The sequence below is a fragment of the Equus przewalskii genome, chromosome 9 (assembly GCF_037783145.1).
Source record: "Equus przewalskii isolate Varuska chromosome 9, EquPr2, whole genome shotgun sequence".
In the NCBI taxonomy this organism is placed as follows: Eukaryota; Metazoa; Chordata; class Mammalia; order Perissodactyla; family Equidae; genus Equus; species Equus przewalskii.
Window position 1 is genome coordinate 31644048 of NC_091839.1, and position 288358 is coordinate 31932405.

Genomic DNA, 288358 nt, shown 5'->3' on the forward strand with positions numbered 1-288358 from the left:
ATAGGCTTTTAAAAAATAGTTACATACTTATTTGACATTTTATGAGATATTCTGCTCTTTATGGTGAAAGTACCCAGTTTACAATTAATATTGTTCCTTGATTGCATTTTTGGCACTCATTTTATCCACTTTACTTATTTTAGGTTTATATTAAACTGGCTAATATTAACTTAGTATTCTCCATCTAAGGTTTTATATTTTGCACAGAGGTAAACTAGTTTTCTTTGTGTTTTATTTGGACCCTGAAAATTTGTACATAGTTACCATCAATAATTTCCTATGTGATATACAGATTGGGATTCAATGAATTTGCTCTCTTGAAACTGTTACATGAGAGACGTATGACTTTCTAAGATGTTCTGTTCTGTTTATCTACTCAAGCCCCCTTCAAATATTCTGTATTTGAATACAGTGAACAACAGGAATTGCTAAAAGGCCCTAGGTGCATCCTTGCACATTTTCACCTTCCTCTTCTCTTTATAAACTCCTTTAGAAAAGCTGTTTGAGGGGCTGGCCCGGTGGCTCAGTGGTTAAGTGTGCACGTTCCACTTCGCGGCTGGGGGTGTGCTGGTCCGGATCCCGGGTGCGGACATGGCACCACTTGGCAAGTCACGCTGTGGCAGGCGTCCCACATATAAAGTGGAGGAAGATGGGCATGGATTTTAGCTCAAGGCCAGTCTTCCTCAGAAAAAAGAGGAGGATTGGCAGTGGTTAGCTCAGGGCTAATCTTCCTCAAAAAAAAAAAAAGAAAAGAAAAGCTGTTTGAGCCATGGCCCACACAGCTGGATCATGACATTTTTAGAAAAGTAGTTTCTAAAAGGCACAAATTAAATGTTTCAAGATACTGAGAATCTGTTCATTTCTTTTTTCAGTATATATGTACTGATTACTTATTATGCATGCGTACTAGAGATGAGTAAGACAAAAACTAGCATGAAAATCTGTACAATTTTCATGACAGTTATTTTCCATTATACTCTTTTGTAAAATCCATAACCACTCCATCTTCAGAAGCTCAAAGAAAATTGTAAATGTTACTTAGGTTAATAGTTATCTACCTAAGTCTTGATGAGAAAGGATAAGATTTTGTTAAAACTGACTGTAGTTTTGCCGTAGGATTTCAGTGATTGTGCTGTATTTTGATAGTTTGTTAACCCATTTGTTTTAATTACCAGACTGTGCACTTGTATAGGGCAATAAAATCATGCCTCAGTGCCTGGCACATAACAGGAATTCAATTCAATTTGCAAAAAGAATGAATGAGTGGAACTGAAATGGATTTCACATGCGCAGCAACACAAGGCAACTTCACAACTTTTCCCCGATTTGGCTCTTGATTATCTATGATTGGATTTTACATTTCTCAAATGAGAACAGCAAATCCAGATCTTCCTGGACTTACCATGGGGTTATATCCTGATAAACCCATCATAAGTTGAAAATATAAGTCGAAAATGTGTTTAATACACCTAACCTACTGAACGTCCTAGCTTAGCATAGCCTACCTTAAACGTGCTTAGAACATTTACATTAACCTACAGTTGGGCAAAATCATCTAACACTAAGCCTGTGTTATAATAAAGTGTCGAATATTTCATGTAATTTATTGAATACTATACTGAAAGTGAAAAACAGAATGGTTATTTGGGTACAGAATGGGTGTTAAGCATTTCAGTTGTTTACCCTCGTGACCGCGTGGCTGACTCACTGCCACTGCCCAGCATCCCGGACAGAGGATCATCGTGCTGCATATCACTAACCCAGGCAAAGATCAGAATTCAAAGTATGGTTTTTACTGACTGCATATCGCTTTCTCACCATCATAAAGTTGAAAAATCGTAAATTGAACCACTGGAAGTCGGAGACTGCACAGGGAACAATTTAGTGTTCATTAATTTGAAGTTCAAGATAATTGTCTTTGTTTGCCTGAAATTTACCGCTGCCGGATTAGTGAAAAGTGATATGTTAAACAAATTACAATAGACAAAATCAGTGACTCTCTTTAATGGTCTGGTGGTTAGACCAATGCTGCTTAACATTTTAAAGAAATTTACAATAACTGATTACATGCAAAAGGATGTCTTAATAAAGAAGTGTAAATTTAGAAAAAAGAGTCATTTGCAAAACAAGAGGACAGTATTTATTTGGGGTCTTAGAATTGCAACTGGGGGAACACAGATTCCCACAGCAGCCAGAAAAGTGTCCGCCTGAGGAGTAAAAGTCAGGAGTTTTTATTAGCAAAAAGGAGAGCCCAGAACAATCACCTCAGTTGTTTGTTAGGGAGGGTAAACTTAGGTTATAGTTCAATGGCTTACTCAAGGACATCTTGTTGCTACCAGAAAAAGTATATTTTTGCATAGTACTTCAGAAAGTCCTTTCTCAGCAAAAAACGCCCTTCGGGTAAGTGAGCAAGGTCAGTACAGTTTCACATTGTTAACAAGATGGAGTCCAGGGTACAGAACGGAGTCATGCTGACAACTCTTCAACAGAAAGTTCATCCATTTACTAAGATAAGCCACACAGACCTGCATGTAGAAATGCTTGATATTTTATTCCACCGCTGTGTGCTGAGACTTCTCAACAGCAGCCAAGCACTGTGTGTAATAAAAAGAAGACTACAGAGCATCTGTCCTCAGGGTGCTTGGAATCGAGCTGGGATTCTGATACATGAAAGAATTGTAGAAGGATGTAAGGCAAAACATGATTAAGAATATAGATTAACAATACAAGTGAAACGTAAAAAGTGCGCAAAATCTCTCTACAATAATCACAATTTCTTGCAAGAAATAAAAATTCACCTTCACGTTTGGAAAAAGAAAACTTGTTTTAGAACTCATCTTTCCCTCAGTTCTTGAAGTTCCCCTCCCCGTGAGAATCAACGCATCTCTTTCCACAAGGACTCAATGTCCAGGACTCTTTTTCCTTCAGGGCCTCGATGGCACGTTCCAGCCAGCAACCGAGGGGGCGCCCTCCTCCCTCCGCGGGGCCCCGAGCCGGGCGCCCTCTCCCCGCCGCGGCCGGCTCCTCCCAAGGCGCCGCGGGGCCTTCTGGGGCTTGTGGTCCCGGCCCCGCTCGCGGGGAAGGCCGGGGCTGGCGGCGTGTCCCCCGCGGCGCGGAGCTCGCGGCCCGCCTGCGCCGCCTCCCGGGGGAGGGCGCCCGCGCTCCTCCACAGCAGCCCTGACGGCAGGGGGAGCGCCTCGCGGCCGCGCGGCCTGGGCCCGCCGGGAGCAACGCGTCGCCTCGTGCGCTCCTGGGCTCGCGCCACCCTTCGCGCCATTCCCGGCGCCGCGTGGAGCTCCGCACAGGGCGGCGCTTCTCCTTAGCTGCTTAAGTCGATCGCATCTGCACTCGAGCTTCTGCAGTGTCTGAAGCGTCAGCCCACAAGTTTGTGGGTTTCTCTGGTATGTTCCATGGCTCTGAGCATGTTCAAACCTGGCTTGACCACCAGAGTGGTCCCCGAGGCTTCCCGGAGAAGGGGAGGCCTGTGTTTTGAGGGCATGGGTGAGCTTGGCGGATCCGTTCCCCGAGCACCCCCGGTACTGGAGGAAGTGTGTACAGTGTCGTAGGCGTTAAGGAAGGGACACACTTGGTCTCCTCCCTCAAGGACCTCACAGGCTTGTGCTGCAGATGGATAGATTGATACGTAGGAAGCATTGAGGGGAAAGGGTGAAATTGCATTAGAAAGATTAGATCAAGTGCTGTGGGACAGAGAAGCTTCCTGGAGAAGGTGGCACTTTGAGGAGGGACAAGCAGCAGATGTTTGTGAATGGGGCCATAAGTGGGGAATACATTACAGATGAAGGGGTTAGTGTGAGTCAAGGCAGGAGGCTAGCCATGCAAGGAGTAAACAATATTTGAGTATGTCCACAGTGTCTAAAGTGGCAAGAAGTAAGACTGGAGAAGTAGCTTGGACTGAATTATGAAAGGCTTCCGGTAGCTTCCTAGTCTGGAATTGTAGAAGGACTTTTTGGCCCTGAATTCCATCAGGATCCATAGATTATAAGCAAGTTACTGTTTAATATTCATAAAATGCTCATAATGAAGAAAAAGCATAATAACATGGACTTTTCTTGAGCAGGGTATATTTTTCAGTAGCAAAATTTATGTTAAATTAATTACACATGGATCACTTTCTTGGGCTTGTTTGTGTTGCCTTTTTTCTATTTAAAATCGAGAGATTTACAGTGTATTAGGTGGTTGCAGTGAGACTCAGTTGCTTGGCAGAGATTTGTGTGTTGCTGTCCACTACTCCACTTGTTTTTATTTGGGAAGACTTACTGCTTTGGAAGGGTTTTAGATCAAGTGCGGTAAAAAGGATGTATAATTTGGAACATGGATAATCTGGATGACTTTCAGAGCAGGGAAATAGAGTACAGATGACAAAATTCAGAGGCGAAATTTGGAAATGCAAGTCAGGAGGACAAATTCATGACTCTGAGTACAAGTTCCATTCGTTTTTCACGAATGTCGGTGGGAATACCAGTATTTGGAACCAGCTTTCCAAAGCCAGTATTTTGGGGGCCTTGTTAAAGCTTAGAAAATGTTACCTTAATTATGTTTTAGCATATATAAAGATGTTAGGAATCCAGTGGATATTGTGATGAAGATCAGAGAGAATCTTTTAGCTCTTCTGTGGGGCGTGTGTATGTCAAATGTACGTAAAACTCTGCTGTACAAAGACACTTGAAGCTGAAGGCCAGAGTCACAATTTAATTGAGCCAGCTAAATTACTCTGGTCACTTTGGAGCATTGTTGAGGTAAACATACGGCTGCAGTGGGAAGAATGGATTGGAGACAGCTGAGAGATCAGTCAGAAGGCTGATGCAATCATAAAAGCAAGAGGTATTAATGGTTTGAGGAAAAAATAGACACATTTTGAGATATATCAGGTTATGGAATTGACAGGGCATGGTATAGAAAGATCATCCGGGGTCGAGCAGTGCCACCAAAGTCAGAGAGGAAAGAGTTTTCAGAGTAGAGGAGTGGTTATTAGCGTCAGATGCTGCAGAGAAGCAGAATGGGAATTTGCAAGCAGCCGTAAGTTTTGGCAATTATGATGTTATTTCAAACTTGGTAAGAACAGCTAGGTCGGGTGGGGGTGATTGGAGAGGTTTGTTTTTTTTCCCTTTCTTTTCTTTTTTATACCTGGGAGCAACCTGAGCATGAATATATATTGAGAGACAGAAGTCAGTACAGAAGGAGACGTTGAAAGAGTGGAGGGGAGATGGTTGGTGGAGAAGATACAAGGGGTTGGTAGGAATTAGTGCATATTCTTGAACATTGCTCATGGTGTATAAGGACAGGAAGATGTCGGTCAGCCCTTCGTTTTGAGGAGCATATCACAGAATAACCAGAGCTTTCTTATTTGCTAGCAGAGTGCCTAGGATCCGACTTGCTTGTCTATCCATTCGTTCACTAAGTCAGTTAGTTAACATTTTTTCAGTGCTCCTCTTGTGTGAGCCGTGGGGATTTCTGCTCTCAACAGACAGGTAGTGAGCTCAGTGGAGCTCACTTGCCACTGAGGGACGTAGACATAAAACAACTAATTAAATAAGGAATTATCCAGTTGCAATTGTGATAACTGATGGGAAACGAGTATGGAATGTCAAGAGCACATGTATTAGGGGAACTAACATGGTCAAATGGTTTCAAGGAAGGCATTTTCAAGGATAGAATGTTTAAACTGGTACCTAAAAGATGTCTCCCTTGTCACCAAGTTAGCCATCCCTTTCCCTTGCTGCCGCTCTGTTATCATCTTACTTCTGGTTGTCTTTCACTTTTGGGCTCAGTCTCCCCTCTCTTCCGTGCTTTATATGTATTTTATCAGTGGGTTAGTGGGGTGGGAAAACTTTCAAGAACCAAGGCTTTGCGAGGATCTTTCTCAAGCTAGTTATTGCTGCATTATAATGACTAAAGATGAGCTAAGTGGCCATTTAATTTTATTCATGCTAGATTGATTCTCACTAGGGAAGGAAAAGAGATTTGGGAATGGCAAATCGATGGTCAGCCGCAGCCACCACTCAGCCTCTTAACATCCTTTGGAGGAACTACAGCCACCTCAGATCCTGTCATTTCTTATTAGGAATTTTTAATAACAGCTAATGAAAGCTAGTTTTTTTCTTTCATTTTAAATTTTAATGCTGTCCACTCAAGTGATGGGGAATAAGCATCCACTCATGTTTCTGTGTGCAGAGAGGCAAAGGTACTATTCTTGCTGTGATTTTGCATTTATATATTGCCTGAGCGTTGGCTAAGTGCTTTTACATTCAATTTAAAAGATAATCTAAAGTCACCCTTGTCAAAATTTGTTTGATGTGATTCATAGAGAAGGATCTTTTGTAAAAATGGGCCTTCAATGATGTGGAAGAACTCTGATCAATCAAAAGACTAGATATGAGCGCAGGCCCGGTGGCTCAGTGGTTAAGTGTGCACATTCTGCTTCGGCAGCCCGGGGTTCACCAGTTCAGATCCCGGGTGCGGACATGGCACCCCTTGGCACGCCATGCTGTGGTGGGCGTCCCGCATGTAACGTAGAGGAAGATGGGCATGGATGTTAGCTCAGGGCCAGTCTTCCTCAGCAAAAAGAGGAAGATTGGCAGCAGTTAGCTCAGGGCTAATCTTCCTCAAAAAAAAAAAAAAAAAGACTAGGTATGATATGAGACAATGTGAAGGTCATCTGAAGAAAGTTAGCTGTTAATAGACATTAGCCACATGATACCTGCTTGTTATCTGCCTTTGCAATGAAAGAATTAAAAAACAAAAACAAAACTTTTAACAGTAGAAATACAATGCTGCAGGAAGCCAACCCCTCCTGTGACCTGGTTTGTAACTAGGGCGCCCAGGGATGTTTTATGAGTGACAGTAATGTCTTTCGATATATGTCCTTAAAGCATTAGGTTTTATTTAGAGCAAGTATTGGCAAACTTTTTCTCTACAGGGCCAGAGAGTAACTATTTCAGGCTTTGAAAACCATATTTTTTCTGTTGCAACTACTCAGCTCTGAAGTTGCGACACAAAAGCAGTGATCGACGATACAGAAGCAAATGGGCATGGCTCTTTCCATAAACCATGTTTTATAGAAGCAGGCCCTGGAGATTCGGCCTGTGGGCCATAGTTTGCCCACCTCTGATCTACAGCACGCCTGAGAGTCCTTTACGGAATGTGGGCTGTACGATGGGAACGACTGATAGTCAGCTGAAGGCTCCATGCAGGCAGAGGTGCACTTACCTTGTTGACTGATGTATCCCCGTGTCTGGCCTTGTGCCCGGCAGGTAGAAGGTAATTAAGTACATCTGTTGAATAAAGGCATGAGTAGCAAGGATATCCAATGGAAAATTCCCTCAGGTAGGCTGGTTGCTTCTATATTCAGATTTTCAGGTCCTATCATGTGTATTCTATGGTACTACTGTTTTGGGTAGAGCAAAGAGTGCAGCTGAGTACTTAGTTCCGAGAGCAAATCCAGGGGATGGCTGAAGAATGAAAAAGAGCCAGTGTGATAGAATGATAGAAACAATAGGCCTGTGAATCTCCACCTAGAAGAATGCATATCGCATCCTTTGGAAGGGACCTGAGAGAGAATATATTCCGACCTCTCTCCCAGACTAGGCCCTTCCTTGTTTGCCCTCTGTTTCATGTGGCTTTGCTAGCATTTGTGCTGGATATCGTCCATGTGGCTCTCTGGGTCATCTCCCCACCCCTCCGTCCTGCAGGTTCGCCCAGGCCCTGCTCCCTCCACAGTCCTGAGGATGATCCTGTAGGACTCAAAGTCGTCTCTCCTGTCAGGTGGTGTGCTCCCTACTGTGCTCTCTCTCCTATCTCTGGTGACTTCTCCCTCCTCTCATCCCTTTAGGCCTTGGGGACGTGAAGTGTGCCTCTGGGACATTGTGTCACCCCCTTAGGTTGCCCACACTTGTGGAAACGGTCTCTTTAAACTCGCCTCACGTTACCTAACTTGAGGTGTCATTTACTTTCTGCCTGGACCCTGGTGGATCTAGTATTCTTACCACTTTTTCGAATACATCTTTTATTTGTCACTGAATGTCCCCCAAAGTCAGTGACTATGGCTTCCACTTCTTATAATCATAGGCTCTCAGGGTGAAAATGGTCCTGGAATGTGATCTATTTAACCTTTCTGCTCAGACTTTGGGTACCTTCTGCCCCATCCCTATATTGTCTCTCTGTACTCGAACGCCTTCCACGATGGGAAACTCATCACTCCTAAAGCTCTCTCACATGTCTTTAGACACATCTGACTGACAGAATATGTATACACAACTCCATCCACTGTCCTTGTCCTGTTCCTTGGGCTTTCATGGAACAAGTCCCATTTACATTTCATTCCTCTGTTCTTCAGACAGCAGGTTTTGAGTTCCTTTACCATCTCTATCTGTTTAAAATGGGGTGCCTGGAACAGAATCTCTGTTTCCATGTGTGGTCTGATCATGCTGCGTTGAGCTGAGCCTGGTAACTTTACCTGGAAGGCTTACTGCCTCCCATGAGTGTGAGCAGGGTCAACACCTCCTCCTTCCTTGCTTTGCAAATGTAAGGGAGGACAGGATCCCACCCCACTCCACTCTCCCCACCTCTGCTGATTTAAGCGTCACATGTCATATGAACAGTTGTCTTTCATGATGATTTTTTTCCCTGTTATTGGATTTATCTCTGTTTAAAGGCTGTTTATCAAGGGAGTAAAGTAGTTGACAAATTGCAGATCTTTAGAGGGCTATGTCTGCTACCCAGTTTTCTTTTGCTTTTTCTCAAAATATCAAAAGTACCCTAACCATCTTTTGATTATTTTAAGGGGCACTATTTAAAGTATTTCGCTGAAGTTTTTGTTTAGGTTTCAAATCTGAACAGCAGATATTAGCAGACTCATAGATTTTTTAGTATTTTGTTCCCTTTTTCTAGACATTTTATCTGTGCTTATGCTCATCACTATACCTCTTGCATTTTGGAAATATAACAAAATATATTGAAATGCACTATTTTTGATTGATATTCAAATTGACTTTAAGGAAATGTTCTGAAGTAGGTTCTTAAGTATACCATTTATTTAAGTCAAGTTTTATATTGAAAGTCTAATTTATTTTTTAACAGGCCTCCAAAATATCTGCCAGCTTCTTTCATTCTTCCTTCTGATTTATTCCAGGAGCTCAGTCCCCGTTTCATTTTTGATTAGGTTGCTTTCACCATGGCAGAACTCTGGGAAATAAATCCTCTTGTATTTAATGTGTGCTTTGGTTTCATCAGGATGAATAGAAGAATGAAAACAACCCATTAGAAAGTAATTTTGATTGTCGGAGAGAGATATGACTTTCTTAATCTTTAATGTAATTATTAGGAAATATATTTCAGAGGCTGCTTGCTGGTTGCTCCTTTTCCCATGCCTTCCTTCTATTTTCATGAATATCTGTCTCTTGCAAGATTAGAAAACAAAACAAAACATACTTGTGATTCTTTTCAAATTCCCCAAAATGGATTTTGCAGTAGCTGATTGTTTATGATCCATTCCTTTTTATCTCTTAGAACAATAGTAGGAGAAAGCTACTTTCTTTCTCTTCTGAACTGTTTGTATACTTTATCTAATGTTGTATTATTCATGCATTAGTTTGTATTTTATTTATTTTCTTATTTGTCTGCCTCCCCCAGTGGAGGAAAAGCCCTGAAGGAAGGGGCATTCCTTATCTCTAATGCCTGGCAAAACCAATAAATGCTGTCAAATGTTTGTTGACCGAATATAAACTTCTCATGACAATCTGACTTTTTATAACAGTGCAAAAAACACTTAGGTAGTTCTTAAGAAGTTACTGCTTTCTAAAAAGTTATTTCTCTTATAGATATTGCTCCTAAATAATCCATTCTTATGAAGATTGTTTTGTCTTCAATTAAAAAAATTCGTCTACCATCCATCATTCATCTATTGATTTGATAATTACTCAGCACTATTTCGTCTATATGATGAATAAGTTTAAAAATTGCGTATATTTCTGATACACTCTGTTCATCAAAATCAGATTCCCAAAACCGAAATCGTGATACTGTAGAAGCTGCGTGCATTCTGGTAACCAACTCTGGCATAACAGCAGACAGCAAATGAAGCAAGCATTTCAGCTTGAAGACCCCACAGTCCATTTCATACTAGATTGCTGCTGTGAAACCCTTTAGTGATAAATAATAGACAAATTCCCAGTATGTTCCAAAAATGTGACTACTGCGTGAGATCACTGAGAAGGCACTGATTCAAACTGCATGGCAGGAAGCTGGCCTCTTCAATTATTAATGTGCCTCCCTCGTTTTCATCACTCATTGATAAAAAGCTAAGGTTCAGTAAAGAATTAAGGAAACAACTTCAGAGAATAGTTCAAACGGTTGGAGTAAATATTTTATCAGCATCCTTTTGTACATTTTATACTTTCCTGTAATTTTAGTGTGTGTTTCTGACTGGGCCCCGTCACTTCACCAACCTAATATTGGCATCATATTTGAGTCTTCCCTCACTTTCTCTCCTTCTTTCCGCCTGGGCAGCAAGCCCTGCCGTTTCAGAAGCATCTTTCAGAGCTCCCCGTATTCTTTGTGCACACTGCAAGTCTGGCGGTGTTCTCCTTCCAGCCCTTCCTTACTGCCTGGGGTCAGTAGTCCCTGTTTCCTTTCCACACAGCCGAATCCTCTTCCTAACACCCCAGGATCCCTTCCCGCATCCACCCAGAAGACTCTGCCTGTTTCCTGCCTCCACTGCAGGAAGTTCAGACTCCTCCGCCTGACTGTCAAGATCTCAACTTCCCTATCTTCTGTTATTTCCCTTTATTCCCTGAAGTGCCTTATTCTTTAGCCCAGGAGATCCTGCGCTCTTCCACAGGTATCTGTGTGCCGTCTGCTGTGTGCTCTTCTGGCCCCGCATCTGAAGCGCTCCTTTGCCCTCTGTCTGCCTGTCTCGGTTCTCCTCATCCCTCAGAGCTTCTGGCCCGCTCCGAAGCCATCTTCCTCCTCTTCACGTCAGCCACACGTGTCTTCCCTGAGTTCTCAATAGACTTATCATCAGGCCCACGCGGAGGCACAGGCTTCGGAGACAGTGGGCCTAGGATTGCATCATGGCCACCTGCTAGTCTCAAGTGGACCAGGCATTGCCTTGAGTGTTTACTGTGTGCCAGATAAAGTTCACAGGGGTCACGTGCCTTAAATAATTGAATCTCCTCAGCAACTTTATAAGTTAAGTACTGTTTTGATTCCCATTTTATAGATGAGCAAACTGAGACACAGAGAGGTTGAGGAACCTGTCTAAGGTCACACAGCTAGTAAGGGGTAGAGCTAGGAAGCCTGGCTCCTTAACCTGCTCTCCTAGACCCTTTGCTGTTCTTGCCCCTGCGAGACATATTTGAATGATTTTTCATGGGGATTTTTAGGGTTGCTTGATGTGCAGCATTTTTGGACAGTGCTTTTGGAGTTAGCGTGCCTGCGTGTGTGTGTGTGTGTGTGTGTCACAGGTTGCTGTGGTGATAAGCTGAGGTGGGTGTCAGGCTGGGCATAAGATGACCACGGGGCAGTTCAGGGAGGCCCACTTCTACCCAGGGTACACTTAATTCCTACTCCCAAGCCCCGGAACTGTATTGTAGAAAGAACGTGTGTAGAAAGATGAATGTTAAAAATACAGTTCCAGGGACCGGCCCGGTGGCGCAGCAGTTAAGTGCACATGCTTCACTTAGGCGGCCCGGGGTTCGCTGGTTCGGATCCCGGGTGCGGACATGGCACGGCTTGGCATGCCATGCTGTGGTAGGCGTCCCACTTATAAAGTAGAGGAAGATGGGCACGGATGTTAGCTCAGGGCCTGTCTTCTTCAGTGAAAAGAGGAGGATTGGCAGCAGTTAGCTCAGGGCTAATCTTCCTTGAAAAAAAAAAAATACATTTCCATCAGTTGTTAACTGGATAGACTTGAGAAAGCTACTGTCTCTGAACTTCAATTTCCTTAGCTCGAAACAGTGCTCCTACGTTCCATACCACAGCATCCTTAAACGAGGTAATAAAGTGAGGCCCTGAATGTGAAGTGAATGCACAGTGTCCAGTATGCAGAGGTGTCCAGGAGATGTTTCTGGTTCCCTTTGCAGCTCCATCCTCCAGCCAGGCTCTTGGCTTCTCGTGCTGGCTGATGCCTTTCCCTTTGTCCAGGTAACCAAGCAGGTCCTCATTTCCATATCATGCAGTCTCCCTAACTTCTCCTGTCTTCCCTTAAGTACTGTCTTCTTCATGAAGCGTTCTGTGATCCCTTAGCTGGAATTAGTCTCTCCTTTCTGTGAACAGTGTCACTCCCCGCCCTTTGTCATAGTCATTCATGCACAGTATCGCTTAATCTTCCCACTGAGCCCCGTGCTAGAAATAATTCAAGATGAAAGCATAGTCCAAGCCCCTGATGAGCTCACTCACTGTCTAGTAGGGGAGAGAGCCCCGTGAATGGCTGTTGATACTGCCTTGTGTTAAGAGCATTTCCAGAGTACTGTGGAAGTGCAGATCAGGGAGCTGTTAACAGAACCAGGGCAAGGATGGAGGAGGATGGATCTCCAGGACTTCAGACAGGGGCAGTTGAACTTGGCCTTGAGGTGAGCAGAGAGTCTGCAGGATGGGGTTGGGGGAGGGTCTTTTTGTCAGAGAAGGAGCCTCCTGGACAAAGGCTCCCAATCAGGAGAGTGTGCCATGGTTTGGGAGCAGCATGAGTCCTTGGTGGCTAGGCTGTCCATGGGCCGCGAAGGCCGGTGGAGCTAGAGAGGCCCCAGTGTTTCTGGTTCTTAACAGAATTAGTTGTGTGACTACAGATCTAGCTGAAAAGCAGTTTTGAAAAAAAAAAGATTTTTATTTGTTTCCCCATGGTGTCTATCTGATCATCACTGAGACCTGACCATTCAACTACTTAATACCATCTCAGGTGGTGTTAAGACAAAGGGTCAATGGTTGTAACTGATTGTCTTCATTGCAAAACTGGAGGTTTAATACCAGGTGTCCAAAGAGGGATTTGGACAAATCAGAGAACAATCAGAGGAGGCTGCCAGAATGGAAAGAGGCTCAATATTATGATGTTCTGAGAAATGGGTATGGGGGATTTGCAGGGAAAGAGTGTCATCGCTCACTTCACATCTTTGCAGGGTGACTCGGAAAAGTGAGCTTTATACTGTTTTGCTTTGAAAGATTGTCCTAGGATTCGTAAGCAGAGGTTATAGAGTGTCTGGAAGGAATTTCTAAGGACTGATCATTAGTTAATCAAATTTTCAGTACTGTAATGTCCATGGAGACTGGGTTGGACTCCTGATTCTGTCATTGGGTAACAGACTCGATCATTCCTACTGACACGAAGCTCTTAAGAGTCCATAACTTATATTCAATATAGTTTTAGTGTTAAATAGATTGTGTTATACTTTAAATCTGTTAAAATAGATTATCTGTGCCAAGCTATGCTAATTTAGTGTGCCCATATGGTAGACCGTACAGAAAGATGGTAAGTTTTAGAGTCAAGTTGTATCTTCATTTCTTACTATGTGAATGAGCAAGTTGTTCCCTGAGCCCCTGTTTGCATATTGATAAAGCAGGGATAATAGCAGATATGTCACAGGGTTATTGGGAGGGTTGCACATGATGCTGGCTATAAATCCATACATATGCTGTTGTAACATACCAATACTGTTATTGAGAGTATTTTTTCTTTTTCTGTAGTGTATCATACTATGACTTTCTAAAAGCACTGAGCATCCTACTGCAGAAATAAAATAGAGTGACATTGTCTGAAAGTGGAGGCTTCCTTTTATCATTCAGGTCCATTCTTGAATGTTTTCTCGATGAATAATAAACGTCAGTTTATCCAGAGTGACAAAAGAGTGATGGCAAATTAATCTAAAATTGTAACCCACTCTCCACCATCTAGAAGCATCTCCAGATTCCAGCATACAGATGCAACTTTTTATGGTTATTTCTCCTTCATTTTCTATTAATATAGACACATATGCATAAAATACTTGACCCTGATAAGAAATATCTGTAATTTAGGGGCCAGCCCTGTGGCCAAGTGGTTAAGTTCGTGTGCTCTGCTTTGGCAGTCCAGGGTTTCATTGGTTTGGATCCTGGGCGCAGACATGGCACCGCTCATCAGGCCATGCTGAGGCTGTGTCCCACATAGCACAACCAGAGGCACTCACAACTAGAATATACAACTATGTACTGAAGGGCTTTGGGGAGAAGAAGAAGGAAAAAAAAGAAAAAGATAAAAGAGAAGATTGGCAATAGTTGTTAGCTCAGGTGCCAATCTTAAAAAAAAAGTAATTTAAAAGTAACCATAGGCTTTCTAGTTTAGCTCCCTAATTTTGAAATAGAAAGCGTGTCTGTGTGTATACATACACATGTACACCTGAGTACATATGCACACAATAAATACAGGTGCAGATTGTTAATTATTCTTTCTCATGCTGAAAGATTCTGAATTTTTAATAGTTGTTTCAATTAAGAAAATGTTTTTTCTTTCACAAGTTTTAAATTGGTGCCTCAAATGTTTAAAAGATGAACTTGTGTGCATGTTTCCTGGTAAAGAGAGACAATCTGACCTCATTAGGCTAAGAGGCTAAGTGTTTATTATTGCCATAATTGTTAGTATCATCATGTTGTAATTTACTATGCTGTAACAATTCAGCTTTGGACATTAAACTCTTCTTGCCACTGAATAAAGGAGTAAAGACAGAGATAGAGAAACAAATCTGCACACATTTTATATATGTGCATTTTGTCCACATGCTCCCAAACGCACATATCTGTGTGAATTAAGCTTTACGAGCTTTCGCTGTGTGCCAGGCACCGTGTTAAGTACTGTACGTGGGTTATCTTGTTTAATTCTCTCAAAAACCCCCATGAGGTAGCTTCTGTTATTTGCTTCCTTTTTCAGATAAGCAAACTGAGGCTTATAGAGGTTAATTGTACAAAGCTTGTAAGTGGTGGAGACGATTTTAACTAAGCTGTCTGACTTCACAGCTGGGACTTTTAACTGCCACAGTGCACTGCCTGGGTGCTTGTGTAATTGTAGACTCAGAATTGGAAAGACATCCGTCAATCCACGTAGCCTTCACATCCGTGCTGAAATCTATCTTCATCTCAGACAGATGGCCATTCGGCCTCTGCTTGAGTAGCGCCAGTAACTGGAGTCTCAGAGCTTCACAAGACAGCCCATTCCATTCACTGTTGGACAGCTCCTACGCCTAGATGTCTTATTCATCCGTTTATTGGAAACTTGTCTCTGTAATTTCTATGTACTGGTACTAGTTCTGCCTTCTGGAGAAATATTGAACACCTCTCTTCCCCCTTCTTTGTGGGAGCCTTTCAAATGCTGTGCTCCTCTGGGTCTTCTTTTCAGCAGTTCCACGTGCAGTCTCCAGACGCCTGACCATTGCAGTCAGCCTTGTTGATGGTCTAGCTTGATCAGTCAAGTTGCAGTACAGAGTTGGACGCTGCGCTATGGCAGTTGTGCTATGGAAAAACTGGACTGAGCCATTAACACCTAGGTTGAAGTGTCAGCACTAGTGCTTACCGTGTGATCTTGGGCATGTGGTACACAGCTGAGCCTCAGACCCTTATCTGTAGCATAGGCATAATGCTACCCTAATATATAGCATTATTGCGGAAGTCAGATAAGGTGGTGCTGGGGAAAGTGCTCTACGCATCACAGCCCCTACCTCAGGCCTGTCAGCTTCCCTCTCCTGGGCCTGCTCTTTCATGCTCTTCCACATCAGCATAACTTGCTCCCCCACCTCCCTTTGTATCTTTCCTCAAGTCATTTGCTAATTGAGGCCTTTCTTGACCCCACTTTATTTAAAATTGCAACAATCCTTTACCTTATCTCTCAGTCCTACATGAGTTAATTTTCTCAGCTGTGTTTATCACACTTTCACATACGTATGTTTTATTTATTGATTTTATGGCTCCCCCCACTAGAATATAAGCAACGTGAGCTCAAGAATTCATCTATTTTCATTACTGCTGTATTTTCTGGACGTAGCTGGTGACCAAAAAATACTTGTTGAATAAATGCATGAATTACCATCGTATTTATGTTTCTGATGTGATCTGACCATCCAAAAGCAAAAGATGCTTCCCAGTTTTTTTCACAGAAGTACAGCTGGTAAATTTATGAATTGTTCTTTTGGTATTTCAATTTCATAAATTAATGGTCACTTAATTTCCTTGTGCTGCAAGGGTGTTTTCTGACAGAACTATTATCTGAGCTGGATTCCGGGAGTGAAATACTACAATTCTCAAATTACAAATGTTGCTTAAAATGGAAAAATGTAGTTTATCACTGGCTTCAATTTCTAATGACTCAAGGTCACAGTTTGCTGGGTAATTGCATACAAATGTTTATTTTAAAGTAACAAAAAATCATTGAATTTCCTGTTTATACGCTCACCGTAGCTATTCATCATCTTGGTTTGATTGACAGTGTATGTTACAGCTGCAAGACCTTTCTCTCAAATTGATCACAGCCTCAGCTAGTGGACTGACTCTGTATTAACACGTGTTTGGAGTTAGTGAATGAAGGGGTGTTAGCAGGGCAAGGGAGGCAGAAATGCAGGTGTATGTAGGCCCTGCAAATAGGAGATTAAGTAGGGCCAAGGTGGGCTGGGATCTCAGCTGGCCTTCCAAGCATGAGCAGATCTAGAAAACGTGTTGCCTGCCTGGACAGAGTTATCAGCGTTGGATTAGGAAAGCTCATCCATCTACTCTAAGGAGATGGTCGGGTTAAGATTACTGGGAATGCAAGGATTTTCCAGACTGATTGCTGTCTTTTGTGGTTTAATGACTTGCATATTGAGTCCTTAATGGACTAAAACAACTGAAGTCAGCAGAACGTCTCATTGTAACAGGTGATCTATCTACTGGCGGGCTGAGAGGGAGGAATCTCCTCACGGCAAAGAAAGGTCATGGGATGTAAGAAAAAAATAAAGAGACACACTCTCCTTACTCAGGAGAGCTGACTCCTGACCTGTGAATTACTGACACATGCTTTTCCTTGTTCAGTGTTTGCACCTCTCTCCAGACCCAATGATGCTGTCAGCACTTAGTGCTGTGCCAAACTATTCTGAATTTAAATCTGCAGAATCATATTTGGCCAGAGTACCTGAAAAATCCCACAGCTGCTTATTTAAACTTATTTTTAATTTGCTGTAAAATGTATTTTAATCACAAAGGAGCTTTCAGCAGAATGCTATAAATCTATCATTGCTAAATACCAAAGCATTGCAAATGTCCTTGGCATGGGAGAATAATGACTGAACAAATGAATTGCTTATTTACATTCTGTTTTAAATGGGAAGAGGCGGCGTGTTTTAAAAGAACCTGTATTTGTAGTAGATGTATGAAAATGTCTTTATTTATAAGATATATTGGAATGATACAGAATAATTTCACTAGGGACATCACGGAAAAAGGTCAGTGTAAACTTTAGTTAATAACAGCCATCATGATAGGAGCTTTTGTTAAGTAAACAAATGCCCTTGTCTAGGGAAGTGAACATTTGGGTACAGAATTAACTAATTTTTTTTCTAGTTACACCAGAACTGCATTTGGATTCAGGCTTCCTAATTGGGTGTCAGGGAAGACATTGGTCAATATAATGGTTAAACTAATAAAATTGGGCAGGAGAGCACAAAATTAGGAATTATGTGGTTCCAAGACTCATTTCTCCCCTTCAAATAAATAGTAGTGTAATAGCCTAGCTGTAATGGTGGTACCAGTCAGTACTAGTAGTAATGAAAATAACTAACAATTCTCGATTGCTTACCACGTGCCAAGTACTGTCATATGTGCTTTTCAACCATGATTTATCGTAGTCTTTAAAACAATCTTATGAGAATGTTACTAATATATTTTTCGTTTTATGGATGAAACGAGATGCAGAAATTACTCTCATTCAGCTGGCAAAGGGCAGCGCTGGGTTCAGCCTGCAGGCCCTCTGTTCTAAAGTCTGGGCCTTAGTCCTTCTGCTATCCAATTCAATGAGAATATATCTACTTACTCAGACGCTCTTGGCTCTTGGAGGTGTTGGTGGAGGAGTGAAAAAGGGGAACACGACGTAGCCCCTGACCCCCCAGGAACTTAATCCTACCAGAGAGAAAAGACAAGAGCGCATCGTTGTTAAGAGCCAGAATCAGTGGTTCAGGTGATGAGTACTCCCCTAATTGTTGAGAAAAGGGGAAATCACTGTGGGCTGAAATGGTTAGGGAAGGCTTCCTGGAAGAGGTGGACTTCAGCTTTTGCCTTAAGAGCTCAGTAAGTTTTTGCCATGACCTCCTTTAGTGTGCAGGTTCTTATAAGAATTTTATGAATGGCACCCTAATAAAATTCTAGCCTTGTTTATCTGTAAGAGTTTTTTGGCACTTTAAAAAATAGTTCAAATATGCGTGTGTACTTTGATGTTGCAAGTCATTTCTGACAACGGATATAATTTATTGCTCATCCCTTCTAAAATGTGGAAGCAGGTGATACTAGCTTATTAATGGTGTTTTCTGTGTAGATGTGGAGGAAAGAGTTCAGGGAGGTATTTAGGAAGAACTGAAAGGTGGCGTTCTGCTGCGAGAGAGCAGAGCTCTGAAAAGACAGCTTTTCTCCCTTCCTGGTCACATCCACAGTAAATGCTTCCTTCCTTTAGCAGTGGCTTGGGCTTGGCTATATTAACTATGTGAATTCTTTATTCAAATCTCATCTTTAGGCCCTTGTTTTTAAATCACTTATAAGAGCATTCAATCATTCCAATAGAAAATAAAACCTTTAAAATACATATATGTTATTGCATTTTAAGACATACAAAAATGCATAAAGAATATTGCAGCAAATACCGGATCTTTGCAAGCCAGAAGAAACCCTTCCGCTTTCTGATTTCACACCCCCCTTCCCCACAGAAGGAATTATCACATTTGGATACATTTGGAATGTATCACCTCATGCATTTCTTTGTAGTTTTGCTACAAGTGGTTATATTGCTAAGCAATATATAGTACTTTTTATATTAATGATATAAAATCATATGCATTTTTAATTCTTGCTTTTTTCTTTTAACTATGAAATTCATTCATTTTGATGTGTATGGCTTTAGTTCGTTCATTTTTTATTGCTTAATAGTATTTGATTGCGTAAATATACCACAATTTATTTAGCTTTCTTCTTTTAACAGGTATTTAGATTATTTGTAATTTTTATTACAATGAAGGTGTGAACAGTTTTGAACATGCCTCTTTGCATATATATGTGACAGCCTTTCAAATATTGGCATACTATTTTCGTACTTTTTCTGACTTGCTTGTTCATCTCTTTTGCCCATTTTTTCTAATGGATCATCTTTATTGATTTATAGACATTCTTAGATGCTATAAATATTCATCCTTTATTGTCTGTGTGTGTTGAAAATACCTTTGCCTAGGCTCTGGCTTACGTTTTTACTTTTCTGTGGTATCTTTTGATGAACAGACTTTTGAAATTTTAATGTGGTAAAATTTGTCATTTTCCCCTCTTTATCGTTTATATCATATGTGTAGTTTAAGAAGTCTTCCATGTTGAGGGAATAAAATTTAATTTAAAAGTGCTTCTTAAAGCTAAACATGAAAATATCAAGCAAGGCCATTTTTTAAAAAGTTGAGAGTCAAAATTAGCTCACATGCAGTTAATGTATCTTTTGCCTAGTTTACTCAAAACAGAGCCCACTATTGTAACATAAGTACTGAATGTATAAATCTTCTCTTCAAACTCAATACCTTGATTTATAAAATGAAAATTTAGGGAGGGGAAACCATGGATAAAAACACCAGTATTCACAGAATTCTGGTTATCCGTGTATTTACTAATAAAAAATTTTCCTTTACAATAAAGTGTTCATTCACACACGTGCACATTCATTGCTGTACAGAAGCTCATGGTACCTGTGAGTGGTTCTGAGGGGCTCTTGTGAACTGTAATGAGGGTAGAAGCAGAGGCTTTGGGTACAGTTTCAGTGGAAGGACCCTGAGGTGTTTCATTCTTATGACTGTGCAGGGGGCCTTTTCAAGCTTCTCTTCTTGTCTTTTTTGATGTTTGATCTAGGTTGAGCAGTGATTTAATGGCCTGAGTTAGACAGTCATGGTTGAGCCAGGCCAGATAGAGCTTATCAGCCATCCAGCTTAGTGGCTGAACTGCCTTTGACAGCTTGGGTTGTCAGTGTCCAGAATTCCTGAAATCTTCTTATCTTTCCTGAAACCACTCACAAGTACAAGGACTTATATGGAGAGATCCCTTAAAAACATTGGTCTATCTCTTGATGGCTCTTTATCTATCATCATGGTATCAATTATTTGTTTTATCTTCATTTTATCATCACAGTCATAAATTGCAGCTATGCTTTACTATGAAATGGTTCTAGTTGTTGTAATGATTTACCATTAATAATAAAAGTTAAACTACCACTGGATTTCAGAAGAGGATGAAAAACCCCAATGAAGCCCTGAATAAGATTCTCAAGTGATATTTGGGTGCTTTGTAGTAAAGCGGTGATGTAGTTGGATGTCGGCTTTACACATTCCAGGCATTCACTTTCTTAGAGACCCATTGAATATGAGTTTAAGAGCTTTTGGGTAGGGAGCCGAGAGGTTAGGGTGACCCCAGGGTGTCATCCTTTGTACTCTGACTTTAATTAAATCTCTCATCAGATTTAATTATGCCAGGATTACCAGGGAACACATAAGGAATGCAAATTAGCGGGCCAGTTCCAGACCTACTAAGTCAGAAACTCTGCTGGTGGAGCCTGGGAGTCCGCGTTCAACGAGCCCTCCAGGTGGTCCCAAGGCAGGTGCAAGTGTGAGAGCCACTGAAGTGGGATAAAGGAGGAGGAAGCAGTAAGACTGTTGCCTTTTGGACTACCTTGTGTTCTCTGCATTCGTGAAGAGTCACATTTCCAGGGATTGCCCTTTCTTGGCCTTCCTTTCTCATGTTTTTCTCACAGCAACAGCCGTGTGTAGTCAAAGTGGGATGCAAGTGGATATTTTCTTTCGTTTAACCTTCCCTCATGTTCCTCCTTTAAGGGATTTGCCCTTGTTACTTACTATCAGAAGGAAAAGCATTGGATCTGCTGGACTTCTGATAGTTTGTTTTCACGCATGCACAAGTTTTGAGGGAAACCATAAAAATTTTGAGGGAGCCCCTCTGCAGATGTCTTGCTCTGTACAGTGCTCTCCTCTCTGGTACCCTGTCTGGACCCATTCTTGTATCTCTGGCCTCTGAATTCCCATCTCAGTTCCCTGAGACCTTCAGGCTCTGTTGGATTCCCCCTCCTGTTGTGGCCTGAACTGCCTTCAGACACTGAGCTGGCGCAGTGTGGGGCTCACCTTGTTTCCCTTCTCTAGGAATGATAGTCCTGCACTGCTTTCTGCCCAATGTTTGAAAACTGTTGTTTTATATTTTTTGTTTTGCTTTCTAGTTGTTTATGGTGAAGTGTAAATCTGGTACTTTTAAACTCCATCTTTGCTAGGAACTTATTTTATTGAGGTAAAATTTACGTATAACGAAATGGAAAATATTAGGTGTACTATTGGCGGCTCTGACAAATTAACACACCTGTGTATCCCAGCCTCGTATCAAGATATAGAACATTACCATCACCCTAGAAATCCCTTTATTTTTCTTTCCTGTTAATCTCCTTCCCCATCTCCTAGACAAAACATTATTTTTTCTACCATTTATTAGTTTGTTCTAGAACTTTATTTAAATGGACACTTGAGTATGTACCCTTTTGTGTAAGTCTTTATTATTCACTCAGTGTAGTGTTGAGATTCATCCCTGGTGTTGAGTAGGGCCGTAGTTCATTCCTTTTTATTGCTGGGTGGTATTTCATTGTCTGGATATACCAAAATTTGTTAGTGTTTCATTGTATGGATATACCAGAATTTGTTTATTCATCCTGTTATTGATGCATACATGGGCTATATCCAGTTTTGGGCTATTATGAATAAAGTTGCTATGGACATTCTTGTACAAGTGTTTTTGTGACATATATTTTTCTATCTCTTGGGTAAATAAGTAAGAGTGGATATCCCGGGCTATAGGGAGATGTGTGTTCAACTTTCTAAGAAACTGTGAAACCTTTTGCAAAAATGATTATGTCATTTTACATTCCTACTAGCTGTGTATGAGAGTCCCAGTTGCTTCACACACTTCTTAATTTTAGCTCTTTTTGTGGGTGTAAAGTGGTGTCACACTGTGATTTTAATTTGTATTTCTCTAATAAGTAATAATGTTGAATACTGTTTCATGTGGTTACTATTTTTGTAGCTTCTTTTATGACATATGTCTTTTGACCACTTTTTAGTTGGATTGTTAGTCTTTTTTCTAAATGATTTATAGAAATTCTTCATAGAATTGTATCCAAGTCCTTTGTCAGATATATGTATTGAATATTTCCTCCCAGTTTGTCATTTTGCTTTTCGTTTTCTTAGTGATGTCTTTTGATGAGTAGCAGACTTAATCTTGATGAAGTTTAATTTATCAGTGTTTCTCTAATGATTAGTGCTTTTTATGACTTCTCTAAATAATCTTTCCCATCTCCTAATTCATTCTGTTTTCTTCTAATTTCAGTTTTTACACTTAGGTCTATGATTCGACTAAATTTAATTTAATTTTTATATAAGATCTAAATAGATGACATTGTTCATTTTTTCCATACATTTAACTAATTGCTCTAGCACTATCTGTTGAAAAGACTTTACTTTTCCAGTTACCATGGTGCCTTTGTTGAAATGAATTGACTGTAAAAGTGTGGATCTAGTTCTGAACTCTATTTTATTCCATTTATCTGTGTATCTGTTTTTATTCTCATACCACTTTTTCTTGATTGCTTTGTCTGTATATTAGCAGTTTGATTTTTCCAGGTTTGTTCTTTTTCAAGATTATTTTGGCTATTTTATTTCAGTGTAAAATTCAGAATTAATTTATCAAGTTCTACAATGAAGTTTATTGGAATTTTCATTGGGATTGTGTATATAGGTCAATATGAGGAGAATTAAGATCTTAATAATATTAGGTCTTCCATTCCATGAACACAGTATGTCTCTTAATTTATTTAGGTCTCTAATTTTATTGGACAATGCTTTATAGTTTTCGAACTAAGAAGTCTTTCACAACTACTGTTAAATTTGTAATTAGTTTTTTAAAAATCTAAGTTAAATTGATTTTGTATAGATATAGATTTTTGCATATTGACCTTATGTCCTGAGACCTAGCTAAATTCACTCATAAATTCTAGTAATTGTTTATTTGTTATAAGATTCCTTAAGGTTTTCTATAGACATTCATGCTGTATATTAAGAAGGAGAATTTTACTTCTTTCTTTTCAATCTATGTATCTTTTTATTTCTTTCTGTATTCCACTGTCTGTTATCTCCAGTAAAGTATTTAATAGGAATGCAAAGAGTGGATATCCTTGTCCTGTTTCCAGTCTTAGGGGTTAAGCATTCAGTGTTTCATTATTAAGTATAATGTTTTCTGTGGATTTTTATAGATCTTTATCACAGTGAGTACTATGTTCCCTTATATTCTCTTTTTGTTTTTGTTGGTATACGAAGGGTTTTTTTTTAAATCATGAATCAGTTTGAATTTTTCAGATGTTTCTCATGAAACTATTAAGACGATCATATGTTGCTGTTTAAATAGTTTATTCTGTTAATATGTTGAATTACAGCAATTGATTTTTGAGTGGTAAACCAATCTTGCATTCTTGGAAAAACTCTCCTGGGTGATTTTGATTATTGTTTTTATATATTGCTGGGTTTGCTTTGCTGGTATTGTGTAAAGGATTTTTGAATTTGCGTTTATTATATATTTTGGTTTGTATTTTTTTCCCTTGCAATATTTTTATAAATTTTGGTATCAGAGTTATCCCAATATACATATCAAATTGTAAAACTAGTTGTGATGTTCCTTCTTTCTCTGTTTTTCACAAAAAGTTTGTGAGGTTTGTTCTGTCCTCCCTCCTTTATTTTTGGAAAGATTTTGTATAAACTTGGTAAAATGTCTTCTTTCATCGTTTGCTAGCATCCAGTAGTGAACCCGTATGGGAGTGGGATCTTTGAATGAGTGTGGTGAGGTTTGTAATAGACATTCAATTTCTTTTATAGGTATAGGGCTACTCAGAATTGTTCGTCTTCTTTTGTTAGTGTTGGTCGGTATATTGTTTTAAGAAATACATTCCTTTCATCATAAGTTCACAGATTTATTAGCATAGATTGTTCGTAATTTTGTCTTATTACTGATTTAATTGCTAGAGGATATATAGTGAAATCCCTTCTGTTATTCCTGATCTTGGTATGATTCATGTTAATTTCTCTTTTTTCCTGATAAGTCCTTCTAGACATTTATCAATTTTATTAATCTTTCTTTAAAAGTAACTTTTGCCTTTTTAATTTTCTTTGTTTCGTATTTAGTTGTATTCTGATTATATCTTTAAAATATCCTTCCTTCTACTTCCTTTGGCTTTAATTTGCTTCTTTGTTTAATTTTCTAAGGTGGAAATATATGTCATTGAATTTAAACCTGTCTTCTTTTATAAAATAAGTATTTGAAGCTGCAAATTTTTATTTATAAGCTGTTTTGGCTTCCTCCTTCAAATTTTGATATGTTGTGTTTTCATTATCATTCAGCTTGAAATATACTGGATGTTACATTTATAAGTTTTTGTCCCTTATTTTATTTAAAAATGTGTTATTTATTTTCCAAATATTTGAGGCATTTCTTAGACATTTCTAATTGTTTTTCTTGTGGTTAAGAGAACATGTTGTGTAAGATTTCAGTCTTGGAATTGAATGAGAATTGTTTTATGCCAGCACATGAGCTGCCTTGTTAAATGTCCTGTTTGAACCTGGAAAGAGTATGTATACACCTGCATTTACAAGGTGTAATGGGCACAGATGCTGATCAGTTCGAGATGCTTGGTGGTATTTTTCAAATCTTTTATATCATCAGTATTATTATTCAAAGTCTAGTTATTCTATCAGTTACTGAAAGAAGTGTGGTTAAAATCTTCACACGTAACTGTGGATTTCTCTCTCTCTCCCTTCAGTTCTTTCAATATTTGCATCATGTATTTGGAAGCTCTGTTATTGCTGTTGTGTGCATATGCATTTAGGACTGTTAATCCGCATGATGAGCTGACCTTTTCTTATGATTATGAAATGTTCCTCTGCATCTCTGGTAATATTTTCTTCTCAGGAAGTTTCTTTTGTCTGCTATTGATATAGCCATTCCAGATTTCTTATGTTTGTTGTTTGCATTTTCAATTACTTTTAACCCATCTTTGTCTGAAAATAATTACCTCAGTCTACATGTTTGCAATTTAGGCTTTCATACACAAATCAAATAACTTAGGTAGAGCATTTAGATAAAAGTTTTCTTTTGAGATAAATTACCCAATGTATGTGTAAATTAATAATTTTCTTTGTTTTCTTTATTTCAGTAAAATTTGTATGGAGGTAAAACCCAATTCTTACAATTTTCTTATAGTAATTGAAAGGATAGATTTAGGCATAGAAACTATGATGAATTAACAATCTGCATTTCTTTTATAGCATGAGCTATTTTGGGAAATTCCTGTGGTTTTAAACCAATGACTTTAATTGATTACCCTGGAGTAAAACTGGACCAGTGATGCAGCCTAAGGCTAGTTACTGTTGTTTGAGTGTTCCATTTATAAGATGAAATAGATTGATATTATTGTCAATAAAAGCCCTCTTTCATGGTCACAAGATAGCATTAAAAAAGGTTCTAGAAATTATTAATGCAAATGACATTACTGAAGAAAAAAGACTCCTGTGCAGCTGCTGTGTTCTGCCTATGCTTTCCAGGGGCACCAAGGTTTAGGCCTGGCCATGATGTCATCATAAGGCCAGTTCTTGGCTATCGGGAGTTCGTTTGGGTTGGTAATCTCAGGTTGGTCAGATCTAAGTTTTCAGCAGGAAGGCAAGTTCTGATGGGTAGGAGTAATGGGGAGTTTGGAAGTTTGGTGTAGTTGCCTGGGGCAAGTAGATGACAGGTGTTAGGCCACAGGATTGCTGATGCTTTTGACCTGGAATGGTTCCTGTTACATGGATGGAGGTAGGTACTGGTTACAGTGTTGGGAGGAAAGCTACGGACCAATTCCTCCCTGAATGCCCTCATCTGGTGCCAAGGGACCTGTGCATTATGCTGTTTTTTGTTGCCCTAGAAGATATGGTGCTGATCTTTTGGAATGGTCTGCAGCTTCTTCTGATATTCCTTAGTTGGTTAGGGGTTGTGGTGGCACTCCGTGGGGCAGAGGGCAGGTAGCATGGATCCTGTGAATTGACAGGTTCTTGGTGGAGAAGAGCACTGTGTGGATACAGGCTGCAACTTCTGTGATGTGAAAGTTGGTGAGTCTGTCACTGTTGGATTTCAGAGGATACACAGCCTAGACCTAGGCTGAGAGTCTGGGCAGGAGCAGACAGGAACAGACAATTGTAGAGGAAAGCATGAGGACCAGGCCTGAGTGATGGCTTTCCTGCAATGAGGGCTATATTGCCTCTGTGTGTTTGTTGTCTGCAGCAAGTTGAGAGGCTGAGTTTAAAGGGACAAAAAGGTGAAGGGCATCATGTGCTAGAGGATGTCTAGAATCAAAGTGCTTAAGTGTTTGTGAAACAATCCCTCTCTTTTAGTAGACTGTTTTAGGCTGGTAAAAGTAGAACTCTAATCTATTTTTTTTTTTTTTTCAAAGATCCTATTTTTTCCTTTTTCTCCCCAAAGCCCCCCGGTACATAGTTGTGTATTCTTCGCTGTGGCTTCTTCTAGTTGTGGCATGTGGGACGCTGCCTCAGCGTGGTCTGACGAGCAGTGCCATGTCCGCGCCCAGGATTCGAACTAACGAAACACTGGGCCGCCTGCAGCGGAGCACGCGAACCTAACCACTCGGCCACGGGGCCAGCCCCTCTAATCTATTTTTTTAAGTGCAAATCTAAGTAGAAAGTAAAAGAAGTATTAGATATACTTGTAAAATGAAGCCATGTGAGAAGTTGTGAAGCATTGTCAGTTGCTCTCTGAAATTTGTGGTGGTCTCCTTGGTGAGATTTAAGTGAGGGAGACAGACAAGAATTAGGGCACTTTTTCAGAATTAAAAATGAGCCTTAATTAAAGAAAAAGTTTCTATGGGGCTACTTGTGCTTCTTTGAGTTCATATCTTAAGTGTACACAGAAGTGAAGTCTAAGAACGTGTTAGGTAATATTAGTTAGAAGACAAATCTCGTTTCCTAATGTGTCATTTACAAAATGGGACTTCTTTGGATAGGGCCACTTACCTTTTCCAGGGGCCTCTGTGCCTCGCCATCTTCCTTCTTGAGCCTTCTATTTTCCTTGAAGCTCAGGCCCTGGCTCAGCTGGTCCCCAGAACCCAGCTGTTCCCCTCTCTCCTAGGCTTGGCTGAACCCTTCTCAGTTGCCTCATCTGGTTGTTTCTTTGCTTTCTGGCTTCATCCTATAGTCTTCCTCATTTTATGACATGTAACTTTTCCCCTTTCCAGGGTGTAGCCTCATAAAGATTCCAAATTTGTGGAGTTTATGGATTTGAATTATGTAGGTTATTAGGCTTTTTTATATACCCTGTGAGAACAATATGTTTGTTTTCGTGATAAGGATTATGTGCACATCAGTGTGTGAGTTACTGGTGTAACAAGGAAACACCTATAATTCTTCCAAATTATTTTTTAAAATGTGTGTCAATAGTAGATATCAGGGCCTCTTTCCTTCTATAGGTTTACATAGTGGAAGATGATTGCTGATTGTACCATATATATGACTCTGCATTTCTGAATCAGCATACTTTTTTGCTGACTTATAAAATATGTGTGGTGCATTTTTCCCATGTGAAATTCTGCATTATTCCTTGCCAGAATCCAGAGAAAATCTTTCCTATGACAGAAAATAAGCATCAAGGAATAAAAACGCCTGGGGTGGGTGTTTGCATAAAAAGAAAACAGTGTTAAGATTCTGTAGACAATTAAAATCTATGATTAGTTAACTCTTTCAACACGGGGAAAATCGTAGATAGTTGGCCTTTTTTTTTTCTTCCAATGGTGAGGAAGATTGTCCCTGAGCTAACATCTGTCCCAATTTTCCTCTACTTTGTATGTGGGACTTTGGCACAGCATGGCTTGATGAGCCGTGTGTAGGTCTGTGCCTGGGACCTGAACCTGTGAACCCCGCCTGCTGAAGTGAAACCTGCAAACTCAACTGCTATGCCACCAGGCTTCCAGCCACCTCATAGTTGGCCTGTTTTGATGGAAATGAAACAGAAAGAAAAAAAAGGCAAGCATCCTTTTATCTTTACTAGCCTCTTGTCATGCACAGGCTCTTTGCTGGGAAGGCTTTTAAAGGCCCCCTTAATAATTCAAGTGGAGGGATTTGAAACCTTGAGTAGCTCCTGATTCTTTTATGTAGAATTTCATATGCTGTTAGTCTGCTGAGCACTTCACAGTACAGTATATGATGAAAATATAACAATAATTAGGGAATTTGTCAGCTGGAGCTAATCCAAAAATTGCATGTTAGACCTTGTCCAAACTTTAGTGAAACTAATTATCTGAAAAGTCTTGTAACGTTTCACTGGTCTGGCATTGCCAGGACTCTACTGTGCTCCAGTCCGATATTTGATAAATGCACATTCCACCATCATGGTACATGGGGACTTCCTCTTGTACTCAGAAGGAATATGTCTTAATGTATTCATCTCAGTGACTTAGAGAATGTTCAGCCACTCTTGTTTAGTTTCTTGCTTTCCTGGGAAGACAAGTATTTAGTATTGTAGGGTTCACATGATGTAAAATCTGGCTTTCTCCCTTATAGTTTATCTGACTTAAACCTGTGTGTGAACTAGATGCTATCTTTCTTGTATTTTTTTTGCTCAAGAATTATTTTGATGAAAATGTAAGGGTATACTGTAGAAAGGCATGAGTTTAGAGTTCCTTGGAGGTAGTCAAGAAAGGATGCTTCACAGAATGAAGAGAAAGAGGTGTGACCTTCAGGTTAACTAATTCAGTTCCCCTCCTAGTCCATTCTGTCTTCAGTGCCATTCTCCTGAGCATGTAATTGACAAAGACTTACTGATGAGGGCCAGGGTTAAGAGCTGGTCATGTAGCCATCATTGCCTACATGGATGTGTTCATTCATTCGCTCACTCATTCGCTCACTCATTCTATTTAGTAGAGTGCTTACTATGAGCCGGTTAGCCCTCGTGACCCTGGGGATACAGTTGCTGGTAGCTTGCTGCTTGGCTGTGTTGGAAAGTTTTTCTGTCCCATCTCCGAAATCCACTGTGTCCTTTGAATTAGTAGGAGGAACACCAAACACATCTGAATGAAGGGGCATGCATCTACTTGTGGACATGGAATGGTCAGAAGTCCACAGGCGTTTAGTGGATTTGGGAAGGCTGATCAGGAAGGGAGATTAGAGAACCTGGGAGACAGAACTCTCATTCCGTTGACTGTGCTTTCCTCAATTCTGAAAACACGTTGGTAGTTTAAAATTTCTGACTATGTTTAATGTGCTATTATTTCGTTCTTATCCTCTTCTCCTTCCCAAGCTGTGGTTGAACTGATGGTGTTTTTACAGTTGAAGATGTCTCAGATGAGGTGCTGAGCTCTCCGGGCTGAAGCTGCTCATCGCAACCACAGAATGACTGGCATAGAGCTCTGAGGCTGCATTCACACCTGTCTTCATTTTTCCTATAATTTCTACTTTGAAAAATATAGAATATGGAATATTTATGTAGGATTAGTATTAAGACATTTTCTATCTTATATAATATGTTTTATAATGTTTATTGTGGAAAACGGAAACTATAGAAAAGTATAAACAAAATGAAATCTGACTTAACTCATGGTCAGTGTATTGTTTGTAGTTGGTGAATAACTCTCGTCTGTCTTCCTCCTCCTTCCCTCTTTCCCTGTCTCTCTTCTTTCTCTCCTTCATTCCCTCCCTCTTTGTATCTCTAAATCTATCAATATATCAATCTGTATATATGGACTTTTTTTTCAAATTTCCAATTTTACTACATTTAAATACTGTTTTATGTTTTATTTGCAGTTAACATCATACGAAAATATTTTCCCATACTTTTAAATATTTTCAAACACATTTTCAGTTCACTTGTATAATATGTCACAATTTATCTCTCTCTATTGTTAGATGTTCAAGCTAGTGAAAGATTTTGTTTTGGGTTTTTTATTTTTTTGGTAATTATAAATAGTTCTATAAGATCGTTTGTTGTTGTTAGTGCCATGGAGTCGATTCCGACTCCAGCGCCCCTGTGTACAGCAGAGCGGAACCCTGCCCGGTCTTTTTGCACCATCCTCTCCCCTCTGGCGCTCTATCAGACAGTGTTCCGCTGCTCTTCAGAGGGTTTTCATGGCCATTGTTTTTGGGAGTGGGTGTCCAGGTCCTTCTTCCTAGTCTTTCTAGTTTGGAAGCTCCACTGAAACCTGTCTGCTATGGGTGAGCCTGCTGACCCATACTGGTGAGTATTTTGAAATACTGGTGGCATAGCTTTCAGCATCACAGCAACACGCAGCTGCCAATCTGACAGCCGACAGATGGATGGTGTGGTTCCCTGACCAGAAAGGAACAAGGGCCCTGGTGGTGAAAGCCCTGAATCTTAACCACTAGACCACCAGTATAATATCATCTAGGGGCATGAAGTTTTATATGTATCTCTGGTCATTTCTTTGAGATAAAAATCTTAGAACTTGTATTTTAGGGCCAAAAGGGGATAAATATTTTGAAGGTCTTTGATACATATTAGGAAAATATTCTCCTGAATGGTTATCAAATTCAAACTTCTGTCAGTCTTATATAGGAGGGGTCCCGGACTCTACTTCAGAGAATTTTCATCAGTGATCTTGGAGATGAACTAACTTTAGAATTCGTGATTATAATTCAAGACAGTTTTGACAGTCCAGAGAATTGACTAGTTGCTGGCAAATTAAAGTTCCGTAAGGGAAAATGAGGGTAGGAGAAATAGGGCAGATAAAAATTGCCAAAATTCTCTTTGCAGAGTAATTGTTTCTGCTCGCATTGCCTGAAGGAGAATCCAGGGGTCATAGAGAATGTGACTGGATTTTTCTGTAGCTCTGTGGGGGACTTTGCTATGGTAAGGTCTATTCCCAAATGGGAAGAAAAGGAAAGCCCATTTGAACTAATGCTCTATTCTAAAAGGAAAGTTCAACTTTTATATTTTCTGCTATTAAGGATTCAGACACTAAATACCTTCTTGGGGAACATTAAATGTTTGCTTTAATTATTTACTATAATTATTTGAGCATGAATTGAATTTAAATAGTGCTTTCAGAAAGTTACTACTGATCTTTCCTCAATTACACAGAGAGAATGTTTAGGCAGCTCATCTTTTTTCCTATGAAATTTTAGGGGGAATAGAATTATCTTTACCTTGCAAATGGCACTTTGAGGATAGGAAAGCTATCCTAAAACAAAAAATGCTTATAAACACACACGCTCACTCCAAAACTCGAGGAAGCAGTTTGAAAAGCCTGCTTCTGTTGGGTTGTAGGTTGTAGTTCTGTGTGCGTTTTGAGTGTAATTTATACGGTAGAAGCCTGTACCAGCATCTTTATTAGCAATCGTTTCTGTTCACTTGTGGTACAATTCTGGTTAATGTTCAGACAGGTGACCCTGGGATAGTTATGATCCAGCAGGACTTTATAATTCGATCTTTTTTCCTACTGACTGATATTCAGCATGGTTTTAAGACTATTAACAAATCACATATGATGAGTTAAAAATCAGAACATTTAATTAATCAGCTCAATTAATTAATTAAAAGATGACAGGGAGTTTGCTGTGTTTATTATCCAGAAGACTTGGTCCTCTTGTGCTAATAAAGTGCTTTTCTTTTTTTTTTAACCTGGATTCCCACCATTCACAATTGCATGTCAGATCCTTTTCTAACCAAATCACTGTCAGTAGGTTACTTGTTATTTTTATTGTTATTTTATTGTTATTTTATTTTATTGTTATTGGTACTATTAGATGTAATGGTAGGCTTACTTCTTTAGCAGAGCCGTGCATGTCTCTCTGCCCTCTGCACACAGGGAGCTTTCCTGAAGCCCTGAGAGGCAGAATTGGCTGCTCCCGGCACTGACATGATGGACTGAGGGTGAACCAGCCAGGTGACATGGTTGCTGCGAAAGGTAAAATACGTGCAGCTGTAATTCTAACTAGTTTGAATGGTAGTTGTACTTTGCTTTTGGAAGTCTATTCTTTATAAAGTTTTTCTGATTATAATTTGATATATGTTTATTACAGAAAATTAGGAAAATTTAGAGTATAAATAACAAAATAAAAATCACCAGTAATTCTACAGTAGTTAGAAATCCTATTTATATTTATTGTATTTCCTTTTTTTACATAATTGGGTTCCTACTGTACATATAACTTCATGTCCTCACTTTTTTCCACTCAGCGTATCAGTAACACTTCCCATGCTAATAAAAACATCTCTGAAAATCGAACTTTTAATGGATAAGTAATATTCATTTGTATAGTCGTACCATCATTTACTAGCTATTTGATTGTTGGTCCCAGTTTTCAATTATAAAAAAATCCTGTGATGAACATATGTACACACATTTTTGTGTTTATCTCTCATTATAATAAAACAGCATTATGCTACCTGTTAGAGTGTATATTTTCAGTGTTAGAGACTATCAGATAGGTGCACATTGTTGTGGGTGGGAATACATCTGAAAAGATTTTATATGGTGGTCTGTGAGCTGTTCTTTGAAGGGTACACAGCCAGGGCCGTGGCAGCTGTGAGAGTCAGGGTCTCACAATTGGGGAAAGTTCATGAGCAGAGTTGTGAATGGGAATGAGCTTGGGCTGTATGCATCTGTTTGTGTGAGTGTGAGTCAACAGTGGTGGAAGGACAGGCTTGGGAAATTGAAGGAAATAAAGTGTGAAATGTAGGGTGCAGAATTTGAAATTCTTAGTAGGATAAGTGTGGCCACCAAAGGTCCTGAGTTTTCTGCACCATTGTACTTTTAACTATTCATTACAAACTTTTATGTAATACATTTTATGTGCAAAGCTCCCCCTTGTGAAGGCCCACAAGGGGCTTATACTTCAGTAGGGGTGGTGATACTCAGCCAGTGAATGCAATGGTCTGTCATGTTGTCCTCCTAAATGCAGTCATACTGTCAGACTGTCATGTGGTGTTGGTTTGGAAAAGTATGCTCGTGGTCGCGGTTGGAATCTTTGGAGGTGCAGAATCAGAGCAGAGTCGCAATTTAAATGATCCAGATATTTTCAAGATGGTTCTCAATATAGATTGGAGGGGTCTGGTTCAAGACAGGCATGGTGGGTGAAGGTCCATTAAGGACCACAGGGTTGTGAAGCAGTGACTGTAAGACTTCGTAGAATGGGTTGGAGGAGAAGGGCTTAGATTTTTATAATCAGAGCAGCGGTTCTGCTTATAGAGTAGACTCTTTTCAAAATAGGAAAGGCTCAATCCTATCCCCGATTTGCTGAATCAGAATTTTAGGGGGATGGGATTAGATATATGTATAAATATATGTGTGGACAGTTCCCAATTTTCGGTGGTTCAACTTATGAATTTTCGACTTTATGATGATGTGAAAGTGATATATATGCATTCAGTAGAAACAGTACTTTGAATTTTGAATTTTGCTCTTTTCCCAGGTTAGGGATATGCATATGATATTCTCTTGTGATGCTGGGCAGTGGCAGTGAGCCAGAGCTCCCAGTCAGCCCGGCAATCAAGAGGGTAAACAACAGACACACTTATAACCATGCTGGACCCAGACAACCATTGTTTTTTCCACTTTCAGTACAGTATTCAAGAAATTACACTTGATTATAAAATAGGCTTTGTTTTAGGTGATTTTGCCCAGCTGTGGGCTAATGTCAGTGTTCTGAGCACATTTAAGGTAGGCTAAGTGTATTAAATGCATTTTCGACTTATGATATTTTCAACTTATGATGGATTTATCTGGATGTAATGCCATCATAAGTTGCAGAAGATCTGTGTGTGTGTGCGTGTGTGTGTGTATAAATATATTTATTTATTTATTTAAAAAGCTCCCCTGGAGATTCTGATGTGTGCCTCTGGTTAGAAACCACTAAATGAATTATGTATTTTTTTCACTTCAAGAATTTGTCAAATTGTCTGAACCTACTGTTTTGAATCTTAATATTCTTAATATGCATGGGTATGCATTTTTCTGCTGCATATTTTTTCATACTGTTTTCAATTCCTGAAAACATTTTTCCTGTTGCTTGGTGTCACCTTGTATTATAAACTTACTAATTAGTGTTACTCTGCAAAATCAATTTTGAGCAAACGAAATGCACTGCAAAAGTTAAAAGGAGTTTCTATAACTTTTTTTCTTACTAAATAATAGAGACAAAAGCCAAGATGGATGATCAAGCATCGTATTTGAGGACTTCAAAGCTGGCCCTGGCCTTGGCAATTATTCACTCAAAGCCAGCAGACAAAAGCGGCAGAGAGCACGCGGAGCACCTGGCGAGGGTGGTGTCTGGGCAGGAGTCGAAGTGGAGGTTGAAAGTCGAAGCCTTGGAAGCTGAGGTTCTGCAATTACGTCAAAAACTTCTTCTGAGCAAGATTCATTCAGGACTGTTTGACAGTGGTGAGTCTGTGAAACTGCCTTTTGGTAATTATATCACTCTCTTTTATTTTGGCTTCACAGTTATTTAGAAATTGTTTCCTAAACTAGACTTCTTCTTCTGGCAAGATAAAGATTTTTTACTTCTAGTCATTCACTAAAAGTTTATTGTCACTTTCTAATGAATGGGACTACCTTAGATATTGAGATGAAGTTGGAGAATGAAAATAATCTAGATATGAAGGCAATAATGTTTTAAGCTTAGTGGATAACTTAATTTTAAAATCTTGTTGTTCAGCCTTATTATTTTACTATGTATTTTATGTTGCTATTATATTAAATAATTCCTCTGGCAATCAGATATCAAGTACCAGCTATGGACCAGGCATGTGGTGGGTGGCGAGGACCCCAAAACACATGAGAAGAGGAGCTGTCCTTGCCATTAAGTACCTACCATTCTATCAGGGAAAAGAGACCCATAAATAATTACCCAGTTGTGATAAATGCTATAATGGAGATATGAACAAAGTGCAGAGGAGGAAGTCGTTCCTTCTGCCTGGGTTCTGGAAAGGCTTCTTAGGTTGGCCCTCAGGGATCTGTGCTGTAGTAGTGAGATGTCACAGAGCATGCAGCAAGAGACGGGAGTGTAAGCAGAGAATACCTGTCCATTCAGGACACTGCCAGCATTCCTTTTCAGAGTGACCAGAACACCATGAGGTAGAGGTGTGATGGGTGAGAAAACAAGAGAGATGAGTTGGGACCAGGTTCAGCAGGGCCTAGAATGTCAGCCTAAGGACTGTTTTGCTGTATCCCCTTATCATTCATTTGACCATACAATTTATAGTCTGTAGGACTCTTATGAGATTGAAAGGAGGGGACTGTTAATAACTATCTGAGGACAACAGGCAAAAACCAGTGCTCACTTGAGCAGACAGGAACATGTGGTCTCTCTGTTCATCAGGAGTCGTACAAGTTTTTTACACAGAGGATTGACCCTCATATTGGGATTGGGAAATGTAATTCTGGTGATTTTTTTAAAAATGTAAATCAGCTCATGTTGCTCCTTTGCCAAAAATCTTTCCCTGGCTTCCACTTATGCTTCACGTTAGACTCAGACCTGTGATCATGGCCTATCATGCGGTGGGGGATTTCTTCTCCATTCACCTCTCCCACCTGGTCTGACTCAGCTTCCCCATTGATAACGCGGCTCTGGCCACCTGGGGCTTCCTTCCAGCCCTTTAAGGCTCTTCTTGCTTCAGACCTTTGTATGTTCTTGCCTTCACTCTCTTTGTGTCTGGCCTCTTCGGTTACTAGAGGGAATTCTAAATGATACCTCCTTGTTGACCACTCTATGTACAGAGCACTCCCCCACCAGTTATTCTTTACCCAAACACTCCCTATGGATTATTTCTTTGTTAGGTTACTTGGTTGCTGCTTTATCTCCTGTACCAGTCTGAGCTCACTGAGGAGTGGGTCTTTGATTTGCTCAGCACTCTCCACTCAATGCCCACCCCAAAGCCTGACACACAGAACGTGCTCAATAAATATCTGTCAAATGGAAGTGTAGCATAGAAGATATTTTGGCAATAACAGTGATTGGAGGCAAGGAGACAAGCTTTAAAAGCATTTACCAAAGCCCATATGAAAAATGATGAGTTGAGCTAGATCCGGGCTAGTGAGACCTATAAGGAATTCAACATAAATGAATGGTTTCAGAGTAGATACTTCACAGATTTGTGAATGATTAAGGGAGATGGAGGCATTTATGATACTTGAGGTTTCTAATCCTAGTTTATTGCATTGATTGTGATGCTTCGAATCCAGATAGTGAACACAGAAATAAGTTTCTAGGATAAAAGGTCGAGTCCAGGTTTGTCTGAGGGTAGGTTAATCCCTGAATATACGGGGATTACCTAGAAGGAAGGTGGAGGTATGGTCCTAAAACTCAAAGGGAATGAGCAGGCTCGAAATATAGATGCAGACTTAGGATTTAATGGCATTTGAGATGTAGTTGAAGTTATAGCTGTAGATGAGACTCACAGGGAGAATGGAGATGGGGGGTGGGGCACTGTGATCCCTGCATCCCAGGGACAGGCAGAGGGAAAGGAGCCATTGAAAAGAATGTGGCTGTCACATGAGGAGTGTGCAGGGGTAGCACACACACAACTGTTGTGGGTGATGGGGTGCTCACTAACTTTAGCTGTGGGGATTATCAGGAAATCTCGTTAACCTAATACCCAGATGTTAACTAAAATTTTCTTATTGTCTGAGCGAAAATAGTGTTAGACAATTTATAGGCACATTTAGTCTCGAGTTTTTCTAGGTAATGTTATCTTCGAGTGTACCAATGAATGACAACGTAATCAACTTTCTTAATTTTTTTCTGTGCAGTTATGTGATTGATACAATGGCACATGTAAAAATTTGCAGTGATCTTAAACGGTGACTATCACAAACATCCATGACAGACATCAAACTGTTGTTCACCCTCCAGGGTCTGTTTACGGCACTGACTCAGTGGTGTTTGGAACAGGTGCATGCCTGACAGTGAGAGCCTAGATGAGAGCTTGTTCTTAAGCTGAAAACTTTCACTTACAGCACCTCTGAGAGAAATGTTCAAATATCACATAGTTAGAATCAGTTTTACTTGCAGCAGGAATTGCAGGTTTTGGCAAAAAGCGTTTTGGCACAGATGTTGGAAGTAATCTCTCTCTCTGTCTCTTAGCTTAAACTTGAAAATGAGGAAGCAGTGACTAGTAAACAGAGTCACTATTAAAGGAGAAAGAAAAAAAAACCTCAGAAAAGGGGTTATTAAGTTGATAGGAAAATAAAGGAGGAACACAGTCGTTATTTAACGATGTACTATTTGAAAGACTAGCATGGCTTGCTCTAAGAAAACTCCATACCCAAAAAATCAAAACTGTGTTACGTATGTATTTATATTATTAAATATTTATTTCTGGAATTTTCAGAGTTGCTTTACATATGCAGCTGTTCTTGAGTGTTTAGAGACAGCAGACGCTCAATAAATGTTGAATGGAACGCTTCGTGACAGATTGAGAGGCTGGGGAACTTAATTTACAGCATCAGCTATCCATTGCAACAATTGATCAACCCGGAATTGAATAAAGCGGAGCTGAAATGGCAAAGAAATCAAATAAGGAAGCATAGTACAGTTTATACAGCATTTTGGGAACTCAGCTATTTATTTGACTTATTTTTCTACAGCTAATTCTTAAAGAGAAAAATACTTCTTTATTGTATTTTTTAAGGGATTAGACTATACAAGAAGGGATAAATACTCATTAGTAGTGGAAGGAAGGAAGGAAGGAAAGAAGGAAGGGAGACAGAGAGGACCAAAGGAGCCCACATACTCAGTGACACATTTCTCAAAACCCTTTTGGTGATGTGTGGCAGACATGGTTATTTGCTCAGTATCCAGCTTCCTTCTTCCTTACTAAAGCACTCTGATTTTGTTTTGGCAGAGATGTGCTCATGCCCAGTGGGTTAATTCATGACAGGCTTAGAATTGTTCTAATGTTGGGCAGGGGCCAAGGTAAAGTAAAAAGCAATGTTCAGTGCTTTGTGTAAAGATTTTCCTCTTTGTATCAAGGGATTGAGGCTCATGAAAGAGAATAATTAAAAAAATTTTTACCTTAACCACTAGTTTCTTGTATGAGGCCCTGCCGTATGAGGATATCACGCCTGGAACTGTGGTAGCCATTTTGCAACTGTGAGGCAATTTTGAAAAATTAATGCCAGAATGCTAAGGATGGTGAAGTAGTAGGATGAGGAGAACCTGGGGCCTTCTTGAAATTGCTGAGCAGTTAAAGCAACTCTAGGATTACTTTATTAGGTATTTTTAAAAAGGTAAACAATGATTTAAGCCATTGTTATTCATGTACTCTCTTCCTTCTATCTGAGTACATCCTAACTTATAGAGTGGGGAAGAGGCGGGGGGTCATGAATAAATTAGAGTGGAGCTCTTTCTCCTAAGAATCTTCTTGATCTGTAGGAGAGAAAAACTATGTTCTTTAGTGTAGAACACCTTCCTGTTACAGATGGCCTTGTAATGTTGGCGAGGATTTTATCTAGGTCTGAGTAGGTGGGTGAGGGGGGCCCAGAGCATAGAGACTGGCCAGGAAGGTGGTAGTGGCTGTTCTGAAATGTTGACTAGATATTGAAGGGGACGTCGTGACAGAAGCAGGGCCTCGTTAGTGGAAAAAATGGTGTAGAACTTCACTGAGTAGATTTAGGATTAAAATCTGAGTGTGTGTGTGGGGGTGGGGCAGGCAAGGAGACTCTGGGCAGTGCTATGATGCTTGTACAGTAATTGGGCATTCACAGGAGGGAAGCAGATGGATGAAGTGTCAGGTATATACTTTTCTCCCTGCAATTTTATGTACTCAGGGTCTTCATAAGCGATAGATAGGCTACTGGATGAACAATTGGCTAGAGTGAAAAGGAAGTAAGAGAAAATCAAACCATGTTAATTCGTCGATTCACATGTTTATTTAGTAAATGTTCATTGAATACCGGGCTCATGGGTAGAGGGCTTGGGGGTGGGTGATGGCAGTGGCAGAGCAGCACAAGTAGTTGAGGCTGAACTTAGCTCTTGTACCTTTTGGGTCCCAGGAAGCACCTGTCCCACTCACATGGCTTCAGGAGCTTCCCTGCCCTTCTAGCCAACAGTGCCTAGGTTGGTCCATCCTTTCCTGTTGGCTGCCTTTACTGCTTTCTACCCTGAGGATCAAATCCTCCGTGCTCGATTGCCTGCCCCAGACCCTACTTCTCATCTTGTGTAAGTCTGGATTTAGGAGAAGGTTTTTATCTAGACTGGTGTTGATGGGGCCAGAAGGGGCAGGATAGCCTAGCTGCGCGTGTGCACCTCGCCAGACCCAGCGTGGACCTTACCTTTCTCTCCTGACTGCTGCGTTTCTGCTCCGGGCCTCCTCAGCCTCTGTCCCATCTCTTGCTCTTCTCATCCCATCCCAAACCACGTACCAAGAAGACATCACACATAACTGACCTACAGTCGTGTTCATGGAGCTCAGCATTTATGTGTTGGGATTCACTGTTTCACAGATGCTGAAAGAGCATGGAAAATGAGTGCATAAGCATTTCCTCCTTAGTTTTCACATAAGTTCCTATAATATAAATTGTCAAATATAATACTGATGGAAGTTTCCTTAAAATTGCAGTTGATTTAAAACATACATGCATAATGTACATAAACATCAGAGAATATGCCCTTAATTTAATATGGATTCTAGTGAAAGGCTCTAAAATAACTTAAAGTAAATTTATAATTATACATTAGGCATGTTTTACTCATTATATAAAAATTGAATTAATCTTTTGATATTAGCTACCATCAACATATAAAGACATTAAAGTTAAGGTTTAAATTAAAGCCCAGAATATTAAATGGCTTTAATAGTGACAAGGCAATAATTTAGAAATGTAAACATCTTAATTATCATAGTAGGAGCTGGCTCTGGGAGGAGTAGTGTGTGGAGATAGGGCATAAGAAGGACAAAACAAGTCCTGGCATAGGTCTGGGCCTGAAAGCAGCAGGGGCTTCAGAGGCCGGCGGTAGATATGGGCGGCTGAGCATTCTCCAGCTGCAGTGTTTCGGATGGAAGGCATGAGTCTTCCCAAATCGCTTCCAGGCTTGACTGTCATTGCATGATACAGACATCTTTGCCTAGCTGGGTTCCAGGAAGCATCTTGGGTGTCCAGGTAACCCCCTGGTTAGGTTGACACTGCTGTCTGTGTGTGTGTAGGTTCTCTCCACTCCTCTCCTTTCCCAGTGCCGCTTCCTTGAACTTGCCTGATTTATCCTAATTACACTCTGTGTTTATAGTTGTAGCCTCGTAACTTTCAAATCTAGATCGTAGCCATCTCAAGTCTTCTCATTTACTTTAGGATAAATCCACAATCTTCAACGTGGGCTACAAGCTTCTCCATGATGTGCTACTTGCTTAGCTCTCCAGCCCAGCCTTTCACCACTTTGTCCTTCACGCTCTGCTTTGCGACACATGAAATTTCTTTCACTTACTTGAATCCACCTTGAAAAAGCTCCAGGCTTCTACATGTATTGTTTCTCTCTGTAGGATATGGTCTCCCTCTTCTTTTTGTCTGGCTGTGCACTACTTTTTTTTTCTTTTAATTTTTTTTTTTTTTGAGGAAGATTAGCCCTGAGCTAACTACTGCCAATCCTCCTCTTTTTGCTGGGGAAGACTGGCCCTGAGCTAATGTCCCTGCCCATCTTCCTCTACTTTATACGTGGGACGCCTACCACAGTATGGCTTTTTGCCAAGCAGCGCCATGCCCGCACATGGGATCCGAACCGGCAAACCCCAGGCCACTGAGAAGCAGAACATTCGAACTTAACTGCTGCGCCACCGGGCCAGCCCCTATTCTTTTTTTCTGATGTAGTTTTAATATCCCTTCTGCCTTTGTTGACTGCCTCCCTAAACTAGATTAGATTCTCCCACTGGGATCCCCATACTATTCTAGACTATTCACAGCATCTGTGAGATAAATTATAGTAGTTTAAGCAGCCCGTCTTCCCCACAGGCCCTAAACTCCTTGCTTGCAGGCGTGTGTCTTTTCTCATCACTTCTGTATTCCAAGGGTTAGCACAGTGCCTCGTATTGGGGTGGGGTAGGGGGCTTGGAGATGTTTGTTGAACCAGTAAGATTAGACGTGGTTTATGTGAGTGTTAATACCAGGAACAAAATGGCCTTGCTGATCCATTGTTTCTGGAGATCTACCAAAGCCCTGCAGTCATGGAAGGGGGATCTGAGGAGCAAGATGCAGCATCCTAGGGAGGGGCGCTCACTAAGGTAGGATGAGTATCAGGGCTCCTACCTTTGAGGGAGCCATGCATGCATACAGTGGTTTAATCAGAACAGAGTAAATGAATAGTGACTATGTTGGCTTCCCATCTGGGGAACAAAAGCTAAAAATATTTAAAGCACTTTTGCATCCCTAGGTCTTTGCTCAATGTGATTTTTTTTTTTGAATAGTTTAACCTGTAGCAAATTTTAATCTAGTTCTTATACTTAGGATTGATTATGTTTGTTTTTTGCAGGTTTTGTGTGTCTTTTTTATATGCCCTGCTATTTATCTATTTTTGAATTTTAAGATTCTGTTAGAAATCTAAAGGTATCGTGGGGATTCTAGATTTAATATTTGGGCCCTAGACATCCTGAAATTTATTCTTTAGAATAAGTTCAGTGTACAGTGAATAGAATTGAGGAGATAGCTCTAGACTATAGTGTAGACTTGGAAAATTAATGGAATAATGTCAATTCCATTATCAGAGCAAGAAGGAATTCAGATAAATAAGGTAAATGGGAGTAAGCTTGAGATGCTCCAGTTCTGCTAAGCTCCCAGGTGATGTTAATGCTGTTGATCTTGAAGACCACTGTTTGAATAGCAGGAGACTGTGGACTATTTTTGCGGGGAGTTTGTGAAGGGAAGGAGAAAAAAGATAGGTTGGTAGTTGGAGAGGGTGCAAGGTGAAGGGAAGTATTTTTCTTGTGAAGATGGAAGAGAGACGTCAACACCCTGGCACTTTGGTGGGAAGGAATTAGCAGAGAGAAAAGTGGAAGATATGAAAAGAAGAGGATAAGAAAGGAATCACAGGTGGCTCGGGGCCTCAAACCTGAAGAAATATCGAGCACAGTGGAGAGACTGGCCTGGGACCTCAAGAAGGGACCTTGTCTCCTCTCTGAGACTCTTCTGCAGGTGGGCGTGGGTGCCCCTTCATTCGTGTTTTTGCTGAGTTCATTCCTGGCGGCTCTTCAAGGAGCTATCCTGTAAAATTCGTTGTTTTAGCCTACTCCTTCTCCAGTGCCCCATTATCCCAAATCTGTCTCTTGGTCCTGTGGTTTCTTTTTTCAAACTGCCTTTGGATTTTCACTCTTGCATTTCTTTCTTTGCTGCTTCAGCTCTCGTCTAAGAAGTCATCTCCACCTCTTTCCTTGGTGGAAGATGGAGAAATGAGGAAGCCAAGTTAAGTAACTTGCCTGAGGTTAAATAGAGTGGCATTCCTGTAGAATCCCAGAATGATGCCTTTCTAGTACTTTAAGGTGTTTTCTTAAACCAGTGGTTCTCAAAGTGTGGTCCCCAGACCAGCTGCATCAGCATCAGGTGGGAAGTTAACCCTCTCTTAACTGAAGGAGAAACTCTGCTGGTGGGCCCAGCAAACTTTGGCTAACAAGCTCTCCAGGTGATGATGATGAAAAATGAAGTTTGAGAACCACTGGTTTTAAATAAATAAAAGTGAAATATGTGTTCAGGGAGCATAATAAGACCTCTCCAGAAAAGCGTCACTGGAAACCTATTCATCCCCTCTCCAAGGCATCTGAGTGTGATAACTCAGGAGAGATTTGTAGGCCAACCTCTCAAAGATTTTTCAATACCAGCTGATAACATTTGGCTCCAGTCACCAAAGAATTGAGAAAGTGTTCATTTAGAGCCTGATTGAGCTGATGCTGGTAGTAGAAATTAGAGAAAATGGACAAACAAAAAATAGTAACATTAAAATGACCCTAACAGCCATGTTTGAAACTGTTCCATACGTTTCCATGAAACATGTACATAAAGCTAACAGGAATCCAAGGACTGTGTAGTGTAGGTTCTTGTTCTAGGAGAGCTGCTCTCTTCCCTCTTCATCTGTCTTCTCCTCTCTCCCTCCCTCTGTCCTTACTTCCCTTGTCCCTTCCTAATAAGCACCCATATGTGCTGTCATATAGGATTCTGAATATATGCCATATTTTCTGGTATGTAAGATGTGCAGTTGTATAAGACAGCCCCTCCATTTTTTTTTTTTGCAGGGGAAGATATCCTTTTTCTTATATTTTCTCAAGTAATTTTAAAGACATCTTGTAGGAGAAAAATTTTGAGTAGGAAATGCAGTATATTGTATACTAGAAATCAGTAGAAAACCTTAAATTTAAATTAAACTATACTATTATACCAGTTCTTAATGAGTATACAAAGTGACATAGCTAAAAAGAAATATACTGCTATAAATGAATGCCAGCATGTTGTAGGCAATAAGACAAAACACATTTACTCATAAATAAAGTTTCATGTCATGCACGTGGAACTACGAACACACGTACTTGCGTTATATTCTGGGTCATGCCGAGAGCTAACCTAGCTCAGCTTGATAGAAGATTAATTTGAATGAATTCCTAAATGGAATATGGAGAGCAAGCACATGTATCACTGAAAGTGGTACAAAACCAGCAGCAGAGTGCGGTGCTTGGAGTGAATCCCCGTGGAGGGAGGTCCGGTGTGGGAGCCACCTGCCTTCTCTGGGTTTGTGTGGTTGCTGTCATTACAAGGGGGGGCATTACACTTTGCTCAGACTGAAAGTATAGGGTGGTCTTTTCAGTTGAATCTCCTGCTGTGTAAACATCATTTATGTGAAATTTTAAAGTTAAATTGCTTGTACACATTTCTTAGAGTTAGTGTGACAATTAAATGCCTTGGAGAGTGCCTCTGCTGTGGCATACGTGTGCTGTGAAGGAGACACCGAGGTTGTGAGCTGCTCTCAGCCATTGAGCGAATCCATTGTTTCATGTCATCAATTATTTTATGGTAAGCGTGCCATAATTTTTCTTGTTTTTGGTCTCTCCCATTTCTCTCAGAGTCAGAGAGAAATATTGCTGATGTGTCTTTAATACATTCAGATGCCTGCCAAGTCTGTGCTTAGAAATAATCAAGAAAAAGATTACTTCCAGAGAGTGCTGGTTCTGATGCTTTCAACGCCTGCCTCTGAGTTCCTTGTTCCTCGTAATTAATAAGGCATGTGGAGAACAAAGACCAGGTTGCTTTTGTGTTCTTCCTTGTTGCTGGATTCAGTGAATCTTACACACAGTACGTTTTCAAAGATGTTTTTGGGCTTGATATTTAAATTATTGTCTCTGGTTAGGCTTGTAAATATTTATAGTTATTTTCATGAAGTAAGGCAGAATTTTCTATGTAAAATGAAATGTAGTATGTATAAAATGTTAACATTTTACATCAGTTTGACAAATAACCAGTTGGTGAAAAAGTAATTGGTAAAAATTTAAATAAAGCTTCTGATCCTTCTACATACGTTTTCTTGTATTTGGAATTTTTCTAATTTATCAATAAAGCAAAATGTGCAGAATTTAGGCATCATTCCTCTCTTTTGTTATTATTCTAATAACAGATACTTTTCCCCCTGGAATTAGGATAATTTATCCATTCTTTCTGTAAAATAATATTTTTGACAGAATGACCTTATGCTTTGATCTAATCGATATGAAATAGATGGCGTTCTGCATATTTTAATACCTAATTTTGCTAATAATTGTGCCCTTAATGACTCCAAAGTGATTTCTACCTGTGTATTTTATGAAGTGTATATCCTCATCTGATTATGTTTTATCCTGTGATCCACAAGGCGTCTTGTCCTATCTGTAGTCTCCGAGCAGGAGTCAGTCCAAAGTGGGCCAAGTCCACGCCAGTGGCTGCTTTGTGTGGCCATGTGGCTCTGATGTCGGACAGGGCAAGCAAGACGGCAGGAGCTGGACCCGGAGAACTGTGTGCCTCAGTGATGTCTTCTCCCAGTCTCTCTGAAACTTCTCTTTAAAGAAGTGCCATGTCTGTGCCCAGCACCTGTGATGGTGAGCACGGTGATGACAAACTTAGCTGCTTATTTAACTTTTTGACAGCAAACTAGGCCTTTGTACCCACAGGTCTGTGTGAAAGAGAAAAGTGCCATTAATCAGATTTGCAACTTAAATTTTTAAATTTATTTTTATTTTTTAAATTACTTTTCGAAAGGCTTTGCCTCTTTAGTGTTGGTAGACATAAGGCTAGAGTTCCAGGCAGTGGCTTTCAGCATGGCCCGTGCATTAGAATCACCTGGGAGCTATTAAAAGTCCTGATGCCTGGGTTGCAAACCAGACCAATTACATCAATTACAGCATCTCTGGGGCTTGGGCCAAGACATCAATATTCTTTCACAGTCTCTAGGTTATTCCAAAGTAAAGCCAAGATTGGGAAATACTGGTTAAAGCAAACTTTTATTTTCTATGTTCAACCCAAATCACCAGTGCTCATTATTAATCCCACCAACTTTAATCCCCTCATTTTATTGGCGTATTCTCTGTAGTACCTGCAGTTGTTTATCAAATAGAGTAGAACACGCTGATACTGGCCCTGCTGGGAGGATTCATCTGACTGTAGATTAGTCTACACTGATTTACTTTAATTGTGAGGTTTGGGAGCATGGGTGACACCGGTGAGAGGGGAGAGTGGTCTGTGGGCAGCTGAGGGAGGGCCATTCCGTTGTCTCTGTGCACATTTGGATGTGCTGGTAGCGAGGCTGGGCTAGAGTTGGGCTCTTTGTGGGGATCTCAGGCTTTCTCATGTGAATAGCGAGCAGCTATAGAATGAAAACTGGCATTTTTTCCAACCTCCTTTTTATGTTCTGTAAGGATAAATAGTTAAATAGTAGTAGTAGACAGCTTCTTCCAGCCTCCAAAAGCAGTATCATAAGGCATATCATTTTTGAAATTAGGGAATACTTGTATTTCTGCTCTTTCTTCAGTATTATTTGTTTACTATAGTATACAGCTTATTGAACAGTTGTTGGTATGCTTTTAAAATGCATCTTCTTATGTTATTGCTAACGTTGCTACCCTGTTCAGGGCCCTTCAGTTAGTAGTAATACTCAGCAGCCCATGATGAGTTAAAATGCCTCTGTAAAAAGAAGCAAGTATCATTCATTACTTCGACTTACATGTCACAGTTGACTTCCCATATCAGCTGGCTATGAAATCGTACCAGCAGTACTTTGGGATACTTCTGAGAAACCCTGTATCAGTTGATGCAGAAACATTCTCTATTGCATGATTTATAAGTAAATATTTATTGAGGGTACTTAATATATATATACACACAACTACACAGTGCTTTGGTTAAAATTGCACTAAAAACGTGGCAACATGTACTTAATTCATGGATTGTGATTTTAATACTGTCAACAACTTTACCAAGAATTCTCAGCTATTGAAATTACTTAAATTATTAGGATATTATCTTTTAGATGGTCCTGTAGTAAACGCTTTTTCAACCCCAACTAACTAAAATTTTCTGTTTATTGGAAATTAGTAGACACTCAGATTTTATGGCATGAATGTCATGGCTTTATGTTTACCAGAAGGCATCTTTGAAGTGAGTGAAAGTGATGTGGCCATCTGACAAATGTCTGAATAAGGAAAAGGGCAGTGCCTAGTGCACCATGCCTCATATAAAACACAGTGAACGTCAAGGTCTAGCACCCAGTAGGTGCTCAGTGATTAATTTAAGAATGAATTTGCAAAAGTGAATGGAGAAAGAACCTGCACAGGAGGAGGAGGTATTACTGATGGAGGGAAGCATTGGCTGAGGACAAATCCTGGAGGTACAGTGCTTATTGGGAAGAGCAGGGAATTTGAAGTTAGGTGAATCTTGGTTGAATCTCAGTTCTACGTAAGTTCTTTTAGGCAAGTCACTTACCTCCCTTGAGACCACCTTCCTCTTCTGTAAATTGAGGATGATGAAGAGGAGGATAATGATGGGCAGTGTGAGGTTTAATGCTTGGCATCAAGCTTCCTGACACATGGACAAAAAGTAAATACTGGTTTCCTTCTTTCTTGGCCTTGATAGTCTGATGGGAATTGTCGTTGATTCCTTAGCAGCAGAATTTGTTTTTTTTTTTTTTCTTTTTGACTTGAGAATTTTGTTGTTTAAGTGCATCTTGTAAAGACCTGGATCTAGCTGTTTTAGCAGATTATACCAATGGGAAAGAAAAAAAACAAAGGTTGAAGAGTGTGTGTGAGTTTTTTCTTTCCAGTAGTAAAATTGAATGATTGGCACCATTGTGGCTTCCTTGGTTCCAGTCCAGAAGCAAACATAGAAGATGCTCAGTGTGTTTCAGGCCTAGTGGTCTGATTCTCCTGGGAGTAAACTGCTTAGAAATTTTGTGAGAATTCAGCTGTTATTCTGTTTAGTTATTTTTGAAGTTACATTATTGGAACTTGATTTTCATTCTCTACCCTGTCTCTATATTGTTATAAAAAGTTCTAATTTGATTTCTATTCTCTGGTTCTGATGTCTCAATCATATTCTTTTCAATGTTCTTATCCTTCCACAATGAGCCCTGTGATTTCTCTCTCATCTGTAAAATACCATTTCTCCTTGACTGTTTCAGGAGCCCCCTATCGGTCATGTGACACCCTTTTTGGCCTCTGCAATTTTTCCTAAGACACATTTAAGATTATGTTTTAAACAGTGGATAGTTTTCCATTGTCTAGGAACAGATTACATTCAAGTCCCTTCCCATCGTGAACTCAGAATCTTTTCCCAGCCCCGCATCCTACTTTCTACCTGTCTCTGTGTTCCCTCCGCTCCAGCTACATCTCCTACAAGCCATTGCCTGTGCCCTTGCCTCTGTGCCTTTGTTCATGCTCCTCCCTGATATGAAAGACCTCCCTCATGAAAGCTCTGTGATCCTTGATACTCGTACTACATGAAATCTTTCTGGCTTTTCCCCAGTTTGAACTAATTCCTTTGTGTTCTAAAGTGTTTCACCTGCACCTCTGCATGATGCAGGTGCCTTTTTGCCTTATAGTAGAGTTCATTGTTGGCCTGCCTTTTCCTTAGTTGTTTGATGATCAGAGGCCATGCCTCATCTACCATTTGAGACCTCTCAGCCCTTATTCCAGTGCCTTTACATTGTAGCACCCAACATACAGTTGAGGAATTAAATTGATTACAATGTAAGCTCTGTGAAATCATCTATTTTGGCAAGGCAGAATATCCTTAGTTTTGGTTTATTTTCTCCCTGAAAAATTTGTGTTAATTTTATTTTTTAATGGTAAGAGATTATGCTGCTCTTTTGGTCAAGTTTATTTAATTTCCTAGACAACCAATTTTTACATTGAGTTATGGATGAGTGAACTGTAATACGAAAGCTATGCTGTGGTGCTGTATAACTTGGCCTTGCAAGCTATGAAGACCAGAATTCTTGAGGCTGGACTTTATTTTCAGGAATATCGCAATAGTAAAATTCAGTGGAAATGAGTTCTGTTTGGTTAACAATAAGGTGTCTGTAGAGAATTGACTTTGAGCTCTTCATTTTACCACTCACAAGAGTATATTTTAATCACTATTGACAGCATAATAACTGACTACTGAACTATCTCTGGCTATGCCTCTTTTTTCAGAATTAAGAATGTTTTTACTTTGTTTCCTTATACTAGAGAATAGACTCTACGGAATTAAGTATATGACTTTTGGCCATAGCCATATGTTCTTACAGAGTTGTCATTTGGGGCTTTACTGGCAGATAGACCGTACTTAAAAAAATAAATGTTAGCTGTGGAAATGCGTATGTCTCCATTCTGTAGCATGTGAATGAGTCTTTTCTTCATAATAAGCCTATAATTAGTTCATATACTTAAGGCGTATGATGAGCTGTTATGTCATCCTTCAAATACTTTATTTCATGGTCAAATGAAAGGTGTCTAATTCCTAGATTCAAAATTGGCCAATTACAGTATTTTCCTATTTTGGGATTGTTTGTCCATCTAAGGGTATTGCCAGTATTTTCACATAGTCTTGTGAGTTTTTAAAGAAAAGAGTAATTTATTTGATTCCACAATGGAATAATCTTTTCACCTCTGAGCTTTCATAACACTTTTTTTTGCAGTGCTTTTATAGCATTCATTTAGCCAAAATTGCTGAGCACCCTCCTTGTGCCTGGCACCATGCTACGTACTTGGGATACAGTGCTGAGACTGGTGTAGTGCCATCTCGCTGGAGCTTACAGTCAATGGCAGAAGTAGTTAACGTATGGGAGCCCATTTCAGAGCAGTCTGATCTGATCTAGAAAATCAGAGAAAGCCTTCCTGAGGAGGAATATTTAAATTAAAATCTGAAAATTGAATAGTAGTTAGTCAGGGTAGATGGGTTTGGAAGGGGTAGGAGAATGTTCTAGATAAAAAAAAAATAACAGAGATGTGGAGGTGAATATGGCTAGAGGAGTGGTTTCTAACCTTGGTTACGCACTAGAATCACCTGAAGAGTTTGGAAAAATTCAGTACTTAGACCCCCACCCTGAGAGAGACTGTTGGATATTTGGAAGACCCTTGTTGAGGTAATTTTAGCAGGTGAGTGACACAATACGATTTGGGATTGAGAAGATTCTTGGGCTTCAGCGTAAGAAAGGTTGGATAGGGATGAGGCTGGATGTGAAGAGACCACTTAAGGGGTGTTGCAGCCACCTGGGTAAGAGAGGGGAGCAGCTCGGACAAGGCTGGTGTCAGTCAGGATGAAGAACAATGGTGAGAGTAACAGTTGGTGTCTTAGTCTGTTTAGGCTGCTATAACAAAAATGCTGTAGACTGAGTTGCTTATAAACAACAGAAATTTATTTCTCACAGTTTTGGAGGCTGGGAAGTCTCAGATCAAGGCACTGACAGATTTCTTGTTTGGTGTGGGCTTGCTCCTGGTTCATAGGCGGCTCTTTCTCCCTGGGTCCTCACATGTGAAATAGGCGAGGGATCTCTCTGGGGCCTCTTTGTAAGGGCATTGATCCTATTCATGAGGGCTTCACCCTCATGACCTAATCACCTCCCAAAGGTCCTACCAACATATGAATATTGGGGCGATGCAAACATTCAAACCATGGCAGTTGGCAAAAGGAAAAGAGAAAAAAGGCTAATTAGTTAAAAGAAAATCCTAAGTTAATATCATATAAACCAAGTGAAAAGCATATTTTGAGAATGAGGAATTGCATGAGATGAGAGGTCAAACAAGGTAGAAACTGTTGATGTCTGTTTGTTCAACTGACCAGGGGTCATTTGTTCTTTAGCAACTTTACTGAGAGAAGTAGAATACATCTGAAAGACCCATACACCTACCACAGGCAATGAGTTTCATTACTATCAGTGGAAGGATAACTGTGGGCATGTGGTTAGGGAATGTTTAAGGGAAGAGACCGCATGTGGGTGCGCCTTGAAGGACACACAGAACTTCAGTATCAGGGGAGTACACAGCCAGGAAGGGAGGAGCATCTTGAAGTTCGGGTGTACCCATGTTCACGGCCAGAAGGTACGATTGTCCTTATGAAGTATAGGGTTTATTTTTCAATAATGAGGAGACATCAAATGGTCATGGACTAGGACTGGTGTTAACCCAGCATCAGGGTGTTGCACGTAGGGGAGGGGAAGAAACTGAAGGCAGGAAAGCCTGGTAGGAGAATAGGGTGGTGTTCTAAGCTTGAAATGAGAAGAGCGTGGACTAACATGGTGGCAGGAGGCGTGAAAAGGTTCCAAAGTGGTGTGTTTTGAAACAAACAAGAATAATGCTGTTCATCGAATAACTGACTAGCTGCAAGGAGAGAAGAAAAAGAGAGTGCTCATGGGGATTCGAGATTTTGAAAATTGGTGAAGAAAGAACTTTTTATTTAAGAGTAATAACAGTGATGATGTATATTCTACTTACTGATTTAGTTGGCGATGATGTCAAAGAATATTTCTCATTTTGGGCAGGAAAAGGAACATGTATTTAATGAACCAAGATTTAAAGTTTCTTTTTGGTACCTGCAAGATCCATTGTCAGACTCCTCTTGGAGTGACATCTCCATATGAAAGGGAGAGAGGGGATCTCCAGGATGAGAGCCCTGCAGGGCCAGTGAGGGTCCTGGAGCAGAGTCCCCCACTTGGGTCAACAGAATTTATGGGGACTCCTAGCACCTGGGGGGGCAATGGTAAATGCACTGAGGCTCTGGAAGGCACTGGTGGGATGACTGGTGCATCTTACGGCCTGTAGTGTACTTTTCTGCACTTGGGACAAACTTTATCTTTAGTCACCAGAACTGAAGATTAAAGGGGATTTTATGAATGTTTTGTGTATTTTAGGATTATGACATTATTTCCTTGGAGAAGCTTGAGTTGTTTGAAGATATATGTTAGCAGTTACCTGGGGACAGACTGATCTCTTATTTATTCTGAAATAAGTAAGAAGGGGGCATTGGAAGATAGTATTGCCTTCTATGGCATAAATAAAATTATATTTTAAATAATACTAGCAAAATAACTGTGATTACCTGAATTTCGTGTTTTCTTTTTCTCTGTTTCATAGAAGGCAATTTCTTTAGTATCTGTGATTGTCAGTAAGGTTTTAGGAAAAAAATTGATTCTAGTCTTGCACAGTAATTTTTTGATGGCTTTTTAACAAAACCTAGATTTCACAGACTGGTTTTGATATGTCAGATGTAAAAAAGTAAAATAAAATCTTGAAACCAGAACCGATAGCCACAGCCTGTATAAGCTTTGAGAAATGTTCTAGTCAGAGGAAGGCCTTGTCCCTAATGATGCAGCTCCAATGTGGGTCATCCTGTAGCAGTTTCCTGATGGAGATCTCTGTCTGTTTTATCTGAGCAGATGTACATCAGTTAGACAAAAATGTGCTTGGCTCCATATCAGGCAATTCAATGGCCTCATGGAGGCAAAGCCTGCAATTGTAGATTTACAAGTTGCAAGGTTCCTAATAAGATGGATGTAATTCAGAGAGTGGAACTGAAAGGTGAAACAATTGGAAGGTGAATTAAAATTAGAGACTTCTTGTTGTTCTTGTTCAGGTGTGGTGTAGTAAACAGACAATTTAGGTGAACGTTTATGGGTTAGAGGGTTATGGGAAACTGAAGGTTAGGTAAAAAACCCACATATCTGTCTCAGTACAATGCTGAGGATTTTCTAAAATTGCCCAAATAATAAAAAATTACTTAAATGTATGATACTTTCTTAGTATTGTTCTTGACTTTCAAGGTTGGAAAAGAAGAAAAAGTGTACTTGCTGCCCATGATGAGTTTTTGGTCTGGTTAGAAAGCCAAGTTCTCCTGAAATAGACACATGTAAAGAGAAAACATATGATATATATAGTTTTGTTTTGGGTTATATTTATTCATGGTCATTCATTCATTGATTAGTTGATTCATTTATTCAATAAAAACTGTGATTTCTGGAGGTTCAGTGGTGAAAAGACAGAAGTATAATCTATATTCTCATGGAGGAGACAGATAATAACAAGTAAATGGATAAGCAAGAACAAATCTGAGTGTTAAAAGCTGTGAAGAAAATAAACCAGGTTGAAGTGGTGGAGTGCCTTGGGTGGGGGATGGGGTGGTGCAGGGCTGCCAGCTTAGATTGGAGGGTCAGTGAGACCTCATTGAGAAGGAAGTGTTTGAGCTGACTCCTGAAGGAGCAAGCAGGGTCATCCAAGTGTCCCTGAGGCAGGAACTAGCTTGTGTGTTCAGTGAACAGAAACAGACCAGTGGCTGCAGAGCAGAGTGAGTGAGGAATAGAGGGCAGGAGGTGAGGATGGAGAGATGACAGGTTCAGATTACGCAGGGCTTGTTCCAGTGGGTCGGACTATAAGTACAATGGGAATCTGTTGGTGAGCAGTAGGCAGGAGTTTTTAACTTCTTGCTCTGGCTGCGATGTGCACAATGTAAGAGGGAGTAGAAGCCAGAGTGCTGGGTAGGAATCCAAGGCAGTGGTGCACAAGGAACATGATGTTGGTTTAGATAGGGTGGGAAAGAGAGAGCTGGAATATATAAGGCTCTACTTTTGCAAAATAGAAAATAAAGTGGCAAAGGTGAACCCTTGAAAAGAGAATGGAGTTCCAGCTGAATTTTCAAAGATTAAACAGGAATTAAACATGAACATGTGGAGAGGGAATAGACATTTCTGGGAGGTTTGAAGGTGGGAGTAGAAACAGCATGAATGGGGCACAGCACTTCTCTGCTATCCAAAGAAAGAAGAACAAACATAAATGTCTAAGGTAGTGGTTCTCACACTGGAATCACCTGGGGAGCCTTGAAAAATATTGATACCTGGATTCCACCCCCGAGATTCTGATATACTTAGCATGAGGTGTGGTCTGGTGTTGGAGTTTTAAAAAGTTCCCAGAGTCACTCTCGTGTAGGGATGAGGTTGCAAACCACCAGTGCATGATCTTTCAGTGTAAGTTCCTATAACTGGGAGACCTCAGCCCAGCAAGAAACAAGTGAAGCAGGCTGAGAGTGTGAGTGTGGGGGTAGAGCAAAGCAGTGCTCCATTATGAGACCTCCTCAGATATTTATTTAAAATACAAGTTCCTGGATCCCCCTGGAAACACTGATTCCCTGTGCCCAGGAGTATGTAATTTTAGTGTGTTCCCTGTGGTGATGCAGTTGGGCAAACACTGCTCTGGGTAGAAGATCTCAGTTCTTCTGACTTTTGATAAAGGGAATGAAGTGGACACATCGGTGAAAGTGAATGTCAGCCTCAGTTGTCTGGCAGGGGAGGCTTGGGGACCAGTTTAATGCTAACATCTCAGCATATAGATGTGATCAGTTGGAACCCTGTGGTCAAGAGCTGAAGTCAAAGCAGTGGCTTCAGTGGCTTAGTGGAAAACAGATTCAGACAGATTCTTTTGGAAGGAGGCTTGGTCAAGGAGAGACCAGAGATCTGTGGGATCTCAGCAAGAAAGGTGGTCTGAGCTGGATTGTAGAGAGCTGTGTGGTTTGGCATTCACAGTATCAGGAGGCCAAGAAATGTGGTGTATGCTGACTTCAGTAATTTTATTGTTTTTACCACTTCCACATGGTGTTCACCACATCCACACACTGATGAGTGGAAGGTACGTAGGTGAGGTCACTCGTTCACCTGGTGGAGGGGAATGTTTTCATAGGTTTGATGTCATTCTGTAGGCTGTGATGTTGGCGCCAGAGTGTGTGTCCACCTTTTCTCAACCTGATACTTCCTTTGGTTAGGATATGAAATTATGAATTTAGGTAGATTCTTTTACTCATTTATTCAGCCCGTTTCTACTCAGTAGCTATCGAGTACAAACAATATGGAGGCTACAAAGAGAGGTAAGATCTAAGCCCTGCCCACAGGATCATACACTCTTTTGGGAGCAAGATCACACCCCTGATTATGCCCAATGAGACTCTGTGGTCCAGAGAAAGATACTGATGTTCTGAAGAGTGATTATTTTGCCCTAGAGAACAGAACTTTTAAAAGTCTGTGGGGAGGAAGTTGCTCACCTTGAAGGATGGTAGGATTTAGAAAGCTTTGGTTAGCAGGGTATTGCAGGCATGAGAGAACGGTGTAAAGTACAGACTAGGAATCTACTGGCAAATGGTTTAATTTGACTGTGGCATACAGAGCTGAAGGGGTGTTGTGGAAAATAAGATGAACAACTCGGTTGGAGCCTATTAAGAAGGACTGTGACAGCCAGTGGAAAACATGGTTTATTCTGGAGGCAGCAAGGAGCCTTTGGAGATTTTCCAGCAGGAAAATAGAAGGGAAACTAACATTGATTGAGTGTGTGCTATGCATTTGCCAAGCGTTATGCTTTCTGAAAGTGATTCCTGTGGGTGATCTGGGGAGTGAGGTTATTTAGTCAGAGTGCATGGGCAGCCATGCCTGCGGTTGTTTGGAAGAGGACGAGATTGGAGAGAGGAACATCAGTGTCATAGTTCAGGTCTTACATGCAGTTATTTAGGCATGGAAAAAAAGAGGCAATATAAAAAAGTTTCTTATTTATTGAGTAAATGTTATTGAGCTCTTATCCAATGTTCCAGGCTCTGGGATATGGCGGTAAACCAGGTGGTTCCCGACCGTCATCAACTGCACGTTCTTGTGGGTGAGACAGATGACACCAGCAGGAAATGACCTGGTGGTGACAAGTGAGATTCAGAGAACTAAAACAGGAAGGTGCGACAGAGACTGATCTGGTGGCTTCTTTAGGTGGGGTGGCCAGGGAAGGCCTCTCTGAAGAAGTGACATTTAAACAGACACTTGAATGATAGTTAGGAACCAGCCTTGAGAAAACTGGAGTTGGTGGGGAGAGCATCCCAGGCAGCGGGAACGTTTAATACAAAGGTCCTAAAACGGGAGCAAACTTAGTGAATCTGGGGAACAGAAGAATGAGACAGGACCAATGTTATTTGTCAGTGGAATGCATGTGGGGGTCAAAGAAGAATTCAGTGTTGACTTTCGGGTTTCAAATGTTGGAGACAGAGGGTGGTAGCACCGTTGTCAGGAAGTTGGACCAAGTGTAAGTGAAGGATGTGATTTCTTTTGGACATATGAGGTTTAAAGTGCTCAGATCAAGTCCTGTTCGGACACCTAAGACGTGAGCTTGGGAGAGGAGGTGGGATGGATATAGCAATTTGAGAATCATCTGCCTAAGGAATTCTTTGAGGCTGTAGGAAAGGTGGGCACATCCAGGAGTTTCCAACAGGAGGAGAGAGCCAAAGGCACAATGATGAGGAAGGTTTAAATTGGCAACTGGAGGATGGCTTGGGAGAGAGAGATGGGGAAAACCAGGAAAGTGCAGAGTTTTATCGCCTCTCAAGGGAGGAACTGCACTGTCAAATAGTCCTGAACCAGGCTGGCACACAGAGACGCACAGATACGCTGTCAGATGGTCCTGAACCAGGCTGGCACACAGAGACGCACAGATACGCTGTCAGATGGTCCTGAACCAGGCTGGCACACAAAGACACACAAATACGATGTCAGATAGTCCTGAACCAGGCTGGCACACAAAGACACACAAATACGATGTCAGATAGTCCTGAACCAGGCTGGCACACAAAGACACTGTCAGATAGTCCTGAACTGAGCTGACACACAAAGACACACAAATACGACGTCAGATGGTCCTGAACCAAGCTGGCACACAAGACACTGTCAGATAGTCCTGAACCACGCTAGCACACAAAGATACACAAATATGCTGTCAGATAGTCCTGAACCATGCTGGCCCACAAAGATACACAAATACACTGTCAGATAGTCCTGGACCAAGCTGACACACAAATACACTGTTTTGTTATGTAAACTTCATGCAGTGAAGACGATTCAGCTAAGACAAATCCTTCCATTTACTTATAATTTGATGGCATTTGACGTTGTCTCTTTTGGTATATTGAAAGAATTGTGCTGCAGGCTGCTAGAGTGGGATTGAACAAAACTGCAACCTTTAATTTGTCAACATTTCTCAAATAAGCTCTGCAATTGCTGAAATACATCCTTCCTGAGACAGAAGACTATTGCTTTACAGTGAGACACTCATTTCAGATAAATTGTGAAGTACTTTAAAATAGCATTTCCTGTTTGACCACCAGGTGGCGGAAACATTACTTTTAGATTGTTCAGTGCATTGGTACATGTGAGTGATTATTATTAATGCTAAGAAATCGTAGTTGTCATAATAAATTATATATGCCTGTGATGACATTTCAGTGCATTTGAAGAAATGCTATTTGATTTCACTTTTTGTGTATATAAATATTCAACAAGTATTCAAACCGCCAACTTTGTAGGATAGGCATCAGGGAACAGAAATACTCAAAAACTCTGTGTTTGCCCTCAAAATCTCTGCCTTCCAATAGGGAGTCACCCATGCATTCAAAACAGGTTGATGAGTTGAGTAATAGAAGTGTGTGCAAGGTACAAGATAGCCCAGACAGGGAGTGATTTCTTCTGCTCTGAGCAGAGCAGGGAAGGTTTCACAAAGGATTTGAAGCAGGATTTGAAGAATTCGTCCATCTCTGGGTATTAGTATAGGAACACACCAGACAGTGGGAGCAACTTGTGCAGATGCCTAATTGTGTGAATTAGCATAGAATGTTTTGGTAAACTGTAAGAGTTTACTATTGCTTGTATGTAAGTAAGAGTGAGGATGGAGGTAAGTCTGGGACAGTAGGCAGGGGCTACACAGCGAGAGGCTTTGTGTGCCAAGCTGAGGATCTCGGAGGACTCCATCTTGTAAGGTAAGAGAACCCTTTGGAAGGTTATAAGGACAGTAATCCTGTGATCAAACTAGTACAGGCATACCTCAGTAACATTGCCAGTTCTGTTCCAGACCATGCAAAAAAGTGAATATTGCAATAAAGCAAGTCAAACGAATTTTTTGGTTTTCCAGGGCATATAAAAGTTATGTTTACACTATACTGTAGTCTATTAAGTATACAATTATTTCTAAAATACAATGTACATACCTTAGTTAAAAAATGCTTCATTGCTAAAAAATGCTAACCATCATCTGAGTCTTCAGCAAGTCATCATCTTTTTGCCAGTGGAGGGTCTTGTAAAAAAATGGAATATTGGCAAAGCACAATAAAGCAAAACACAATAAAACGAGGTGTGGCTGTATTTTAGCAGAATGTGGCCTAGAAGAGGACAGAACTAGAGGCAGGGACATCGGTTGGGTGAGGGTATGGCAGAAATCATTGCAAGTGATGGTGATGCTATGAACTAAAGTGGCGGAAGGGACTGGGGAAGAACAGGTTCAAACATGTGTTGTGATGGTTAATTTTGTGTGTCAACTGGGCCACCTGGTGCCCAGATATTTAGTCAAATATTATTCTGGATGTGTCTGTAAGGGTGTTTTTGGATGAGATTAACATTTGAATAGACTGAGTAAGCAGATTGCCCTTCCTAATGTGGGTGGGCCTCATCCAATCAGTTGAACTCCCAGATAAAACAGAAAGGCCAAGTTAGAGTGAATTCCTTCTGCCTGACTGCTTTTGATCTGGGACATTGGTGTTTTCCTGCCTTTGGACTGAAACGGAGACATTGGCCGTTCTTGGAGCTTGAGCCTGTGGGCCTTCAGACTGGAACTTACACTGTCTGCTCTCCCGGTTCTCAGGCCTTTGTAGTTCGACTAGAACTATACCATTGGTTCTCCTAGGTCCCCAGCCTGCTGACTCCAACTCTTGGGACTTCTCAGCCTCCGTAATTGCATGAGCCAATTCCTTATACAATCATGTGTCACTTAATGAAGGGGACGTGTTCTGAAAAATATGTCCTTAGGTGATTTCGTCATTGTGCAAACATCACAGAGTGTACTCACACAAACCCAGATGTCATAGCCTACCATGCATCTAGGCTATATGATACTAATTGTATGGGGCCACCATTGTATATGTGGTTCATTGTTGACTGAAATATCATTATGTGGCACATGACTGTAATAAATCACTTTCTTTCTCTCTCTATATATATGTCCTATTGGTTCTGTTTCTCTGGAGAGTCCTAACTAAACAGGTGCAGAAGGTAGAATGAGCATAACATGGCACTTCACTTTATGTGGCAGATAGAAGAGACAAAGGAGCCAAGAATGGTCCCTCACCCTGGGCCGGGTGACTGGAGGAATAGTCCTGCTATCAGCCGAGATGGTAATATGCAGGCCAAACGTGAATTGTATGTTTATGTGTGCAGTGCATGAAGATGATTTGATCAGTTTTATAAACATAAGGTTCATGGGACTTTCAGGGTGTACAGAGAAAGATGCCTTTTAGACAGTTGGTTCTATAGGTCTAATTTTGTACATAAGGTAGGGACTGGCAAAATGGATGACAAAAGGCACTAAGAATTGATGTGGATGCGAATATTTTGGGGGGCAGTGGAAAATATGTTCACTGTTGATTCGAGGGTGGGCATTTCTAGGGCAGAATGTGTGGCAGGAGGGCACCGGGTCTGTTTTGTTGAGTATGTTTGAGATCATCTCTAAAATGGTAAGAGGGGTTAAGTTGGGACTTAACATCTGAAAGAAAATGGAAGAGTTGAGGGCTCAGTAAAGTGGAATTCAAAGTCTGTGGGATCCAATGTATGAGAGGGACTATAGGATATTTTAGAGAGAATCTGTAGTTTTAGTTGATGTCTTATTTCATGTACTTTTTTATGTGATTTCATACTTTAGTATAATTTAGATTCTTGGTATCTATAATCATTTAATAACAATAGATAATATTTACTGAGAATTTAATATGTGCTAGACTGTGCTTGATCAGGGGGTGTGTGTGTAGTTTATTATGTCTTTTAAATCTAACAACAAACATGTTAGTTAGATCATATTTGGTGACGTGGAGAGAAATTACAGTCCTCAATTTCTTTAGCCTAGTGAGAAATTGAGAGAGAAGCATCATTTGACTTGTGTTTGATTTTAGTCCCTCCTGGAAAAACAGGAATTCAGAAAGTTGCAACAGCATGGCTTCATTTTCTCTTGTCTCCTTTGGGCATGATGCTTTGTTAGACTGATGTTGAGAAAAGTCATCCAAGCAAATGAGTAGAATCTGACTGTAGTTATGTGAGACTCATTTAAAGTGACAGGGGTATGTTACTGTCTCTTTCCAGGCTATGTAATATTACTCAAATAAGGATGGATATTTAAAAAGCTTATTTTTGTGAATAAATATCTTATTTATGACTGTCAGAGATTGTAATTGTTAATATTCATTATCACTGAAAATGTTTACTCCTCTCTAGAAGTAAACATCTCCCTATTTCTCTTTTCCATCTTCTAAGGAAATACACAATATTGACACTTGCCCACTATTAATTACTTTATTAGGCAGTAAGTGGTTTCCTGTATGAAAGTGTTGGTTTCCAATGAAAATGCTGTTTGTAATCTTCAAAGTTTTCATCATTGAGGATAAATAGGAGAGGAAATGAATTGGTTATTTTTTAAAGAGGTAGTAGATGCTATAAAAAGCATATTATTGGCTTTTTATTGGCAAATATTCTGAGGCATTTTAAGTGATTATTGCAATAACTGTGTTCTTTCTTTGTGTCTGTCGATCTATCTGTTCTATCCATCTGATCTCTCTTATATCTATATAATTGTTGTGGTTTGGTGTAAGCTGCCAAGGAGTTGATCCTGGCTCATTATGAATATTAAAGGATGAGAGAAGACCTGCCTCAGCCAGCAGCAAGTTTTAGCACTAAGCATTTCTCTTGATAAGGAGTCTTCTATAGATGCTATTATTCAGTGAGACAACCACAAAGATGACAAGAGACAGGACTTCTGCCATTCAGGAGCTCATGAACAAGTGGATGGCGTAGTGAATAAACACTATTGCGGAAATGTGCAGAAGCTGGTATGGAAGCACACAGGCCTCCGTGCTGTGGTCGGATGCTGACTGGACATAGACCTGAAGAACTGGTCTCACTTGCTCACTATGTGACTTTTCCTGGGCCTCTTAATCAAGTTGAGCCTACATTTCCTGAATGGGAAATTAGGGATCATAACGTATCTTCCAGAGTTCTGGGGAACAACACTTGCATTATTTGATGAAGCTATTTTGTAAAGTGAAATACGACTGTAAGACTCTTCTATTCAGTCTGATAGAGTGACTTTAACACTGTAAGTCATGCTGTGTAAAGTGTCAGGGTGGTCCTCTGCTGTGGGGTTTATGCATTCTTTTAGGGCACAGAGGAGTTTCCTCTCTGTGTGGTTTTCCACATGGGCATCTCCAACATATGCCCTCATCACTCTCTTCCAAGGGTACATAAACAAAGCAGCCAGAAAGAATGCTGGTCGGTTTTATGTCTTCCTATACTGGAGCACGTGCATGGGTAGAACGCCTCCCTTCAAATTTGTGCCTGTCAGCACATGAAGGAGGTGATCTGGAGTGGTTGTGACTTCCCAAAAGGCACACCAGTGAGGAGTGAAAAGCTGAAATCAGAAAGCAGCGTTTTGGTTCCCAATTTGGTTGTTGGTAGAATTTGTTTTATGAGTCTTCCCTGAAGACTCATAAGAAAAGCTGAACACCCATGAAGTTCAGCTTTCTTTGATGGCAAATTGAGCAGGTTACTGAGATATTTAAACTTGTGTTCACTTTCTTAGTGGAGAACCATTTTGAATTGCATGAAAGAAAAATATAATCTATCTGAATAATTACCGTAGTCCCCCCCTTTACTTTTGTGAATGGTGAGACGGATGTCTTGAGAATAAGTCATTTTGGATATTTATCCTTGCTCATAAGAAAAAGAAACTGTTGGCTTAAAACTAGCAGGCTGTCTGCCTGTTTTAGTATAGAAATAGCCACGTGCAGTTAAACACTCTGCTGGTAGTTCACTGTTCTGGCTACCACCACGTTTTCCACCTTACTGCGTTATCTCCCTAACGTGGAGGGCAGATATTGCAGTGATAATGAGCAAGCACAAATTTGCCCACTTGTAGTGGTTTTAGTAGGCACTTGTTAAGTGAATGAACTATAAGTTAAAGCTCCATCCACTGATTTCGCCTTACCAGCTTCTAATTTTACTGAAGGACAAAAGAGCAACAAATTAGATTTCCAAATGTATGGCGGGGAGGGTAGAAGATGTCCCTTTTGTCCTTCTTCCTGTGCCCTGTTCAACTAGTGTGCCCCTGTCTCCAACTCTGAAAAAACGTGAGTGTTAGGTGAGCTCTCCTTTAACTTCACATGCACAGGGGTATTTTTTCCCATCCTTTGCATTCTCATTCTGTTTCCTTCAGCCTCAGAGAAGAAAAAAATTGCTTCCATATCACTAAGCACAACCTATCACTGGGGTCCTTGGCTCCATCTCCTCCTACCTTCTCTAGGACCATGCCCCACCAGGCATTTTTATTTTTTCTCATATCTCCAATTTTTGCTTTTCTATTGCTTTTTTCTTCTTACTCTGTAATTGGTCAAGTTTCTCCCAATTTGTCATGCCAGTTTTTTTTTTTTTTAAAGATTGGCACCTGGGCTAACAACTGTTGTCAATCTTTTTTTTTTTTTTTTTTCCTGCTGTATCTCCCCAAAGCCCCCCCGTACACAGTTGTATATCTTAGTTGCAGGTCCTTCTGGTTGTGGGATGTGGGTCGCCGCCTCAACGTGGCCTGACGAGCGGTGCCATGTCCGCGCCCAGGATCCGAACCCTGGGTCGCCGCAGCTGAGCCCACAAACTTAACCACTTGGCCACCGAGCCGGCCCAGTCATGCCACTTTTGCCTGCAGTAACTCTCCACTTTATATTCTCCTGATCAAGACCTCAGAAGCATTGGCCGTTCTTCACTAACTTTGTGCCAATTTGCTCTTCAGTCCATTCACTCTGGCCTCTGTCCACTGCCCTGAATGACTACAGCTGCTATGTGTACGATCACTAGTGATTTTCTAACTGGTAATTCGAACATATTTTTTTCAGCTTTTTATCTTATTGGACTACTGCATGTAATTCTCCTTGGAACTGTTTCCTTGACTTTTCATGACACGATCATTTTTATTCTTCTTGTTCCTGTTTAATTATTCCTTCTCTGTCTCCTCAGTGATTTTTTTTTTCTCTACTCAGCCCTCAAATATTGATACTCCTCAGGGTCCCTCTCTGACTGTCTGGTCTAGGCACTGTTCATACTATCCCCAGTGACTATAACCATTCCTTTATTTCAGATACCACCTACACATTGATGACTCCTAAATGTATTTTCACTTGAGACCTTTCCCTCCAACTTAGGCTCTGGTGGCCAATTTCCAGGAGAATATCTTTGCCTGGATTTCCTTCAGTTGCTTCATGGTTTACATGACCAAAACTGAACTTGTCATCGTTTCTCCTAAGCCAGTTCTTCTGTCCGTATTGTTACCATTTCAGTTGGTAGCACCATCATCTTCCCACTCACCTAAGTCAGAACGATGGGGTGCATTTTTTCCTACTTCTACTTCATTGCCCACATCTAGTCAGTCACCTGGCCTCTAGATTATATTTGGATGTTTTGTATTTATTTCCCTGGTCAGTCCTTTCCTTTCCCTTCCACTGCAACTGCTTGGCTCATTTCTCTTATCACCTGATATTAGGACTAATAAAGGTGCGTTTTAACTGATCTTTTCATATCTCCCTGTGTCCTCTTCAACTTGCCCTTCATATAGCCAAAGAGTGATCTGTGAATGAATATAAGACATTTCACTTTCCTGCATCACACCGTTTAGTGCCTCATTCCTGCTCCCATTGCTGACAGAGGTATTTCTCAACCTTGGGTTCACAGATATATGCATGTGCTTAGAATGTTCAATGAGACTTTTTCAATTTTGTTTGTACTTTTTACTGATCATCATTTTACAAACCACCACCACCTTATCTGCGTTTATGATGGCATCTCTCTCAGAGAATGACCTAAAGTTAGGTTAAACCTAAGGTTAAGCCTTAACTGCAAGTATTTCTAAGGCAATATCAGAAGATTCTAGTGGTTATAGATATAGTTTCAAGGATCTATGAGATATATATACAGATAGATATACTTGAATAATTATAAATAAGTCCACATACATATATATATTGTTTGTTTATTTTTGTATATCAGGTATATGTGTGGGTGTGCATATAATTTTTCCAAAGGAGTTTTACATTATTCAAGCTTGAATTATAGTCACTCTACACTCAACCTATAAGTTCTAAGGTCCTTAATATGTCTCTTAAGATCTTTTATGACCTGGCTTCTACATATTTCTCCATCTTAATGTCTTGACTTATATTTTCTGTAAAAGGAATTTCAAACTACTTGTGGGTCCTTACATGCACACTGCTTTTCTCTTCCTTCGTAGGTATGTGCTTTTGCAATTACCCCTCTGGTATATGGGATTCTCTCTTACTCCATTCCCCTGACTTTTAACTGTGAACTCCCTCTTACGCTCTATACATTAGTTCCACCATCACCTCTTCCAGGAGGCACTGATCTAACCAGGCAGGCTGTTCAGTGGTCCTCCTATTTTCATAGTGCCCTGAGCAAATCTCTGTCTCTAGATGCACCTTATTGCTTTGTAGTTACCTGCTGGAGTCTGTAGCAGATCCTGACCTCCTTCAGGTCTTGTGGTTTCTCCTCTGTGTCTTTCAAGCATGGCGTCTAGTGGAACGAGAGATAGTGACTGACAGTGCATGGATGAGTCACTCTTGCTTTCTCCCAGTGAAGATAAAGAGCATTTCTACAGTCAGCCTAAGCAATTTCTTTCACAGTTTTCCCTCTATTCAGTTTTTACACCACTGTTTTTTAAATGTTTAATACATATTTGCATGCTTCATTTAGCATTTTAAGTTAGAAAAATCAAAGACTAGTTTTTATATGAAAAAATTTTAGCCACAGAAAGATAACACACTTCTATTCCTTTCTATTTTAGGAGACCCATCCACCCAGTTGCAGGCTCAGGAACCTAGATGTTCTGAAAATACGTTAAGTCTGCTGGAAGATTCTGGGTGTGGTTTATCAAATGAGCAGAGAACTGAACCTTCGGAGATGTCCCAGCATTTTGGGGAGAGCTGCACCCCTACGCCCTTCCCACCACTGCCCATTGTGAAAAGACACGGTGCTACTCCGGAAAATCCTCTGTCTTCTCACATGCAGTTCTTGCAGCATTTGCTTGAACTGAAGAACTTGACAGAATCAGGGAGTCTGAAAACAGACTTGAGCCTCTTTGAAAACGACTATTCTGCGGTATCGGATTCTGTTTTCCAGTTGCTGGATGGCCTGATCGCTTTTTACCGTAAACCCAAATTTCCTTTTTCAAGCTTTTGGACAGAAGCTGTTGACACTTTAGCTAGACTGATCAGTGATTGTAACTTATCTATTCGTATTCTGAAAAAGTGTTCCAAGAAGTTGGAAGAATTTGAGAAAACCCTACTACAGATTATTTTAAGGAACAACCATATAAATCGGGTAAGTAATAAATCTCTTCTATTCATGAAATAGTATGTCAGTAATTTTGGTGAACATTCCCATTGAATAGTGCCTGTTGCTGTCCCTTAGCCTTGTGGCTCAGAGTCTCTAGTCGGGCCTTCTTTTGCAGTCGTCTGCAGCTCTCCCCTGTGTTCGTGTCCCCCACTCCGGCCTCTGATTGCTACAGCATCCATCTCTCCGTAGACACCTCTGCTTCAGGCTTGTGCTTCTCTCCTTTGAGGTACCTTCCCTGTTCTTAATCAGTAGCCTTGGACTCTATCATCTTTTGTTTTCCTTGCCTACATTTACTTCTTACTGCTCAAAGTCTCAATATTTTTCAGAAAAACACTAACATTTATGGTTTTCCAATCTATAACTTTCTCTGAGTGTTAAATTCCTCATGATGGGTTAACTGTATTGTATTGAATTTGTTCTTTTTCTGACATTGACTAGCAAATGCCTGGAAATCAAAGACTATGTTTTTCTTCTTTTAGAATTTCTCTTGTAAGTGGCATAATACCCGATGGACCCTCTGCATGAGGGTTAATTGAGTAAGTTGGCTGGGGAACACACAGTATAGGGCTTTATTATGTTTTTTTTTTTCTTATGTATGTAACATGGCTTAGAAAGGTTGACTCAGGGTTTCTTTTTACAAGTGACATTGAGGTAACCTGAAATTGTTTTGTTGTTTGGCTCTTGGGACATAATGGAGTTTCTTTTTTGTGTTACTTTCTATCTTCCTCACTATCTGATCCTTTGTTTGGGAAACTCCAAATGCCTTCACATTTTAATCCTTTTTAATTGACTACTAAAAATATCACAGAGGCGACTAAAGGTCTAGCTAACTCATTAACTGTATTTCATTGTAGGAAAAAGGTTGTTGGCCTTGTTTCTTTTGATCCATCACTGTTGAGTGTTTGTGCCCCGCGCCATTATCTAAGGTCAAAGTTTTTGTACAGTATAGGCCTTACCTGAATTTTCAAAACCCTGGCAAAACTGAATTAATAATTTATTGCACGTACATCTGTTCTTTCCTTCTCTATCAGGTATGATTTGATCAATATTATAGAAAACCTTATGATTAAGCTTTTGGCATTTATGAGAAGATACTGAATTTTTTATCTGAGAAACCAAAATTTTTCTCTACTGGACATGGTCAATCAAATTAAATATCACATTTTCTATAGTAGTATCTGATATATATAATCTATTTCTTAATCATCAATAAATATCTCAAATACTTAATATTCTTTAATCTTTTTTGTGTATTTTTTTGCTTTCTTCAGCAGTGGAAGATTGAGTGATTGACTTTGGTCTTTTCTAGGAGAGGTAATTGTTGCATTTAGAGAAAGTAGAGTCATAAAGTTGTTCACTGCATTTACAATTAGGATGATGATTCATAAATAAGTTTTAATGACATTCTCTCTGGGGACTTTTTTCTTCCCAGCAAAAGCATCTTAGACTAAATCATTCAAAATCTTTTCATTGTTGTCACCATCATCATCAGTATTACTACCATCATCATCTTCCAGATATGTTAATAAAGCTTCTGTATTAGAAAAAATTTACTGAAGATTGTTCTTTATAAATGCTTTTCTGTCTTTTTATAAAAGCTTTCTTGGATTATAAAGTGTCAAGAAAGAATCTATTCTGGCATGAAATATAGGATAGCTCCTATTAGTGCATTTTTTATTGATACTATTGACTGATTTAAACAAAACATCGTAGTTTAGAAAAAAATTTGCTTTTTTTGAAAAACCTTGTTTCCATAGATTGGAAGTGTTTAAACTGTATTGCTTAAAAACTTAAGCCCTGCTGTTGACTTCATTAAAATGAACTTATGTTTATGCAGTGTGATAGGAAAAGGTGTGGTGTGCGTATTTAAAATTCTGACAAAGGGATTTCACGTATTTATAGTTCACATATAGCTAGGTTTTAAATAAAACAGAAATCTTCAAAAACACGTCCTCAATACATTTAGTAGTAAAATTATTCTGACCATAACTTAGTTTTCCTTTAATGATCAATAAGAACTTGATATCTATCAAAATCTTGAGGTCATGATTGTGAATATCAGTTATGTCAGGGCTGTATGTATTCAAGACATAGGGGGTTGAAATGAGATACCCTGGTGAAAGATTTGACAGATACAGAAGGTACGTGTCTTGAAGCCAGACGGCTTATAGGGGTCTGCACTAGGCCTGCCCCCGGGGTCCTGTGGAACAGTCTGGACAGAACCTGGGTTGAGCCGTCCTCCACTTGCAGGCCCCATATGGCACCTTTCTTACTCAGCTGTGTACTTGCTTGGGGTCAGGAGTGTTTACCTTTGAGGTACTGAATGCCCTTTGTTTGACTGACAGCCTGACCTTTCCTATGTTTTCAGACCTGAAAATGTGTTTGTTTCTATGATTAGAAACATCACGAGCTAATCGTAGCATTGTGCTTTTCTTTACAGGCCAGGATACTATCATAGAAGTTTAACACCAGAATGCTTATGATTCTATTTAGATTTTGTAACCATATCTTTGTCTTAAATTCTCATTGTTTTGAAGAGATCATAATAATTATATTAACTTAAATATCAAAATCTATAGTTGTCATTGAGCCTTTAGGTAGTTAGCATATATTGCTAAATCTTAGAGACATAATAGTGAGTTACGTAGAAAACTTTCTCTTCAGATTTCTTAGTTTTTTAAACTATAAAACAACTCTTGGACATATTAGTTGTGAAATTGAAAAAAACAATGACTGCCAAGCAGACATTCAATTAGAATCTTTTGTATATATGGTCAGCAGAATAACGGCCCCGAAAGATGCCCGCATCCTAGTCACTGGAACTTGTGAGTAAGTTACGTTAGGTGATGGGGTGAGGTGGGAATCAAGGTTACTCATTAGCGGACTTTGAGAGGAGGAGACTATCCTGGATCACGCACGTAGGCCCAGTACTCACAAGGGTCCTTATAAGGGAAAAAGAGAGGCAGGAGAGTCAGTGCCCAAATCAGAGAGAAATGGAGGATGCTCTGCTGCTGGCATTGAAGACGGAGGAAGGCGCCATGAGCCAAGAAATGCACGTTGGAAAAGGCAAGGAAATGGAGTCTTCTCGAAAGTCTCCGCAGGAAACACAGGCCTGCCAGCACCTTCATTTTGGCCCGGTGAGACCCACCCCAGACATCTGGGCTCCAGAACTGTAACTGAGTAAATTTATGTTGTTTTAAGCCACTAAGTGTGTGTTAGTTTGATATAGCAGCAACAGGAAATAATACACTATGTTTACCATTTTTATAGTATTTTCACATCATCTCATTTTTATACAATATTTATACAAAGATACATATTTATACAATAACTCTGAGAGACAGACATGGTTGCCATTCTTATCTCCACTTGATAGTTGAGAAAAATGAGGCCCAGAGAGATGTGCCCAAGGGCCCAAAGCTAGTTAGTAGCCCGTGAACACTAGCACCCGGTATTAGAGTTACTGTGGCTCTGCTTTCTCTCTCCATTCTCTCTTCACGATCCTCAAATTTGGTAAAACTGACCCAGATTATGGAATGTATCAGATATGGCTTATATACTCCCCGCACCCCCTCCTGCTGTGGTCTCCGTGCTCATCCCTTCCTGTGTGGATTCTGGCGGTAGCCTCCTGTGCGATTCCTGACGCACCTGATCCTCCTTTGATCCATACACCCCGCCGTTGTCAGAGTGATCTTTAAAATCTGCGGAAAACCCTTCAGTGGCTCCTCACAGATGCACACGCAGTGCGCGCTCTTCCCCGGAGCCCGGAGGCTCTTCTCCACCCAGCCCCCCTCTAGCCTCTCTAGCGTCTTTTCTCGTTCCATCCTAAGCACTTTTCACTCCAGTCAGAATTGTTTGTAGTTTTTCAAGCACTTTCTGTTCCTGCCCTCTGTGCCTTAGTACCAGGCGGTTCTCGGCCTAGAATGCCCTTCTTCGGTCTGGCTAGTTCTACTCATGCTTACCAGTGGAGCTGCAGGTGAGCCCCTCAAAGAAGCGCGCCCTCCGACCGGGCTTCCGTCCTCCTTTCCTTTTCTGATTAGCTATTCCTCAGGTCGATGCACCACAGCACCCACGCACCGGGCAGTGGCTCCCGACACCGATCCTCGCCCGGACTGAGAATGTCTGTGTCGCTGCCCCGGTGGCTGTGGGGCGTCTCCCTGCAGCCCGGTGCGCTGGCCGTCCCGGCCCCCCAGGCCCCCGTGCCTTTGCTCGTGGTGGGGGCGGGCCGCAGTTGTTTCTGTGGTGTTTGCTTCTGGGAGGTTATGTTTTAAGAACTTCCCGTCTTGCTAGGCAGTCTCCTTGCTTTGCTTTGGCTAGAGAAAGCAGGCTCGTGTTGCTGTTGTGTATTTTTGTTTTTGTATGTGCCCATTGGCATTTCTGGGTTGTTGGCTGTTTTAGCTCAAAATCTAGGATATCTGAGGCAAGAAGAAAACCAGGGAACTCACCACGTTCTCCTTCCTTTGGTCTTTAGTTCCATAGCTAGTCCACCTTCAGTCTTCCTGGGTTGTTTATATGCGAGGCCCAGGGTTTTTTGTTGTGCTTAGTGAGAGGAATAGAGATAACATTAAGTCCGCTTCCTGGAAGTGGAAACCTGTGACGCCGTTTTTAAAAGTCAGATGATGTTCCATATTTACACTGACAAACAGCTAGCCCTGCCGACACCTCAGGACCACCCCTTAGAGACCACCACTGCCAGACCTTTACTCCTGTTCTGCCAACATTTACGTCTGTTTTAAATAAAAGGCTTACACTGCTATTTCTCAGGTTATTTTCTTTTTTGTCTCTTCACTTAGTATAATGGAAGGTAAAAGTTTGTCTTACATAGCTTGTTCTCCTCTACCTACTCTCCAAACATAGTTTTTATCAAAACTTTTGGTAAAATCGGTATTATGTATTTATATTATTATGAGTCTATAATTTTTTTTAGCACCGAGACATCTAATATACATTCCATTTCCTTTTTGAGCAACTTTTAATTTTTTTCTAAAGATAATTGCTTAGAGTTATTTTTTTCCGTTTGTTTAGTTTTCTACATACCTATTATTGATTCTACTTTCAGACGCTTTGATAGGGCAATGAACAGCCACCTCTCAGCATGGCCAAACAAGTGAAGTCACTCACCAGTTCCATCTTTGTTTGAGACACAGCTTCTGGAGCCTTCCGTCTTCCTGTCTTCATCTGCACTGATGCTTCCTGTGTCTGCTGCTCGGCTTTACTCCAGGGATGACTTTTCATCACAACCTGGAGAATTCCCTTTCCTGCTTTCTTATGCTGGATCTCATCATCCCTGGATCTCATATATTCCTTTTCTTGGTTTATAACTTCCTTTAGTTGATGCATATTCTTTATGAGCTCACTTAGAAAGGGTACATGGGCTGTAAACTTTTAAAATATTTGTTGGCTTAACGTATTTTATTACAGCTTTAAAATTTATTGATGAATTAGGATAATTTCCAAGTTGGAAATAATTTTTCCATGGAATTTAAGACATTTTTCTACTAACTTCTAGATTCTAGTGTTGCTAGTGAGAATTCCATTGTAATTCTCGTTTTAATTCCTTGAATGTGATCTATTCCCCATCCTCGCATACCCCCCAGAAGCATTTGGGATCTCTCTTGTTCCCACTATTTTGCAACTACAGGATAGTGCACCTCAATATGGGTCTTTTAAAGTTCTTTTTCTTGAGTCTTTGAATCTGAGATTTCATCCTTCAGTTCTGAAAATTGTTTTGAACAGTTTTTCTCCTGTATTTCTGCCTTCTATATTCTCTGTTCCTTTTTTCTACAACACTTCTTGGTCTGATCCTCCGAATTTCTTATCTTTTTTCTTATACCTTTTCTTTTTTTTATTTTTGGATTTCCTGGGAGATTTCCTCAACTTTTTCTTCTAGCCATTCTATGAGATATTTTTATTCTTGCTGAAATATTTTTAATTTCTATGAGTTCTTATTCTCTTGATTGTTCCTTTTTATAGCTGCCAGTTCTTGTTCTATTTACAATAAGATATAAAATGTTTATGTTTTCTTTGTTCCCTGCTTTGCCTCTGTTTTCTTCTGGTCTTATTTCCCCATCTCAGTTGATCGCTGTTTTTTGTTCTTGAGGCTTTGCGGTGCCTGGAACTAACCTGGGAAGATGGGTAAGATTTAAGATGGCCACCTGACAGATAACTTGTGGGAGGGTGCTGATGGTATGCAAGCTGCTGAGCAGAGGCAGAGACAGGAGGATGCCTGGAGATCCTGGAACTTCTACAAGTTTGGGGATTTGGCTGAGAAGGAGTGGAGCTTAGCAGGGAATGAGCCTACTGTGATGGAGAAGGGCAGGTAATGAAGATTCTTGTATGGTTTGTTAAATACTTGAGTTTCTTCTGCAAGTCAAAGGTCATAAGGTATACAATTTAACTTGCATGCACAATTTTGATGTATTAGAGCATGTGCTTTTTTTCCTGGGTACAGTGATCCGCCAAAGTAAATAACATCTAGGAGAGCATTGAGACTGACTGGCATACCCTATCCACATAAATACTGTCTTCTCATTCAAATTCTACTGACTTTTCAAAAGATGGCTGAAACCTCACTTCATTCATAAATTCTTTCTTATCAATTTGATCCTGAAATGGGCACCTCTTCTGAATTTCTCTAGCGATTATTGTCTACATAATTCACTTTTCAATTTGCCATATGCTGTCTTATTTCAGCTTATCTGATATGGCTCAGATTTAAAAAATATTTTATTTAACTTTTCAATGTTTTTATCACAGAGATTAATAGCATAAGTTAGAGTCATAAAACTTTTATTTACTAGTAGTGACCTTAGACAAGTTAACTAACTTCAAGTTCCACATCTATAAAATGGAGATAATAAATATGACTCCGTCATGGAGCTGTTGGGAATTTGCAATGAGTAAATGCAAATGAAGTGCTTGGCATAATATTTAGAGTCATATAAGTGCTTAATAAATATTTCTTGTTGCTCTTCTCCTTGAGGAAGGGGCCGTATCCCAGTTTTTCCACTCTTCTGATATAATGCAAGCTTATATTCAGAGAAAAATGAGGCAGTTTTTCAATTGAAAATAAGACAATGAAAACAAGTTGTGTTCATATGCCCCCGTACACCTAACTACCACCTTCTGACTTTTGATCACATTTTTCTGTACAGAACCTTCATTAGCAGGAGTGCTGTCATATTGACATTTTATTGACATTCTTTGAGTGCCTCCATGTATCTTGCAGCTGGGTATCATCTCATGGTGTCACTGCTTATCCTTCCACAGCCACAGCTTCCCCTGACCGATGAGCTTAGTAGGCACCATGGATTTTTTTCTTTCTATTTTAATTGTAGAAAATCCATTGTAAATTAACTATTTGACTGCCATAGTTTCTCTTACTCTTTGCATTGATCCCTTCTTCTAGGGCTCTGTTATGTTGCATCTCTGATCTAGGATTTGTAGTTGGTGATTCCCTCCTAGGCTGTCTTGTTTGCTTACATCACCAATGAGGTGGCCCTTAGGCAGTGTCTGAAGATGTGGTTCATAAGTCAGATGTCTTTTCCACCAATGTGGACTTCTTAGTTGTATCTTAAAGCTTATTCATGCTGTAATCATATCAACCAGTAAAACGTGTTAACTTTTAATTTAATTCTGTCCAATTAGCAGCATTTCTTATACATTTCTCTGCTGTGACTTGGGACATCATTTTAGTAATGATAGGCTTTTGTACCTTTGGTGACTTTCCAAAAAGCTTTATCCTCTGTGTTTTTTGTTTTTGTCATAGATGTTCATTCATTTCTTAAAGTTTGCCTCAAGGATTTTTTAAGGCTACTTACAGTCTGCTTTGCTTTAGATAGAAGTGGAATCTAAGGTTAGGGCTCCATGTGCATTTCATCCTCGTGCAGAACTGTATTTAAAATTAAAAAAAAGAAAAACATCTGGGCTAATGTTCCTGCAGTTGTATTTAATTTAATAAGCATTTACTGAAACAAGTTGTATCATAAATTGAAATCTTAATACTCATTTTGAATGCTATATCAGTGTATAATTTAAACCTCCCTTGGATTTTCAAAGTGATGTTTCACTTTCAGTGCTCAGGCAGTGGAAAGAGGAATAGACAGAATAGAACTTGGTTCAGTTTACTCTCAAGGTATACTTTACATTCCAATATCTGTTCTCAAGATAATTAACAGCAGTCTACCTTTATATTATACTTTATAGTTTGTAAAATGCTTTCACCTGGAGTTTATTATCTGTTCTGGCAGTAACTGTGTCATGGTTGTTATTACTTTCTTTGGTTTATAGATTAAAAGATTGAGGACAGGCAGATTGAAGGACTCACGGAGCGTACTTAATTAGCCAGTTCTGGAAGACCTGGGTCTCAAACCTATGTATATGACCACAGATTCTTTCCTCTTTCCACTGTATCTTATTTCCATCATTAACTTTTAAAATTATCCATACAATTTTGTTCTAAATGCAAAAGAAATAAACTAACTCCAGTATGTGGGTTAAAAAAATATTCATTGGAAATCAAAGACCCTAACAATATTTCTGTCAGCTTAAGAAGGAGAATATTTGTATTCTCCTTCTAAATGTAAGTTGCTGAATTTCATTTTGTTTAAAGATTTATGTGTATAGCAAACAAAAAAGGAAAAAAAGTACTACTTTATGTTAGAACATAGGGTCTCTTGTTCCTTGTTTACTTTATTGGCTATAAATTACGTGCTATTGGAAACTTTATAATTGCATATAGAGTCTTGTAACCCTAGTTTCATTTGAATATACACTATGTGGTTTTGTTTGTGTCTACATAAAAATTAAAATGTCTTCCTCCCAGTTTCAACAAGTTTTGTGAAATATATTTTAGATTTTCTAGAAGCTTTATAAATAGTATTTTGAAGCTATCTTTTTTAGTTTATTTTTTTTCCATTGAGTTCAGAATCTGCTTAAAGTAACCACTCCTCATAGTTATCAATACTTATAAGGGTTGGGAAAACTTAAATCATAGCTATCAAATGTGAGACCTGGACAAATTAAACATTTCTGAGAACATGAAATTGCTTCTCATTTATTTATAGGCAATAATGGTTTTAAAGGAGAGCATTTTACTCTGAGCATATAGAGATTAACCATTAACCTATTTTCTTGTTTTTCCCATAGCATTTTTCCAGTGCTGGGGCTCTAACATGAAACATGGGCCTCCTGTCATGTGCTGGGGACTGTCTTAGATGCTGGATATACTGTGGTAGACTAATGAGACAGAGTCCCTGCCAAAGGGAACTGATAATCTAGATAGCCAATGAATAAATGAACAAATACACATAAAATAACAGATAAGAAAAAGAAATGAGCAGGGGGCAATGGAAGAGAATAAAAGAGAAGACCTAATTTAGGTTGGTAGGACATGGAAGGCCTCATGGAGGAAGTAGTTTTTAAATAGAATGAGAGGTAGTTTGGAGTAAGGACTTTCGAGGCAGTGGTCATAGCGTGTGTCCCTGAGACAGGATGCATTTGAGGAATTGGAAGGAGGGAGTGTGCTCAGGTTGAGAGAGTGAAGGTTGGAGAGCTGCATAATGAGTTTGGAAAAATATGGACTGTAATGTATCGATGGGTTGCCTACCATTTTAGTTTCCTGAGACTGCTGAAACAAGTTACCACAAACTTGATGACTTAAAACAGAAAATTCTGCTTTCACAGTTCCAGAGGCCAGGTCTGATATAAAGGTGTTGACAGGAGATGCTGTCTCCAGAGTCTGCTAGTGAAGAATCTGTTTCTTGCTTCTTACAGAAAAAAGAAAATGCTGCCTTAAAATAAAATTTAGGGGAATAAAAGACTTTTTTAAAAAATTAAAAATATTGTAATGAATTAAATGAATTTTTGGAAATTTAGAGAGGAAAATCTGCCAGAAATTAGAGGAAAAAGAAAATAGATAATATGGGAGCAAATGAAGGAAAATTAGAGAGCCAATTTGTGGGTCCAACATTTGAATAATAGGAGTTCCAGAAAGAGAAAGGAAGAGGAAATTATTGAAGATACAATTTAAGAAATTTAATAAACATGAAAAACCTGGTTTCTAGATTGAAAGCCTGCCAAGAGCCCAGTACTTGGAATGAAAATGGACATATACGAAGGCCATGAAGGTGAAATTTCAGAATGCTGGGATAAAGAAAAGCTCCTATATGCTTCAAAAGAAGAGGGAAAAAACATTACAGTTTATAAGGAAAATATCAGAAATACAAGTATTTCCCATTTTTCAAAAGCAAAACAGTGGAAGAATTGGAGAAAATGGAACCCTCTCAAATATTTATCAGGAAATTTATTAACTCAGAATTTGGTACCTGATCAAACTGTCAGTCAAGTGTAAGGTTAAATGAAGGTATTTTCAGGCATATTAGGTCTTGAAATATACCTTCCATGTACCCTTTCTCAGGACACTACTGGATAATATTTTCCAACAAAATGACCTAGCAAACCAAGAAAAAGGACATGATATATGGGAAACTGAAGAACAATGCATGAAAGAAGATGATGCTGAAAGGAAATTTCAGGATGACAGCTGTAACTAGGCCTTGAGAATAACTGTTCTCGATTGTAGTAACTCAGAAGATTCCAGGAGAGAGCGTTTAAGAAAATGAAACTGATAGAATAGAGTATGTATAAATATCTTTAGAGCAGGTTAAGAGAATTGATGAAGAGTTTGGAGGTGAGATGTTATTAAGTGCATAACAAAAGCGAATGAATAAAACAATACAATGATTAATTACAGGAAAAATGTGCAGAAAAGGAAAAGATATATAGTATTCTACATGGCTTGGTTGTACGTAGTATTTATGTAGTTACAATAACATAAACATTAAGTAATGATATATCCAGAATTATATGTAAAAAGTGTGTTTGTATAAGAGAGAGAGAAAGGTGATGAGTGCATGGCAAAGAAGGATAGTCAAATCCTAAGCTTTCATAGTGGAAATTCAACATTTTTTTAAAAGTAAGGTATGCAGGAGTGATGTCAGCATCATGGTGGAGTGAACTTGCCCGAGACTCTTTCCCCTCCAACATACAACAAAAAATGGCATCCATACTCCAACAGAGGACATCCTAACACAACACAAAAATGTTGGAGAGACATGCAGCCATACAGTGGTGGGCAGAGAGGCTGGAGGCCCCCTCAGAGGAGGTGGAAATGGGTAAGAGAGAACTTCCCTCCCTTCCCTAAAGACTGTGATTGCAACTGCAGGAGGCTCTGTTAGGAAAGTAGTAGGGGAGGGGACGCTCATTTGTGGGAACATCAAGGACTCCCTAGGGCTCTTGCAGCCTAGAGGGAAGCCCTCTAATGGGGTGAACGCTTTCAAGGAGGGAGACCTCATCAAGCCAAGTCCCCAGGAGACCAGATAGTGAGAGAAGACTGAGAAAATCTGGAGAGTATGGAGGAGGAAGCGCCCTTCCCCCGACACACCCTGTTCCCACTCTACTGCCTGACATCTCAGCTGAAGGTGGAGGTCTCAGAATATGTGGATCTTGAACCCCTCTGAGTGGCAATAGGCAGTAACTGTAACCAAATAATATCAGAATGCATGAGACCTGACCCACCTTTAGCAATATCAGAAGCTACATCAAATCTCCGGACCAGAGAGAAAACAGCAAGCACCTAGAATTCAGTCCTGAGGACACAGAAATATGTATTCTAAATGAAAGACAATTCAAAATAGCTATCATCAGAAAACTTGACGAGGTAAAAGAGGATGTAGAGAAACAATGAGTTCAGGAGCTACTTCACAAAAGAGGTTGAAACTATAAAGAAGAATCAATCAGAAATATTAGAGATGAAAGACACAATGGAAGAGATAAGATATGTAGTCTCTGAGCACCCGAGTAGACAACATAGAGGAGTGTATCAGCATAATCGAAGATAGACAAGTTGAAATGCTCCAGACAGAGGAGGAGAGAGAACTAAGACTAAAAAGAAATGAAGAAAGTCTCCGAGAAATATCTGACTCAATTAAGAAATGCAACATATGAATTATAGGTATTCAAGAAGGAGAAGAAAAGGAGAATGGAGCAGAAACCATGTTCAAAGAAATAATAGCAAAGAACTTCTCAAACCAATGGAAAGAGAGGGAAATCTGTGTGGAAGAGGCTTCCATATCTTCTAGATTTGTCTGTGCAAAAATACCTACTGCAAGGCATATAGTAGTAAAACTGGCAAAAATGAATGACAAAGAAGGAATACTAAGGACCACAAGGCAGAAGAAAATAACCTACAAAGGAATCGCTAGTAGGCTTTCGGTGGATTTCTCTGCAGAAACTTTACGAGCTAGGAGAGGATGGAACAACATATTCAAATCTTTAAAAGACAGAAATCTTCAGTCAAGCATACCGTATCTAGCAAAAATATCCTTCAGATATGAGGGAGAAATAAAACTTTTCCCAGAGAAACAAAAGCTAAAGGACTTCCTAGCCATGATCCATGCCCCTATAAGAAATCCTGAAGAAGGCCCTCATAACTGAAAAAAAAAAAAAATGGAGAAAAGGGTCACAAAACACAGAGTAAGGAAATAAATAGGTAGACAGAATCAGAATAGTACTCAAAATATAGCATTAAATACTCAAGTATAGCATTAAGCTAAAAAGATGGAAAACACCAAAAACAAAGATAATCCTGTCAGTTTAACCACAAACTCACAACACAAAATGGAATAAGGGATGAGAAAAACAGTTTCGAAGGTAAGGAGGAAAGGAACTGAATCGGTTTAGACTAAGGAAAAAGGAGGCAATCAGAAAATGGACTATCTTCTACATGAGATTCTGAATACAAACCTCAGGGTAACCACTAAACAAAAAAGGAGAACAGAGACACAAATAATTAATAAGGAGAAAACAAAGAAACACATCATAGAAAACAACATAATTCAATGGGTAGACCAAAACACACAGACCAGAAACAAAGGAAATGCAGGAAAACCGGAAAACGAGTGATACCATGAGAGCATTAAGCCCTCGTACATCAATAATCATCGTAAATGTAAATGGATTGAATTCTCCAATCAGAAGACACAGACTGGCAAGATGGATTAAAGAACAAGACCCAAAACTATGCTGCCTCCAGGAAACACACCTCAGATCCAATGACATGTACAGGTGCAGAGTGAAGGGATGGGAGATGATACTCCAGGCTAATGGCAAACAGAACAAAGCAGGTGTTGCAATACTTATATCAGGCAAAGTAGACTTCAAGATAAGACAGGCAAAGAGAGACAGAGGGGCAGTATATCATGATAAAGGGACATTCCACCAAGAAGATATAACACTTATAAATATCTATGCACCCAACACAGGAGCACCAAAGTTCATAAAGCAAGTATTAACGAACCTAAAAGAAGATATTAATAATAACACAATAATCGTAGGAGAGCTCAACACTCCACTCCCATCAATGGATAGATCGTCCAGGCAGAAAATCAACAAGGAAATGGAATTAAATGAAAAGCTAAACCAGTTGGACTTAATAGACATATATAGAACACTGCATCTGAAAACAGCAGAATACACATTCTTCTCAATGCTCATGGAACATTCTCAAGGATAGGCCATATGTTGGGAAACAGGGCAAGCCTCAATAAATTTAAGAAAATTGAAATCATAGCAAGTACCTTTTCTGATCATAATGGTATAAAGCTAGAAATTAATTACAAGAAGAAAGCGGAGAAACAGACAAAGATGTTGAGACTAAACACCATGCTATTGAACACAAAATGGATCATTGAAAAACTTAATGGATAAATCAAAAAATATCTGGAGACACATGAAATTGCAACATAACATACCAACTCATATGGGATGCAGCAAAAGCCATATTAAAGGGAAATTTCATTGCAATGCAGGCACACCTTAACAAACAAGAAAAATACCAAATAAGCAATCTCAAATTACATCTAACTGTGTTAGAAAAATAAGAACAAGCAAAACCCAAAGACAGCAGAAGGAGAGAAATAATAAAAATCAGAGCATAAATAAATACTATTGAAACAAAAAAGGCAATAGAAAGGATCAATGAAACAAAGACCTGGATGTTTGAGAAGATAAATAAAGTTGACAAACCCCTAGACAGACTTACAGAGAAAAAAAAGAAAGCTCAGATAAACAAAATCAGAAATGAAAGAGGAGAAATAACAATAGACACCACAGAAATACAATGGATTATAAGAGAATACTATGAAAAACTGTATGCCAACAAAACGGATAATCTAGAGGAAATGTATAAATTCTTAGACTCTTACCACCTCCCAAAGCTGAATCAAGAAGAAACAGATAAACTAAATAGACCAATCAAAAGGAAGGGGATTGAAACAATAATCAAAAGCATCCCAAAGAATAAAACCCCAAGACCAGATGACTTCCCTGGGGACTTCTACCAAAGTTTCAGAGAGGATTTAATACCTATCCTTCTCAAGCTATTCCAAATAGTATGGGAAGATGGAATGCTTCCTAATACATTCTACAAGGCCAAAGTTACTCTGATAGCAAAGCCTGGAAAAGACAACACAAAAAAAGAAAACTACAGGCCAATATCGCTGATGAACATAGACTCAAAAATCCTCAACAAAATATTGGCAAACCGAATACAGAAATACATCATAAGGATCATATATCATTATCAAGTGGGATTTATACCAGGGACATAGGAATGGTTCAACATCTACAAATCAATCAATGTGATACACCACTTCACCAAATTGAGGAATAAAAACCACATGATCATCTCAATAGATGCAGAGAAAGCATTTGACAAGATCCAACAGCCATTTATGATAAACTCTTAACAAAATGGGGAGAGAAGGAAATTACCTGAACATATTAAAGGCCATATATGACAGACTCACAACTAACATCATATTCAATGGGGAAAAACTGAATGCCACCCCTCTGAGAACAGGAACAGACAAGGATACCCACTATCACCACTGTTATTCAACATAGTACTGGAGATTTTGGCCAGAGCAATTAGGCAAGAGAAAGAAATAAAAGGAATCCAAATAGGGAGTGAAGAAGTGAAACTCGTGCTGTTTGCAACAACATGATCTTATATATAGGAAACCCCAAAGAATCCTTTGGAAAACTAATAGAAATAATTACCAACTACAGCAAAGTTGCAGGGTACAAAATCAGCTTACAAAAATCAGTTGCTTTTCTATACTCCAATAATGAACTTACAGAAAGAGAACTCAAGAATACAGTTCCATTTATAACCACAATTAAAAGAATAAAACAACTAGGAATAAATTTAACCACGATGTGAAAGACTTATACAATGAAAACATTACTGAAAGAAATTGATAATGACATAAAGAGATGGAAAGAGATTCCAAGCACATGGATTGGAAAAATAAACATAGTTAAAATGTCCATACAACCCAAAGCAATCTACAGATTCAACTCAATCCCAATCAGAATCCCAATGACATTCTTTGTGGAAATAGAACAAAGAATCCTAAAATTCATATGGGGCAACCAAAGATCCCAAATTGCTAAAGCAATCCTGAGAAAAGAAAACAAAGGTGGAGGCATCACAATCCCTGACTTCAAAATGTACTACAAAGCCATAGTGATCAAAACAGCATTGTACTGGTACAAAACAGACACTCAGATCAATGGAACAGAACTGAAAGCCCAGAAATACAACCACTCATCTATTGACAGCTAATCTTCAACAAAGGTACCAAGAACATACAATGGGGAAAAGATAGTCTCTTCAATAAATGCTGTTGAGAAAACTGGACAGCCATATGCAAAATAATGAAGGTAGACCATTATCTCACACCATACAACAAAAATAAACTCAAAATGGATCAAAGACTTGCAGTTAATCCTGAAACCATAAAACTCCTGGAACATAATATAGGTTAGTACACTCTTTGTCATCAAACTAAAAAGGAACTTTTTGAATACCATGACTTCTCACACAGGGGAAACAAAAGAAAAAATAAAGAAGTACGAGCTCAGCAGACTAAAGAGCTTCTACAAGGCAAAAGAATCTAGGATCTAAACAAAGAGACAACCCATCAATTGGGAGAAAATGTTTCCAAATTCATCTATCTGACAAGAGGTAATCTCCGTAATATATAAGGAACTCACCCAACTGAACAATAAAAAAACAAGCAACCCGACCAAAAAATGGGCAGAGGATATGAACAGACATTTTTCCAAAGAAGATGTACAGATGGCCAATGAACACATGAAAAGCTGTTCAATATCACTAATGAACAGGGAAATTCAAATCAAAACTACACTAAGATACCACCTTAGGCCTGTTAAAAGGCTATAATCACTAAGACTGAAAATGACAAATATTGGAGAGGGTGTGGAGTAAAGGGAACCCTGGTACACTGCTAGTGGGAATGCAAAACTGGTGCAGCCAATATGGAAAACCGTATGGAGATTCCTCAAAAAACTAAAAATAGAACTACCATACCACCCAGCTATCCCACTACTGGGTATCTACAACGTGAAATCAACAATCCAAAGTAACATATGCACCCCTATTTTCATTGCAGCACTATTCACAATAGCCAAGACACGGAAACAATCCAAGTGCCCATCAACTGATGATTGGATAAAGAAGATGTGGTATGTGTATACAATGGAATACTACTCAGCCATAAAATAAGACAAATTCATCCCATTTGCAACAACATGGAAGGACCTGGAGGGAATTATGCTAAGTGAAATAAGCCAGACTGAGAAAGACAAACACCAGGTGATTTCACTCATATGTGGAATATGAACAAAGCCACTGACAAAGATAACGGGTCAGTGGTTACCAGGAGAAGGGGCGTCTGGGGTGGCCTCGGGGGGTGAAGGGGAGTACTTTTGAGGCGATAGTCAAGAAATAATGTACAACTGAAATCTCACATTGATGTAAACTATTATGAACTCAATAAAAAAAGTGTCAGTTATTCACAAGAATGCAGGTAAATACCCAAAGAATCAACTAGAAGAGTTTCAAATAGGAATGATGGTGGAAGGGGGTCGGGTACCACCATCTTTAGGAAAAATGCTGTAAAACTATCTCACAGTATATACCTGAAAAACTTTAATAAAAATAAACACTGGAAAAACATGTGTGTTAGAGGGAGAATCCACAAGATTTGGCCATGGACTCAGTGTGGGGCGTGAGGGAGAAGGTGGTATCCAACAGATATTCCAATGTTTCTAGTCATTAACTGCCAGGTGAGTAGACGTGCCAGTTACAGATTCAAGGAGAACTGAAGGAGGGACATGCTGGGGGAGTGGAGGGGAGACTAAGTGCCCTTTCAGACAGACTGAGTTTTATGATGACTGCAAGATGACTGGAGATGGATATGCAAACCAAGGAAGTTGGCTGTATCGATCTGCATTGCAAAGAGAACTGGCCTTGTCAGCATATAGAGGCCATTTAAACCTATAGGAAAACAAGTCACAGGCAGAAGGAGAGGAGAGACTAGGACTGAGTCCTGCACTGACATCCAGTCGTCTGGTGGAGATGAGGGAGCCAGCAAGGGAGATAAAGAATTCGAGGACTGAGAGGAAGCAGAAAAATTAGAAGGCATTATCATGGAAGTGAAGAGGAGAGGGTATTTCAAAAAGAAGAGAATGGTCAGTCTTGCTGCATGTTACTCAGAGGTCTAATATGGTGAAAACTAAAAGGTGTTCTATGTTATGAACCTTCCCTATCCTTAGTATGTAACTGTGGTACTGGGTGATTTAGTACTGTGTCATAATTTTGCTGAAGATATTCTCAAATATTAATATGCTGGTGGTCATATTATTACTTGCACATAAACAGCTTAACTTTTTTGAGTTAATTCTGGATAAACATGTTATAGATAGTCCAAAATAATTTAAAATGATGTATTCTTTTAAAATATTTTCTCATCATATTTGGGTTTAAGTGTTGGTGCGCGTACTTAAGACATACAAACCTTTTGATGGCTCTTTCTGTGACTCGTAAGTATGGAAAGATAGTATGATGTTTTTACCACAACTGTCTCTTTGTTGGTGTTAATAATTTGCCCCTTTCCTGGGTTTCCATCTCTCAGTTCTCTCTGTCAGAATGCTATTTTCATTCCCTCTTAGTTCTACACTTTAATTCCTTAGTTCTACACTTTAGTTCAGAAACTCTTGGAAACAGACAACAGAAGAATATGGCATTGAGATGGCTATAGTTGTTCATGTTCATACCGGGAGTTCTTAACACTGAAACAAGCACATTAAGATAGACTAATATCCCCATAAAGAAACACCTCTGTCTGTTCTGAGACAACGTGATAGCTATGGGAAATTCTTTGGGAATGTCTGGGAGTCAGAATCTGGTGCAGCAGTCACCTGACAGGGGTGTGTCCTGGAAAAGAAAAGGTGTTCTTGGGAGGCGACAAGCAATGGAGACTCCTTCGGGTCAACTTAGGAAAAAGCAGGTAATTGTGAGGATGCATGCAGCCTTGCTTGGCAGGCTGGCCCCGGGCAGCTGTGGGGACGAGGCACTTGCCTTGACCCTCTTGTGGTTTCTCTTTTCAAATTATACTACTGACTCGCTTCTCTAGCCTACTTGACATTTTAGCTTACTGTTTATCTCTTCTCTGTCTCAGGACCTTTCAGTTCCCCTGTGCTTGAAACTCAGTTCAGGCTGAGCACAGGCCCCAGCATATTACCGTCTAACTGAATTACATAATTCTGAGAGTACAGTCTTACTGAATTGAATAATTGAATTAATGAGTGGGTAGCTAATGTTCCTTCTGTTAAAAGTGTATGTCAGGATTATTATACCAGAATCCCAAACACACTCAAATAAACCTCACATATCAAGATTAATATTTACATATAGAATTTACTCTTAAAATAAGGTAAATCCTGGTAAAATTAATTTGGCACTATCAATAATTCAAGATTGCTTTTATAGAGCTAAGCAGACATATCTTTCCCTTTTCTTTGTTGTTTTTCTAATGCCTATGGTCTGTCCACTTCAGTGCAATTAGATTTCCCAAACATTGTGTGCTGTTTTCCCCCCACAGCCTATGAATGCTTGTTCCTGTGTACATTAAAACCTTACAACTCAAAATGGGGTGCAGGGACGAGCCATGTTGACGTTATCTGGGAGCTTGTTAGAAATGCACAATCTCAAAGCCCAGCCCAGATCTACAGACTCTGATTCTGCATTTTGGCAAGATCCCTAGGTAAGTCATATACATGTTCAAGTTTGAGAAGCACTGCAGTAAAAGACAAATTTAGATTCTAACTTCCCACTAATTAAGGCCTATATTCATTGAATTCTTGCTAAGTGCTTTGCACAGATCATTTCACTTAACCCTTATAGCAACCCAGGAAAGGTATTTTCATTATCCTTATTTTACAGATGGAGATATTGAAGCATAAAGAGGTGAAATAACTTTCTCATGAGCACAGCTAGGCAGACCCTGGCTCTCCCCTAGGCAGCCCTACTCAAGATGGTTTGTTCTTAAAGAACAGAGTCGCTGCCTTCCCAAAGCTATTGTGTCCTTACCCCCAGCTCCTACTGGCCCATGCCCTGTGCTCCACAGGTGTGAGTCTGTCATCTAGGCTCAGAGAATCTCTATCTTCCCACACCCTAACTGGGGAATTGTTTGATCAGAATATTCAACTTCTCTCTGCCCTGGTTACCCAAGGCTTCTAGAGCCACATGCATGGATTGTGTGCCTACTGTGTGTCAGCTCTGAGGAGACCCAGGCCATTGGGGAAGACTCAGAATGGAGAGGGAGGAATGTTGTCAACGTGGTTTGGATTCTGGCAGTTGGAATTCCTTTAGGAAATAAAAGTCAGACTGTTTATTAGAGTTAAAGAAAGATGAGAAAAGAGGAGAGAGCCTGGTCCCTTTGGGCATAGGCATCTTAATAGGAATCTTTAGTATTAGCCCAAGGCATCATGTGATTGTCCTTAATCAACAGAAATGGCCTCTCTCACAGTTTTTGAGGTTAGCAGTCTAAAACCAGTGTCACTGGCTGAAATCCAGGTGTCTGCAGGACCACACTGCCTCTGGAGGCTCAGGGGAGACTCTTCCTTGCTCCTCTAGCTCCTGGGGCCTTCTGGCATTGCTGGGCTTGTGGCCTCATCACTCCCATTTCTGCCATGGGGGTCACCTTGTCTTCCTTTCTGTGTCACATCTTCTGGAAGCTTCTTGTAAGCATATGTAGGATTGCATTTAGGGCCCACCTGGGTAATCGCCCAGCTCAAGATCCTTAACTTAATCACATCTGCAGAGTCCTCTTTTTTGTACAAGTATAATTGACATACAATATCCTATTAGTTTCAGATGTACATCATAGTGATTTGATATTTATATACATACAAAATGATCACCATGATATGTCTAGTTATCATCTGTCACCATACAAAGTTATTAAAATATAATCCTATGCTGTGTATTACATCCCCTTAACTTATTTATTTTATAACTGGAAGTTTGAACTTCTTAATCCCCTTCACCTATTTCCCCCACCCATCAACTTCTCCCCGCTCTGGTAACCACCAGTTTGTTCTCCATGAGTCTGTTTCTGTTTTGTTTTGTTTGTTTGTTTTAAGATTCCTTATATTAGTGAAATCACAGTATTTGTCTTTCTCTGTCTGACTTCTTTCACTTAGTGTAATACCCTCGAGGTCCATCCATGTTGTCACAAATGGCGAAATTTCATTCTTTTTTATGGCCGAGTAGTATTCCATTGTGTATATATACTACATCGTCTTTATCCATTTGTCTTTTGGTCTTTCGATGGACACTTAGGTTGCTTCAATATCTTGGTATTGTAAATAATGTGGCAGTGAACATGGAGGTGCATATATCTCTTTGACCTTAGAGCTTTTGTTTTCTTTGGATAAATACCCAGAAGTGGAATTACTTAATTGTATGATAGTTCTATTTTTAATTTTTTGAGGAACTTCCATACTGTTTTTTATAGTGGCTGCACCAATTTGCATTCCCACCAACAGTGTAAGAGGGTTTCCTTTCCTCCACATCCTTGCCAGCACTTGTTATTTTTTATGTTTTTGATAATATCCATTCTGACAGATGTGAATTAGTATCTCATTATCATTTTGATTTGCATTTCTCTGATGATTAGTGATATCGAGCATCTTTTCATGTGCTTGTTGGCCATCTGTATGTCTTCTTTGGAAAAATGTCTATTGAAGTCCTCTGCCCATTTTTTAATCAGATTGTTTTGTTTTTTTGATATTAAGTTGTGTAAGTTCTTTAGATATATTGGATATTAACCCCTTATCAGATAGATGATTTGGAAATATCTTCTCACATTCAGTATGTTGTCTTTTTGTTTTGTTGATGGTTTTCCTTCATTGTGAAAAAGCTTTTTAGTTTGATGTAATCCATTTGTTTATTTTTGCTTTTGTTGCTCTTGCCTGAGGAGACTGGTCCAAAAAATATTGCCAAGACCAATGTCAAAGAGCTGACTTCATTTTTTTTTCTAGGAGTTTGTCTGTGTTTTCTTTTTTTGCTGAGGAAGACTCACCCTGGGCTAACATCTGTTGCCTGTCTTCCTTTTGTTTTGCTTAAGGAAGATTATCCCTGAACTAACATCTGTGCCAGACTTCCTCTATTTTGTATGTGGGTCACTGCCATAGCATGGCTGATGAGTGATGTAGGTCCATGCCTGGGATGCAAACCCACGAACTGGGCCACTGAAGTGGAGCACACCAAGCTTAACCACTACACCTTGGGGCTGACCCCCTTCTAGGAGTTTTATGGTTTTGGGTCTTACATTTCAAGTCTTTAATTAATTTTTTTTTTTATTAATGTTATGATAGATTATAACCTTGTGAGATTTCAGTTGTACATTTTTGTTAGTCATGTTGTGGGTACACCACTTCCCCCTCTGTGCCCTCCCCCCACCCCCCCTTTTCCCTGGTAACCACCGATCAGATCTCCTTATCAATATACTAACTTCCACCTATGAGTGGAGTCATATAGAGTTCGTCTTTCTCTGACTGGCTTATTTCGCTTAACATAATACCCTCGAGGTCCATCCACGTTGTTGTGAATGGGCCAATTTTGTCTTTTTTTATGGCAGCCATCCCATTACTGGGTATCTATCCTAAGAACCTGATATCAGAAATCTCAAGAGTCCGTTGCACCCCTATGTTCATCGCAGCATTATTTACAATAGCCAAGACGTGGAACCAGCCTACATGCCCAGAAACTGATGATTGGATAAAGAATATGTGGTATATATACACAATGGAATACTACTCAGCCATAAAAAAAGTCTTTAATTAATTTTGAATTTATTTTTGTATATGGTGTAAGATAGTGATCCAGTTTCGTTCTTTTACATCCAGCTGTCCCGTTTTCCAAGCACCATTTTTTGAAGAGACTGTCTTTTCCCCATTGTGTATTCTTGCCTACTTTGTCATAGATTAATTGGTGATACATGCATGGGTTTATTTATGGGCTCTCTGTTCTAATCCAGCTTTTTTGTTCTTTCTCAAGATTTCTTTGGCTATTTGGGGTCTTTTGTGGTTCCATGAAAATTTTAGCATTCTTTTTTCTAGTTCTGTAAAAAAAAAGCCATTTGGTGTTTTGGTGGGGATTGCATTGAATCTAGATTGCTTTGGGTAGCGTGGCTATTTTAACAATATTAATTCTTCCAATCCATGAGCATGGTATATCTTTACATTTATTTGTGTCATCTTCAGTTTCTTTCATCAATATCTTATAGTTTTCATGGTACATGTCTTTCACTTCCTTAGTTAAATTTATTCCTGGGTATTTTATTCTTTTTATGCAATTCTAAAGGGGATTGTTTTCTTAATTTCTCTTTCTGATTACTTGTTATTAGCATATAGAAATGTAACCAATTTCTGTATGTTAATTTTGTATCTTGCACCTTGACTGAGTTCATTTATTAGTTCTAAAAGTTTTTTTGATGAAGTCTTTAAGGATTTCTATAGATAGTACAGTCATGTGTCACTTAACAATGAGAAAATATACTGAGAATTGTATTGTTAGATGATTTTGTTGTTGTGTGAACATCATAGAGTATACTTACACAAACCTAGATGGTATAGCATACTACACACCTAGGCTATATAGAACTAATCTTACGGGACCACTGTCATATATGTGGTCTGCTGTTGACTGAAATGTCATTATGTAGCACATGACTGTATCATGTCATCTGTAAATAGTGACAGATTTACTTCTTCCTTTCCTTTTATTTCTTTTTCTTGCCTAACTGTTCTGGCTAGGACTTCCAATACTACGTTGAATAAAAGTGGCAAGATTGGGCATCCCTCTGTTGCTCCTAATCTTAGAAGAAAAGCTTTCAGCTTTTCATTGAGTATGATGTTAGCTGTCGCTTTTTCATATACGGCTTTTATTATGTTGAGGTACATTCCTTCTATACCCACTTTGTTGAGAGTTTTTGTCATAAATGGATGTTGAATTTTGTCAGATGATTTTATGCATCTATTGAGATGATCATATGATGTTTATCTTTCATTTTGTTAATGTGGTGTATCATGTTGATTGATTTGCAGATGTTGGGAACCATCCTTGGCACCCCTGGGATAAATCCAACTTGATTGTAGTGTATGATCCTTTTAGTGTGTTATTGAGTTTGGTTTGCTCCTGTTTCATTGAGGATTTTTTACCTGTGTTCACCAGCAATGTTGGTCTGTAATTTTCCTTTTTTGTGGTGTCTTTGTCTGATTTTGGTATCAGGGTAATACTGGCCTTTTAAAATGAGTTTGGAAGTGTTCCTTCCTCTTCAGTTTTTTGGAATAAATTGAGAATAATAGGTTACTCTTTTTTAAATGTTTGGCAGAATTCACCTGTCTGGTCCTGGACTTTGGTTTTTTGAGAGTTTTAAAATTATTGATTTAATTTCACTACTTGTAATCTGTCTATTCAGATTTTCTGTTGAGGATTGAGTCTTAGAAGGTTGTGTGTTTCTAGGAATTTATCTATTTCTTCTAGGTTTTCCAATTTCTTGATATATAATTGTTCATAGGAGTGTCTTATGCTTCTTTGTATTTCTGTGGTGTCAGTTGTAACTTCTCCTCTTTCATTTCTGATTTTATTCATTTGAGCCCTCTCTCTTTTTTCTTTATGAGACTGGCTAAAGGTTTATTGATTTTGTTTCCTTTCAGAGAACCAGCTTTTAGTTTCATTGATCTTTTCTCTCGTTTTTTAGCCTCTATTTTATTTATTTCCACTCTGATCTTTATTATTTCCTTCCTTCTACTAACTTTGGTTTTGTTTTTTCTTCTTTTTCTACTTCCTTTAGATTCAAAGTTAGAGTGTTTATTTAAGATTTTTCTTGTTTCTTTAGATAGGCCCGTATTGCTATAAACTTCCCTCTTAGAACTGCTTTTTCTGTGTCCTATAGATTTTTGGAAAGTTGTGTTTCCATTTTCATTTGTCTCAAGGTATTTTTCAGTTTCCTCTTTGATTTCTTGATTGACCCATTGGTTGCTTATTAGTGTGTTCTTTAGTCTCCACGTGTTTGTGTTGTATCCAGTTTTCTTCTTGTAATTGGTTTCTAGTTTCATACTGTTGTTGTTGGAAGAGATGCTTGATGCAATTTCAATCTTCTTAAATTTATCGAGACTTTTTTTGTGGCCTAACATGTGATCTATCCTGGAGAATGTTCTATGTGCACTTGAAAAGAATGTGTATTCTGCAATTTTTGGATGGAATGTTCGCTATATAGCTATTAAGTCCATCTGGTCTATTGTGTTGTTTAAGGCCGTTGTTTCCTTTTGATTTTCTCTCTGGATGATCTAAACATTGATGTAAGTGGGATATTAAAGTCCCTTAGTATTATTGTATTACTCTCAATTTCTCCCTTCATGTCTGTTATTAGTATTTGCTTTATATATTTAGGTGCTTCTATGTTGGGTGCATAACTATTTATGAATGTTATATCCTCTTCTTGGATTGGCTCCTTTATCATCATGTAATGCTTCTTTGTTTTTTGTTACAGTCTTTGTTTCATTTTATTCATTTATTTTTTTAAAGTATACTTTTGGTGAGGAAGATTGGCCCTGAGCTAATCTCTGTTGCCAATCTTCCTCTTTTTCATTTTTTATCTTTTTCTCCCCAAAGCCCCAGTACAAAGTTGTAAATACTAGTTTAGGTCATTCTAGTTCTCCTGTGTGGGGTGCCGCCACAGCATGGCTTGATGAGGGAGGTGTAGGTCCATGCCCAGGATCCAAACTGGCAACCCCGGGCCACCAAAGCAAAGTGCATGAACCTAACCACTTGGCCACAGGCTGGCCCCACAGTCTTTGTTTTAAAGTTTCTTTTGTCTGATATGCGTTTCTTTTCATTTTTGTCTGCAAGGAATGTATTTTTCCAATCCTTCACTTTCAGTCTGTGTGTGTCTTTAGGTCGGAAGTGAGTCTTTTATAGGCAGCAGATGGATGGGTCTTGCATTCTTATCCATTCAGCCACCCGTTCTTCTTCTCCTGGTATCTTGCTTTGTGGTTTGATGGTTTTCTTTAGTGTTATGTCTGAGTTCTCTTTCTCTGTATTTTTTGTGTATCAATTGTAGGTTTTGTTCTGTGGTTATCGTGACATTCACATATATCAACCTATATATGTAGTGGTCTGTTTTAAGGTAATAGTCGCTTAAGTTCAAATGCATTTTAAAAGTGCTACTTTTTTTCTCTGCCCCCACATTTTTTGTTTCTGATGTCGTATTTTACATCTTTTTATTCTGTGTATCCCTTAACTACTTGATTTAGTTATAGTTCATTTTACAACTTTTGTCTTTTAACCTTCATGATAGCTTTTTAAGTGGCTAATCCATTGCCTTCACTAAATATTTGCCTTTACCAGTGAGATTTTTTTCTTTCATATATGTTCTTATTTCTAGTTATAGGCTTTTTCTTTTCTTAAAGAAGACCTTTTAACATTTGCTGTAAGGCCTAGCAATCTCAAATTTATAGCAGTCTATGGCTGAGTAAATATAGCACATGTAATAGTGAGCCTCCATTTTAATTGACTTTATTTCTCCTTAGGACATTTACCTGAAATTCAGAAGGGCTCGTTATATTTCTTTGCAAATCTGTTGTTTTTCTTTCCTACTTTTGTTGTAGTCAATTGCAGCTTGTTTAGCCATTTGCACTTTCAGGAGAAGCCATGCTATGCATTTGTCTGGGGAACAGAAAAATTGAGCTTTCCTTCACATTCCAGTGATACCTGAGATGGGGGCCTTTCCTCCTCCCTATTTCCTAGCAATCACAAAGTACAATGAATTCAGGCTCATGCAAGAGAGGGAATTCTGTTGGATGAATGGGAGTGCAGATGAGTGTGAATATATATGTATATGTATGTATATACCTGTGTGCTTAGTGTTTGATAGGTACTTACCTAAGGCTATTAAAGGGGCAAATGGCACAATAATTCAAAGAATACACCTTCCTTCTTGATAAATAGCTTGTTTTACTCTTCAGATGTGTTGAATTTTTTTTCCATGAGTTAAAAACCATGAAAAGTATGATGAAACTAATCTTTCTACATGACTATTATAATTTCTGATGCTAAAGAATATAGAAAATAGAACAATAATGTCTATTTTGTTCTTGACTTTGTAAATAATTGAAACTGGAATAGACTTAGAAAGGTCTTTTAATTTCCTTCACTGGGAGTTTTATCCTATATTGTGGAAGCATGTTATTCTGAAATATGAGATCAATTTTTGTCCAAAGTAATAGGTTTCTTTCTTTTATTTTAGCAATTTTCATGAATATTCCTATTGTTTTATGATAAGCAGTTTTTCTTGAGAAAGAACATCAGATTGAACAAAATGCTAGGAAGTAAATGTTGCCAGTCTGATCTTCTTTTCCTTGCTTCAGAGTAAAATCAAATAATAAAATAAAATAAAAATCAGAACACCTAAACACTAATACATGCTACATTTAAAACAAGAATTTATATGCAGTTACCTGTAAGTATATGTTTTCTAATGCTTAGTTAGTCTTAGTCTTTTGCCAGGAGGTGAGTTTCCTAGAAAATAGTATTGAAACTTCCTTTTTATAGCAAACTAATCTTAAATAATTGAATTAAGAGAAATCAAGTTGGGCAGAATTATAGAGAACTTCAGTGTAGAATTTGACTTCAGATAATATCTACTAACTGACGTGGAATTAACAATGGTCCTTGACCTGTTTTTTAAAAAAATACTGGTGCCTGAATCCCATGCCAGACCCACTTAAATGTATTATTTTGGCATATGATCTTTTTAAAAGTTTCACTGGCAATTCTAATGCTCACTATAACTGAGAACCACTGAACTAGGGGGTCACTATATTTAAAAAACAAAATGCACACACACACACACACACACACACACACACGTCAATTAGTACCTGAAAGGGCAAGAATGATGACTGGATGATTTAGTGTGAATCCTGAAATTTTTCGGTGCTAAAGTGAGCACTAATTTCCCGTTGTTGTGTTTGTGTGTTTTCTAATTTAAGCTGGTACTGAGGAGATGCTGTGAACTGAGTACCTGTCCCATGCTGGCTATTTTGGCATCTACTGGGTTGACATAACCTGACTCAGTAACAGGAAGAGATTTTCTGTTCATGGTCAAATGCTATTTAAAAATAGATTAATGTATCTCCTTGATGCATTTAAAGTCTATGAACATGAGCTTCATTCTCTATGAATTAATTAAATATCAAGGGAATTAATACAGAAGAAATACTGTACATTCTCAGGTGCAAAAGTGTCAATTAAGGCTGGCAGAACAGCAGTTCAATCACAAGGGTTATTAAGAAGCTCTTTTAAAATTTGCAGTCCAGTAAGTAACAGCAAATCACTGGATGCTGAGCAATGTTAAATATAAATGTCAACTTAAATTGAGTAGCCCTAGGTTGGTTTTTCAGAGTGTACCATATTTCTTGCATAATTTCTCCTTTTATACCCCATGATAAATAGAGGAGAAAATATAATCAACCATCTGGGTTCTCTTCAGTTGCTATCCTAGGCAACCCTTATTAATCCTATTTCTCCCCTATTTTCTAATGAGCTACTAGTCCAAAGTCTGCAAGAAATCAGTGGCAAAGCACATTGCTTACTCAAAGATTGAGGCTTATTAGAAGTTGTCCATACTTCTTCCTTCCATCCTTGTTACCTTTATGAACAGCACTCTGGCACTAAAATTCCTCTGTCAGATACACATTTGGGTTAAGATATAGAATACAGGAAATCACTAGGGATTTTGAGTAGGAAGTGAGAAAGTTTTTTACCTACTCGCAAGTCACATAACCTCTGTATGATTGCATTTTATCATTTGAAAATGGATTAGGGGAGGATGAAACGATGTTTGTGGAGGCACTTTGTAAATTTTTGAAGCTTTATGCAAATGCTGTTATTTTATTAAACACAGATCTCTCTGAAGTGAGAGATGATACATAAAGGGCACATTCATCATTAAAATCCTTGTGAGGATTTGTTTGAAAGCAATTCCCAACTACAGATCATAGCTTGGGGATAATAGGCCTAAGGTGGTATCCAGAGGTATCATATTTTACATATTTGCAATAAACTCTTGGGCATGAGGGAAGGCCTAACAATTAGAGTAAGAAAGAGGCCATTGAGAAAAAATGGTAGGACACGGACCAGAAATTTCTCACGTTTTACTGTTCCTTCATTCATTCTTATTTGACTCTGCTACATGACTCTGTAAAGGAGTTAGCTGGAATGAACAAGTGAAAGCAAGACATTGTGGGGGCTGGCCCCATGGCTGAGTGGTTAAAGTTACAAGCACTCAACTTTGGCGGCCCGGGTTCAGATCTCAAACGTGAACCTACTCCACTCATCAGCCTTGCTGTGGAGGCATCTCACGTACAAAATAGAAGAAGATTGGCACAGATATTAGTTCAGGGATAATCTTTCTCAAGCAAGAAAAGAGGAGGAATGGCAGTGGATGTTAGCTCAGGGTGAATCTTCCTCACCAAAAAAAAAAAAACAAGACATTATGTAGGAGAATGTGTATGCATGTGCCACTGGACATTTGCTAATTTATTTCTGTGAGAATGTGGGAGAAATTACTAGCCTTGTATTTTGGAATGGGAAAGGTGAGTAGAGCTTTCAGTTTACTTTTCTTTATAAGAAAGGCCTTTGGCCCCAGGATAAGAAGAACCTAGCAAATGCTGCTCGGACGAAATGGATTAGTAAAAAGTGGAGAAAGAAGCAGCTAGATAGAAAGCAGGAAATTGAGCAAGAAGCTGTCATTCTTCCCATTGTAGTTGGATGTAAGTTGTGATGAGCTTTGTTGGTTTGCCCAGAGATACCCAATTCTTGCTAGACATCAGAATCACCCATGTAGTTCCCATCAGACTTACAGTGTTAGAATCTTAGATGGTACCTGTGGCATATTTAGTGTTGAATGAGTGGCACTGAAACATCTGAGGCACAACCAGTGTTTAATCTTGTTTTTGCCTTTGACATTTTCTGACTTAACGTATCTAAATGTCTCCTCAACTATCCACTATTTCTGTTTCAAAGTAGAAAGAATTTAAAAAGTATGGAATGGGAATTATTTGGTTAAACTATTCCCTTTTTTTTTTTCCTTTGGAGCTGTGGGGGAAAAATAGTGAAGAAGTTTTTATTAGGAATGTATAAATTAATCAAATTTTGAGTGACTGTCACAGTGACAGCTGACAGTGAGTTCATACATGATTACTTAATTATTAACAAAGTCTCATTAAATCATAATAACCTTGATTGTAAAATATGCAGAAGAATGTGTGTTGAATAAATTAGCAATGTATTTCATTAGAGGAAGCCAAGTGGGGATCAGCTGTGTTAATAAACAGTCTAACATGGTATAAGTAGAGGTATTGGATAATCAGTTTCAAACTTTCCTATTTTAAAGTAAGAAGTAGTATAAGGATGCCAAGTATCACTACTTCTATACAGAATTTTATTGGAGGTGCCAGGTAATGTATTAAAACAAGAAAATGAAATAAGTAATGAGGATTAGAAGGGAAAAGGTAAAACTCTCCATATTTGTAGTTAATATGATTAATCTGTGTAGTAAATCCAAGAAATCTACAAATTATTAGGAATAACAGAATTTAACAAGGTTCTTAGATATAAAGTCAATATTCAAATTCAAAGATGTTTTTAAAAATTTCACTTTATTTTTTATTGAGGTAACATTGGTTTATAACATTATGTAAATTTCAGGTAAACATTACATTTTGACTTTCGTATATGTTACATTGTGTTCAGAACCAAAAGTTACCATCCATCATCCTACAGATGTCCCTTTTTACACTTTTCACCCTCCCACAACCCTTCCCCTCTGGGAAACACCAATCTGTTTTCTGTATCTATTGTCTGTTTGTGTGTTTGTGTAATCTCCCACATGAGTGAAATCATCTGATATTTGTCTTTCTCTGACTTATTTCACTTAGCATAATACCCTCAAGTTCCACCCATGTTATTGCAAGTGGCAAGATTTCATCTTTTTTGTGGCTAGGTAGTAGTCCATTGTGTATATATAAATATCCATATATATACATATATGGATATGTCTGTATACTCCACATCTTCTTTATTCATTTGTCTGTTGATGAGCATTTAGACGGTTTCCAAGTCTTAGCCATTATAAATAATGCTGCAATGAATATAGGGGCGCATATGTCTTTTTGAATTAGGGTTTTCATGTTCTTTGGATAAATACCTAGAAGTGGAATAGCTGGTGGTTCTAGCCTTAATGTTTTTGAGGAGTTTCCATACTATTTTCCATAGTGATGTTGATGTAAAATAATCAATAACCATTCTATAGCTAAGAGAGATAAGTGAGTTTTACTTGAGCCGGGGTGAGGATTTCAATCCAGGAAGGCCTTTTCCAGAAAGGAATAAAGCATTCTAAAGAAAGATGGTTTTAAGTACAGTCTTATACCTTCTTAGAAAAAAGAATATAAATCAAAGACTCCCAGGAAATATATTCATCAAAGTATCAAAGAGGTATTCAGTTGCAAATTAGCAGGTCAACATGACCCTGATATCTGGAAAGGGACTAATAGGGGTGTTACCTATAGGGCGTAGGAGGGGAAATATGCATTCTTATCTTCAGAGAGGGTGTTCTTTACTTTAATGGTTAAAGAAGATGTACCATGTATGTTTGATGGGCCATAAGTCAGGTTTCTTTAGTTCAAGCTGAATCAGTTTTTGAACCCAAATAGTTACCCCATATGCCTCAATATGTGCAAGTCTCTTGTCAGTGGCTGTACCAATTTACATTCCCACCAGCAGTGTATAAGGGTTCCCTTTTCTCCACATCCTCTCTAATATTTATTATGTCTTGTCTTTTTAATACTAGCCGTTCTGTCAGGCATGAGGTGATACTTCATTGTAGTTTTGATTTGCATTTCCCTAATAATTAATGATGTTGAACATCTTTTCATGAGCCTGCTAACCATTTATATATCTTCTTTGGAAAAATGTCTGTTCAGATCCTCTGGCCATTTTTAAGTCAGGTTATTAGTATTTTTGTTGTGGAATTGTATGAGTTCTTTATATATTTTGGATATTAACCCTTTATTGCATATATAATTTGCAAATATCTTCTCCCATTTGGTAAGTTGTCTTTTCATTTTGTTGATAGTTTCCTTTGCCATGGAGAAGCTTTTTAGTTTGATTTAGTCCCATTTGTTAATCTTTTCTTTTTGTTCTTTTGCCTGAGGAGACATTTCCAAAAAGATATTGCTAAGACCAACGTCGAAGAGTGTACTGCCTATGTTTTCTTCTAGGAGTCTTATGGCTTCAGCTCTTACATTCAAGCTTTTAATCCATTTTCAGTTAATTTTTGTGTATGGTGTAAGATAATGACCTACTTTCATTCTTTTGCATGTGGCTGTCCTGTTTTCCCAACACTATTTATTGAAGAGACTTTCTTGTCTCTGTTGTGTGTTCTTGGCTCCTTTGTAGGAAATTTGCCTTCCATAAATGTCTGGGTTTACTTTTGTGTTCTCAGTTCTGTTCCATTGATCTGTGTGTTTATTTTTCTGCCAGCATCATGATGTTTTGATTACTATAGCTCTGTAGTATACTTTTAAATCAGGGAGTGTGATACCTCTAGCTTTGTTCCTTTTCCTTAGAATTGCTTTGGCTAGTCAGGATCTTTTGTTGACCCATATAAATTTTAGGATTCTTTGTTTGGTTTCAATGAAAAATGTCATTGGGGTTCTGATTAGGATTGCATTGAATCTGTAGATTGCTTTAGGTAATATCAACATTTTAACTGTGTTATTTCTTCCAATCCATGAGCATAGAATATCTTTCCATTTCTTTATGTCTTTTTTAATTCAACAATGTCTTATAGTTTTCATTGTACAGGTCTTTCACCTCCTTGATCAAATTTATTCCTAGGTATTTTATTCTTTGGTGTGTGTATGTGTGTGTGAGGAAGATTGTCGGTGAGCTAACATCTGTGCAAATCTTCCTCTGTTTTATGTGAGATGCTGCCACAGCATGGCTTGATGAGTGGTGCTAGGTCTGTGCCTGGATTCCACACCTGTGAACCATGGGCTGCTGAAGCAGAGTGCACGAACTTAACCAGTATGCCACCAGGCTGGTCCCAGTATTTTATTCTTTTTGTTGAGATTGTAAATGGGATTGAATTCTTGATTTATCTTATGGCTAGTTTCTTGTAAGTGTATAGAAACACAACTGATTTTTTTATGTTGATTTCATACCCTGAAACTTTATTTGTTAATTGTTTCTAATAGTTTTTTTATGGATTCTTTAAGGTTTTCTTTATATAAAATTATGTCATCTGGAAATAGTGACAGTTTTACTTCTTCCTTTCCAGTTTGGATCTCTTTATTTCTTTTCTTGCCTAATTGCTTTGGCTAGGACTTGCAATATTATGTTGAAGAAGAGTGATGAGAATGGGCATCCTTGTCTTCTTCCTGTTCTTAGAAGGATAGCTTTCAGTTTTTCAAGATTGAGAATAATGTCACTTGCAGGTTTGTCTATGTGGACTTTATTATGTTGAGGTACTTTCTTTCTGTAGCCATTTACTCAGTTTGTTTTATCATAAATGCATGCTGAAACTTGTCAGATATTTTCTCTAAATCTGTTGAGATGATTATGTGATTTTTATTCATTTCATTAATGTAGTGTATCATGCTGATTGACTTGTGGATGTTAAATCATTGCATCCTGCAATAAATCCTACTTGATCATGGTGTATGATCCTTTTAATGTATTGTTGTATTTAATTTGCTAATATTTTGTTGAGGATTTTTGTATCTATGTTCATCCATGTTACTAACATGTAGTTTTCTTTTCTTGTGTTGTCCTTGTCTGGTTTTATTATCAGGGTAATGTGGGCCTCGTAAAATCAGTCAGCAAGCATCCTCTCCTTTTCATTTTTTGGAAGATTTTTAAGAGGGTAGGTATTAAATCTTCTTTGAATGTTTGATAGAATTCACAGTAGAAGCTGTCTGGTTCTGGACTTTTGTTTTTTGGGTGATTTTTGATTACTGTTTCAATCTCTTTACTTGTGATTGGTCTGTTCATATTCTCCGTTTCTTCTTGATTCAGTTTTGGGAAGTTGGATGATTCTGAGAATTTATCCAGTTCTTCTAGGTTATCCAATTTGTTGTCATATAATTTCATATAGTATTCTTTTATAATGTAAATTATTTCTGTGGTATTCATTGTAATTTCTCCTCTTTCATTTCTGGTTTTATTTATATGTGCCTTCTTTCCTATTCTCTTAGTGAGTCTAGGTAAAGATTTGTCAATTTTGTTTACCTTTTTAGAGAACCAGTTCTTAGTTTCATTGATTGTTTCTATGGTCTTTTTAGTCTCTATTGCATTCATTTCTGTTCTGATTTTTATCATTTCCTTTTTTCTACTGAGTTTGGGTTTCATTTCTTCTTCGTTTTCTAGTTCCTTTAGGTATTATGTTAGATTCTTCATTTGAGATTATTCCTGTTTCTTGAGGTAGGCCTGTATTACTAGAAACTTGCCTCTTATTACCACTTTTGCTGCATCCCATAGATTTTAGTATGTTGTATTTTCATTTTCATTTGTCTCCAGTTATCTTTTTTTATCTCCTTTGATTTCTTCATTGATCCAATGGTTGTTCAGTAGAATATTGTTTAGAATCCACATATTTATGACTTCTCCACCTTTTTGTAGTTGATTTCAAGTCATAGCATTGTGGTCAGCAGTGATGATGATGTGATTTCAGTGTTCTTAAATTTTTGAGACTTATTTTGTTTCCCAACATGTGGCTTATCTTTGAGAATGTTCCACTTGCACTTGAGAAGAATGTGTATTCTGCTGTTTTTGGATGGCATATATATCTATTAATTGTATTTGGTGTAATGTTTAATTTAAGGCCATATTTCCTTGTTGACTTTCTGTCTGGATGGTCTCTTCATTGATGTAAGCAGGTAAGCTATTATTGTGATGCTTTAAGTTCCTCTTTTTAGGTCTGTTAATAATTGTTTTATATATTTTTGTGCTCCTATTTTAAGTGCATATGTATTAATAAATGTTATGTCTTCTTGATGGATTGTTTTCTTTATCATTATATAATGTCCATATTTTTCTCTTGTTGTCATTTTTTGCCTTGAAGTCTGTTTTATCTGATATAAGTATGGCTACACTCACTTTCTTTTGCTTGCTCTTTGTTTGAAGTATCATCTTCCATTCTTTCACTTTGAGCCTGTGTTTGTCTTTAGAGCTGAGATGGGTTTCCTTGAGGTAGCATATTGTTGAGTCTTGTTTTTTAATCTATCTAGCCAGTCTGTGTCTTTTTAGGTATGCTTTTACTTTTTTTTTCATGATGAGGAATATTGGCCCTCAGCTAACATCTGTTGCCAATCTTCCTTTTTTTTTTCCCTCCCCAAAGTCCCAGTACATAGTTGTATATCTTAGTTGTAAGTCCTTCTAGTTCTTCTATGTGGGGTACTACCACAGCATGGCTTGATGAGCAGTGTATAGGTCTACACCCAGGATCCGAACTGGCAAACCCTGGGCCGCCAACGTGGAGTGCATGAACTTAACCACTACGCCACCACGCTGGGCTGTCATTTCAGTTTGGTGGTTTTCTGTGATATGTTTCTCATTTTCCTACTTTCCTGTTTCTCATCTCTGTTCTCAATTTTTTTTTCTGTGGTTTCCATGTGGTTTGTATAAAAGGGCATAGTCCTTTTTCTACTGATAGTATCTTATCTCCATTTTCCTATGCAGGTTCTGTCCTTTTGCTCTTCCCCTTGTATGTTTTTGATATCATAAATTGTCCCTTTTTGTATTGTGAGTTTGTTGCCAAATTGAAGTGGTTATAGTTAATTTTAATGTTTCCTTTCCCTTTAACCATTGGTACTTACTAACCTGTTCTGATAGAGAGTTGCAGTTCTCTGGTTCTGTGCGTCAGTTTACCACCTTGCTCTAGCTCTGTACATCTTTCCCTTTCTGTTTCCGGTCGGGAACTCCTTTCAGCATTTCTTATGAGGCAGGTCTAGTGGTGGTGAACTCTCTCAGCTTTTGTTTGTCTGGGAAAGCCTTGCCTTCTCCTTCATATCTGATGGATAGCTTTACTGGATAGAGTAGTTTTTGCTGAAAGTTTTTATATATCAATATCTTGAATGTATCATTTCACTGTCTTCTGGCCTGTAATTTCTGCTGAAAAATCTGCTGATACCCTTATGGGGGTTCCCTTATAGGTTGTTGTTTTTTTCTCCTTGCTGCGTTTATTGTTCTTTTTTTGTCATTGATTTTTGACAGTTTTATTGTCATGTGTCTTGGAGAACGTCTTTTTCATTGAGATAATTGATGTTCTGTTAGCTTCATTGATTTGTATATCCATTTCTTTCCCCAGCTTTGGGAAGTTCTCAACTATTATTTCTTTAAATAAGCTCTCTACTCCATTCTTTCTCTTTTCCTTCTGGGATACCATTATCATTATGTTGCCTTTTCTATTAGAGTCAGATAATTCTCATAGAATTCTACATTAAAAAAAAAAAATCTTAGTTCTCTCTTCTCTTTTTCCTGCATCATTTCGAGGTTTGTAACTTTGAGCTCCCTAGATCTCTCTTTCATATGGTCTGCTCTATTTCCAATCGTTTCTTTTGTATTCTTCATCTCATTTATTGAGTTCTTCAGCTCCAGAATTTCTGTTTCGTTCTTTTTGCGAGTTTTAATCTTTTTGGTAAAGTATTTTCCTTTTGTTCATTGATTTTATTCTTGAATTGCCTTTCTCATTTTTCTTGTAGTTTGTTGAGTTTCTTCTTGACAGTTATTTTGAATTCTTTATCAGGTAGAGCACAATCTTTCATGACTTTCTGTTTGTTTTCTGGAAGTTTGTTGTCTTCTGTGGTGCTGTGTTACCATGACTTTTTGTGGTGCTGACTTGTTCCTCTGCAGGTTCATTTGTTGTAGCAGTCGCTTTTCTTGTTTAGGTATAGCTTTTTTTGTTTTTATTCAAACTTGTCCACTAGTTGGAAAATAGTGGCCTTTCTTTTGTTTTTCAGTAGGTGGCATTATAGTACTAAGTTTTGGTTTTTCTTACCTAAGCTGCATATGGCTATATGTGAAGACCTACACATTTCATCCTCTACCACCTCTATTTGGGGTATTGCCAGTACTTTCATTGTTGCTGCCTGTGCCTCTGGGAATCGCAGATGTCTTGCTGTTTCTGATGTTGCTGCAGATAGTCACTTCACTTCCAGGGATACGGGAATGTCTGATGCCTCCACCACATCCAGGATCACCTGTGTCAGAAACTCTGCCAACTTAGCAGGAGAGCATGAGGGTGGGAATGGGGCAGTGCACCACCTCTGCCGTTGTATGTTTCTTATGACTGTGGACACTGCTAAAGTTGGGATGTTGGAGTCCTGTGCACACCTCTGCTTCTTCTACTAGGCTCTGAGTTCCAGCTGGGGGCCCAGGATCACAGGGCTGCTGCTCTGCTCTTTGTGGTCATGGGAGTGTCTGCAGCTTGCTGGGTAGAGTCTCACATGTGCTGCTGCTCCTGCCTGCCAGCCTCTCTGAGGCTCAGTCACTGCAGCTGGGGTCCAGGGTCCTGGGCACCACCTTTGCTCTTGCCCTATTTCACCTTCTATGTGTGTTCTGATCCACTCAACTTTGTGTGTACTGATGTGTGGATCTCTCCAGTGTCCTGGTGTGTTGGGCAATGTAGGCTTGTGGTGTTATGGGTATTTTACCTGCTGCTAATTGAAGTAGAGAGACAAAGGGATCGTCTTACAATGCCATGATGATGACCTCAAAGCTTTTTATACCAGTGATACCCAATTAGAAAATTGGATAGGAAAAAAGTCCACTCGTAATAGCAGCAAAAAACATGCAGGAATAACCCTAGAAGAGATTTGTAAGATTTCTGTGGGAAAAATAATTAAGAACATTAACGAAGGACATAAAATACTTAAATGAACAACTATATCATGTTTATAAGTAGGAAAAGACAATATGGAAAGGATGTCATTTCTCTTCAGATTGATCTGTAAATATGTATATATTTGGTGAAAGTTTATGTTCTATGAGCTGGATTAGTCAATTCATAAATATTCCACCCAAAATATTGGGAGCCACTTCCTGCTTCTGGTAATGGAGGCTTTCTCCTCTCTCCAGAAAGCAAGTCTAAATTTGATGAATAAATACTAACTTGCACATTGAAGAAGGTCAAAGAACCTCAAATAGGATAAATACAAGTGGAAACACACCTAGACACAATGTACTCAAACTACTGAGAACAAAGTTAAGGAAAAAAATATTTAAAACAGCAGGAGAAGAAAAATACCATGATGAGATGAATATCTGGGTTTTCATCAAAATCAGCTGTGGTGAAAGGGCACTGGAGTAAGATAGTCACAGTGTTGAGAGAAAAAAGAAACTGACAAACAAAAATTCTGTTATCTATCTGATTTACCTGTTAAAAATGAGGGTAAAATAAAGACTTTTCCAGATAAAGCAAAATGGTGAAAATTTGTTGTTAGTGGATTTATACTACCATAAATACTAAGGCAAATTCTTTAGGCTGAAAGGAAATGGTCATAGATTGTAACTTGGATCCAGGGAAGAATGAAGAGTACTGGAATTGGAAAATATGGGAGGAAATATATATATTTTTTCTTCTATTAGTTTCTTTAAAAAATTGGTCAGTAAAATAAAAATTATAGACGTGCATTTGCACAAAAGACTATGTTGTGGGCTTACAAATAAATACAATACATATTATAATAATTGTACAAGAAGTGGGAAATGGAGCTAAACTGGAGTGTCCTTACTCTACTAGAAATGTCAGTAATAACTTGAAGGAGATTGTGGTTAGTTGCAGAGACATATTGTAATATACAGTAAAACATGAAAAACTGACTCAAGTAAGTATCACTAAAAAGTCAACAGATAAATTAAAAAGTATATATTTCACACAAAGAAGGCAGGAAAGAAGGAGTAATAGAACAAAAAAGAAATGAGATGAATATAAATTAAAAAGCAAGATGGCAGGCCTAAATGCCTACATATAATTAGCTAATTAATTAATAAACTTTGTACTTTAAATATTGTTTATTTAATAAATACCAATTCTTAAATATTAATAAATAACTTAAAGCACATTAAATGTGAAGGAACACAGATTCTAATTAAAAGACAGATTGTCACACTGGACAAAAATCTAAGATCCAAATATGCACTATCTATATGTGAGGCACTTTAAATTCCAAGACAAGAATAGGTTGAAAGTAAAAAATTAAAAAAAGTTACCCAGTGTTAACAGTAAGCATGAATGACCTGGACTGGCAAATTAATATCAGACAAAATAGACTTTAAGAAAAGAAGAATGCTAGTGAGAAAGAAGGACATTTCATAAGGATAAAAATGTGGATACATCAGGAAAAGAAAACACTTGTGTGTATGTACCTAACAACAAAATTACAAAACTGACAGAATTGAAAGGAGTAATGGACAATTTAATACTCCTCCTGCAATAAATGATAGAATAAATAGGTAGAAAATCAGTAAGCACATCATATACCATCAACTAACTTGATGTATCTGACTTATATAGAAAACTCCAGCCTACAAGAGTGCACATTCCTTTTAAGTACATGTGAAACATTCTTGAACATAGGCTGTATGCTAAATCATGAAAGTACTTGCTTGTGAATTTTTTGTAGCATTATTCATAATAGCTCCAAATTAGAAAGAGTAGGAATGCACATTTGCTTGTTAATGAATAAACAAACTGTAATACATGCATACAATGAAATATTACTAAACAATAAAAGGTACAAACTACTTTTGTGTGTCGCAACATAGATAAATCTTAAAAATATCATGTTAAGTGAAAGATGCCATGGAGAAAAGACTACATATTGTATGATTCTATTCATATGAAATTTCTAGAAAAACACAAAACCACTGTGATAGAAAGCAGACCAGTGGTTACCAGAGCTGGTGGTGGGGGAGTGTGGATTGAATGCTTTATGTCTTTAACAGAATTATTTGGAATAAAATGATCATTTTAATGCTAAAACAGTGATGAATTTTATAAAATAGTCTTTCTTAGTCATTATTTAAATCACATCAGTGGAGACTAGTCTTACTGATTTGCCACAACCCTCTTCCCAACTTTAGATCAGTTTTTAAAAATTTCCTATGATTAGTTTACCATATGCATGCTTTTTAATTTTCATTTTGGATCAGGTTTATATAAATATTTCTTTAACATTTTAATATTATTATTATTATTATTATTAGTTTTGGAGGAAGATTAGCCCTGAGCTAACATCTGCTGCAAATCCTCCTCTTTTTGCTGAGGAAGATGGGCCCTGAGCTAACATCTGTGCCCATCCTCCTCTACTTTATATGTGGGAAGCCTGCCACAGTGTGGCCTGACAAGCAGTGCGTAAGTCCACGCCTGGGATCCAAACTGGCAAACCCTGGGCCACTGAAGCCGAACGTGTGGACCTAAGGGCTCTGCCACTGGCCCAAGAATACTGTTATTATGTTTGTATTTCTATCATAGTTAATGGTATGTTCCAAATTTAAATAAGGAGATATGACTCCCATTGTTAAAAAAAAATTTTAGCTTAAAATATACTTCTTAGATATTGTATAAGAAATTACTTTAACTTCCAGGGAATAGTCAAATTCACTTATTTCCCTACTTTGTTTCTTTTTACTATTCTAAATGTATAGCTTATATGTTATCTTTTTCAAGAATTTAAAATGATTCTCTAGGGATCTGTAGGTTTTTGACACTAACTTTTATTCAGAGTGATCCTATTTATTTATTATTTATGAAATCAAGTTGACATATTAATACTGACATCAAGTTGCTGAATATTATCCAGAATTTACCCCTTACATGGTCTGGATATAAAAAATACAGAGGTGGTAAAAATTTTGTGTCGTATTTCCAAAGAATTGTGGCTGCATGTTTAACTACAAACCAACTTGAGAGTGGGACATTAGCCTCTGTCATATATTACTCATTTGAAAAATGTAAAAAAATTATAATTTTTAGTGCAGACTTGGGAGAACAAATAGGTTCTAGTTGCAGAAATATAGCAGTGGCCTGTGATACTCTGGGAAGAATATGTTGAGTATTGAAAGGGCTGTTAAATATCGTTAACATTATAACTGCTTATTTCCTAGCTATTATTTTAGATGTTTTTACTTAAAGCTTGTTTTTTAAAAATAGTTTTACTTAAAGCTTCCAAACGCTGGGAAACTCCATTAGAGTTTTTCAGGAAAAATTTTAGGGGAAGATAGGAGATGGTTCAAGTTGGTCACATGTTCTGTCAGGAACTTTGCTGATAAACTGGACAATTTTGGGGGCATAGCTCACAGGATATCTACACAAAAAATTAGGATTTGATCATATCTGGAGTAGGCATTTGACACATTTTATATTTGTACTGTGTTCTGGTATGGTAACCAAAACAAAAAATGAAGAAAATAAGTATGGATACGGAGGTATGCTGTGGAAAACCTACAATACAGTAGAATACCACGGTCTGGTTTATAGAACAGGATTCCAGCACAGTTCAATGGAACTTTCTCTGATGATGGACATTTTCTGTGTCCGGGCTGTCAGTATGACTCTTGAGTGTTAGTACAACTAGTGTACCAAACTTACAGCCATTCTGGTTTCATTCCAGCCCTATTGGACTAGATTTTATGCAATTAGTAGTGTGTAATTACTGAGAACATAAGCAGAAGAAGTAAAAGCCAAAGAACTAAGCTAGAGACAGTTGTATCTTGGGAATGCTGACCCATGGATGGACCTTTCTGCATCATTGCATTTTGGTTTTTTTTTAATTGAGTTCATAATAGTTTTACATCAATGTAAGATTTCAGTTGTACATTATTTCTTGACGATCACCACATAAGTGCTCCCCTTCACCCCTTGTGCCCACCCCAGACCCCTCTTCCCCTGGTAACCACTGAACTGTTTTCTTTGTTCCTGTGTTTTTTATATTCTACATATGAGTGTAATCATCTGGTGTTTGTCTTTCTCAGTCTGGCTTATTTCTCTTAGCATAATTCCCTCCAGGTCCTTCCATGTTGTTGTAAATGGGATGGATTTGTCTGTTTTCTGGCTGAATAGTAGTCCATTGTATATATATACCACATCATCTTTGTCCAGTCATCATTCGATAGGGCGCTTGGATTCTTTCCATGTCTTGGCTATTGTGAATAGTGCTGCAATGAACATAGGGGCACATGTGTTACTTTGTATTGTTGATTTCAAGTTGTAGATACCCAGTAGTGGGATAGCTGGGTCGTATGGTAGTTCTATTTTTAGTTTTTTGAGGAATCTCCATATGGTTTTCCATAGTGGCTGCACCAGTTTGCATTCCCACCAGCAGTGTATGAGGGTTCACTTTTCTCCATAACCTCTCCAAGATGTTATTTTTAGTCTTACTGATTATAGCCATTTTAACACACATAAAGTAGTATCTTAGCGTAGTTTTGATTTGCATTTCCCTGATGATTAGTGATGTTGTACATCTTTTCATGTGTTTATTGGCCATCTGTATATCTTCTTTGGAAAAATGTCTGTTCATATCCTCTGCCCATTCTTTGATCAGGCTTTTTTTTTCAGTTGTGTGAGTTCCTTATATATTATGGAGATTACCCCTTGTCAGATATGTGATTTGGAAATATTTTCTCCCAATTGGTGGGTTGTCTGTTTGTTTTTATCCTAGTGCCTTGGAGAAGCTCTTTAGTCGGATGAAGTCCCATTTGTTTATTTTTACTTTTGTTTTCCTTGTCTGAGAAGACTTCTTATTTGAAAAGATCCTTTTAGGTTTGATGACAAAGAGTGTACTACCTATATTATGTTCCAGGAGTTTTATGGTTTCCGGACTTAACTGCAAGTCTTTGATCCATTTTGAGTTTATTTTTGTGTATGGCATGAGATAATGGTCTACTTTCATTTTTTTCCATGTGGCTGTCCAGTTTTCTCAACACCATTTATTGAAGAGACTATCTTTTCTCCATTGTATGTTCTTGGTACCTTTGTTGAAGATTAGCTGTCAATAGATCAGCGATTTCATTTCTGGGCTTTCAGTTCTGTTTCATTGATCTGTGTGCCTGTTTTTGTACCACTACCATGTCGTTTTGATCACTTTGGCTTTGTAGTACATTTTGAAGTCAGGGATTGTAATGCCTCTCTCTTTGTTCTTTTTTCTCAGGATTGCTGTAGCAATTCGGGGTCTTTGATTGCCCCATATGAATGTTAGGATTCTTTGTTCTATTTCCATTAAGAATGTCACTGGGATTCTGATGGGATTGCATTAAACCTGTAGATTGCTTTGGGTCATATGGAATTTTAACTATGTTTATTTTTCCAATCCTTGTGCTTGGAATCTCTTTCCATCTCTTTATGTCATTATCAGTTTCTTTCAGTAATGTTTTCATTGTATAAGTCCTTCACCTCCTTGGTTAAATTTATTCCTAGGTACTTTATTCTTTTAGTTGTGATTGTAAATTGAATTGTGTTCCTAAGTTCTCATTCTGTAAGTTCATTATTAGAGTATATAAAAGCAACTGATTTTTGTAAGTTGATTTCGTACCTTGCAACTTTACCATAGTTGTTATTTTTTTCTCATAGTTTTCCTATCGATTCTTTAGGATTTTCTATATGTAAGATCATGTCATCTGGAAACAGCAAGAGTTTCACTTCTTCATTCTCTATTTGGATTCCTTTTATTCTTTTCTCTTGCCTAATTTCTCTGGCCAAAGTCTACAGTACTCTATGTTGAATAACAGTGGTGATAGTAGGTATTGTTGTCTGTTCCTGTTCTCAGAGGGGTGCTGTTCAGTTTTTCCCCATTGAGTATGATGTTGGCTGTGGATTTGTCATATATGTCCTTTATTATGTTGAGTTAATTTCCTTCTATCCCCATTTTGTTAAGAGTTTTTATCATAAATCTCTGTTGGATCTTGTCAAATGCTTTCTTTGTGTCTACTGAGGTGATCATGTGGTTTTTATTCCTCAATTTGTTGATGTGGTATATCATGTTGATTGATTTGTGGATGTTGCACCATCCCTGTATCCCTGCTATAAATCCCACTTGTTCATGATGTATGATCTTTCTGATGTATTGCTGTATTCAGGTTGCCAATACTTTTTTGAGGTTGTTTGCATCTATCTTCATCAGCGATATTGGCCTGTAGTACTCCTTTCTTGTGTTGTCGTTGTCAGGCTTCGGTATCAGAGTGATGTTGGCCTCATAGAATGTCTCAGGAAGTGTTCCATCTTCTCTAATTTTTTGAAATATCTTGAGAAGTGTAGGTGTTAAATCCCTTCTGAAAGTTTGGTAGAATTCCCCAGGGAAACCATCTGGTCCGAAGTTTTATTCTTTGGGATGCTTTTGATTACTGTCTCAGTCTCTTTTCATGTGATTGGTCTATTGAGATTATCTGTTTATTCTTGATTCAGCTTTGAGAGGTTGTAAGAGTCTAAGAATTTATCCATTTCCTCTAGATTATCTATTTTGTTAACATGTAGTTTTTCGTAGTATTCTGTTAGAATCCGTTGTATTTCTGTGGTACCATTGTTATTCTCCCCTTTGATTTCTAATATTGTTTATCTGAACTTTCTCTCTTTTTTTCTTTGTTAGCCTGTCTAGGGGTTTGTCAGTTTTATTTATCTTCTCAAAGAACCAGCTCTTTGTTTCATTGATCCTGTCTACTGCCTTTTTTTGTTTGAATAGCATTTATTTCTGCTCTGATTTTTGTACTTCTCTCCTTCTGCTGACTTTGGGCTTTGTTCCTCTTTTTCTAATTTAGTTAGGTGTAATTTGAGGTTGCTTATTTGGGATTTTTCTTGTTTGTTAAGGTGTGCCTGTATTGCGATGAATTTCCCTCTTAATGTGGCTTTTGCTGCATCCCATATGAGTTGGTATGTTATGTTATCTTTTCCATGTTTCTCTAGATTTTTTTATCTTTCCATTAAGTTCTTCAATGATCAATTGCTTGTTCAATAGCATGTTGTTTAGTCTCCACATCTTTGTCCCTATGTCAGCTGTTTTCTTATATTTAATTTCTAGTTTTATAGCATTGTCATTGGAATAGATGCTTGTTATTATTTCCATTTTCTTAAATTTAGTGAAGCTTCCCTTGTTTTCCAACATATGGTTTACCCTTGAGAATGTTCCATGCACAGTTGAGAAAAATTTGTATTCCAGTGTTTTTGGATGCAGTGTTCTATATATGTCTATTAAGTACAGCTGATTTAGCTTTTCATGTAATCCCAATGTGTCCTTGTTGATTTTCTGTCTGGGTGATCTATCCATTGATGTGAATGGAGTATTGAGCTCCCCTACTGTTGTTGTGTTATTATTAATGTCTTCTTTAGGTTTGTTAATAGTTACTTTATGAACTTTGGTGCTCCTGTGTTGGGTGTTATTTCTCCTTGATGGAGTTTCCCTTTGATAAATATATACTGCCCCTCTTTGTCTCTTTTTGCCTGTCTTATCTTCAGGTCTACTTTGTCTGATATAAGTATTGTGACACCTGCTTTCTTTTGTTTGCCATTATCTTGGAGTATCATCTTCCATCCCATCACTCTTAGCCTCTGTCTGTCATTGGAGCTGAAATGTGATTCCTGGAGGCAGCATTGTGTTGGGTCTTGTTCTTTAATCCATCTTGCCACTCTATGTCTTTTGATTGGAGAATTCAATCAATTTTCGTTTAGGTTGATTATTGATATAAGAGTGCTTAATGCTGTCATTTTAACACTCGTTTTCCAGTTCTCTTGCATTTCCTTTGTTTCTCTTCCTGTGTGTTTTGGGCTACCGATTGAATTATGTAGTTTTTATGATGTATTTCTTGGGGTTCTCCTTATTTATTATTTGTGCCTCTCTTCTCCTTTTTTGTTTAGTGGTTACTATGAGGTTTTTATTCAGAATCTCATGTATAAAATAATGCATTTTCTGATGGCCTCCTGTTTCCTTCATCTAGACTTATTCAGTCCCTTCCTCCTCCCCTCCTAAGTTGTTTTTCTTACATCTTATTCCATCTTTTGTTGTGAGTTGTGGTTACAACAAGATTATCTTTGTTTTTGGTGTTTTCCTTCTTTGTATCTTTTATGCTATTCTTGAGTGTTTTGTATCTTATTCTGATTCTGTCTACCTATATATCTCCTTACTCCATACTTTGTAACCCCTTTCTCCCTTTTTTTCCTTTTTTTCCCCCGAGATATGAGGTCCTTCTTCAGGATTTCCTCTAGGGGGTTCTTGTGGCTACACACTCCCATGGCTTTTGTTTGTCTGGGAAAGTTTTTATTTCTCCATTATATCTGAAGGATATTTTTGCTGGATAGAGTATTCTTTGCTGAAAATTTTTGTCTTTTGATGATTTGAATATGTCGTTCCATTCTCTCCTAGCTTGTAAGGATGTTGCAGAGAAATTTGCTGAAAGTCTGATATGGGTTCCTTTGTAGGTTATTTTCTTCTGCTTTGGTGCCCTTAGTATTCTTTCTCTGTCATTCAGTTTTGCCAGTTTCACTGCTATATGCTTCACAGTAGGTCTTTTTATATTGACATATTTAGGTGATCTGGAAGCCTCTTCCACACGGATTTCCATCTCTTTCCTTAGGTTTGGGAAGTTCTCTGCTATTATTTCTTTGAACATGCTTTCTGCTCCATTCTCCTTCTCGTCTCCATCTTTAATACCTATAATTTTTAGTTGCATTTCTTAATTGAGTCAGACATTTCTTGGAGACATTCTTCATATCTTCTTAGTCTTAGTTCTCTCTCCTACTCTATCTGGAGCATTCCAACATGTCTATCTTCCATTATGCTGATATGCTCCTCTATGATGTCCACTCAAGTGTTTAGTGAATCTGTATTTTATTTTGTTTCTTCCATTATGTCTTTCATCTCTAATATTTCTGATTTATTCTTCTTTATAATTTCAGTTTCGTTTTTAAAGTAGCTTCTGAACTCTTTGAATTGTTTATCTACATTCTCTTTTACCTCATTGCATTTTTCGATGATAGCTATTTTGAATTCATTGTCATTTAGTGTATATATTTCTCTGTCCTCAGGACTTAATTCTGGGTACTTGTCATTTTCACCTTGTTGTGGAGATTTCATATAATGTTTGATATTGCTAGAGGCGGTGGCTCTAGTCATACTCATCCTGATATTGTTTGGTTTCAGTTACCTCCTATTGCCACTGGGTGGGGGTTGAGATCCATGTATTCTGAGCCCTACTTCTTCGCCAAGATCCCAGGTAGTGGAGCAGCAGGGCGGGTGTGGGGAGGGGCACTTTCTCCTCCATGTTCTTGGGGTTTTCTCGCTCTGTTCTCACTATCTGCTCTCCTGGGATGTTGGCTTGATGAGGTCACCCCCTGAGAAAGCTCTTGCCCCATTAGAGGTCTTCCCTCTAGGCTCCAACAGCCCTAGGGAGTTCTTGATGTTCCTGCAAGTGAATGTCCCCTCTCCCATTCCTTTCCTCTCGTAGGCCTCCCATGTTCTTGGATCACAGTCTATTCAGGGAGGGAGTAAAGTTTTCTCTTACCTCATTACAGCGCTTCTGAGGGGGGCTCCCACCTCTCTGCCCTCCCTTGTATGGTTGTGTGTGTCTCCCTGATGTTTTTGTGTTGTGTTAGGATGTCCTCTGTTGCAGTGTGGATGCCCCCTTTTTTTTTGTATGTTGAGGGGGAGAGAGTTCAATCCGCCATGATGCTGACGTCACTCTGGAGCTCTGCATTTTGAGATTGCAAGACTCAACATAATTATATATAGTGTGCACTCTATGAGTTTTAGATTCATATATAAATACCAAAATTTGGTGAAGTGGGCAAAGCCACTCAGGCTAAACCAGTACATTCAGAATGGGAACCAGTCCTTAGGTTCTAGTTAACCTCTCTAACAGCATTTAAGAAAATCTCCCCTATCCACAGATGATGCTGGAGCATGGTTTAAATGGCCACGTCTGCACCTACTTCCTGCTTGGTTACAACTAATATGTTTACCAGAGGAGGATGCTTAATTCAAGCAAGCACAGGCAGATTTGCTGTCCTAGGAATTTGGAATTGTAACAAGAGCCTGTGTCAGCTGATGATGAACACTAGAACTTTATGGTTGTACAACCCAAGGGTTGAACATAATGTTAAGTTGTGGGAAAATCCATAGACTCCGGATTTTAGAGAGAAGAATTGAGTGAATAGAAAAGCAGAAACAATAAACCATGTTGTTCCCAAGAGAGTCAGAGAAACCACTCATTGATGACTTCACACCTCACGTGTCTATCAGCACATTTATCCCTATCTGCACATTTAATCCTTTCCTGACAATGATCTTCCATGGTGACTTGAGCTGGTTAAGTGTGTTTCTCTTTCTCGAACTTGTACTTACCCTAAGACAGGAGGGACATGCCAGTGTCAGTGCAGGCTGAATAAAAAAACTATTTCTTTCTTTTTGTTTCTTAGTCTCTTTCCTTCCTTTTGTTTTTTTGCATTTTTTATATAATTCTCTCTCTCTTGTCTAGTTCCATCAGTGGTTCATGTACCTTGCTGTGTGTTAGAATTATTTGGCCAACTTTTAAACATGTTGATGTCCAGGACACATCCCAGACAAATCAAAATATCCAGGTGATAGAGTTCAGGTATCAATATAGTTTTAAAAGTTTCCCAGGTGATTCTGTAGTATATCCAGGTTTGAGAGGCACTGATCTGTAGAGGATAGTTTTCTCGTTGGAAGATAAGAATAATCTGTCAATTTTACTTAATAGAGCTTTATTCACATGTTTGCTTATGGATGTCTTAATTTTGGTACAGTATGCTGATCAAGTATATTTTATGGGGCACTGATTTTTGGTCAGCAGATTTTATCTGTACTTTCAGCATCACTATTAGGCATATGACATTTTAACTGTAAAGCACTTTGAAATCGTATTGAGAGGTGTTATTTGTAACTTTTGCGACTATGCAGTAAAGTACAATAAAATAAAACAAGGTATTTTGACCTTAAATGAGCAAGATAAGATTATTCTATTAAAGTGAAAATATCTTTAGGTTGGAAAGTTAAAGAATAAGTGAAGAATGATAAGTCCTAGACACAAATAATAATTCCCTCCCTTCATGTTATCCCTTCAGGCTTCTGATTAAATTGAGCCATTTGTGCTTTGAACAGGAATGAAATAGCATTCTGCAAACTATCACCCTTCCTGCTATATGTTTTTCTTATTTGAGATGAATCATTACAATTTCATGAGCTTTCAAACCTTCCACTTTACATACTGCAATGTTCATGTATTTTCAATTAGATATTATCATGTAAAAAGGGATATTTGAAGAATCTTCTATGTATGATCAGGTTAAAAAAAACTTTGTTGGGGGAACCTTATTGCTCAGGGGCTAAATGAAAGATAGGAGTTGAATTTTAAATTCTAATTTTTAAATTCCATTTAAATAAGAATTAGACCTTTACAATCCGATGAATAATTCTTATTTTTATAACAGGTATGCAAAGGAAGCCAGTAATAAGCAGTTATTTAGTACTACTAGGTGAGACCAGAAAAAATAAATATTTGGAATTAAGTTTCAAACACTTTGCAGTTTCAACCCAGTATTATGCTTCAAGAAATGAAAATTCTAAAAGGATGAGGACAGATAGGTTAGGGATAATTTCATAAAGTTTTTTAACTCATTCAGGTCTCTTACACAGGTAATGTATGCTATTTTCCATCTCCCTCAAGAATAGGACAAGAAAAAAACTATTTTATTCTGTAATATAGGTACTTATGAAGATTGTTTTCTGACAGCAAGATTTGTCAATCGTTAGAACAGATTACCAGAGGAGGTTGTAAAATCACTTTCTCTTGAGGTCCCTAAAAATAGAATCATTTCTCCTTTTCTTGATATGTTAAGAATGCTTCTTCCTGAGAGAAGAGGGTGAATAAACTGACCTGTAACTGTCCCTTTCGTCTGCCCCTGCTAACCTGTAATTAAAGGATCTATGGAGGGCATTTGTGCGTGAGGAGAAAATAGGGCTAGAAACCTCATTAGAGTCTTGGCCAAAAAAAGGAAGACTAAAGGAATAACTTTAAAACAAAGCATATACATCGATTACACATGAATCATGCTGTTAATTTCCATGAACTCTTATTTCCACATTTGGACATTTATTTCTTTGGACTTTAAGAAAAAGAAATAAGGTTCAGTTTTATCAGTACTGTTGTCTTTTCCAAGAAGTACAGTATCAACTCTGAGAGGCTGAAGTGGCAGTGTCTACAATGATATGCTTATTGGTGTTTTGGAGCACCCAGAAATGCCCTCCAAAGGCCCTCCATAGATCCTTTGATTACAGGTTAGCAGGGCCAGTGATGGTGGGGATATAGAACTTAGAGAATTTGTAATGTGATAAGTACCTGCACACCATTTTATACATGTACCTGTGGGGTGGTATTGACTCTGCCAAGGTTCAGGGTAAGTAGAGATATAGAAAAGGCTTCACCTAAAGAGTAATATTTGTCCTGGGTATTGGAATATTAATATGTGCTCAACCAAAGCTTTAGCAAGTCTTTGGCAATGCAAAAAATATAGAGGAGCTTCCAGAGCATGGAGTTGTGGCAGGAAATACAGCTGTAAGAGTCTTCTGTGGTCATATTCATTAAGTACCTTGGATTTTTTTAAAGGAATTTGGTTGTTAAGAGTCTTGGATTACCATTCTAAGGAATTTGGTTGTTAACATACATCAGATTGGCAAACTTTGCTAGTGAATCATATCCAACCTGCCACCTGTTTCTGTAAGTTTGGTTTTATTGGAACACATCCACACACATTTGCTTATGTATTGTCTATGGCTGCTTTTGCATTACGATGGTAGAATTGGGTAGTTGCAACACAGACCTTATGGCCCACAGAACCTAAGAGATTTATTATCTGACCTTTTATGGAGAATTTTCTAATCTCTGTCATAGATGGTAGTTTTGTTTTCCCTGGGGAATGGCCTGAGCAGAGTTATGGCTTAGAAAACTTTGGCAGCACTGAGAGGATACTAGCTTTTTGACATATCTGAGTTCTTTGCAGACAACTGTGCTTCATAAAGATCTTTTGAAGAATGAATGAATATATTCGTTAGAGGATATCAAATTGAGTTAAAAGTGAATTCAAATTTCAAGTGAGAGATAATAAAGGCCTGAAATAAGGATAATGGCAAGAGGGATAGTAAGGAAAGCAACTAAATTAATGTTATTTGAGAAATAGAATTAGCTGGACTTGACTTGATCATTTTAGTCAATCATTTATTTATTTACTTTACCAATGGCTCTTATTTTTAAGCTTTTGGTTATTGAAATTTTTAACATATGCAAAAGTAGAGATGAACAACTGTGTAATGAACCCCTGGTCTCAATAATAGTCAGCATTTGCCAATCATGTTTTATATATCTTGACTCATCAATAAAACACTATTATTGGGCCAACCCAGTGGCCTGGTGGTTAAGTTCGGTTCACTCCTCTTTAGCGGCCTGAGTTCATAGGTTTGGATCCCAGGTGCAGACCTACACCACTCGTCAGCTATGCTGTGGCAGTGACCCAGATACAAAATAGAGGAAGATTGACATGGGTGTTAGCTCAAGGCTAATCTTCCACAGCAAAAAAAAAAAAAAAAAAAAAAAAAACCACACACACACAAAAAAACATCCCCCACTATTATTGCTGGAGTATTCTAAAATAAAACCAGCACTAGTCTAAGGGTAATCAATACTGCTAAGGCTACTAATATTCTCACTGCAAATAAGGGTAAACAATCAATTTTAGTATATTTCCTGTTTATCTTAAAAAGTGGCTGGAACAGTGCTTGTCATGGAGTAGTGCAAGGCTTCTTACCCTGGGAGTGTTTTCCAAGATCCATGTGCCTGGGCCTGTCTCCAGACATTCTGATTTTGTGGTTCTGGAAAGGTCCTCTCGTCACGCATTTTGACCTTGTCCCAAAGGTCATTCAGAAGAGTGTCAAAGGCTGTGAAGCATCAGGTTACTCAAATACCATGGCTACATGAGACATTGTTACAGGTGTTACACTTGCTACATTTTTGACCGTTTCATCATTTGAGGCCTAAATCAATACTAAGGCTGTGAACATTATGGCAGTAAAACTATGTGTAGGCATTCTGTGACTTCAGAAAGTTTGAAAGGAGTGCAGTGTATGTGTTGTACATAGAATGACGTATGTCTCCAGTGGTCTGGACTAGTTCTGGTTATTGTCTGTTGCCCTGGAGTAATTATTAATAGCACTCTGTCACTCTCAAAAGGTTCTCAAGTTGGATAATTATGAATATGATTGAATATGAAGAATGAGTATTCACTAATATGAAAAGCATTCAGCCTACTTTTATTTATTTATTCTTTTGAGGAAGATTAGCCCTGAGGTAACATCTGCCACCAATCCTCCTCTTTTTGCTGAGGAAGACTGGCCCTGAGCTAACATCCGTGCCCGTCTTCCTCTACTTTATATGTGAGACGCCTGCCACAGCATGGCTCGCCAAGCGGTGCCATGTCTGCACCCAGGATCCAAACCTTCGAACCCCGGGCCGCCGAAGTGGAACGTGCGAACTTAACCACTGTGCCACCAGGCCGGCCCCCAGCCTACTTTTAGATCATGGAAAATGATTTGAATTTTTATTCAGAGAAGAATAAAGAGGAAGAAGAATAATGTAGTTCGATTTTTGTTTTTAAAAGATCAGTGGCCAGGAAGGCAGCAAGTATGTCTCTGCTTCCAGGTGGTGGCACCAAGTGGGGATGCCATTCAAGTGGACTGTTGACCATACAAGTGTGAAATTCAGAAGAGCAGTGTGATCAGAGATCAGTGTGGGAACTCTTTTTTTTTTTTAACCTTTTATTGAGATTATGATAGTTTACAACCTTGTGAAATTTCAGCTGTGCATTATTGTTTGTCAGTCATGTTGTAGGTGCACCCCTTCACCCTTTGTGCCCACCCTTCCCTGGGAGCCACTAATCTCTTATCTTTGTCTAAATGTTTAACTTTCACATGTGAATGGAGTCATAGTGTGGGAACTCTTCATAGCAAGAAATACAGAAATGGTTGAGATCAACTAAGAGAGAGTGTGAAGAAAGGAAGAGAACCAGGACTAGCTCTGGGTCAATCTAGTGTCTTAATGTTTAGAAGAGGAAAAAAGAGGCCTGGCAAAGGATGGAAACCTTGAGAGGAGGTTGTTTCAAAGAGGGAGTTTCATCTCTGTTAATTGCAACTGTGAGAACGTCACAGGTTGAATTCCTCGGGAAGCAGATTCTGGGAAGAAGTATAATCTGCAACATGTTTATCCAGGAGGCTTTTGGGATCAACATCTGTGGAACAGAAGGGTCAGAAGGAGGATTAGCAGGAGAAATGGAGCCATGATGTAGTCCCAATGGCAACCTTGGTTGACCATCCAGGAGCTCTGCCGCTAGGATGGTCCTTGCGAGTTGTCCTGAGTTGGGGAAAAGGCTAGGTCATTACACTTCCATTGGAATGTGGGCCACCCTGAGAAGGGAATGACTTTAGAGGAGGTGGCTTCCTGCAACTGAGGCAACGTCTGAAGAAGCTGGCAGTTGAAGGCTATCTGCCGACAGCACTTCTGGCAGCTGGGGCAACAGGTGTTTCATTGCATGGGGATCTGAGTGGCCCAGCATAGTGTCTGCCACAGAGGACAAGCTATAAGAGGACTGATCGGTGACCTTTGTGTATTTACTTACTCGGCATACTTGTTGGACATCTACAGTGTGCTAGCAGTGAGCTAAGTACTGGTGGATAAATATGTAAAACAACTATTATGGGTTGTAATAAGTGTCGTGAACTAAATGAGCAGAGTTAAGTGTTGGAGAGTACAAGGCTAGGACTTACTTAGCTTATGTAAGGAAGCCTTTGCGACCTTTGCAATAGTAGTTTAGTGGTGTGGTTTGGGTAGAAACAGGCTGGATACGTTTGAGCAATGAATGTTTTATTTTCAAACAGATATGTTGTGACTTCTATTTGAAATAGCATGTCAACTTTGTCAAAAATATAGTGTTTAATAATGACCCATAGATAAGGTTGTCTTTTGTTCAGTTTTTAGAATTCTTTCACTTCTGTTTGCTTAGTTGATTCTCAGCTCTGTAAGGCTGACAGGAAAAGTATCATTCTCTCCATTTTATAAGTAAAGATATTGGAGTTCATAGAGGCTAGGGGATGTGCTGAGAGTCAGAGTATGGTAGGAGGTGAAATGAGGCTAAGAAGCCCATATTTTTTACATTTTCTCTGCTAGTCTTTTCATCAAATCAAGCTGACCTACTGACTGGCTGATATTAGGGAGGTCTTAAATATCTTATATCAGATTCAAATAATCATGTTGCATGTAGATTTACCAAATGAAATACGATATTTGGGATATGGTTAGACTAAAAAATTATTCATTGTTTATCCGAAATTCAAATTAACTGGATTTCTGTATTTCAGTTTCTTAAGTCTGGCAGCTCTACTTGTATGACATAATGAGATTTTCAGCTTCCTTTATGGTCTGTGCTACAAAATAAAAAGAATCCCCTGATAGCGTGTGCAATTGGCAACACTAGAAATATAAGCTCTGCCAGTAAGACCTATGTTGATGGGAATGCCTAAATGAATGTAAGTTGAAGTGAGCTAAATCAATGCATGCTGAGCAAGTCTGGCTTGTGTATGTTGCCCACCATCAGACGTGGAATCTCATTAATGGCCACCAAATCTTCCCAGATGAGAAGAGGCGTGACAAGATAGTTTTAATGAGTGAAGAGGTGTACCTGGCAGATGGTCTAGCATTTTCTAGTGCCAAGCAGCAAAAATCTGTAGTTAACACTTGAATGGATCTCCAAATCTTCCTCCAGGCCACCTGCTGGGGACTCTGGTGGCCTTTGCTCTGGCTTCAGAATGGTGAATGTTCTAAAAAAAAACGGTGAATGTTCTCGAGCAGTTTGTCCCAGTTCACCATGCTTAGACACTGCTCTCTAGACCAGCCGCTGTCCGGAGACGGCATCTTGAAGAGTGCGGTCATGGAAGTGACAGACTGTCACAGACTGTGCGCTGACAGGAGGCAACAGTGTGTCTGCCTGTGCTGGAGACTGAGGGGAAGCCAAGCGAGTCAGTGCTTCACAGGCACTGGTGAGTCCAGAGTTGCACTGAGCCCCGGGGCGATTGTTTTTATAATGTAAAAAGTGATTAAAACTCAGACTCTGGGCACCTATTTAGTGTTTGGCCCTATTACTAGAGTCTTACTGCTATTAAAAGGAAAATATGTGTCATAAACACCCTGAATTGTCAAAATCAAAGGGTAATACATAAACAGTCACAAAGTAGAGAAGGAAGTGTCCACAAATGAAATATGTTTTTCTGGTGCACAAGCAGCAGTATCTATCCTTATTTGTATTTTGTATTTTGGATCTTATAAATGGTTTCTTTTTATATTGTACAAATCCGTGATCTGTCTCCAAGTTAATGCATTTGGATATGTCTTCTTGATTAGATCTCTTGCTGTGAGCAGGAAGAGAAGGGAAGAAATCTACTTAAAATGAGAACTGCTTATATTGAAATGGATTGCATGATTGGAATTCAAGAGTATTTAATTAAAGCTCAGTTGTACTCTAATTTTTTTTTAACAGTTGATTAAAGCTGTGTAAATAGATATCAACAACATTGTTTCATTGTTTATAGATGCATGTGCAGTATTGGAAAACAAATTTGTTTAAGCATACAAATATATTTGGTAATTTGGCATGTAATTAAGAAAACAAACTCTTGTATCAGATTGTCAAGTGATCTTGGATTGAGTCCTAGCTTCACCATTTATTTGCTGTGTGACCTTGGGAAAGTCACTTTACCCCTCTGAACTTCACTTCCTTAATCTTATAAAACAGGGTGAATAATTGTACCTGCTTCATAAGGTTGTTGTAAAGATTAAAAGAGTTAATCTAGAGAGAATATTTAGAATCCTGTCTGGCATAATGAACTCTATAAAGTATGTTTTGATGTTATTATTTCTTCATAAAATTCTTTATGATAAGGTTTATAGCTTCTATAGATGATGAGATAATTTCAAAATATACCATGGAAGAACGTTTGAAATGTCACCTTTGAAGTAAATCTTAGTAATATATTTTAACATTTTGATAGGTAATAGGAAGATATATTTAGTAAACATGCCTATATATTATTTTTAAAATAGTGGTTTATATATAAGTAAAGATATGCAACAATTAGCTATTTTTTTTTTGCAAATTTTGGACGTTCAGAATAACTATTTGATGTGTGTACTTGATTTCTAAGATATTTTTGCAGGCAGTTAATAAACAGAGTGTATGGAGTCATGGTATTTCAGGATCCTGAGAGATGTGTGTGGAAATATATCTTATTCTCTTCAAAAGAGGATACTTACATAATGATAACACATAATCTTTTTTTGTGTGAAATTATAAGTAAAACCTATTGCTTATAGCTTTTCTTTTGTTTGATTTATTTTTTCCTTGAGTAGTTGCTTTTCAATTGGGGTTGATATTCAAGAATAATTCTTGAAAAGTTCAACACTGGAATATATATATAACAGCTGTCCTGAAGCCTATCAATAACTATTCTTTGGGGAATCCACAAGGAATCATTTCCTATATTCTGTAATTATCCAAAGTTTAAATATGAACAATGCTAAATATTTATTTTGATTATATAATTCATACTGCTCAGTGATTATTAATATATTAATTTGGGTGAGGAAAAGATGAGGCAGGTAGAACTTCTGAAGGAGGAAATCAAAGGATGTACGAGACCGTGTGCAGAGGTCTTCTGTAGGGAATCGTGTCCTTGATTCCACCTGCGGTCAGGAGAGGAGGGAATGACCTCTTGAAGTAGGTCATCGAGGGGTGATACACAGTTTGCCTCCCTGGAGGTGCAGGGTGCCTTAGGGAGCAACGTAAACATCAGGGTGCTTAGACTGAGCAGATCTCGCGTAATTTCCCTAGGACGCCGCAAAAGCAGGCCTTTGTGTTTCCCAGTCCATGGGCACTTCTCTGCCTGGGTCCTACTCATTAGGAGAGCAGGTGAAGCCACGCGGAATGTTGATTCTCAATGCCCCAAAGGACCACCAGAAAAACTTTTGATAGAGCAAAGCTAAGTTCAGAGAACACCCCCTTGACAGAGTCGTAGTAGTGTTTCCAAATGGGTAACTTAAGGAAGACTATGTACAGAGCCTTGGGCCCTAAGCTCATCTTCAGGTGGGTTTTGCCAGATGGGGAACTGGTAGGGCCTGGGAGGAGTTTGTGATATAATAGCTTTGGAGTGATGGGCCTAGATAGGTGAGAATCCTGAAGCAAGTGTTAACAAGCCAGTTGTTTTGTTGGTCACAATTTTATTTTCCATGAGCAAGTATTTCCTGGAGAAAGCAGCTGAGTTTTAAGTGCCTGGTCCTGGTATTTTTTAGTATAGGGACAGAAAAGAAATCTTTGTACCGGTATCGTTCAACATCATTCAGGTCAGGAGTCTGTGCCTGGTTCCAGTGTTGCTTAACTGTTAGTTTCTGCTTTCGACAGCTGGGGCTGAGTTCCCTCACATCTGCCTGAACAGTGTCAGTGGGAGGGGCAACAGCTCTGCCCCATCCCAGGAGCTCTCCAGTGTGCAAGCTGAGATTCACATGTGGATACAAGCCTACCCCCAAGATTAACAAACGAAAACTATACTGCTTCTCTCCTTCTCTTTTTCTGTCTCTTGGCTCTCCCCAAATGCTGGCCCAATATCTTTCAGGACCTTCCTATGAAGACACCTACTCTGAAACCATGCTGGGCCCTTGAATCCTGACTCTTGCCGCCGTCCTGTCATCAGAATATGCAGGAGCCTTCATGATCAGGGTGAACTTCTTTGTTCCCCGAGTACCCCTGCCTGTGGACTAGACCTAATACTGGTTGATTTGGAGTATTGCAAATCATTTGATCATAGTTCCCTGATCTTTATAAGAATTGATTTTCTATTTTTGCCATCTCTTCCAACCACAGTTGGTATTAGCCTTTTCCACTCATAGTTCTGGTGGAGGCCTGTTTCTCTCTGTTTATTTTTCCTTTTTCTCCCCAAAGCCCCCCAGTATGTAGTTGTGTATTCTTTGTTGTGGGTCCTTCTAGTTGTGGCATGTGGGACGCCGCCTCAGCGTTGTTGTTTCGAACCAACGAAACACTGGGCCGCCTGCAGCGGAGCACGCGAACTCAACCACTTGGCCACGGGGCCAGCCCCCTCTCTGTTTATTTTTAAAACACGAGTGGACCTATTGTATATTTTATTGTAATGTGCCTCAAAGTGATGACTTTTAACAATGACATTTGTTAAGTAGGTTCAAAAGTGAGATTAGAGAATCTCCTTCCTTTGAGATTTTTAAATATGGGCAGCTTTTCCATGAGACTTTCAGTTTAAGTTGTAGAAACCCACTAGCAAGAGCAGCAGAATGCACCTGCAGTCAAGTGAGGTCTGTCAGCTTGCTGCGGCTCACCTGAAAGGACCCTGCGGAGCACTGCAGCAAGGGGGACTCGGGAGGGATTTTTATAGAGTTTGGGCCTGTGCTGCCTGACTGAGGAAAGATTAGGAAGTGGGAACCAGGTGTGAATAGTCAGAAAGCCTGGAGCAGTTCAACAAATGATACCTGAGTGACATTTGTTCAGGAGTCAGAAGGAACAAAGCAGGGCCTGAGATTCATTGGTTAGAAAGCAGCCATTATGCAAAAGAAGGAATTGTTAGTCATTTTGCCACTATGCTATGACGTGGCTACATCCTATTAGAAAATTATTTATGTTCGGTTAGGAACATTGTTATGTCTGATTGGTAGCTGAGGTTATCTTTGCTTTCTCAAAGTGTGAGACCCACCTCAAAACCTGCCTCTGTGTGTGTGTGTGTGTGTGTGTGTATAATATACACTGTATATATTAATATAATAAACTAATATAATAATACTACATATTTCTATAGTAAAGATTCTGTCCTGAACCCGCTATACCAAATAATGGGAGTTCACTTCTTCTTCCTCTTAAGCCCCCGTGACTGCTGCCTAGGCCTGACCTCTGATGGTGTTCCTTTTTTCTCTCTTTAATGAACTTCCATCATCCTTTAACTCCTTTAAGGTTCCACTATCCTTTAACTTCACAGGACAGGCTGCATAGTGGGGTGTATTACCTCCAAAATTGCCCTCTTCACCCCGACCAGGGCAATCACATAGACAGGCCTTCTTCATTCTGAGGCTTGTATTGCTAATCACCATGAGCAGCCAGAAGTTAGCAAGAGGAACAAACTTAGGCCAATTATAGCCAATATTGGAAATCTATCTTTTGCAAAAGAACAGTATCTTCATCTGTGGTTTGTAAACCAGGATGATGTTCTTCATCTATTGATCTGTTCAATCAAGTTAATCATTCTAAATTAGAAAGGAGACTAGGATTTAGTCCTGTTTAAAAACATTTGAAATTTTAGCTTGATTTTTGAAATAAATTTTGAAAACTTATTTTAATATGGTAATCTACTGGAGTAACTGTCGTATATGTATAACATTGTCACCTTGATCCCTATAAAACCCTGCATGTGGAGTCAAGGGGAGATGATAAATCATTGAGCATTTGGAAGATACCTTTTTTAATCAAGGTTTAATTACCAGAAAACATTGTATTAGTTTTAGTTGTACAACATAATGGTTCAAAATTTGTATATATTGTGAAATGATAACCACAGTAAGCCTAGTTAACATCCACCAACATACATAGTTACAAAATTTTTTTTCCTTGTGATGGGAACTTTAAGATCTACTCTCTTAGCAACACAGTATTATTAACTATAGTCACCATGCTGTACATTATATCCCCATGACTTATTTATTTTATAACTGGGAGTTTGTACATTTTGACCCTCTTCACCCATTTCACCCATTCCTCACATAAGTCTGTCTGATTTATTTCACTTAGCCTAATGACTTCAAGGTCCATCCATGTTTATGTTAATGGCAGGATTTCCTTCTTTTTTATGGCTGAATAATATTCCCTTGTGTGTGCACATATTTACATATATATGTGTATATGTTACACATACATACATACATCCCTATGTACATAACACATTTTCTTTATCCATTCATCCTTCAGTGGACTCTTAGGTTGTTTCCATATCTTGACTATTGTAAATACTGCTGCAGTGAACATAGGGGTGCACATATCTTTTCAAGTTAGTGTTTTTGTTTTCTTTGGATAAATACCTGACAGTAGAATTGCTGGTTCATATGGTAGTTCTATTTTTAATTTTTTGAGGAGTCTTCACACTGTTTTCCATAGTGACTACACCAGTTTACATTTCCACCACAGTGCACAAGGGTTCCCTTTTCTCCACCTCTTTTCCAACACTTTTTATTTCTTATCTTTTTGATAATAGCCATTCTAACAGGTGTGAGAGGATATCTCATTGTGGTTTTGATTTGCATTTCCCTGATGATAGTGATGTTGAGCGTCCTTTCACATACCTGTTAGCCTTCTGTAGGTCTTTTTTGGAAAAATGTCTATTCAGATCCTCTGCCCATTTTTTAATCAGATTGTTTGTTTTATTTGCTAATGAGTTGTATGAGTTCTTTATATATTTTGGATATTAACCTCTTATCACATATTTGATTTGAAAATATCTTCTCCCACTCAGTACGTTTCCTTTTCATTTTGTTGATGGTTTCCTTACCTGTACAGAGCCTTTTAGTTTGATATAGTTCAACTTGTTGATTTTTGCTTTTGTTGCCTTTGCTTTTCATGTCAGATCCAAAAAATATCACTAAGAGCGATGTCAAGGAGCTGCTGCTTATGTTTTCTTCCAGGATTTTTATAGTTTCAGGTCTTACATTCAACTCTTTAATCCATTTTGAGTTAATTTTTGTGTATGGTGTAAGATTGTGGTCCAGTTTCATTCCTTTGCATGTGGCTGTCTAGTTTTTCCAACAACATTTATTGAAGAGACCGTCCTTTCTATATTGTATATTCTTGGCTCTTTTGTCATAAATTAATTGACCATATATGCATGGGTTTATTTCTGGGCTCTCTATTCTGTTCCCTTGACCTATGTGTCTGCTTTTATTCCAATACTATACTGTTTGGATTACTGTAGCTTTATAATATAGTTTGAAATCAAGGAGTGTGACGCTACCAGCTTTGTTAGTCTTTCTCAAGATTGCTTTGTCTATTCAGGGTCTTTTGTGGTCCCATACAAATTTTAGGCTTGTTTGTTCTATTTCTGTGAAAAATGCCATTGGAATGTTGTTAGGGATCGCATTGAATTTGTAAATTGCTTTGGGTAGTATGGACATTTACCAATATTAGTTCTTCCAATCCCTGATCATGGAATATCTTTCCATTTGTGTCTTCTTCATTTTTTTTCATCAGTGTCCTATAGTTTTCAATGTCTTTCACTTCCTTAGTTAAATTTATTCCTAGGTATTTTATTCTTTTTGATGCAATTGTAAATGGGATTGTTTTCTTGACTTCTCTTTGTTATTAGTGTATCAAAGTGCAAATGATTTTTGTATATTGATTTTGTATCTTGCAACTTTACTAAATTGATTTATTAGTCCTAACAGTTTTTTTTTTTGTGGAGTCTTTAGGGTTTTCTATATATTAGATCATGTCATCTCCAAGTAGTGACAGTTTTACTTTTTTCTTTCCAATTTAAATTCCTTTTATTTCTTTCTCTTGCCTAATTGCTCTGTCTAGGACTTACAAATCTATGTTGTATAAAAGTGGCAAGAGTGGCATCTTTGTCTTGTTCCTGATCTTAAAGGAAAAAAAATAGTTCTTCACCATTGAGTATAATGTTAGCTGTGAGCTGGTCATCTATGGCCTTGATTATGTTGAGGTATATTCCCTTATACCCAGTTTTTGAGAGTTTTTATCACAGATGGATGTTGAATTTTGTCAAATGCTTTTACTGCATCTATTGAGATGATCATATGAGTTTTATCCTTCATTTTGTTAGTGTGGTGAATCACATTGATTGATTTGCAGATAACGAACCTCCTTTTCATCCCTGGAATAAATCCCACTTGATCATGGTGTATGATTCTTTTAATGTGTTGTTGAATTTGATTTGTTAGTACTTTTTTTGTTGTTCAGAATTTTTGCATCTATTGTCATCAGAGATATTGGCCTATAATTTTCTTTTCTTGTTGCATCCTTGCAAGTTTTTGATATCAAGGTAATGCTAACCTTTTGAAGTGTCCTCTTCTACTTTTTTGGAAAATTTTGAGAAGGATTGGTACTAACTCTTCGTTAAATGTTTGGGAGAATTCAGCAGTGAAACCATCTGGTCATGGACTTTTGTTTCTTGGGAGGTATTTAATTGCTGATTCAGTCTTAGTAGTAATCAGCTATTTAGATTTTCTGTTTCTTCAATTCAGCCTTGGAAGTTTGTAGTTTTCTAGGAATTTTCTGTTTCTTCTAGATTGTTCGGTTTGTTGGCATATAATTGTTTGTAGTAGTCTCTTATGATCCTTTGTATTTCTGTGGTATCAGTTGTAATCTTTCCTCTTTCATTTCTGGTTTAATTTATTTTAGTCCTCTCTCTTTTATTCCTGGTGAATCTAATTAAAAGTTTGTCAATTTTTTAAATGTTTTCCAAGAACCAGTTCTTGGTTTCATTGATCTTTTCTATTGTCTTTTTAGTATCTATTTCATTTATTTTCGCTCTGATCTTTGTTATTTCCTTTCCTCTACTAACTTTGACCTTATTTTTTTCTTCTTTTTCTAGTTCTTTGAGGTGTAACGTTAGGTTGTTTGAGAGTTTTCTTGTTTCTTGAGGGTAGGCATTTATTGCTATGAACTTCCCTCTTAGAACTGTTTTTGCTGCATCCCATAAGTTTTGGTACATTGATTTCCATTTTCATTTGTCTCAAGGTATTTTTTGATTTAGCTTTTGATTTTCATTGACCCATTGGGTGTTCAGTAGCAGGTTTTTTATTCTCCACATATTTGTGATTTTTCAGTTTTCTTCTTGTAATTGATTTCTAATTTCATACCATTGTAGTCTGAAAAGATACTCAATATGATTTCAATCCTCTTAAATTTATTAAGACTTTTTTGTGGCTTAACATATGATCCATCTTAGAAAGTCTTCCATATGCCCTTGAGAAGAATGTGTGTTCTTTTGCCTTGGATGGAATATTCTGTATATATCTGCTAAGTTCATCTGGTCTAATGTGTCATTTAAGGCTGATGTTTCCATATTGATTTTCTGTTGGGATGACCTATCCATCTATCTAAGTGGGTCATTAAAGTTCCCTACTATTATTTCTATTGCTGTTAATTTCTCCCTTTTGGTCTGTCAGTATTTACTGTATATATTTAGGTGCTCCTATGTTGGGTGCAGAAATATTTACAGATGTGTCCTCTGGTTGACTTGACTCCTCCCCTTTATCATTATGTAATGCACTTCTTTGTCTCTTATTACAGTCTTTGTTTTAAGATCTATTTGTCTGATATAAGTATTGCTACCCTAGCTTTCTTTTGGTTTTCATTTGTATGAATTACCTTTTTCCCTCCCTTTACTTTCAGTCTATGTGTGTCCTTAGGGCTGAAGTGAGTCTTTGCAGGCAGCATAGAGATGTGTCTTGTGTTTTATCCATTCAGCCACTTTAGGTCTTTTGACTGGAAAATTTAGTCTTGCTGTCTTCCCTTGTGGTCTGATGACTTTCTTTAGTGTTATACTTAGATTCCTTTCTCATTTTCTTCTATGTATCTAAAATAGGTTTTTGCTTTGAGGTTAACATGAGGCCTATCTAGAACAGTTTATAACAGGTTAAGTTGATAACCACTTAAGTTTGAATGCATCCTAAAGCTCTACATGTTTACCTTTCTACCTCCCATGCTTTATGTTTTTGATGTCACATTTACTCCTTTTTATATTGTTTATCTCTTTATTTATAGTCATGAATCACATAATGATGCATAGTTAGGTGATTTCATCATTATGTGAACATCATAGAGTGTATTCCTACAAACCTAGATGGCATAGCCTACTACACACCTAGGCTCTATGGTACTAATCTTATGGGACCACATTGTATATGCAGTCTGTCATTGACTGAAACGTCATTATGTGGTTCATGACTGTATTTAATTACAGTTATTTTTACTACTTTTGTCTTTTGACTTTCCTAGCTTTATAAGTGATTAATCCACTACCTTTACTATGTATTTGCCTTTACCAGTTAGATTTATACTTTCATATGTTTTCTTGTTACTGTTTAGTGTCCTTTCTTTTCAGATTAAAGAAGTCCCTTTAACATTTCTTTTAAGGCAAATTTAGTGTTGATGAACTCCTTTAGCTTTTGCTTTTCTGGAACACTCTTCATATTCTTCCATTCTGAATGATAACTTTGCCAGGGGTACTCTGGAGCACAGCAGAGAGAGGGGGAAAGTGTGGAGAGAGTGCCTGGCCTCTGAGGTCTCAGGAAAGGTTTCCAGTTGGCCCTTAGATGTGTGTTTAATTAGAAGCCTGCCCCTCGGGCTGCAGCTGTGATGATAAGCTAATAGGCCTCTTTCACAGAAAGATTGAGCCCCTGGGTCTGTTGTCTTGCTGTAACCTGGGGTGGTAGCTGTTTAAGTACTCTTCCTCAGTTGGTTACAGTCCTGTGGGACCCGCGAGTATAAACCCTGCTGGCCACCAGAGCCAGGTGATTTAAAGGTGTCCCCTGGCAGCAACTGCAAAACTCAGGGTTCCAGGGAAGGGTATAAGCTCCTTTCTGGAAGATACCAGTGAACTGGAGCGAGGCAGAGGGAGATAACAAATATTGCATCTACTGGCCTTAATGCCCTGAGAACAGCTCCAGAGGCACCTATAAGTGTGCCAGACTAGAAGCCTGCCCCTCAGGCCAAAGCTCCTAGACAAGCAAATAGGTGTGTTTCTCAGAAGGACTGTCGTGGGGCAGGGGGGGTTTCAGTCTGCTGTCTGTGCATGTCCTGGGGGGTGGTAGTCTGCCAAGAAGTGAATCTCTAATTGTTACAGTCCCATGGGACCCAGGAACACAAGCCCCCCTGGCCTCTAGAGAACACGAAGATGGTACCCACTGGTTGAAGTGAGGCAGAGGGGGAGTCCAAAGGCGGCATCCATCAAAAAAAGAAGAAAAAAACCAGAAAATAATAAAAAGGAAAGAGAAAAAAAACAGATGGCACCTGCTGGCTTTAGCAAGGCAGAGGGAGAGCGGGAAGATGGCAGCCCACCAACTTCCATCCCCAGAGAGTATCCCAGCCCCTGCCCCTCAGATCCACACTTTCAACTTAGGAAATGAATTTCTCTCACATAAAGTCTTGGTGCTTTTCACAGGGCTGCGTCTGCACTGGCCCCGGGGGTGAGTCTGTGCATGAGACCTTTAACAGCCATTCCTCAGTTCGCCACAGGCCCACAGGTCTCGGGGGGCATGAGCACCATTCATCTTGAACACCAGATGTTTTGGAGACAAATTTCTCAGGTGCTGGTCTTAAAAGCTGGGATGCCCAATGTGGGATAGAAACCTTCACTCCTCAGGGAGAAGCTCTGGGTTTTGAGTTCCCTCCTGATTGTGGGTTGGTATGCCGGGGTTTATGGTGAGATTGTGTCTCAGCAGCTCCTACTCACTTTGATGTGGTTTCCCTCTCGTTTGCCCAATGTGAAGGGGTCTCTCTGCCAGTTTTTAGGGTTTTTTCAGAGGAAATTGTTCTCTATGTAGCTGTAGATTTGGTTTGTCTTGTGGAAAGAGGTGAGTTCAAGATCTTCCTATGTTGTCATCTTGAACCAGAACCCCAATACTTTCATTGTTTTTAGCTGTTTTCATGGTGACATGAAACTCTGTTTAGTGATTATTAGTAGTTACGTTACTAAAACTGAAGTGGGATCCCTCCTGGCAAGTTAAATCAGACTCTACACTAGAACTAGTTGTCTCACAAAGTAAAGTGTATTTGCAGCAAATAGGAGACTGTGAGGAGTCATTTCCACATTCATGGCGTCCCCGAACAAAGGGAAGCAGGGACATTGATTTTGGATAGGGGATGAATATTCAAAAGGGAGAGGTAGGCATTCACTTGCGCAGGCTCAGTTGGAAATCATGCTTCTACGCACACTGCAGGTTATGGTCATAAGGCCTCAGCTTCTCCTGGAGAGGACATCTTAGCATTGAACCTGAGGCAAAGGTCATAGGCATAGCTCTTGTGGTGAGGCTTGGTCTGGTTCAGGGAGGTTGGTGATTGCATCTCCTTAACATAACAGAAGGAAAAAGACCAATTTTGAAAAACAGTTAAAATATCCAAACCCACCTTTGAGTGCCTTGGGGTAACTAGTTGGTGACAGTTATGTGTAAAACTACCTGGTTCCTTATAAAATATATTAGATTGAGATACTAAAACTAACTTGTGTTAAAAAGCATAAAATTTAAAGATACATCTTAGTGAACAATGTCTGGCATTCAGTAGAGATATTTTCTTTTCAGTGACTGGGTATTCTTATTTCTGTTATTACTGCTGCTTAACAAATCACCCCAAAACTTTGTGGCTTAAAAGAACGATCATCATTTTATTCTCTCTCACAGATTCTATGGGTAAAAAATTTGGGACTGTCTCAGCTTGGGGTCTTCTATGAGATTGTAATCAGAGGTGATGTGGAGCTGGAACGGTGGGAGCTGGCACGGATGGGTTATGGCTCTTCATGTCATCTTGGGCTCCTCTCTTCATGTAGTCTTGAGTCTTTCTGTATGATTCTACATGTGGCCTGGTTTGGGCTTTGTCACAGCATGGTGGCCTAAGGGCAGGTGGACTGCTTACGTGGTGGCCGAAGATTTCAAGAGTCAGTATTCCAGAGAGCAAGGCAGAAGCTACGTGGCCTTTTATCATCTGTGCTTGGATTTACATAGCATCACTACCTGCGCTGATTGACTAGTCACAGCCTACCCAGTTTCAAGAGGAAGGGACATAGACTCTGCCTCTCAAGGGGAGGAACGTCAGGGAATTTGAGGCCATATTTTTAAACCACCACAGTTCTATGCAGTGGTTGTGAAGGCAAGCTTGTGGAATGGATTATAGTATGATGTTTATCATGGGTTAATTCCTTGCGAGTTGGGAGAGGCTCACACTTAGAATCTTTCCAACTATGGATGCATAGAGAGAAGAAAGGGAATTCAACAGCAGTCACTGGCACAGCCTTTTTTTTTTTCTTTTCTTTTTTTTTCCCTTATCGTCTCACTTACTTTAGTTCTTAACTTATTTAGGATAGTATTGTAGGTTAACATATCCCTTTATGTTCTTTTTAGAAAGTAGAGTTGATACCAAAAACCCTTATATAGTTAGTCTTTGCTGAACATTTAATTTTGAGTAGTAATAGCTGAGTAAAAATCTTGCACATTGTTCTAGCAGATGTATATGAGTCTAAAAGCATTTGGCTGGTTAGTATCTGTTTTGGTTTACCTTTGCTCAGCTACTGGTTTTATGTCAAAAGCTACCATCAGTCAAAACATGATCGGTTTTAAAAGATAAGGTCTTTTAGTGTACTTTCAACCTTCCGATTTGATGCAGACTCTTGTCAGCAATTAGATATGTGAGCATCCCCAGGATTTCCAGTCTTCACTGTGCTATGATCTATATTTCAAATGAAAGGCTGCAAAAAATTAAGAAGCCTGAGTTATTTTAGAAGTTCATCAATTCATAGTTAGGTAATTAAAATTAGAATGCAATCCTTATTAAGTTAAAACAATTAAAAAAACCCATATGAATCTGATTAGAATTCTTCATAACAGAGTAGGTAAATGTGACAGGAGTCATATTAATTAGGATGGATTGACTGCTGTAATAACCCCCAAGTCTCAGTGATTTAGTCACTGCAGGACTTTCCCTTACGTCTACATTCTAGCATTCTAAGCAGGTGTTTTTGAGCAGCTTTACAAGTGGTTCTTCAGGAACCCGGCCTTCTTTGTTTTTGTGTCTTCACAGTCCCCCAGGTTCTTGGAGTCCTCTGCTGGATTCTCTGCATCCACCTGGAAGACAGGTTGGGGGAGGGGGGGTGTGGAGAATCATGCAAGAGTGTTTAATGGGCCAGAACTGGAAGTGGTGTGCATAACCTCATCAACCATTGCCAGAACTCAGTCACAGGGCATCCGCAACTGCAAGGGAAGCTGGCAAATGTGGCCCAACTCTGTGATTGGAGGAAAAGGAAAGGGATCTGGTGAGCAGGCAAGTAGTCCCTGCGACAGAATTCTTTATCTGTGTATTTCAAAGAAGTTTAAGTCCTAATGAACTAAAATATTCCAAAGACATAATTACCATTACATTCGTTTATATTCATCTAATAACGTACAGAAGTATAATAGTGCCTGGGGTTTACATTGGATAACATGTATTTTAATTTTAAGCTCAAACTTGCCAATAATAGTTTAAATGATTACTATTAATAATTTAAAATATCTACTTACAATAGAATGAATAAAAAGCCAAAGTCAGGTTGACAATGTATTAAAACATCTAGGCAAGGTAGTATTTTAGCTTAATTCAGCTACTTCTATTGTTTAGGAAGTTGTATTTTCTTTGCAGTTTTGTGTACTGAAGGGAGAATAATAACGCACTAATGTATAGGGGTGAGGAGGAAAAATAAAACAAGCCACCTAGACGAAGAGAGCAATACTGCTTACAGAACTTTTAAGAATGGAAAGGAATGTCATCAGTCGTTATGCTAGAATAAGTGGAAATCAATAGCAAAACAAAGTAAACTTTTGTAAATAAGAGAGAATTGCTTAGTCTAAAATGTCAATAAGAAAAGAAGCAGTAACCCTGTTTTGTTAATAAAAATGTCTTGGTCATGAAATATTGGCTCCATACTTGAAGTGTTCAACAGACGTGACATAAACGGTGTTCTGGGGGCGCCCTTCAGGGCTCTGAGCGCACCGTGAGGTCAAGTTCGGAAGTTAGTTTTAGCCTCTAATGGACAGTAAATCTGCCTCAGCTCCATAGAAGTCCACCCGCAGACCAAAGCAAAGTGGATACTCAGGCGAGGAGAAACAAAATCAAATCAAGTCGCAGGAGTCGGAGGAAGTCCTCGCTACGCGCGTCCACGTCCTCTGCTGGCGTGCGCAGGCCGCTCTCGGCCCCTCCCTTTGCACAGGCGGAAGCCCCTGACCCCAGACTCTGACTGTGCCGCGTCCTCTGTAAGTGAAAGCAGTTATTGATGCTTCACGGAAGCCGGCGTCACTTCTTTTTCTTACAATCGCTATCGGTTTTTTCTTTTGTTTTCTCATCTGTAGAAAGGCAAGGGACCATTTACAGGGAGTGCTCATTACAAGACAGGGGGACTCTTGAAAATAGCTGGGCTGTGATCCAGCTGGGACCGAATTCCCCTTTGCCCTCTTTCTCCGTGGAGTTGGGAAGGGACAGCAGTGTCTCAGTGAAACAGTGCGAGGCTTGCCAAGATTCTAGATTCAAACCAAGGGCACAGTCTACTGAAGGATCCAAGAGAGTGTGCCCAGAACCTTCAAATCTGTACGTACTTTCTCCTTGTGGTTTCCCACTTGCTTCTGCTCCTAGACAGGATTTCCTATTTTTATTCTGCTCATTAAAACAGCGCTCCCTGTCGCCTCACAAGAAAACCCGCTGTCGAATGTGCTGCAGGCTGATCTTCTACTGAGCTTCTTGCTGGCTTGCCTTCCCTATACTGATCCCCACGTTCCCGGGCTCAGCTGTCACGTCCTCTTGCATTTGTAAGAGTATAGTGACTGCATTATTAATTTTTAGACCTCTTTATTGCAAAATATAACATATTCAGAAAAGTGCTGTGTTACACTCACACACCAGCATTCACATGTTAACAAATCGTTAGAAAATGAACACCCACCTAACCATTCCCCCAGGTCAGGACATAAGACTTGGCCAACACCCCTCTCTCTCTCTCTGGAGACAAACGTTTTTCTGACCTTTATGCTAATAACTTCCTTTTTTTGAAATAATTGTATCACCTATCTATATGTTTCTAAAGAATATAGTTTAGCTTTGTCTGTTTTTGAACTTTTCGTAAGAAGAATACTGGAAATATTCTTTAGTGTCTTCCTTTGCTTTGCTCAGTGTTATATCTGTAAGATCCAGTCATATTACTGAGTGCAGCTCTCATTCATCCTCTACTCATTGCTGGATGACACTGGTGTGTGTGTGTGTGGTTTGCTTCTTTTTACTTTCTTAAGTATTCCTGCCTACCAGCATTTTGTCTGTTGCTCAGTTCTGTTCTTGTTATACATAGATTGTGCTTGGTATACCTGAGGTACTGAACAAAAAGGCAATAAAGGCAACATTTCTCCCACTCCCTGGATTGGGTTCAGAGAAGTCCCTGAAATGCAGAAACTTGACAGAACCTTTCTTGACAGTCCCCTGCATCCTGTTAAAATATGTGGCCCTCCGTGAGGATAGAAATGGTAAAGTTCCAGAGTGGCAGGGAGCATCCTTGAGCTGTGGATCCCAGGATTCTGTCCGTTGCTCCTCTCCTGGTGACCGTAGCTGCCTGACGCTGAGCCCTCCCTGGGGCTGCCTTTCTGTGTACACCTCGCTGACCGAGTTCTGACCGTCCCTGATGGCCAGGCAGCTTGGCTGGACTCTGCCTGTGCTCTCTTCTTTCCCGTGAATCTGTGCCGTCTTGAAGGAAGCTTGCCACGTGCCACAGACAAGGCCGTAGTTAACCTCACCCTTATAGACTCTAAAGCCTGTTATTTCTCTAGTCTTACTCTTATTACTCTCAAAAGTTTTTTGATTCTTCATCAAAACCATTTTCCTTTGTTACTCTTTCTCTTTTTTTCCTCTCTAAAACAGGCCAGAATAATGTAGGCAGACTGGCTTGTAGGGGCCGGGTATCAGGCAGCATGGAGAGAAATCTCCTCTCTCCTGAGGCTCACCATGTGTTTAGGTGCATGCAGCATTCCACAGTGCTTCTTGTCGCTCACTCAGGCGGTGGCGTAGCCCCTTCTGCTCACTGGCTTGTTGCTTTGATATGACTTGGACCGCATTGCTCATGGACTGCAGAGATCTGAGCCTGTGTGAGAACCTGCTCATCAGAGCCTGTACACCAAGTCACTGGTTCTGAAGCCAACAGAACAAGCTTTTTCAAAGTGTTATTAAATCGGAGCTGGTTTTGTTTTTTCTTCTGTAGTCTGGAAAATTTACATTGCGACATGGCCTGTGTTTCAGGATTTTCATTGTTTTGTTGCTTGTATGTTTACTGCCTTAAGTTTCATTTGAAACTAATTTTTAAAATCAGTGTCCCTGGAAAAGTTTATTTTATATGTAATTTCTCTTTAGATCATATCTGGAAAGCATTAGAGGATCTTTCAAAATAGGAGCCTTATTTTCCATATCTTTTCATAAGGTAAAATATCATTTGCCCCTTCAGAAGTATAACAGTATATGAGTTACATTTATATCAATTTGATTGGTTTCTTAAATTCATATTTTCTTGAGCTTTTCAAAGAGAAATATCAACATCGATAAAACTCTAAAATGAAATTAAATTAATTTTCACAATCATTCTTTTCCAGAAAGTTAAAATTTCCTCCCTGGCCTTTGTAAATATACACATATATATTTTTTTACTTATTTTTAAAACCATCACTTGAGTTTTTACACTATTTTTAAATTACTTTTCTACTGTATATTATAATGTAAGTATTTTGTTCTGTGTTATCACGTAATTGTAATGTTTGGGATATTTATTTAGCAGATGCACCCTAATTTTACCTATTCCCACATTGTTGCATATTTAGCTGTTAAAAAAATAATATTTTAATGCAAATATACAGTGTTTTTATTCTTTCACATTATTTAAATAATGAGTATAAGGTGATACGTTGTTTTAATTTAAATTTGGTTATTTTGAGGTAGAACATTATTTCATATATCTATTTACTATTTATTTCTCTGTGAATTACCTAATAATATTTTTTGCTATTAATCTATTGGGTACTCAGTAGTGTTTTAACTGGTTTAAGTATTTTTTGACTAGTGCCATTAACTATTTTTTGTCATATTTAATAGATTTTTCCCACAATGTTTTTCTTTTCCTTTTAATTTACTTAATGTTGTGGTACTATAGTTTAAACTTTTTATGAGGTGATTTTTTGTCTTACTCATTTTACTTCTCAAAACTTAGAAAAATCATTACGTGACCAGGACTCTAATGAATATTAGTATTATTTTCTGGCATTGTTTCTAGGATTAAACAAAAATTAACCATTATTCTACTTTTAATTCAATTTGATGTGGATATTTGATTAACCAGTGATCACCTCAAGTTCTTTCCATCCAAAGTTTTCTTCAGTTTACCCTTTTCTTCCGCCAGTGAGTACATTAACCTATGATGTGGGAAATATCGTTAAGTGATGCTGGTAGCTTTCCTCTGTTAAAGAGACCCCTAGATAATACCTTAGGGAATAATAAGAGCCTTTCTTTCTATTTGGGATTTAATATTTCCTAGATATATCTTGCTGTTGGTTTCAGCATATTGATTTTGTCTGGAACTGGAAGAAGTTCTTCTGTTTCCTATATCTGACCTTTTGTTGGTTCTAGGAAGATTTCTTTACGTTGAGCTCTGGGGATTTATTCTGATTCATCTGTTCTATTTTCTTCAAGAACTTCTGATTTTCACAATGTCAGACTGTTATGTGGACCTGTTTTTCTTATTTTCTTTTTTTCATTTATTTTTTCCATGCACAAAAAAGTTTGAGTTTGCTATTATGAGCTTTCTGAGAGCCTAAACCTTGTTTGGTTTTTTCCCCATGTTTTTCCTTTCCTCAGTACGTACCCTGTAGTTTTACTAACACATCCAACAAATGTCAGTGTCAGGATATGCTTTCTTTTGATGCAGATTAACATGAAATATAAAAGTAAGTCTAAGAAGCTTTGAAATAAATAGACATAAGAAAAGGGGAACAGGCCTCTTCAGAATACCAAATAAAAAGAGACTCCTGGGACCATTTTCCTTTTTCTTTAAGTCCAACCTTTAGAGGTCCCTTCAGTAAAGTTCTTTGTGTGTTGAACTAACTCATGTTTTATTCATTACAAAAAATGTATTATTTTCTCTTTGTTCTTGAAGAATAGTTCTGCTAGGTACACAATTATAGATTAATACATATTATCTCTAAGTATTTTGAAGATAATATGCTAAAGACTCAGGGATTTTATTGTTGCTATTGAGGAATTATGTTGTCAGTCTAATTGTTCTGTTCTGCTGGTATACATTATGGTTCCCTTATCTGTGAATTCTTGTTATTCTTTATTCCTGCAAAGTTTCTTCCTTTATATTTTCTTATATTGTTTCTTCTCCAGATGTCTCTCTTAAAAAAAAAAAGAAGCTCTATATAAACATGTATTATACCTTCTCATTCTATTCTTTGTGTGTGTTAACCTCCATTCATGTATTACACACTCTTTCTCTTTCCTCCATTCTGGATGATGTCTTTATATCCATTTCCGGCTTACTACCTTTCCCTTTACCTATGACTAATCTGCTATTTCTGTCATTCACTGAGTTTTTAATTTTAATCTCATATTTCCCAGTTCTGGTTGCTTTTATTTTTCTTAAATCTCCTTGTCATTTCATTCATAGTTATTTTATGTTCTATTTTTGATGTCTAATTAATGTTTGAAGTCTTTATGTTCTAAATTTATTTGTTATTACTATTTAACAGATGATAGCTTATTTTAAAATCTGTTTGGTCATTTTTTTATTATTAGCTTGTGTTTGTCTGAATTTAATCTGTGGGTATACTGAAGAACTATATTGGAGATGTTTTCCTCAAGAGTGGTTTTGTATGACTTCCTGGTGAATTCTACCAAACATTTAAAGAATTAATTCCAGTCTGTCTCAAAGTCTTCCAAAAAATTGAAGAGGAAGGAACACTCCCAAACTTATCATGTGAAGCCAGCATTACCCTGATACCAAAGCCAGATAAGGACACAACAAGAAAAGAAAACTACAGGCCAATATCCCTGATTATTATATATGCAAAAATTCTCAAGAAAATATTACCAAACCAAATTCAACAACACAGTAAAAGGATAACATACCATGATCAAGTGAGATTTATCCCTGGGACATAAGAATGGTTCAATGTATGAAAATCAATAAATGTGATATACCACATTAATAGAACTAAAGATAAAAATCATGTGATCATCTCAATAGATATAGAAAAAGCATTTGATAAAATACATACTTTCATGATAAAAGCTCTCAACAAATTGGGTATACAAGGAACATACCTCTATATAATAAAGGCCATATATGATGAGTCCAAAGCTAACATCATATTCAACAATGAAAAGTTGAAAGCTTTTCCTCTAAAATCAGGAACAAGACAGGGTGCCAGCTCTCACCACTGCTATTCAACATAGTACTGAAAGTCCTAGCCAGAGCAATTAGGCAAGAAAAGAAATAAAAGTCATCCAAATCACAAAGGAAGAAGTAAATTTTGTCTGTTTGCAGATAACATCATCTTATATATAGAAAATTCTAAAGACTCCACCAAAACACTGTTAGAAATAATCAGCAAATTCAGTAAAGTTACAGGGTACAATATCAACATACAGAAATCAGTTGCATTTCTATCCACTAAGAACAAAATATCTGAAAAGAAAGAAAACTGTTCCATTTATAATAGCATAAAAACCAATAAAATAGTTAGGAATAAATTTAACTGAGGAAGTAAAAGATCTATACACTGAAAACAACCAGACATTGATGAGAGAAATTGAAGATACAAATATGTGGAAAAATATCCCATATTCATGGATCAGAATTAATGATGTTAAAATTTCCATGCTATCCAAAGGCCATTTATAGAGCAATGCAATCCCTATGAAAATTCCAGTGGCATTTTTCACGGAAATAGAAAAAGCAATCCTAAAATTCACATGGAACTACAAAAGACTTCAAATAGCCAAAGCTATCCTGAGAAAGAAGAACAAAACTGGAGGCATCACACTTCCTGATTTCAAACTGTACTGCAAGCTGAAGTAATTAAAACAGTATGGTATGGCATAAAAATAGACATTTAGACCAATGAAACAGAAAGCAGAGCTCAGAAGTAAACCCCTGCGTGTATGGTCAACTCATTTTTGACAAGGGAGCCAAGAAGACGCAATGGGGAAAGGATAATCTCTTCAATAAATGGTGCTGGGAAACGGAATAACCATGCTCAAAAAAGTGAAAGTGCTTTAGCCCTTTGGATTTCATGTAAGGAATCTCAGGCTCTCTCCCAATTTGGAAGAGCCAGATCTTAGTTGAGAGTTCTGTGCCGCTGGTACAGTGTGCCAACAAGGCAATATCAGCTTATTTATTTCTGAAAGTTAATTGTCTGATTTCATCTTATTTCCCTTTATTTCCTCTTTTTCTTTTGGCCTCTGAAGATCTCTGTTCCTTTCTTAAGAATTCAGCAAATCATTAAAGTGTATTACTTTATCTAGTGTTAAGATATATTATCAAGAGCCTAGAAATAAGGCAGAAGGTTGGTTGCTTGTTGTCTCAGAGACATAGTAGGATGTTATCTAACACACTAAGCCAAGGATTGTTTAAATGTTGAGGGGAGTGTACTTTGTCAGAGCGCTGACTCTGAAGTTCCATGTTAAACCAGAGATTCCTATCTGGTATAGACGTAAGTGAGTTCTGCACAGTAGAAAAAATCAGCCCTACTAGGCACAGCCATTTGTGTTAATTATAATCTCTCTAACCTTAAAAAAAAAAAAAAAGATAAACCTGGAGGTTATGGTAGGGGTTTATCCTGTAAGATATTACCCAGTTTTGTGTCTAACCTAGCAGTCTTTTTCCAATATTGTTTCTTTAAAGCCAATTCTCAATTCCTCAAAAATTCTTAGTTATTTATTGCAGTAACATTGTATTATAACATTATATAACTTTCAGATGTATCTCGTGGTATATTTTGAATTCTGCATAGATTACATCATGTTCACCACCTAAAGACGGATTGCAATCCAGCACATTTGTGCCTAATCACCCCTTTAGACCTCCCGCCTCCCCCTTTCCCCTCTGGTAATCACCAGTCCAATCTCTGTTTCTCTGTGTTTGTTTGTCTTTGTTTTTATCTGCTGCTTATGAGTGAGATCATATGGGATTTGACTTTCTCCCTCTGACTTATTTCACTTAGCATAATACCCTCAAGTCCATCATGTTGTCACAAATGGCCAGATTTCATCATTTCTTACGGCTGAATAGTATTCCATTGTGTGTATATACCACATCTTCTTTATCTGTTCATCTGCTGATGGGCACCTAGGTTGCTTCAAAGTCTTGGCTGTTGTGAATAAGGCTGCAGTGAACCTAGGGGTGCATGTATCTTTATGCATTAGTGTTTTCAAGTTCTTTGATAAATACCCAGCAGTGGAATAGCTGGATCATATGGTAGATCTATTCTTAATTTTTTGAGGAAACTCCACACTGTTTTCCATAGTGGCTGTGCCAGTTTGCACTCCCACCAGCAGTGTACGAGGGTTCTCTTCTCTCCACATCCTCTCCAACACTTGTTTCCTGTCTTGTTAATTACAGCCATTCTGACCAGAGAGAGGTGATATCTCATTGTCACTTTGATTTGCATTTCTCTGATAGTTGATGATGTTGAACATGTTTTCATGTGCCCATTGGCCATCTGTATATCCTCTTTGGAGAAATCTCTGTTCAGATCTTTTGCCCATTTTTTAATTGGGTTATTGGTTTTTTTGTTGTTGACATGTATGCCTATGTTTTCTTCTAAAAGTTTCATGGTTTCAAGTCTTACATTCAAGTCTTTAATCTGTTTTGAGTTGATTTTTTTTTACATAGTGTAAGTTATGGTCTACTTTCCTTCTTTTCCATGTGGCTGTCCAGTTTTCCCAACACCATTTATTGAAGAGACTCTCCTTTCTCCATTGTATGCTCTTGGCTCGCTTGTTGAAAATTAACTGTCCAAATATGTGTGGCTTTATTTCTGGGCTCTCGATTCTGTTCTATTGATCTCTGTGTCTGTTTTTGTGCCAGTACCATGCTGGTTTGGTTACTATAGCTTTGTAGTGTATTTTGAAATCAGGGAGTGCGATACCTCCAGCTTTGTTCTTTTTCTCAGGATTCTTTTGACTATTCAGGGTCCTTTGTTGTTCCATATAAATTTTAGTATTCTTTATGCCATTTCTGTGAAAAATGTGTTGGAACTTTGATTGGAATTGCATTGACTCTATAAATTGCTTTAGGAAGTATAGACATTATAACTATGTTAATTCTTTCAGTCCAAGAACACAGAATAACTTTGCATTTCTTTGTGTCGTCTTCAATTTCTTTCAACAATGTTTTATAGTTGTTGGTGTACAGATCTTTCACTTCTTTGGTTAAGGTTATTTGTAGGTATTTTATTCTTTTTGTGGCAATTGTAAATGGGGTTATATTCTTAATTTCTCTTTCTGCTACTTCGTTGTTAGTGTATAGACACACAACTGATTTTTGTATGTTGATTTTTTATCTTGTGACTTGACTGTATTCATTTATTATTTCTATAAGTCTTTTAGTGGGTTCTTTAGGATTTTCTATATATAAAATCATATCATCTGCAAATAGCGACAGTTTCACCACTTCTTTTCCAATGTGGATCCCTTTTATTTCTTTTTCTTGCCTGATTGCTCTGGACTTCCAATACTATGTTAAATAAGAGTGGTGACAGTGGACATCCTTGTCTGTTTCCTGTTCTTAGAGGGATAGCTTTCAGTTTTTCTCTATTGAGAATGATATTAACTGTGTTTGTCATATGTGGTCTTTATTATGTTGAGGTATTTTTCTTCTATATCCATTTTATTTAGACTTTTTATCATAAATCTATGCTGTATCTTGTCAAATGCTTTTTCTGTGTCTACTGAGATGATCATGTGATTTTTTATTCTTCATTTTGTTAATATCCTGTATCACGTTGATTGATTTGTGAATATTGAACCATCTGTGCATCTCTGGAATAAAACACACTCGATCATGATGTATGATCTTTTTAATGTATTTTATTATTTTATTGTATTAGGATTTTGCTAATATTTTATTGAGGATTTTTGCATCGATGTTCATCAGTGTTATTGGCCTGTAATTTTCTTTTTTTGTGTTGTCCTTGTGTAGTTTTGGGATCAGGATAATGTTGCCATCGTCGAATGAGTTAGGAACACTCCCATCCTTTTCAATTTTCAGATGAGTTTGACAAGGATAGGTATTAAATCTTCTTTCACTGAATGGTGGAATTCACCAGGGAAGCCATCCGGTCCTGGACTTTGATTTTTTGGGACGTTTTTGATTGCCGTTTTGATCTCCATACTGGTGACTGGTCTATTCAAATTCTATACCTCTTCTGGTTCCAGTTTTGGAAGGTTATTTCTTCAAGATTATCCAGTTTGTTGGCATATAGCTTTTCTTAGTATTCTCCTATAATCTTTTGTATTTCTGAGATGTCCATTGTAATTTCTCCTCTTTCATTTTTCAGTGCATTTGTTTGAGCTTTCTCTCTTCTTTCTTGGTGAGTCCAGCTAAAGGTTTGTCAATTTTGTTTATCTTTTTCACAGAACCAGGTCTTGTTTTCATTAATTTTTTCTATTTCTTTTAGTCTCTATTTCATTTATTTCTGCTAGGTTTTTTATTATTTTCTTCCTTCTGCTGATTTGTGGCTTTGTTTTTACTTCTTTTTCTAATTCGTTTAGGTGCACTGTTAGATTGTTTATTTGGGATTTTTCTTGTTTGTTGAAGCAGGCCTGAATTGCTATAAACTTCTATCTTAGAACTGTTTTTGCTGTATCCTACAGATTTTGGCATGTCATATTTTCATTTCATTTGTCTGCAGGTAATTTTTTATTTCTCCTTCAATTTCTTCATTGACTCAACTGGTGTTCACTATCATCTTGTTTAATCTCCACATTTTTTTGGCTTTTCTGATTTCTTCCTGTTGTTGATTTCTAGTTTCATAATTTTGTGGTCAGAAAAGAAGTTTGGTATTATTTCGATCTTCTTAAATTTATTGAGACTTGCTTTGTACCCTAATGTATGATCAATCCTGGAGAATGTTCCATGTGCATTTGAAAAGAATATGTATTCCGTGGTTTTTGGATGGAATGTTCTGTAAATGTCTACTAAGTTCATCTGGTCTAATATGGCATTTAAGGCCAGTGTTTCCTTATTGATCTTCTGTTTGGATGATCTATCCATTGGTGTAAGTGGAGTGTGAAAGTGCCCTACTATTATTGTTTTATTCTCTATTTCTTCTTTTATGTCCGTTAATAATTGCTTTATATATTTAGGTGCACCTATGTTGGATGCATAGATATTTACAAGTGTTATATCCTCTTGCTGGATTGTTCTCTTTATAATTACATAGTTCCCTTCTTTGTCTCTTGTTACCATTTTTGTTTTAAAGTCTATTTTGTCTGATATAAGTATTGCTACCCCAGCTTTCTTTTCTTTGCCATTTACATGGAGTTTCTTTTTCCAACCTTTCACTTTCAGGCTGTGAGTGTCTTTAGGTCTGAAGAGTGTCTCTTGTATGCAGCATATATGGGTCTTATTTTTTATCCAATCAGCCACCCTATGCCTTTTGATTGGAGCATTTAGTCCATCGACATTTAAAGAACCTAATGATAAACATGTATTTATTGCCGTTTTGTTACTTTTTTTCTAGGTGCTTTAGTAGTTCTTCTCTGTTCCTTGCTTCTTCTCTTGCTCTCTTCCCCTGTGGTTTGATGGCTTTCTTTAGTAATACGTTTAACTTCATTCCTCTTACTTATTTGTGTATTTATTATAGGTTTCTCGCTTGCGATTACCATGAGGTTTCTGTATAATATTCTATTTGTATAGAAATCTATATTGAGTTGAGAGTCTCTTTAGCTTGACCACCTTCTAAAAGTTCTACTCATTTACTCCCTTACTCCCACATTTTATGTTTTTGAAATCATATCTAATCTCTTATTTTGTGTGTGTCTATCCATTGCCCTCTTATCATTGAAATAGATAATTTTAGTACTTTTGTCTTTTAACCTTCATATTATCCTCATAGGTTCTTGATCTTCTACCTTTAGTTTTTTTTTTCCCTTTACCAATGATTTTATTGCCTGTTTATTTTTTTTTGTATCTAACCTAGCAGTCTTTTTCCAGTATTCTTTCTTTAAAGCCAATTCTCAATTCCTCACGTATTCTTTACCCTCATTAATGATATAAGTACACCATTTACATATGTTCATTCTACATTTGTATGAGTCACGTTTTTAACCTTTTAAAAGTGTCCTTTCTCATCAGGATCAAGCTGGGTTGCATTTTGATCTTTTTAAAGTGTCCCTCCCACCATAAGCAGAAGTAACTACTGAAGCAAAAGTAACCCTACTTTATTCTTCATTGAATTCTAAGTGACAGTGGGGACCTTCTCAGTCACTGGCACATGGACTACACTCAGTTAGTATTTTTATAAAGAATGAATGTATAACCATTGACTGTTGATTACTACAGCTTTGATTTTGTTTTGTCCTATTCTTTAAAATCATGGCGTTTTCATGAATAATCTACATTTCAGAGAATCTTAACACATCTAGTTATTTTAAAACATCATTTTATTAATTAACTGCTGCAGTAACTTTTACTCTGAACTGTGTAACATATTTGCTTTTGTGGTCTGTGTTTTTTCATATGAGTGAGAGCCTTTGAAAATTGTTTCCTGTGATTTACTGTCAATTAGATGTGGATCATTTCCCCTCACTCTTGTTGCACTGAAGTGTTGAGATCTTGGCAAGACATCCTCTGCTCTACAACCCAGAATGGCAGTGCTCCAAGCCTGGTGAGCCAGGTAGTGGCAGACCCCTCACTCATGCTGGTTTCCTTAAGCCCTTGGTTAGTTCCCTAGGTCCATTCTCTGGACATTCCTGCCTGCTAACTGCCTGTCTGCTGTGGTCACTCACCTCCATTCTGATAAGCCAGACTTATGTTAATAGTGTGGTTGATATTACTGAATATTTTGGTTATTTCAAAGTTATAGGCATGCTTGCAGCATTTATGGAAAGAGAGTTTTCACACCTGTTTATTTCCCAAGCTTCCCAGAAGTAACGTGCCCTAAAATATATTTTTCTTGTTCTGAGTAGATTTTGGTTTTCTTGCTTTCCACAGTTAATATATATTAATTATAGAATAATAGGAAAATAAAGGGGATGAAATATAATGTTAGATGCTTTAGAAAGTAAGAAACATTAGTGCATCGTCCACCCAGATTTAGGGCGATACAAGCTGTCCCTGTGTATCTGTCTACTTTCCCCTCCTGTTCAGCTTGCTTCCAGTGCTGGTCTGTGTACAGAAATTGAGGGTGCACAGTCTAGCAATTATATTTACTTAATTTGGTGTGGTAACTAATAAACATTCTTATCAAAATCTGGCAAGTGGTTGGACATTTTCCGTGAATGCTCCTGGGGGCTTTCAGAGATTTTATGCCTTCATGAGAGATTGGGATATGATGGTATTGGGTATGCAATCGTTAACAGCCCAAGAAAATCCTGATTCTTATGTGTATTTCATCTAACTTTGAACAAGTTACTTACTCTCTCTAAAGCTGGGTCCCTGTTATTTAGATTGAGATTATACTTCCTCAAAGGGTTATTTTGAAGATTAAGTGATGTATAAACACTAAGCATTCTACATAATGCAAAGTAAAAGCTTAATAAATTGTAGTGTATTTATATTGATATTGTTTTGTGATACTCTGTTGCCATGCTATCCTGTAAGTTTTACTTTATTGGCAGCAGAGATGATAGTAACTCAAGTAAAAAAAGACCTGCATGTGGCACTAGATTCTGCCACTCGCCATGTTACCTTAACATTTCTGAGTCTCATTTGCTTTTAAAAATGGGAAAGTCATTATCAATATTGTTTGGATACTAGATGGAGTATCCCAACTCCTTTTGCCTAAACTCTTAGGCAGAAGAAACCAGCATAGGTCTTGTTGTTCCAATAGACATTTTTCGTTGCTTTAACTTGGTTTCCTTCACAGTAGTTATATGAATAGATATCGCAGAAATAGAAGGAATGGTTTGACATTCTAACACATATCCACAGGCAGTCCTTCCAATAGCTGAATTATACCACTTGTTTACTTGCTCAGGGATAATGATATGCCTTTGATCTCAAACTGTTTTCTTAAAATTTACTTCACAGTATTCAGTTGTGAACTTGCTATCACTCAACTGTTTTATGTTATTCTTTTATCAAGTGCAATTTGATGTGTCTCATATTAGCAACACGTATACCCTTGAAACCACTGTCACTCATTCAAGAACACAAACCATTTTGATTAAATGAGAAGGCATATGGTTTCTGCAGCACCCCCCCCCCCCACTTCCTTTTAAGGACATAAAATGCTGAGTTTTTATTGTTATTTACTTGTGACTTCCATTTAAATGTTGCGCAGTCCCCAGTGATAAGGAAATGAAATTTTGTTCTGTCAATCTATTGCCTTTGAGAAGGTGGTCATAAATAATCACAATCCAGTCTGCGTATAGGCCGATGGCTGTTTTAAAGCTCGTTGGGTAGGGCCCGGGAGCTTTTCAGGTTCTCAGATAGAGTCACATTGGTTTGAAAAAGTCATTTCTCAGAATGACAAACTGTAGCAGAAATCTCTGCCTGTTCTGTGTCCACATGAGACATTAGGAAATATGAGAACCTTCATGAAGTGCCACTGGTTCCTTTTTGGAGCTTTTGGATTCTTCTGGACATTAATTGTCCTTAGCTCCAATCTGTATAAGTGCCTAGTGATAAAAAATATGATAAATATCTATATTTATAATGCTTGTGTTTAACAGGTTATAGGAATTTTAGTAGGCATAACTTTTCCTATATCTCTCAGATTTCACTTATTTGGAACTAATTATTATTGCCTACAGAGTTCATTTGAATCTTGGTTTTGCTACCGCAGCACTAGCTGTCTCTCTTAAAGTATTACATAGTTTAAATTTTGACTTGCAAGATTTTGTTAAAATTTTTCATTAAAAACCTGACCATGGGGCCAAGTCCTGAGGCATGCTATGAGAGGAGTGCCTGCAGTTGCAATCTGTTATCCTTGGGTGCAGTTTGTTCACCCAGCCTGAAATTCATGTGGCTCCTATTCTATCTAAAAGAAATCCTTAAGGCTTGCTCAGAGGCCTTGTTGAAATCAATACATTCTATGTCTCGGACTTCTTTTGATTGAGTGTAGCAACTCTATGAACATAGGACAGGAATTAAGGTTAGTGTAGCCTGACATTATTTTGTAGTTGATGCACCTCCCTAATGGTCTCTGTGTGCTTTTCACAAATTTTCTGCATAGCAATGTCCTAGAATTCTCCCAATTCACATATGTTATTCCATGGATTGAGACACCTACTTTGATATATTTTGAAGTCCACATATCACTTGCCCATTTCTATTCCTTTAGTGCCTTTTGTATGATTTCTCTGCAATTGTCATGAACGTATTATTGATGACATCTATATGTATCTTGTGTACTTTAGGATAAAAGTCCTTCCAACTTTGAGTTCAGTTCAGGTAGCTAGATTCTCACATACTCCTCATTGAATTTGAACCTCTAATTCTGCTACATATTATATTTGTTTACATTATTTTTTATTATCTCCAAATTGAAGATCATTCTTCTGAATGGGAAAAATGGGAAGAAAATACATTTTTTTTTCCTTTGTCATCTGTTAATTCTATACTATTACTTTTTTTGTAGTGAGACTACCCCTTCTTTCTCCTCATTGCTCTAAACCTAATCAAACATGTTTGTCTTTTGATTTTTTACAAGTCTTGCTTTATTTTGAAGCTCCATGATAGATCCTAATGTATTTTAGTTGTCATCACATAGTTTGGCTTTTCCCCTTGCTTTTCTTCTCCCAGCAATCAGTTGATCCGTACCTGTCCTGTATGCTTATCTCTTCCTCAGGCTCTGGGTTTCCACCTGTTCCATGGAAAGGATTCAAGGAGCCATGTATAATTTCGTTTCAAGTCTGTAGTGCTTCTGGAACTCTCTAGCCCCAGTAAGCATGTTTTGTGCTTTGTTCCCTATCTGACAGGCATGGAAACTCAGTTCCTGTCTTGTTTCCCTCTGCTTGGTTCCCTGCATTGTCACCTTCCCAGTTTCTTATTACCTACTCAAAACTGAGATCCTGCTGTCTCACAGCTAGATCATGGTTCTTCAAACATGATGTCTTCTCAGATCCTCCTTTCTTGTGTTGGACTTTCTTGCCAGGGTGCCTGTTATTTCTTGCTGCTCTTCTGAGAAGAGCTGAACTTTTCTACTATTACTGTTTTTCTAAGCCTACTTTGTTGGAGTTCCCCCAGTGTTTTCAAAACCTACTTCCTCCCTCGGAAAGTTGCGAAGCTCTAGTTTCTAGATTCCACTTAGTGGTGCCTCTGAGGAGATTTCCAGAATCCTGCCCACAGATTTATGCATAGTCCTCAGAGCAAAAGCCCTCCAATAATAAAGGCCTACTCTATAATAAAAGTCTACTTGGAACACTTGCCTGGAAGAACTGGGATGTACCATATGTCAGCAATGTGTACATATTTTTGGCAACACTAGAGCCTAATGTAAGCATTCTTGTCCATGCCTTGTTTTTCCTAATTTTCACTTTTATTTTCTTTTTTAAACTGGGAAGGCCTCTTAGTCAGGAGATAGGCATCCCCTGAGCGTCTCATATCACTGTAGTTACAAAGAGATAAAATTCTCTGAGAGCTAAAGTTCAAGGAGCAGACTCTAGATGTCTTTACCCCTCCTGCTTCTCCTCTGGCACTTTAGTCCAGAGCCCGGTAATACCTGTACTTCTCCTGGAGAGGAGCAATGTGGTGGAGGAGGTGTGAGCTGTCTGTAAAGCTGCAGATGGGATGGAAAAGAAAGAGAGCTTTCTATACTTCCACTTGGTTATCTTCTTTTCTTGGAGTTAAAAACAATTAACATTTATTGGACCTTACTATTTGCCAAACATTGTTATGAGTACTTACATGTAGTAACTCATTACTTTTCAAAACAAGCCTATGAAATAATAGCTATTCTTTCCCCCTTTTACAGATGAGAAAACTGAGGTACAGAGAAGTATGGTAATTTCCCAGTGGTCACATGGGTGGTACATTGCAGAGTCAGGTTTTGAACAGGATTCTGGCTTCAGAGTCTGAGCTCCTAATGACTAGATTGTCTCACTGCTCAGAGATGGTGATGGTAGTAGTAATAGTTCTAAGCATAGTAGCGGTAGTGCTAGTCACAGCAGCAGCAGAGAGGTGGATGAGCTGCATCGAGTTATGGAAGCCTCCTGATGGTTGTGTGATGGAATTCATAGAGAACATATAGCTGATTACAGAATCCAGAGTGCATCCAAAATGTTCCTCAAAATGCTATACAGCAATACCATTTAGATACTGACAATTCTGTTAAAAGTTTCATTTCCAGTCTTTAATGGTGAGGGGTAAAATTTTTTTTGAAGCAAAAAAACAAATTGAAAGAGATGCCATATGTAATCTATTTTACTTCCCACTCACGATTCTTAGGTTTGTTGGTTTATCTTATTTACTGTAGGAGGAAGTTATAGATAATTTAATTGTTTACCATCCAGGGTTATTGCACATGTTTAAGAGAATATATACTCCAGAAAGTTAAAAAGTGATTAATCATAAAATGAAATTAAGATACTTCTATTTATAACAAAAAATACAAATAACAAAATACTTAGAAATAAATTATTAAAAGAAGTACAAGGTGGGGGCCAGCCCAGTGGCATAGTGGTTAAGTTTGTGCATTCCCCTTTGGTGGCCTGGGCTTCACTGGTTCAGATACTGCGCACCGCTTGTCAAGCCATGCTGTGGCAGGCATCCCACGTATAAGGCAGAGGAAGATGGGCACAGATGTTAGCTCAGGACGAGTCTTCTTCAGCAAAAACAGGAGGATTGGGTGGCGGATATTAGCTCAGGGCTATTCTTCCTCAAAAAAGAAAAAAACTATAAGATGTCTTTTGCTGAAAGCTACAAAACATTGTTGAAAGAATATAAAGAGAAAAATATCCCATGTTCATGGATTATAATGTTTAGTAGTATTAAGATGGTAATATTCGCCAAATTGATCTAGAGATTTAACACAATCTCTATCAAAATTCCAGCCACCTTTTTTGACAAGCTGATGCTAAAGTTCACATGGAAATGAAAGGGACCTAGAATAACCAAAACAATTTTGAAAAAGGAGAACAAAGTTGAAGGATTCAAATGACCTAATTTCAAAACCTGCTATGAATTACAGCAATCAAGACACTGTGGTACTGGTATAAGGATAGGCGTATATGCTAATGCAATAGAATTGAGAATCCATCAATGAACCTTTACATTTGTAGTCAGTTGATTTCAACAAGGATGCCAAGGCAATTCAATGGAGGTAAAAATAGTTTTTTCAACAAATAGTGCTGGAACAACTGGATATCCATGTGCAAATGGACCATATACCAAAGTTAACTCAACATGGATCATAGACCTGGAGACCTAAAACTGTAAACTCTAAGAAGAAAACTCAGGAGTAAACATTTGTGACCTGGGGTTAGGCATTTGTTTCTTAGATATGACACCACAGCCTCCAGTGCCAAAAAGAAAAAAAAAGGTAAACTTTTGTGTTATTAATGATACCATGAAGAAAACAAACAGACATCCTTCAAAATGGGAGAAAATATTTGCAAATCATACATCTGATATAGGACCTGTATCCAGACTGTGTAAAGAGCTCTTACAACTCAACAGTAAAAAATGTCAAATGATCTGAGTGAAAAAGAGGCAAAAGATTTGAACAGATATTTCTGTGAAGATGATGTACAAATGGCCAATGAATGATTAAGAGCAAAAAGATGGAAATAAGCATTAACGAGAATGTAACAAAGATGTGGAAAAATTGATATCCTCATACTTTACTGATGGGAATATAAAATGATAAATTACAGCAATCAAGACACTGTGGTACTGGTATAAGGATAGGCGTATATGTTAATGCAATAGAATTGAGAATCCATCAATGAACCTTTACATTTGTAGTCAGTTGATTTCAACAAGGATGCCAAGGCAATTCAATGGAGGTAAAAATAGTTTTTTCAACAAATAGTGCTGGAACAACTGGATATCACTTTGGAAAACAGTTTGACACTTCCTCAAAAATTTAAACATAGATTTATCATGTTACCAAGCAATTCAACTCCTAGGTATATACTCAAGAGCACTGAAAACATATGTCTACCCAAAAACTTGTTCATGAATGTTCATAGCAGCATTATTTCTAACAGCGAAAACATGGAAATAACCCAAATGTCTATCAAGTGATGAGAGGATAAACAAAAGTGGTATATCCATACAATGGATTATTTATTATTTAGCCATAAAAGGGAAGGAAGCGCTGATACATGCTACACATGTATGAACCTTGAGGAAATTATTGTTCTAACTGAAAGAATTCAGCCACATGTAGTATCATTCCGTTACAGTCATGTGCCACATAAAGATGTTTCAGTCAATGCCAGACCACATATACACAGTGGTTCTATAAGATTATTACCATATGGCCTACGTGTGTAGTAAGCTATACCATCTAGGTTTGTGTAAGCAGACTCTATGATGTTCACACATTGACACATTTCTCAGAATGTGCCCCTGTTGTTAAGCAACACATGACTGTATATGAAATGCTCAGATAGGCAAATCCATAGAGATAGAATGGAATTAGTGGTTGCCAGCGGCTGGGGGAAGTGACCATTAATGGAATTTCTTTTGGGGGTTCTGGAATTAAATGGTGATGTTGGCTACACAACTCTGTTGAAATATATATATATATATATATATATATATATATATATATATATATATATAGTCAATAAAGCTGTTATTTAAAAAAAGATAAAATTGCAAAAAAAGTCATTGCTGGCTGATGGGGGGAGGACATTAAGCATTCAAAGGCAACTTAGCGTCTGTTTTCCAGATGAATGAAGAGAAGACATGGTGAATGGTCAATTATTTTGACTTTAGACATTTTTTTTCCTTTCCTTAATAAGTATTAAGAGCTATAAACTTGCCTCCAAGAACTTCTTTAGCTGCATCCCACACATTTCAATGTGTTGTATTTTCATGCAGCAGGATACAGGTGATCAACTGTCAGGGGAGTGAGTATGCAGAGGTTGTAGAGGCTACAGAGAGGATAGTGGCTCAGTGGGAACCCTCTATGTCATAGGAAAGCTACGTAGGAAGTGACACCTTGGCAGGAACATTTTGGGCTGCAGGTTTGACCCTAGTGCCTGCAGAAGTAGTCCAGGTGCTGATGTGGGCTTAAGGACTTCAGGTTGCCAGTTTCCACATAGAGAGGGTCATGGGAGAGTTATAACCATGCCAGGCTAAGCTTGCAAGTTCTTCAAGGGACCTCATGTTCTGGATGGGCAGTTAGGGCTAAGGTCCACCATATGTCCTCATCCTCACACCCCTGACCCACTGAGCAGCAGCCAGAAAGCATAGGAAAGTCTTTCTCCTTCAGTGATCCTTAAGCATCCTGTACTGAAAAACTTAATATATTGCTCATGTAAAAGTGAAATGTTTGAAAAAACGCTGTCAGTTATTGCAGATCATATATTGAAGGATGAATTTGAAGGTGAGAGGTAAGAAATTGATAATTGGCTCCTGTCCCTATTTCTTATGCTATAATTGTCATATGTATCACATCTACATATAAGAAAATATTACATACTTTTGAAATTTTAAGCTGTCACATGTATTTTAAAGAAATTAAGTGGAAAATAATATTTTTATTTACCCAGATAGTTACTATTTTTAATGTCCTTTATTTCTTCCTGAAGATTCAAATTTCCCACCAGCATTATTTCCACTAAGCTTAAAAAAAATTGTTGTAGTGTTTCTTATACTGCAGCTCTGTTGGTTACAGGTTTTCTTAGTTCTATTTTTTATGTGAAAATATCTATTTCACTTTCATTCTTTCGTTCTTGAAGGATTTGTACTGGAAATAGAATGCCGGGTTGGCATTTCTATTCTTTTTTCCATTTCTCCTTCTGGACTCCAGTTACACTTATGTTTTAATAGTTTCTCTGTCTCTACTGGTAATTTGTATCTTTTTGGTCAGGATTAGCATTAAGCACAGTTCAAAGATGTCTTAAAATCCTTTTTTTGTAAACTACACTACAGAATCAGGGTTTCTGCTGCTTCTGTCATGATTAGTGCAGCATACAGAGAGAAGTTTCCAAGCTGCCAGCCCCAGAATGACAGCACTGTCATCATCAGGAGTCTCCTGAGTCAGGAAGACTCCTCCAGCCATAGCTGTTCCAGAATTCTGCTACGTCTCCCACGAACTGTATCATCATTCACAAGTGATGCACTGAGGCTGGCCTTTCACCCCAAGTAACTCTGACTATGTCTTTCATAAGATCACCTGATTAGGAAAATTTGAATTATATCCAGAACTCTCTTGGCAGGAAAGTTTTAGAAATGTTGTTTTAGATGCTTTAGCACAGGAAGCATGCTTGAAGAATGTTTGAATGGATATCCCGGTCTATCTACTGTGGACTACCCCTCTGATTATTCAACGTTCATACACTTCCTTTTCCCTCATTCAAACTTCTCCAAATATCAATAGCAACAACAATGTGATCTGCAAACATAATGCACCAATGATCTGTAGAAACAAACCATTACAGGACTCTTCCCAACAGGAAGGATTCAAAGTCCCAGTCATTTCACATGATGTGATTTCATGGGATCTGTTTCATGCCTATGCTAGTTCAGTCACAATTCTAGTTTTATAAGTTGTAATTTATAGACTAAATTGTAAAGTAAACCACCTGAAATATATCCTACCCATACACACATGCACACAGACACACTCACCAAGGAAGAAAAAAAAACCCTTCATGATTTTCACTTCCACAACTTGTTTGAAGTCCATAATTATATTGACATCTTCCTCCACTGCCAATCACGTTCTCCCTTTGTCCTCATCCAGAATGTCAATTAGTTGGAGTTAACCAAACTTTTGTCCCTGAAGGATCTGGCCTTTTGGTGGTCCTACCTTAAATAAGCTTGAAAAAATATTCTGCTGTCTCCTAGAAGAAGGCAAATGGCTTAATTTTATCCTTATTGGTGTAATAAAGAAACCTCCAAGATCAAAACCTACCTAGCAAGTGTCAGGGCAGCGTTGATCCTGCCAGGAAAGAAACTACATTTGGAACAGTGGCACTTTCTAATTAGAAACAGCACCTGATTTAGTGTATGATCATTCACTGTCATCCTCCAGGATCCTTCTATCTTCTACATAGATCAAATAGGCAACTTTATCAGGGATGTGGTATGAATTTCCACCCCTGCATATTTCAAGACTTTAATGTGGCACAGAGCTCTGTGAATCCTCCATGTGAAGATATAGATCAAAGCACCTTTTGGAAGGCTGAGTTTACAGAAATGACTCCCTAAATCATTGAGAGTTTGCTCCTAAATCAAAGCTCCCTAAATCAAAGGTAGCTGCTGCTTCTGCCAGGATTAAGAACTTGTATAAGTAGAGTGACGTCAGCATCATTGTGGAGTGAGATCTCCCCTTAGACTCTCCCTCCTAAAATACAATGAAAAGGACATTCATATGCCAACAGAGGACATTCACAGAACACAAAAGACATCTGAGAGACCCACGCAACCATATGTCTGAAGGTAGAGGTGTCAGACCCCCCAGAGGAAGTGAAAGGAGGTAAGGGGAATCTTCTTTCCCTCCTAAAATGCAGTGACCCTGGGACTGCATAGGCCTCTTGAGAGGAACGTGGGAGGGATGGACCTTTGTGAGAACACCATCATTCTTCAAGTTCCCTCACAGCCTGTGGGAAAGACCCACACAGAGGTAACTAAGCTGTTGCAAGGGTGTCTTCGTCAGGCTAGCACCCCAGGAGAGCAGATAGTGAGGACACAGCAAGAACACCTCTGTGATCATGCAGGCAAAAGAAGGTGCCCCTCACCCCACCCAGTGCTCCAGTTCAGCCTGTCAGCCAAAGTGCCCACACAAATAGGAAAGCAGCTAGTGGCTGGGAGCCAGCAAGCCAAGGATTGAAGCAGGCTCAGAATACACAGCTTTTGACCCCAAACCAGTGTTGCCAGGTGAAGCTGTGGCCAGATACTGTCACTATGTGAAGAAACAAATCCACACCATGAAGCAGTCTGAAAAAATATATTAAATCTTCAGACCAGAAGGAAAATGACAAGTAACCAGAAATCAATCCTGAAGGCACAAGAATTTATAAGTGACAGAGAATTTAAAATAGCTATCATTAAAAAACTCAATGAGTTATAAGAAAATACATAAAGACAGTTCAGTGAAATTTGGAACTTCACAAAAGAGATTGAAACTATAAAGAAGAACCAATAAGAAATGTTGGAGATGAAAAACACAGTGGTTGAGATAAAGAAAAATTAGGACCATCGGAACAATAGTGCTGGTATTATGGAGGAATGAATCGGCAGTCTTGAGGACAGACATAGAGAAATGCTTACAGTGGAGGAGGGGAGAGAACTACAACTAGCAAGAAATGAAGCAATTCTCCAAGAAATATATGACTCAATTAGGAAATGCAACGTAAGGATTATAGATATTCCAGAGGGAGAAGAGGAGAATGGAGCAGAAAGCTTGCTCAAAGAAATAATAACTGAGAACTTCCCAAACCTGAGGGAGGAGCTGGAAATACAAGTGAAAGAAGTCAGTAGATGTCTTGACTATATCAGTGTAAAAAGACCTACTCCAAGGCATATAGTAGTAAAGCTGGCAAAAGTCATTGACAAAGAAAAAATATTAAAGGCAGAAGAAAATAACCTACACAGGAGCCCCTATCAAGCTTGTAGTGGATTTCTCAGCAGAAATTTTACAGGCTAGGAGAGAGTGGAAAGACATATTCAAAATTCTGAAAGACAAAAACATGCATCCAAGAATACTCTATCCAGTGAAAATATCCTTCAGATATGATGGAGAAATAAAAATTTTCCCAGATAAGCAAAAGTTAAGGGAGCTCTTCCCCACAAGCCACCCCGCAAAGAAATCCTCAAGAAGGCCCTCATACCAGAAAAAATAATGAAAGGGGCTACACAGCCCTGAGCAAAGAGAAAACTGGGTTGGCAAAATCAGAAAATTGCAGCTATCAGAACAGGTTAGCAAACAATTTCAACATTAAAGAAAAAGGGAAGGAAAACACAAAAAATAAATATAAACTTGTCAATTTAACTACAAACTCACAACACAAGATGCAATAAGATGTGACAAGAATAACTTACAGGGGAAGAAGGTAGGGATGGGATCAGCTTAGTCCAAGGAAATAGAAGGCTATCAGAAAATGGACTAGCTTATCTACGAGATTTTTTATACAAACCTAATGGTAACCACTAAACAAATAATTAGAACAGAGAGGCAAATGATAAATAAGGAGAAAACTAAGAAAACCATTATAGAAAACTACCTAACCGAATTGGTAGTCTAAAATACACGGGGCGAGGAACAAAGGAAATTTAGAAGAACTGGAAAATGAGTCTTAAAATGGCAGCATCAAGCCAAATGTAAATAGACTGAATTCTCCGATCAAAAGACACAGAGTGATGGGATAGATTAAAAAAACAGACCAAACAATGTGCTGCCTCCAGGAAACACACCTCAGCTACAATGACAAACACAGGCTCAGAGTGAAGGAATGGAAGATGATACTCCAAGCTAATGGCACACTAAAGAGAGCAGGTGTCGCCATATTTATATCAGACAAAGTAGACTTCAAGATAAACAGGTAAAGAGAGACAAAGAGAGGCAGTGTATAATGATAAGAGGGACTTCCGACCAAGGCATAAGACTTATAAATAATATATGCATCCAACACAGGAGCACCAAAGTACATAAAGCAACTGTTAACAGACCTGAAATTAACAACACCACAATAATAGTAAGGGACCTCATCACCCCACTTACATCAATGGATAGATCATCCAGGCAGAAAGTCAACAAGGAAATAGTGGAATTAATGGGAAAAAAAACAGATGAACTTTATAGATATGTATAGAACACTCTATCCAAAAACAGGACAATGCACATTCTTCTCAAGTGTGCATGAAACATTCTCAAGGATAGACCCTATGTTGGGAAACAAGGCAAGCCTCAATAAATTTAAGAAGATTGAAGTCGTATCAATCATCTTTTACAACCATAATGCTATGAAAGCAGAAATCAACTACAAGAAAAAAGCTGGGAAAGGACAAAGATGTGGAAACCAAACAAGATGCTATTGAACAACCAGTGGATCATTGGAGAAATCAAAAAATATCTGGAGACAAATGAAAATGAGAACACACCATACCAACTCATATCGGATACAGCAAAAGCGATCCTAAGAGGTAAATTCATAGCAACACAGGCCCACCTTAACAAACAGGAAAAATCTCAAATAAGCAATCTTAAACTACACCTGACAGAATTAGAAAAAGAACAAACAAAGCCCAAAGTTAGCAGAAGGAGAGAAATAATAAAAATTAGAGCAGAAATAAATGAATTTGAAGCAAAAAAGACAGTAGAAAATATCAATGAAAAAAAGAGCTGGTTCTTTGAGAAGATAAACAAAATTGACAGACTCTTAGCCAGACTCACTAAGAACTTGCATAAGTTCTCTGAACTAGCTGTGGGATGAGGAAGTCTCTGAACCAGCTGTTGGATGAGCCAAAATCATGCCACCTCTGCACCAACAAAATGCACAACCTGTACCCTGTTTGTCGTCTTCCCTAATTCACTTCTCTTTTTTTTTTTTTTTAAGGATTGGCACCTGAGCTAACAACTATTGCCAACCTTTTTTTTTTTTTTTCTGATTTTTCTCCCCAAGGCCCCCAGTACATAGTTGTATATTCTAGTTTTGGGTGCCTCTGCTTGTGGTATGTGGGACACTGCCTCAGCATGGCCTGATGAGCAGTGCCATGTCCATGCCCAGGATCTGAACCAGCAAAACGGCAGGCTGCTGGAGCGGAGCACATGAACTTAACTGCTTGGCCATGGTGCTGGCCCCCTGATTCACTTCTAAATCAGTGTCTCAAGTGAGTACTTCTGACAGGCAGAACCCAAATCATATGGAAAATCTCAACCAGAGGTAAATCTGCGGAAAATTATTTCTAGCTCTTCAGTCCCTGAAATGGAGGAAGATGTGCTAGAATAGAAAAAGATGGCCTGAGTATTGAGTGAGTCCTTCCACAGTTTCCATAGTGCTTTGTGAACTATTTTTTTCACGTCAGGTTATTTCCTAAATAGTTAAACATTGAGAAAGGAGGTAAGAAAGCATTAGTGAAATACCCAACATAAGTTTTTTAAAATCTACATAAGAGTATGCTTTTTTTCAGGTGCTAACATAAAAATGTTTTAAATCTGAAATCTAACAAGTGGTACTTTAGAATTACAAAGGGTGTGGGTCTTAGCCAATTACATAATTAAAAAATAATCATAAATAACTATGATTTTCTTTGGTAACAAATTGATGTGGTTTTAGTATTAAGTTGATTTAAAAAACTATTATTGAGAGCTAGTTATGCATGTCCAGATTTATAATAGAAATTTCTTTTGCAGTCTATAATCCGTTCACTTTCTTATTATCATTGATTAACTTTTAAAATGAAAGTATTTTATTAAACTATCAATTTGATATATGCCTACATGTAAGTGTTTATCCTAAAGGACACAGGTAACGTTTCCTAGTTTCAGATGGATTATTTATTTAGCATTGTCATTTAAACATCTCATATATGAAGCTGTGTCTCCTCAATATGACTTTAAGCCCATATAGAACAATAACAAATCAGATGCTGTTTCTTTCTTTTGAGATACTACTTGAAGCCTCATTTCTCCAAGATTTGTGAAAGGATAGATTAAATGAAATTCCAGCTATGAGTTATATACACCATAATGTGCTTTATAATCAAATGGCCTTTCTTCTAATAACTATAGGATATAGTTAATTTTACATTTATTTAATGATTTATTTATTTTACATTTATTTAATTAGATTTATTTTTCATGCTTCTAGATGAAAATTTAGAGTCCCCTATTTTTTCTCCTCACTCTAAAGCTCATCTATCTTGACTAGTGGCAAATAGAGAAGTCCCCACTGAACCCGTACCTCTCCAGCGGGGAGGCAGAACTCAGAGTGCACCAAGAGCTCTCCCAAAAGACATCATCAAACTTCTTCCTGAGTGACATCAGTGTCATGGTTGAGTGAGCTTGTCCTGGACTCTCTCCCCTCCAACATTCAACAAAAAGGAGCAACCATATTCCAACAAACAATATCCTAATATCACAGGAATCGTTGGAGACCCACAGCAGCCACACAACAGAGGGCGGAGAGGCTGGACCACCCCTTGGAGGTGCTGGAACGGGGTAAGAAAGATCTTCACTCCCTCCCCTAAAGAGTGGTCGCTGTGCAGGAGGCTCCATGAGGAAAGGAGTGGGGGAGGGGCTCCATGTCAGCAGGATCACCCCGTGCTCCCACGGGCCCTTGCTGCCCAGGCAGAAGCCCTCTGACAGGGGAAAGCTTTCATGTGGGGTGACCTCATCAAGCCAAGACCCCAGGAGAGCAGATAGCGAGAGCTGATCTGGAAACCAGGCCTGTGCACAAGAGAAAGCCCCCACCACCACCTGGCTCTGTGCCGGCCATTTCCGCTGAAGGCAGGAGGGCTCAGAATGCGCGCCTCTTTCTAATAGCAAAAGGCTGTAACTGCAACCAAAAAATATCACAATGGGGAAGAGCCATCCATCTTCCCATATCTGTCCATCTTCCAGCATCTGTCAGTTCATCAAATCTCCAGACCAGAGGGAAAACAGGCACCCAGAATTATTTCCTGAGGACTCAGAAAATAGTAAAATAATGGACAATGAATTCAGAATAGCTATCATCAAAAAATTCAATGAGGTAAAGAAAAATATAGAGAAACAAGTCAACAAGTTCTGGAGTTACTTCACAAAAGAGATTGAAACTATAAAGAAGAATCAATCATAAATACTAGAGATGAAAAATAACAATGGAAGTAATAAAACATAATACAGAATCCCTGAATACCCGTGTGGATGCCACAGAGGAGCAAATAAGCATAATAGAAGATAGACAGGTTGAATGGCTCCAGAGGAAGAGAGAGAACTAAGACTAAAAAGGAATGAAGAAAATCTCTGAGAAATAGCTGACTCAATGAGGAAATGCAATATAAGAATTATTGGTATCCCCGAGGGCGACGAAAAGGAGAATGGAGCAGGAAGTGTGCTCAAAGAAATAATACCAGAGAACTTCCCAAGTCTAGGAAATGAGAGAGAAATGTGTGTGGAGGAAGTTTTCAGGTCTGTTAGATATGTCAATGTAAAAAGACCTACTGCAAGGCATATAGTAGTAAAACTGGCAAAAGTGAATGGCAAAGAGAGAATACTAATGGCAGCAAGGCAGAAGAAAATAACCTACAAAGAAACCTCTATCAGACTTTCAGCACATTTCTCTGCAGAATCCTTATGAGCTAGGAGAGATTGGAATGACATATTCAAAACTTTAAAAGATAACAATCTTCAGCAAAGAATACTCTATGCAGTAAAAATATCCTTCAGATATGAAGGAGAAATTAAATCAAACAAACAAAAGCTAAGGGACTATGTAGCCACGAGACCCCACTTACAAGAAATCCTCAAGAAGGCCCTCATACCTGAAAAAAGAAGAAAAAGGAGAAAGAAGTCACAAAACACAGAGTAAGAAGACAAACAGATAGAATCAGGATAGGATAGCAAATATACAACTATAGCATTAGGATAAAGGGAAGGAAAACACCAAAAACAAAGATAATCTTATCACTTTAACCACAAACTCAGAATACAAGTTGGAATAAGACATGACAATCATAACTTAGGAGGGAAGGAGGAAAGGGACTGAATCAGTTTAGGCTAAAGAAATAACAGGCCACCAGAAAATGGACTATTTTACATGTGAAAGTCTGAATACAAACTTCAGGGTAGCCACTAAATTTCAAAACAGAACAGAGACACAAAAAATAAGTAAGGAAATAAGAAACTACAGAAGTCAATTTGTAGGCCAAAACACACAGGACGAGAAACAAAGGAAATGCAAGAAAACCAGAAAATGAGTGACAAAATGACATCATTAAGCCCTCATGCATCAATAATCACCCTCAATGTAAATGGATTGAAATCTCCAATAAAAAGACATGGAGTGGCCAGATGGATTAAAGAACAGGATCCAACAATCTGTTGCCTCCAGGAAACACACCTCACCTCCAATGACAAATACAGGCTCAGACTGAAGCGGGGGAATATGGTAATCCAAGCTAATGGCAAACAAAAGAAAGCATGTGTCGCAAGACTTATATCAGACAAAGTAGATTTCAGGATAAGGCAGGTAAAGAGAGACATAGATGGTCAGTATATAATGATCAAAGGGACACTACATCAAGAAGAAATAACACTTAGAAATATCTATGCATGCAACACAGGAGCACCAAAGTTCATAAAGCAACTATTAAGAAACCTAAACGAAGATATTAAAAATAACGCAGTAATGATAGAGGACCTCAACACTCCACTCACATCATTAGACAGATCATCCACACAGAAAATCAACAAGGAAATGGTGGAATTAAATGAAACGCTAAAACAGTTCAACTTAATAGACATATATAGAACATGCCATCCAAAAACAGCAGAATACACATTCTTCTCAAGTGCATATGGAACATTCTCAAGGATAGACGATATGTTGGGAAACAAGGCAAGCCTCTATAAATTTTAAAAAAATTAAAATAATAACAAGCATCTTCTCCGATCATAATGCTGTAAAGTCAGAAATTAATTATACGAAAAAGGCTGAGAAAGGGACAGAACACAGTACCATTCACAGCTACAACAAAAAGAATAAAATACCTCCCAGGTGAATTTAACTAAGGAAGTGAAAGACCTACACAACGAAAACTACAAGGTTTTCCCGAAAGAAATGGATGATGACATACAGAGATGGAAAAACATTACATGTACGTGGATTGGAAGAATAAACATAGTTAAAATGTCCATACTACCTAAAGCAATCTGCAGATGCAATGCAATCCCAATGACATTCTTCACAGAAACAGAACAAAGAATCCTGAAATTCATGTGGGGCAACAAAAGACCCCGAATTGCTAAAGCAATGCAGAGAAAAAAGAACAAAGCTGGAGGCATCACAATCCCTGACTTCAAAACATACTACAAAGCTACAGTAATCAGAACAGCATGGTACTGGTACAAAAACAGGTGCACAGATCAATGGAACAGAATTGAAAGCCCAGAAATAGAACCACACATCTTTGGACAGCTAATCTTTGACAAAGGAGCTGAGGGCATACAATCGAGAAAAGAAAGTCTTTTCAACAAATGGTGCTGGGAAAACTGGAAAGCCACATGCAAAAGAATGAAAATTTACCATTCTTTTTCACTATTCACAAAAATAAACTCTAAATGGATCAAAGACGTAAAGGTAAGACCTGAAACCATAAGGCTTCTAGAGGAAAATGTAGGCAGTACACTGTTTGACATCAGTCTTAAAAGGATCTTTTTGGACACCATGTCTTCTCAGACAAGGGAAACAATACAAAGAATAAACAAATGGGACTTCATCAAACTAAAGCGCTTCTTCAAGGAAAACAGGATTGAACCAAAAACCAGCCCACTAATTAGGAAAAAATATTTACAAGTCATATATTCAACAAAGGGTTAATCTCCATAATATATAAAGACCTTACACAACTCAACAACAAAAAATCAAACAACTCGATCAAAAATGGGCAGGAGACATGAACAGACATTTCTCCAAAGAAGATATAAGGATGGCCAATAGGCACATGAAAAGATGTTCATCATGACTGATCATCAGGGAAACGCAAATCAAAACTACGCTAAGATATCACCTTACACCCATTAGAATGGCAGAAATAACCAGAACAAATTGTAGCAAGTGTTGGAGAGGTTGTGGAGAAAAAGGATCCCTCATACAGTGCTGGTGGGAATGCAAACTGGTGCAGCCACTTTGGAAAACAGTATGGAGATCTCTCAAAAATTAAAAATAGAAGTACTATATGACCCAGCCATCCCACTACTGGGTATCTATCCAAAGAGCTTGAAGTTAGCAATTCCAAAAGTCTCATGTACCCCTGTGTTCATTGCAGCATTATTTACAATAGCCAAGACATGGAAGTAATCGAAATGCCCATCAACTGATGATTGGATAAAGAAAGAACATATGATATATATATACAATGGAATACTACTCAGCCATAAAAAAGAATAAACTCGTCCCATTCACAACAACATGGATGGACCTTGAGGGAATTATGTTAAGTGAAGTAAGCCAGATAGAGAAGGACAATCTCTGTATGACTCCACTCATATGAGGAATTTAAACATGTGGACAAAGAGAACAGATTAGTGGCTACCAGGGGAAATGGGGGGTAGGGAGTGGGCACAAAGGGTGAAGGGGTGCACCTACAACACGAGTAACAAACAATAATGTACAACTGAAATTTCACAAGATTGTAAACTATCATAAACAATAAAAATTAACTTAAAAAAAAAACTTTTTCCTCTTACCTTTTTAAAATCTATATCTGTATCTGTATTTAGTGAGTAAGGGCTTAAGAGTCTTGTTTAATCATCTCTTTTATTCATTCAGTATGTAGTCTATCATCTAAACACTTATATTATGTCTTGATACGTTAGCTAAAACTTCCATTTCAGCCCCCTGTCATACATTTCAAAACATTAACTGCTAAAAAATTTTTGCCTATATTATTTTCTATTTCACAATTCTGCATGAGATTGACCCAGGATTATGTTGATACTTTTTGTACTCCCCATATCATGGAGCTCATAGTAAAGTCTAAAATGTGCTCACTAAATATATTTTGACCTGACTGGATAGAGAATAGAAACTTTCTCGTGTTTACTCTTTAGTTTCAGGTCCAGCATTGTGTCTCTCAGTGTCTGGTGACCCTGGGAAGTTGCAGCTTGTTGAGAAAATCTATAATATCTCTGCTTCTGTCAGAAGTAAACATCTTCGCTGATGATCTGGGTACCATCAACCAGGTACATATAGTGTGAAACTGTAACTCGCATTTATAGGTAATACAGCTATAGGCTTTCTTTTTCTCCTTTTCTCCTCCCCTCTCTTATTGCCAGGCTGATATTTTAGTTATCACCTTATTTCTAATGTATGTGAATACTATTGCTGTGTACTGAAATTGTAGAAAGATACTGTCAGAAAATAATTTTCAAAATAAGACCATCTTGTCACCCTAACTTGTATGTATGTGCAAAAGGTGCCATTGGTGACAGCAAAAGAGGGCTTAGATGAGTGGCCTTAAATCTCTCCAAGCAGGCAGCATGTTCCTAAAGCAAAGCCGTGAGAGAAGTGAACAGGAGAGGATGCTAAGTAGTGAACAGCCTCTAACCAGTGGTCCTTGTCCTTAACTGCTCATGAGAATCATCTGGCTAACTTTTAAATATCCTTTTGCCAAGTCATATGCCAGTCCAATTAAATGGCGGTCTCTGGGGTTAAGATACAGGATTCGGTATTTTTATAGCTCTCCAGGTGACTCCAATGTGTGGCCAAGGTTGAAAAACAGTGCTCTAAGCACTTGTATCTGGGCAGAGTCTCATATCACTGCTGATAATTGTGTCTAAGGAACAGAAGTCATACCTGTATTTTAATGTTGACACTGGTATATTATGTGTTTCCTTTGTCAGCTCATTGAATATTTTTACTGTCTCTATGGTAGAATTAAACAGCACAATTAAAGGAAATTAGAGACAAGTATAAATTTTTTGGTAAAGAGTAAAATAATTAATAAGAAAAAATATATACGTATATAATTTTAAATAGCTTTTAACCAGGTACTTACATCTAAGTTCTCTACATTAAATGACAGATATAAAAATATTATATAATCTAACTGAATTCAGTGTACAACATGGTAAATCATCCAGTCAGCAGTTTCTCAAGTGACTATTATGTGGTAAACTCTCTTAAGAGCTCTGTTGGATATCAAAAAAAAGTAATTGTTAACAATCTCAAGGAACTGAAAATCCATTTGAGAAGAAAATAACGTACATCTACTAATTAAGAAAGAGTTAAGTGTTAAAATGCGTAGTGCTGTTTGTAGGACATCCAAGATCAAGAATGTGATCAAGGTAGGTTGCAAGTCCCTGAAGATACTTCATGGAAGAGGAACAACTTGAACAATGGGTTTGAATTGGAAAACAGAGGATAACAGAATGTAGAGGCTCTGGGTGTTTTTTTTTTTTTTAAAGAGTCCCCAGAATTCTAAGGAAACAAGGTGAGGTCTTAACATTTAAAAACAGGAAACAATGTGGGAAATACGTTTGATCTAATTAAATTATTTGGAGAATAACAAAGTGTAGAAAATAGATTTTTATTTACATATTCTCATTCAGTTTTCACAATAACTACATGATGTAGTTAGACTCTTTACCCAGTTTATAGATAACAAAGTCAAACCTTAGAGTTGTTAAACAACTTGATCAAGATTGCAAAGAACATAAGCTAAAGCCATAATTCAAAACCAGGAATTCTGATTGTTGTCATGTTAGGATAGGAATAACAATAACACACAGCAATAACTAGTTTTTGGAAGGTAATAGTGTTAAAATGCTTTACATGAATTGTCCTAATCAGTTGTTTCAATAAGCCTTCAAAATGTCAGTATTGTTGTTTAAGGACAAGAAAACTATTGGTTAGCATTCTTAATAGACAACAGAATCCACTCCAGCCAGTTTAAGCAGAAAAGGATGAATAAATAGCTGTGGAATTGTTGGGAGGGCTGAAGAAAGGCCCTCCAGGCTGTGCTTTCATGAATGACTCCCATAGTCATACAGCAGAATTTGGCTGCCACAGGAGTTGCTGCCTTTGCCATCATGACCAGGAGGCTGCCTGCTGAATCAAGAAGATGCTGCTACAGTTGCAGGGTCCAGCAAGCAGTCCTGCCATGAGGTACAGCAGCCAAATGTTTGCCCTGTGCTCTACCTGTCTCACTATGTGACTCAGTTTCAACCATAAAGTTTTTGTAAATTATTCGTTTCTAAACCAACAACATATTCAGAACCCTAGCAGTAAAGAAGTATAGAAAATGTAATTTTATGTTTTTCAGTTTTTTTACTGTAAAAGGGTGATAGAATGACTACTGATATAGTCAGTTCAAGGTGTCCATCACATCTAAGGCTCAGAGATTCAGTAACATGCTAGTAAGAGATGGAGTCAGCGTAGGAGGGAAGACTGGGTAAAGGCCACTTATTTAGAACTCTCAATGCGATAAATCTTCCACAGGCAGCAGAAGAGATAACCACTGCATATAAGAGGTGATATCCAAAGGACTCAAGGAAAGATTTAATGTGAAGGGCAGGGTAGAATCAGTGGACAAATTAATATTATAAAACTGAGAGATAGGAAAAATAGTATCACTGAGAAGAAATAGGTAACTGGGAAGGAATACTTGTTTGAAAAGAGAAAAAAGTTGAGTTTGGGTATATCAAATTTGAGGGAACATGATGTAATCTAAATGATGGAATTATGAAATTAAAATTTGAGGGGAAAGAGAGGATCATACATAAAAATTTGGTAAGTATCATTATATGACAATCATGAAATGTTGAAAGAGAACAGAGACTCAGAGAAAAGTAGGATGGAATGGGAGAGGCAGTTGTACAGACAAGGAGAGAAGACAAGCTTTATTTTCATATGTATATTAGATGGCTGTTATAAATGTCAGGTTTAAATGGTTTTAGATTTTTGTCAGATAGAAAAAGTAATACATATTTACTATATATAATATGGATTATGAATAAAATCTATAAATAAAAATATAAATACTAAAAATCATACTACACATTCTGCTTTCCAGTTTTCTTTCTGTTAGTTTTTTCCTTCCCTAAATATTTGTATCCTACAATGCATAGTTTTGTATTCTACTTTCTCTTGTAACATCATGAGGACTTGTCACATGTTTTAATTTTCTAAGGAAATGTGATTTTTAGTGACTTAATTGTATCTTGTTCATGTTCATTGATTTATTTAGTCTTATTGTTGGACATATAGCTTATTGCTCAGTGAATTTTGACCTCTGATATAAAACTTAACATTAATCATTTTCCAAAGCTGATTCATGGAGATACCTTGTAGAAGTTGACTTTATTGCATTAACCATGAGAAGAAAATCAATTGATAGAAATAGAACCAGAAATAACAGAAATAATTAGATTAGCATACAGGTATTAAGACAGCTATTATAATGTTAAAAGAAAACATGAATAATAAGGGGAAAATAGGAAATTTCAGCATAAAGAGAAAAGCAATGCGTATCAAAAAAGTTGTTAAAAATATAATAGGTAAATATGAAAAAAGATCTTTGCCAATAATCTCAACAATTTAGATTAAACAAGTTAGATTACACACATTCCTTGAAAGATGAAAATTACCAAAACTGACTCAAGAAGAAATAGAAAATATAAGTTACCCTGTGCTGATTAAATAAATTACATTTAAAATTATAACTCTCTCCACAAAGACAACTCCAGGACCAAATGAATTTTATCATACGTTTAAAGAAGAAATGATACCAATCTTACACAAACTCTCTAGAAGATAGAGGAGTATAGAATATTTCCTAACTCATGTTATTAAGCCTGCATCACCTCAATATCAAAACCAAAGACATTACAAGAAAAACAAAAACCTCAGACCTGTATCTCTCATGAACAAAAGTAAAATCCTTACTGCATATTAGCAAATAGAATCCAGCAACATATAAAAAGAATAGTACATGATGATCAAGTGGGATTTATCCCAAAAATGCAATATTGTTTTCACATTCATAAAACAATCAAAATGACTCATAATGTTAACAAACTTATAAAGAAAACCCATATGATCTCAGTATATGCAGAAAAGCCAATTGGCAAAATTCACTACCCATTCATGATTTGAAAAAAACAAAGTACCAAAGTAAGAATAGAAGGAAACTTTCTAAACATGATAAAAGTTTTTTCTATGAAAACCCTGCAGATAGACCCAGTGATGACTTTCGCCCCAAGATTGGAAACAAGGTAGGGATGTCCTCACTCAGCACTTCTGTTTAGCATTGTACTAGAGATCCTAGCTTTTGCAATAAGGCTACTGTACTTTTAGAAATGAAGAAGTAAAATTGTATTTAGAGTCAACATGATCAGGAACATAGACAATCCTAGAGAGTTTACCAAAAAGCTACCAAATAGATAATCCTGAAATAGACCCACCTGTATACAGTCAACTGATTTTAGACATGTCTTAAGCTAGTTCAGGTGGAAAAGAATGGATCAACAACTCAATATAAAAATGAGAAAGAGAGTTGAACAGATCTTTCATAAAAGAAATATACTAATGGCCAATAAAAACATTAATAATATGCAATATTATTAGTCATCATAGAAATCCACTGAACAATGACCAGAATGGCTAAAATTAAAAAGAGTAACAATACCAAGTTTTGGTGGGGTTGTTGGAACTCATAAATTGCTAGTGGGAATGTAAAACAGATGGACAGTTTCTCAGAAAGTTAATTATCCCCTTAGAATATGGCAGAGCAATTCTGCAGCTATGGTGACATAAACAGTTGTGCAAGATTGTTCATGGTATTCTTAATTTGATACTCTTCAAATTGAACAATGAACAATGTTCAAAATAAACAATCTTGTACATGGTATTCTTAATTTGAAGAGTATCATTCTGAAAACAACTCTTATTGCCACTGACAGGAGACTCAATAAACAAATTATCTTAAACGTATTCAGTGGGATACTGTTCAACCCTCAAATGTGTTGAGTCAATGATACGCATAACAGCATAGATGAACCTAAAAAATACTAGGCTGAGAAAAATAAGCCAGACACAAAAGAATGTATATGGTATGATTAAATTTCTGTGAAGTCCTAAAGCAGGCCAACTAATGTCTGGTGAAAATCATAGTTACCTCTGGGGTGGGCCTGGGATTGACTGGAAAGGGGAATGAGGGTTGGAGTGTGGTTGTGTGGGTATATGCAGTTGTCACATCTCATCAAAATGTGCCCTGAAGATTTGGGTGCTCCATTGTGTATAAACTATACCTGAATTAAAATATATTTTTGAAATTAACAATTTTTTTTCTGAACCAAAAATAAATATAATAATTTTTCCCAGTGCTTTTATACTCCGTTCTTTAGCTCACTTTAAAGACTTTGGTGATATCATAATGAATGCTAAGATGTCATCAAGAACTTTATGAACAGTTTTAGTTTTTAAAGATGAAAAATTTCTAAATAGCCACTAAGTCAAAAATTATATATATAATATGCTGCATATGAATTTGATTTGATTTCTAATATATTTGTTTAACAGATGCAGGAGAGATTCTGTTTTATAAAAATTAATGGGAAATTCGATAGTAATTATAATAGATATTTAGTGAGCCTTATGTGTAAAACACTATTCTAAATATTCCATACTCTACCAAGGCTTTTACATATCTTTCTTGTTTAAAATAGATTAATTTTAATTTTTATTTTATATCATTTAATTCTCCCAACTATACTATGCAGTGGTATTACTCCCATTTTACAAAAGAGGACATTAAGGATTAGAGAGTTTAAAGAGCCAGCCCACATCATAGTAAGCACAGCACAGGTTACTGACCACAGGAAGTCATCTGACGGCAAAGTCTGGAAGATAAGCTATGGGATATTTTCTGTTACTAACTGACCACCTTAGTTCTTTGTATTTCACTGACACTGCTTTATATTTTAATTTGTCTTCTGCGACTGGTATGTATATTATGCCCCTTATTTTTCATAGAAGTAAAATTATAGTAGACAGTATATTCATGTCATCCTGTTCTATAGCTGTGTTTATTTGAATGCAGTTTTCTTGGGTCTTGAAAAAGTTGTTTACATGATGTTGAGGATAAAACTTTCCTGATATCTTGACAAATATGTATTTTGTATTCCTCTGTTTGAGTCTTTTCTTTACCAGTTGCTTAGAATTAAAAGTCTGTATCTGTCATTCTTTTTGTAGAGGCAGAATTTCCTCATGATTATTGTATATTTACCATCCTGTGACATAATCACCATAGTTTTCTATTTATTTTGGAAATAACTTTGAAAAAGTGTCTCCTCTAGGATTCCATATACTACTGACATTGATTTTGTAAGGGCCTGCATTATTTGGCTATTCAAAACTGAAATAAAATCAAGATATTGATTTTAATTTCTCAATCATTGTGCCACTGGGACCTTGTGATGGAAAATTGTGTGAACAACTCCTCCTTTGAATGGTTCTTCCTCTTTTCAGATAGAATTCAAGCAGCTGCCATCCAGGAAAAGCCAGTCAGTAAACAAGTAGTTACAGAGAATCCAGGAGGTGAATATCTTTATAAAAAGCAATAGACATGTTTTTTAGGAAGTTTTCCGTTTTGTTTATAAGAATTTTATTAATAAGTTTACAGGTTTCTCTAGATATCTAGATGTTATGTGGTTTTCACAGAATCAGACTTCTGATTAGGCATTACTAAAATTTTATACTACTGAAAGTTGTTTTATCAGTATATTTTATTTTTAAATTTTAACAAAATGTGTTTTTTTAAATGTCTAATGTGCTTTATTGTGGAAAGGTGACGTGGAAAAAGAGACATATGTTTGGTTTACACTTTATATGAACCTTAAGGAATCCTAACTCCAATCCTAGCTCCAATCTTGGCCCCATTAAATACAAAAAAAAACATAACCCCACCTCATTCATAAGCAATGTGCTGCTTTCCTAGGTAAAATCTAGTTTATCTTCAAGGCCCTGGCTGGAGTGGAGCATCCCAGAATCATGTGCTCTGAAGGTAGAGTAGAATGTACCAGTTGACTTGAGGTGAGGATAGCAATGATAGCATTTCACAAAGACACTGAAATCATTAGAAAGACAGATTTTCTGGTTGTGAAATAAAATCAGATAGGCAGAAAGAGAGAATCCAGAAACAAGGCATAAACTAGGCAATATTGAGATTCACTGGAGGTCCAGTCTTAGCCCTGGCTAAATAGCTGTCAACACCTGTGAGCAAACTCATGGTTATATTGTCAGATTGAATCCCATGAGTCAGAGAGAGCTTATTTAACATCAGCTTTACCAATAATTTCAAAGATATAGCCAACAAAGGGCACAGATGCCACTGAAGGAGATTTGAGGCATCTTGTGTGGTCCCCATATGTTTCAAGACCGAAGGAGATTTGGGACATCCTTTGTGGTCCCCATATGTTTTGTCTCTGCAGGATATGTGGGGCATCCCATGTGGTTTCCCATATGTTTGGAGACTGAAGGAGACGTGGGGCATCCTGTGTGGTCCCCATATGTTTGGAGACTGAAGGAGATGTGGGGCATCCCATGTGGTCCCTATATGTTTGGAGGAGACACGGGGAATCCTGTGTAGTCCCTATATGTTTGGAGACTGAAGGAGATGCGGGGCATCCTGTGTGGTCCTCATATATTTGGAGACTGAAGGAGGTATAAGGCATCCTGTGTGGTCCCCATATGTTTGGAGACTGAAGATGCTGGGCATCCCATGTGGTCTCCATATGTTTGGATACATCTCTCTGGCCTCGAATAATAGATGAGGTCCCCAAGTGAGAGATTTTGGAGTTTCTCACACAGAAGGAGCTTTAAATTGTTAAACATCTCCATTTTATAATGCAGAGAATTTTACAGCTAATGTGGCCATCTTCAAGGAGCCATGTCTCATAGATTCTGAGTCTATGTAGTATAAATAGTTCTTTAGCCAAGAACTTTCTGCTAAGGACATTCAATATGTAAGATTTCCTCCTAATAGCAAATACCAGGAAGTCCAAATGATGAGGAGATAGGCCTGGTCGTCAGCTTCCTTTTATTTCTCCTGGGGCATATCCCCAGGAAGTACCAGCAGCTTTGCCTTCTTCCCCCCAATTTGCTATCAAGTTCCTGAGGCCTCAGAGTGCTAGGAGAATTGTTTATGGAGCTGAGTCAGCTTAGAAGGAAAATTTCTTTATAAAGGTATATTTCAGTTGTTGCATGGTAAATAAGTTTATGGTATCTCCCTCAAAAAGTATCTGTATAACTTTTAAGAAATAAAAGATTAATACAAAGATTATACAATGAACTACACACCAATAAGAAAAAAGAGAGAAGCAATCCAAAGGAAAAATGAGCTAGCGATGTGAAAAGGCATTTAATAGAAGAGGAAACCTGAAAGGAAAATTAGCAAAGTGATGCTCAACTTCAGTAGTACCGGGGAAATGCAAATTTAAAAAACATTAAGATGTTTTGCACTGATTACATTGACGTAAATTTAAAAAAAGTAATTTTACAACGATATCACGTGTTAATTATTATGTGAGGAAATGGAATTCATCACCCAGTAAAGTTAAAGATAGATATCCTCTAGGATACAGCAGGTCCACTGTAGAAAGAAGACCCATACGAGGATGTGCATTTTAGCATTTCTGAAATTGCTATAAATTGCAAATAACAGTGTCCATTTTTAAAAGATGCCTGGATGTGGTATATCAAAATGAATATTCTGTAGCAGTTAAAATTCTTTGTGTATTAAGCAGTTAGGTCTTTGTGTATTAAGAGTGATAGATTTTGAAAGTGTGATGTTGAATCGTAAGAATGAAATATCCAAGGAGGAGAGATACCCAAGTATACCAGTTTTGAAAATTATATACAAAAGACAGTTTTTACACACACACAAGACACTCTTCCAATATAACCATACTTTTAAAAATTTCTCGAAGTAAATATGAGAAAATATTAATGTTGAAAAAATATTTCAGAATTAAAAATATAAAATTGATTTTAAAAGAAAAAGCCTCCTTGGCTATCAGAACTATATTAATTTATAGTGAAACCTCAGTTTTTAATGGCTTTTTTACAAAAGGATATTTCACCTTAGATGCAGTTCATACCTCTATCTAATCAGCATGTTTTTGGGTACAGTAGCCAAGCTATTAAAAATGAATAATGCTTTTGGAATATTAATAAGCATGGAGTGAAATCTAAATTTAGAGTATTATGTGCATACTTCTATTAAATACTTCAGAAACCTAATGTTTACAAAGTAGATTAAATTTCTACATGAAAATAGATTTTTAAAATTAGAAGAAAAGCATGTTAGCAGAAGAAAACTCTGCTTCCTACATCAGGAAGCATTTTTAATTTTCAGATGTCTGTTTAACTTGTTAAATAAAATAAAAGCTAAGCAACTCATTTATAAAAATAGAACATGCAAATTAAACATTCTGACTCTGGAATGAATTTGTATATACTTTCTCCAAAATAAACTAATTTTCTATATCGGGGCAAAATGTAACAACAAAATAAGCATTTTTTAATAAGATAAAGAGAAAAATAATCATTGCTCTGAGCAAGAAACAGCTGACCTATTTCAGTTGAGAGAGGAACTACATTATTTTCTGAAGTTATGCATATTTTGATCATATCCAAGACCTAGGAAGCTTGGCTCCATCAACAATCAATCCTCAGGGAGAATAGAATTTGCATCAGACTGTGCTCGAGTGGACAGCAAAGAGATTAGGAGACCTTGGCACGGGCTTTTCCTTTTTTATTTTGGCTTGTTTAACAAGAACTCAGGAGAAGTTCCTGATAATGAGCTCTATTTTAGATTAGTGCAATTTCTCCTTTACCAGTGTTTTTGATACAAATAAGTAAATATTAGGTAAGGATGAAACAAGGCTTAAAATTCCGCTAAATTCACTATAGGACTAAACAGTTCCTCATCGCTGAATGCCTTTTTGAAGCTGCTGCGTATTAAGAAGAGCTTGTTTCTGTGAGCTCAGCTGCCAACAAAGATGCACAAAGATAGGGCGTTTGCCACATGTAGGCTAGATCTGTTTAAAGTCTCCATGGATAAACGAAGTCATTGTGGCTAAGAGCCTGAGCTTTGGAATCAGATGCCTGGTTAAAATGCCATGCAGTCTCTGAAGTAGTCTTGTCAACAAATCAAACCTGACGACTCTAGAATGATTTACAAACTTATAGGCAATACAGAACAGAGGAACATGTTAAATTAACCATGATGATACAGTTGGTAAAATTCAGACTCTATAGGAAAAACAACTCATTTTCTTCAACAAATAGATTGCATTGTAATGAGAAGAATGAGGGAGGGAGAAAAAGAGGAAGAAGGAACTTCTGTTTTAAGAGACTAAAGAGACATATTAACCTATTGCTATATCTCAGGGATTGATGAACTGTGGTCTGTGAACCAAACCTGGCTTGCCACCTGCTTTTGTAAATAAAGTGTTAATAGGAAGACAGCCATAACTATTCATTTATGCCTTGTGTGTGGCTGCTTTTGCTTTCTAACAGCAGAGTTGAGTAGTTGCAACAGAGACCTTATGGCCTCCAAAGCATCAAATATTTACTATCTGGCTCTTTGTAGAAAAGATTTGCCAATTCCTGATATATATGAATCTTATTTGTATCCTGATTTGAACAAACCAGCAAATACAGTAAATTGTCAGACAGGGAAATCTGAACACTGTATATGATAATATTAAGAAATTGTTAAATTTTTAGATGTAATAAAATTATTGTGGTAACTTTTTAGAAGAGCCTTACCTTTTAGAAATAAATATTTAAGTATTTAATGATTAAATTAAAAATATAAATAATAATCCTTTCAAGCTGCAGTTTTTCTCCTCTTAAAATATTGACAGCAGTATTACCTATTGCATACAGTTTTTGTGGATCTCATTAAATAATCCATATTTGCATTTAGAAAACTTGACGTTGTAAGTGCCCAGTGGCTGTTAGCTCTTATTGTTACTACTATTCAACAAAATATAAAGCTTAAAGTACAAAACTCCACTGATATTAACATGCCTTTATAAAAATGAAGATACTAGAACTATCTTCAAGAGCAGTTTCCAGATAGTTTCCCCATAGAAGCAAGACAGAGCTTGCACTCTGAATCTAACCATGTTGATTGTCTGATAAAATAAAGAAAATCAACATTCCCTCAAACAAAAGAATCCAGAGTCTCAAAATATAATAATCAAAGTGTCTAGGATAGAATCCAAAATTAGTCAACATACAAAAAATCAGGAAAATGCAATCTCAGTTCCCAAGGGAAATGACAATCGTCAGAGTCCCTGAGGTAACTGAGACGTTAGAGTTACCAAAGACTTTAAAGTAGATATTATACAACCGTGCTCCTTTAGGTAAATATAAACACTTTTGGAAATAAATGAAAAGATGGAAGTTCTAAGCAGGGAAATAGGAAATATGTGTGTGTGCTTATACATTTATGCATAGTTTAAAATATATGTGTTAAAAATTTAGAACTGAAAAATATAATGTGAAATTAAATGCTTACCAGAATAGAAAGAAGATCAGCCCAATAGAATAGAAAGAATTCAGTGTACATACAGATAGGTTAAGAGAAATTATCTAATCTTGAGAGAAAATAATTTTGGAAAAAAAAATGAACAGAATCTTAGGAATTTGTAAAACAATATTAAAAGGTACAAAACTTATGCCACTGGAGTCTCTAGAGGAGAGGTTAAAGAGATTTGTGACAAAGAGTATGTTTGAAAATAATGACCAAAAACTTCACAAATTTGGAGAAAAGCATAAATGTATAGATTAAAGAAATTCAATAAACCAGAAACATAATAGAGTAAATGAAACCTCACCCAGGCACATCATAATCAACTTCTTGAAAACTAAAGGTATCTTTCTCTTTTGAAAGCAGTCAGAGAAAAATGACATATTACATATAGGGGAATATTTCAAATGACAGCACATTTCACATTAAAGACCATAGTGGCCACCATACTATGGAATGACATCATCAAGTTGCTGCAAGCGAAGAACTATCAACCCAGCGTTCTGCATCTACTAGAAATATCCTTCAGAATGACAGGAGTAGCATTCAGATAAGGAAAACTAAGAGAAGTCATTGCCAGTGGACCTTCTCTGGAAGAAGTGCTTCATGCTAAAGAGAATTGATATGGCAGAAAAACTTGTAACTTCTGGAATGAAGGAAGAACAAAAGAAATTGTTAATATCTGAGTAAGTATAATAGACTTTTTCTTCTGTTACATTCTTTAAAACCTATATGACGAATGAGACAATGATAATAATATTACTTAGTGTATGTGAATGCAGTTATATGACAACTAAACTATAAAGGATTCAGGGTGTCAGGGACTTGAGGTCATAAGTTGTCTCATTGAAATGGAAAATACTAAGTCTGAATACACTGAGAAAATTAGGAATGTGTATTATAATCCCTAGAAAAACAACTAAAAATAACCTAAAGATGTTTAACAAAGAAAATAAATAAGGTGATTGAAGTGGAAGCTTAAAAGTAAATAATCCAAAAGAAGGTAGGAAAAAGGAACCAGAGGAGGGAGAAGAAATAGAAAGAACAAACACAGAAATAAGAAAATGGCAAAACTGAGTCTAGCCTTACCAATAATTACATTAAATGTAAATGCTCTACACAAACCAATTACAAAGATTATGAAATTAGATTTTTTTTAAAAAAACAGTTTTGTGCTGTGTGCAAAAACCTCATGTTAAATATAAGGGAAAGTAAAGGAATTTAAAAAGTTGTATACAGTGCAAAGACTAATACAAAGAAAGCTGGCTATATTATTTTTGGCAAAAATAGATCTTTAAGCAAGGAAAATTAAAATGGATAAAAAGGGTCATTACATAATGACAAAAGGGTCCATTCACCAAGAAAGCGTAATAATCTTAAATATGTGTGCACCTAATAAATACATGCAACTCCAAAATACATGAAGCAACAATTGATAAAACTATAAGGAGGGTTGAATAAGTCTATAATTCTACTTTTAGATTTTAACATTCCTCTCTAATTGATAGTACAATTAGAAAATTATCAATATTACAAAAGAGCTGAACAAAAGATCAGCCAGCTTGACCTAATTGTCATTTCTAGAATATTCTACTGAACAACAGCAAAACACACAACGTTTTCAAGTGTACATGGAATAGTCACTGAGGTAGATCTTATTCTGGACCACAAAACAGACCTTAACCGGTTTTAAAATATTGAAATCAGATGAGGGATGTTTTCTAACCATAATAGAATTTAACTAGTAATTAATAACAGAAGAATATCTAGAACACTCCTCCTAAATATTTAGAAAGTAAACAGCAAACCTCTGAATAACCCATGGATCAAGGACAAAGTCTAAAGGGAAATTAGACAATATTTTGAACTAAGTGAAAATATAATACATCAGAATTTGTGAGGTGCAAATCAAGAAGTAACTGTAAGAACATTTATAGTATTAAGTACTTATGCTAGCATTGAAGAGAGATCTCAAATCAATAATTAAACTACAAAGCAAGAGAAAATAAACACAAGCCACACAAAAGTAAGAAAATAACAAATATAAGAGCAGAAATCAGTGATATTGAAAAGAGTAAAACAGAAACTAATCAATAAACCAAAAGCTGTTTATTTGGGGAAATGATAAATGGTTATTTGGGGAACTGATAAAGGGATCAATCCAAGAAGAGGATTTAATGTCCATAAATATTTATGCACTTAATACAGGAGCACCTAAACATATAAAACAAATATTAGCAGACACAAAGGAGAAATTGACAGTGATATAATAATAGAAGAGAACTTTAATGCCCCACTTACATCAATGGATATATCATCTAGACAGAAAATCAGCAAGGAAAAAATGGCCTTAAATGACACATTAGGCCAGGTGGACCTGATAGATATATATAGAACATGAAATCCAAAACCTGCAAAATACACATTCTTTTCTAGTGCACCTAGAACATTCTCCATGAGAGGGCACATGTTAGGCCGCAAAACCAACATTAATAAATTTAAGAAGATTTAACGTATTAACCATCTTTTCTGACCACAACAGTATTTAAATAGAAATCAACTACAAGAAGAAAGCTGGAAAAGTCAAAATATGTAGAGACTAAACAACATGCTACTGAACAACTATTGTATCAATGAAGAAATCAAAAGGGAAATCAAAAAGTAGCTGGAGACAAATAAAAATGAAAACACAACATACCATAATCTGTGAGATGCAACAAAAGCGTTCTAAGAGGGAAGTTTAAAACAATACAGGACTACCTCAACAAACAAGAAAAATCTCAAATAAGCAATCTAACATTATACCTAAAGGAACTAGAAAAAGAACAAACGAAACCCAAAGTCAGTAGAAGGAAAGAAATAAAGATCAGAGTGGAAATCAATGAAATAGAGACTAAAAATACAATAGAAAACATCGATAAAACTAAAAGCTGTATCTTTAAAAAAATAAAATTGACAAACCATTAGCTGGAATCACTAAAAGAAAAAGAGAGAAGGCGCAAATAAATAAAATCAGAAATTAAAGGGGAGAAATTATAACACATATCACAGAAATACAAAGGATTATAAGACACTACTATGAAAATCTCTACACCAGGCTGGCCCGGTGGTGTAGTGGTTAAGCTCATGTGCTCCACTTCAACAGCCCTGGATTCTTGGGTTCAGATACTGGGTGCTGTACCTACACATTGCTCATCAAGCCATGCTATGGCAGCATCCCACATATAAAATAGAGGAAGATTGGCACAGATGCTAGCCCAGGGCCAATCTTCCCCAGCACGCCCCCTCCCAAAAAAAAGCTATGCACCAACAAATGATCACCCTAGAAGAAATGGATAAATTCTTAGACTTCTATAACTTTCCAAAACTGAATCAAGAAAAAATAGAGAATCTGAATAGACTTATCACTAGTAATCAGATTGAAACAGTAATCAAAAACCTCCCCTAAAACAAAAGTCCAGGACCAGATGGGTTCTCTGGTGCATTCTTTAAAGAAGATTTAATACCTATCCTTCTCAAACTCTTCCAAACAATTGAAGAGGAGACACTTACTAACTCATTTTATGAGACCAGCATTACACTAATACAAGAAGCAGACAAGAACACCACACACACACAAAAAAATGACTATAGATACAAAAATCCTCAACAAAATATTAGCAAACTGAATACAAAAGTACATTAAAAGGATCATACACCATGAACAAGTGGGATTTATCCCAGGGAGACAGGGGTGGTTCAACATCTGCAAATCTATCATTTGATATACCACATTAACAAAATGAAGAATAAAAATCATATGATTATCTCAATAGATTCAGAGAAGCATTTGACAAGATTCAGCATCCATTTATGATAAAAACTCTCAATAAAATGGGTAGAGAAGGAAAGTATGTCAACATAAGAAAGGCCATATGTGACAAATTCACAATTAACATCATACTCAACAGTGAAAAGCTGAAAGCTATCTCTCTAAGAACAGGAACTAGACAAGGAGGCCTATTCTCATGTTCTTATTCAATATAGTATTAGAAGTCCTAGCCAGAGCAATTGGGAAAGAAAAAAAAAGCATTTTAAATTGGAAAGGAAAAAGTAAAATTGTCATTATTTGCAGATGACATGATTTCATATGTAGACAGCCCTAAGGAATCCACCAAAAATCTATTAGAAATAATAAACAGATACAGTAAAGTTGCAGAATACAAAATCAACATACAAAATCAGTTGCCTTTCTGTACACTAACAATGAACTAGCAGAATGAGAAATCTAGAAAACAATCCCATTTGTAATCAAAATGAGAATAAAATGCCTAGGAATAAATTTAACTGAAGAGTTGAAAGACCTGTACACTTAAAAAGATGACATTTTTGAAAGAAATTAAAGGAGATACAAATAAATCAAAAGATATTCCATGAGCATGGATTGGAAGAATTGACTTAGTTAAAATGTCCATGTTACCTAAAGCAATCTGCAGGTTCAATACAATCTTTATCAAAATCCGAATCGCATTTTTCACACAAGTAGAACAAAGAATTTAACATTTATATGGAACAACAAAATACCCCGAATAGCCAATGCATTCCTGAAAGAAAGGAACAAAGCTGGAGGTATCACATTCCCTTAATTCAAAATATACTACAAGCTTTAGTAATCAAAACAGCATGATACTGGCAGAAAAACAGACACACACATCAATGGCACAGAATTGAGAGCCCAGAAATAAAACCACACATCTATGGACAGCTAGTTTTCTACAGAGGAGCCAGAAACATACGGTGGAGAAAGGAAAGTCTCTTCAATACATTGTATTGGGAAAACTGGACAACCACATGCAAAAAAAAATGAAAGTAGACCATTATCTTACACTATACACAAAAATTAACCTAAAATGGATTAAAGACTTGAAAATAAGACGTGAAGCTATAAAACACTTAGCAGAAAACATAGGCAATATGCTCTTGACACCAGTCTTAGCGGTACTTTTTTGAGTGTGTCTCCTCAGGCATGGGAAACATAAGCAAAAATAAAGAAATGTGGCCACACCAAACTAAAAAGCTTCTGCACAGAAAGGAAACCATCAACAAAATGAAAAGACAACTTGCTGGTTGGGAGAAGATATTTGCAAATCATACACCTGATAAGGTGTTAACATCAGAATTATGTAGAGAACTCAACAACAAAAAAACAAACAACCCAGTTGAAAAATGGGGAGAGAATCTGAACAGAATTTTTTTCAAAGTAGATATGCAGATGGTTAACAGGCACATAGCCAGCCCTGGTGGTCTAGTGGTTAAGATTCAGTGCTCTCACTGCCCCTGACCTGGGTTCGTTTCTTTGTCAGGGAACCACATTACCTGTCTATGGGATGTCATACTGTGGTAGCTGCTGCATGTTGCTGTGATGCTGAGAGCTATGCACTGGTATTTTAAAGACCTGCAGGGTCACCCGTGTTACAGGTTTCAGCAGAGCTTCCAGACTAAGGCAGACTAGAAAGAAGGGCCTGCCACGTACTTCAAAAAAAATTGGCTGTGAAAACTCTATGAATAGCAGTGGAGTGTTGTCTGATATTGTCTTATGAGAGGAGGGCACAAAAAAAGATTGGGCAGTATTCCACTTTGCTATACACAGGTTCACTAGGAGTCAAAATTGACTTGATGGCACTAACAAGAAGAACAACAGGTACATGAAAGATGTTCAACATCACTAATTATCAGGGAGATGCAAATCAAAGCCAGAATGAGAGATCACTTCATGTACGTCCAAATAGCTATTATTAAAAAGACAAAGCAAATGTTGGAGAGAATGTGGAAAAAAAGGAACCCTCATAACACTGCAGGAGGGAGTCCAAACTGGTGCAGCCACTATAGAAAACAGTATGGAGATTCCTCACCAAATTAAAATACAGAACTACCATATGATCCAGCTATTTCACTCCTGGGTATTTATCCAAATAATATAAAAACACTAATTTGAAAAAATATGTGCACACCTATGTTCATTGCAGCATTATGTAGAATAGCCAAGGCATGGCAACAACCTAAGTTTCAGAAACAGATGAATGGATAAAGAAGATGTGATATCTATCTATCTATCTATCTATCTATCTATACATACATACATACACATACATACAATGGAATACTATTCTACCTTACAAAGATGAAATCTTAGCATTTGTGACATGGATGGACCTTGAAGGTATTATGCTAAGTGAAATAAGTCAGACGGAGAAAGACAATTAACTGCATGATTTCACTCATATGTGGAAGATTAAACAACCCTAACAACAAACAAAAAGACATACATACAGAGAACAGATTGGTGATTACCAGAGGAGAAGGGAGTAGGGAGAAGGCAAAATGAGTAAAAGGGGTCATTTGTATGGTGACAGATGGAAACCGGACTCTTGGTGGTGAACATGATGTATACAGAAGTTGAATTATAATGCTCTACACCTGAAATTTATATAATGTTATAAACCACTGTTACCTCAATAAAAAAGAAAATTGAATTCACAGTTTAAAACCTTCCAACAAGAAAACTCTAGGCAATTTCACCAAATATTTGAGGAAAAAATGTTACCACTTCTACATAATCTTTTCCAAAAAATAGAAGGAACACTTGCCAACTCATTTTATGAGGCTAGCATTATTCTGATACAAAAAATAGAGACCTTACTCTATCTTGAATTGTTAAGGATAGTGAAACAGTAGTTTGAGTAAAGAAGAGTTCTCTAAACTGTGCTGTTCCTTAATCCTCTGGAAGATCCATGGAAAGACTCAGTTTAGGAAGACAGTTCATGGAACACTTTGGAACCAGGAAAATCCTCTATCACATGTTTTACATACAATTTTATTTCCATTTATTATTGAAGATTTTTGAGACTAAAATTTCTTCATCAGGAAATCCAGAAAGGTTGCTGAATCAATCTGAGATTCAAGGAAGCCAAAGCTAAAGGAGCACTGTGGCAGAAAGTTTCATAGGAACGAAGAAATGGGGACAGGGCAAACATGAACTCTGTCTTTGAGAGACATTAGGCATCTTATTTTTTTCTGCTTCCAAAGCTGAGTTTCACAGAATTGACTATCATAAGTTTGTGGGGTGGTGAGAGGTTAATTACAAAAAGAATTACTTAGCCTTTTAGTAACCATTGAAGTTTTCGACACTGTGTTTACTTCAAATAAATGTTTTATGGTTGAATAGCAGGAAAATGGTGACTTTTTAAAATAAAACACCATCACAGTATTTCTATGGAGTACAGCTTCCACTTAGGTGATTTTGCTGAGAAGTTAACACTGGATAAATAACTGAAATTTTGTTTCATTTTTGTTTAAACATAAAATTTCTATAGGTCAACTGAAGGTGCCTTATTTTGCAAAATATCTACTACTGTAATATTCTAATTAAATGTTGGGAATTTTAATTATCTTTTTTTCTATTTCAATTGAAAGCCATAGTCCTATTGAGAAAAACCAACCGTCTGTAAATATGTAGGCAGAGTCTTCTTTTTAAAATTTATTAAAGAACAAATGCTTCAAAATAATCGTTTGAATCTTTAGTTCATGCTAGAGGTCATAATCAATGTATCAAAGATGAAGACTAGGATAATTTATCACTAAAGGCCATACATTACTATATACTTGTGAGTATTATAATGGCCTCTACATTCTAACTTCAGAAGCCGTATCTAAAGAGGCTGTGACAATGCAGTTCTGAATATAAAAATGAGTTATTTTATTATTTCTTAAAAATGACGAGCTGACTTTTTTTTTTAAAGATTGGGACCTGAGACAACATCTCTTTCCAGTCTTCTCTTTTTCTTCTTCTTCTTCTTTTCTTCAAAGTCCCCCACTACATAGTTGTATATTCTAGTTGTAGGTCCTTCTGGTTGTGCTATGTGGGACACTGCCTCAGCATGGCCTGATGAGCAGTGTGGTGTCCATGCCCAGGATCCAAACTAGCGAAACCCTAGGCTGCTGAAGCGGGGCACATGAAGTTAACCACTTGGCCACGGGGCTGGCCCCATGACATTTTTAAGTAATCATTAATTTACTCATGATCTGGTCATGGATGAAGACAGAGATGTAACAGTATTGGTAAAATATGTGGAAAGAGAACAGAATGCCCGTTGGAAGCCCTGGGTGTGTCATGATCACTCTACTTTTTTGGCCATTTCACCACCATTTTAGTTTAGAGAGTGTCTCAGGGGTTATAGAGAGCAGATGCCCACACAAAGCATTGCAATATTACTGATGCTTCTTTGAATGGATCATGAATCTCTTGCATTTGTCTTTCTCTTGACACGATCATTATCAATAGCTTTTTGAACCATAATGTTAATAATTCTTTAAGAGTAGAATTCATGATCACAAAGCATGTTCTAAAATATAAATTTGGAATTGCTGATTATTTTTATACTTGCAAACCAAAGATCTCTGTCTACATTGAAAGGGTCATAGTAAAGCATCTTTCAAAACCTTAATAATATAACAGAAGCCTTCCAGCAATAAATGAATGCATTGGGGTTAATTTCCTCATCTTGAAGATCTAAAGTAGTCTTTTCTCAGTGAGTTGATTAAACTTCTCAGCTCTCTAAATTTCTGCTTATCAGTCAGAAGTTTATATTTCAAATTGAAATCTTTATGTTTAGAGAATGATGGGGACATATAAAACACTAAATAAATACACAGAAATCAGTAATTTGGTAAGTGTTTTTGATTCCAAAATTTAAATTATGCAGTGATTGTATCAAAGTATATTTATTGTTATATTTATAACAGTCATCATGCCTGAATCCATCCACCAGACCTCAACATATGTTAAGGAAAGAAGTTAAAGGCAATGGTTTTATATTTTATTATATATATTTATATTATATAGACTTAATATAATTTATATGTTTATATTATAAGTATATTTATATTATATGGATAATAGAAAATGAAAGGGAGTCCAAGATCTCCACACTCTTTCCCTAGCCTCCCAGAAAACTCGTGTACAAATGGCTGTGACTACTTAACCTTCAAGTGATGACAGTCTAGATAACTTTTAAAATAGATGTGCACTTCATCTCCACCCTGTTTGACGGTCGGGTGTGACTCCAAATTTTCAGAGAGATTTTTCCTTTTTCCTGTCCACTGAGAACTAAGTGAAGGCAGGCAAGGATTCACTTTCTGAGTCTTTGAGTTCTGTTTTTTCCTTAGTTCACTTACTGATGTTGCCTTTTGATGGCTTTAGCCTTGTTTCCAAAACCCAACCTTGTACAGGCAGCAGCTTTTGTCTTCTGCCGTGTGTGGAGGTGGCTAGGTAAAACTCAAGATCTTGGTCAGCAAGAATTGGCAAATTGTTCTGATGAGACAGCTTCACCGCTGTCGGATCATCTCTCTGTGTTCAGTCTTCCTTATTTCTGACTCCCAAAGATGATCCCTATTTTCCAGACAGTTCAGCCCTTCTCTTTGTTAATTTTAGGTCTGTGTGTCTGCATGAGTCTGTGAGGAGGAGTGTGTTTACTTAAAACTTTAGTTATTCTATAGCAGGAGTATTAATTTGGTCACCTGGTTCATCATATTGCTGGAATTTGATATCATTTTCTATCTTAATTTTCTACATTTAGTTATTTAGTATATTTAGAAAGTATATTGAGAGGCTCTAAGAGGAAAAACGATTCAACTTCCCAGTTATTTGTTGAAAAACTCTAAACTCCTTTCCTATGGTTTGTGATGCTTCCTTTATTATATATTTAATATTCATATGCACTCATGCATCACATAGCGATGTTTTGGTCAACAACTGACCACATATATGATGGTGGTCCCAGAAGATGGTACTGTAGGGCCTAGGTGTGTAGTAGTTGATGCCATCAGGTGTGTATAAGTGCACTCTATGATGTTCACACAAGGATGGAATCACCTAACAATGCATTTCTCAGAACGTGCCCCATTGTTAAGTGATGCATGACTGTATATAGTGTTTGTTCATTAATCTACCTGTAAGTTCTTACACTGCTAACACAGTAATTTTGTTACTTTAGTTTTATTATATATTTTATATATAATCTCGTTTTGCCACATTCCATTTTTATTCCACTCCTTATATACTTTTTAATTTAATATACTTGTCTTTTTATCTTTTTATTGGCTTTCACTTTTTCACAATGGACATGTATCATTTCATACCACTGAACATGTCAAACCATTTCCATCTGTTTTTCTGGTTTCTTTAGCAAGTCATTTTTAATTTTGCTCTTCTTCCTTGTATTTAGGATACTATTGCTTTTCTTGAGTTACTCAGTGTTTCTCACTGAGAAAATTATCATTGGATCTGACTGGGGTTTCCCCTCAGATGCCCATGTCAATTGTCCTTGTCCCTGGTCATTGTGCACTCAGATTCCAGTAAAAAGCTCCATTCCACTCCTCTGCTGGAGAGCAGATTGTGGTCCCTGTGTTCAGTGCTTTTCTATTGACCCCAACATAGAATCCTGTATCCTTGGCCTTAGTGCTTTGATGAGTTTTGGGATACAGTAAGACTAAAGTGCTAAGCACTGATAGTTTCCAGTGTCTTTGTTATATCTTGCCATATACACAGCATCAGTGTTCCTTTATCTTCCACCAAGTTGTTCAGCAGCTAAGGGAGGAGCTATGTTTCTCTATCCAGCTCAATCAGCCTCTTGCTTAGAGATTCTTGTGCCACGATAAATTCTTTAGTGAGAAACTGGAAGACTCTTGGGGAAGTCATTTTTAACAACAACCCCAACACCCATAAGGGTTCTGTGCTCTTACTAGGAGTTGAAAGGAATGAGGGGATATTTATTTATGTATTTATTTTGGTGAGTTAATGAAAAATCTGCTTAAAAAGAAGAATCAGTGGTACCCTTTTTACCAGTTTTGAAGTGGTGCATGGAGTCATTATATACAGGAAAACACAGTTGTGGAGGAACTAGTTGTATAGTTGCTGGCACAAAAATTATGTGCCTTAGGTTATAATTAGTTTAAGAGAAGTTTTTAGTAAGTATGGAAAATAAAGCCAATTATTTCCTCTGTTATTTCTCTATGCTATCGATAACATGCCAGTAAAATAAGATTAATCTTTACTTTTTTCCATGAGCATGAGAATGTATTGCTGCAGTTTTAATGACTGTCATAATGAGGTCTATCAGTACTTAAAAGAAATCCACAAGAGTCATTTTGGGGTCATGAGAAAATCCCAAATGCATTTCCATAATATGTCTTTTCCTGATTATTTTTCCTTTGCTCCCTGTGGCAAGTAAAATCATTTGTTCTGAAAAATTTTCTGATGTAATTAAAACCTAAGACCTTCTATGAAGTCCTCCAATCACCATGGGCAGGAGCACCCATCTCCTTCTGACTCGTGTCTGTGTATGATAGATAACAACACATTTTATTGGAAATTATTGTAATCCAGTGTTGTTTACATGTCTTTTTCTTTGAAAGTACTAAGGTTAGCAAAAGTATCTTATCCATTATTCTATTTCTATAACTCACACACTGAAAAAATACATGTGCTGATTGAATGAGAATTTTTTGCATTCAATAGAAAGGAAGCAACCATAATCACCGACTCTCACTGACCCTGAAAATCACACCATTTGTTTTCTAAGCTGTGGTTCACTCAGAATTAAAAAGGAAAAAAAGTAAGAAAAGAAAATTGGAATCTACATCTCTTCTCTATGTTCAATTCATGCAGAAGTCCTTTGAGTACCTAAAAAGAATGCTTTCAGGCAAAAGACTAATTTGTGGCTCTATGTTTTTCTGAGAATTTAGGAGCTAGTCATAGCACATATTTAGTACTTTAAAAAGAACTTATTGAAATACATGGATTTGACACTAAAAGTAAAGACAAAAGCAAAAATAGGAGTGTTATGAGCATCATGGCAGAGTGAGCTTTCCCGGTAATCTCTCCCCTCCACCATACAACAAAAAAGACATTCATGCTCCAACAGAGGACGTCCAAACACAACACAAAAGATGTTGGAGAGACCCATGCAGGCATATGACCGAAGGTGGAGAGGCTCGAGTACCCCTAGAGAAGGTGGAACTCGGTAAGAGTAAACTTCACTCACTCCCCAAAAGACTGAGATCTGGGACTGCATGCAGCCTCTGAGAGGGAAGGAATGAGGAAGGGGACATTCATTCATGGGAACATCAAAGATCCGTAAGGGCCCTTGCAGCCTAGGAGAAGGTCCCTACCGAGGGGAAAGCTAATGCAGGGGTGACTTCATCAAGCAGACACCCCAGGAGAGCAGATAGTGAGAGCAGAGCAGGAAAAATCTGAAAGCTCACAGGAGAAAGCACCCCACCTACCTGGCTCTGGCTTCAGCACCTGGGATACCGGTGGATTGGAGAGGGCTCAGAATACTAGGCTCTTGACCACCACCCAGTGGCAATAGATGTTAACTGTAACCAAATAATACCATGATGTGCAAAAACAGAGCCACACCCTCTAACAATACCAAAAATTATATTAAATCCCCAGATCAGAGAGAAAATAACAAGTACCCAGAAATCAGTCCTGAGGACGCAGAAATATTTAATCTAAATGACAGAGAATTCAAAATAGCTATCATCAAAAAACTCAATGCGCTAAAAGAGAATGTAGAGAAACAATTCAATGAGTTCAGGAGCTACTTTACAAAAGAAATAGAAACTATAAAGAAGAACCAGTCAGAAATATGAGAAGAAATAAAACAAATATAGAGTCCCTGAACACTTGAGCAGACATCATAGAGGAGTGAATCAGCATAATCGAGGATAGACATGTTGAAATGCTCCACACACAGGAGGAGAGAGAACTAAGACTAAAAAGATATGAAGTCTCCAAGAAATATCCGACTCAATGAGGAAATGCAACATAAGAATTATAGGTATTCAAGAGGGAGAAGAGAAGGAGAATGGAGCAGAAAGCTTGTTAAAAGACATAATAGCAAAGAATTTCCCAAACCTAGGGAAGGAGATGCAAATCCATGTGGAAGAGGCTATCAGATCTCCTAAATATGTCAATGTAAAAAGACCTACTGCAAGGCATATTGTAGTAAAAGTGGAAAAAGTGAATGACAAAGAAAAAATAGTAAAGGCAGCAAGGCAGAAGGAAATACCCTACAAAGGAACCCCTGTCAGGCTTTCAGTGGATTTCTCAGCAGAAACCTTACAGTCTAGGCGAGACTGGAATGACATATTCAAATCTTTGAAGTACAAATCTTTCAGCCAAGAATACTCCATCCAGAAAAAATATCCTTCAGATATGATGGAGAAATAAAAACATCCCAAGATAAAAGCTAAGGGAGTTTGTAGCCACAAGACCACCCCTACAAAAAATCCTCAAGAAGGTCCTCATACCAGATAAAAAGAGGAAGAAGGGGATTACAAAGCACAGAGTAAGAAGATACATAGGTAGACAAAATAAGAAAATTATAGCTACACATCAGAACATGTTAGGAAATACTCAAGAATGGCATTAAAGATAAAGGGAAGGCAAATACCAAAAACAAAGATAATCTTAATCATTTTAATCACAAATTCACAACACAAGATAGAATAAGATGTGAGAAAAATGACTTAGGAAGGGAAGAAGAAAAGGACTGAATCGGTTTAGTCTAAGGAAATAAGAGGCCATCAGAAAACACAGTATCTTATCTAGGAGAGTTTGAATACAAACCTCATGGTAACCACTCGACAAAAAAGCAGAACAGAGACACAAATAGTAAATAAGGGGAAAACAAAGGAACACAACATAAAAAGCTACATAACTCAATTGGTAGACCAAAATACACAGCACAAGAAACAAAGGAAATGCAGGAGAACCAGAAAACCAGTGATAAAATGGCAGCATTAAGCGCTCATAAACAATAATCACCCTAAACATAAATGGATTGAATTCTCCAATAAAAAGACACAGAGTGGCAAGATGGAGTAAAGAACAAGAGCCAACAATATATTGCCTCCAAGAAACACATCTCAGCTCCAATGACAAACACAGGATCAGAGTGAAGGGATGGAAGATGATACTCCAAGCTAATGGCAAATGAAAGAAAGCAGGTGTTGTAATACTATATTAGACAAAGTAGACTTCAAGATAAGACAAGTAAAGAGGGGCAGTATATAATGATCAAAGGGACTCTCCATCAAGAAGAAATAACGCTTATAAATATCTATGCACCCAACACAGGAGCACCAAAGTTCATAAAGCAAGTATTAACAAACCTAAAAGAAGCCATTAATAATAACACAATATTAGTAGGGGACCTGTACACCTCACTTACATCAAGAGATAGATCATCCAGACAGAAAATCAACAAGGAACTGGTGGAATTAAATGAAAAGCTAGACCAGTTGGTCTTAATAGACATATATAGAATGCTCCATGCAAAAACAGCAGAATACACATTCTTCTCAAGTGCACATGGAACATTCTCAAGGATAGACCATAATTTGGGAAACAAGGCAAGCCTCAATAAATTTCGAAGATTGAAATAATAACAATCATTGCTTCCAATCACAGTACTATGAAGCCAGAAATTAATTACAAGAAAAAAGCTGAACAAGGGAGAAAGACATGGAGACTAAACATCATGATATTGAATAACTAATGGATCATTGAAGAAATTAAAGGAGAAATCAAAAAATATCTGGAGACAAATGAAAACCTACCATACCAACTCATATGGGATGCAGCAAAAGCCATAGAAAGAGGGAAATTCATCATAATACAGACTCATCTTAACAAACAAGAAAAATCCCAATTAAGCAATCTCAAGCTACACTTAGTTGAATTAGGAAAAGAAGAACAAGCAAAGTCAGCAGGAGAGAAATAATAAAAATCAGAGCAGAAATAAATGCTATTCAAACAAAAAGGCAACAGAAAGGATCAATGAAACAACAAGCAGGTTCTTTGAGAAGATAAACATAATTGACAAACCCCAAACAGACTCACAAAGAACAAAAAGAGAGAACACTCATTGAATAAAATTAGAAATGAAAGAGAAGTAACAACAGATACCACAGAAATACAATGTATCATAAGAGAATACTACAAAAAGCTATATGCCAACAAAATGGACAATTGGAGGAAATGGTTAAATTCTTAGACTTACAACCTCCCAAAGCTGAATCAAGAAGAAATAGAGAATCCGAATAGACAATCACAAGTAAATAGTAAGTAAAATCACAAGTAAATCACAAGAAATAGACAATCCCAAGTAAAGAGATTGAAACAGTAATCAACAACAGCATTCCAAAAAATAAAAGCCCTGGACCAGATGGCTTCTCTGGAATATTCTACCACACTTTCAGAGAGAATTTAATACCTATCCTTCTCAAGTTATTCCAAAACATTAGGGAAGATGGAATGCTTCCTAACACATTCTACGAGGCAAACATCACTCTGATACCAAAGCCTGACAGGGACAACACAGAAAAGGAGAACTATAGGCCAGTATCACTGATGAACATACATGCAAACATCCTCAACAAAATATTAACAACCTGAATACAGCAATACATCAAAAAGGTCATACATGATGATCAAATGAGATTTATACCAGGGACAAAGGGATGGTTCAACATCTGCAGATCAATCAGTCTGATAGACCACATTAACAAAATGAGGAATAAAAACCACACGATCTTCTCAATAGATGCAGAGAAAGCATTTGACCAGATCCAACAGCCATTTATGACAAAAACACAACAAAATGGGGACAGAAGGAAAATACCTCAACATAATAAAGCCCATATGTGACAAACCCATAGCCAACAGCATAATCAATGTGCAAAAACTGAATGCTATCCCTCTGAGAACAGGAACAAGACAAGGATGCCCACTATCCACACTACTATTCAGCATAGTACTGGAGATTTTGGCTAGAACAATTAGGCAACAGAAAGGAATAAAAGGAATCCAAATAAGGAGTGAAGAAATGAAACTCTCACTGTTTACAGAAGACATGATCTTATATATAGAAAACCCTAAAGAATCCATCGGAAAATTATTAGAAATAATTAACAACTACAATAAAGTTGCAGGGTACAAAATCAACTTACAAAATCGGTTGCATTTCTATACTCTAATAATGAGCTTACAGAAAGAAAACTCAAAATTTCAATTCCATTTATAATCGCAGCAAAAAGAATAAAGCATCTAGGAATAAGTTTAACCACGGAGGTGAAAGACATATACAATGAAAACTATAAGACATTACTGAAAGAAATAGATGATATAAAGAGACGGAAAAAGATTCCACACACATGGATTGGAAGAGTAAACATAGTTAAAATGTCTATACTACCGAAAGCAATCTTCAGATTCAACACAATCCCAATAAGAATCCCAAAGACATTCTTCACAGAAATAGAACAAGTATCTTAAAATTCATATGGGGCAACCAAAGACTTCAAATTGTTAAAGCAATGCTGAGAAAAAAGAAGAAAGCTGGAGGCATCACAATCCCTGACTTCAACATGTACTGCAAAGTCACAGTAATCAAACCGGCATGGTACTGGTACAAAAAAGGCACACAGATCAATTGAACAGAACTGAAAGCCAAGAAATAAAACCGCAGATCTATGGACCCCTAATCTTCAACATAGGTGCCAAGAACATAACAATGGAGAAAAGACAGTCTCTTCAATAAATGGTGTTGGTAAAACTGGACAACCACATGCAAAAGAACGAAAGTAGACCATTATCTCATGTCATACACAAAAATAAACTTAAAATGCATCAAAGACTTGCAGTTAAGTCCTGAAACCATAAAAGTCCTGGAAGATAATATTGGTAGCACACTCTTTGACATCGAACTTAAAAGGATCTTTTTGAATACCATGTTTTCTCAGACAAGGAAAACAAAAGAAAAAGTAAACAAGTGGGACTTGGTCAGACTAGCGAGCTTCTGCAAGGCAAAAGAAACTAGGAGCCAAAAAAATGACAACCCACCCATTCGGAGAAAATATTTGCAAATCATATATTCAACAAGGGGTTAATATCTATAATATATAAGGAACTCACACCACTGAACAACAAATAAACAAACAGCCCGATCAAAAAATAGAGGATATGAACAAACGTTTTTCCAAATAAGATTTAGAGGTGGCCAATAAACACATGAAAAGGTGTTCAACATCACTAATCATCAGGGAAATGCAAATCAAAACTGTCAAGATAGGAGTGGCCCCATGGCCAAGTGGTTGGGTTCATGCACTCTGCTTCAGCAGCCCAGGGTTTCACAGCTTTGGATCCTGGGCGCAGACCTATCACTGCTCATCAAGCCATGCTGAGGCAACATCCCACATGCCACAACTAGAATGACCCACAACTAAAAATTTATACAACTATGTACTAGGGGGCTTTGGGGAGAAGAATAAAAATAAAATCTTTTTAAAAAAACTGCACTAAGATACCACCTTACACCTGTTAAAATGGCTATGATCACTAAGACTAAAACTAACAAATGTTGGAGAGAAGGGAACCCTCATACACTGCTGGTGGGAATGCAAACTGGTGCAACCACTATGTAAAACAGTATGGAGATTCCTCATAAAACTGAAAATAGAAATACCATATGACCCAGCTATCCTACTACTGGGTGTCTACCCAAACAACTTGAAATCAGCAATCCAAAGTAACATGTGTACCCCTATGTTCATTGCAGCACTATTCACAATAGCCAAGACATGGAAACGATCCAAGTGCCCATCAACCAATGATTGGATGGAGAAGATATGGTCTAGATATATAATGGAATACTACTCAGCCATAAATATAAACGAAATCATTCCATTTGCAACAACATGGATGGACCTGGAGGAAATTTTCCTAAGTTAAATAAGCCAGACACATACCATATGATTTCATTCATATGTTGAATATGGACAAAGAAAACAGTTCAGTGGTTACCAGGGTAAGGGGGGTAGGAGGGTGGGCACAAGGGGTGAAGGGGAGCACTTATGTGGTGACAGACAAGAAATAACGTACAACTGAAATTTCACAATGATGTAAACTATTATGAACTCCAGTAAAAAAAAAAGCAAAAATAAACAAGTGGACTACATCTCTCTAAAAAAAAAAGCTTCTGCACAGCAAATGAAACCATCAACAAAATGAAAATTCTATGGAAGGGGAGAAAATATTTGCAAATCGTATATCTGATAGGGAGTTAAATTCTGAAATATATAAAGACTTCATACAACTTAATAGAAGAAAAACGAACATTTCAATTAAATAAGGGCAGAGGAACTGGATAAACATAATTCCAAACAAGACATACAAATGACCAACAGGTTGATGAAAAGGTACTCAGCATCACTGATCACCAGGAAAATGCAAATCAAAACCACAACGAGATATCACTTCAGACCTATTAGAGTGGATATCATCAAAAAGACAAGAGATAACAAATACTTGGAAGGATGTGGAGAAAAGGATGTGTGGAACCATTGTGCACTATTGGTGGGAATGTAAATTGGTGCAGCCACTATGGATAACAGTATGGGGATTCCTCAAAAAATTTAAAATAGAACTACTATATGATCCAGCAATTCCACTTCTGGGTATATACCTAAATGAAATACAGAGATACCTGCACCCTCATGTACATTGCAGCATTATTTACAACAACTAAGACATGGAAACAACCTAAGTGTCCATCAGTGGATGAATGGATAAAGAAAATGGAAAATGTGATATATATATATTAATATTCCTCATATATATATGATAAACTTTTGACCCCTTCACCATAGCAAATGAGTTTTTTTGCTGCTTTGTGAATCTCAAACATTTAATTTAGACTATTGTATGTAGGAGGCACTAACATATATATATATAATGATGATTTTGATAATTATGATTATATGATATATATATGTGAAATAAATCAGACAGAAAAAGACAAATACCATTTGATCTCACTTATATGTGGAATCTAAAAGACAACTCATAGACTATAACAGAGAACAGATTGGTGGTTGACAGAGGTGGGGGTAGAGGGTGAGAGAAATAGTGAAGGTGATCAAAAGGTACAAACGTTCAGTTGTAAAATAAGTAAATTCGGGGAATGTGATGTACAGCATGATGACTATACACAACAATATTGTATATTTGAAAGTTGCTAAGAGAGTGGACCTTAAAGGTTCTTATCGTAAGAAAAGAACTTTGTAACTATGTGAGGTGATGGATTTTAACTAAACTTATTGTAATTATTTCACAATATATACATATATTAAATCATTATGCTAAACACCTTAAACTAATACAAAGTTACATGCCAATTATATTGCAGTAAAACTAGAGGGTAGAAATGAAAGCTACTAAAAGGTCTAACGATAGAGAGAGGCATTCTGAATGGCCTAGGGGTGTCAAGTGACAAGGCCAGTGAATAAAAGAAAGAAACAGGAAGGAGGAAAGCTATATTCTGAGTGTGCAAGTTTAGAATTTAAGATTTTAGAATTGGAGTGCTTCTAGCTGTCGGTTATAGAGTGGGTGTAAGTTCCTCGCAGTTAACTACGCCCAGAAACTATTCGTCGTGGGCCTCAGATGGTTCATCTAAGGGGCATAGGAATCACTCAAGATGACAGCAGCTTGTGAAGTGGAAGGAAGGGGGCCTGAGAGACAGGTGCCAGACACTTTGATTAGTGCCTAGAAAAGTGCTGGGCCGTGATATCTCAATAAATGAATGAAATAATGAAAATTCTTTGGATGAAAAGTGGAGAAGAAGGGTATGAAGATACATTATTAAGGCCCCAGCCGTGGGCAACGGGCCCAGCTCTGCCGGGATCTCTGGGAAGCACACTCAGATCTTCTGCCATGTTGTCCCATCCACTTCCCAACTACACTGCCACTGTCTAAGCTGCTCTCTCGAGGAAACTCTGGAGTTGCCACAGTTAAGTGCAGAGCCGGGTTTCTGTAAGGTCACAGAAGCAGAGGACAGTCTCATCTGTAATTATAATTTGTAATGCTAATGAGAATGCTAAGTACTTCTGTTCTCGTCTATTTCACATTATTTTGAACGTGATCTATAGCTTCTTTCAAAATGATGTTGCCCATTATTATCAATCTAATATTTACTGAGCTCTTACATGGGGTGAATGTGGTGCTGAATGTCCTGGGGGTAAGCCACATGGAATGCTTGGAGTTTAATTGTGAAGAGAAGTGCTTTCTGCAGCATCCAAACCAAAGGAGGTCATCAACAAGTATTTTGAATGAACACGTACGTAAAATAATTGTTGAAGGACCAGGTATGCATATTATTTATATATACATATTTATATAGAGAGAGAATGTTAGTATTTTAATGTGGAGAGCAAGTCCAAAACGATTTAAGAAAAAAGAAAAATATGGCGGGTGGGCACTCCCCTGACAACCTCACAGAGAAAGGATTCACTTCTCCTAGAAGTGAGAGTGGGACCTGAGGAGAGCATTTCAGGTCAGCTAAGGGTCCTGATGGCGCAGCACATGCCTGGGTGTGTGAGAAGGTAGACTGATGAAATCAGAACCACGTTCCTGTTCACTCTGGGAAAAATCACGATATTTTTGCAGATACTTTCCTCAGAGATTACAATTTTAACCACAACCTAGGGCTTATGGCTTTTTGTGTAGGTATTAGGGTGGTTTTGTTTGTTTGTTTATTTTCTTGAAAGTGCTTAGATGTTCAAAGAATGCAAGTAGGAAAAATGAGAACTGTAAGAAATTGATGAAGAAAGGCATCTCCTTTACTCAGTTGGGGTGATTATAGAGCTGTCGTGCATAGTACAGAGTAGACAAGGAATTCAGTGGTACCTGGCATGCCAAAGTGATCGTTCCATGGGATTCTCTGAGTGGTTCAAGAAAACCTCTTTCTCAGTCAGTGTGTGTTTATTCCTAAGAATCTGACACTTTTTGGTGGAATTGCTATTTTACACAACATTACATTAACATTTGAGTCAGTGTTTCCATAAACATTCATCCCATGTGGCACATTGATTTTAAACCCTTTACCAATAAGCATATCTAATATTAAAATGTGAAAGCAGTGGCAGAATTTGGTAAAGAGTAATAGCAATTTTATTTCCATTTTCATCTTATACAAAACGGTTAAGCATCTGAAGAGATAACTCTCATATATTCTATCTTAGTAGCCTTTAAAGGCCTAGTTTATTGAAAAGCACCTATACAAGTTGAAAGCAGGGATTTGAGAAAGGAGAAAATACTGATAGCTTCTAAAACAGTGGACTTTTATTATTATTGCATAGTATCTGATTAGTCCTTTAATGGCCTAGACTTACATTTCAATTCAAATGTAACTTAACTTGCTTATTTGTAAATGGGCCTAGTATATCATCTTTTAAAAAGAATTGAACCTCTAAGTTCTATGCATAAGTGGGCCAGATTAGGGGTTCAGATACATAATAAAGTTCCCTTCCTGGAGTTTTAATCAAGTTCTCTCCGTTAACTTGAATAGTACACTGTTTTGTTTCTTCTCTGTAGAAATAAAAATGCCTTCTGAGCTTGGATCCTTTGCTCTCTAATTAAAGTATCCCTCTGTTAGAAAGCTGGGCCTCAGCCACCCTGTATCAGAAAAGCTCAGAAGCACATGGGATATATCAGATGTTAAAAAAGCTTTGAAAATAAAAGTACATAAATTGAATCTTATTTAAATCTAATATCTTTCTTCAAGTGGTGCTATAATCATCCTCAGGACAACTTTATTACTTAAAAGATTCATGCTATAAAACATAGAAAGCTGTTAAGATATGTTTTGATTCAGAAAAAGCTGGCAGAGAGCTTTCTACTTTTTGAAAATAAACTAATATGAATAGCTTCAGTCTAGAGACAAGTTTCTACTTGGCTTATGGTATATGTGTCTTAGAATTTAACCCAAATCAGCAAGTGTTTTTAGTGCCTCCTATAAGCAATGATTTAACTTAGATGTTCGAGATTCACAAAACAGAAAAAGATTCACTCGCTGTGGTCAAGAGGTCAAAAGTTTGCTGCTATTTGCATTTCTAACAGGTATCATTAGTGCATTTTGAAGATGATTATGAAGTATGCAGTTGCTATCATTTTTTTCATGTTTCTATAGAGAAGAGGAGCAAGCCCTACTCATTCATCCTGAGTCAGCTAATTCATTCATAGGCAATATCACCTGTAAAGCATACATATGTATTACCCTAACAATATTATATGCTTTAGTTCCATTTTGAATCAAGATGGGATACAAATAAAGACAAAAAATTTTGCAAAGACAACAAATAAGTAATTTTAAATGTTCGTGTTTAAACTGTGTACAGGGAACCAAGTGAATTCTTCCTTGTGCTAGGACCTATCAAGCAACTGGTCAAAGGGCTTGCAGTCTTCCTGAGCAGTGAAGTAGGTACCGACAGCATAGGACTGACAGGCCTCCAGTAAACGCTGCCCACAGTGTGCGGTAAAGATCACAAGAGATCAGGAAGCCATGAGGAGGGAGTGCAGGAAGCATTTCTGTCCTCCAGAGAGAAAATGTGTTCCATGTTCCTCTGATTCCTCGATACCTTAAGGGAAATAGGCAATAAATACTTGTCTTTTCTTGAGTGAGGTGAGATTTGAAAGATTTGGCTTGTAGTATATTTGTGTTGTAAATTTAACACAAATCAATACATACTTTTTAGTACCTCCTATATGCAAGATATGATAGACCTTAAAGAATGAGAAGAATATAGAGACAGAGAAATTGGGAGAGAATTGTAGAAATAGGGAAGAACATGAGCAAAAAAGATAGGAAACGCTAGATGCTCTGTTATCTTAAAACCCATTAGTCTAGCTAGCATGTTGAGTGGATCTTTTACCCATGCATTAGTCATTTGGAAAATGTCGGTTTACTAAGTTATCCAAATTTTCTAAATGTTGACAATATTTAAAAAGTGACATCTGTTAATATTACCACTGATCTCATCAGAAAAGTCTTTAAATATTGGGAAATTTTCCAGCCCACTGTGATGGATGCAAGTTTTTCAAACGTCTAGGTTTTGCTTGAAAGCTTCAATTTATCATCGGTAACGAATGCTGTAATTTGTTTTCTTTGAAATGACCGTATCACTCCATTCATAGTTTTCTGTTAGCTATTCTTCCAAGTAAAAGTGGCATTTTATATAAAATGCATTTAGTTCAGCTTGCAACTCAATCAATCACCCAAGTCATTTTTCTTGTGAAAACCATCACACTTAAACATACAGTGGAAGTGCTTTATGCATACCTCCAATTTTGTCATACAGACTATTGAAAAGAGAATTACTGTTTAATAAAATTAATTTTCATCACTCCATCAAGGACATTCTTGAACTGGCATTTGGTGTTGTTATTTTGTTTTGTTTTTCACTTTTGTTTGTACTGCCATGCTAAGGTGGTGAAGAAAACGGTGCCTACTCATACGGTTTGGTACCACTGCTTTGATTTGGTGCTAAGGTGCCTATGGTTTGACTCATTATTGCTTTTGTATAATCAGTGCAAATATTAACACGGTGAAATGACAGGTAATTTCTTAATTTTAACCTCACAGACCCTCTGAAGAGGTCTTGGGCCCCCAGCAGTTTGTGAACCACACTTTGAGAACTGCTCCTGGAGAGGAATAGGGATCCATAAAGCCAGTAAGAAAAGTTAATCCCAGAAAAACAAGGTTCCCTGATGCCTCAGTGTTAGGGACCTCGAGCATTGTGCTCTCGGGGTTGTAGATCATAGAATTGTAGAGCTGCAAGAGAAGGAAGAACCACCCAGACCGATCTCTACATTTTACTAGTGAAAGATGGAAGGACTCCAAGGAGGTTTCATGACTTGCCAAAGGTTGCTCATTTTAACAATAGCAAACGCAAGAGTGCTGTGCTAGCTCTGCACTTTCAGGGTTTTGTGGCCTTAGGAAAAAAGCCATTTAATATCTTGTAATCTCAGTTCTTTTGTTGTAAGTCAAAGGTAACAATATCTGCAGTATTAAAAGGCTGTGGAAAGGGTGTGAGATAATGTGCAGCAGAGTGCTTTGAAAACTATATTGAAACTCTAGGACAGACCAAGGTCTGCAGAATTCATTCTCCATGAAAATACTAAAGTTCAGTCTCTGCCAGAAGAGTTGAATCCAAAGCATGGCCTGAATCCTTGCATGTGTGTCTCTTGAATTTTCTGTATCAGGATATAAATTAGGTTCTGTTAGAAGATTAGGGAATGAAATAATGAGAGGCTTAGAAAGTGCAATCTAAGGGATAACTGTGTTAGAGAAGATCCATTTTTGATGACTTTTCATTCTTCAAAGACTATGCAGACTTTTATTGGAATACATTTCCAAGGAACAGGCTATTCTGGTTAATTGGATTTTATGTTTAAGAGTTAGTTCAACATAATTAAATATTTTCTAGACAATCTTGGAGAGTATGATGCTTGTGAATGTCATATCTCATTGGACTTCTGCTGAACTAAAGAGACTGTGTTAAAAGTAATTCTGTGTGATCATAAACTTCTTTTTAAAAAATAAGTCCTGCTTTTTTCTTATTCTTATTTTCATGTTTCTCCTAAAAGCTCAATATGGATGGAGGGGTAAGTTAATTCCGGATTCTAAATCATTTGGATTCCCGCTAAGAATTTTATTTAAGAATTTGCTCTATATAAGACATGCTGTTGAATTTACCCTTTAAATCTAAACAAGAGATGGTATCACTCACCTCAACTTTTTACCTCAATGTTTGAGATTAAAGAGTTGGCCAATGTGCTCAGTGTAAGACTTCTGTCTTGAAATATTCTTCTTTAAAAAATTCAAAACCAGGGACTGGTCAGGTTGCATAGTGGTTAAGGACGTGCACTCCTCTTCTGCGGCCCAGGGTTCACGGGTTCAGATCCCAGGCATGGACCTACATACCACTTATCAAGCCATACTGTGGCAGCATCCCACATAGAAAATGGAGGAAGATTGGCACAGATGTTAGCTCAGGGACAATCTTACTCAAACAAAAAGACGAGGATTGACAACAGATGTTAGCTCAGGACAAATCTTCCTCACCAAAAAAGCCCAAACAGGGCTGGCCCTGTGGTGTAGTGGTTTGGTCCACTGCACTCTGCTTTGGCAGCCTGGGTTCGTGGGTTCCAGTCCCTGGTGCAGCCCTACACCACTCATCAAGCCATGCTATGATGGCAACCCACATCCAAAATGGAGGAAAACTGGGACAGATGTTAGCTCAGGGCTAATCTTCCTTAAGCAAAAAAAAAGAATTAGAATTCAAAATAGGCTCTGTGCATTCCTGTGAGAAGAATTTGCTGTCTGTTTTTCTCCTAATAGGTTTTCCTCCTTCTAATAATTTTACTCTGGATATCAGTTCTTCACCCAACCCCACAGGGCTCCACCAAAAATGTTCCTCTTCACTTGCATCCATTCCTTGGCACCTCATTAGTTACAGGATAAAATCCAGGCTCCCTTGTGTGGTAGACAAGCCACTCCATGAACTGGCCCCGTCCACCTTTTCAGTCTCGTGTCTCATAGTGTGCATCAGCAGCAGTGTACCCTTCCTCACATCCTTTCCTTGGTTGATGCTCCCCCTCTGCCTAGAAGGCCATTCCCTAATCCCAGCCTTCCTTCTCTTGGCTGAGTCCTTCTCATCCTTCAAATGCAAGTAAGGGGCTTACCTGACTCTCCCCAGACTCTGTTGGGTATCTCTGTCCCATGTTCCCATAAAGCTCCATCTATTTATGCCATTGAACACAGGAAGGGTTACCTAAATTTATCAGAAAGGACAGGCCTCATGAAAGTAGCATTTGTTAACGATTTGATAAACGGAGAAATGGGGAAGGGAAACAGACTAGTGATAACCCATTTAGTGGCATGAGCCTGTGAGCATATGGAATGGTTTGGGGAATGCCATTTGATCTCAACTGTGAATTAAGGTCCCCTGGTGTTGGCCCCGCAGGGCTGCAGAGTGTAAAGTACAAGAGCATGGCTAAGGCCTGGCATCCAGACCTAGCCCCGTCACTCACAGCCACATAGATTTGAGCAAACTAAACTTCAGGGCTGTTTGTTTGTTTATAAATTAGGATGATACTAATGCACCTGTTGCATGTGGATGCTAAAATCAGGTATGTGAAAGAACGTTGGAAACCCTACAGCATGATTGAAACAAGGGTCATTAGGGATCAAGGAGAAAATATCTGGCAGATAATGAAAATTCAGTAAATGAATAGATAGATTGCTTAATTAGGATATATGGAATTCAAAGAAACTACTAACTTTGATATTTTTTGAATATTTTAAAATTTTAATTTTTACAAGCGATTTGTAGATTGTTAGAGGGAGTAACAGGTGTCTCAAGTTGAATCCTAAGTGATGTGCTGCCTCCGTGAGTACAGGGCACGTGCCGTGCGTCTTTTGGGCAGCCTGGGGCCTGTGGTACTCTGCAGGTGTGTGAATCAGCTTCCAGCTTTGCTTTTTAAAAGATTTCATTTACCCATTTATTGATAAGTTTAATCTTCCCTTCCTAGTGAACTTTGCAGTCAGTTTGATGAGATCATTAAAGTATCCTCTTAGGCTTTTCACTGTGATTGCAGTGATCCTTTAGTATAACATCAGAAAAATTCACATTCATACGATACGGAATCTTTTCTTCCAGCTACGTGCCATGTATCTTTATTTCCAAGTGGTTTGGATTTGTTGTGGGCATCGTTGCTGCCATTTTCTTTTTAAATTCCAATTTAATTGCATTATGGTCAAGCATGGTCTTTTTGATTTACAGTTTTTGGTGTGTTTTAAAATTTTCTTTGTGACCTTCTACATGACTTTTTCTTTTCTTTTTTTACTATTTTGTGGTTATTTCAAAAGTATATTCTCTTTGTTGGGTGACAAGTTCTATGCATGATAATTATCTAGCCATAATGTTTGTAGGCTTACTTATTTTTTGTCTTCTTCATCTATCATATTCTTAGAAATGTTAAATTATTCTAATGTGATTGTAGACACGGCTATTGCTTCTTCTGTTTTTGACAGTCTTTTAAATTTGTTTGTTTGTTCATTTTTTGCAATTATGTTAATAAATGACCAATATATCTCTGTGGTAGATTATAACTTTTCTCAATATGAAGTAAACCTTTTTATCTTATTCAGTACTTTTCACCTTGACTTCTATTTTGTCTATTGTATGTGCACGCTTGCTTGATTTTTATTAGCATTAGCCTATTGTATGTGTGTACCAACTATTTAATTTGTGTCTTTTTTCGTTATTTTATTTTAATTTGTCTGATGTAAAGAGCATATGGTACTGTACAAGTCACGAATAATATTTTGGTGACTAAAAAGTGGTAATCTCTTCCCTTGTGGTGTGTACATTCTAGTGGAGCAGGGCCGAACAAGAAAGAATAAAATAATTAAAAATTTTGATAAGCCTTATGAAGAAAGCAATTGTGGACCCCTGTGGAAGTCAAGTTAAATGAGGTCATCAGTGATGGATTGTCTTTGATCTCACCTTTAGGTCCTTACTCCTGGCATCTTTTTGTTTTTTCTGTTTACCATCCTAATTTACTATTTACTTTTGTTTTTCTCTTCCTGTTTCTTTCATAACTGATAGAGGGTATTTTCCCTTCGATTACAGAGTATTTTCCCTTGTGTTAGTTTGAAGTTATACATCCTATTTATACATATATTTAAATGTATATTTTTTACCTAGAGTTAATGAGTATTTTCCCCAAACAAGAAAAGGACCTATGCACTCTCATCCTTTCCACTTGCTTCTGCCCTGAGTATATGCATATTACCCTCCATTTTGTACCCACAAGAGATTTTAGTTCCATATATTTAGCACTTTTTGCATTGTATATTAATAATTATTTGGACTAAACACAGCATTGTGCTGGTTTTCTTGCTCACTGCAATTTTGACTTGATGGGCTGTTTGTGTCCATAAATGCCTGTGTGTGTATGTATTCCAGTTTTATATCCACATAGTTTTCATTTGTTGGAGTACAATCTCAAGCAGTTCTTTTAGAGAGGGTTTATGAGCAGAAATTTCAGATTATTTTGTGACAATTTGGAACATCTGTACATTTCAAATACCCTACGAAGTTGTATTTCATTGTCATATCATTTTCAGGATAAAATTTCTCATTTTGGTGATTACTGACTTCTTAAAAGACATACAGAGGAGAATATTTTTTCAATATGGATATGCTTTAATTTTGGTTGCTACTCAGCAAATAGTTGAAAGGAGATGGAAGTTGTTACAATGAATTGATTGGAGAAAGAGCATTGTTCACAGGAGTGGGACATGGACTTCATCATGTAAGAGCAATTTCTGTTGCTGTATTACAGATTCTCCAATCACACAGGCAGTTATTTGAAGGTATTCCTGATGCCTCCCTAGAAGCGGCAGTTTCAAAGATTCCATACCATAGTGTGTCACCTATTTGTTTTCCACATCAAAGCAGACCCACAAGTTCTGATGTGAGTTCTGATGGAATTCTCCCTCCACGTGGGTTACCAGATGTATCTGTCTGTGGGTTGCCAGATGCCCCTCTGACTCTCACTTTTGGTCACTGGGGCCACTTTGACCACAGAAGGCTCAGGCCAGCTGCAAAGTTTTTTAGTCTGAATTGCCACAAGTTCCTTTTAAACAGTTTGTAGAATCAGTCTTTTTCTCTCCATCAAATAATGTTGCGAAATGAAGTTACTTTCAAAAATATTTTTAAAATCCAGCAGTTGGAGAATATGTTTGTTCCTTCTGAAATGCACGCTTCCTTCTGATGCGTCCGTGCTTTTAGCCATGGCCACTGGGGGCACAGTGCTGATCAGATAGAGTTGGCATCACAGTTACTAGCGAATTGCATAAGAAACATCAGCTTTGTGTATGTATTTTTCAGCAAATTGTGCAATACAATAATGCCATATTTTCATGTTTGTAAATAATGTTTAAAATAACAAAAGGAATCACTTTCAATTCAAGTATAATTTTTACTTGTCATGTACAGTACATGAATGTTTCGATCTAAAATTATAAAGTTACTTCAGTTATCTAACATAAAGCAATTTGTTTAGGAATCTTTATCATATCAGCTGTAAAGAAGTGTCCCTGGACAAGAAGTAATATGACTTTGGTTTCCAGTGAATGTTGTTTTTGAACAAAAGATTTGGACTTATTTTTTTTATTGTTACCGTCAAGGCATATTAAAAGTATGTCACCAAATAAATGCTCCTTGTCATAGATCACACATAAAATTTCCCACAAAAAATATGCTTACTAATGGTCAGAGGCATATACAATTGATCAGACCATTTTAAATTAATCAACCTTTTAGCAATGTTTGGAAAATAACTACAATGCCAAAAATGATCATGTATGAACAGTCAGTTTAACTTATTTGGTATAACACTTTTAAAACTGTTTCAAAGCAATAAACAAAATAAATAAAAAATAAATAAATATATGCATATAGTAATTGGTAACTTTTTCTTATTCATTTAGTTGTAATATTTCCTGCTAGATCAGATTTACATGAACATTTATTGACTAACGACAGTGTTCAAAACCATCTATTGCTTTGTAAATAAATTTAAGAGTTCATTGTTAATTTGTATAAGAACGATTTATAAGATGAAGTCTTTTAATACTTTCTCTAAAACATTCATGGAATCACATGCTTCCGTGTAATGGAATCATGGAATCATATTTCAAGGAAGGGGTTGGTAATTATACTTTTGCAGGATAAAGACAAATTTATATAGCAAGTATAGTCTCACAGATACTGTATCCTAAAACAAACATACTTTGTTATAAGATCTAGTCTTCACTGTTAACAATCTCAACTCCCAGAGTTAATTAGAGCAATGGCCGTAACAGAAATTTTGAAGTTCGAGGTGACACATCCTGGGGACTCTTGCTCATCCTTAGTACACATTTAATCAGGACTGTAACTGTGTTGACACAGGTGGGGCACACATAGTCTTCTCCACAGGAAGGACTTGGCCACTTGGCTGAGTGACCTTTGTCCATGGTACCTTTATGGTCACTGAATGGTAAATGCTACTTAACTCAATTTTTCTTATATCATTGAGATGATAATATAGGGCTGCACTTTGAATTCTTTGAAAGAGGTTGTGTCAATAAGTTTATTCAATCTTAATGTTCTCTTAAAATAAATATTTTGGCTTTGCTTTCAAAAATAAAACAAATTGGGGCCAGCCTGGTGGTGCAGTGGTTAAGTTTACATGCTCCGCTTTGGTGGCCCAGGGTTGTGGGTTCAGATCCCAGGAGGAGACCTACACACCGTTCATGCTGGGGTGGCATCCCACATACAGAGTAGAGGAAGATTGGCACAGATGTTAGCTCAGCAACAGTCTTCCTCAAGCAAAAAAATTAGTGAATAAATAATTTTAAAAAATAAATTTCAGAAGGCCTTTAGAGGACTGCAGTTAGTAAGGAATGTTTACTGGTTATGAAACTCTTTTCTACAGTCTAATTGAGACCTCAGAAAGAAGTGAGATCCTTGGATAGTAAGTAGGATTTGGTCTATATCGTGGTTATTTCTTCAATTCCCTTCCATATATTTCCATCACAAGTTATTTTTGAGTTTCAATTGTACCTTTTTTCCTGCCTCCTAGAAGGGCACTGCTTGTAATTTATGTGAATGGATGTAGTTTAAGCAGGAAGAATTTTGTTTCGGATAATCCCTTTTAATCAGATATTCTGAATTCTTAAACACCCTTATGGGGAAATAAGTAGAATTTTAGTAGACTTTTGTGAGGGAAGAATTTGTATTGGGGCTACCCACACAGGAAATTAAATCTTAGAAAAAGCAGTCTCTTGATTTCAACTGAGTTACTGGTCTCATGTACTCAAAGATTCATTTGAACTGCAAGACTTAGAGATCCCCACACCCACATCCTGGAGATGAAGCTCTTAGGCCCATCTGTGTGTTGGTAGCAGTACACTTCCACTCCAGGCTGGTCATTATGTCGTTAACCTGCCCTGGCTCAGAAGTCAATGCAAATCCTATAAACATTCTGAATTGACTCGGTTGACTCTTATTCCAGTTGATGTCAGTGCATTATTGAACTCATGACTTCCAAGTATAAATTATTACAGAATAACCAAATCTTACATCTTAAAATTTCCAAAATTCCTCTCACATCACTTAACTAATTTGCTTCTCACAGTAATTCTACCACGTGCACAACACAACAGCCGTTGGGCTTCTCATTTTGCAGATGGATAAACTGAGACTCAGCACCCTTATTAGTTAGCGGCAAAGGTAACATGGATCTGGATTTTCTGACCCTAGTCCACTGTTGTCTCTTTTATGATACATGCGTCTCTGAAAGTGACTGAAAAATCTGTGAAATTACATGTGAACAAAGCCAGAAGGGGGGAGCTGATAGAAGCTGCTGTGTGTCCCTAAATCTGTTATATAGCTGGTTTATGATTCCAGTGGGAAATGGAATCCTAATGGAGTTTAGAAGGAAATGCAGCAAGCATTTGGGTCAGTGCACTTTAGAAAACCTTCTATTCGCACTTAGGTGAGTGTTACCAGGGACCATCAAGATGGATTGAAATGTTGTAAAATGATTTTATTTCCTAAAGAAGCACCTTATCATTATTAATAAACCACATCTCTCATCCCGAGCTCAGTTTCTGACAGTGCCTTTTATTACATTTCATAGCATTATGCCAAACCACTTACAGAAGGAGTTTTATTTTGCAATTTAATTGTGCCTCCTTGTTGGTATACATATAGACATATATAGATAGTGTACATATTATACCTGTATATTGAATATCAGCATCTGCAAAATACAATTCAGAACTTCCCACATCTCACCTTCTCCCGTTACCACCATAACTCTTGCCATCATCTGTCAACTGGTTCCCTGAATCACCTCTCCAAAATGATCTCATACCTTTCTGTCTCTTCACTGTGAATATTTTTTTCTGTTCTTCTGTCTATTTCTTGTACATGTTCCTTGCATTCCTGCCTCAGGGTTTTCCTTTGTTATTCTCTGTGCCTTGAGAGCTGTTTCTTCGTATCTTACCGCATCCAGCTGCTTCTTGTCTTTCACACCAGTACTCCGATAACAATTCTCATTCTCGGAGAGGGCTGTCCTGGCAGTAGCTTCTGAAGTAGGATGCCTCTCAACCCCATCACCCTCACAGAACTTATTTGAAGCCATCCTATATAGTAATGGCTGCTTTATGGTCTGCCTCGCCCTCTGTAATGCTGTCTCCATTTGTCTGTCTTGTTCCATAGCACTCTTTTGATGGGTTGCAAAGATTTACGTGGTAAGGGAATTATCTGCCTCTTAAAGCTTGAGAAAATTTGCTTATAAAACTCTCTTGGTCTGTTTTTCCTATTAAAAGGTTTTGCTTTTAAACAGCAGCTCCCACTTTCTTCATGGTTATTGGATTTTTCAACTACTTCTTACATCAATTTGGGTCAATGACATTTTCCTGGAAAAAATCAGTCATTTAATAGAGATTTTAACTTATGTGCCACAAAACTTTTCTTAAAGTTCTCTTTTAAATTTTACTATTCTTCATTTATTTGTTATGTGTGCTTTCTCATTCTCAATTTTAGATATTTTTTTTCTCTGAGTGGCTGCATGTATAATCATACAAGGTTGGGTTCTGGAGTCGAGCAGGCATAAATTCAAAACCTGATTTTGAACTCCTGCACACAGGCACTCATATGCCCAGGCACTTAGTCATTGGGTGAACTTAAGCAAGTTAATTAAACTCTCTAAGACTCAGTTTCCTCATCTGTAAAATGGGTATTATTAGAGCATTTAACATGAAGGTTTACTGTGAGGGTTAATTGATGTAGTGTGTGAAGCGCCTAGCCCAGCGCCTGGCACACGGTGAATTCTGCATGACACCAGCCCCTGCACTGTTGTTACTCTTGCTGGTGGAAGGAATATTGCTAATCATCATTCTTCTATAAGAGACTATACGATTGTATGTTATTATTATGCATATCTCAAAGACAGCCTATTGAATCTTTGGGTATATTAATGTTCTTTTCTTAATTCATTAGTTTATGCTTTTGACTTTATTAGTTTTTTCTTCTTGCTTGGATTATATTTCTTTTGTTATTTAAAAAAATCTGTATTCTAATTTAAACTTTCTTTCTGAGAAAGAAAATTTCATTTCCAAGTGTTCGAGAGGCAATGTAGAATAGTGGTTACGCTAAAAGTTTTTTGTTTTGTGTTGGTGAGGAAGATTCGCCCTGAGCTAACATCTGTGCCAGTCTTCCTCTATTTCGTATGTGGGACACCGCCCTAGCATGGCTTGATGAGTGGTGTGTAGGTGCACGCCCAGGATCTGAACCCACAAACCCGGGGCCACTGAAGTGGAGCACGCAAACTTAAGCACTATGCCCCTGGGCCAGCCTCAAGCTGAAGGTTTTGACATAAGACTTTCTGAATACCAGTGCTGGCTTTGCCTTTAATTAGCTGGGCAATTCGCTTATCTTCTTCTTTAAGCTTTATCTGTAATATGCAGACAGTAATAATAAATACTTCAAGGGATGATTAGCAGCCTTAAATTAATAAATACAAGTAAAATGCCTAAAGCAGTGTTTGTAATATTTAGTTAATCTTAACTATTATTTTTTTAGTTTTGTTTATATTTTTATTATTAATTACTATGTCTATTGCATTCTGGTTAAATCATGCAGCCTATATATTTCTTCTAATGTTTATTTAATTATTAAATCATATATATTTGATCAGCTTTTGTAAATATTTGACAGACAATTGAATAAATGCTATATTTTCTATAAGGCTGACATTTTATAATTACTAAAACAGCCATAAAATTTTATAATATTCATATTCTCAATAGCTTTCCTTGGTTTGGACCCTTCAGTGTTCGCTCCCACAGCCTGCCATACCGTCTGCGGGTCTGGCCGCTGCTAGCCCTCCGCCATGCCTCTCGTCATGCAGCTGGGGGAGGATACTCCTCATTCACTGTTCTCCTGGAAGTGCAGTTCAGGGCCAGTTATGAGCCATGTACGTGTTTCTGTGTTGTCATATTGGCACCTCAAGATGTTTACTTTAAGAAGGCCCTTGCCTGTGCCTGGGGTGTAGTGGCAGCTGTGCTTTGTAGGTGAAGCTTCTCATCGTAATTGGTGTGTGTGGTGGCCACACATGCAACAGAGAGGGGAGAAATCTAATTCCCAGGAAGTGCATGTGAGTTGTAAGGTTTTTTTTCCTGAACATTTAGTGAGTTTTCACTCTGTGTCAGGCATTAGACTAAATGATTGTTGAACATTACCTCATTTGTCTTATCATCATCCCCGTTTTACAGATATTAAAGCTGAGGCTTAATGAGAATAAATAACTTGCCCAAGAGTTAACAGTTGTAAGTGTCCAATGGCAAGTAGAACCCAGTTCTGTCTGATTCCACCCTCATGCTCCTCGCCTCTGCACCAAACTGCCCACAGAGAAGGTTCTGACAGAGAGGTCAGATCTGAGAGAATGCCATCCTGCTCTCCTTCCATACTAGAGAGCTCTGTTTCTATTGCTGTCATTCCTCCCTTCGCCTGTCTTGGGAGCAAGCGCTCTAGTGTCTACCACGATTAGAATAAATGGTTCCTATTTATTCTTTCACCAAATGTTTCTTGGATAGCTCATAAGTGCCAGGGATTCTCAGAGGTAAATATCATTCTGTTATCATAGACATCTTTAGTTTTTCTTTAAAGTAATATTTCTAAAATATAAATCTGATTTTGTTTCATTCTTTTTAAAATCTTTCAATAGCTTCCAAATTTCCCAAGGCATCCAACAGTGGTTTCAACCCTGGCTGCATGTGAAATCACCTGTGAAGTTTAAAAGCAAAAATAAAGCCAACAAAGTCTCTACTCCAGATAACTTAAATCTGAACAGATGCCAGGTGTGTGAATAGGTATTTTAAAGCTCCAGGTATGCAAATGCACAGTCTAGATTGAGAACCTCTGGCTTAGAGGATAAATTCAGTATGTCAGTATGCAAACCCCTCCCTGATCCCACTAATTCTCACCTCTACAGCATTCTCCTTCTCAGGCCACCCCCTTCCTCTGTCCCTGTCCTCTAAGGAGCGCAGTCAAATTTGTAGATTCCTATAAGTCATGCGATTTTTTTTTTTTTTTTTTGCCCACAATGTGCCATGTGTTTCAAATAACCCTCTCCCAATTTCTCATCTGCATACATATACAATCCTCTATCCCCTTTTTTCTGGATCACTTCACTAAATCTTCATGGTTGAGCCCAGTTATCAGCTTAGCTGGGGTTGGATGTTTCTCCACATCCCTAAAACTCCTCAAGGAATTTTGAATCTGTTGTTCTTATATCCTGGGAGCCAAGCACAGAGCCTGGCACATAATAGATGTGGGAAAAATAACTATTGGAAGGAAGGGCAGTAAGGAGAGAGGGAGGGATGCAGGGTAATCTCCCAGGAGAAGGTTTAAAATAGGCTGTGAGTGATGAGCAGTGTCATGGCAGATGCAAAGGGTTGGGAGAAGGAAAGGGGAATGATGGCAGACAGAAGAGCATGAACCAAAAGACTCTGAAATAAGCATTTCCCAAGTCAGTACCCCACAGATCTTTGTCTCACTAGATGTGTTGTTCTGTGAAAAAAGGTCTCAAAACAAAAGCATAGGAACACTGGTTTAAATAAATTTATTCATACATATTTGTCGCAGAACTTGTCAGAGCCTCTACTATGACTGTCACCAAATTTATTGACCATGAAATCTTTTGATTTTCTTGTGATGAAGCATCTTTTAACCAAATGTAGTTTAAGAAACCCACTCCAAAACATGTTGTGTGGCCAGTGAGTTTCAGGAGCCATGGTACATATGCAGGGAAAAATTAAAAAGGAAAGAAAAGTGCCCATAGCAAGGAAAATAAGCACTTGATGAGCAGAAGCAGCATTTTTCTGCTTACACATCTTATACTGACTTCATTAATTATGCAAGTAAATATGGCAGTTTTAATTTTTAGATTGTATAAGAAGATTCAGGATACAGAACATTTTTAGCTTGACTTGCTTCCCCAGCAGCAGTGTGTGTTCAGACACTGATGCTCCGTGCTTTCGACAGTCAGACTGCAGGGCCTCTCTGAACACATCAGCAGAACACATGGATACTTAAATATTACAGGAGAAACTTGGCTGTGTTGAGCCATTATACATGTAAATAAATTGTCTTCTATGCCAAAACAATATACATAATCATGTTTTTTACTTTGTAAAATTAAACAACCAAGCTCTTAAAGACAGAACAGTCTAGAGCTCTGTGCAATAAACTCTCCTCTCGATCCCCCTTTGTTTCTCCAAAAGAAGTTTTTTTATAATTTCTGTGTTTCAGAGTGGAAAAAGTGTAGATGTTGAGGGTAATGAGAAAGAAGTAGGTAAGAACCCACCTCTGTACTTGTTGTTTCACATCCTTAAGTCAAAAGACAGAGCTATTGAGCAGAACTCTCTGATAATGAATCTAAGGCTGAATGAAGAATCTAGACTACATATGGCGTAGGTGCTCACATGTGCCCCTGATCCTGGGGTCATTCCTGATATTCCAGCCAGCAGTGCCCGGCTGAAGCACAGCATGGCCACTGCAGTGGAAGAGAAGGGGCTGGCAACGGGGAGAACAGCATCTGTGCTTAAGGCAGCTCTGTCCTTGTTTGGGGTCTGCTCCCTTGCTGTTGGGTGTGTCTTCCTCTTGGATGCATCTCCTGCTTGGCTCAGGCTAGGGCCTAGTGCAGAGGAGGTGCTCAGAAGAGTTACTCACTCATCCAGCGTTAATATACTGAATGGCACCTCCATGCCAGAGGCTGGTTTACATGGTGGGAATACTGCAGTGAGCAAAACAACGTACCTTCCTGGACCTCACGTTCCAGTGGAGGGAGCCAGAGAAAAAAGCAAATACACATAAATGATGTCAAATAAATGCAAGAAGAAAAGTAACTCATGGTGAGGAAATAGAATGTTATGGGGCTATGTCATCATGTAGAGTTGTCAGGGTGGACCTCTCTGCAGAGGTAACATTTCAGCGCTAGCCTGGATGAAGTAAGGAATGGACTCTGAAGATTTGGGAAAGAGAATATCAGAGGGAGGGGGCCACAAGCGCAAAGGTCTTGGGGCTGCAGAGTGTTAGGAATATCATTAGGTAAGTACATGAATGGCCGGTGGGATGGGCGAAGTGAGTCTGTAGGAAGCACCTGTTGAATTGGGGGGTATGGGAATGAATGGAGTGCCCACCACTCTCCACCAGTCCTGGCGCTCCATCTTGTCAGGGCTCTGGAGGACCGGCTGGGGACAGATGTGGCACTGCCCTGTGGGGAGGCTTCTAGGGCAGTCCCGTCATCCACTGGAGAGGAAATCGGGCAAGTGCTACAGTATGTGCCTAATCATGGGGAGAAGCACTGCAGGGACAAGGAAAGACAGAGAGAACATGGGTAACTCGTTCCCTTCAAACGTAAACATTTTAATGATGCATCTTAAATCCACTTTTTGAATGCCAAGAAGGAGAACAAAAGAACATCAATTCAGTTTAGATTGAGTTGTGCAATACTGTTGAATGTCACTTTACTTCATAAAGCGCTATGTCCAAACTGTAAGGTTAAATGGATATAGCTTTAATTTGACTTTCTTCAATTCTGGAATGCCTTTTTTAGACATTTAACAGAGAGATTCAGTGAGAGTATTAGGAGAAAGCAGATAGTTATATGGCATTCAAACTGTTTACAAACATGAATGTTACAGAGCTGGCAAAACTATGATTATACTCTAAGTGAAGACCTGATATGCTGGTTTTCATCAGGTAGTTGCATTATTAAAAGTTCTTTTTTATAGCAAAGAAGTATAGTTTCTGAAGGAAGCTTGTGTCTTGAATTTGTAATGAATCATCTCATCATTGCTTTCTGATAATAAATTATTGAAACTAGTTCTTTTAAAATAACTCCTGCAATACAATTGTTTTAGATTTGTTTTCAAACTGTAGGTTTGACTTGAGGGAGATTTCACCAGTTAATTTAGCATTTTTTGGCAAATGCCTATGAATTATGTTTAAAGAGGACTTCTATAGTAATAATAATACATCTCCTGTGCATATTTTCATATTTGTGTCCTCAGCACCGTAAGTTGGATTCCTTAAACGTTCAGACAGAGCCTTAGCTTGCTTTTTGATCATCATAGAATTTTACAGCTGGAGATGGCTTAAAGGATTCACATACCTCACAGCCAATCCTTCTTTTTACAAATGAAGGACAGGGCTCAAGGGAGAGCGAGGACTCTTTTAGGACCATAGAGTGAGTGCCAAAGCCAGGACTAGGTCTGGGAGCTTTTGACTTCCGGTGCTCTTTTGCCCTATTTAAAAAAAAGAAGAAGAAAGAACCATAAGTCCATTAGAAAAAGATACTTGAGAAATTATAGTCATGCTATAGAGTATATTCATTTTAAATTCAATTTAATTCTGTAGATTTAGGTACAGGTATCACAACACATCATAAAACATCACTTTCAGGAGAAATGATGTTTCTGTAGGAAATTGTCTTCTATGAGGCCTGAAGAAGGCAGGAAGGTGGACAGTCTTTCCTGTTTTCAGTTGGCTTACTTTAAAAGCTGCAGTGTCACAGCTAAGGGGGGGTTCAGCTTGTCCAAGTGTGTACATGGAACCCTGTCATCTGGCCCAAGTCACACTCTTCTCTCTGCCCCGAGTGCTCTGCCCACTTCTCTTCACAATGGTGGCTGCTTCATAGGCTCTCAGCTCCCCATCTCCTGATTTGACGTATCATAGCAGTCCATTTGTTTTCTTCATAGTACACATCACTGTGTGTGTGTGTGTATGTGTATGTGTGTGCTTATTTCCTCTCTCGTTTACTAGACTGTAAACTCCTACGAGGCATATTCCACATCTTTTTGGTTCATTACTACACAGAGGCATTTTATGTAGCACATAGTAGGCAATTAGGAGATGATATGTGAATGACTGACTCCATGAAAAAATGACTATATGATAAGTGTGAAGAACTGTTTGTGACCAAAGTGTAGGGTAACAATGGCGTTAGCTTCTTGCTATATTTGACATGACTGTAAGTGATATAGGACCCTTCAAGGCACATCGTAAGTCACTCAAGTTGTGAAACAAGCCTTGAAAGGGTCTGTGATCTGGACAGAGAGTACTTTTAGCCATTGCCTGTGATTTACAGTGCTTCAAAAATTCGGAAATTCAGAATCTTGGAAAGGGATTTCTATCTTTAACAACAAGCACGGAACTAATGCTGTTCCATGTTGTTGCATGCTAAATAAACGTCTTAATACAGTTCTGTGGCAAGAGAATTTGACAGATTTTGAGAATTTGCAAAGAATTGAGAGTTGCATTGAAATAAATATTCATAGTAAAATGCATATTATACATATGAGATAGGCACATACCACTTAATCTGGGCATTTGGGGGCGGTCTAGTCCATATGGAGGTTATCAAACCACAATATTCAAGGGCTAATTGAATTGAAATCCTCATTTTTTGAGAAAGAAACTGCAATCCAGAGAGATTAGATGATTTATCTACTTCAAATCCTTTTTCTGGAATGTGATGATGTAAATCCATACATAACTGACTTCTCCAAGGTCACACCACCAGATACTGGAATTTAGGACAAGAAAGAACACAGGCTTCAGAGCTATAGACAGTGAGAGGGAATTACAGCTCCAACATGAACGAGGTCAGCTTCACTGTTTCTTTATAAAATAGTGACAGGACTATTGTGGTTTAAAGAATAATTCGTAGGTCAAGTACCTAGCACAGTACCTGAACCACAACTGGTATTCAATAGTTATTAGTTTCCTCTACTTTCCCTTAAATGTCACCTCTCCTGATAAAATGTCCAATAACAGGAAACCCACAATGTTGCTGCCAAAACAACTTTTTTATTGATCAGTTAAAACCATTAAAAATATAAATCATCATGACTTAGACAAATGGAGGCAAAATATACCATAACAACTCCAATGACAAAATGTCTCAGGGAGTGCTTCTCAAATTAGAAAGAGAAATAGAGAGAAAAAGTGTGAAATAGGAGAAGGAAGGGGAGGGAAGGAAGGAAAATAAAAAGGAAAATACAGGATGAAAATTTTAAATGTTTGCAAATAAAATGCCATGACACTTAATTCTTAGTGTTGCTAGCTACAAATAGGAGCTTGTGTGTGTGAATATATATGTTATATTATATTTTCTTCTAAGTCTCATGATCCTTCCAAGTTGTGTCGATATGAGCCCCTTAACAGATGGCATTGCTCAGATTTCCATGGCCAGATATTTCAGAAGATAATCTTTTGGCAGTTGAAATGCTAGTATTCACAAGGAAGGGAAATTATGCTATTTTCCATGTCGTCCAGTTGATGGTGACTGACAAGGACAGATTTCTTCACGCATTTAAATGTGCCAACATTTTTAGTTCACATACATACCCAAATAGATGGCTGATAGTTCAGACTTGAATAACAATCTTAAATATTGATTATCAAAAATGTCAACTCTAGCCATTATAAAAATGAGTGTTTTGAAAATATCAGTTGCTGTGACTGATGGAAGCATTGATTTCAGTCTGTTCTCCTAGTGGTTTTGTTTTGGAGAGGATAAATATGCTGTGCCCCCAAAAGCAGGTACTGTAGTCAAGCGTCCTTTTCGGAAAACTTCCTGGTTAAGGAACATGGGAAAAGGCACTGGAAGTGTAAGAATGATTCTCCCTCCCCTCAAAAATATTTTATTCCTACTGAGGCTCAATGAATAAAAATAAAATGATAGGTGAGAACAAAAAGACTGCTTAGAAGAGAGAATCCTTGGTATGCCTTTTCTGGAAACTGCATTACTACTTTTCACCATGGAATAGAGGTGATCAAGTCATATGGTGAAGCTGATGGAAGTAAATGGAAAGAGAGTATTTAATGATGCTGTCTTTAATAATTAAAATTTAATACCGCAAATTAGCAGCAAAATACATCAATTTCTCTGTAGGGACAACTTTTTTTTTTTTAAAGATTTTATTTTTCCTTTTTCTCCCCAAAGCCCCCCGGTACATAGTTGTATATTCTTCGTTGTGGGTCCTTCTAGTTGTGGCATGTGGGACGCTGCCTCAGCGTGGCTTGATGAGCAGTGCCATGTCCGCGCCCAGGATTTGAACCAATGAAACACTGGGCCGCCTGCAGCAGAGCACGCGAACTTAACCACTCGGCCACGGGGCCAGCCCCTGTAGTGACCACTTTTGAAAGACTGGTTTGATCCAGGCCCTAACTGGTCATCAGGGGTGGAATTGTTGTGTCATTGGGGAAGAGGTGATCCCTATGGGCTTCTGCATGTGTTTTGCTATTTGGATCACCCCCCCCCAAAAATTGTAGTGTAAATAAATAAATATGTAACCTCCTGATGTTAAAGCCTGACTACTTTTAGCTGACAAAAATGAATTAATTAGAAAATTAAATACTGTTTACTGTCAATATTTCAAGTTTAAAGCATTCAGCAATAAATAAATCATTATAATACTTTTCCTGATGAATACTGAAAATGATTTGAAATGGATTTTTAGCTAAAATGCAAAATTAGTGGATAGAAGATGAGCTTATAATTCTTCAGAATAAGTAGATATAATAATACAAACCTTAGTAAAAGCCATGGTGAAAATTTTAGATAGCAATCATTTTAAAAGTTAGTTTCATGCAATTAATTGTTGGCCATTAGCCAGCTAAATCATAAATAGCCACTTTATTTTATACTGAATGTTTTAATTTTAAATAACCTACAGATTTGTTGTTCAGAGGTTTGTTGTTATCTTTGTTATATTTCATTCTGTTTTTAATCAAATGAAACATTTAAAAAAGTGAATTTTATTTGCTGATATGGAGATCCATATACTATTACTTTGAACCATATGACATTGCTGTTGTTGTAGGTCACAACTGTCAAATACAGAAAATTTAATATGGTTTAACCTAATATAACAAGGTTCGAGGTCTAGGTCTGGACTTCCTAAAAGAAGGCGTCTGACGTGGCAACATAGAGTCACTTGATCGAGTGGACGCATTTGAATCTCATGAAAATTGCATGGTCAGTGACCTAAACAGCTGTTCTAAAGTTGCTAACGTTTTAAAAGAAATCAGAATCCAAATTTATTTAGAGATACTGAGAATAGAATTAAGGAGACAGGATATTCCTTTGGCATGACAAGGCTACAGTGTCTCCCTAAACGTAAATAACCTGGAAAAGAAATTTATTAAAAAAAAAGTATTTTGTTTCTTTTGAATTTAAAATAAAAAATATACAGTATTTCCTCATATTAAATAAATATATTAAACAAAATAGGAAGTGATACACTATGAGCATTTTTAAAGTTTGAGTATCAGCTGCCTATTTTTGAGTCTCTAATACTGAGTCAATCATTTAGAATTATAAAATAATGACATGAAAAGTGCATTTTGGAATTTTCTTGTATAATATATAGAAAAAACACCAACACATCAATCATAGTTAAAATGGCAAACCACAAGGCTTAAATTCAACCAGATTCAAAATTACTCATAAGTGTTTTATTCCTCCTATAAATCCACTTTTAGGTATTCTGAGACTGTGCAAAAGGCCAGATTTAGAACTTTTAGGCCACACACAGTTCCGTCTTTGATGCCATAACTCTCTTGTGGTGGGCAACGTGCTTTCCCCAATATGAAGGCGAGAGCACCCTCTCTCCTTGGTGCAGCATGGCCATTACCAGCTGAAGAGAGACAGTGCCCTGATCCCAGTGGCCTTCGTAGCCCTCTGCAGTACAGACGGCTCCGGCTGCTTTAGAAGTTGTCTTAGATGGCATCTGTACAACAAGCGCATTCCGTACGAGGCATTCTCTGTCCAAGCACTTGAGAGCTGGGGCCTTGCAGGGTCTGGTTTAAGGTATGCTGTTCCCTGAGTATTCAGGGCTTCACATCCGAACGTTAAAAAATCCATATTTGGTCCCTCAAGTGTCTAGAGAAAGCCCAGGGCACAGAGAAGACTTCTAGATGTACCTAAAGAAGCTATCCCAGAACAAGCAATTCCAGGTGGGTGGCTGTGGCCACAATGACATAGCTTTTGTTATTGATGAAAAACAGAAAAGTCACTGAGAAGCAGTACAACAAGGAGAAAGGAACACTGTGGGAATAAGTGGAGATCTTTCTGCCCTCAGACAACTCTACAGTTTCTATCATAACACTTAAAACAATTGGAATCATAAATTATTTACATAATTACTCATTTAATGTCTTGTACTTTTTCAGAGTATAAGCTCTATGATGGCAAGAACTGTGTTTGTCTCTCTTGGTGGTATTATTGAGGGTATTTTAAAAATTAACTAATACAACTTTGCATTTATGCCATTTTGCCAAAAGAATGTGTTATTAGTGATAATAACTTTGGGGAAATATTAATAAGGAGAACATCCCACCTTTCCCAGAGACTTATGTTAAAAATAAAAGTATGGACAAAAAGAAAAGAAAGTCATCTTTTTGCTTTCTGTGAAAGAATCTGCAAAGAACTTAGCAAAGTGTTCTTGACCTTCTGGGTGACACCAGTTATGAAAGAAGACACCACCCACCCTCCCTCTGCACACTTCAGAGACAGGCTGGCTTCAGAGGAATGTAAATGTCTCTTTGAAACACAAGGAAAATGCCTGAAAGCTTGCTAATGGGTTTGTCTTCAACAAAACAATTCCAAAAACTGGACAGAAATTTTCCTTTATAAGTTGTTCACCTTAGTGAAGTGATCCTTTAGCTCGAGTTCTAGAAAATACTGGATTCTACACATAGAAAATCAAGTAGATTTTAGGTGAAGTTTTCTATTAAAATTAAATATGCAGCCCATGGTAATGATTTCTTATTTCTTTGGAATAAATACATTTACTGATATCAGAAAAATATGACCCCATACTTTTTTTAACATGTGAAAATACCTAGATTTTTTTCTAACTATGCCTTTATTACTGTCTTTTAAAGGCTGTCTTGGCATTTATTATCACTTATTAATGTCAACAGTATGTTCTTCAGAACACTTATTCTTGATAAATAAATAGAAAAGCATTCTATACCCAAAATGCAGTGTGAAACTGCCTCATTTGCTGAAACCTTCTCAAAATTTCAATGTGAGTTATGAGTCTCTAAGAGGAGATTTATAGTAAGTGGGGTTTTTTTTTTCCACTTCCTCCAGTCACTGAACTCTTTCTTCTGGAAGAACACCCTGTGTCTAGTCTTTAGCAAAAAAACACTCCAGAAAAGTACACTAATTTTTTAAAATTTTATTTTCTTATGTAAGATCTGTGCAAATGGAAGTTAAAGTTTTTCTCTCAAATGGTTTCTGTCTGACTCATTGGGTATTTTGAATGACTGCTTAGATCAAATTTGTAGAAAACCATGAAGACAAACACGTAGCTGTTTGGATTTCTTCACATGAAGAGCTTTTGCTGCTACCTTTAATCTTGGTTTTAATCAGAAAAGCAAAGGTGGATCTATTTGAGTATAGGCTTGATTTGCTGATTATGACGCTGCATTCTTAAGTATTTGGCTTTTAGGGTGCCTACACCATCTTCTGTTCTAATTAAGAGCTTTTGAGCTGGAGAAAGGGACATCCATGTGAAGTGAAAGGGTTTTAAACACCAAGGGGCACCTAGTTAAACAGTATTATGTGAGGTCAGTAAAGTGTGAAACTTGAGGGAAAATCTTGTAAAACTTACTTTATATTCTTGTGACTTCCTTGTGTCAATATCAGACCAATATCTCTGATAAACATAGATGCAAAAATCCTCAACAAACTACTAGCAAACCAAATTCAGCAATACATTAAAAGGATCATATACCATAATCAAGTGGGATTTATTCCAGGGACACAGGGATGGTTCAAATTAATCAATGTGATACATCCCATTAACAAAATGAAGAACAAAAATCACATGAACATCTATATAGATGCAGAGAAAGCATTTGACAAGATGTAGCATCCATTTATGATCAAAACTCTCCAACAAAGCAGGTATAGAGAGAACAGACCTCAGCATAATAAAGGCCATATATGACAAACCCACAGCTAATATCTGGAGAAAAACTGAAAGCTACCCTTCTAAGAACAGGAACCAGACAAGGATGCCTTCTTTTACCACTCTTATTTAACATAGTATTAGAAGTCTTAGCCGGAGCAATTAGGGAAGAAAAGGAAATTAAAGGGATCCAAATTCGAAAAGAAGTAGTGAAACTGTCACTATTTGCAGATGACATGATTTTATATATTGAAAACCCTAAAGAATCCACTATAAAACTTTTAGCAGTAATAAATGAATATGGCAAGTTTCAGGATGCAAAATCAACGTACAAAAATCAGTTGCTTCTATTCACTAACAACGAAGTAGTAGAAAGAAATTAAGAATACAACCCCATTTACAATTGTAACAAGAAGAATAAAATACCTAGGAATAAACTTAATCAGAGAGGTGAAAGATCTGTACACTGAAAACTATAAAACATTGTTGAAAGAAATTGAAGAGGACACAAAGAAATGGAAAAGGTATTCCAGTGCTCTTGGATTGGAAGAATTAATGTAGTTAAAATGTCCATACTTCTTACAGCAATCTACAGATTTAATGCAATCCCTATCAAAGTTCCAACAATATTTTCGCAGAAATAGAACAAAGAATCCTAAAATTTATATGGAACAGCAAAAGACCCCGAATAGCCAAAGTAACCCTGAGAAAAAAGAAAAAGCTGGAGGTATCACACTCCCTGATTTCAAAATATTCTACAAAGCTGTAATGTCCAAAACAGCATGGTACTGGCACAAAAACAGACACACAGATCAGTGGAACAGAATTGAGAGCCCCAAAATAAACCCACACATCTATGGACAGCTGATTTTTGACAAGGGATCCAAGAACATACAATGGAGAAAGGAAAGTCTCTTCAATAAATGGTGTTGGGAAAACTGGACAGCCACATGCAAAAGAATGAAACTAGACCACTATCTTACACCATACACAAAAATTAACTCAAAATGGATTAGAGACTTGAATGTAAGACCTGGAAGTATTAAACTTCTAGAAGAAAACCTAGGCAGTACACTCTTCAACATCAGTCTTAGCAGCATATATTCAAGTACCGTGTCTGACTGGGCAAGGGAAACACTAGAAAAAATAAACAAATGGGACCAGATCAAACTAAAAACTTCTACACAGCAAAGGAAACCATCAACAAAACAAAGAGGCAACCTAACAATCAGGAGAACATATTTGCAAACTATGTATCTGATAAGGGGTTAATATCCAAAATATACAAAGAACTCATACATCTCAACAACAAAAAAACTGACAACCCAATTAAAAAATGTGCAAAAGATCTGAACAGAGATCCTCCAAAGAGGATATACAGATGGCCAACAGGCCCATGAAAAGGTGTTCAACATCATTAACTATCAGAGAAATGAGAATCAAAACTACAGTGAGATATCACCTCACTCCCATCAGAATGGCTCTAATTAACAAGACAGGAAACAATAAGTGTTGGAGGGGATGTGGAGAGAAGGGAACCCTCGTACACTGCTGGTGGGAGTGCAAACTGGCACAGACACTATGGAAAGCAGTATGGAGATTCCTCAAAAAATTAAGAATAGATCTACCATATGATCCAGCTATTCCACTGTTGGGTATTTATCCAAAGAAGATGAAAACACGAATGCATAAAGATACATGCACCCCTGTGTTCATCACAACATTATTCACAACAGCCAAGACTTGGAAGCAACTTAGGTGCCCATCAAGGGAGGAGTGGATAAAGAAGGTGTGGTATATATACACAATGGAATACTACTCAGCCATAAAGAATGGTGAAATCTGGCCATTTGTGTGTGATAACATGGATGCACCTTTAGGGTATTATCTTAAGTGAAACAAGTCAGAGGGAGGAAGTCAAATACCATATGATCTCACTCCTAAGAAGAAGATAAAAAAAAAAATGACAACAAACACATAGCAACAGAGATGAGATTAGTGGTGACCAGAGGGGAAGGAGGGAGGGAGGAGGGCAAAAGGAGCTATTAGGCTCATATTTGTGGTGATGGATTGTAATTAGTCTTTGGGTGGTGAATTTGATGTAATCTACACAGAAATAGAAATATAATGATGTACACCTGAAATTTACATAATGTTATAAACCAATGTTAGTGGAACAAAAAAGATTAAATTCAAAAAAATTGAAGAAGTCACAAATAAAGGGACCAATATCCCATGCTCATAGGTGGAAAAATTAATATTGTTAAAATGTCCATACCACCCAAAGCAATCTATAGATTTAGTGCAATTAGTATTAAAATTCCAATGGCATTTTTACAGAAATACAGCAAAATAATCCTAAAATTTGTTTGGAACCACAAGAATCTATGGATAGCCAGAGCAATCTTGAGAAAGACAAACAAAGCTGGAGGCATCACACACCCAGATTTCAAACTACATTACAAAGCTGTAGTAATCCAAACAGTACATTATAGGCATAAAAGCAGACACAGATCAGAGGAACAGAATCGAGAGCCCAGAAATAAACTCACACACATATGGTCAACTAATTTATGACAAAGAAGCCAAGATTACACTATGGGGAAAAGACAGTTTCTTCAATAAACAGTGTTGTGATAACTAGACAGCCCCATGCAAAAGAATGAAATTGGACCACTATCTTATACCATACACAAAAATTAACTCAAAATTGATTAAATGCTTGAATGTAAGACCTGAAACCATAAATCTCCTAGAAGAAACAATAGGTGGCAAGCTCCTTGACACTGGTCTTGGTAATTAGTTTTTGCATTTGACACCAAAAGCAAAGGCAACAAAAGCGAAAATAAACATGTGGGGCTACATCAAACTAAAATGCTTCTGCAGAGCAAAGGAAACCATCAACAAAATGAAAATGCAACCTACAAATGGGAGAAAATATTTGCAAATCATGTACCTGATGAGGGGTTAATATTCAAAATATATGAAGGACTCATACAACTCAATAGCAAAAAAGCAATCCAATTAAAAAATGGGCAGAAGATCTGAACAGACATTTTTCTAAAGAAGACATACAGATGGCTAACAGGTACATGGAAAGATACTCAACATCGCTAATCATCAGGGAAATGCAAATCAAAACCACAATGAGATATCACCTCAGACCTGTTAGAATAGGTATTGTTAAAAATAGAATAAATAATAAGTGTGGGCAAGGATGTGAAGAAAAGGGAACCCTTGTGCCCTGTTGGTGTGAATGTAAAGTGGTACAGTCACTATGGAAAACAGTATGGAGGCTCCTCAAAAAATTAAAAATAGAACTGCCATATGATCCAGCCATCTACTTCTGAGTATTTATCCAAAGAAAACAAAACCACAAATTCAAAAAGATATATGCACCCGCATGTTCACCGCAGCATTATTTACAACAGGCAAGATATGGAAATAACATTTGTCCCTTTATGGATGAATGGATAAAGAAAACATGAAGTGTGTATGTGTCTGTGTGTAAAATACACAAACTGGAATACTATTCAGCCATGAAAAAGAATGAAATCTTGCCATTTGCAACAGCCTGGATAGACCTTGAGGGCATAATGGTAAGTGAAAGAAGTCAGACAGACAAAAACAAATACCGTATAATTTCAGTTATATGTGGAATTTAAAAAACAAGAAAATAAAAAACAAGAAAACCAAGCTCATAGATACAGAGAACAGATTGGTGGTTGCCAGAAGTGGGGAGTAAGGAATAGGAGTGGGCAAAGTGGGTGAAGGGGGTCAAAAGGTACAAACTCCCAGTTATAAAATAAATAAATCATGGGGTTGTAATGGACAGCATGGTAACTATAGTTAATAATATTGTTTTGCATATCTGAAAGTTGCTAAGAGAATAAATCTTATAAGTCCTCACACACAAAAAATTGTAACTATGTATGGTTATGGACATTCACTAGACTTATTGTGGTGATCATTATGCATTTATATAAATATCTAGGCATTATGTTTTACACCTGAACCTAATATAATGTTATGTGTCAATTATACTTCAATTAAAAAAAAGAGCATGTGGGCCTGCCCTGTGCCCGAGTGGTTAAGCCCACGTGCCCCACTTCAATAGCCCACGTTTTGCTGTCTTGGATCCTGGCCACGGACTGAGCCCCACTCATCAGGCCATGATGAGGCGGTTGTAGAATATACAACTACAACTAGAATATACAACTATGTACTGGGGGACTTTGAGGAGAAGAAAAAGAAATAAAAGAGACATTGGCAGCAGATGTTAGCTCAGGGCCAATTTTTTTTTTTTTAAAGTACGAGATATGAGGGGAAAATCTTGTGAAATTTATTTTATATTCTTGTGACTTCCTTCTGTCATTTGCATACCTTCATATAATTTGCTTCAACTTCAAGACATACTAGTATATTCCAGTTTAGTTCATTCTGATGCTAAGCAGTTGGAGTTAGTGCAGACCCCACAGGTTAAAGAAGTAGTCCCCAACAAGACTGCCCTTACTTCAGAGGCTGGCTGGGAGTTTGAGGGTCCCCATGCTGTCTGCACTTTTGAATAACTGGCTACAAATGTGGAAGAGCATCTACTATCTCCCTCAGATGCAATAATTTAGCAAAGTGACTCACAGAACTCAGGAAAGTGCTATACTTCTTATAAAGGATACAAATCAGGATCAACCAAATGAACAGATACGTAGCCTGAGGTCTGGGAGGGTCCTAGCCACAGAGCTTGCGTGCTCTCTCCTCATGGAAGCAGGGTGCAGCACCGTCCTGGTCCTGGTTTATTGATGTGTTGACCAGGAAGCTCCACCCACATCATTTTCCAGAGTTTTTACTGGAGTTTCATTATGTAGACGTGATTGATAGACTCATGGGCCACAAAGCTGAACTCAGTCTCCAGCCCCGACTCCTCCGCAGAAGTCAGGCTTACTCAAAGCCCTGATGTTTCAGGTGACCAGCCCCTATCTTTACTTACCTCCTTAATCTCTAGTGTGAGCCAACGGCCCACCATGGATAACAAAGACACTCCTATTACTGAGGAAATGCCAAGGATTTAGAGGTTGTCTCCCAGGAACCAGGGACAAAGACCAGACAATACAGGCTTACTGAATTTTCTTACTACTCTTTTATGAAAATAATATACCTTTAAACCAAAGTTCTTTTTTCATGAGAGCCTTGCAGGTTTTTCCATAATTGCTTCTGGACGACGTATATAAAACATTATTGTTGCCAAGATATTATATATACAGCCATGGATCATTGAAATAAGTAAATTATGTCTATATTAATTGCATGCAATTGTACACACACACACATCACATGTAAATAAACTGATGTGTGTATATGTGTGTACATGTGTATATACACACATAACAATATCCTAAAGTAGTTGCATATATAGTTTGGGTATTCTTTTTCTCTAAATAAGTTTTATTAAAACTTGTATCTTTGAAAAGATAACACTACTAAACTTTCTAGTGTACTTGCTAAGGCTGTTTTGTAGTAATTTTCTGTGGGTAATCCCCAGAAACATTAGTTAGGCTCAAATAGATAATGTTATTTCAATGTACATCGTATTATCTAGAATCACTAGAAAAAATTACTATTCTGTGTAAAAAGTTTTTCCACATGAATAAGATACTTTTAAAATTTTATTTTAATGTTTTAGTGGAACTTTACAGTAAATTTTGACTATTCAACAGGGTAAGTCAAATATCCTTTACAAACTTTTCAGAATCATCATCTGGTTTTGAATTGTGCTGCATTGCTTATATCTTTGGAGGCACATTCAAGCATATCAAGCATGGCATTGTCATATCAGATCCAGATATTACATTTGAGGTTGAATTTGAATAAAGAGTACATCACTCTTCTAATGCTAGCAGCATAATTTAGTTTCTAAAAAAGGTAAAATGTATTGGAATCTCAGATTAAAATTAAGAAAAAAAAATTACATTAAAAATGTGGTCAATGTTTATTTTAAACATTTCTTTGAAATTAACCAGTGATAGTCAACTTACTGGGAATATTATTTGTTCTGAAAATATTTGCTTATAAAGCACATATCAAAGTTCATACAGTGTTGGTTAAGTAAATTAATTGATGTCTCATAAATGTAGGTGTCTCCTCAGAATACTTGATTTTAGTTTTGCAATATGTATCTTAAAAGATGAGAAGCACTTTTATAACCTGTGTATTAATATATGCATACTAAGTTCTCCTACTTGTTTTATTTTCAATGCATTTAACTTAACATGTGATTGTCCCATAATATGTTTAATTTTCCTTGCAAGCCATTGCTAGTTTAATTTTCCAAAACAGTAGTATTTAGAATTCTCCATTGAGATTATTTGCTGAGTGCTTTCTTCATGTTTTTGACTATAACTCATTCAGCAACAATGCCATTGCAGTAACACTGTAGACAAAACCTCTTACAATATATCCATTGTATTGTGATTGTTTACATATGTAACTCCACCTTGAACTGTGGTGCTTAGCTGACATGAAACCAGACTTCTTGTCATTACTGTGTCATTAGTGTGTCATTTCCCTCTGCGCGTTGGGTTGGCAGTAGCTACTGAGGAAGTGTTACTTGAAGGAGAGAATTAGTGGAAGCTTAGGTCTTCCTCTGGTTCTGCGCTCCTTTTTTCACATTTGTCATCAGGTAGTGACTCACCAGCCGCTAGCCTAAGAGAGCTTTCTCTAGGGCCACTTAGCATTTCTTTGAAGGATAAATTTCTCCTGCAGCATGTCAGCATGAAGATAATGAAAATAGTTAAACCAGAAAGACTATCTCATAGTGTGAAGTCTAGTTCCTTCTCCTAAGCTTTCTGCATTACATATAGATGTTTTCTTTCTAAACATTTCTCTAGAATGTCTTCAGGTAACAAAATTATAGTTAAGTGTAGAGAAGTATTTCGTGTTTTATTGAAACAAAACACTAAATGCTGTATGTATATTTTAATAAAAAATCAAGTAGATAGAAGGTAAGAAAACAAAATGTTAAATGATATCATGTGGGTGTAACATGATTGCTTTTTCTTTATTCAAAGATTATTTCTATTATGACATTTTTCTTTTCTTAAAAGTGATTTATCAAATTTATAAAACTAAACACGTAAATTTTACTGTATGTTAATCATATGTCAAAAAACTTGATTTTAAAAAAAGGAGAGGATGGTAGTTGATTGATTTTAAAAAAAGAAAAGAATAAGAAATGTCCTACTCACTTTTCTATAGGTTGGGGCTCTACTTCAGTAACAAGATAACATGTTCATAGGAGTGGGTCTAATAACATGTTCACAGGAGCACGCCTGATAACATGTTCATAGGAACACACCTGATAACATGTTCATAGGAGCACATCTGATAAACTATTCTTAGAAGCACATCTGCTAACCTGTTCATAGGAACACATCTGATAAACTATTCATGGGAACATGTCTGATAAGCTGTTCATAGGAACACGTCTGATAACATGTTCACAGGAACACGTATGTTACGCTTTTCCTCCTTTGTGTTTCAGCCTTCCTGTGTGTGTTGTGCAGTATCACTTAGTCTTTGATATCAAACTCTGATAAACTGATGTCACTGAATCTGTAGTGAGACATATTGAAAACAGGAAGAAAAAGGGACAAATGTGTTTTAATTTCTTTGAATACAACCCTGTTCAGTGGACCTTTGGGAAATAATTATTAGATTATCTGAGGCCAATCAAATTTTGCTTTTAGTTTCTAAACAAAATTATTGGAAAGGATCTGGTCATTTGTGAACCCTCACCCTTGTTGTCATTAATCATGGGCTTCGGATCCAGTGCTCCTAAAATGTATATATACATTTCTTGCTTACTTTGGCAAAGTTATCAAAGCTTAGCTAAGCAGCCTCTAGGAAATTATTTTAGCCTCTGGCTTTGCCTGGCTGGCCAGTCATGGGTGCTACTCCAACAAATCTGGCTCCTGCCCCCTTCCTGGTCGGGTAGGTTTTGATGCTGTCTTGGATAATCTTTATCTGGAGTCCTAAGGAAGAATGTTTCTTGTTGATTTTACCTCCACTGGCTATTTGGACATTTGTTTGCCATCACTAATGGCCATCTGGATCTCGATTTCTAATATATACCAGCTTTGATTTCTTTTTCTCAAGTTTTTTCTTAATTACATGATGGGAATGGCTTAACTCAGTGAAACACTGCATTCTCTTCCAAGAATACTACTTTAGTGCCTTCTCTTGTTATCTGTACCTTCCTTCAGGAGGATAAGTATCAAGCATTTAAGTGACTATTGACCTCATGGAAGCAAACAGGCTCTTTAAGATTTTGTTAACACGTGGAACTGATTTGGGCCATGTGCACACCCCGGTCACTCTAGTCCTGTTCCACTGCCCTAGAGAAGGCTGTGGTGTAGGGATTCTGCGAGTGAGTCATTGCAGAGACGGGTGACATCTCTCCCTACTCCCCATTTAAGCTCTCTGCCTCTCTCTTGCTTCAGTGCAAATCCACCGACCAGAGACAGAGCTTCTGGGGTAGCAGGCAAACAGGTGTTCTACCTGTGATGACAGTAACTTTCAACTCCTCTCTCCAGAAGAATCCTGCCATCCGTCTAGGAGGAGGTGAGCCTTCAGGTCATCATTTCATGACTGAGCTCAGCTCCTGCCCTTTCACCTCTGCTCACACCGCTTAACTTCATTCTCTTTAGAGTTCCCATATAGCCCTTACAGCACATACTCTGCATTGCCACTTTTTATTTATGTCTCGCCTCCCTAGATACATACTGGGAGTCTTTACAAAGACTATAAATAAAATATATATTAATATATATTTATTTTATTTATATAAAATATATAAAATATAAAAAAGGGATTCTGTCCTATTCATCTCTGTATCCCAGGCACTTACCACAGAGAATGGCACAAGGGTATCCAACAAAGTTTATACTAGGACTGAAGGGAGAGAGGGAGGAGAGCAAGGCAGGCAGAAACACAAATTTTTAAAGTGTAAGTGCCCCCAACTGAATTAGTCCTTAGAGAATTTAGCTGCTTTTACTCCAGTCTCTGAGCCCTATTCTTTCACTTAATAGACTCTTATATTAATACCCAAATCATCGGTTTATATTGCTTTGTCAAGAGCTACTGTGATGAAAATCCAGACTAACAGATGTTCTATTTGCTTCTCAAATGTGTTTGAAAGGGATTTCCACCTTAGACTAAGTTCAATATTGTTGTATAAAGTAGTGAAAAAGTTCCCGTGAATGGGATTGATGACCCCATAATTAGGGGTACAGAATCTGAGAAAGGAGCAAGTGAAACTATTTAAAGTTGACTCAGAAGATTTGTTAGAGCAGAGAAATGCTATGTCCATGGATTAGGAACTCTCTGTGTGAAGAAACCTGAGACTTAAAATCAATGTGGAATCTATCTTATCATATCTACTAATCTGCTTAATCTGATGGCCAAGAAAGTGATGAATAGGAGTCAAATCACAGGATATTTCCCCAGAGAAATGTGAGTACTTGGGATCTAATCTATGATGTTACTAGGTTGGTCACCAAGGAAAATATTACTTAGGAAGAGAAACTCATTTTTAGCAATTTGCCTCTAGAACAGACGGGAACGGGTTGATTCCTCTCACACTAGTCAGATAACTGGATAATATAAAATTTAAAAAGACAATCAAGCTGGCTATTTAAATATCATGTCTTGCTGGGAGGTTGTTGGAGGTAGGGACCAGGGACTGAACTGAATGGGCCTTTCTAGAAAACTGTTCATATCTTGTCATACTCCATGTTTAATCCACACTTGCACCTTCTTCAGGGCCTCCTGATATCAGAAAGGCTTTAAAATAGCCTTACTACATTTAGATTCCTAGTACCCCACTTCTATGCAAAAAGGAACTCTGCTAGATTATTGCTGTCTGTGAAGGACTAAGTCAACGAAGTGGATAAAGGTGCATCCGCAGGGTCTACACATCTCCAGATGAACGACCGCGGTCAGTTTACTATGCTTCCAACGTCCGACCACAGCCCAGTCCTTGAACAGCACCCGTAGCCTTCCTCCAGGGACAAAGCACCTTGTGGATGGGGACTACATCTTTCACTTTGGGTAAAAACACAATAATGATGATGACAGATAATACATAATACATAATACTTATTTGATAATGTGTGCTCCTGTGCTGTGTTTTAAATATGAAATTTAATCCTCTTAGCAACCCAGTGGATGTGTTCTTCTTATTTCCAAGCTTTAGATGAGGAAAATGTGGTTTAGCGAGTGTAAGTAACTTGCCCAGATCACAGAGCTGGTAGATGGCCGAGCTGGGATTGAATAAGAAATGAGTGTGAGTTAAATTGATGGTGTTCCTTTACAGCAAACCGTGCTGAGTCACATTCTGTTTTCTCAAAGGTCTCAACCAACAAGGGCCTCTGCCACACTGTTCTTGTTGGGAATGTGAGTCCATATTTTTGTCAAATGAATACAAATCATCCTCTCCCTTTGTGTGATTCTTTTCCAAGCTCCTTTTCTGCTAAAGGGCATATTTTTCAGTCTATTCATTTTGCTATTACCTTATTATATAAATTCAGCCTCAAGAAACAGATTTGAGAAAAGTAGGTAAAATTAGTTAATGATAAAATCATTATAATAATTTTAAACAAGGCTCATAATAACAGATTAAAATTTTTTCTGTGTATGTTCCTTTCATGAATATCTTTATTAAACTTCCATATTTGTTCAGCCATTTCCCATCGGAAACAAGGCAAAATATCAAGATCCCAAATGTTAGGAGTTTTAATAGTTTAGAACTTTTCATCTAAGGTACCCCACAAAGTAGGCATAAACCCCTTTGAACCAGTCTCCAGGATTCAGCATTTTAGGCAGATAACCATACCATTATCTGTATAAAGCAAAATGAATTAATAACCATTGAATCCCTTTTATTCTTCTTTGCTTGGCACTTTGATCAAAAGATGATTCACCAGTCTCTACCCCTCACTGTCTCTGAGCCCTGGCTCACATGTCATCTCCAGGAAATCCTCCCTAATTAACTACCCAGCTCGGATCGGCCTTTTGCTTTCTACTCCCTCAGTATGGGTCTGGCATCCAGGTTGCAGGGAGGGGAAAAGGATGTAACATAGTCTTTGCAGGAGCTGTAGTTTTAAGTAAATGTGTGCTTCTGTTGCAATCATGATGTTCACTGATTTTATACATATATATGTATGTGCTTGTATATTATATATAATATGCACGTTTCCTCTGCTCCGTCCTCCAGCTCTTACTGGCATGGTCACATGCAGCATTGCCCTGGGCCCCCCCTAAGCCCCTGCTTATTTGTCAGCTCTGCCAGTGCTTTGTCCTGTGCTTCAGAAGCTGCAAGCTGCTTAGTAAACTGCTGATGGAGAGTTAACTTCATCCTCCTCATCTCTTTAATTAAAATCTACTGCCTTCTTTGTCTTCTAGCAGATAAAAAAGGCTAAGTTATTAAAACTTAGGGGTAAGTTTCCCACTTAATTATCCTAATGACAACTGCCCTTTTCCTTTAAAGTACTGGGCTGAACTCGTTCTTTTAGAGACTACTAATTTTAATTGTATCTCATGTATTATTGCCTCTGTCTAATAAAATCTGGCATGTAGGATACTGAGCCAATGATATCGTATATTCAGTGACCATTTAATTTAACATTTAGTTTATGTACCTATACTCTTTGACTTGATTTTCTGCCCTGTAATGACGCAATTTTCTCCTTCACCCCTCGTGTTTGTAGCACTAGAAAAAGTGTCATGTGTGTTTTCACCCCTTCCATAGCAGCATGCTTATTTCTGAAAGTGCCAGACTGCACCTCTACGTGCCCTTGGCTAGCATACACAAACTGTCAAACTGTGGAATTTGATGAACTGTTACGTCTTCATATTTTTCATCATTGAATTTAAACATCCAAATTGTGAGCTGCACCTCAAATGTACAGTACCTCTTGTTATATTTTCTGGAATGTGACTTTGTTTTTATCCTCTTAGGTATCTCTGTCATTTCTATGTCAGAGACACTGAAAGGCAGCACCTTTTCAAGGCTAAGGAATCTTATGAGTTCCCTTCCTCCCTAGATGAAGTCTCAAGGTCCCCATTTTAAAAGACGAAAATGGAAGCAGGTCACCCCAGCATAGCACGGGAAGATATGGCCATCCACGTGGGTCTATTGAGCTGCATAGTGTCCAGAGTCTGGCTCCATCTACTGATCCCTGGGTGGCCCTCACCCTCAGGCTCACAAGATGGCCACTCTGCCTCCAAGCATTGCATCTGTATTTCCCAGCAGGAACGATAGTGAAGAGGGAGGGCAAAGGTACGTCCCACCAGATTTGCAGGGTGTTAAAGAGCTTTCCCAGAGCCCCACCAGTTACTTACAGTCGCATCTCTTGGACCAGAATCAGCCTTACAGGAGACTGGAAGATGTACACTTTTCGTTGATCCATTGTCACCCTGAACAAAACCGAGGTTCTGTTGATGAAAAGGGAGGGAGAAATGGACATGGGGTAAGCAATAGCAGGGTCTGCTTCAAGGATAAAGTCTTTACAAAAATGTCAAGTTAGCCTTGACTGAATTCCAACTAAAATAGTCACTGCAAAACTGTCATTATATGTCTATAGCCTTAATTTCAGAATCTAAGTTTTGAAGTGAAATTTAGTAGCATTTAAAAAAATATTTGGATACTTTGACTTTTTCAAGTCCAACTCAGGAATAGAAAAGTGAACATAAGAAATGTTTTAATTCTGAAATTTTCTACAAAAATATCTGGTGATTTTTCTACCAGGAAAGTATTTCATCTTCTGAAGCCTCCCTAGTATGTAAGATGGGATTAGTAATATGAAATAGTCATGGCGCTGGAGAAGTGTCCTCGCAAGGTCCCTTCAATTCTGAAAGACCAGGAGAGGAAAATGAGCTGATAGTGCTGCGTCAGATACACACAGCCATCCTACCAGTGCCCCAGGCACCTTCAGTCTTCCTGGCAGGGTGTGCAGGCAAGATCACTTGGGTATTTTCCAGGTGGGTACATTCCACCAGTGTTGAGTATTTTCCAGGTGGGTACATTCCACCAGTGTTGAGTATTTTCCAGGTGGGTACCTTCCACCTGTCTTGAGTATTTTTCAGGTGGGTACATCCTCCCTCTGTTTGGTATTTTCCAGCACTGGTGTGGTTCAGTCTTGTTTGACATTGAGAATGTAAAAATTACAGCAAAATGTGGTGGAAGAATATCAGCTATCATCTTAATACCATTTATTTTCATTTTTATTCCGCTTATGCACTAATTCAGAAAGTGCCTGAACATAAGATTAAGCAGAACAGGCATCTGCCAGTGTGATGAAATTTGGGAGCTACAGGAGACACTTCCCCCACAGACATGCCATTTTAGCCACACTGAGAGGGAGCGCTGCTAAGGCCTGCAAGTTTACTGTCTCTAAAGAGAGGAGTTAGTTTCAAATTAATATTCTATGAGCTGTTAATATCTTGGAGCAAAAGAGTTTATCCAATTACTTATGAGAATAGGCATGTAGAATAGAGGTGGGCCCCAGACAGATAAATTCCAGTAAGAGTAAAAAGCAAAGTCCAAAGCAACATAGAGAATTGGGACACTACAGTGGGGACCCCAGGCCGCCTGAAAGCAGAGCTAAACGTGCCCAGAGTGAAGTTCTCAAAGCAGATGGAAAGGTATCAACACTCTACCTGTTTACAGCCGTGTCCTGAAACTGCCCGGGGTGCCAGGGCCTTTATCAGGAGAGAGGACTTCCCTTTGCTCTGTGATAAGTACAACTGGGCAATTTTTTACTGTTTATAAAATTGTGTTATGCATGAAAGCCATAGTTAACTAGAAGTTAATCTTAATAACTTCAAAAAGGAGTAATCATTTGATTCACAAAATCCCAAGGTATTTTAAGGGGCCAATAGGATAAATACTGGAATATATAGCTAATATTATCAATAGAGGTGAACCCTAAAACCATTTGTACCCCTCTTGCCTAGATTGTCATTATAAAGTACTGTCATTATTGTAGTTAAAGCTTCAAAGTGAATGAAATAAATTTGCCTTTTTCCTACAGAATTTGTCTTGAAGCACTACCTACTTTCTGTTAATGTCTAAATAGGTATATAACCTACATTGACAACAATAGTGCCAAAGAAGAATTATTTGTTAACTCATCCAGGAATTTGGACTATTCAAGGTCATAAGTGAGCAGGCTTAAAAATAGTTATTTAAGTATTGCTCACATGATCAAGTTAAACACGTAGTGTGAATTTTTTTAGTTTGGAATAAGGAAAATGTTTGAAAAGTAATTTTAACATTGAAAACTGTCACTGTGATTATTCTTCATAAAATAACCAATATGTGTCTATATAGTACTTTTTAAATGACTATAATTCCTGTTCAATTCAAAACAATAAATGCATATTGAGATCTACTATGGGCAAGAAAGACATTGTTCTGGAAATTATAGCTATTGTAGTGACGGGAACACATTTGCTTCTCTCAACATGTTTAGAGTCTAAATAGATCATAAAACAAGTATATAACTAACAGTATGGAGGTTCCTCAAGAAATTATAAATATAACTACCATATAATCCAGCAATTGCACTTTTGGGTGTTTATCTGAAGAAAATGAAAATACTAATTCAAAGAGATATGTGCACACCGATGTTCATTACAGCATTATTTACAATAGCCAAGATGTGGTAACAACCTAAATATTCATCAATGGATGAATGGAAAAAGAAAATGTAGTCTGTATATACAGTGGACTCTTTTTCAGCCATAAAAAAGATGAAATCTTGCCATTTGCAACAACATGGATGGACCTTGAGGGCAATATGCTAAGTGAAATAAGTCAGACAGAGAAAGACAAATACTGTATGATCTCTCTTACATGTGGAATCTAAAGAAAAAAACAACAGAAAACAAACAAGCTCATAGACATAGAGAACAGATTGGTGGTTGCCTGAGGTGTGGGGGTAGTGGGGGTGGGCAAAATAGGTGAAGGAAGTCAAAGGTATAAATTGCCAGTTATAAAATGAATAAGTCATGGGGGTGTAATGTACAGCATGGTGACTATAGTTAATAACACTGTATCACATATTTGAAAGTAGCTGGGAGAGTAGATCTTGAATGTTCTCATCATAAGAAAAAAAAGTTTTGTAACTATATATAGTGATGGATATTAACTGGACTTATTGTGGTGATCATTTTGCAATATATATAAATATAGAATCTTTACATTGTACACTTGAAACTAATTATAATGTCAGTTATACCTCAATTTAGAAAAAGAAAGTGGGGCCGGCCAGGTGGTGTAGTGGTTAAGTTCGTGTGCTCCACTTTGGCGACCCAGGGTTTGCAGGTTCGGATCCTGGGCACAGACCTATGCACTACTTATTAAGCCATGCTGTGGCTGGCATTGGCAGTGGATGGTAGCTTAGGGCTAGTCTTCCTCACCAAAAAACAAAAAGAAAGAAAGTATCGGTTATCCGTTATCCATATATTTTGACTCTGTTTATCAGACCACCTTGTTGAAGAATACATTCCACGGGGCTCTAAAAGAATGTTTCTTTATTTACGTGTTGTTAAGTAGATAGATTTGGTGAATGTTTCCAACAGATTTATTAATAAGCAAATGACAAACCCAGTTTATATCTTTACACTGATTCCTGTATTCCCTCATATTATACTTTCCATTCTCCACTTTTTAGGTCTTCCTTTGACTCATCTCACTTTCAGCCATTTAGCTTACATAATAACTGCTACAAGACACATCTGCACTTTTTCATGACCATGCATTTGATTCCACACAATCTAACCCTACTCCTCCCTGTCTTGTGTAGACTCCGGATGAGGTCACATTTGGTCACTTACAGATCATAACTGTAATGGCCCTAGGACTGAGTTGTGCATTGAAACATGTTCCTAACATCCTACCCCCAAAGATCCTTGTATTCTCATTGGCAGGAGTATCATGCGTTAGAAGTCTTTGGTGAAACACTGAATTCAACACACGACTTGGTATGTACAAGACTCTTTGACAAGTGTTCTCAGATTCATCTGAGTAATGAATTATAGCAATAATGCAGAGAAAGGATTTGGAGCTTTGTAAGCCATGAAGAAAAAAAGTCATTCACCAAGATTGTAAAGTTTTTGAAAAAAGAAAATATTCTTCTTTGTTTTCTTTCCCCAGATCCCATTCAAAGGAACTGGAAGACAAAGGTGTTAAATAAGTCAAGTATTTACTTTCTGCCCCCAAATTTAATCTCTTTGTTTGCCTTTTTCCAAGCTGAGCTACAACCAATATTTTTTTAATGGAGTTTGTTGTTTTTGTAGGTACAAGCCAGTTACGATGTGACACGCTATGAAAATATTTTCTCCCTGTTCTGGGTTCTGGAGCAGCTTCTTCAAAAGGAAACCGAAAAAGGCAACACTTCAAGTATAGGGCATGATGACCAAGAAATCAAGAAATTTCTTCAGAAGCATGATGAAACTATTTTCCAACTCTCTGATGCTTTTCCTTTATTTACTTTTTATTTGTGGAGACTGGGCATTCTCTTGAACTCAGTAGAGAGAGAAACTGTTGAAACTAACTCATTTCCTTAGCAACTTACCAAATATCAGAGGCATACTAACGTTGAATATGTGAAGATCTTGTACTTAAGAGATTTTCAGGAATATTTTTAAATGGCCATTTTAAGTAGATCTCTAAATATAATCATTAATTTAATTTAATAGTTTTAAATTATATATAAAAGATTATGAGTCATCTTTCTATACTAAAATCAGCCAGTTTCAGTTGGGAATGCCCTCCATATTCTCATGTAACAGTATCTGACAGTATGTTACCCAATATAATCTAGCTCTGTTATTCTCTAAAATGGACCATTAATTGTCTATCTCATAAAAGATATTTACATTTTAAAATATTTCCGTGTAATAGATACAAAAGGTATCAGAAGAGATCTTAAAAGTTTTGTTGCTTTTTCAACACAGTATTTAAAATAAGTGATCATAAATGAAATTTTTAAAACTTTTTTTTCTTACGTAGTTTCAATTTTATCATTCTCTCTCACCTTAGAGGGGACCTCTGTAGAAGGAGAAAAGTTTTTAACATTTGTAAACCTAACAGCCTTTAATTTCATGTAGTCAACATATTTGTCAAGTCCTTTTGAAAGTACTAATTAGTTGCTTAAAATGTTCTGTGTTTGTTGTTCAGCAAATGTTTGTTTTAATTCTGTTGATTATATATAATCCTGTTATTGTTAAAATGTAGTTGTCATGTGTAATTAAGTCATTAAGAATATTTTTACAAGTTCTAACATCTGTCCAGAAATATACTTTATACTTATCAAAAGTATATTTATACTTATTAAATGTACTGGTTGAATTATTCAGTTAGACAGTTTCACTGATTTTATTTCAATTATTAAAAGTAAAAGCAACTAGCTTAATGAGCACACATTATGTACTTTCCTATAGTGCAATTTAAGGCACAATAAATACAAATTTTCTCTATTAATTATGTTTGATATTGTTTCATTAGTTAATTACCATTCCTAAGTGCCATTGACATTTAAAAGAAAAAAAAACAATGTATATGAAATCAAATCATTATCTGCCACAGTTATTTATGGAGTTATTTCTAGCTTTCTAGAAAAGATAAAGCCTTTTTTACAATACAAAACTCAATGTATGTATCATTCAGCTCTTGTTATGGAACAAACAACCCCACAATCCCAGTGGCATACAACAGTAAGCATTTATTTCTCAGGTCTCAGCCAGTCACTTGGGGATCAGCTCATCTGAACTGGGCTCTGTTGGAAAGCTCTGCTCAGGTTGCAGACCCTACCGGGCTCAGCTCCATGTTGTAAACTCGACTTTGGTCTCTGATTGTAAGTATTCTGGGGTCCAGGTTGAGAGGGAAGCAGGCACTCAGGGACAGCTCTTACATGGCAATGGCGAGAGTGAAAGGGCTGGGCTGAGAAATGTCACACTGTTACTTCTGCCCATGTGCATTGGCCAAAGTACATCAAATGGTCAAACCCAAAGGAAAGGGACAGGGAAGTACCTTCCCCCTTCAGCGGGAGAACTTGCAGAGTTAATGGCAAAGGGCATGGATATGGGAGAGAGTGGAGTATTGCGGCAAATAATTTACTTCCCCACACATACTCATTGAACACAAGAAGGATATTCCAGATCCTGCATTAGGAGGAATTTTTCTAATATTTGATTCCTGGGAACACTTCTGAAGATTGCTCTAAGTCACTTCAATTGATGACACTACAGGAAATCCACTACCCATGATCTCTCCCCATCCTCTCTTCTGTAATGATTAGACAAGGCTGGTAAGCAAGCAATAGCAATGACCCGTAGTCCCCTGCAGCCAGCCATGATCCTAAGAAGACTTTTGTAACTAGAAGGGATTTCTTAATTCTAGTAGTCGTCAAGCTTCAAGGTCTGAAAATTATCCTAGGATATGTATTTATTATAGAAGAAGAGACAAGACGTTGGGATTATCATTAATGTACAAAATGGAGACAGATTTTATTTCTATTTGGTATTAGTTTTATATAAACACTTAACTTCAGTCGATTATATGATACCTAACCTTTCATTATCCTGTGTTTCAGTCTATAACAGTTTTAACTATGTAGTAAATTTAGTCTTGAGTTCTAAATCTCCTGCTGGTGAAAAAGAAAATAAAATGAGACATTTGTCTGTTTCACTACAGCAGTGAAAGATAGAGAATTAAAGAATAAATTAATAAATTAATGATTTAAACTAGAACTAATATTTATAAATATGGTAGCAATTAAGATTTTATTAATGTCCAACTTTACAATTAAGATTTTGGGGATAAGAATAATAGAGATAGTAGAAATTAGGCAGTGCTGAAATGGATGTAGAATAGGATGAGAAATAAAGAGGACCGACCATAGGACAATCCCAAAAATGGAGGAAATAATAAAAATGATAATGAGTGCTAACAGTCATAGAGTATTTATTATATATTTTGTATATGTAATATATATATTTATAAATATTTTATATATACACGCATATATGATAGATACCAGGTGCTGATCTAAGCATTTTACATATATTAACTCATTTGATTCTCCCAACAACCCTGTACGATAGGTAACATCATTATCTCCATTTTAGAGATGAGGAACTCAGGCAAAGGAATGTTAAACAACTTGCCCAAGTTCACACAACCAGCAAGTGGAAGACTTGGGTTTTTCCCCCGGAAATCTGTCTTCATAGTCCGCAGTCCCAATCACTGTGCTACACTGCCTGTTCAGTGCAAACTGTCCTGGCACTTGATGAAACCTTCACAGATCACTTCTTTGTGATTGTCTTTGAAGCTTTGTATGCCCTCCACTACAAACTTACAGCACAGCAGTTCATTATTAGCTTATTTTGTATTCTTCAACCCCTGCAGAGCAGCTGTTCTATCTACCACCATCTCAGAGCTACAGCATCTTTGTCCTCTTCTGGATTGTAGCATTTTACGATAGTCAAGACTCTTTAGATAAATTACAGATCATCTTCAAACAAGAGTTTTCTAAAAAGTGCAAAGCTTCTTCTAAAGGTGGGGTAAGTTGACTATCCGACTGCACTGCTCAGCCCAGTGGGGAGAGGAAACAAGCCTGATTGTCTTGTCCTTGGATCTATAAGTAGAGGCAATTCTTTCACAAGCTGTTGTGCTTTTCAGTCATATTTGTTGGCATCCTATAGATAACGGCAGTGTATTCCTACAGAAGTAAGGAAAAAGTCCATTCACATTTCCAGATTTTTATATACATTTGTAGATTTTTAAAAAATATTGATGGCTCTGGCTTATGATAACCTGGTTTAATTCATTAAACAAATATTAAGCACCAACTTTGTGTGCAAAGTTATTTGAAATATAAAAAATAAGCATAGTAAACTTTATCTTTTGTCAGATTCATAAAAAAGAACTTTCTTTAGCAGTCAATATGACAACCCAACAACATCAAGAGTTTGTATCTGCCAAAGGAGACAAGTAGGGTGATAACATTTACCAAATATTGGGAAGAAAAGATACATGATTTTTATTATTATTGAAAGTCAATTCATCCTTTTTAAATTATTTATAGAATGACACAACACTAAATTTATCTTGTCAATGAATGAGCTATTGTTTTAAGAACTAACATTTCAGAGCATAGTTGATACAGAGGAAATGACCTTGGCCTCTTTTTTATTTTTCATTTAATATTAAAGTCCTCTAAGTTGTTTTAAGAATCTATTACTAATAGAAAGCAAAGCCTATAAAAAGAAAAGTAAGTCTAACATTCGAAGTATCAAAATAATTCAATTTTGTAATTCATAGATATATACTCTGTAATGTTTTCTTGTGATATTTTAATCTAACTTTTGTTGTAGCTCCTTAACTGGTTGGTGAACTTCTGCCGCATTTTAGTTGTAGTTGTAGGTGTTTGATAGCCAGTCCACTGGGGCATCAAAGTTTGCAGACAATAGCCTTAACTTTAGTTGTCTCCCATCTATATATGAAGCGATGCTTCTCAAAGGTGACCCCCAGGCCAGCAGCATCAGCAACACTTAGGAACCTGCCAGAGAAACAAATTCTAGGGCCCCACTGCACACCTACTCCAAAATCGGAAAGGGGAGGGTGGAGCCCAGAAATCCATGTTACATCAAGTCCTCCAGCTGATTCCGATGCCTACCAATGTTTGAGACCCAGTGCTACAATCATCGTTTTTGCTGAACAGCAGAGCTTAATACATAGAAAATAATTCAGAAAGTAGAAATTCAGTCATCCCAAACTACTTAACTGAATTTTTCAACTTTCCCTGTGTGTGCCTTAAAATTCCAAAGGAGAATTTTGGGGAACTAAATTATTCACGATTTATTTAAAATGAGTAGCAAATTTATAAAAATTTCAGTCAGCCTTAATGGCACTTTAAAAAATTAGCATCTTTACACTTAGTTTTCAGTTCCTTCACTAAAATAATTATTCCCTATCGGTGGTATTTTAAAAAATTATTATAATCTAAGTTTAAGAGATATAAATAAATACCAGCTGTCTGCATTGGTCCTAGTATAGAGTGACGAACATGTACAGAGATGCAGACAGGATGTTACTTTATTCTTGAGATATTAGACACTCGAAATAATATCAGAACTTTCAAATTATTCCAGGAGATCTGTTTTTATACATACGGTAAATATAACTTAGTTATAAATATATTCTATTTCTCAACCCTAGAGATGAAATTCTAACTTCTTTAAATCCTTCTGTAATATGGTGAGATATAAATAAGCAATTAGCAAATGACTGCCTGTTCTCCACTCTTCTGCTTAATTGATTCCCACCACTTTGACTCTTTGCCACATGACTGTGAGCTCCAGAGGTGCCTAAGGACAGCACCCCTGCCAGGGTGAGGGAGCGGAGCTATCGCTGCGGTTAGCTTTAACCGCTTAACTAAGACATTTTCATGAATGATTAATCATTTCTGGAACACTAGCAATGCCAGACACTCAACCAGCAGGAAAAGGATTTATTTATTCTTATTTCTCTCTCAAACACACATCCAAATTCAACATTCATTTTGTAAAAAGATCCAAATCTCTTGAAACTAATTCTAAAGTTTGGAATAAAAAGGTCTTCTCTCTTATATTTTACCCAATGATCCTCAAGGTGCCACCATAAGCCATGGCTGCACCCTGGGTGCCTTTTTGCCTTCACTTACATGGAGGACGTGGAACAGGCCCTGGAACTGCCCTGCATGACATTACTCTCTAGGAGCACTGCAGGGCCAGGGCAGTCTCCTAAGACGAGTGACCGTGGACCTTCCAAATGTGTGGCTTGTCCTCTTCCCCAGTGCCCGTGACCAAGAGCGTTGTTCGCCACAGCTAGCTAGGTATCTTATCTGGCAGCTTGATAAAGTCTAGGAGGGAGCACAAGAGACAGCTGAGAGAACACAGCCACTCCACTTATAAAACGAACAAATAAAAAAACAGAGCTAGAAGCAACTTTATAGAAAGGTGAGGACGTCTCCAACTCCAAATGAATATAATGATATTATTCCCATGTGGAAACTTGATAATAATTCCCAAAGCTAGTATGATTTTGGCTCATGAGGTACGTTCCTTTTAAATAGGATCTCTTCCACACACATCATATAACCCCTGTGCCTTTGTACTGTCACTTTATTAAGGCAAGTAGTGATGCCCAGCATTTAGTGAGGTTCTGCTACATGCTAGGCTCTCCATTAAGTTCTTTCAATTTATTTTGCTTAATCTTTCTAACAACCTTATGAGGTAAGTATATTATTATCCCCAGAGTTAGATGAGAAAGCAAGTGCAGAGCATGTAGGTAATCTGCCAGTGGTCATAGGGCTGGGAAAAAAATCAGAGCCAGGATCCAAACAGGCAAAAAGCGACCGAGTCAACAGTCTACACTCAGCACTCAGGGCCCCCAGGCTGCCACATCCTGACCCTGCAGAAGGAGAACCTGAGAGTAGGGAATAAAGTCACCCTGACAATAAAACTGTTTGCATTCTTCCTTAAGAGTGTTTTTAGACATATGCAGCATATGTTTGTGATAATTATAGGGTAGAAAATTTACACTCTATTAAGTAAAATGGGATGATTGAAATATTCCTTTATGTTTGGAAGAATAAAAGAAGTACAGTAAGATGTCAGAGATTTTCAGTTGGTGGTATTTATTTAAATGAAATAGATGTAAATTCCGCTGTAGTATCTGATTGTTTTGTAAGCCAATGTGAGTAACATTTTCTGAGGATAAAGCAAGTTAAATCTTTCGAAATGCAAGGATCAAGATCAGACAACCGTATAAGGATTACAGCTAATTCCTAAGTCTTAGACATGAAAATAAATAATACATGTGAAGCATAGTTTCTCTATACTGGCTCCAAAATCATACTTTTTTTGTTGTAAGTATAAAGAAAAAATCCCTATTTCATGATTAGAATTGATCAGTATGATTCTGTTGACAGTATTTGGCATTTCTAAACCATCTCATGAAGTAGAAAGAAAATATCTTTATAACTCTTTACATCACTGAGGAAAAATGTATGAATAATTAATTAATTAATTAAGAACATCCCAGTGACATACTCCCCAAAAAACTTTCGGCAGCTCTATTTACTCATTTTCCTTTGAGGTGGGGAAAAAGAGATTCGAGGACTTTTACGTGCCCTCTGCCTTGTCAATCAGCGCTTGTCAAACATGAAACCTTTGAGAACCTTTCTGTTTTTACCACATGAAAACAACAATGAAGCCCTGGAAGAAAACACAATAGAGAGGCAGAGATGAAATGGAAGAGCAGAGAACAGAGGGCCATCACTGGCCAAGCCATCTCGTGACTTAGGACAAGGAATTTCATACTCTCATTTCCTCGTTGTAATAGAGGACATCTGTTTTTTAGTTTTAAAGTGAAAAGTACAATGAGTATCTGTGTTTCTTCTAGGGAAACGAGTTTCTTCTGAGTGTATACATAAATGATTAGACTAAAATCATTGAATATAACTGCTCATTAGCACTAACTGTTACAGTTTGGTCTCTTTCCTAACTGTCTTCACAGAGCTCTTTCACATATTTCACAAGGTCTAGTACTTGGAGTTAAAAGATGAGGGTATCACTCTATCCCTCTTATAGAAGTAAAACCTCCATTTCTTCATTGTTTATATTTTAAGAAGGATAATCTCACCAAGGATATCTTGTGGCAATGAAACGAAATGATATATGTGGATGGCACTTTGTTTACTTTCAAGTAAAAATAATAATATAAGAAGATGAGCTAACACTTCCATCGTGTCTGTTATGTACCAGGCACTCTTCTAGGCGCTGTCCATGTATGTTCTCATTCAATCCTCATAACAACCCTATATGATACCACCATATACAATAGGCAAAACTGTGATTTCTATTAGTCTCATTTTACAGATGAGGAAACAGCACAGAAGTTAACTGACTTTTGTCTAGAGTCACACAGGTAGTGACAGAGAGAGTATTAAGCAAATTTTATTTATTCCCAGCTCCTTCTATTCCAAATGTTCTACATTAACCCTAAGTGGAGCCATAGCTGAGCCATACAAAAAATCAATCCCTGCCTGAATTTCTTCCCGTTCAACTTATATTTAATGGTGACTATGATGATTATGATAATCAATAAATGTTAGCTGTAATTTCTGTGTGCTAGAACCTGTGCACCGTGCTTTATTATCTTATATAGTTTAATTTTCTGACCTACCATAGACAAGTCAGTCCTTCAGAGGTCTTGCGTTAGTGAGATGCAAAACTAGCAGTATACATGAGAGACCTCTTTCCTGCCACCCAGGGAGCCCTGGCTTGGACTGCACATGCCTCCACCCTAGGCAGACACTTCTTTGTGTGTGGTTCACATGCGAGGCTTCCTGCCCTGCTCCTGAGTGCCATTCTGGTTCCCCATTGAATCTGAAACCTGTTCCTGTATGCTCGTTGATGGTAGCGGACATTAGCTCCTCTTCTTTTGGAAATAACATCTTACTTTCCTTTTGTGAATTTCCCTAACCCATTGCACACAGTCTTTTTCAACACTAAAAAAAGAATCAAGAGGCCTTTTTTTCCTAGCTGAAACGTATTCATATGACACAAGATAAGCATTTCGAAACTCCCTCTCTAAAATCTGAATCCTGTGCAGAATCACTGAAGTCAGTTGTAGCTCATTTATTACAGTGGCAGCACACTGACAAGACTGTTGAGTGGTTCTTGCTGCTAGACTCCCAGAGCTGCCTGCTTTCTGCCTTTTTCTAAACAATGACCCTCCAGCTTTCCAGTCCAATCTATGAGCTACCAGATGTTCTGCGATGGCATTGATTTTCTGCTTATGTTAACCAGAGACAGTTTCTGTAGCTTAGAACTTCTGATCCCTAACTAAAATGCCCAGTCCTACTACCTGCAGTCCCATTACCCTTGTTTGTTCCTATGTGTGCCCTCTATAACATGGCTAGACCATGCTTCCTGTAATGTCCTCTTCCAGTTCTCCCAGCATCCAGTGACACTCCCACCACTAGCTCAGACCTGCATCCATCACAGCAGCGCTCCTGTGGACTGTGACTTTGTTAATCACCTTGCACTAAAGACTTCCTGAAGCGTAAGTGACCATGCACCCACCATCTCCCGATTTGACCTCCCGGACTGAACTTCAGTTCTGCATGCCCATTGGACCTTGTGATTCCAGATGCTGACGGCTTCATCGGCAGTGGACAGACCCTCCCCTGTGGACAGACATCAGGTGCACTGCCTCTTACCCGTGAATCTTACAATCTCAGAACATATAAGAACTTATGACAAAAATGCGTCATTCACTCCATTGAGGCATCATTCATACTTTCATTTGTGTACTTAAATATGCCCAAAAAATGTTTAAGATGACCTTGATACCATCTAATTCATTGCCTTCATTTTACAGATGACAAAACATATGCCAAAAAACATTGAGCAGCAAGCTCAAGTCGCACACTTAGTTGACTGGCTGAGCTAGATCTACTTCTTTTTCAGTTAATGTAAGTGGGCTTGATAGTGGCCACTACACAGTGAACACTTTGGAAGGATCTTTCTAAATTTAGATCCTGATGGTTAGCACAGTTAAGTCCTGTGTTTCTGGTACATAGTAAGGTTATCAATAATTGTTGACTACATTACTGTATTAACTTATAAATTCACTATTGGTTTTCTCCTTCTTTCACTCACGTGGAAGTGAGAAGGCTTGGAGCATATTCTGCAATGGCCATCAGTTTCCCAAATTATTAATGATCGGCACACAAGTAGGTGGGTGAAGATAAGTCTGAAGCATCCATTCCCACTTCTGGTCTAGGCAGCTCTCCTTTCTTTCACTCCCCAGAGTCTGTAACCTAATACAGATCTGAAAATCGAGAAATGTAGATAGATGTATTCTCTTTTGTAGCTATCTTGTTTGCAAATGCTGTTGCCTAGGTAAAGAATGAGCAGAAATTTGGAAAGTGTTTTCCTTAGGGGAAAAAGAATATTATCAATTGTGAGTAGTTATAGGTTCAAATAACAGTACAAGGTACAGTAGAGTCATCTTGGATTAAGCTGACTTCGTGTCCTGATGAAAAACCTTATCTCCATATATAACATAATTTTTAAGTAAAGTATATTCTACTTTCAAATTATCCTTATAAATGAATTTTGTGTCCTAACTCATTTGTAATGTACGGACTGTCACTAGAAACTTCAAACCTTTTCCACCCTTGACAACCATCAGTTGTTACAGTTTTTAATTGCATCAAGCTGTACAGCTATCCATGACAAAAGCGTCATTTATTTCTTTGCCTTTAGTATCTAAAAGAAAATACCACTTAGGGGCTGGCCCCGTGGCTGAATGGTTAAGTTCGCGTGCTCTGCTTCAGCGGCCCAGGGTTTCACTGCTTCGGATCCTGGGCGCAGACATGGCACTGCTCATCAAGCCATGCTGAGGCAGCATCCGACATGCCACAACTAAAAAAATATATATACAACTATGTACTGAGGGGATTTGGGGAGAAAAAAACAGAAAAAATAAAAAAAGAAGATTGGCAACAGTTGTTAGCTCAGGTGCCAATCTTTGAAAAAAAAAAAAAAAAGAAAATACCGCTTTGACAAAAGAAATTCTTAAAGGAAATTGTGTGTATTTCTTAGACATAATGAGAAGAAAGACATAGGACTTTCATTTTGGGCTCATATAATTTTGATTGACTATTGAATAAATGAATGAGCAGAAGTGGTAGGATTTCATTTATTATTTCCTATGAGGTGCTCTTGCTGGTAAGAAAGGAGGACCCGGCAGCCAGTGCTGCCCAAGGCTGATTGCTACATTAGTCTACACGTTTGAAACTACGTTAGGGCCCACCTCTACTGCTTGCCAGCTCAAGAGAATGGAGAAGGCTTTACCAAATGGGGATGGGCATCAGCATGAGGAAAGAAGGAGTATGGAATAAGGGCTTAGTTTACTTTTGCTTTACTTTCTACATCACTGTCTACTGTAGCTGCTTCAAACCTTCAATCACTCAAAGAACAGAGAAGCCCTTTCTTGCTTCATGGATACTTCTGCTGACAGTACAAAGCGCAATTCGCAGCAAATGTTAATGTGCTTTCAAAGGGATTATATGGGAAAATATTTTATGTATATTTTCTCCTTAGAACGGGGCAAGGGAAGCATAGTGGTAAATGTGATCAATTATGGCAGAATGATGGCATAAATTTATTAATAGTCTGAAGGACTATTATAAGTCAAGCTGCTACTTAGAGGGAATATGGAGAATCCATTAGAATGTCAGAAAGTATATATTGTCAAGGCAATGTGTACAAGGAGAGCACACTTATGAACAGGCAGTTGCATAACAAGAACTAGCTTTGATCCCTGCTGCCAAAGATTCAACATGATTTGACTTTCACCAACTTCATTTTTTAAAATAAAAGTACTGTGATCCAGCAATTATGAAAATGATTAAGTGGGTAGAGATAATGCAAAATCATTTAGTACATCACATTTTAGATAATATTGAAAATCTAAAATGTTAAAATAAATGTTAACAAGGCAAGAAGTGACATAGTTATAAATACAGAGGTCTTTTGGCCTGAAAGTTGTTCTTTATAACGCAGTAAACATTTTCAATATTTCCAGATATAATTGATCCTTGTCCATCTCATTATAACATCATATACCTGCCAAATGTTAGGTTATAACTGTCAGTATGACACTTGATTTACAATTAAGATGAATCGCTTCTCAGTGGCTATGAAGAAACAAAGAGTATCATGACCAAATAAGCTTCTCAAAGCACAAGCAGGCCCATTTGTAAGTAATTTCTCTACTACTGTTACTATTCACTATTGACTCCGTTCAAGCCAAATGTAGATCACATTATTTTCATAACACCATTGAAGAAGAAATCGTCTTTGTATTCTTTTTCTTTCTTATTTTAGTTTAGTTTATATCATGAAAATTAAAGCTTGACAAATATTCATAGCAAACGTGAGCAAGTATCTATGATGCAGTAACTGCACTTCTAAGCATCCACCCAGAAGAAACCCCTGCACACACGCGGGCGGGGCACTTATTAACTCGAGAATGCTCGTAGCATCACTGCTCATAATCGCAAATCCCAAATGCTTATAAACTGGAAAGTGGGTGAATAAATTGTATCATCTTAATTCAACAGGATATTATCAAGCAGTTAAAACAAAACTACGGTGATATTCAGCAATATGGATGAAAATAAAAATCAATCAACCCCAAAGATTACATACAGTATGAAACCTTTTTGCACAGAATTAAAATAATTAAAATAAACATATATACCTTCATGAATGCATGTAGATGTGATAAACTACATAAAAAGACAATTTAGTAAATACTGAAATAGGATCCAGAATGATGCTAAGCTCAGGTTAGCAGAAGGCAGGGAACGGATAAGCTGAGATCACCTACATAGTTAGACACAGGCTATTGTCAAGGACTTGCAATATTTGCTTTAGATTGTGAATGGTTATTCTATTATAAAAAGATAGCTAATAAAAGAAATAAAGAAGGAAATAAGGAAGGAAAGGAAGGCTACGTATGAACCGAAAATGAGAGTGTATCATGACCCCAGGATCATGATTAAGCCAATTCTGTGCATCTGCAGAACAAAAACAAACATACAAAAACAACAATAATAGAGCCAAAGTGCAAAATCTCTGTGTACATCGAGTTGTTTTTTGATAAAAGACACTGGACTTAATTCTATACCTTTTGCAAACTGCAAAAAAAAGAATAAATTGTACACTATAGTGTCTATTTAACCAGAGGTAGAGGGCATTTAATGAATAGTCTCAAATTTTGCATGAAGTACCTTAGATGCGGCCTGCTTTGCACTCAGCCTGATTGGCTCATTTGATTATTCATAATCAACAGGCAGCTCAGACACTTCGGGCACAGCTCAGGCCACTAGCTGACCCATGAAGCAGTCACAGTGACTCTGACTCTGTGCGACCCTGAGTTAGTGAGCGGAGGGTTTGTCTGGGCACGCAAGGAGGTAAAACTAAGTTCCAACAGAATCTCCAGTGGGAGCTAATTGAGGAGAAATAAATATACTCTTCAGTTAATGTGATATTAATGAAGCAGTTTTGTAAAGCAAAGCCTAATTCCTTTACAAATTGTATTTTGAATAATATGATGATTTACTTAATATTTCTTAGGGAGAAATGTTAATCTTACTTGCAATTATATAATATTTGAGAAGTCAAGAAACTTTGTAACATTTTATGTCTAAAATCCGTTAACTTTCTGATAAAACACTAATAAGTGTTACCTAAATGCTAACAACAAAAGTGATGTATTTTCACTGTTTAAAAAAGAAAAACCCTAAGTATGAAAACATAGGATACATTAGAATGTACATAGATGGAACTATCTCAAACATGCGCTCACAGCCTCTGACTACTTTACAAATTTAACGTATAATTTCTTATAAGTTAAATCGAAGATTATTTTCTTTGTCTGTTACCTCCATCACTCTGAATTGTAGACCAGACACCATAACTGATACCCCTTCTCATAGTGTCTTTGTAAAATAGGAAACATCATATAAAAGTAAAATGCTGATGTGTTCAGACTAAGCTAGCACTGGAAAGTACAATCCTAGCATGTGCTGAGAAACGTCTTTTTTGCTTCTTCGTTTGTTCTGTTTGCAACCATCTAAGTGTAAATGCTAGTGGATTGATTTGTTTATTCAATGGATCGCTATTGTCTTCCTGGGCTCTATGAGCACAGTAAAACATTGTTTGTTGATCATATCAAGGTGCTGGTTATTGCTTGATATTAGCTACATGCCTGAATGTATCTGTAATGTCTTGGGTAAGTCAGCCTAGACCCTCCGGTTGGTCCTAGTATCAGTAACAAGATGACAATACAAGATCATTAAATAATTTGAATTTACAAACTCAGTTTACTATTTATTTTTTGAGAAATATTTATGAACCATTTCCTACATTACTCAGAATGCACAGAGAGTGGATCATCAAAACCAAGACATTTCACACAGCTTTACCTCTGTCCTGAGTACTCACTCATCCATCTCACAGACACCCCAGTTCTCAAGTCTTCCAAGCACTCAATTGGGGTCACCTTCTCTATGAAAGAGTCCCCCATTAGGGCCAATCACTTCCTTTCTGTGCCCCCTCTATGGCCCGAACTGAGTTTATCATAGTCTCTGCATATCTATGTTCCACTGACAAAGACAGTGGCAGATATCTTACATCTCCAGTTCTCCAACTCAGGATGAGTGCTGTAATCCACCTTCTACATCCTCTACCCATTTGCTTAGCATTCCTGGAGAGAATCACAGGAAAACCTAATTGTGCCATTACATATTCATCGTTATCTATTTCAATTCTGTTTTTCTCATTACTCTCATCTCTGCAAGAACTCTCTCAACACCACCTCTTCCTTCCTCAGACCTCTGACCTCTCCTCATCTGACCTCACTCTCAGCAAATAATCTTATTCCATACTTCACATAGAAATTAGAAAAATCAGGAATTCTCTTAAATTCCTGCTACTGAACATAAATCTGTCCATCATCTACAACCATCTTCTTCTCTTTACCAACTTTATAATACTAAAGATATATTTGCCTCCTCCTATCAAAGGTGATGAAGCTACCTATATTTTATGTCACATTCCCTCTATGTCAAATTTGGCCCATCTGCCTCTTTCCTTTATCTTTAAATTTATCCAACTTTCCATACCAAAAAAAAAAAAAAAACAAAGTCCTCCCTGAGCCTCACATCTTCCTCTAGTTAACAATCTATTTCACATCAAAATTAAATTGTGGTCTGTAGTGTCTGCTATTACTTGCCTACCTTCCTCATTCTCCTTAATTCATGGCAATAAATGTTGCCCCTCTGATAGGGTTCTTGTGATGATGAAATGAGGTCATCAGGCGAATAGCACAATAGAAGGTGATTATTATTCACTACTGCTCTTTCAGGAGCATTCAACAAGGATGACCACTCTCCTCTTGAAACATTCACTCCTGGACACAATGATCCATGCTCTTTGTCTGGTTTCTCTTCCTCTCTGACACTTCTGTATCCTTCTCTCTTGCTGACTTCTACTCCACCTGCAGACTCAATGTGAAGTTCCTCAGGGGTCTATTCTCAGGCCTTATTTTTGCTCTGTACTTTCTCTCTGTCTAGGAGAAATATTTATTCTCATGGTTTCAGTCACCATAATTTTGCTGTTATAGGTCAGAGTACCTAACTGCCAACCTGTATGCAAACCAGCTTAAGCAGAAAGGAATTTATTCACATTAAAATGCTCATAAAATCTTAGGGAGGGTCAGAGAGACGGGCTGTAAAGCTAATCCCGGAAACAGTACCCACAGTAGGAAGATGTGTTAGTGAAAATATTAGTGCCACCTCAGAAGAATGAGAGACCTCTGCCATTATTCTCCCCACCACACAGCAAGTTTCTCACATTGCTCATGTATGCGTCCAACTGTCTCAAAGCTGTGTCTGGTTAGAGAGATGTAGGTCACGTGTCTGTCCTCACTCAGACTGCAAAGAATCAATAAATGTGAGCTTTCTGATTCCTAGCTAGGGAAGACAGGATTCATATATGCAGATTACAGATAAAAGGGAGAATATTCTAAGATATTAGGTGACCAGAAATGGCAAAGATCCACTGTGGTTCACTCTTGTCTAACTGACGTTAATCTGTATCCTTCTTTCAAACAATCTCCCAAATAGCAACATGCTACGACCTATCCTAGTGCGACTACCTGTAAACAAATATATCACCACCTTCTCAAGAAGGAAGAAAACATTTCATCAATCATAGTGTCCATGGGAGGACTAATGAATTTCATGGCAGTTGGCCCACTTATTTGTTTATTTTACTGAAAACGAGTTTTCAAAAAAAGCAGAATTGTTGTACGAAATGTCTTAACAGTGAATATGATGTTCCATAAAGTCTGTGAATGGTGTTGCTGGAGGAAGTAGGAGGAGCATGGAGATAAGTCTAAATCCAAGTTAAGCATTTATCCTACCGAGGACAAACTGTTTCCATTCCATAATGAAGCAGCCCTGTGTAACTAATTTACCACGAAGAACTGAATGGTTTCCCTGGGATATAGAACCATATTGAGGAGTTAGGGTTGTTTCCTGCTGCAGATAAATTGGATAATCAGCAGTTGTGGTATCCAGGTCAGCCTTGTTGTGAGGAAGTCCATACAAATTCACTGTCCTTGCCACACTGGCCACTTTATTCCTGAATGTACTGGGAATATCCTGGAGTGGCGGCTGGAAGGGGTCAGGCTTTCGTCCATAAGCCAGGTCATCTTGTCCAACTGATTATTGAGAGCCCCTTGTCCGTGGGGACCTTTTACAGAGTATTCACTTGGGGTACAAGTACTGTCAATATCTCAGCCCATTTTGAGTAATGGATCCGTATATCTAACCCCAAATCTCCTTTTCACCAGTGCTTCAAGTTTGTTTTGTCAAGAGCCAGACAACCTGGTCAACCCGTTGCTTATTACTCGTAAATCAGTGTAGAGCCAGCCTTCAGCCATCTCTCTCTAGACTAAGCAGAACACAAAATATGCCACTTGAACTTCTGTATTTTGAAAGGATTTTCCTTTTCTACTGTCATTTACGGCCACCTCTGAATGGGTTTAATGTAACAACAGTCCAGTTCCATATCATGCCAAGTGAACTTAAATTAGGCTCAGATTATTTCCTTCTCAGTCTATGTGTTATAGGACATCCTCAGGAGTCATAAATGTGAATTGATAGAGGAGTGACAGTAGAAAGCTGTAGAGCACACGTCTTACCAAAAGAATCTGGAGTACTTACTCTCCAATTCCTTTCCTCACGATGTTGTCAATATAATGAACTTGGTTGATGCTCTCTGGCATTGTGAGAAGATCAAGGTCCCTCTAGAACAAATTATGGTACAGAGTCGTAGATGTCATGTAGTTCTGAGACAAGATAGTTAAGGAGTACTGCTGTTTGTACCCAGCGAAAGCAAACTGTTTCTGTTGTTCTCTGGATATTAGGATAAGAAAAAGACATTTTCTGTATCAATAGCTGCATTCCAGGTACTATTCCAAGACTGTTCAGATTTTCCCATGAAATAATATTGCATCTAGAACAGTAGTTAAAATTAGAGTAATTTAATGTAGGAAAGTCTAATGTCTTTCTCCATGGCCCGTCTATATACTATGCAAGTGATGCAAGCCAGTTAAACGAGTAAGTAAAAGGCATAACTACCACTTTGGTGGAAATATGATCCCTGTATTCCACCTGAGATATGATAACAGCTTTGGTTTTTAATTTTAAAGGCATAGAAAAGGTACAGGAACTTCTACTTAGCTTGCCATAATCAAGTTTGCTCCATAGGCTATAAGTCCAATTTCTGGATCATTCCAGTTACGAGTTATAACTATTCCAACTATCAGCAGGAAGTAGGGAAATAACAACAGGATGTGTTGGCAAACCTACTGGGCCTACTTTGAATACACTTAAGCCAAACCTCCATTGTTATGGACTGAATGTTTATGTCCTTCCCCAAATTCATATATTGAGCCCTAACCCCCAATGTGAAGGTATTTGGAGGTGGGGCCTTGGGTGGTAATTAGGTTTAGATGAGGTCATGAGGGTGGCACCTTGATCCTAGACATCCCAGCCTCCAGAACTGTGAAGAATAGATCTCTGTTGTTTAAGCCACCCTGTCAATGATATTTTGTTACAGCAGCTCAAGCTAAGACATCTGTTAATCATGTGACCTCCAATATCCTAAGGATTTTTAGAGTTTCAGAAGTGGTTTAGGTTCAGCCAGTAGTGTAAACCTGGAGTTGAAATGTCTAACAGTCATTGAAATGTCTGGGTATTTCTCTTCCTTTAATATACAGTTGGTCTCATAAATGGTGCAGATCCCTTAGGGGAAGAGTAACAATAGCTAAGGTTTATTGACTGCATAATATGTGCAAGGCACTTTTCTAAATGCTTTACACATGTTAACTATTTAATCCTCTTCTCTAATGATTGTATAAACTCCATTGGAATCAGGGAGCTCATTTCAAAGGCAGTGTCTCAAAGTTCTTCAAAGGCCCTTTCAAGAACAACCACCATCATGCTTTTTGATAACACTGAGCCTCTCTTTCCCAATATATTTCTATCAATAGCTGCACTGCAGTCTCCCGGATCCTCTCAAGGAACCAGTTTAGGGGTTAGAGTCACCCATGATAAATTCACTCCAAAAATGTCCATAATTTATTAGAGTGATCTTCTACTTTAATTCAAGGGATTTTATGCCATCTTTACTTCATTCAACATAGGCCACCCTTATGTATTAAGTTTCAGTCAACCAACCGAGGGAGCAACTAGAATTTCTAATTAACTCTAGCTGTAGACTACAGGCAATAATGGGTGACAGAAGGGGTACAAGGAAAACTGGCTCCCCTTGCAAGGTACTTATCTTAGGGGTCTTGAGGGAAGGCATTAATGGCCTAAACAGACTGGGAAAGACGTTCTGTTTTGCTGGCAAGACAGTTCATGAGGTTTGGATATTGAGAGTTCTCCCAAATGCCTCCTTTCTGATTATGGTGTCCTACTCTTTTCTATTCAACATGCTGTTACTAAGAAATCTGACAAACATGTGAATTTAATCTAATATGAAATTCAGCAACACAGAGCATCAGACAGGGTGTTTTACTTTTGGCTATGTCAATCTTGCTGTTGCAACAAATACTTTTGACACAGGCACAGAAAGTTCCCATCTCTCTTACCATGCCTTGAGCCAAGAATTTAAAACTTTGATCTTATCATTTTCTGACACTAAGCTCTCCAATACAGCTGGGAGCAGCCAGTCTTCCTTCTCCTCCTTGTAATCCTGAGTCCTTCCTACTCATTCTATATCAACAGCTACATGTTTTTCCAAAGTCTTATCTTCAATAGCTGTTTAATTTTAGAGGATAATTTAAGTAACTCTTTCACATGCTCTGCCCTTAACAAGCAAAGCTCCCGGTTCTGTGATAACTATATTTTCAATCCCTTTCAAAACCAACCACCTTAAATAACCCATTAATTGATTTCCATTTCCTTGAGGGCTTGTTGTCTTTCCTGGGACCAAATATCATATTGGTCATGATTCTTAATTGCAAAAACTAGAAAGTACTCTGATTTATTTAAGAAGAACATTAATCTTTAAAGAGATATTATGAAGCTCACATAAATTAGGAAAGGTCCAGAGGGCAAGATTCTGAAGCTACTTATCCAGGGGCAATGACACCATACCACAAGGGCTGCTCTGGAAAAAATACCATGGCCATGCCACTTGGAATTCATTGCCCTTAGGATTGGATGCCTGATGCTCCACTCCCTCCTTCCCTGCCAGCCCTAGAAAAAGCCAGAGTCTCTGTCATTACATGTGCCTGAGCATTTATTCCCCCTTTCATGGTCACCTCTTCACAATGCTAACTTTCTAATGCAAATCTGAAGTGTGTTTGAACGAATGGAGAAATTGGAGCCATATGTCTACAGCTAAAACTGAAAGAAAGTCTGGAATATAAATATTCTGTCCTCTGCTTTGGAAAGACAAATTAATAATGTGACAAAGTACCAAAATATAGGGAAAATATTGGGCTACCACAAGTGACAAATATCCACTACATGGGCCATATGTTAAGCTCACCTAAAGTGATGTCATCAATCCTGTGGCAGACATTACAAGCACTCACAAAAAAGTTCTGGATCTCTTCCTCTTCCTAGATAATAATTGGAAACTATACTCACCTCCCTCTAGAAGGTCGTATAACTCATGTTGGCTGATGGAATATAAATGGAAGTGACAAGTACACTTCGTTCAGGACAGAACATTTTTGAGGTGATATGCTTTCTGCATACTCTCTTGCCCTGCCAGGGTGAACACTGAAGCCTCCAATACAGATGACTGCATCTAACAAAGTACGGCTTCGGTCAGCCTGAGCGTCTGAGTGAACAACCTGAAAAGCCTCCCTTCTCAATCTGCAATGGACATGTAGCAAAAGCAAAAAATAAAATTTGTTCTAATTCCCTGAAATTTTGCTGTGATGTAATCTAGCTCATGTTGACTGACAGAAGCCAGACCTCTCTTCCGAGTATGCCTTTTATACTATCCATACCTAAAAGCTTGCAAGACACGACACAGGGCTGTCACGTAAACACTGCAAACTCAACATGTCCAAACCAGAACTCGTGAACTTTTCCATAAACTATTCTTCCTTCAGTCTTTCCTGCCTCAATAAATCCTCCAGCAACCAAACGTTTGCTCAATCTAAAAACCTAAAGATCTTTCCTGATCCTACAAATTTCCTATTACTCACAGGCTATCAATTTACAAGGGCTATTTACAAGGAAATGGTTTTCATTTCCTCTATGTTTCTGTAGTCCTGGACCCCACTTCCAATAGCCTGGTCCATAAAACCATTATCTCTTACATGACTTAATGAAATAGCCTCATATCTAGTTACCCACAATTATCACTGCTTTATTTCCCAGCCTCCACTCTACAGCCAGCATGGTTCTTTCGTTTATTTGTTTACTTTTAAATACATATTTAAAACCTCTTCATTAAACCCCATCAATGGCTTCTCATTTCTCTTAGCATAAAGTTGAAACTCGTGATTGAGATCTGTAAGGTTTTGCATGGTCTAGCCTTTTGCTCATCTTATCTTCACTCTCCTCTAGAAGTGCTGACTGGCACTCAGTTCTTAAGACATTCATCCCTTTTCCCACCTTACAGGTTATGTTCCTGCTGTTATGTCCTCTATCTGAAGCGACTTCTCCACCTGTCCACTACATCCACTACTACCACCACCAGCTGTATCTTGCTACATCCACTCACTCTCTAATGCCCATGCATTCTTTATATCTCTGCTTAACATCACTGCCCCAGGACATATGCCTTCATTCCTTGATCCTCCAGAACAGTTATACTCTCCCAAAATAATTGGTATTTAATGTTCACTCTTGCCCTCTTTTTGTTATAACTCCTTTGGGATTTGTCCTTTCAAAATAGTCTTTACATTCCATGATGAAGGAAACATTGGCTTGTTTGCCGTTGTTTCTTCAATGTAAATGCATCACATAGGGCATCGATGACGGCCTCATTTTTTGAATGAGGGTTTGAAGTTGGATAAATGGGTGAATGACCCTAGAAGATGCTTTCATGCCCTTACCAAACCTCCAGGTTTTAGTTCTTCTACCTAATTAAGTCTATGTCTAGCTTTTTTTTTAACTTGATAGATTTAAAAATTACACTGTTGTTTGTTGTTTACATCATGTTATCTGCCCATCTGTTCTTTATCTTGTTTCATTTGTTCTACTTATATCCAGCTTACTGCCTGCCTGAAATCATTTTAGTTTCAATCTTCTTAATTGTTTGGGAACCAGGGGTTGGTTTGTTTATTTCTCGTACGTCATGCTGGCACAGAATGCTGACACTTTTTCAGATTCAAGTATTTGCAGAAACTATTAAATATCCTTCATATCTGGGGATGTAGAGAAGGAAACAGAAAATTCTGATTCTTTCAATTTTTTCTCCTCCAAATTAAAAGAAAACCTATTTTGCAAAAATATATCTGCAGCTCAATCCATGTGAATGTTCTAAACCTTACATTTTAAAAAAAAAGCATTTCGCCAAATTTAGAAAGCATTTCAGCAAATCACTCAAATATTAAAACTTAGGTTTGAAATAACATTTATTTGAAAATAATTTTTTAGTATTTAATATGACTGATAATATCTTGTTAAGAAAACCTCTGTTGTTTAAACAGGTTCCAGCTGCGTAATCTTTTTATATAACAGTCTAAGTAATGAGATAGAAGTAGAATGGATAAATTTTCATATAGATTAAGTCAGGTACAAATGTGTCTGAAGCATAATCCATTGGTAAGATGTAGGAAAGGAGTTTAAAAACCCATTCAAAGAGTGATTTATGAGTCTTCCAGGATACCTGGTCTCCAATCAATAAATCGTGAGCCAATGGGGTTTCTTAATGAGCATCATGTCTGGGATAGATAGGAGCAATTTGACAGGTTCCACAGGTGATTTTTGAAAGTGAACACAAATCTCCACAGATCTCTTTCATCTTCCATCAGTGTTTCTCTGAGGGGTGCATGGGAGCTATCATAATATCTTCTTCCATACCATGTTGAGGAATTGAGAAAACTGCTATACAAATGGAAATTTAGAGGTGTTAATGGATTTTCTCTTGAAGCGTCCTGGATATTGTTCAGAGAAACAAAGAAATAACAAACATTGCAGCATACAGCAAGAAGGAGGACTTAAAAGGTAGCTGCAGTGCAGTCTTCTGGTACATTTTTAAGGAGTAAGGTGGTGTAATTAAAGTAAGATCTGCAATAAATTTTTTTCTATATTTAGAGTTTTTAGAAGACAACTTTTAGGGGCAAATATGAGTCAGAAATTTCTTGGATCTGTCTTGTGGATGACACGACATGTCTACCATCATGATTAGGTCAAAGAGCCTTTTAAGAATTTTATTCCAGCTAGAGAGGTTTGCAGCCTGGCAGGTTCCAGGGTATTATAATCTGAAACCTCTTAAAATCTCTCTTGTAGTGAAAGAAATTTAAAACCTCTTCAGTACATCTGCTTTGCTTATGGTAGTTCACATTCAAGGAAGATCCGTTTTATGTTTCTTGTGTTGGGTGTTACTGGATATGTGTCACTATGCTCAAGAGACATGAACTCTTCTAGACTAGAGACAGGACCTAAGCCTCAAGACCTGTATGAACCATGTATCTCTGCTTCTTTGACATCTGGGGCCTTGCTGACCCTGGAGAGACTGTCCTTCTCATGACTGGTCAATCCCTAGAGGTAGTGAACTACTGGCCCAGGAGCACACTTTTCATATGCAAATCACTCATTCTGGAACCCATACCCCTTACATCCTTTACAGGGCTCCCACACTCTGGTCACTGTCCACTTGCCTTAATCACACCAGGGTCAGCCACCAGATAACTAGGGACAGCCATTATACTCCAGAGCCTGCTGAAATTATTCAAACTAGCCAATCCTAAACCCACCTTTACTTTTTTACTCTGTCTTGTCCATTCTTTCCTATGGAAACCATAATAAAGGCTATTGCCTGTGTTTTCCCCTCATTCTCTCTGCCTTCTATCAAACCCTGCTGCTTCCCAATGTGGCCCCCATGGTATGGCATGCCCCCTCTTCCTCTTGAGATCTATGAGTTTAACAATCTGTCTTCTCAAGGGCAATCATCCTCTGATCTGTTGGCCTCGTCATACCTGAATAATAATAAATCTTACATTTTAAAACAACATCCGAGCTTGCACAACATTCCCAGGGATATTAATGGTCATGCATTTGGTCTGAGTAGGCATCTCCATTCCAGGTGGTTTGAAAGGTATCAAAAAGTTTTCTAAATCAAAACTGCCTGCGCCCAAATTCCTCAAATTTACATTTACATTCTAACTAGATTAAGAAATGACATTTGAGAGTGGTAACATAGTCATCTTCCCTTGGGCATATCATAAGAAAACCATCTCAACACTTAGGCACCTAGAGAACAGGAGATGTAGAGAAGAATGCACTGCAGCATGTAGATTTACATAAGAGTAAGGAAGATGGAAATAACCTGGAATGCAAGCCCTGAGCAGCCAGGAGCCCATTAGAGAAGGACAAGAATGAAAAAGAGGGCATCAGAGCACCAGTAAGATTTGACAGTTGCACCATTTTAAATAAGTTCCAACCTTGGCATTAGGTTATCTCCAGACATTTCTTCATCCACAATTTGATACTTTTCCAAAATCATTATTTTCTCATCACGCAGCCATCTGTTTGTGTTAGAAGAGATATTGTATAATTAGTACACTTTGATTTGCTAATCTAATGTGCCTTGCCCCCACTCAAAGGAAAAAAATTATAAAGCAAAAAATGTCTTATCTGCGTGAAGTGAAACTTGCCAAAATTCAGCTCTCAGGACAGAGAGCTCAGGATAAGGTAAAGGCTCTGGTGATTTGAATGGAGCAGGCAACTCAGTGTACAGAGAACCAAACCTAAGAGATCTCTGGAACTCAGGAGCTGATAACAAAGCCCACTCTCAAGAGCAGTCCTTTTTCCAATCTTTGGTGAAGATCTGCTGGCTTGATCAACTTTCCATGACCACTCCATGTCCTAAGTCAGATACTATCCACTCACACTTTGTTCTCAACACAGAAGCCAGAGCAATCCTGTAAGTCAAGTCATGTCCCTCCTCTGCTTAGAATCCTCCAGTGGCATATATAATAAACAATATATATATATATATATATATATATATAATATATATAATAAAACTCCAATGAAAGACAAAATCTTTACATCACCTACAAGGTGTTCTACTTTCTGAATGCTCATTGTCTGTCTGACCCTATCTCCCTTTACTTTCATCCTCACTTCCTCTGCTGCAGCCACTCTGGCCTCTTTATTGTTCTAGAACATTCTAGGCATACCTTCACCTCAGGTCTTCTCTATTTGTTGTTTTCTAAATCTGGAGAATTCTCTTCCTAAATATCCATTTGTACCCAGGCAACTGAAAATGGCTAGAGACAAACATACAACCTCACATTCTTGAGCTCATTTCACAAATGCTGTCTTCTCTCTGAGGCCTGCTCAGACCACCCTATTATAAAAGCTTCCCCCTGACAAACATCACCAACTTTCTTCCTTGCTTTATTGTTCTTAACATTCTTTAACTTCTTACATACCACATATGCCACTTATTTATTTTCTGTTTACTCCTACTAGAATATAAGACACGGGAGGTAAGGACTGTTGTCTTTTTGTTGATTGACTTATGTCCCCTGCAAAGCACACGCTAAACAGTGCCTGACTTATATAGGCCTCAGAAATATGTGTTAGTTGAATAAATGTGTTAAATGCTTGAGATACAGTTAGGCATGAGTAGCCATTCCCATCCTTGGGGAACTCCAAATATGGGTGGTAGCAGAATGAACCTTTTAATTACTCCTATACCTGTAACACAAACTTGTAAATCTAAGTTGTTGGAAGAAGGCAAGGTGACTTGCACCAAAATCATAGTGCTGATGAATCTTAGAGCTTCGAGGATAGAGAACCAAATGTCTCTGTCCTTCAGAGGAGGTGGCACCTTTCCTGGTCACTGAAGGATGGCAGTGACATGTATCCACTGCAAACATGACAAATGGGCATTCTGACCAGCCCGATCCAGCCCCATTTTAAACACGAACAGCAATTGAAAATTCAGATGGATACATGAAAGATGGCTGTTCCTGTCACAAAAATCTTGTAGATACTGTAAATACTGTTCCTGATTCATTTAAAATATATGTATTTGTAATAAAAAATTCAAAACTCCTATTCTGGTCATCATTTACTCAGCTCCAAACCACATGTCAGGCACTGTACTTGGAGCTGGGAGAGAAGAAAGGATGAAGAGGACATAAACATCTCAAGCCTGCAGGAGTAGAGTCCACCTGTCCACTCACGAATATTTTTTTTTAATTGAGTTATTGATAGGTTACAGTCTTGTGAAATTTCAATTGTACATTAATGTTTATCAGTCATGTTGTAGGTGCACCACTTCACCCTTTGTGCCCACCCCCACCCCACCTTTCCCCTGGTATCCACTAAACTGTTCTTGGTCCATAATTTTGAATTCCTCATATGAGTGGAGTCATACACAGATTATCCTTCTCTCGCTGGCTTATTTCACTTAACATAATTCTCTCAAGGTCCATCCATGTTATTGCAAATGGAATGATTTTGTTCTGTTTTGCAGCTGAGTAGTATTCCATTGTATATGTACCACATCTTCTTTATCCATTCGTCTGTTGCTGGACACTTAGGTTGCTTCCATGTCTTGGCTATTGTAAACAGTGCTGCAATAAACATTGGGGTGCATAGGACTTTTGGGATTGCTGACTTCAAGCTCTTTGGATAAATACCCAGTAGTGGGATGGCTGGATCGTATGGTAGTTCTATTTTTAATTTTTTGAGGAATCTCCATACTGTTTTCCATAGTGGCTGCACCAGTTTGCATTCCCACCGGCAGTGTATGAGGGTTCCTTTTTCTCCACAACCTCTCCAACATTTGTTGCTATTAGATTTAGATATTTTTGTCATTCTAACGGGTGTAAGGTGATATCTTAGTGTAGTTTTGATTTGCATTTCCTTGATGATCAGTGATGATGAGCATCTTTTCATGTGCCTATTGGCCATCAGTATATTTTCTTTGGAGAAATGTCTGTTCATGTCTCCAGCCCATTTTTTGATTGGGTTGTTTGATGTTTTGTTGTTGAGTTGCGAGAGTTCTTTACATATTATGGATATTAAGCCTTTGTCAGATATATGACTTGCAAATATTTTTTCCCAGTTAGTGGGTTGTTTTTTTGTTTCAATCCTCTTTTCATTTGCCTTGAAGAAGCTCTTTAATCTGATGAAGTCCTATTTGTTTATTCTTTCTATTGTTTCCCTTCTCTGAGAAGGCATGGTGTCCGAAAAGATCCTTTTAATACTGATGTCAAAGAGTGTACTGCCTACGTTTTCTTCCAGAAGCCTTATGGTTTCAGGTCTCAGCTTTAGGTCTTTAATCCATTTTGAGTTTATTTTGGTGAATGGTGAAAAAGAATGGTCAATTTTCATTCTTTTACATGTGGCTTTCCAGTTTTCCCAGCACCATTTGTTGAAAAGACTTTCTTTTCTCCATTGTATGCCCTCAGCTCCTTTGTCAAAGATAAGCTGTCCATAGATGTGTGGTTTTATTTCTGGGCTTTCAATTCTGTTCCATTGATCTGTGCACCTGTTTTTGTACCAGTACCATGCTGTTTTGATTACTGTAGCTTTGTAGTATGTTTTGAAGTCAGGGATTGTGATGCCTCCCATTTTGTTCTTTTTTCTCAGGATTGCTTTAGAAATTCGGGGTCTTTTGTTGCCCCATATGAATTTTAGGATTCTTTGTTCTAATTGTATAAAGAATGTCATTGGGATTCTGATTGGGATGGCGTTGAATCTGTAGATTGCTTTAGGTAGAATAGACATTTTAACTATGTTTATTCTTCCAATCCATGTACATGGAATGTCTTTCCATCTCCTTATGTCGTCATCCAATTCTCTCAGAAAGGCCTTGTAATTTTCATTATATAGGTCCTTCACTTCCTTAGTTAAATTTACCCCAAGGTATTTTATTCTTTTTGTTACGATTGCGAATGGTATTGTATTCTCGAGTTCTTTTTCTGTTGGTTCATTACTGGAGTATCGAAATGCTGCTGATTTATGCAAATTGATTTTATACCCTGCAACTTTGCTGTAGTTGTTGATTACTTCTAACAGTTTTCCAATGGATTCTTTGGGGTTTTCTATATATAAGATCATGTCGTCTGCAAACAGCGAGAGTTTCACTTCTTCCCTTCCTATTTGGATTCCTTTTATTCCTTTTTCTTGCCTGATTGCTCTGGCCAGGACCTCCAGTACTATGTTAAATAAGAGTGGTGATACAGGGCATCCTTGTCTCGTTCCTGTTTTCAGGGGGATGGGGTTCAGTTTTTGCCCATTGAGTATGATGTTGGCTATGGGTTTGTCGTATATGGCCTTTATTATGTTGAGGTAGTTTCCTTCTATGCCCATTTTGTTCAGAGTTTTTATCATAAATGGCTGTTGGATCTTGTCAAATGCCTTCTCTGCATCTATTGAGATGATCATGTGGTTTTTATTCCTCAGTTTGTTGATGTGGTGTATCACGTTGATTGATTTGCAGATGTTGAACCACCCCTGTGACCCTGGTATGAATCCCACCTGATCCTGATGTATGATTCTTTTGATGAATTGTTGAATTCTGGTGGCCAAAATTTTGTTTAGAATTTTTGCACCTATGTTCATCAGTGATATTGGCCTGTAGTTCTCTTTTTTCGTGGTGTCCTTGTCAGGTTGTGGTATCAGTGTGATGTTGGCCTCATAGAATGTCTTAGGAAGTGTTCCATCTTCCCTAATTTTTTGGAATAGCTTGAAAAGGATAGGTATTAAATCCTCTCCGGAAGTTTGGTAGAATTCCCCAGGAAAGCCATCTGGTCCTGGGGTTTTATTCTTTGGGATGTTTTTGATTGCTGTTTCAATCTCTTTCCTTGTGATTGTTCTGTTCAAATTGTCAGCCTCTTCTTGAGTGAGCTTTGGGAGATTGTAGGAGTCCAAGAATTTATCCATTTCCTCTAGGTTATCCATTCTGTTGGCATATAGTCTTTTGTAGTATTCTCTTATAATCTGTTGTATATCTGCAGAGTCTGTTGCTATTTCTCCTCGCTCCTTTCTCCTTTTGTTTATTTGAGCTTTCTCCCTTTTTTCTTTGTAAGTCTGGCTAGTGGTTTGTCAATTTTATTTATCTTCTCAAAAAACTAGTTCTTTGTCTCATTGATCCTTTCTACTGCCTTTTTCGTTTCAATAGTATTTATTTCTGCTCTGATTTTTATTATTTCTCTCCTTCTGCTGACTTTGGGCTTCATTTGTTCTTTTTTCTCTAGTTCAGTTAGGTGTGCTTTAAGGTTGCTTATTTGGGATTTTTCTTGTTTGTTAAGATGTGCCTGTATTGCGATGAATTTTCCTCTTAATACAGCTTTTGCTGTATCCCATATGAGTTGGTATGGCATGCTATTATTTTCATTTGTTTCCAGGTATTTTTTTATTTCTTCTTTAATTTCTTCAATGATCCATTGCTTGTTCAGTAGTGTGTTGTTTAGTCTCCACATCTTTGTGCCTTTCTCAGCTTTTTTCTTGTAATTAATTTCTAGTGTTATAGCACTATTATCTGAGAAGATGCTTGTTATTATTTCAATTTTTTTAAATTTGTAGAGGCTTGCCTTGTTTCCCAACATATGCTCTATCCTAGAGAATGTTCCATGTGCACTTGAGAAGAATGTATATTCAGCTCTTTCAGGGTGGAGTGATCTATATATGTCTATTAAGTCCAATTGTTTTAGTTTTTCATTCAGCTCCACTATTTCCTTGTTGATTTTCTGTCTGGATGATCTGTCCATTGATGTGAGTGGGGTGTTGAGGTCCCCTACTCTTATTGTGTTGTTTTTAACATCTTCCTTTAGGTCTGTTAATAGTTGCTTTATGAATCTTGGTGCTCCTGTGTTGGGTGCATAGATATTTATAAGCGTTTTTTCTTCTTGATGAAGTGTCCCTTTGATCATTATATATTGTCCCTCTGTGTCTCTCTTTACCTGTCTTATTTTGAAATCCACTTGGTCTGATAAGAGAATTGCAACACCTGCCTTTTTTTCCTTGCTATTTGCTTGAAGTATTGTCCTCCACCCCTTCACCCTGAGTCTGTGTTTGTCCTTGGGGCTGAGGTGTGTTTCCTGGAGGCAACAAATTGTTGGATCGTGTTCTTTAATCCATTTTGCCGCTCTGTGTCTTTTTATTGGAGGGTTCAATCAGTTCACATTGAGAGTGATTATTGATGCATGTGGACTTAATGCTGTCAATCTGTCGCTCATTATCTTGTTTTCCTGTGTTTCTTTTCCTGTGTGCTTTAGACTACCCATTTCATACTGCAATTTCTTATGCTGGGTTTCTTAGATTTTTCCTTATTTATGATTTGTGACTCTGTTCTGTACTTTATTTTAGTGTCTACCTTGAAGTTTGCATTTAGAATCTCGTGTATAATATAGTCTATTCTCTGGTGGTCTCTTACCTACTTGACCTATACTGATTTAGACCCTTTGCTCTTCCCCTCCTAAATAATTATTTTCATTTTTTATTCCAACTCGTCTTATTCATTTGTAGTTAGAGTGCTAAGATCGGCCTTGTTTTGGTAGTTTCCTTACCTTTGCCCTAATGCTATAATTGAATGTTTGCTATCCTGTTCTGGTTCTATCCATCGGTCTCCCTAGTCTGTGGATTGTGTCCCCTTTCTCCCTTTTTTCTTTTTTCAAGTATGAGAGCCTTCTTGAGGATTTCCTGTAATGGAAGGCTTTTAGTTACAAATTCCCTTAACTTTTGTTTGTCTGGAAAAGATTTAATTTCTCCCTCATATCTGAAGGAAATTCTTGGATAGAGTATTCTTGGCTGAAGGTTTTTATCCTTTAAAGCTTTGAATATATCACTCCATTCTCTCCTAGCTTGTAGGGTTTCTGTAGAGAAATCCACTGACAGTCTGATAGGGGCTCCTTTATAGGTTATTCTCTTTTTTTTCCTTACTTCCCTGAGTATTCTCTCCTTATCATTCCTATTTGCCAACTTTACTACTATGTGCCTTGCAGTAGGTCTTTTTACATTGACAAATCTAGGAGATCTAAAACCCTCCTCTACACACATTTCTCCATTGATCCCTAGATTTGGGAAGTTCTCTTCAATAATTTCGTTAAGCACACTTTCTGCTCCATTTTCCTTTTCCATATTCTCGGGAATTCCTATGATCCTTATGTTCTTAGTCCTCATTGAATCCATTATCTCTCAGAGATTTTCCTCATTTTTTTTAATTCTTAGTTCTCTTTCTTCCTCTGTCTTGCGCCATTCAGCCTGTCTGTCCTCGATTATGCTAATTTTCTCCTCTATGTTGTCTACACGGTCATTCAGGGATTCCGTGTTCTGTTTTATCTGGTCCATTGTGTTTTTCATCTCAAGTAATTCTGTTTAATTCTTCTTTATGATTTCAATCTCTTTTGTGAAGTAACTCCAGAACTCGGCTTGTTTCTCTATCTTTCTCTCTACCTCATTGAGTTTTTTTATTATAGCTGCTCTGAATTCATTATCACTTAGTTTACCTAATTCCAAGTCCTCAGGACTTAATTCTGTGTTTTTATTGTTTTCCTTCTGGTCTGGAGCTTTTATAAATTGCTGGATGGTGGAGGAGCAGTTTTTTCTCATGGTGGTAGAATTCAGCTGCAGTTACAGCCTGTCGCCACTACATGGGGGTCGAGAGTGGCGTGTTATGAGCTCTCCGCCTTGGGGCAAGATGGCTGTGCCCACTGGCTTCGCTGGGGGGGGGAGGGGCTGTTACACGCACAGGTCTGGGTTCAGATCAGTTCTGTTCTCTGGTCTCCCAAGGCCCTTGATTTATGGGGTCCCTGCGGACAGAAGCCTTCCCCCCGTCAGCGGGTCTCCACTGAATCAGCGGCAGGAGTCCTGGATGATCCCCTGGTCGCGCGGCCCCTCCCCCACTCCTTCCCGACCCCTGCCGCAGCGATCGCAGACTCTAGGGGAGGGAGTGATGTTCTCTCCTACCGTTCCAGCGCCTCCGAGGGTGTGAGCAAGGTTATGATCTCCGCCTTCTTGGTATTGTAGGTCTCTAACGAGCTGGCATTATTTTTGTTCTCTGAAATTCAGTTCTTCCAATCTTTTGCTGTATTTTGGAGGGGAGAGAATCCCGGGTCAGCTCACCCCGCCATTTTGCTCCGCCCCCTCTCTCCACTCACGAATAATTTTAATAATAGAATGACAAAGAGGCTCCTTCCTTAAAACCACTTGATTATCATCAACTCCTTAAAATTGAATGCAAATTCTCCATGGGGATACTTGTCACCAGTAAGAAATTCAGGAGAAAGCATAGATTGTTTTAAAGCAAGACATTATCGAACCTTAGAATCTCGCTTGGTTTTCTCTTCTGCCTAACCTCAAAGAAACTCCACTGCTCTCCTTCACTTCTCTAACAGTAATGGCTCCTATATCTGTATCTCGAGGTACACTGAACTTAATATCCCCCAAGCACACCATACTCTGGGATAATTTAATTCATCACATTATTGAGTACCTACCTCATATACATATATCTTTCATGAAATTTCCTTTCTTTCCTTCCCTATCAATCAAATCCCTGATCATCTTTTACACCTGATCCACATGTTACTTCAGTGAATTATCCCTTGCATTCCCAAGCTTGCCAGTCACTCCACTTGCCCTTCTGTGCTTTCAAAATTTGTGAAATCGTTTAACTAGTGTTAGTTGAGTACTACCTCTGTGCCAGGCCCATTTCTAGAGGCTGGGAATGTAAATGTCCACAAAACAGAAAGAAAAATCCCCTCCTGCATGCAACTTAAAATCTTGGAAGTGGACTGTACCATAGAGAACTAAATATGTTGCCGAGCGGTGATAAATGCTATCAAAAGTAAAGTGATGCTATGTTTCTGAGTCCTCCCCTGGACCCCTCATGATGATAGAGAGAAACAGGGCAGTCAGGGGAGGACTCTGAATGGATGGCATTTCAGGAGAGACTTGGAAGGAGTGGATCACAAAAGACCTGGTGGAAAATCATTTTGGGGAGAAATACTTGCAAAGGCCCTGAGGCAGGAAATGTTTGGGAGCTCTAAGAAGAGCAAGTAGGTCATTGTGTCCTGAACACTGTGATGATGTGGAGAGCAGTCAGAGAGACAGTTGGGCCAAATTATGTAGGGTCTTCTAAGTTATGACTTTACTATGGTAAGGACTTTGGAATTTATTGTAAGTGTGATGAGAGGCCATAGAAAGGTTTTGGACATGAGAATTACATGATCTAATCTTTATTTGCAAGATTAATCTGGCTGCTATGTAAGGATAGACAGTAGGGGGCAGGAGTGGAAGCAACGAGATGAATTCAGAGAGAGATTAGTCCTGCTGAGAGATGATGTTGGCACTTATTTTGTATTTAGTTATTTATGATTTTTTACTGTAAATTGCTTAAAGGTGGACCTTGATTTATTCATTTTTTATTGTCAGTATCTGGCATCTGGCATTTGCCAGATACTTATTGAACTAGATACTTAGTGAACTAGATGTTCAATAACTGCTTATGGAAGGAAGGGAGGGAGAAAAGGAGAGAGGGAGGGAGGGGTGATTGAATAAATAAATGATGGGTTTTGTGATTTTTGAATCTAGTTAAAAGAAGTCAGATGGGAAAGTGTTCCTCTTTCCAAAAAATACAAGAAAAAAGGCTTTATTATTTTTTCAGGGAAAGGCACAAATTGATTTTTCTATTAAAAAATTGAAAATGTTGGATCTTACTCATGTTCCAACACGAAATGAATGTGTAACCACGAAGAAGGCTTTGTTCTGCAAAGATTGACCAAATGATGTTACGGATTATAGGAAACAGGAAGGAAGATGGCTTACTTTCATTGGAAGTGGGCAATGTCTTTAAACAGGAGAGATATGATTCTTCCTGCCTTCTCTCTTAGTGGGTGGTACTGTTCTCTCTTGTGCTTACAGAAAGCCAAGGTCATTGAGCAGATGGTCTATTACCAGAGTACAGTAAAACAAGATAAATCTCTCATTTGAAATTGGTTTAATTTGGGAAGAAAATTTTCACTTTCACAGATGTACTTAAGTTGGCACAAAAATGAGAACATGTTGAATTTAAATCAATTTCTCTGATTCCTTATGCTTTCTGTTAACTGTTAGTCAAATGCTTTTCTGCTATATTTGGCAAAATAACAGTAAAGAATAAACTTTAATCTTAAATGCAGTGATTAATCTTTCAAGAAGCATTTTTTATGAAGATTGTGTTTGGGACTTCATTTAACAACCCAAATTCAGGCCCTGCTGTAACAAGTTTAACAGTTGAACATCAGTTTCACTCATAAATCAATCCTTTGGATAGGAAAAGCAGGAAAAATGGGCAAGTGTCACTGTGTCTGAGTCACTTGACTATACTGTAAAATTCAGAAACAATAAAGGACATGATTCACCTTGCCTAGAAAGGTGGTAAGGATGTCTTGATGACTATTCCAAATGGCTATAATGTCTCTCAGAAGTTGGGGCTAAAAACATGCCCATATTCAGACATCGGCTTACAGTGCACATTCAGAGATATCTGAACATGTGACAGACATTAAGGAGACTTCCGCTTGCAATATCCTTCATTCCTGGCACCCAATATCACAGTCTTATTTTCACATTGCCTGTGAGATCTGTTTTAATCAGGGTGTTTAATCTTAGGGCAATTCCATTGTTGAGTTGTTCAGTTGGAAAACACTGGGGTCTCTTTAATTCCTATTTATCTCACATGCTCCACAGCTAATTCATCAATAATTCCTGCCAGTTCCGTCTTTAAAATATATCCAGAATGTTCCTACTTCTCACCCCTCCCTTCCCATCATTATCTCTCTCCTGAGTTATTGTACAAGCTTCCTAGTTTGTTTCCCTCCTTCTACCCTAGTGTCCCCTCAGCAGCCACAGGGATGCAGTGAAAACATACATTCTACCACATCCCTCCTCTGCTCAAATTCCCATAATGGTTTTCCATCAGAGTAAAAGACAAAGTCAACAGAATATAAGACCCTACATGACCTGTGTCTCCTAGACTCCATTACCTTCCAAAGCTCATCCCCTCCATGACTTTATCCTTTGTTCACTCTGCATCAGCCACACTGGCCCCTTCACTACCTCTGGAACAAACCAGATATACTCTTGCCTCAGGGCCCTTGCATGTGCTGTTCTCTCTTTCTGGAGTGCTTGTCTCCAGTGTTTTCACAGCCCACCACTTTACTTCTTTCAGGATTTTATTGAAATGTCACCCTCTCAGTGAGGTCACCCTCTCTACAAGTACAACGCCACAACACATACACTTGTCTCTTTTCTCTGCTGTATTTTTCTTCCTAGGACTAACTCCAATGTAATACACTGCATATTGCACTATCTTAATTGTCTTTCCCTACTAGAATAGAAGCTCCTAGAGGGCGCAGACCTTCCTACGTGTGCTGCTATATCCCACAGCAACTACAACAGTACCTGGCACACACTAAGGATTCAATAGATACTTGTTGGATTAATCAATGAATTTATGTATTATTTTTGATTCTCGATATCCAAGCAAATTTTGTTTATAAATAACTATCTATAGGGCTTAATTTAGAAGCTTTTTGGCCAGATCAAGCATTCGTGAAAATCTTTGGTCCTTTGGTTTCACTCATAAAGTGAAAGCAATAAAAAAATCAGCAATATGGAAAGTTAAAAATTTAGCATGAGGAGAAGGAAACATAGTGTGCAGGTAGGTTACAAAACCAAGAGGCTTGTATTTCATGAGGCTTTATTGTAACCTAGGTAACCCTCAGGAGTTAGAGTGGAAAATTCAGCAAAAGGAAAAACTAAGTTTTTATTCCATAACTCCACTTTCGTATGTTGGACAACTGACTCAAACTCCGTCAGTTTCTTCATCCACAGTGAAGGAGTCGACCTAGCTGACTCCTTAAGGCCTTTTCCTAAACTCTACTGTCATGATTACTTACTTAGGAAGAATTTTTTTTTCAAATAATAGAATTAACATGAGGAGGCTTCACCATTAAAAGTGAATTTACTCCAAGGATATTGGATATTTTATAAAATCTTAAAAATAACGAAGAAGCAACACTTGGGAAAGGATGAAACAAGCTCTACAGCTCATGAATCAAGAGTTTGTGGGTCTTTCACTAGAGCTCTGCCATTCACGTGACTCAGCACCCAAGTCCCGGGCTCTGTGTCTCTCAGTTCACATTCCTGAAGGACGCCATGACTAACCAAGCGTGAGACAGATGTTCACCCCTGTCCAACTAGATATTGACAGAGAAGCAGACCAATGTGAGAGAACTGCACTTCCTGTGGACCCACCATTATGGATGGGAGACTGTTCTCAGAGAAAAGGACAAAGGAAGACTCCCCCAGAGTGTCTGCTGAAACTTTACACCCCATCGTGTCCAGAACAGGAGGATTTGTCATTAGCAAGAGTTATGCTGTTGCACAAAGGGAATCAGATGATACTTTTTGACTCTAATCATCGGTATTAAGGTCCATAATTCTTTTTTTGAATTTAAATGGCAGGTTAGTTACTAACATGATAATCAATCTTAGATGAGCTTCAAAATACTATCTATTTAGTCAGTATTGAGCTTAGTAACTTGTACAACTTAATTATATGTCATAAAACTCAGTTTACATACTTTCTCCATTCCCCGATGCAACCCAGACCCCATATTAAATAGAATCCCCTTCCAGTTCATCTACTTCTCATAGTGCAACTTAGACAAAATTTCCTAGACATTAGAAATACAGATTTATTTTAACATTTGTCCTTATTTTATGGTCAATGATATTTCTTTATGACTAGTTATTTGAAGATTTAACTGTGAGAACATTACCGTCATTCCTTGATCCCCATTGCCTCACACGCTAGCCAGCATCTAAGTTTTATTTTAGGGCTGATCTGAAAAATAAACAAAATTTATTTCTGCATGTGTGCGAGTGCACGCTCACATGTGTTGATACTTATTTGCTCTCTTATCTAAAGTCTAACACAAATATGTTGTTTTAACTGTCATTTATTTTACATCTTAAAATATCATCCATTTTTCATTTTAGGATAAGTTTCTTTACCCCTTCATATTGCAGAGTTTGCCTGGCTGACATAGTGCTATGCTGACTTTGGAGCATATTTTTGAATTCCAAATGAGCTTTGTGTTTTTGCCAATCTTCTGGCAAATTTAATTTAATTTGTAAATAAAGGCAAAAAAATTCAATCAAGGCTATTTTGAGAGGCAGATTTCTATTCTGATGTCCCAGAACCAGGATTTTTGAAGTCTCTGAAGGCTGAGTGCTTATTCTGGTTTCTAAGTTTCTTCTGATATATTTTTCTTCCCAGATAACATTGGTAGAAATTAAACCGTCTATTGCTTTGGGGGAAATTTTACTCTTCGCTGGATAGTTTAAATTTAAGGTACTTTTTTCCTCCTTGCTTTTACTTCCATTTGACAAGCTTCAGGCAGAATTTAAAGCAGGAATCAAATATACCTAAATATTACCATAATAAGATAGAAATGGTCTTTCCACAGAATCTTTCCTTCAGACATACTGCTCAACAGTGCCCTCCCTTATCCTAGTAAGTTTAATGAAATGTATAAGTAGCCTCTTCTTAACAGAAGGTGTCAGAAAGCTTCCAACATAAGTTTTGAGAAACATGGAGTTATATCAGAATGCAAGCTGAACTCCAATAATAGGTGTTCAATATGCAATAACTGCTTCAATAATGAGAAATGTTAATACACTTTAAGAATATTTTGAAAGAGAATAATGGGTAAAAATTTGTAATAAATTTTGCCATTATAATTAAAGACTCTTCTATTCCACAAACTTTTATCTTCCACCTTTTGAGAGATTTAAAGTTGTAAGAATTCCTCATGAGAATTACAGAAACAATCAAAAGGATAGAAATGCCTCTAAGAGGCAAGGTAAAAGGCACTAGGTTGATTTAGCTCAGAAAAGAGCCTGAGGGGTCGATTTACTTTCAAACGTTTAGAGAACTGCTCTAGGATGCCAGTGACCAGGCTGTCCTTCATGGTCACAAAGGGCAAACCAAGAGACGATGGGCTAAAATTCCAACTAAAACATAGGAACACATTTCTAAGTGTCTAAGACAGTAGTTTTCACCCTTACGTGTATGCTTATTCACCAGGGAGCTTTAAAAAGTACTCATGTAATTATGGTGATAATTAGCACCCCTAACATGTTTCTTAATGATCCTTTCAATAGTTGGAATCACTAAATTCTGTTCTCTTAGCAAGTTCGATGATTATAATACATTATTGTAGTTCACATTCACTATACTGCACACCAGATCGAGGGCTTATTTACTACTTATTGCACATTTGTACCCTTAAACATTTATCACCATAATAGCAATCATATTACAGCATACAAATGTATCAAATTAACATGTTGTACACCTTAAATTTACAGTGTTATATGTCAAATATATTTCAATAAAAAATACCAATGCCCCAATTAAATCAGCTTAGGCACTGGTATTTTTAAAAAGTTTCTCAGGTGATGCTAATGTACTGCTAAGGCTGAGAACCCTTGTGTGAAGAAGGAGCAGTCTATGAAATGACTTCATTGGAGCATATTAAGAATTGAGTAAACATATTATAGACGAAGACAAGTCCGTTGTTCTCTAAAGATGCTTGTTTTCAAGTCCCATCCCTATTGGAAGCTCTCACATTTTTTCCACATCTGTCATTTTGTCAGGCTAAAAGTGCTATTTGGCGTCTAGAATTTAGACATGGAGTTGAGGTAGTGTTCCCTGCTTCCTGTAAGGAGTTACTCATTGTAAAACTAAACCTAGCCCCCAAAATTAGCAGAAACAGAAGGATTTTTAGGTGAGTAAGTAGCTCTGACTCTGCCGCTCTAAGATTCACCTGCTCCTTGGAGTCGTATCATTTTTATTATAATGCCAACACGACCCAGCTGGGCCCCAGAAGGAGAATGCCCTCTCCTCACCTCCAGCACTTTGGCTCAAATCTGTTTTTTTTCCCTTTAGAAGAAAGCTGGAACTACAAGAAGGAAGAACATCAGGCCAGTAAGAGATAATCCAAAGAGCATAAAACAAGATGTGTTGACAAGATTCAAAATTCTGTTTATGCTTTAGAGACAGTTTATTTGCCAAACCTGTTCCAATCCACCACTGCTTGAGACAATGACACCCCGGCCCTCCAATACAGGCACAAGCTGCAAACATGTCGCTAATGTCTTTCCTCTGCTTTTACTCTACCTGTCCCTGTGTGGTAACTGCATAGTCTTGCCACATAGGTGTCTCTTCCTAGTCTACTTTACATCTTGCTAGTTAAATCCCAGATAAGAAGATTCAGGGCTCTAGTTTTTAGGAGAAAAGGAAAAAATAGGAGGATGAAAAGAAGGAGGAGGAGAAAGAAAAGGAAGGAGAAGGAGGAAGAGGAGGAGAAGGAGAGGACAGATGAAGAGGAGGAGGGTGAAGGGAGGGAAGGAGAGGAGGGGATTTTAAAATAAATGTGACTCAACTAGATGTTGTCTGTAAAACCCACTTTAAATATAAAGATTCTAATATTTTAAGAGTAAAGGAATAAAAAATATACACTGTACTAACACTAATCAAAAGACAGCTGGAGTAGCAATGTTAATTTCAGATAAAAATGATTTGAGAACAAGGGAAAAACTCAGAGATAAATAGGAGCATTCTATCATGATAAAGAATCACTTCTTCAAGACAACATAACAATCCTAAATGTGTATACACCTAACAAAATAGTGTGAAAATATAGGAGGCAAAAACTGATAGAACAGAATGGAGAAATAGACAAATCTATTCATAACTGAAGATTTCAACACATCTTTTACTATTGGATAGATCAAGCCTGCCGAGAATCAGTAAGGATATAGATACCCTAAACAGTACTCTCAATCAACTTGGTCTAATTGTCAGGTATAGAATACTTCATTCAACAGCAAGAATATACATTTTTCTAAAAAATATATGCAAAGTTCACTAGAATATACCACATTCTAGGCCTTACAACATACCTTAAACATAAAGGAATAGAAATCATGTAAAGTATGTTCTCAAACCACAATGGAATTAAAATAGAAATAAGTTATAAAGAGATAGCTGGAAAATCCCCAAATATTTAGAAATCAAATAAAACATTCTAAATAACCAATGAGTCAAAGAAGAAGTTCCAAAAGAAATTTTAAAATATTTTGAACTAAATGAAAATTAAAACACAACATCAAAATTGGTGGGATGCAGCAAAAGCAGTGCACAGAGAGAATCTTATAGCATTAAACGCTTATATTAGAAAATAAGAAAGATCTAAAACAACAACCTAAGATTTCACTTTAGGAAATTAGAGTAGGAAGAGCAGTTTAAGCCTAAAGCAGTAGGAAAAAAGAAGTAATACAAATAAGAGTAGAAATGAATGAAACTGAAAACAGGAAACCAATAGAGAAGATTGTTTTAAAATTCTGGTTCTTTGAAAAGATCAACAAAATTGATAAACTTGTAATCAAACCAACCAAGAAAAAAATGAGAGAAGACATAATAACCAATATCAGAAATAAAAAAGGGATCAACTTGCTGATAATAAAGAAATACCACAAAATACTTTATTCTAATAAATTTGATAATGTAGGTAAAATGAACTAATTCCTTCAAAGACACAAACTACCAAAATTCATTCAAGGAGAAATAAATTACCTAAATAGCTCTAAATTTATTATTGAAGTTGAATCAATATATTAAAACCTTCCAAAAGCAATTACAGGCCCTGATGTTTTCACTGATCAATTCCACCAAATATTTAATAAACAAATAATACTTATTCTCTACAATCTTTTCCAGAAAATAAAAGCAGAGAGCAAACTACTTCTTAATTTTATTCTGTGAAACCAGAATTCCTTTAATATGTGAAACAGATGGTATTACAAGGACAGAAAACAACAGAACAATATCTCTCATGAACTTACTTGCAAAAACCTTCAACAAACATCAGCAAATAAAATCCAACAATATGTAAAAAGAATTATACCCTAGGAAGAACTAGTTTTTTCCAGGTATAGAAAGCTAGTTTAAACATTTGAAGATCTACCAGTGCAATCCACCACATAAGCAGGCAAAGAAGAAAAAGTAGAAAGATACTGAAAAGCATTGGCATGACCCAACATCCATTCATGAGAAAAACTCTCAGTACTCTGGAATAGAGGCAAACTTTATCAGATTGATAAAGAATATCCACAAAAACCCTATAGTTAAAATTGTAGTTAATGATAGGAGACAGGATGCTTCCCCACCAAGATCAGGAAAAAGGCAAGGAGATCCTATTATCACTTCTGCTCAACATCATACTGAAAGTCCTAGTTAGTAAAATAAAACAAGAACATAAAATGTACACAGATTGGAAAGGAAGAATTAAAACTTTTTATTTTTAGATGACATGATTGTATAGAGATCCTCCCAAACTCTACAGAAAAACCACTCCTGGAACTAATAAGCAAGTATAGCAAGATCATAAGATACAACACCAATATACAAAACTCAACTGCTTTCTTATATGCCAGAAATAAAGAATTGAAATTTGAAATAAAAAAAATACTATCTACAATAGCACAAAAAACATGAAATACTTAGGTATAAATGTAATAACATATATACAAAATTGTATGCAGAAATCTATGAAACACTGATGGAAGAAATCAGACACCTAAATAAATGGAGAGATATTCCATTTTCATGAATTGAAAGACTCAATATTCTTATGATGACAATTCTTCTCTACTTGATCTGTTTATTCAACACAATCACCATCAAAATTTCAGCAAGCTATTTTATAGATATCAACATGCTGATCTAAAAGTTATATGGAAAGGCAAAAGATATAGAAGGAGCAACAAAATATTGAAGAAGAGCAAAAAAACTGGAGAACTCACATTATCTGGTTTCAAGACTTACTGTGAAACTACAGTAATCAAGAGAATGTACAGAATGGCAGATGTAGGAGCCAGGTTTCTCATTGCTGGAGTGGGAGTTTACAGACAAGCAAGGGGAGAACTCTAGAATGACGCACATAATAATAAATTAGAGCTGAAGACATCAGTATGAACTCACATTTACGTTACTAGAAATGCTTATAGATATGTGCATATACAAATATTAGTATTCATACATATATTTCCTTGCTCCATCAGCTGAGAGGGCCTAATAGTACTGATACTCTAGTAGCAATGAGCACAACTAGGGCCAATCTTGGATTCTAATACAGTCTCTCCAATAAAAGTAAGTGGCTCCTTAGATAAATAGCCTCTTGGGGCTGGCCTGGTGGCATAGCGCTTAAATTCACACGTTCCGCTTCTCGGTGGCCCAGCGTTCTCCAGTTTGGATCCCAGGTGCGGACATGGCACCGCTTGGCAAAAGCCATGCTGTGGTAGGGGTCCCATGTACAAAGTAGAGGAAAATGGGGACGGATGTTAGCTCAGGGCCAGTCTTCCTCAGCGAAAAGAGGAGGATTGGCAGTACTTAGCCAGGGCTAATCTTTCTCAAAAAAGAAAGAAAGAAAGAAAGAAAAATAGCCTCTTACAAGGCTGAGTCAGTGGATATACAAGATGAACTTGGAAATAAAGCAAACAAAACCAAACAAAAATCAAAACAAAATGAATAAATCAAAACACCCACAATGATGCCATAGCAAAGGAACATAGAAGTCAACTGAAAGAGCTTCCAATGACCTAAGCTAGAACAATTTGAACTACAAAATAAACTCATATTAAATAATAACTAAAAATGTAAAAGAAATATCCGTGAGTCCATAGTGATATAAAGGAATAATTGAACAAAGAAATCAGGGCAATAGATAAATCTCCCATCCAGAAGAATGCAAAATAATTTCTCTAATGCTCCCCATTCATGGAGGTGGAACCTAATTCCACATTTCTGTGTGTGAGCTGCACATAGTGATTTCCTTCCAAAGAGTATAGCACAGAAAAGGGAAAAAAAGACAATATTATAGTGGAGAAATCTGACAACTGCTACCTCAGCTAGGAGTTCCAGGTTAACCTGGAGAGTGGTAATGCATATGGATAGGAAGTACCCTCCATATGCTGTGATGAGAAGGGCGCTTTTACTCTATGGTTTCTCTCCCCAAATCCATCACTGCAGTCTAATCCTGAGAGGAAAACTGAGAAACTAACACAGCCAAGAAGAGGTGTGCAGACATCACAGTGAAATGTAATGTGGTATCTTGAAGGAAATCCTGGAATAGAAAAGGACATTTCTCAATAAAAATTAAGAAAATCTGAATAAGTGTGGATTCCAGTTAACAATAATGCAATAACATCACTTCATTAGTTGTGACAAACTACTAACTAGAGTAATATGTTAACAATAGGGAACCCGGGTGGAGGGTATGTGAGAACTCTCTTCTCTGAGCTGTCTTGATAAGTTTGCTGTAAATCTAGAACGATTCTAAAACAAAAGTCTATTTTAAAAATCTGAGCAAGCATTTTCTGAAGTCTCTATATTCTACTTTAACCTTTCTTCCATGTTCATGTTATTTAATGGTGTTTTAATAAAGTCTTCAGTTTGATAAAAAGGAGTTTTATGGCTGAAAAAATGCAGTTTCAAATGGCATAAGTCGTGAGATAGGAGACATGTGTAGGAACTGAACCTAATAATTCTTATATTTATTTCTGTATATATATTAAATACTCAACGTGTTGAGAGAATAGTTTGATTAAATAGAAAGATGCATAGTTGCAGCTAAACAAAGAGCAGTGTGAAGAAGAATTTAGACAGTAGTTTGTCCACTACAATGACTCTGGCCAACTGGTTGGGATAATTGGTAATACTACAGCTCTCAAAACCAACCAAGTGATCATGTCAAGAACAAACTAAAAATTATGAGCATCAACTTGACAAATCTAGATATGTCTGAAACAGCGCTTTCTGAATTCTGACCTCCCAACAAATATAAGCACTATTTCTGTATTCTGCAAATTTTGGCAGAAGAATGAAATGTCTGATCTTGATGGGCAGTAGGATTTCTCTTTCTTATAACAGTTTCTCCACTTCTGTTAAGATTGCCACAGTTAGAATGAATTCCCCACCCTCTCCTCCTTCTCCCTCTTCTATGTCCCTAGAAAGGTTCGCACATTTCTCTACTGCATAGAAGTAGAACTGTCTTGCTTTTTATTAGTGTAAGCCATTTACATAAGAGAATACAATTCTATAAACAGAAATGATGCTCACTGGGCCACAAATCTACTTCCAAAGGGAAAGTATCCTGGAGAAGTAAATGGAAGAAGCAGCACCTGCAGAATTTTTAACATGCATATTCTAACAGATCTAATCTCATTTAGTGATAATATTTATGGGCAATACTAATGAACTTCTCCCACAGAAATAGTGTCTGCTTCTCTACTGGGATTTGGGGACTTATATTTCCTTGTCTTTCTCCTTAAAATGGCTTAGCCTTTAACATGTTTGCACTAAATACCTTTCTAAAGTCAATTTAGGTAGAAAAATCCTTTTTCTCATGTGAGTTCTGCAAAAACAACATAATAGCCATAGGGAGTGAAAATGCAAGATGGCCCTAGCCCCCAAAGAAAACCTGATTAAAATGGAAAAGTTGCATTTACTCATATTGAATGTTATCATCATGGGAATGGAGGTGCAAATAAATGAAAGCTGTACCTACAGCTTTGTTTTACATAACTAACATTTACTAAGAATTTCTCATGTGTCTCATTGACCTTAGCATATATTAAGGATTGTATTTTCATGATTTGAATTATTTTTGAAAGAGCTGAATATAATATTTAGCTTCAGTAAATTTAAATTACTTTATCGTTAAATTGTTAAAAAATCTATTTTAAAAAGAATTATCATTTTTTCTTCCTTTGAACCATGTGTCATTACATTTGGAGCCATCAACGACAGAGAGGAGGAGGAGCTCTCAAGGCAGGGCCTAGGATTGGGTGCACTGGGAAGCCTGCCTCTCTCAGAGTCTCAGGAAGCAGCAAGGTAGAAACTCACATGGAGGACAGAGAAGGTGTCTGGCCTACTGTAACAAGCGTGCTCTCATTCTCTATTCTTACTTGAAATGTTCTCTGTTCTTGCAAGATGGTGTGTAATAAAATGGAGGGGTAGATAACAAAACGTCAAAGGATTTTGGTAATGAATCTGGGCCTGAATAAAGCGGCTTACAAAGAATGTTCTTTGACATCAATTTCATATGTTAAACAACACTTGAAATTAGACGTCTATTCTCTCTACGAAGTAGATATTGCACATCAAAACCTATTTTTAAAAGCCAAACAACTCAAGTTCTGTTTGGAAAGAAATTTTCATTCTGAAGGACCACTTCATTGGTATTCATTCATCCGAAGTTCAGTAAGTTGCTAGGCACCTATCTGTGCATTAGTCCATGGCACATGCCTTGTCAAGAACACACCATCTGCCTGATAATAGGATGTAACCCAACAGAAGCAGCTAGAGGACTCAGCACCCAGGTTGTGGAGATTATATACATATGTATATACGTATGTGTGTGTATATACACATATATACATAGGAAAAAAGTGAATTTTAAGGAAAGTGCTTTAATTTAGATAGCAAAAATCAACATTAATATATTAGGAGATAGTTTGACCAACACCAAGCTATTCTCAGTTCTCATGACCAATAGATGTTCTCTTACAGGGCATACAAGGGCAAAGGAGAATATAAACCACAATAAGCAGTGACCCTGGTACATCAGACTGATCATTATTCTCTGAATACCTACTGTTATAGAGGCCTCTTTTGGTGGTTTAGAGCATAATTTTTGGATGAGAAATCTGGGATTCAAGTACCAGCCCTTTCTTTCATTAACTCTGAAACCATAGGAAAATCACGTAACCTCTGTCTTTTATCTTCTTATGTATGACCTGAGGAATATGTGTTGCACACAGTAAAAGCCTAATAAAGCTTAATAATCATTATGTTCCCTTTTCCACAAGCTGAAATGCTCTTTCCTCTATTTCCCTACCCATTTTTATTATTATAATCCTTCAATGCCCATCTCAAGTACAGAAGTCATAATAATAGTAGCATTTAGAAATTTACCTGAGTTCTCCAACTCCACTCTGCATAGAGCTAATTGCCCCCTTATCTCTGCTCCCAGACATCTTGTTGGGAATACCATAAAGTGGTTGTAAATGAATGAGGAGCCTGGGAAAGTTGGAGTATATTGGAAGGAACCAGGCCCTGGAAAGCTTTTTTGCAAGGACAACTCCAAATTCCAATATATCCTCAAACTGAGTTGGGGAAGGAGAAAATCTGGGCTTCTGGATATTTTGATAAAAATCACCAGGAGGACTTATAAGGCCTCCTCCTCCCAGACCTCTACAATCTTCAGTGTTCCATTGACATATCATATTGTATTACAAGAAAGAACAATGACTTATCCATTTTCCAACCCCCAGCTCTAAAAGCATTACAAGTATTCTGTAGATGTTTGTTGATTGACTATATAAAAATAGCCTTTGTTCTTCCTCTCTGGAAAATACCTTTAACTTAAAATAGATTTATAGAAATTAAGTAAGGGGAACTTCTCTTTTTAGGTCTAGGAATTAGTATTTCTGTTAGCCTGACTCAACACTCAAAAGCTGGCTTACTATAGCGGGGAAAATATATATGTATTGTATTAGAAAATTCTATCTATCTATCTATCTATCTGTCTATCTATCTGTCTATCTATCTATAGCTGCACATTGAAACTTTCTATTTCATCATGAGTCACCTTAACTTTTGTGCAAATTTTATCCAAAAATAAAACAGTTTAAGAATCTACAGCAAAATTTCCAAATTAATGTATTAGCCCAATGATATAAATGATTTTAAGTTAACCCTAATGTCTCCTTTGCAATGTTTCGTATATTTGAACATACCCATGAAGAGGACATATAATATTTACCAGACAGTTTGATAACAAGAATTTCATAGTGTGGGAAAAATGACGAATTATTTGATTCCAATTTGATTAAAAAAATAAGCTTTGGTATTTGATGATGCCCACTATTTGGTCCAGGAGTAAAAGTCAAAAGAAAGAAAGAGTGAGGAGTTAAGAAAGATGGGAGGTGAGTCAGGCTGAGGAAGAAAGCAAAGAGTAGGAAGAGTGGGAAGGAAAGAAAGATTTACTTTTTTCCACTTACATTATTTAAATCTGTTTGCTTGTAGTATGTCAATATCATCAAACAGGTTTTCAGAAAGTGTTAAGAGATTTAAAACCATTAAGATAATAAGAAGTAGTTCAGGCCAAGAACTTTTAATAACCAAGTAAAAACACTAATCCCTGGCATTTTTGTCAACCCTTACTAAGACACCATTATCACAAGATCACTAGCAACAACATTTTTAATTATTCAAGAAAAAGCACATATTTTGAGATTCAGGAATGTAAAACATGAACTTCTTTGTTGAATACATTACATTAAATTAGGCTGAGGAAGACAATTAAAACATGTTTCTAAATGTGAAGCATACTAAGAGACCACTAACTGGTAGTTTAGTAATTAAATTACTCATGGAAACATTTTAATCTATACAATTAGGACATTTTTATTTGCAAGTGTCATAACGTCAACTCTAACTTAAGAAATGGAATTTAATGACTTACATAATTGAGAAATCCCATAAGTGATGCTGCCTTAAGATACAGATGTTTTCAGGAGCTTAATGAAATTCCCGTTCCTTCCCCTCCCATTCCCATCTTCCCTTCCCTTCCTTCTTCCTTTCCCTTCCTCTTTTCCCTTCCTTTCTTCCCTTCCCTTCCCCCTCTTTTTTCACTTTTCCTTCTCTCCATTGCTCCTTCCCCATCTCTTGGCTTTAATTTCTTCTGTGTTGTTTTCATTTTTAGGCAGGCTTTCTCTATATAATGAAAATATTGGCCATTAGGAATATATAACTTAATTCCAAAAGCTGAGAAACTTAATAGAAAGAAAGCTGCTTTTGATAGCCCTGGTAAAGGTTTCATGGGTGATTTGCATTGGCTGGGCCACTTAACCATCTGTAAATCAGGCAAGTAGGTCTTGAGGTTAGAGTGTTCTGATTGGCCAAGACTGGGTCACATATCATCCTATAATGCAAGAAAAAAGTGTGATCAACTCCACCACAAGTTAAGGAACTCTTTAGGCACAGATAAGTGGTAATACAGTGCAGCAACGTTTCTCAGATTTCAATGTATATCAGACCAAACTGAGGAGCTTGTTAAAAATGTGTATATGTTTTCAGTAAGCCAAGGTGGGAGCAGATTTTTCTAAACTTACACAAGATTCCAGATGATGATACTGTTGGTTTGGGAACCATACTTTGAAAACCACTAACAGTTGGTCAAAGATACACAACAGGAAAACAAGCAACAAACAATTCCAATTAAATTATCCAAATATGTTTAGACATATTCCATTATTATGGTTTTAGAAACATATCTTTGATAAAAATTCAAATTTTGAATGAAACAAGAAGCAGTCCTTCACAATTCTGCATATAACAAGAGAACTATAAAAAGAATTATCATATAAAATAGAGACCAGCATGATTTAGGTCTGGGTTTGCACTGGAAAATGTTATTTTTAAAAATACTATAGATTTTGAAATGTTCTTTAACATGAATTCTACTGTGATTGCAAATAGAAATTCACAGGGAAAAATATATCTTTGGTTTTTCTACATATATTTTTACACGCCACTAGATAATACAGATCCTATATTGATGGTTTAATTTCTGTTGAACTAATTCCATAACATGATATACCAATGTAGAAAAAAGCTTTCCAGGTCACAACTGACTGTCCTATTCGTTTAAATAATATTTCATAAAAGTATCCCTATACAGAAAAGAATTTAAATATCCTAATAGAAAATGATATTGTTGGACTTAATTAGAAATTAGAAGGGTTCCTAAGATCTATGCAGCATCAAGGCAACCTCCTGTGGCTCCATTTTGCCTGGGTTATTAGCATCTAACCAGTTGCTCACTAGTTAAATGAACCTATTGTTTGAGTAGAAAATGACCACATGACCAGATATTATACATTTCTTAATCATTTTAAAAACTGTCAAAGAATTACAATCAAGAACCTATGTTGATCCTGAAGTCACAGAAATTTATAATCTAAATGACAGAGAATTGAAAATAGTTTTCATAAAGAAACTCAATGAGTTACAAGAAAATTCAGACACAGCTCAATGAGCTTTGGAATAAAATCAATGAGTAGAAGGAATACTTCACCAAACAGATTGAAACTCTAAAAAAACCAAACAGAAGTTCTGAATATGAAGAACAGGAGATAAATAACAATCTAGAATCAATAAAAAATAGAGCTGAGGTTAAGAAGGATAGGATTAGTGACTTAGAAGATATAAATATAGAAATGCTTCAGGTGGAGGGGGAAGGAACTAAGATTTTTCAAAAAGGAATTAATTCTTCAAGAAATATCTGACTAAATTAGGAAAAGCAGCATAAAGATTATAGGTATCCCAGAGGGAGAAAGGATCAGAGAGCTTGTTTGAAGGAATAATAGCTGAGAACTTCCCATACCTGGGAAGAAACTGAACTTATAAGTACATGAAGTCAATAGAAGTCCTAATTACATCAATGCAAAAAGACCTTCTCCAAGGCATATAATATTAAAACAGGCAAAAGTCAATGACAAAGAAAAAGTGTAAGGGCAGAAAGGCAGAAGAAAATAACCTACAAAGGAACCCCTATCGGGCTTTCAGCAGATGTCTCAGCTGAAACTTTCCAGGCTGGTAAAGAATGGAATGATATATTCAAAACACCGAAAGACAAAAACTTTCAGCCAAGAATGCTCTATCCAGCAAAAGTATCTTTCAGATAAGATGGAGAAATAAAAGCTTTCCCAGATAAAGAAAGACTGAAGGACTTCATCGCCACTAGGCCTGCTTTACAAGAAACGTTGAAAGGGGCCTTCCCATCTGAAACTAAGAATATTTACAAAACCTTGAGCAAGGAGATAAATAGATAGAATCATAAAATTTCAGCTCCATATCAAAATAGGTTAGTAAACAATTAATTATAACATAAAAGACAAAGGGAAGGAAAGCATCAAAAATAAATATAAATGCTTCAATTTAGTCACAAACTCACAACACAGCAAAGAAAAATTTGTGACAATAATAACTCAGAACGGGAAGAGGAAAGGGATGGACCCTGCTTAGGCCAATGGAGATAAGCAGCTATCAGAAAAAGGACTATCTCATCTATGAGATCTTTTATACAAACCTCATGGTACTGCTAAAAATGTCAGAGCAGAGCCACAAATCACAAATAAAGAGAAAGCTGAGAAAACCATCACAGAAACCACCAAACTAGAGTGGCAGTCAGAAATACAAGGGAAAATAAATAATATGGAATAACTTGAAAACAAGAGATAAAATAGCAGTATTAAGCCCTCATATATCAATACTCATTCTAATTTAAATGGATTGAATTCTCCAACCAAAACACACAGACTGGCTGGCTGGATTAAAAAACGAGACCCAATAATACGCTGCCCCCAGGAAACACATCTCAGCCCTAATGACAAACATAGGCTCAGATTAAGTGATGGAAATGATACTCCAAGCAAATGGCAACCAAAAGAAAGCAGATATTGCCATACTTATATCAGACAAGGCAGACTTTAAGATAAAAAAGACAATGAGAGACAAAGAGGGGCAGTGTATAATGATAAAAGGGACATTCCACCAAGAGGACATAACACTTACGAATATATATGCACCTAACACAGGAGCACCAAAGTAAGTAAAGCAAATATTAACAGACCTAAAGGGAGAAATTGACAGCAACACAATAATAGTAAGGGACCTCAACACCCTACTAACATCAATGGATAGATCATCCAGACAGAAAGTTAACAAGGGAACAGTAGCCTTCAACGAAATACTAAACCAGATGTACTTAATAGATATATACAAAACATTCCATCCAAAAATAGCAGAATACACATTATTCTCAAGTGCACATGGAACATTCTCAAAGATAGACCACATATTGGGAAACAAGGCAAGCCTCAATAAATTTAAGAAGATTGAAATCATATCGAGCATCTTTCCCAACTACAGTGCTATGGAACTAGAAATCAACAACAAGAAAAGTCTGGGAAAGCCACAAATATGTGGAGACTAAACAACATGCTACTAAACAACAATTGGAACAATGAAGAAATCAGAGATATTAAAAAATACATGGAGGCAAGTGAAAATGAAAACACAGTATATGAACTCTTATGGGATGCAGTAAAATTGGTGTTAAGAGGGAAATTTATAACAAAATGGCCTACCTCAAGAAACAAGAAAAATCTCAAATAAGTATTCTTTAACTACACCTAATAGAACTAGAAAAAGAAGAACAAACAAAGCCCAAAGTCAACAGAAAGGGAAAGAATGAAAATTAGAGCACAAATAAATGAGATACAGATTAAAAAAACTACCGGAAGGATCAATGAAACTAAGAGCTGTTTCTTTGAGAAGATAAACAAAACTGACAAATCCTAGCCCAGACTCACAAAAAAAAGACAAAAGGCTCAAATAAATAAAATTAGAAATGAAAGAGGAGGGGCTGGCCCCATGGACGTGTGGTTAAGTTCACGTACTCTGCTTCTGCAGGCCAGGGTTTCACTGGTTTGGATCCTGGTCACAGAGCACTGCTCATCAGGCCCTGCTAAGGCAGCATCCCACATAGCACAACCAGAGGCACTCACAACT

General features: G+C 37.7%; 1 protein-coding gene across 6 annotated transcripts; it reads left to right on the forward strand.

Annotated features, from left to right (window-relative positions):
- The first annotated feature begins 3056 nt into the window (after nucleotides 1-3056).
- Nucleotides 3057-238793, forward strand: MEI4 (meiotic double-stranded break formation protein 4). Of its 6 annotated transcripts, XM_070558995.1 has the most exons (7): nucleotides 3183-3401; nucleotides 32135-32233; nucleotides 34463-34708; nucleotides 64675-65210; nucleotides 164770-164901; nucleotides 237465-237504; nucleotides 237608-238793. In XM_070558995.1, exons 2-6 carry the CDS (start codon nucleotides 32218-32220, stop codon nucleotides 237498-237500), a joined length of 966 nt encoding a protein of 321 aa, XP_070415096.1. In that variant the 5' UTR covers nucleotides 3183-3401; nucleotides 32135-32217; the 3' UTR covers nucleotides 237501-237504; nucleotides 237608-238793. The 6 variants fall into 6 exon arrangements, with proteins under 6 accessions (XP_008528072.1, XP_070415095.1, XP_008528071.1 ...); XM_008529849.2 differs by lacking the exon at nucleotides 237465-237504 and having other exon boundaries at nucleotides 3142-3401; XM_008529850.2 differs by lacking the exons at nucleotides 32135-32233; nucleotides 237465-237504 and having other exon boundaries at nucleotides 3057-3401.
- Nucleotides 238794-288358: the final 49565 nt, after the last annotated feature.

Excerpts from the sequence above, each read along its gene's own strand:
- MEI4 (XM_008529849.2), top strand. Across the intron at positions 34,709-64,674 it reads TTCAGGACTGTTTGACAGTG|GAGACCCATCCACCCAGTTG; the intron begins GTGAGTCTGTGA and ends TTTCTATTTTAG. Across the intron at positions 164,902-237,607 it reads ATCTGGGTACCATCAACCAG|GTACAAGCCAGTTACGATGT; the intron begins GTACATATAGTG and ends TTGTTTTTGTAG.